The sequence below is a fragment of the Mustela erminea genome, chromosome 2, assembly GCF_009829155.1.
Source record: "Mustela erminea isolate mMusErm1 chromosome 2, mMusErm1.Pri, whole genome shotgun sequence".
Classification (NCBI taxonomy): Eukaryota; Metazoa; Chordata; class Mammalia; order Carnivora; family Mustelidae; genus Mustela; species Mustela erminea.
Genome location: NC_045615.1, coordinates 100,233,231 through 100,516,463, shown reverse-complemented (window position 1 = coordinate 100,516,463; position 283,233 = coordinate 100,233,231). Strand labels below are relative to the sequence as shown.

Below are 283,233 nucleotides of genomic sequence, written 5' to 3'. Positions count from 1 at the left end.
ATCACTGTGTCCCACCAGGTGAGCAGCGGCTGGATAAAGGAAAGTGGCTTGCCCACGATCTCACCACGCTCCCAACACGGGTGCACTACTCCCTAAAAGAAACTTGTGTCGAGAAGGAATCTGCTTGTAGCAGAAACCAAGCACGTCATGGCTTCCTCTCAGACTGTGGGACTGACACTCTGGTTTGAAAGCCACGATGTGGGAACACAAGAGTCGGCAGGACTGTCCAAATGTGAAGCCCCCCTCTGCTCACGTGCTCCCAAAAACTAGTGCGTGCTGACTCCTCTTCCCAGGGGTATCTGGGAGCCTGCTGCTCCCGTCACTCACCAGCCCTCGCCGCAACAGCAGGGTTAGATGGGAAGGAAGGGTGAGGAAAGCCAGCATTTGGCAAGTGCCGGCTATGTGCCTGCTACCGTACCAGGCGCTTCTCCGTTGGCAACAGGTGGCATCAGGCACACCCCTCATGGCAGGCCTCAGTTTACCTCCTACGTCACGACACAGAGTGGGCTCAGGGTCCACAACAGCCTCCTCGACATCGGGGGCTGGTAAATGACCGAGCTGGCTTCTCCCGCAGCAGGTCTGGCCACTAAAGCCCTCTTTCTGTTCATAGTTAGCCCCTTCCTCTCTTAACTAGCTCACACAACCTATATACTATACACACACTGGACGGCATCACCGAGCATGGAACAGAACAGCAAGCCCAAACTGAAGATCTACCAAGTTAAGTTTCTAAGCAGAATGCTGTTCCGAAGGAACCAGAAGGATTTACACTCATATAAACTCTCTAGGATGGGAAACAGCTTAACTCTGAATCCAAGAAGCCCTTTGTGAGTGACTAATCACCCTCTGGGCATCCAACCCACTCCTTCCTCCTGCCAGATGAAGGGTCATTTACACAATTTTCCTCCCTCTGCTGGAACCCAGTTATCTCCCCTCCAGCCCCAGGCCTGGGGCCCTGGGCTAAATAACCCCTGGCCCCACGCACACCTCCTGCAAGACTGCCTTCCCTACTTGTGTCATTCTGTGGTCATGCGCTGGATGGTCCCCAGCGCCTCCCTAACCTCCCCAAGAGGCAGGGCTTAAAAACAGAACCGGATCCACGGTGCTCAGCCCCGGGCGAGGTCTGAACAGCAGCCCGTGCCCGGGTTAAAATCTCTGCTTGTTGCTTTTGGAAAAGAGCTGCTCGATTCACTGGGTGTCTTTATTCATGAAACAGAGAGTGTTTCAACTTCCTCTTGGTATGCTGAAACAGTCCAATGATTCATGTCCTGGGAAAGCATCACGAACAGCTGAGTCGGACAAACGCTTGTGAAACAGCACAGACTCCCTTCCTAGGGCCACGAGATGGGCGAAGTGTACCAGCTGAGGCCACCGGCTGCCTAGCTCATGGCCCTCTCAGTGGGCTCTCGGACCCCGCGGGCGGCCGTGTGTGTGCGGCAGCTTTTCAACGGCTCTGCCCTTAGATCCAATCATTCTTGCTTCTGGAAACACATGCCGAGAGGTCAACTGGTCAGGCAGGCAAAACGTACAAAGATGTTCGATAGAAGATTGTTTAGGAAAATCTGAAAACCACCTAAATCTTCCCCCAGAGAAGATGGCGTGTGGACACCTGAAGTGCAGGCGTTGGAAAGGACAGTGCTTACGTGTTGAAGTCATTTCCGTGAAAACCCTCCACCAGACACCGGTAAGTGGGAGGAAACACGTATGCTAGGAGCCCTTGACATAACTGTGTGTGTTGAGGCTCAAAGACAGGAGGTCATCCAGCAAAACACTGTAAGAGGTTGTGTATCTCTATGGCTTGGCTCTCCTGCACAAAATGTGTCATTTCTAAAATTTAAAAATTTATCATTTTTAAAAACAGAAAAAAATTAAACCATTTTTGCTTTGAAGTAATGTCCCTCAAAAATGAATTCTTTTAAGATTTTATTTTTATTTATTTGCCAGAGATAGCATATGTGCACAAGCAGGGGGGCAGCAGGCAGAGGGAGAGGGAGAAGCCCCCCGATGGGGGGGGGCTTGATTCCAGGACCCTGGGATCATGACCTGAGCAGAAGGCAGGCACTTAACCGACAGAGCCACCCAGGAATCCCTCAAAAACAAATTCTTATAGAGGAACACCCTCTCTCTCCAAAGGGACCCACACTCCTCTCCCAAAAACCACTTACCCATGAAATTCTGGGTTTCAGACACTCAAGTAGAGGAATTATGGCTTGTTAAGGGCAAGTGGGGGGGCAGGATAAAAAAAAAAAGGTCCCCAAACTGTTAGTACCATTTCTTTCAGAGGAAAAACTTCCTTCAGAGCCTTTGCAATAGGTAGGAATTCACTGAAATCACCATCAACAGGAGATTTTTAAAAGTATAAAAACATGGAAGAGAGATTTCCAAAAGGGGTCATGGAAAACCCGAGAAAGCAGAACATGGGCAGGAAGCGCGAGCACAGGACAAAAAAGCAAAACTCGAATCCCCATGCCGACCCAGGGCCGAGCGACCTCCCCGTAACTCTGGGCCCCAGCGTCCTCACTGGACATGGGGGCGCCTCTGACGTCCAGCCCCGTACCGAGATTCTGATGCTACAGTTCTTACCAAGTCGCAGGTCAGCAGGCTACACCAGCTTGACCAGTCTCAAGACCTTCATGAGAGCTGATGTCGGGGACTCGTTGAATGGTAATGACGTGATGGCCACTGGCTGGGGCAAGGGGCTGCGGTGTCCCTCTACCAATGACAGCACGCACTAGCGTGGTACCCCTCCTGTTGGATTGCGTGCCTCCCCCCAACACCAGAAGAGAGCCAGTCTGTGCATGGACCCTGACTGCCATCCTGCCCCCGTCACCTGCTTCCTGCACTGGTTCCCACAAATCACTCCAACCACATAGCCTCGGAGGAGACTAGAGAAGAAACGTGAGAGACCGTCCTCCCCGAGGAAGGGCTGCTGGTGGCCCGGCCGTGCTCCAGACATGAGAGATGGGAGCAGCCCAGTGCCCGGCACTAGGCAAGGTCAAGTACACTGGAATGCTTCTCTGACAGATTAGGCTGTCAGTGGCAACAACTCTACTTTAGGGAAGCTTCTCGTCCCAGGGGTCCGTGCCATACCAACAACTGGGTAGGAAAACAACCTACATGCTGGCTTGGCCATAACTAAATTCCCAATTTTGGGGGGAAAAAAGCCCATTAGAATTTGCCTTTGCTGATTTAAGAAGCCTGACATTTTCCCATTGCTAATAATAATTTTTTTCCCATTGCTAATAATAAATGTTATGTTTATATAATTATAGGGCAGAGACATAGTTATCATTGTTATCGTGACTATTTGAGCACTTGAACAATGATTCCCAATGTTTCTGGTTTGCCTGCATGTGGCAGACGCTGCCCTGGGATGCTTTAGAGAGATTTTTCTCCTGTTCAGAAATTAACACTGAGATGTTGACATTTTGATAGATCTTACAAAGGAGGAACAGAAGCCCAGGAGGTGAGAGGCCCCGACAGGTTCCCACGTGCGTATGTGTGATGGGCTGACCAGTGGAGAAGCCGGAAGTCTGCCCGAGTGGCCTGGGCGCAGAGCTGGGGCCTGGGGAATGGCACGCACTGCATTTCTGTATCATAACGGGACTGCGCTGCCCCTGCTCTACCCGCTCCAGGAGGGAGCCAGCCAGCCCCCTGAGCCCACTGGGTCCAACCCGCATGCTCGCGTGTCCTCCACCATTATTCCCTCCTGCTCTTCAGGAAAGAAGCACTCCTCGTGCCCCGTGCTCTTCATGGTTCCCTCTCTGTCGCCACGGGCATCTGTCCCACCACCCTCCCCTCCTCCCCCATCCATCACTCAGCCTCTGCACCAGAATCACCAATAAACGAAGAGCCCTGATTCTAGCAGAGGAAAGTATCAGAATCACTTTCGGACCTGAATTCTGTGTAGATGGTGGGTACCAGACTGTTGTGCCTACATGGACAGAACTCCATTAAGAATAACATAATTAGAACCCAGAGAAGCAGAGCTCAGGGTCCAAATCTGTTCCATCACTGACATAGAGACTTCAGAAGCTCGGTAGGCCCCCATTTGTGAGTTCGAACCTCCTCCATGGTCGAGCCTTGTTAGGAAGGTGTGCATGCCACTGGGTGAGCCTTATGAGTGGGGCAACAGAATTTTACAGTCTCCACTGCAAAAGAGGTTCAATCCTAAATAGCACGAATCCTGAGCACTTTTCCTGGCAAAATAAAAGTTTTTATCCAAATTATGCCTTGCTCCATTCCGCTCACTACTCAACTTGCATTCCACAGGGCACGTGCATCAAGAGAAGGCAGTGAATCGCATTGTCAAGCTCCCTCTGGCTTCGTTCATGCACACGGAGTGGAGCCCCGTGGGGCTGGGTCATCTCCGGCCTCCACCAGCAGAAAGGCAGCTGCCAGGAAGGCCAACAGCCCAATGGGAGTGTCCACGCGAGACGTATCTGGAGTACAGCCACAGATTAAATCTTTAAAAGATGCCGCAGGAATTACCCATGAGACTGAACTACTCAGAAAGACAAGAGGGAAAAAAAAAAAAGAACAAATGATTCATGTTCACTCAGAGGATCGCATCTGATTTCACCAGGACACAAACGGTTTTCTTGTCTTAAATCTTGGACTTTTGTCTCAACTTTGCTTTAGAAGGTCTCGGTCAGGGGGCGCCTGGGTGACTCAGTGGGTTAAAGCCTCTGCCTTCAGCTCAGGTCATGATCCCAGGGTCCTGGGATCGAGCCCCACATTGGGCTCTCTGCTTGGCAGGGAGCCTGGTTCTTTCTCTCTCTCTCTGCCTGCCTCTCTGCCTGCTTGTGATCTCTGTCAAATAAATAAATAAAATCTTTTAAAAAAAGAAAAAAAAAGAAGGTCTTGGTCAGGCAGTACACGAGGGTGGGAGGGGGCAGACTGCATGTTCACAGTTCCAGGGACAGAGGCAGGAAGCAGAGTGGATGCGGGTGGTGGGATGGGGGGTAGTGCTCATGGGGACGGAGTTCCAATGGGGGAAGATGGAAAAGGTCTGGAGACTGCGGGTGAGGATGTCTGCACAACACTCTGAACGCTCTTGCTGCCACCCAACGGTACACCCGGCAGTGGTTAAAATGGTAAAGCTTATACCATGAATATCTCAAAACAATTTTTTAAAAAACCCTTCATTATTATCTGCTGACATAAGAAACAATCACATTTATGTAATTAACTCTGGCCCTATACTATCAAAGAGCTTAGCTGCTCTCCCACACGCCATCTGAATACCGTGTAACGCCCTGTCACTAAATGATGGAATAAAAGTATTTCTACATGCCTCAATGGGGTAGCATACGGATGTGGAATCCCAGAAGGGGTCCCATTGCTCCCTTCTCTCAACCACAAAGATCGGAGAGACTCCTGATCGCGGTTCTGTGCTGTTCTGAGAAGAGGGGGAAGGAGGAGGCTTGACAGGTGCCGTGGGCATCTGGGACCCTGGGAAACGGCTGCCTGAGCGTGGGCACTGGCCAGCAGGAACACCCACACAAATGGGATCCATTTCCCAGGGAGGCGGCCGCCGCTCACACATGCTCCACACCCATGCGCTACACAGCGAATAGCAGCGGGATGGCTGCGCACTCTCAGTGGGAAACAGGCTCTGATGAAACACATGCATATCTGGGCCTAGTCCAGTCTCCCGTCGGAAAGTGAGGGAGCTCAACCAGACGGTCCAACGTGTCCCTTAGCCTGTCCGCTGTTTCCAGGATTCGGGAGAAGTTGTGAACACACACACGGGGCATCCCCTGCCTCACGTTCCCGTGGACACTTGAGTAAGGTCTGTTGGCCTCGCTGAAGGGCCACCGGGTCTCATGGGACACCCTCAGCTGTCACTGCGTTCACTCCCAGGCCGAGACAGAGAAGAACAGTCCAACATGCTCTCCGCACATGGAGGCATCATCAGTGTTAGAAGACAGACGTTTGGATGTGCTCCCCGCCCCTGACAAGAGGTCAGCCATTTTCTACCGCACAACTCGAGAAATTCAAGGAAGTATAGAAACAAACACCATCTCCAACAGGTGAACATTTAGTTTAATTAAAAGAACATGAGGGGCGCCTGGGTGGCCCAGTGGGTTAAAGCCTCTGCGTTCCACTCAGGTCATGATCTCAGGGTCCTGGGATCGAGCCCCGCATGGGGCTCTCTGCTCAGCAGGGAGCCTGCTTCCCTTCCTCTCTGTCTGCCTGCCTCTCTGCCTACTTGTAATCTCTGTCAAGTGAATGGATAAAATCTTAAAAAAAAAAAAATTCATTCAAGATAACAGTAAAAGAAAATGAGTAACTCTGGGAAAAAAAAAAAAAAAGAACATGAAAATGAGGTCCCGCTGTTAGATCTGCAGGTGTCGAGCCTCAGCTACCTAGAGAAACAGATCTCAGCGATCCCTCGGGGAGGAGGAATGGAAGGAGATGGTTAGGGGTGGTCATGAACCGGGGTCCTGGGATGGAGCCCCACATTGGGCTCCCTGCTCAGCGGGGAGCCTGCTTCTCCCACTCCCTCTGCCCCCTGACCCTGCGCTTGCTAGCTCTCTCTCTCTCATGTGGTGCTCTCTCTCTAATAAATAAATAAAATCTTTATAAAAAATGCCTTATGCAGAAAGCAAACGTTACAAAGAGAATTGCCAAGTCACTGAGTTTGTTCTGATTCTGAATGAAAGTCAAATTTTCCTGAGGAAGCAAATGAGCCAACAGCCAAAGGCAGGAGAAGCTAAACAGCACACGTGAACATCCCCAAACCGCAAAGGCGGCAAAGAATCCACAAAAAATACGCATTCCTGGAATGCACATATCTGTTTTATCCCAGAAGAAACAGAACAATGAAGATTAAAGGTGCTGACTACAGTATTCAAATCCAGAGTAAGCCCAGAGAAAGGGTCAAGTCTCCACGTTCTATATCACTGTCGTGCCTCCGATCAAAAAAGAAAAGCTTTGACTTGAGAACAGATTTCTGTGGATCCGTAGCTCCAGCCATTTCCAAGGGGACACCAGCCTCCCGCTTGGCTGGTACCAGCAGCCCTAGAAACGCACCCAAAGGAGAGTCTCTAGCAAGGCAAGGCCTCCTTTCCTCCAGATCTGGGCTGTTACCACCTGCCCAGAGCCCTGAGTGGCTCAGGGGCCCAGTGGCTGTGATGGACAGGACTGAGCACTCACCAGCCACGGCTGGGGGATCTCCGGCAAAGGCATCTGGGGAGGTGCTGGCAGGCTGTTGGGGGTCTCTTGTCTCTGAGCATGGTCCTTCACATCGAAACCTGGAAGCATCGACCAAAACCAGAGAAGGTGAGGAGGAGGAGGGTGCGGACAGAGTCCCTGGCTGCTGCCCTTCCCTCGGCCCCATTGTGATCGCTGGGCAAACTTCTGTCTCCCCTCTACAACAATCCTGTTATTCTTCTCTAGGTGGGGGATCTGTGGCTGGGAAGAAGAAAAGAGGTTACAGAACTAATTAAAGCATTTGCAGGTGGAGATGGTGGAGCCAGCACTGAAGCCTGGGTTCCTCCAACGCCTCACAGTCTCCCACAGGTGAGCTGTTCGGCCTCAACTTCTGCTCAGGTCAGTACTTATCCGTGGATCCAGGCATGGGCATGGCCCCGGGGAGCCTTATGTTTGTATCAGGCACCCTCCTGAAGACAGATACTGGGACACATGGGCGCCATGCATGTCCTGCTGGCTTAAGCTTGAGCTCTCGGCACAGCTGTGTTCAAGTTGGGAAGACAAGTTTACACCCAAGTGATTTAGGAAGCGTGATGGGCTGAGCACTGTGGCAGCAAAGGCAGGAAAAGTTTAATCTGCGTGTGGGACTCCTTCCAGGCCAGCCACCCCCCAATCCCAGGAAGACCCACAAGGACCACCTCACAAAAACAGTCACCTGTCCTGGGTCATGCAAGAGGTGCAGCCAGGGAACAGGCTATGAAGGCACAGAGCCTGACTGCCAGAAAAACAGTGGGGATTTCGGGCACAGAAGTGGGCACGGTAAAAAAGGAGAGAAGGAAGAAAAGGACAAATGGGAATTCTACCACGAAAAACATGCAGCAGATGGGCTCAAGGCTAATGAACTCAGGGGAGAATGAGTGAGTTGGAAAGCATTGGAAGGCATGTGCGGAGAGACAGAGGGTGGAAACCCAGTGAGCAGAGGAAGAGGACAAGGCACCAGGGAGAGCCAACACAACCCCTGAGGCCAGAAGCCTGAGCGCCGTGGCGCATTTGGAACAACTGTGGGTGATAGCCGAGCAGAGGGAAGGGGTGCCCCCTCTACTACTAAAAGGAGCAACGGGAGAAAGGAACCATCGTGGTGACTGCGGGTTTACCATGGGTCAGGCACTATTTGGAGCCATTTTCTGTCCTCTTCTCTACCACGCCCCCTGCAGGATGTCCCTCCAAGGCAGAAGCTCCAGGGGCGGTGGGGTGGGGAGAGGAGCAGACAGAGATGAAGTTACTGGAACACAGTCACCCACTAAGTCCATCAGCTCCCGAAAGGCTTTGCCCTCCTGCGGCTAGAGACCGCCAGCACCTGGCACAGAGGGACACGCCCAGGGACACGCCCAGGGACAGTGTGACGAATAAACAATAACGAGCAAACAAATGTGTCTGAGAAAGACGGTGGATTAAGGGTGGTTTTGAGACAGAAGGAGACTGGAAGACAAAAGAGCAGACGTACCTTTGGATGACTGTATCCTCAGCAGGATGTCTGTGATCACTGCCTTCTTCTCCCTGACGGTTGATGTTAAGTATTCGTGGTCCAGGAGCTCAAGAAAGAGACGGAGTTCAACGATTAACTCTTCCATTGCTGCAAATGAAGGAGAGGGATGGGAGCTGTTAGGCCCAGTGGGGGGCAAACACAATAATAGAAATGCATTTCATTCTAGCTTCACAGGATACAGTATTCCGGCTTGAAGAGGTGTGTCGAAGCCAGGACGACGAAGATTCATGCGTGATCTTCTGGACTAACGCGCTGCTCCTTTGCTTTGGCTCTGAGACAGTGATTTTTCTAGGAGAAGCTCCAGTCATCGAGGAGAAGCTCCAAGCCATGCTGCCAACACATGGAGTCATGACCCAAAATCCTGACATCATCACAGTGTCAATTGCATGATATTAAATTTCAATGTTGAGGAGGAGATGGGAGTTTAAAACACCAAATAGTTTTCACATAACCACCAGGACGTGGTTTCGGAAACTCAACTCCCCAGCTCTGCCTTTGCAGGGCTGGCTCCATCCCCAGGAAGGCTGTGAGCATGTTTGTGCAGTGACGACAAAGTCGCCGCATGCCGAGGAAGACTTGGGGTTGGACTCCTGACCATGTCTTTTCCTTCTAGGATCACAGCTGACTCAGGACCCGATGACATGGCTGGTGTCAGCGATTTACAAATCATGGTGTGAACCTTCCAGGGGCCCCCAAAGCCCCTTTAGGGCACGCAGGAGGCATGACTATTTTTCTAACCCTGAAGCATTATTCTCCTTTACTGGTGTCAATGGTGCGAAGGCAAAGGGGCTTATGCTGCGGGCCTCCGGCCACACATCAAGGCAGGGACAGCAGAAGAAACTAGCGGTCACTGTATCCCTCACCACACACTTGCAGGAAAAATGAAAATGTCACTGTCACTCAAGAGTGGCTTTGATGGAGTGGTACAAATTGCTGCTTTTATTCTGTCTCAGCCCTGGATGATGTACTTTTTTGGGATCCCGTGTGATGAAAGGATCAAGTATGCAAACAGCCTGTCTCCTGCCCACTGGAGGACCACGGCCGTCGGAAGAAAAGCATGTGTGCGCTGTTTAAGGCGCAAGTCACCCTATGCTGCTTTTCTTGTGCAGCACTGAAGAAGAAATGATACACAAACAACAAGGACAAAGTTTGTGCATATGACCGGCATCTTCCCAAAAGGGAACAAAGTGACCTGACCATGTCAAGGTAAACAATGACAGCCTTGGTTGCCAATGATAAAATTCGAGCTTCCAAGTGGAAGTGAGAATTTCAAACACTTGTACCCACCCCTGTGAGCATGACCGCTTCTCAGCAGACTTTCCTGATCAGATGGGGATAGGCACTGGCCAACAAGCTCTTCTGATCGGATATAATGTGGTGTGTCAGCGTTTAGAAGCTCTGAACCATTCTGCGATCAGTGAGGTCAGGAAATCACACACAGACACGGATCTAATGTACAAAAGAAGCGGAAATATTTGATTGTAACAGAGAATGAAGTATTCTATGAGTCAGCTTCAGGTTCCATGTTGCAACTAACCTTTAAGAAACTACCCCTTGCCAGTTTTTGGTGTAGGATCAAAGAAGAATATTGACAGTTTTCTGAAGGGGCACTGAAGAATTCTTCTCTGACTACGTAACTGTGCGAGCCAGATTTTCTTTTTGTGCTTCCTCTAAAACAATGCTCCACAACAAGGTGAACGCAGAAATACATACGAGAATTCAGCCATCTTTATCAGAACAGGCAGAGGAGATGCTAGCCGAAATCTGAAGCAGGCCACTCTCCCCCAAATCAGCTTGTTTTGGCAGACGCAGTTACTTTTTGTAAATATATTTTTAATGAGTTAATAAATACCTTAAAAATCTGCCACTTTTTAATTCGAATATGATAAATATAAACAGATACACCCATGTAAATAAGAACTCTTTGGAATGTTCAATACGTATTTTGGGACCAAAAAGTCCTAAGCAAAAAGTTCGGTCCGTGCAATTCTTTCCAAGTCAACAACACTCTTCAGGATTAAAGGTCGTGCTGTTGTCACTACCAACACTCTCACGGTTTTAGGTAGGTCTAGGATAGAGAAACGGACGTGAGTCCAAAGTGTTCACTTGTCCTCACTGAATGTTCCCTCTATGAAATGAAGAGAGTGGATTAATTAAGTCTTAAAGGTCGTTTTCATTAGTAAGACACCTTTGCGATGATTCTAAGGGGAAAGCAAGCTCATCTGTCCTTTAAGAAAGAAGTGCTGCTAGCATTATTCAGAATAGTTGTAAGGTGGAAACCACCCACATGGCCGTTGGTGGATGGCTAGGTAAAGCGATGTGGTCGCCACACGTGATAATCTGGATATTGATAATCTGGATACTGCTCCGCCTTAAACAGGAAGGGCGTTCTGCCAACTGCTATTACACGAGGAACCTTAAGGACATCGTGCTGAGTGAAGTCAGCCGATCACAAAAGGACAAACACTGTCTGATTCCACTTACACGAGGTACTTAGAGTCATCAAGATCAGTGAGACGGAAAGTGGCGTGGTGTGTGCTGGGGGCCGGAGGGAGAATGGGGAGTCCATGATCCATGGGTGGTTTCAGTTTGGGGAGATAACTGACTGCTGGGGAAGATGAAGCAACGATGGGACGGACGGTGGCGGCGGCTGCCCACCAGCGTGAGCGTGCTGAATGACACTGAACCGTGCATTCAAAAAAGGGTGAAAATGGCAAATTTTACAAAACGTATATTGTACCACAATAAAAAATATCAACCTCATCCAAAAATCAAAGGGTGGCCATTAGCAAAAATGTGGAAAATGCTTATGAGCCTATGTGAAACTCACAGCAGCCCGTCTTCATTCACACATTTTCTTTTCCAGAAAAGCCTCTCTTGTATACAGCACGATTACATTTATCCTGAAAGATTTCACTTAGGAGTTGGTTTGCAGCATCAGAATGCCTGAAGAGGACCTCGGACTGAGCCTATCCTATCTCTGCCCTGGGCTCCCTGACAGAGTTCCCACAGAGGATTCATGAAGACCCCTCCTCGCTGGGAGTCTGCCAAAACCACGGCTGAGGGACACCTGTCCAGCTGTGCTCTGCGGCTCAGAGACCAGCACCTTCGGCCGCAGGTGGCCTCTGGGCAGCCAGAGCCGCCCTATGGGGCCAGCAGCCCCCTCTTGCTCCCAGGTTACAACTCTCTGGGCCACCCTGTGCCAAGCTGGCCTGTCCGATGCTCCTTCCAGAGAGTGTGCCTGGGACCAGGAACTCAAGGGCAGCTGGGATTTCCCGAGCTGAAAACACATAGACATGGGAGCCATGTTTCAGCATGTACGTGCCAGAGCAAGGAGCTTGTACTAGTGGAGGAAAGGACCCAGTAATCAGTACCCAGGGGAGCATGGGCAGACCTGCTCAGATGCCAGAAACTAGGTGAGGAGAGAGGACAAAGACACACACTGATGGGCTTCCTAAGACCTTCCTGGGCTCTCCTTGGTCACCTGTGCACTTGAACTACATGGCATACCTGCATCATTCTAATGAATGATCATGATGCTGATTTTTACTAGGCTGCCCTGTATGGTATTCTTTTTGCTGAAATCTCAGACCAAGGCCACAATGCATAGACAGCTCTCCCCACTGCCGGGTGCAGGACCTCCCAAATTTGAGAGTGTGATCATCAGAAAAGTTACTCCATTTCAGAATCGTCACAGACTCCACAAACCACATTATACCCTTAAGAGTCCCTTTGAGCCCTACAAGCCCACAGCATCCCCTTTCTCCCTGCCTGCTCTCATTAATCACCCCCCATTTGTTCCTCCCCGTGGTGGTCTTCCTTAATTACAGAAGTTCACCCATCTTGCAGCAGCCATACCAATAACTGGATATCAAGTGATATGTGGGTCTGTTTTTGTGAAAACAGTGGATCTGCCCATTAAGAGCATGTTTTGTGCTTGACTCATCTAAGGATAACCAGTCCCCCAGTCCAACATGCATGGAAAGCCCGTGCTTCTGGACGCACAGCTTGCAAGTGAAGAAGTGATAAGTTTCTGATGGCCTACTACCCACCATGCCTTCTCCTCCTCCTGGGAGTTCTGCAGGGACCCCCTCATCCCCATCTGCGGGGGCACGAGAAGCGAGCAACGGTCTGGTCACTTGTCTTCAAGCAAATGCTCCCCCAGCGGCCTCAAGTGCCCGCACTGTGCTTGTCCCTGGACGGGTGTGAGTTCGCTCTGCTCCCAGAGACCCGGAGAGGGGTTGGATGGTATTATCAGCCCCTGTTCACAGCTCAGCAAACATGGGTTCAGAGGGGTCGACAAAGGCTACTAGGCAAATAAGTGGCTAAGCCTCTGCAGCTAATAATTTTTTAAAATTTGTTTTTAAGATCTTTTACTTATTTATTTGACAGAGAGAGACACAGTGAGAGAAGGAGCACAAGCAGGGGGAGTGGGAGTGAGAGAGGGAGAAGTAGACTTCCCGCTGGGCAGGGAGCCCAATGTGGGGCTTGATCCCAGGACCCTGGGTTCATGACTTGAGTCCAAGGCAGACGCTTAATGACTGAGCCACCCAGGTGTCCCCACAGCTAATAATTTGCTCACAGCCACACAGCGAGATGGCAGCAGTGAGAACCTGAACACAGATCAGATTCCAAACACCCTGATTGGACCCTTTCATGATAATCATTCCACGACTACTCTCTGAAATGACCCAGGCCTGGAGAGATGCCACGACCATTTTTTTAAGAGCAATAACATGGTCAGTTATAATTAAGAACACGCATCCTAAAAAAAAAAAAAAAAGAAGAGGGTGACTCATTTCACCAGCACCTCCACGGCACCCCGCAGAGAATTATAATCATGTACTGAGCCATCTACCTGCCCCACGGGACTGCCTGTCCCAATGTGCACAGATAGCGTCCCATACAACACTGCATTCCTTCTGGTGCCCATGCACTTGGCAAATGCAAGTTGAAGGTCAGGGCACAATGTCCCATAGCTCATTGACACGCCACGACGGCAAGGGAGGAACGAGAAGTTCCTGCACCTGGGCTCCAGGTGGCTCAGTCGTGAAGCATCTGCCTTTGGTTCAGGTCATGATCCCAGGCTCCTAGGATCGAGCCCTACATCGGGCTCCCTGCTCCACAGAGAGACTGTTTCTCCCTCTCCCACTGCCCCCATCTGCCCGTGCTCTCTCTTCACACTCTCTCTCTAATAAATAAATAAAAAGAAGTCTCTGCACCCAATTTTCAGTTTAAAATTCTTGATATGAACATGCCTTTCCCGTAAGCCTGAGAACAGCAGGAGGTGGAACATGCAGGCTTATGCATGGGGATGGTCTCATAGGACAGGCACGGCAATCCAGCATCCAGGAATTCAGGTGAGGTGTTCAGAGACACATACCAAGTGCCCTTCTCCATGTGCAACTCAGCACTTCTCTTCCTGATATCCAGTTTTTCCACTGCCTGATACTGGTCCCCTCCTGCCTCTCCAGGGTCAGGAATGACTCACAGGAGGCCTCTGACCTCCTCCAGTACCTGCGGCCCAAGTCCTCATCGTGATACAGCTCTGTCCCCCCGCCCCACCCCTGCCCTGCAACATCTCATTGCTTCCTAGGGATGTCACATAGAGAGTGACGGCAACCACCCAGAGCTGACCACATACCAGGCAATAGGCTACGGGCTTCGCATACATTCCAACAGATTGTCCCACCAGCCCTTCGACACAGGACTTACTTTCCCCATTTCACCAACGGGGAAACCGAGCCTGAGAAACATTCTGTTCTTGCCCAAGGTCACGTTGTTCAAAATCAGAGGCAGGATGGGAGTCGGAGCCTAGCTGCTCGGTTTTCGTGCCTCTGCTAGCGACCCCATCACATCGTACATTTCGCTCATGGTGGACCAGGACGTTCAGTCCTCTTACGTCATGTTCCTCGGTGATTACGCCCAAATAACTTCTCTCCCGTGACACAGAGCAGCCTCTCTACACCATCACATCCTTCAAGGATGTTGCTCAAACTGTGCCTTCCGTAGCTATTTTACTAGCGATTTTTAAAACAAATCTTAAAAACAAAAGCATCTTACGACTGCAGATAATTCATCCAAATCCCTCAGCCTCCTGATGAAGAAAAGAAGGCTCAAAGAATCAGAGACTCACCGAGGGCACAGTCTGATGGACCACTTCCATCTGTGTGCCCGGAACGTGGGCCAGAGGGCTTTGCGTTCATAGTAGCAACCAGTTACAAGCTACCATATAAAATACTCTCAGTGTATTTTATCCCTTGATCCTTACACTCCCGTTATGTTAGAAATACCACAGATGGCAGAGATATAATGAAGAAAGGTGAAGAGCCTGACACAGGACAGGAAGCAAATCAGGAACACATCTACCCTGGACTCCGGGCTCGCGCCTCCTTTGTTTGACCCCCTAACCCTCACACCCGTTATCCTCCTCTGGGCACAATGGATGTCAATGAACATTGACTGGGATCAGAACACAGGTGCAATGGGGCGCCTGGGTGGCTCAGTGGTTTAGGCCGCTGCCTTCGGCTCAGGTCATGATCTCAGGGTCCTGGGATCGAGTCCCGCATCGGGCTCTCTGCTCAGCAAGGAGCCTGCTTCCCTCTCTCTCTCTCTCTCTGCCTGCCTCTCCATCTACTGTCAAATAAATAAATAAAATCTTTAAAAAAAAAAAAAAAAAAAAAAAGAACACAGGTGCAAATCAGTAACTTCCAGAAAAAAAAAATTTTTTTCCCCCAAGCACCCACAGCCACACAAGAGACCTGACTACAGAATTTACGATTCCCAAGGCAGCAGGGAAATCACCTAGAGGCATTTGAGGATATATTCTATGCATCTGAAAAGCAGCACTCCCTTCTCCCGAGCCCAAGGATTTCTGCTCAAGAGACTCTGCTCTCCTGTAAGTGGCCAGTGTGTTCCACAGTCCTATATGAAAAGGGAAAGTGTGAGTAAAGGCTAGATGGCACGGCAGACCAGTAATCTAGTCCAGCAACATGATTCCTCTGTGATCAACCCCCTATACCTGAAAGCAAACCTCTCAGGTTCGCCAGTGGGTTCCTTCATTTCAACAACATAAAAGAAATGGGCAATATTATTTGTGGGACCCAAAAGCCACTTTAAAGGAATCTGATCCACCTTACTGCCTAAATCACAGAATCTGAAAGCCAGAAGGGCCCATCAGATCTAGCGCCTTTATTTCACATGGGAGGAAGCTGGGCCCCAAAGAGAGGAAGTGACCTACCTGCGGAATGTACACGGGATTTAGTATAAAGGCTTGAACTGGGAGCCGGGTGCCCTGATGGCCAGGCAGGAGTGTCCTGGTTTGCGCGGAATGGTCTTCCTCACACGCCTCCTCCAGGGGCAAGGACGGAGCACCCACGGTCCACCTGTAGTTGCTCAGGAAACCAAACCACTCTTTGAGAGCAAATCCTGCAAATAAGGAGAAGAAATGCCTGCTGTGACTAGCTCCAGGAAGACACAGTTCACTACCCAGAACTTCCTGCTGCTTGGTCAGAAAAGGCAAGGACCCGTTCACAGACTGACATCACTCCACGGGTCACAGGCACAGACCACACATTGCCCAGTCCACGTTCTTCTCAGTCTGCAAACTTCAGTGATGAGAGACCTAGTGCTGTCTACGTCCTTAGTTCTAGCCAGTGTCTCCAAACCACCACGAGGGCAGCGGGGCATCTTTTCAATGCTATGTGTTCATCCGAGATCCCTCTGGGGCAGCTCTTCCCTTCAGGGTCCCAGCCTAGTGCACAGAAACTTGACGCAACTTCCCTCACCTAGTCTCCGTTGAAAACAAGCACATGTTTCCCTCAACTCCCCAGTGTCCCTGGCTCTCCCCTTGCCAGCCACACCCCCAGCCCCAGCTGGCACCCTGACCTGCCAGCCTCCACGTGCCCTTCTCACCGTGTGAGGCTCTGGGGTTCCTGCCTACCGCACCCAGGGCTACCTCCTGCTGCCAGCCAGCCCACCCCGATCACCGGGCTGACTGTCCTCCCTGCCCCTCCAAGTGCTGCCAGTCCTCTAGAGTGGTGTGGATGTCTACAGTGGAGTGGCCATTCCATTCATCCCGACCCCCCCTTCCCAGAATCTGTCTCTACTTGGTCCTCCTCATCTACTCTGTTCTTAGAAGGAGCTCAGCCTTCACAACCATACAAATCAGATCCAAATCCCAGTCATGAGCCTTCCTAGTTTTGTGACCTTGAGTGAGTGAGTAGTAAGTCCCCCAAATTATCCCATGCTTAAAATGAGATGCTGATTACACATATTGGTATCATCATAAGGACTAAATGGGCTGCTCCACATACAGAACCAAGTATTTCACAAATGGTAGCTGGCATCATTACAATTAGTATATGCTCCTCTTTCTAGAACCTCGCTGTATGACTTGGGATCAATGAACACAGTAAGTGAACAGTGCTCACACGCTTCTTATTTTCTTAATGATGACATCCTTAAATATGTGCTCCCCTCCCTTAAGAAGAGTCAGGAAACACTATTCTGTACAACTCTGTGCAAATACATTTGAAATTAGGTGAAATACATAATTTCACAGAAAAGAATACAATTTACCAGCTATTTTAGAAAGCGTACACAGATCAATTTTCAATAGAAGTAGAGAAGGTTGTCAAAGATTGGCCTCACAGATAAAAGCTCCAGGCCCAAATGGTTTTACAGGTGAATTCTGCCAAGTCTCAAACACCAAACCTTACTACCCAAATTTTTCCAGAGAGGAGGTACAGAAAATTTTCAAATACTCTCTTTTTTAGAAGTAGGTTACAAAAGCGATGCCTAAACCTGATAGAGACAGCACAATAAAAAGAAAACCAAAGACTGATGTTACTTACAAATATCAAGGTACAAATCCTAAATAAAATATTAGCAAACAGAAATCCACACAATACATTAATAGCTAACCATGACCAAAGGGGTTCATTCCAGGAATACAAGGATGACTCTATATGAAAGACTAAAAAATCTACTAATATAATTTATCATATTAATAAATCTTGTAAGAAGATCACGACTCTCACCATAGATCGTGAAAAGGCCTTCAACAAAATGCAATACTCATTCCTGATTTTTAAAAAAGTCAGTAAATGGGCATTGATATGTACTTTCTTAGCTTAATAAAATACATGTACTAACTGTTATAGGGTACATGTCTGTATCCCCCCCCAAACTCATATGTTGAAATCTAATGCCCATTGTGACGGTAATGGGAGGCAGGGCCTTTGAGAGGTGATGAGGTCATGAGGGTGGGACATTCCCGCGGAGGATTAGTGCCCTTCCCACCGGTGAGGAGGAGAAGGAGGCAGCCCACAACCCAGAAGAAGGCCTTCATCAGAGCCCGTCCATGTTGGAACAATGATCTCAGACATCCAGCCTCCAGAATTGGGAGAAATAAATTTCTATTCTTTACCAGGCACCCAGGGTATGGTATTTTGTTAGAGCAGCCCCAAAAAACTAAGACACCAAGAGACAAAAACAAGAACAGCATCCTAGTCAGGCATTCCGGGTAAGGTCAGAGATAAGCCAAGGATGCCTGTTTGCTCCATTGCCATTAACACAATACTGGAAGTGTTAGCCAATGCAGTTAGAAATGAGAAGGCAATGAGAAACTCAAGGATGGAAAAGAAAAAATAAAATGATCTCTGTTTGCAGCTGATGAGAAATTATACATAGAAAATCGAAGGTAGGGGCGCCTGGGTGGCTCAGTGGGTTAAAACCTCTGCCCTCGGCTCAGGTCATGATCCCAGGGTCCTGGGATCAAGCCCCACATAGGGCTCTCTGCTCAGTGGGAAAACTGCTTCCTCCTCTCTCTCTCTCTGCCTGCCTCTCCGCCACCTACTTGTGATCTTTGTCTGTCAAATAAATAAAATCTAAAAAACAAAAACAAAAACAAAAACATGGGAATCAATGATAAACCTACTAAAAATAAAAATAATTTTAAAAACTTGAATAAAGTAGTAAAATATGTAGAAACTATTGCTTTTCCCATATTAGTTTTTTACCAAACAATATATACTAGAAGACAGAGTGAAAAAGATTTCATTGAAAAGCAATGAAAAAAGTAAAACACTTAAGTTTAAAAAGAAATGTGCAAAACTTCCATGCAGAAAACTTAAATAATTCCTGAAAGACAAAGAAGCAAATCTAAACAAATGACAAATTGTCCCTTTTCTATGGAAAGGACAACATCAGAAAGATGTCAATTCTCTCCACATTCACGAATAAATGTAATATACCAGCGAGCATGCAAGGACATTTAAGAACAATGAAGAGGGACTGGCCCTATCCTCTATTAAAACATAATATAAAGTTTTGTATCATTGAAAAGGGAAGAGGAGGCCCGGGGGGGCTCAGCTGGTGGAGCATCTGACTTGATTTTGGCTCAGGCCATGATCTCAGGGTCCTGGGATCCAAATCTGCATAAGGCTCTGCACTCAGTAGGGACTCTGCTCGAGATTCTCTCTACCCCTCCTCCACATTGTGCGCTCCCTCTCTCTCTAAAAGAAATAAATAAAATCTTAAAAAAAAAAAGGTGTGATACTGGTAGATAAATTCCCAGTTGGATTGATTCTACAGAAAAGAATGTCAACAAAGAGGCCTGTATACCTTGTAGCCTCTGAGAAAGGCAGTGTCCCAAACCCAATGGGGAAGACATGGACCTCTTAACGGGAGATAGGACAACTGGTGATCATTTGGGGAAAGAAGAAAGATCAATTTAAATACTTACATCATACACCAGAAAAAACTGCAAAGATAATTGAGAGTCAAAATATAAAATGTGAGGCCATCCAAGTCCTCAAAGATTTATAAAGTGAATTCTTCTATAACCCTGGTGGGGGAGAAGATTTTCTCCCTAGGATTCCAAATCGGACGACACAAAAGAACACAGGGCAGGCAGGACTGTGCTGTATAGCTCATGGCCACCTCCTGCTGGCATGGGGCTCACACCTGCTGTGCACTGGGGCTCACACCTGTGGCACACCAGGGCACACACTTGTGGTGCACCAGGATGTACATGTACACCTGTGCTGTACCAGGGCTCACACCTCTGGCGCACGGGGGCTCACACCTCTGGCGCACCAGGACACACACGGGGGCACACACCTGTGGTGTACCAGGGCTCACACCTGCAGTGCACCGTGGCTCATACCTGTGGCACACCAAGATGCATACCTGTGGTCCATTAGGACACACACTGGGGCGCACACCAGGGCTCACACCTCAGCGCACCTGCCGCCTGGCCTGCACACCTCTCTTCAAGCTGCCCATCTCCAGAAGCTGGATCACTGCACTGCTGGAGCTGGTACCACGAAAGCCCCCTCTTCCCCCTGCTCAGGACCATGGTGCTGGATTTGAGGGTCCAGTTAGGAAGCAGTTGCTAAACACAGCTGGTCTCAAGACCAACCTGTTTCTCAGGAAACAGCCTGGTCCCCTACCTTCTTCTTTTCAGAGACTTATCCTGATGTTGTTATCAGAATCTTAACGAGCCTCTGCCTATTTATTCCTCCAGACTCCTCTCTTTCCACTCCCACACTGTGTTTCACAATGCAGTAAATGGCGTGCTTTTGCACACACATCATGATCACTGGAGCCCACGGACCACGGCACGCATGGCTGCCCTCTGTGGTGGGCCTCGCCCCTGCGTGCCTGGCTCGCCCTTGCATGCACCCCCTGCCACACCACTTATCCTGGAAGCCTCTTACCTGCCCGCCCTGGGAGGCAGCGCCTTCCGCACCAGGCAAGCCTGCCTCCATCGCAGCTCCAGCTTCCGCTGGAATCACAGGTAAACCTGTCTGTCCACCGCAGCAGGCAGCAGGCCTCTGAAGTCAGGGACTGCTGCCTCCTCTCTGTGCCAAGGGCACCCAGCAGCGCGCCCGACGCGGGAGCCGGGACTCACCCGACAGTTGCAATGTGTTTGGTGAATCTGTTCACTCATTTGTTTCTACGTCTCCATAACAGACAAAATTCCTGAGATCTGTTTGGAAGAGAAAGTTGCAGAGCAAAATACCCCGGACGGTCCTCTCACAGCAAGCGTGTCTTCTGTGATATTCTTAGAACATGCACATTGAAAGTAGCAAAAGGAGGATTCTGACAAGGTCACTGTCCCAGACAGGTTGACCACCATCCGGTCAGGGCCCTTCTGTCAGCAGGGACCCTGAGGAGAATATTTGGGGGAGCGCTCAGGACAGACAGAACTCATGAGGCACCAAGGCAAAGGAGTGGATTCCCCAGCACCGCGTCTGCATATTTTCCCTTATAGGGTTACAGGGAGGACTCTCAGGCGGACTTGCAAATACTTCCACAGGCCCCTGCAGATGATCTAAATGGGCTGCCGCAGGCCAGGCCCAGGCCGGGCTGAGCCATCTCAGGGAAAGCAGCATAGCTTTAAACCCTGTCTGGCTGGAAACGTTCCCTCAGCTAGACCACATTTGAAATTCCTCAGGACTCAGATGACCGTGATTTGAATGACCAGACGGAGGGCTCTGAGCACAAGCTACCAAACGCCTTTGACTCCCCGTGCCCTGTCTGCACCGCAGGGATAATAACAGCTATGGGCCTCGCAAGACTGCTGGAGATCCAAAGACAGCTATAAATAAAAGCCGGGGACTTTCGGGGCATTCCATTAAGGCTAGTTCAATTTGACCCTGAAAAGTTACAGTAAATAAGGTTTCTTCTTCTCACTCTCTGGTGTCTGGACCTGTGACAGTCATGGGTAGTTCCAGTACTGACTGAAAAGTAGATTTTAGATTTATCAATATCCCAGGGGAACGCCTGCATTTCTATAAGAGTATGTGTATATATATGCATAGTCTAAGTCCCAAGAATCTTCCTTTCCGGCTTACAGAGAGCCAGCAAAAAGCCCTCAAAGGAATTCGTGTAAAAATCTGCAAATCATATTCCTTCCGACAATCATGATTCACAAAAGTCAGATTAACACATGGATAGAAAAAGCAAGCCCTAAAGGAAAGATCCTTCTATTATTTCGTAGAAAGGAAAAGAAGAGCAAAAGCTAGATCAGGCAATATCTTGCATAATCCTAATAACATAGGTAACCTGACTTCCGGCTTCCTGAAGCCTCATTCCCAAACTGGGCGGAGAGGCTAGGGATGAAAATCAAGCTGGTTGCGAGCAAAGTTTTCGGCATGATATTGAGAATGCAGTAGGTCTAATTCCATTTACGCCAGTTCATTTAATTCAGCAGTAAGTTGTGAAACACCAACTGTGCTCAAGACACTAGTCAAAATTGAAAGCAAGCCCGGCTTCCAAAGGTTCATTATCTAGGGCAGCAGATAAGCACTGGGACTCCTGATCCATTAGTCTGTGAAAGGGAGAGTCACTGATGTCTTTCAGCCGGCACTGGCGGGTCTCCATCTCTGCAAAGGTGACTCTGATCGTGGCTTTTAGGAGTACCTGGCATAGGGGGGCTGGCACAGGAAGAGGCACACTGGGCAGAGGGACGAAAGAATAACAGCCATAGAAGGATGGAAAAGGAAAATGCAAATCTGTGTGCTGTTTACTGTACTAGATTTAACTGTTTAAGAAAAACCACCTCCGTGTCCAGATACTTGGGTACCTAAGCGTGGGGAGACAATAATAAGTGAAACAAGCAGGATCATTTACACTCAAATTAGACACACCAAGAACATGCAAGTAAATAAAAACAGCCAGGAAGGGGGATGGATGCTAGGAATGAAGCATCTGGCCAACCATTTTATGTCGAATTTTTTAGCTCCAAATCCCTGCTTCATTTCTGAGGCCCTTTGCCCTTAAGGGTGGTTCTCTTTAACTGGAATCTGAAATTTTGAAAAAAAGAAAAAAAAAAAAAGAAGAATGGTCCGCAGTCACAATGGTCAGAAGATGGAATCCACCCACGTGTCCTTCGAAGGATGAACAGATAACCAAGTGTGGTCCATTCACTCCACAGAACACTATTCGGCCTTAAGAAGGAATGAAACCCTGACCCAGATGATAGCACGGGTGACACTTTGCTAAGTGAAGCGAGCCAGGCCCCAAGGACACCTAGACAAGGTCTTTAGGGGCGTCATACCCATAGATGCAGAGCGTAGATGGGGGCAGCCAGCGGCTGGGGGACGGACGCAAGGAGAGTTAGTGTTTCATGGGTACAGAGGTTTGGTCTGGGACGACAGGAAAGTTCTGGAGATGGGAGGATAAGGAGGCACAACAGCATGAACGTGCTTAATACCACTGAATTCTAAACTTACAATTGGCTAAGATGGAAAATTTTATTGCAATTTTTTAATTTATTGTATTTGTTTTGGGTAGAGCATACAATTCACAAATGACTGAGTAAGGGAGTGAAAAGGCTCCAGATCCCCTATTTGCAGAGCTTCCAAGCGCCCCCGAGCAGAGTGTAGCTGCGTTTGGCCATGGACCCCCGGGAGTGAGGCCCCAGCATCCTTATAGATGCAACACCTTCCACACCCCACCTCTCTGTGCTTCTGGGCCGCCCGATCCAGCTCCTGCCCCTTCTTCTCAGAACATTCCCGTGTTTCTGCCTCCAGCTCCGCTCATGTGTTCTGCCATAGGCCTGCCCTGGCGCTCAGCTTCGCTGCCAAGCAAGCTCGCTGTGGGTAAAACCAAGTGCCTCCCCCTCTACAAACGCTTCCCAGGCCACCTCCGGGAAGCGTGGACGCCCTGGTCTGGCAATTTCCCTCCAAAATCATCAGCTTCTTATGAGCAATGAACAACTGAGAGGTGGAAGAAGGAGAAAGGCTAGTTCCAGGTGTGACGGCATTAACATACACGCAACACCCACGAGTTTAACAAACTATGAGAACGAGCGACACACAGACACCTACGAAATGTAATGAGGACCCAGATAAAAGGAGACATACCATATTCGCAGACTGCAAGATTCTGTACTGTTCACATAGTCGTCGTCCTCCCAAATTATTCTAGAGACTCAACACAATCCCATCCAAGAGCCCAGCAGGGTATAGGAAAAGAAAAGAAAAAGAAGAAAAAGACTGATTCTAAAAATATATGAAACAAACAAGAATAGATGCCCATGGAAATCACTAGGAAAATATTTGCAATACACACATTTGACACCGACACGCTGAATACTGAGAACGTACAAAAGACCCAACCAAAAAAACCAAGCAAAGGACACAAATGGCCAGGACGCATGTTAAGGATGTGCTGATACTGTTAGTCGTCAGTGTCAAGCAGGTTGAAGTCACAATGAGCTACATCTCTACCCGCCGCACAGGGAGATTCTAAGCACAATGAGATTCATTAGGAGATGAGATTCTAAGGCTGATCACACCAAGCTCTGCCAAAATGCACGCAAGTAGTCCCTCCTACCTTTATCCAGAGCCTCCACGGCCCCACCCCCTCTGAGAACAGTCAGACAGTTTCTTGTAGAGGGAAATGTACATTCACCATGTGGTCCAGTAATTCCACTCCTGGGTATTCACCCAGCAGAAATCACTGCATGTATCCACACAAACACATTAGCAGCTCCACCCCTAACAGCCAGAGACGGCGCACAGCCGAAACAACCATTACCAAACACGGGATATACAAATTGTGAGGTCTTCACACAATGGAGTATTTCAACGCAGTAAAAAGAAATAAACCATCCAAATGCGTAACTTGTGATAAAATCATAAAATCCCATACCGTCTGATCCCATTTTCATGAAATTCCAGATTCCAGCAAAGCTAATGGAGAGCGGCGGAGAACAGATGGGTGGGTGCCCTAGTCTGAGCGGGCAAAGGACCCGTCCTGTTGGATTCTCAGGATTCGGACTCTAGGAGCTGAAGCTCACCAGCTGAAGCTGAAGCTGAGCTGAAGAGACAGTTCAAGGTCTGGGAGAAAACCCTACGTAGTTAAGGCAAAGTCAATTAAACAGGGGACAGTCTGTATATTGTATGTGATAAGGTCAAATGCCAATTTTGAGAAAATCCAGGTAAACAGGATTTTAAGAAATGATTTTGCCACACGCATCACAACAGGCTAAGAGCACTGGACTGGCATGGCACATCAGGGCTAATTCTGCTTTTATAAAGAAGAAAGCAGGATTCCTAAATCACAGAAAGCTCCAGGGAATGAGTTCTCTTCATTACCATAAAGCTGCACTGCATCTTTATTCATGAATGTCTTCTTCTTCTAATCAAAGGAAGGAATAAAAACAAACAAAAGGGGAAAGAGCGGCAGACTGAACTTGTAAACTGGGTCTCATTCAAACAACCACAGGCTACTGTTGAAGCCAGGGGAGTTGGGAGGGGCTCACAGCCCACAGGGCTGGACAGGACAGGAGCAGCCTACATCCTAGCCAGCTCTGCCTTCTCCCAGGGGGAAGAGGATCCCGCTGAAGCACAAAGCCCTCAAAGCCCTCTGTTGGGCCAGGGCAAGGCTCTTTGAAAAGCACGGCAGGGTGAGCTGACCCCTCCCCTCTCCAGCAAGACAGAGAGGCCACGTGTGGTGTGGCCACAGCCAGGGAGGGAGGAAGGGAGAGCCAGGTGCAGGGGCCGGCTGCTCCCTCTTCACCCAGCTCCAGGGAGCAGGGCCCACCCTCTCCGGGCCCGCCTGTCTTCCTGCTGACCGAGTTCTCTCTTCAGCAGGGAGGCTCCTCAAGTCGAGGCAATCTAGAACAGTCTAATATCTAAGACTGGGGATTCACGAATGTAGGCCCTGAAGCTCAGGGAGGAACAGGGACCTTCAGATCAAGGCCACAGAAAAGACTAAGCAGCAAGTCTGGGTGCCCAGAAGTGCTCCCTCTGGTCAGAACCTGCCTTTAAAATCCCCGGGGACGGTAGCTAATTTAGGGCATGAGAGAGGCCCTGGCACCATCTCCCGAATTGGAGAACCATCACTTTAAAAAAACACTGAGGCCTCTCAGCACAGAGCGAAAGCTGAGCCGGCAGCCAGCGCGGCGGCCCCCAGCTGCTGGCTTGGGGGCCTAATGGCTCAGCAGATGTCCACGGTCACTGCCGGGACAGCAGCTTTGTGGGGGAGGAAGCAGGAAGAGATGCCAGAGTGGGAAAGCTGCTCACACACTCAACACTCTCTGAGAAGAGGGGCGGGGGGAGAGGGAGAGGGAGGCCCTGGCCATCAGGACAGGCCCTCCATGGTATGCCACCTCGTTTCCAGAAACTGAGACAATAGATGTTTGCTCTTAAACACTGCCCTTCACACACTACCAGCTCCATTCTATGCACATCTGCAGCCTACTTTACATGAATTAAAAGGCCTAACCTAACTAAGTCATCGGGAACGCAGCTTGGGGCCGGGAGGTCAGGGGGGCCGCAGGGCCCTCGGACTTCAGACTAGCAGGGTGGGCAAAGCTTGTGCACCTCCAACAAAATGAGAAGTGGCCTCCCCACATCTGAGCTTTTCCTTACCATAGTTCGAAGCTCCAGAAAGATACTGCATTTCCAATCACTCCCACACCCCAGACCTCAGCCAAAAGCGGGCAGGGAGGAGGGGTTACCCACAACTCAGGGAAGGAAAGCATCCTCCTTGACATGGCAGGGGCGGGAGGCCAGGATCAAGGCCTATGGCCTAACCAAAAGCAAACAGAATCCTTGTAACCATGAGAGCTGTGATCCCTGGCTGTCCTCGTCTCTCCTATCGTCCTGGGGAGACTGAGGCACAGCTCAGCAAGGCAGGGCACCTGGGCACACACCGAGGGGCAGACACTTCTGCCTCGTGTTTTTTAGGTAGTCTAGAACTCCTGATGTCAATCCCCAAGGTGAGCCCGACAGCCCCTTTCTGTCAGGAAGATAGCACTCAGAGATGGTTCTAGTAGATGTTGGTCCAGACACAGCTGCCTACACAGCAATCAAGTTCTGCAATTATACTTTAATGTTAAACAGCTGGAGATAAAAGCATTTTCAAAACGCTTCCTCTCTGTCCTTCACGCTGGAACACCCTCCCTCCCCAGGGCTTCTGAAACTTCCATGGGAATGCTACTGAGGGGTGCTTGTTAAAATGCAGATTCTGACTCAGCAGGTAAGGGGGCTCTGAGGGTCTGCCTTCCTAACAAGCTCCCAGAGGAGGTGATGCTGTGGGTCCCGGTGGCCCCAACCCACAGGGGACTGTCTGACTGACAACAGGGCTCCTTGAAGAAGCAGTGACCATCCTGTTCTATGAAGCACCCAGCCAACCACAACCGACAACCTCGGGGGCCCCAAGGATCCAGACCTCCAGCAAGGCCATTAGGAGAGGGGACAGCTGAAGAGTGACACTGCCCCCGAAGACATGCTCGGCCTCTGGCTGATGTCCTCCCAAAGGTCAGGTTCAACCAGATGCAGAAGGTCTTGGTAACAGGCCTCAATCTGTAGCTTCACCATCCCAGTGGGGAGTGGACGACAACTGTGGGCCCCATTTGGCTCGAAGCCTTGGTCTGTAAACAGGGTCTTGTTGGCACACAGCCACCCCCACTCACTGGCTGGCCACGGGGCTTCCATGCCACATTAGCAGAGCAGCATAGTGGCCACGAAAGCCGGAAGCCTGAAATCTTTGCCATCTCTGCTCTGGGGGTCCAGGGAAGCAAAGTCTAGAAAGGCAAGCCTAAAGGCCAAGGCCCAGCCTCCAAGGCTGAGAGAGGCTGTCGGGACAAGCCCAGGACTCAGAAGGCTAGTCCACTAAGAGCTGAAGCACAGCTGGAAACGGGAGGCCAACTCTCACTCCTTGGGCTCACTGTCTTCCAGCTGTTCGTGCAGAGGTGGCCTGGCCTTAGAGGGACATACACACTGGGCAGGATGCATGACCCAGTACCCCATCCCCCTGCCCCTGCTGACGAGTGCTGCCACCCCACGTGTACACCTGACCCTGCACAGACTCCGGGGCAGGGGTGGGGGGCCGCGAATGGAGAGGCTGACCTCTGGCCTCGGATGAGCTTGTTCCTATCCTCCGGTCATGGTGAAGTGCGGAGGCCGCAGACCCTGCTTCTATCCAGGTCCTCCAGAGAGCAGAACAGGAAATGCCTCTGGGGCTCCCGGTAGCAGCAGGCACAGAACCGGGGCTCAGACGGCAGGGGTTGTGTGGGGCTGATGGGCTTGTCTCTGGGGAAGGCAGGCTGGAAGGCCGTCTGTCGCTCTGCCCCTGTTCCCCCTCCCCAGCAGATGGGGCCCCCACCATGCCCACATGGACGGGGAGGGCGGGCGGGCACCGAGGGCTGGGGAACATATGTCCATGTGTCAGTGGAAGCCAATTAAAGAAGACAGTCACCTTCCCATTAGCTTCTCAGGGCTTGGAGCCTCCGGGCTCACAGAACAGATGTGACTCAGGTTCCCAAAGAACGTGATGATGGACTTGTGCTCGCACATCGAATGGTCACAGACTCTGGAGTTGAAGCAACTGGGTTGAAATTCTGCCCCTGCACTTCCTAGCAGGGGCCTCTAGCGCACAGCCGTGTCACTCTCCTCTCTCCGGAAAAGGACAATGATGGAGCTCGTCAACACGTCCTCATGTGAAGAACTTGGCCCACAGGGTTAATCCTCAATAGACTATGACGGTTACCCTCCTCGTCGTCAGTATAATTATCTGTCAGAAACATTTGCTCAAGCATTATCTTGGCTTTAAAGCATAGGTGTAAGGGTTAAATAAGATGATCCGTAACTTGCCTGGACAGAGCATCATCTCTCAGTGGGGCCCTTGGTTTGGAGAAACCCAACCTCATCTCCCCTGTATATTTCATGAGACACCCCCACCAAACATAGGGAGAACCCCTCCTCCAAAAGAGTCAGTAACATCGTTTCAGCAACAATGTAATGCGTGGAGGAGATGCTGTATTTCAGAGGGGAAAAAACGAGCCCAGGGGAAGAGGAACTCACTCCCGCAAAGACACAAAGCTCGCAGGTGACAGACCAGCGTCTCCTCAGTAACAAGAGGCACCTGGCCAAGATGCTAGCTAGCAGCTTTAGTGAATGCTACCTCAGTAACCTGTGCTTCCATAAAGCAGTACACTGTTCTGTCACTTTAACCTTTTCTGTATGAAAGTGTATCTCTCTTGGAAGTGCTTCTTGGCCCAAAGGGCCCTACTTCCAAAGAGAAAATGTCCCTAGTAATGTCCAAAACATAGCCTGAGCCACAACTAAGAGAGTTTTAATACACGTTTCGTTCTCCAGCTGAAGGATGTTCATCTGCTCCCGGCTAAGGATCCAGAGCTTACGAAATAAACAAAGTACTGTTCCTAACATGAGGCCGGGCCATCTAGAGCAAGCCTGACTTGACCAGGTCCCTCGAAATAGAGGCCCACACTGCCACCCCCCAACTCCCGTCCTTCCCACCCCGTCGGGCTGGGCTCCCTCGTTGCATTGGCCCCTCCTCTGACAGGCTCCGGTACCGTCAGGGACATCTGCCCTCACTTCACTGATGGGACCGCGTCTGAACGTACACCTGTCACACGCCCTTCTGGACACAGTTTCTCCACTTGCCTCCCAGGCCTGGTCTCCCCTGCTCTTCCCGCTCATCATCTTGGACGGGGGCTTTTTCCTCATCAGTACACTCCTCCCTGGATGACTCCCTCCAGCTCTGACTCCACCTACCATTTACACAGTAATCTCCCCTCAATTCCCATCTCCCGTTAAGACTCCGCCCGCCCTGCCATCTGCCCTCTGTGGGGAAAAGAAGCTGAATCTAGCCTTCCTGAGGAATGCTGGGGAGATGGGGTCAAGTGAGGGAGACACCCAGGGGCAAGTGACAGGAGTGGTGACAAAGAGCTGTGAAAGCAAAGGCCATGGGACACAGATGGCACATTGCGAGAAACAGGACATGGGGGTGAGTTCCGTGCATCTGCGGATGAAAGCCAGCTGCTTCCACCAACAGCGGGGACCGACTGAGCAGGCTCAGCCCTGTCTAGACGAGCTGAGGACTCCTCACATCTCAGTGGCCTCTTTGCTTCCGAATGAAATCTGCTAACTCTATCCTTCTGAATTGCTCACGTTCTTTGAGGTCTTGTTTTCTGCTCTTTTCCCCCAGTGCTCCGGGCCCTCTGTGCTTGAGCCTCAGTCTTAGCCCTACAACCGGCTTCTGACTCCCCCTGCCAAACCCCTTCCTCCCGGTCGTCCCCATCTCAATAATGGCATCACTAGTGTACCAGCCACTCAGGCCAAAATCCCTGACGCCCTTCATCCAACCTGTGAGCAAATCATACACAAGATGAACCCCATCTCACCTCTCTGGTCATTTCCCACCAGGCCCAGCCACTGAATTCTCCTGCCCAGATTGCTGTGAGAGCTCCCAGCCCACCTCTCCTCTGTCACTTCTTCACCTCACCCCTGCAATCCAGCCTCCGCTCCAAACAGTTTGGTAATGAATGAACAAACACACACACACACACATACACACACATACACAGAAGAGACTGAGCGCGAGAGGAAGGGCAAGGGGAAATACCCATGTTGTAAAATGTTTGGGGAATCTGGTGAAGGGCATACAGGAGTTCTCTGTGCTATTTCTGCGATGTTTCCCTAAGTCTGTGTGATTGCAAATGTAAGTTGAGAAACAAAACCCACTCCATCCCTCGGTGAGCCCATCCTGTCTACCCCCTGCTCCCCCAACCATGGGGACCCCTCCTTCAGCCCACATAGTTTCCATGAAGCAGTAAAGAACCCTTGTCCATCTTTTGCCTTTACCATGCTGGGCAACGGGAACGTAACAATAATGGGTACATAGCCCACACCATGTCCCTCGAGAGCTCTCCCTTTCATGGGAATCCAGATGAGCATATAAGCTAAGAATTTCAAAGCATTGTGGCGAGGGCTCTGGCAGGCACGCAGAGCTATGGGGATAAGCTGCTTGGGGGGCGGTGGGGATACAGGAGCTCAGCCCCACACCTTGCGGGAACCCCATTCCAGCATTCTCAAAACACCACCAGTTTTGCATGTCTGTCTGAGCCAGGCCATCCAGGAGGACAGTGCCCCTAGGGGTGAGTCCCAGGGGCCGGCAAAGCAGCTGCCATAGCGCGTACACGTACCCAGGTCAGCAGACCCCGGCTGAGTGAACGAGGAGCTCCAGGACAGCCTATCCGTCGATACCTGGTGATACAAAACAAGATGATATGCGAATCATGCTTTCCTGTTGGAAGCGAGGCTAGATCCACTAAGCATCCCTCACTAGGAGGGCGGAAGTCAAGCATTCTTTAGCACTAAGCACACGGCAAGTTGCCTGCGCGGGAGAAAATCCCATCGTTGTCAAATAGCACGCACAGCCCCTCCCTGAGCCTCAGCCTCTCCGCCATCCCCAGGGCCTGATAAAACAAGATTCAGAAAACCCTGGAAACTGTGAGGGTGCTTCCCAGCCACAGGAGCCTCCGACGCCAGGAAGGAAGAAGGCAGGCAGGCCGACTGGGGACAACAGGTGTCTGGGAGGTAAAACAGAAGGGGCAGTGGGATGGGAAAGTGCTGGAAGCAGACGTGGCCAATAAAGCTGGGGCTTTAAAAAGGACACGTGTGTATGGATGGGTGGGTGGGAGGGGGTGTGAGTGTGGGCAGTGTGTGCACACACGCAGGAGACTCGAGGGACCCTCATCCAGAGTCTGACCAGGAGGTGGAACAGTGATTAATAAATAATGTGGCCAAGGGCACCTGCCTGTGCTTCGCTTACTCACAGTTCAAACAGATTCAAATGCACATCACTCCCATACGTCAGCCCTAGCAAACCCCTCCACTGGCCCCACCAGGAGAACGTCCACCCTTCACACATGGCCTGGAATAAGGCTGCCATGAGCAAATGAACCCAGAATGAACCCTGACTGCCCACAGCACGCAGGAGGGCCGTCTTTGGCATTTCCAGTTACCCCGAATCCTCCAGAAATCTGTAATGCTGCCGGGAGGGGCTGAAAAGAACATGCCGCACGCAGAGCGCGTCCCGTGCTGCCCGTGCAAACTGTCTCCATCCCAGGTTACTTGGCGAACTGTCCTTCCAGTATATCTCTGTGCCGGTTCTGGCCCCTCTTTTCCCAGAGCCTTGAACTGTATGCTAAAACAGCGAACTCAGGAGACCCACATGCTGGCGGCCAGGTGCCTACACCAGAAAGCCAGGGCACCGGGACCGTGCAGCGACAGCACGCTCTCTCGACCAGCAAGAACACTCCCATATTGCATGTGGCTGGAGGCCTAAGTACGACGAACAACATGACAGCAGAGGAAGAACACTGTGGCGGGAGCTGAAACACAATCGCCAGACAAGTTCCTAAGTCACACGTGGGATACAGCCCCACATCCACCAGTGCCTAGCAGGGAGATGCACAACGTGCCTGTCACCCCTTCACCTCCCTGTTCCGCTGTCACTCCACGACAAGTCCCTGACATCCCTCTAACCCCAAATTTCAGCAATCACATATTTTCTCATGGTTTTCCAGCCATGATTAAGATACTCAGAGCATCCTGACAAAGAGATGGGTCCTGCCATCACTTTGACCTCTGGTTTTGCAGAAGTACGTACTTTCGGTGCCACTCGGTGACCAGACAGCAGCACTGGCAAGATGAACGCCCCCCATGGGACAGCTGGCAGCGACCCCTCTCTTCCAGCCATAGGAAAGCCAAGGCAGGGGCCGATCCCTCTGCAGAACGCCCAGAGGAGGGGGGACAGGTAGGGAAGTCAGGTAGGCAGGACAGGGGCACAGCTTGTGAGGAGAAAGGCAGGGAGCACTCCCACCCTGGAAACACCTTTGGATTGTATAAAGGGAGGAAGAAGGGGCTGGGCCAGTTCTATGGCTGCACTGCTAAATACTGATGCCAAATCCGAATTCAGACAAGATGAAAGGGTCTCTCTTTAATAAGCATGCGCTCTGGTGCTCCATGTCACTCATTAAGAAAGTCATTTAGAAAGAATTCCCATTTAGGTGGTCATTTAGAAGGTCCAGGTTCTGTTCTAAGCACCCTATCCTCATGTAAACAAAGTGCTAGGGGCTATGCCATGGGGCACACCCCTGTTCAATCAGGAACATATTCAATTACCTATTGAAGAAGACCTTAATTAGCTCACATAAACCCTAGACACGGATTCGAAAGCTCTGAAGCCCAAAGAGAAGACAGCCTTTGGATAGCTCTCTCCGCTTCAGAATTTTAGATGGTGCAAACAACCCTTCGTGATTTCAAAACAATCAGCGATCCATCTTCGTGGACTGCAGGAGAGCAATCCTTCCGGACCAGGCGAGAAAAAGAGCCCAGCTGGCAAGGGGACAGATCATAATCAGTTCTCCGAGGGCTCAGCCAGTCCCAGGTCCGGACATAAGAGCTGTCAGTGACCAAACATCTAAATTCTTAGCCCACCTCGCCATCTGCTGCTCCTGTCATTTGCATTTAAAATGAGTAAGACCGCCCTTAGAGGGGAGAGTTGGTGGCAGCATCTGCTGTTCTAGAACAATGGGTAGTCACTGGCCTCATAATGGCCCAAGCTGCAGCACAAGTGCGGGTGAGACTCCGAAGCACTTAAATGCTAGGCGGACAGTAAAGCAAGAACTGCAATTCTCTCTTTGATTTTCCCCCCTTTTCCTAAAGTTGCCATTCTCCAAATCCCTTCGATCATCTTGTATTATAAAACTTATGAGGAAATGTAAGGTCCTGTGAAATTTAAAAGTATTGTAAAAAATCACCCCTTGCTCTCGGTACAAGACCTGTCAACGTGATTTGAAGCTGCTGGGTTTTTTCTCTGCACCAGTGGCACTGGGCTACATTTTCTCCCCCGTTCCTGCTTTTGTGGAGTGGAGGAAGATGGTGTGAGCAGGAGAGAGGGTGGGGAGGTGAGCAGCAGGGAGGCTCTGGGAAGGACACAGGTAGGCTCTGGTCCCACTCTACCTGGTGATGCTGGGCAGCTCGTTTTCTCATGCCTCGGGCTGTATAATCTCTGCACCAGGGCAGAAGCCGATGGCCCACGTGCATGCACACAAACACACACACACACACACGTGCACACATACACACGCGCACACACGCACACAGGGCAGCGTCGCTTACCTGTGTAAAATGCCGAGACCACCTGCTAATTTCCCAAGGAAGCGGTCCCCACGTTTCCACTCAAGACTCGCACCTTCTTCCAGGCTAAGTATTTGGGCTGACGAAACATCCCCCAGGGACGCGTGTGGCCTCGTCGCCTACAGTCTCCTACTCCCTGCTCACGCAGCATCTCCCACAAGCATTTTTCAGGACCTGGCAGAAGAGGGAAGAGCGGCCGTCTCACCCTTCCCGTTCACTCAACAAACACAATTCGCTGTGCCTGGGTTGGGGGTGGGCAGCAGCAACTCCAGACGACAACCTGGGCCTTCCGGGAGCCCACGTGTGTGCCGGCGCGAACAGACAAACCGGAACACACACCAGAGAGTGACAGATGCGGGACGGAACCATGCCACAGAGAAGAAGAGAAAGGATGTCTCCACCCGACCTGCGGTGATGCTGACATGACAGGTCCACAGGGAATAGGACAGACGGTGACAAGAGCCCCTGTAAAGTGACACTGTCCTCTCTCCGTTCTTCTCTCCTCATAATGGAAAAAAGGGGCAAGGCGGGGGGGCGGATAAAGCTGTTTTAAGATGGTTTCAGATTTCAGACGTCTGGCCATCAAACCCCCTGTATTTCAAGGGAAAGCTGATCAACCATATGGCCAACGGCTGACTGTCTGTTTTTAAGAGCAACTCTTAAAGACGGGTGAATGTGTTTGTTTATGCGAACGCTCGGGCCCGCGCTCGTGCAAACTGTGCTCACAGAACTGTCCGTGTTTTGCCAGATCTACCAGCTTGCCACAAACAGCCTTCCACGCCTTTTCTAACTGTTTATAAATAGCACAAACACCCAGATATGCAAATCGAGGCAAGCTGTCCTTTCCGCTGATGCCGCTGCTGTGACAACGGGCCAAATCCGCACAGGACAGACCACGTGGGATTCTCCGGATGCATTCTGCTCCCGCAAACATGTGCCCCTCACCATCGTCCTGCGGCTTTCCTGCGGCTTTCCCCAGCCCTGTGGCGGGAAGGTGCTATGGCTCCCAACATGCACGGGAGGAGCAAGGATCTGCTGGGGACTGCAGGCTCATCAGAGCCCCATTCACAGCCGAGTCTCTTGACGCCCAAATTATGCTTTTCCATCACACTGTTTATAGGGAACTGAATTCAGGTTCTCTCTACAATGGCCCGAGGATGACCTGTTAGCATTCTCTTTCTTCTAAAATGTTGAAATGATAGCCTTATGCCCTCAGGAAGTGCCAGGATCTGTTTTAATCTCTCAAAACTCTTGAGACAACCGTATAAAATGGATACAATACCACTCCCCAACCGAGGCACAGGAAGGCTGAATAACTAGTCCCCGGTCACAGTCACCGGTTATTTCACATTTTTTTTTTCAAAAGTAAATATTTTTTTCAGAAGTAAATATTGCTTTCATTACAAATGTGATTAATGTGTAAACATAATTAAGAAGCGCTAAATAATAAAATATTGAAACTTGAAATTCAGATAGATGAGGGGCTCCTGGGTGGCTCAGGGGGTTAAGTGTCTGCCTTCAGCTCAGGTAATGATCCTGGGGTCCTGGGATGGAGGCCCACATTGGGCTCCCTGCTCTGTGGGGAGCCTGCTTCTCCCTCTGCCCCTCCCCCCCCAATGCTCTATCTCTCTCTCTCATTCTTTCTCTCAAATAAACAAAATCTTTAACAAAATAAAATAAAATTCAGATTTATGCAAAATGGGGACATTCTCCCTCCACTCTAATCTCCCACCCCAGCCCCTCCTCTGGGGCCCTCCAGAGTGTTGCCATGGGTGTGGCACACACATGTGACGTACTAGATGTCACCGCTGCATCGCCCCAGGGACCTGAGGGGGTGTCGTGACTGCATACCCACCCCCAAGACACACCTTCCCTAGCACCTCCTCTAAAGAGTCAAGGTGAGGAGTCAGCCTGTCACACAAACACAGCTCCTGGCCACCAGCTCCCCTCCCCCACCCGGTCACTGCAGCTGCATGTGCTCAGCCATCTTTTCTGCCAGCAGCCGGAAAGTACCGGCAGTCGTCGTTGTTGTGGACACAAACATGCCCCACAATCAAGTCCCCTTTGGGCAGGGACTCAGCACTGGGGACAGAATCCTTCTGTGCCTTTGTGTCCCTGCTACTGTCCCATGTCACTTTAGCAATCACACGGGGTTAGTGAGCTCATTAAGGTTTTCACATTCGGAATCTTTCTATATTTCATGAGAAATACATGGACACATCCTGGTTGAGATATTTGTACCATTATAGTGAGTGATAAGCGGATAAAGGCCCCTCATTGCCCCTCTCCCTCATGGAAACAGCTGTCCCTGTCCCCATCCTCTGAGGGATGCCACGGTGTCCTTCCGTGGCACGTATCAATTCCAGTGCACACATCAGGGCTTTATTTTGAGGAGGAACTCATCAACGGGCAACAGAAGTCATGCTTCCCACCGTAAGGAAAGCCCACTTCTCCAACACACACCATGTCAGAGGCCTGGAGTGGGTACGGCAGAAGGAGGATACAAGGCTTCTCCCTGGGAGGTCACTATCTCAGCCCAGAAGCATCACAAAATATCTGGGCAAAGGATGGGAAATGCTCAATCGAAAAGACATGATGGGCAGGCAAGTCAGAAAAGAAAATCATTCAAACCTCACTAATAACGAAAAATGCAAATCAAGGAGCTCCTGGGTGGCCTTGTTTGTTAAGCATCTGCTTTCGGCTCAGGTCCTGATTCCAGGGTCCTAGGATGGAGCCCCACCGAGCAGGGAGCCTGCTTCTCCCTCTGCCCCAGTCCCCCACACCCCTTTCGTGCTCTCACTCTGCGTGGGCTCTCTGTGTGTCAAATAAATAAATATTTTTTAAATGCAAATTAAAATGATATCATCTATAATTTAACCAGTTGACAAATTGCTTTGCCTGGTAATCCTCAGTATTGGTGAGGACTCAGTGAGGCGGCTGTTCTCGAACATGGCCGATGACGGAGCCAGCAGAAACTGCTCCTCTGCAGAAGGGTTGAAGGCATCTGCCCAGATCACCCACACCACCACACCCTCTCCAACCCACCCCAAGGACAACCTACGCTGAGACACACTCTTGAGTTCTGCAAACAAGGGTTTTCGTTACCTGCAATAGCTCTATAAACCATAAACCCCAAAGAGCCAATGTTACGTAAACCTTTAAGGTAGAATTTAAGTATAAATCATGTTTTGAAAGAGTATTTCATGATGTAAGAAAACGCTCCTTTATGTTTGTGGAATAAAAAAACATCTCAGACAGATGTCATACCTGTTTTACTAAAGGAAAAACAAAACAAAACAAAACACAAAGTTTGATGCTGAGAAAAAGAAAAGGACTAGCCCTTGGTCAAGGGTCTCCAAGATCTCCTGCTGCCTCCCCCCAGCCCGGAGGCTGGATAACTGGCCAGGAAAGCTCGGCGCACAGGCACCCCGAGAGCTAGATTCATCCCTGCGAGAAGGCACAGAGCCCTGTCAGCATCAGGGAAAGGCGTAAGGTGCAGAGGCCCCGAGGTGGGTGGCTCCGGGGTCCTCTCCCTCAGAGTTTCACAGGAAAGTGCATGTGAGTTGCTGTCACCAGGAAACTCATTAGAGACCCAGCATCAGGGGTTTCACTGGGGGCTGCACACACGGGCTTCTCTGGCCTGGCGCGTACAAGGTTCCAGACTCCCGGGAGGACAGCGGGTCTGCAGGCACAAACCGTGCTCTCTGCACAAGGAGCTCAGACTCCGGGAGCCGCTTTTACCTGTCAGGGTGGTGGGAGCCGTCCCAACATGGAAGTTCCAGACACCAGCCAAGGGCCCAGCTTGCAAGCAGTCCTCTTGGAGGACAGAGGACAGTATTCTCTGGCCTGCTGTGGTAGCACTTTTCTGCCCAAGGCTGACTCGGTCCTAGTGCTGATGTCTGCTGCTGAGACTTATTTTCTTCTCTATCTTTCTTATTTCCAAACACTCCCCAATGAACATGTGTTTCCTTTACGAGTGGGGAGATGTGTTACACACTTTTAAAAAGCTCTGTTTTGCCTATGTGAATTTTCAGATCACACGCAGGGGAATTCTGATATTCATAAAAGCCGCAAGAAGACAAATGCCAGTGAGAGAGCAGAGCAGGGCTGGCAAGGACATGAGAGAGCCACTGTGGGATGGGCTCCTGGGTGACGAGCAGGGACAAAGGTTCTTACCTATGTCCTCAAGATTTCCAGCTTCACCCCCAACCAAGTAAGCCAGACAGTCGCACTTCATCTCTGACATGGTTATGAGCAGACACTGTCTTGATTTTAATGCAAAACCTCTATTCTAAGCATTCCCAGCAGATCACACAATGGCTCTTGCCAAGATGGGTTAATTTCTTTTAAAGCCACTGAACTGGAAAAACGTGAAATCTTCTTACCTGTGCCTCCTTTGGACGACCCTCACCAAAGAAAGAATTTCAGAAGAATCTGAAAGGTAAAAAATAAATAAATAAATAAATAAATAAATAAATAAATAAATTGTATGAACTGGAAATACATAACCCAGAATACAATTCCAGACCCTACAACATCATTTCCTTATGTGTAATAGGGGAGGGAAACACTCTGCCTCCCCATTTTAAGGGTCAGGTGAGAAAATAGATCTACAAGAATGTTAATGATAAGATGCTAATATCAGAAACCCCTCACGTCATCATTCCACAAATGCCTACTATGTGCCAGCTATTAGGTCAGGCCTGGGCAATACAGTGTAAATAAGACAGACACTGCCCCATAGAGCTCAGAGGGCAGGTGGCCCCCTCGAAGATGAGATCGTAAGGTATGGGGGTGACAAGAGGCAGCCTTTCAGCAGGGGCTCAGAGAAGGCCTCTGGGACCGAGGTTTGGCTTGCCACCCCAGAACTACCACACGAAAGCTCTGTGACCTTGGGAAAGCTGGTTCAGTTTCGCTGAGCCTCAGTTTCCTTATCTGTAAGGCAAAGATCCAAGTAACATAGAGATTTGAAACAGCATTCGAGAATTTCCATGATGCACATGTGTCTTGCTCTCTGGCTTTGAGAATTGCTTCGCTGTTCTTTGGCAGCAGAGGCAGAACCCAGACAGAACTTCCGGGAGCCGAAAGCAGAGTGTTTGCTCCTCGGCAGGGTTAAAAGAACAGGAGATCATTCCACAAAATTACCATTATGCGTCTCAAAAAGGAAGTGTGACTTTCATAGAAAAATCTGTTCCATTTGGGAGAAAGGTCCATGAAAGCCACAAAAGCATAATATGGTCATACAACAACAATTAAATTCATCTGTCACAGAGTGAAACCCCAAGCCCTCGGGGACACAGCTGCTTTCTGAGCTGAAATTAAACTCCCGCTGAGAAACAGGTCAACTCTCTAAAATATTCTTTTGCAAACATCTTAAGTAAAAATTCCTTTAATTTGCTTGTCATTTTCCAGACGCAATACCTCTGCTGGCCTTACTTGGGTTTCAGCAGTCCTTAACCATGGCCCGGACTCCAAGCCAGCCATTGTGGCGACAACACAGAGGGACAGCTCACATGGAGGAAGCGACAGCCACCCAGTCACAGTCTGAAAGCAGCATACTGATTGCTATCATCTATTTCAGTTTGGGCTCTAACTAGCTTGAATGAAAAAAAAAAAAGAACCCAGCACACTAGCATATCCCATTTCTAGAAGGAAGTGATCAGATCTGAACATTACATGGAGTGCAGAGCGGGGCCAGGGGCCGGGGGTGGCTGTCAGGCGGGGGCGGTCCCTGCAGGGCAAGAGCTCATTCACAGGGGTTAAAATAACACGCATACCACAGAGAGGTGGAGGAGGCCCCCAGGCACAGGGCCAACCAGGGGGCTTTAGGAACGCATCTGGAGGAAAGAACCGAGGGCGGGACATCGAAAGGGTCCAAGAACTGCTCCAGAGCCTGGTGGAGCAGCAAGGAAGACACGTGGCCACCTTAACTCAGTCCATGACCTTGGTAAAGCCTCTTTCTCTATTTATTTTTTATTTTTTAAAATTGAGGTGTGACTGACACACTGCATCATGTGAGTTTTGGGTATCTAACATAATTTATATAACATATCTGTATCTCGCCAACGATCACCACGATGAATCTAGGCAACATCCCTTACCGCACATAGTCACAAGACTGCCTGTCCTTGTGAGGAGCTCTTTTAAGATCTACTCTCAGCGGCTCTCAAATATGCAAAACAGTATTATTAACTCAGTCACCATGCCGTACCTGAGAGCCCTGGGTTAAGCCCCTGATCTGCTGTAAGCCCCACTAAAGTCACTGGGGAAAACAAGAGATGTGAAACCCACCCAGCTTCCACACAGAATCGCCGAGGGGATAAAATGAGATGTTAAACTTCTTTGTGAACCATGAGGCAAAACACAAACGTAAGAAGTCATTACCGCCATTTATAACCACCACGTAAAACAGAGTTCCTCCCACCTTGTCCCGACCAAGAGCATCGTGAGTGCGGGCGATCTCACTGGGCAACCTTGGGGGGGGGCCCTGGGCAGCCCTGGACTTGAGCTGTACCCCTCCTCCAAGGGGTCAGGAAGCGCTCTCAGAGAGAGAACCAAACCAATGTATGAGACCACACTTTCTCGGACGGGCCTGAGCCCATCCCAACTCAGCACAGTGAAGCTATTGGGTGTTGTTGCCCGCTAACTCAGAAGCAGGAGCCTGTACATTTCCACAGCAGAGGCCAAAGGGTGTTCAACGTCCCATGATGATGGCAAATATCCTGGGCCTAAACCATAGGAATCATATGAAGCTAGAATCCCTGAAAAAGGTACTCACAGAAGAGAGTCAGTGAATTCTGCTCCCAATACATCACGTGTAGCGCTCGGTCCTCTGCCTCCTCCTGGCTGACTCCACTGATGCTTGGACCTTACCCAGGCATTTGCCACCATCACAGAACACGAAGATGCCTGCGTGCCCCTCACAACGGAACAGACCACCAACATTTCTCCCGGGGCATTCCCCAAAATCAGGCCACAAAGTCCCAGTAAATGTAGGTCAACAACTCCCCGGTTGCCATGTTCTTTCTCTACTCCCCAGGAAGATGGGTTGAGATGATGGATCTTGAAGTCAGAACTACAAAAGGCCATAAGTGTCATCTAACCCAATCCTCCTGCCCCAGCACAGCATCTCAACACCCAGACAGTGGCCAGGGCAGAAGAGCCAAAGCCAAAACCCACTGGCCCAAACTCGGGCCCAGAGCTCCTATAGCAATGTTGCTCTGATTTTCATTTTCCTCATGAAGGAAGATAAAGCAAGGCCTAGACAAAGCCATTCCATCCACATAAGGCCATTCGAGAGTCTATTTCGCACATACGTGGGTACTTCCCACCAACTGTACAAGCATGGATATACAGAGTCACTCCAGCTGCGTTTCAACTCACTGTCTGTGTTCATAAAGCACAAACTGGTCGGTGGTCCCAGGTGTTTACAGGGTACCCCTCCATCATCACACTCACCCATTTATCCTGCAGCCACAAGTCTGTCAACTGCCCTAGACCTCACCTCCATGAGAGCGGGGATCAGCTATAATTACCTCTATCCCCAACGCCCAGCCTATAAGACACCCAGTAAGCGATGAATGAACTAAGGTAACTATTCAAACATTTTAATTATTTTTAAAGATTTTATTTATTTGTTCGACAGAGAGAAAGAGTGAGAGAGGGAACATAGGTAGGGGGAGTGGGAGAGGGAGAAGCAGGCTTTCCACTGACCAGGGGCTCAAACCCAGGACTCTGGAACCATGACCTGAGCTGAAGGCAGAGGCTTAATGGACTGAGCCACCTAGGTGCCCCTACTCAAACATTTTATATCCGCATTAACAATGTGGATACGGATTTCATACCATGCAACTTAAACCTTAACTTGTGGACTTATCCTGTGTTCTCCTAGATTTCATTTGCTAAGTATTCAGTGAGCACCTAATATGTGCTGGGCATTGCTGAGTGCAGATGGCCTCACCATGCCTGGAACCAGAGTCCCTGTTCAGATGGACCTTGGAGTCCGATGGGAAACAGAAGAAGAGACAAGGCTTGGTGGGAGAGCTGAAGAGAATGAGCCCTGGCCACTGAAGGATGACTCACTGGGTCTGGCTGGTGGGCAGATAACGTGCACTTCCTACAGCGTGTGATCATGTCCCCTCGGCAGCTAACAAAGCCGCAGTGCGATGACCCCCTGCTTGCCAGACATCACCGCGGAGCCGGGTTCAGCAGAAGAAACCAAAGAAACAAATAAACCTCCAGGACTGTGCATGAATACAGACTGAAACCAGCTTTTTGGGGGGCAACGTTCCAATCAGGAAATCCCCTGGCCACACTGGCTTGAAATTCAAGGTACTCTCGAGGCCAATATTCAAGTGATGAATTAACCCTACCAGTTAAGACCAAAGACATCTTTGATTCAAGGGCTACAGATGAATTATCTTGGGCAAATTTATTAGCTCTGAGTATTTCCATTAAGAAAATTGTGAAAATTACCAAGCACTTATCATGTGCTAGGAACAGGCAAGCAAGCTACACGCTTTAAAGATACATTAGTATTTAAACCTTAGAACAATCCTGGAAGATGACAATGGCTCCTCTCTTCTCATTTCATAGATGAAGAAAGCGAGATGTGCACAAGTTCTAAAACTTGCCGGAGGTTACCCAGCGGGCAGAACCCAGGCAGCCCGCCTCCACAGCCCTGCCCGAAGAGGCGGTATTTACAAGCCGTCCAGCAGAAAGCCCATACAATTGGCTACAAGAAATACACAGACCATTTCACACCCAAAATCGTCTTGGGCCAATCAGACCAGATTGGCTTTAGTTCTGCAAAACTAACTGCCAAACGATTCCGTAAAGAGAAAGCAGACTGGGTAGACCTTGGAATAAACTGGAAAGTGGGTAGACATTTGCAGGGTATGGCGTTATTGGCACAATATTCGTCACTCGCCCCGCAGTACCCAAAGCCGGAGTAAGGTGGTGAAAGCAGGAGGGTCTCGTGCTGCCTGGAGCTCCCACTCACCTTGGACTCAGGTTCATAACCTTTACCGTCCATCAGAATCTCCTGGGCAGCTTCTCACACCTACCGGTTCCCGGGCTCCATTCCTGGAGATCCTATCTGAATATTGTGCAGTGAGCATGCCTGCTCTTCCCAGAGCCCCCGCCCAGCCCCAGACATACTCCAGGGTTGGGAACCGCTGCTTGCACCCTTCAGCTCTGTTGGCCAAACGCTCGCTGGGACTCGAAGCACTAGGGATCCAGGCTGGGTAAGAGAAGTCACCAACTACCCGCCCACCCCTAAAAGTATTTACAGTCTACTCTGCTTTTAGGATAAAGAAACTAAGGTTGGAGATTTATTCCAGTTCAAATCAAAGAAACCCCCAGTGAAAAAATGTTCTCATACAGGTCTATGTACAAACGACTTCCTTGGTCCTCCCCGTCAGCAGCTGGAGGCTTAACTAACTGAGCCGTGAGAAGCCTACAGAGATGAGAAATTCAGGTCGTGGCTGTTCGCCACAGTCCACGTGCACCCGTCCCCAGAAGGAGGTCTCAGCTACGTGGTACATTTACCGTTTTACCAACCAGAGAAACGGAAAAGCAGGGTGCAGCCTGGAGTCAAGGGGCTGGGGACTCTGGCCCGGGGCCCCAGAACGATGTCCTGTCAGGCATGGCCCGCCTCCTCCCCAGTCCCGGTCTGGCTACCAGCAGATGACAGGGAAAGCAAGCATGCAGGTGTCACTGTAGGTAGGCTCCAGGCTCCAACGGGGATAAATGGGATTTCTGCCACCAACCAGGTAAGAAACCCAAGTCCCTTTCCCTATTCCTTAGAATCTGAATTGGGAGCAGAGAGCACAGCAATCATCCAACCAGGTGGACAGGGCGCAGAACACATGGGACAGGTGAGGGGCGGGATCAGGAGTGCCGCGGCCGGAGGCTCCCCTGTCCACCCACTCACACGTCCGCCAGATGGCTGTCCTGTCCTGGCAGCTTTCACAGGCTGTTCTGAGGTCCTGAAGGTCACAAACGCACAGGGCTACCGTGGTCCGTCGGTCTGGAACAGATCTTGGACTTGTCCTTCTGCTCACTTCTGTGAGCACATGGGTTCGGATGGGCATTGGCAAGTTACAACGGAGAGACTCCCCTCGGTTCCTCCCCCAGGAGTGCAGACTGGCTGTCAGCGGTGAGGCCAGCTTTCTTCTCCATCTCTCACTGCGCGTTCCTGTCCCTAAAGCACTCGGGCCATGCCAGCAAATGTAGGCAGGAAGGAGCCTCCTCTCTCTACGCCAACGTGGAGGGGTGGGGGGAGGGCCCACTGGGGCAGCTCTAACTCAGCAATAAAACAGAACACCCCTCCCCCCATGACACAGGATGTACGACACACGGGCTCCCTGGTATCACCAGCCGGAACCACAGACATGCTTCAGAGTTTCATACAATTATTCCCGAAGAGCTGTTCGCACGGCATCCCTCCCCATGTCTGTGATGGGCAGCCAAGCCTTGCTACCATATACCGCGTACGCACATCTCAGCACCCTGGTGTGATATGGTATATTTCATTATACCCATTGTCTAGCTGGTGACAGCAAAACTCATAGCAACTCAGTGACTGTCCCCAGGATGCCCAGCTAGTGTTAGACCTGGGGCACGAGGCCTGGAGTCCAGAACTGATCTTGTCGCCACCGTCCTGCACAGTCCCTCTGCGGATGCTCGCCAGCTCGCAGGAGCACAGAAAGCGGGTCTGTCCTCCAAAGCCCTCACAATGCGGGGACAAGGGGTGGGGGGACCAGCTTCCGATGAAGAGAACATGCATACTCGCGAAGGTCACACGGGACCATGCAGTCCATCTGTGCTTTGGAAGGCGGCTTCTAATGGCCGTGGGGAGAGGGACATGTGTGAGGTGCTCTCTGACCAGACAGAGAAAGGGGCTCTGGAGGTGCACAGTAGAGAGGCTTGGTCACCCGTAGAGCATCACGGACATGTGTAACTGCTCAACAGCACCAGGTGGAGGCACTAAGCCGGAACTGTAAGGGTGAGACAGGACTGAGCAGCCAAGCCCTCGAGAGCAAGGTGCGTGAAGTCTGGTTAGACAGCCAGAGGGAGGGGAACGAGGAGGGCGCGTCTAGTCTGAAGGACTGATGAGTAAGGATGTCATTACCCAAGTAAAAACTGGGCAGGAAAAGCAGGCTTGGAAGAGAAATGTGTGTATGTTTTATTTGAGAAGCCCAGGCACCCCAACGGTGAGGATCGCTGAACCATCCTGGATTTCCAGAGTCTAGCACAGACTACACACGAGGGGACATCTGCAGAAGCGACAACAGGAGGAAGGGAAGGAAAGGAAGCCGGGCAGAAATGACCACCGGGTTGCTGATCTGGATCCTGGAGGTGGAGACAGAAACCAGGCGGTCATCCACAACGGTTCTCCGTTCATGGACTCAATGGGCCAACAGCTAGCTGAGAGCCCAAGTGTACCAGATGCTGGGTCAGACGCTGCAGGGCCCCACTCAATACCCAGAAGCTCCAAGGGAACAGAACAGGCATGTGGTGCGAATGAGTAGGCAATCCAAGAATCAAGACAGACACGAGGACTGCGAGGGAACAGCGGAAACAGAGGCTGACGTGCGTTCACGTTTCCCAGTTTTCACGGTACCCCGCGCACGGCTCACGCATCACCATGACGGCCCGGCACCTCCCACCCTCCAGAATCATTCAGAGGGCTTACCAGACCAAAAAATCCCGATTCCAAAGGTGGGGGCATTTCCAATGTTTCCGGGTGACAGTGGTGTGTGGCCAGAGGACCATGTTGGGGGACGAGGGAGGGGACAGAGGCAGGGCAAGCGCCAGGCAAGGTATTAACGATGCCTGGGGGCTGGTTCTGCTTCTGGACACTAACTCGGTACCTGACCTTGACCAAGACACATGAAGTCTCCAAGCCTGGAATTCCTGACGCCAAAATGAGGACAAGCACAGCCATGACCATGCTCGGAAGGAAAGAACAAATGAAGGTGTGGTGAAGGAAACACCACTGTATTTTAAAAATTTACCTTTACGGTAATCTTCGAAGGACGAGTTTTAGGCGATTCATCTATGTGTTTTTCTGCATCATTTACTTCTTTACGACGTGCATGTAACAGGTTTTACAAGAACATAAATAATTTTTTCAGAAGCAAAAAAGGTTCCCATTTCAGTTCTCTAGAAGAATTTTCCAGTGGGTGATAAAAACAAGCAAATGCTTCACAACCAGCTTCTTTTTCATAATTAAACTTTTTATTTCAAAATAACTGTAGCTTTACAGACAAATGTGGGAGAATTTTATGTACTCTTTACCCAATCTCTCCCAATGGTCATGTCCTTGCAGAAGCATAGAGCAATGTCATATCAGGATCCTCACACGGACACAGGCAAGATACAGAACATTCTGCCACCACCAGCATTTCTCCGCCGCCACCGTGGCCCCCTTAGAGTCATGCCTACCTCCTTCCCGCCTCCTATGCCCTGACCTTACTCTGTCCTCCATTTCTGTAATTCTGTCACCTCAAGAACATCCCATAAACAGAACCCAAAAGCACAGACTCGCTGGGATTGCCTCTTTCTCCTTCAGTTTAATTCTCCAGAGCTCCACTGGGTCATGGCATGTCTGTAATCTGCTCCTTCTCACCGCGGAGTCATGTCCCATGCAGCGGCCACTGCCACTGTTCAGGAAGATGCCCCTCAGAGGATGTCTAGGTGTTCCCAGGTTCCGGCTCTCCAGCCAGAAAGCTGCCAGGAACATTCATGTGCAGGGTCCTACGTGGACACAGGCCTTCATTTCTCCAAGACACACGCCCAGGAGCACGTGTGCTGAGTCACAGGGTGGTTGCGTGTTCAGTTTTCTAAGAAACTGCCCCCCGGTTTTCCAGTGTGGTGGTCCCCTCCTCTGCTCTCAGCTACCACGTACGAGGGGCCCAGTTTCTCTGCACCCTTGCCAGCGCTTGGTGGTGTCGCTGTGTCTTACTTGGGCCACTCTCCTAGACCTGCAGGGACCTGTCATCAGGGTTAGAGTCACATTTCCCTAATGGCCAGTGAAGCTAAATGATGTTCATGGGCTCCCCAGTCACTCGCTTATCCTCTGCGATGAACCGTCCCTCCGTGTCCTTGACCCGTTTCCTAATTGCATTGTTTGTGTGACTGTTTTTGAGAATTTTTTTACACATTCCAGACATAAGCCCTGAATCTCAAAGGTTTCAGGGTTTTCCTTCTCCAAATTTTATAGCCTTACATCTTGCATTTAAGTCCACGATGCACTTTGAGTGGACTTTTGTTTACGGTGAGACTTAGGTCCGGGCTTCTTGGGTTGCCCATGGATGTCCGAGGGCTCCTGGCAACGAGATCTGCTTTGTGATGGGGAGAGAAACAGGCCAGCACACACCCGCCTCACAGGCAAGTCTTGTTTTGTGAAATTGTAATTCCAGTTCTATACTGGACAATGTAAAATGTCCAGCTTGAAGGTTTGAAAAATCACAGGTCTGAGTATTCTTACTGTAAAACTCCTATTTCTGCCTATGGGGTCAGATACTATGGTCAGCATCACAAATAAGCCTAAACAACAATCTAAAACATATAATAAGAAAAACAATTAGCATGTGTGTCTACTGATTAGGATCTTATTTACCAACTATTGGGGGAAGAAAGGCCGTGACCGCAGACAGCTGAGATGGGACAGAAAACACGTGTGCTTCTGCCTACCGTCAGACATTAGGGTGGAAATTTAGACATTAAATATACAAATACTTCACGTTCACTGAAGGCAGGATCGTGTCGTTCAAACTAACATCTAGGGTCGATGACAAAGATATGAAAAGGTGGCCACTTTATGGCCATTTCAGCCCTTCGGCTTTCTGACCTCCAGGAGTTAAGAGCCCATGGAATCGGGGCGTCTGTCTGAGTCAGATCATCGGTGCTTGGTTCTGCTTCACCACTTTCCAGCTGTGGGACTTTGGGAGGATCCCTCAACCGCGTGGAGCTAACCACCCTCGTCATTCATTGGGGATAAACACCACCTCTCTCAGCCAGTGAAGCTGAAAGCGAATGCTTGCCCAGCTGCCTCCCGGGGCCCGGCACACGGTAACCCCCTCCATCAGAGGGGCTAGCCTCAGCATCCCACTGAAGTAAAAGCTTTCTTTTTCACTTCCCCAGCCTCTGCCTGCATGCCATCAGCAGAGAACATCGAAGAAAGAAGGAAAAACATTTTCTCAATTTTAAAAAAAGAAATGTTTAAAACAAAACACAGCAGGGGGAGGCGAGGCGAGAGATTCCCTGACTGCCCTCATTACCCAACCCCTCCCCAGGGTGACCATCAGACACCACGGGAGGGGACGGGGTAGGAAGCATCTCTGCTCAGAATGGCCTCTCCCCAGGTGTTCAGAAACCACCAACACCTTGAGATGGGCTGGCAGTGTGCTTGGGGTAGGACAGCTCCAACTTCCTTAAAGAAACCACAACACAGAAAGTGACCCACATAGGAGGTACCGACTGCTATAAATACTTGGTGGCAAACGCTGATGTCATGCTTTCTCTACAGGAGACACCCAAATAAAACTCGCCCAAACAGCAGAGGCGTTCAGCAGGCACCCAGAGCCGTGACCACATATCTGATACTGCTCTGCTGTCGCAGCCCTTACGACCTCGCCACAGTGACCTCCAGCACCTGGCCCCAGTGCTCTGTGCTCCTCCCACATCTTGTGAAACTTTCCTACCGTGCTGGTGTCATATGTGTGCCAACCATCACACTCCAGATCCCTGCTGCCCTGACCCCCAGCCCTGCATCCAAACTCAGGGCCGAGTGAAACGTCTGTTTGCAAGTGGGAATGAGCAGAAGAGTCTGACCTACCACAGCCAGCGACAAACTCTCGCAGCCACTCGGAGGCAGTCTAGTTCTGGGTGACCCCCCCTACACACACAGAACTAGAGAGGTGTTAGCACTGACCTTGACTCGGGTAGTTTGAAACAAGGGCCACTCAGTGTCAGACAAGCCATTATAAAACCCAAACCAGATCTCAGAAAAGTGTACAAGAGGTGGACAGTGTAGGGAAAAGGGCTATCCCAAAGGCCACCCAGCCACCTCCTCTCTGTGCCCCTTACCCCCCAGGAGACCCCCAGGCACCTGGTGGTCTCTTGTCTACCCCATCCCAAACACACTTTCAGGAAAAGCAACTTGGACGGCACCCCACCCAGAATGTGATCAATCAATGAATGATTTGTGCAGTGAGTAAACGTCCTGTCACTTCAACTCAACAGGAATCCTTTCGAATGTGTCATCCCTCTTGGAAACAATGCCGGGAGCTAGAGCGGGAAGCTTCTCTCTATGACCGTTGTCTCATTTGTAAAAGGATAAATGCAAACAGCACCCACACTCACCCATAGGGCTGGTGTGGAAAATCACGTGACCCGGTTCGAGAACTGAGCCTAGCATAAAGGACCGGGCATGTTCGAATGCTCAGGAAAGGTCAGTTATCCTTAGCTACGATTACCCAGCACTCCACAGGCAAAGAGTCAGTTAGATCCACACGGATCATCACAGAAGAATGTCTCTCTGTACCACTGGGGTACGGGTGTGAGCAGTGTGTATCAAATACTATTTATTTTTAAAAAATACCTTCAAAAGGTACATTTCTATTTGTGTGTCCACTGGAAAAGATCCGGTTGGAAACACACCAAATACTAATAGTCGCTACTCCCAAAGACAGTGAGTAAATAATCATTCGCCTTTTGCTTTTTGTCTCACTTAATGACTGAATTATTTCCCGTGGGCATCTCTTCCTTCTGTAGAGTTTTTCGGAGGAACCCACTGCCACTTTTCTGGAGAAGCTGGTTGCATCAGCAGGGCAAAGAGAAGATGAAGCAGATGGACCTGAAGTTGACCCAGGCTTGGCATGCACGTGTGCACCACGGGCCCAACTCCTATGCAAACAGACCACCGTCCCTCCACCGTCTCTCTTGTGGCCTCACCGAAGACTTGGAGATTGACATTGTTCTAAGCAACCTCATACTTTTTGCATGTGTCTTCCTCAGAACAGTGGGGAGGTCTGGGGCCACCCACAACTCTGAGGGACTTGGCACCAGCCTTCCAAACTCCTCCAGGGTACGCACCTGCCCAGTGCCACTAGCTCGTACCTCTGTGTCTGAAATTGGATCGCAATGTCATTCCCGCCACACTCGGTAAAGTGCAGACAACAGAACAGTAATAACTATGCTGGAAGTTACCTTAGAACACATGCCATCGCCATTCTGCTTACAAAGACACAGATCCGGGAAGGGACAGGACACGCCTTTGCTAACTCACGAGTTAGCGCTCGAAGTGGGGCAGAGCCAGGTCTCCTGACTCCCAGAAGAGTACGGGTGTGCAGTCCCACAACAATTATGTGTGTGTGTGAGTGTGTTTAATATTTTTTTGAGAGAGAAAGAGAGACAGTGAGAGAGAGCATGAGAGGGGAGAAGGTCAGAGGGAGAAGCAGACTCCCCATGGAGCTGGGAGCCCCATGCAGGGCTCGATTCCGGGACTCCAGGATCATGACCTGAGCTGAAGGCAGTCACTTAACCAACTGAGCCACCCAGGTGCTCCAACTATTTGTGCGTTTTTCGGGCCTTGAAAGTCCTCCCCGATACAGAGGGTAAGCACAATGTCTCTGGCACTGCCTAGCCCAGAGTCCTGAATGCCCATTGCTGGAAAAAACAGTGAAGTTCCATGACTTATTAAGATGATCTGTCCGAAAAAGAATGTAGCTGATGGGGAAGGGAGTGCACACAGATTACAATTAGTTCAGTGAGCAGAACAAACCAAAAAAATCTAAAACAATCCACCTGAGTAGAAAACTTAAGTCCAATAAACAAATTCAAGAGAGATCTATAACACTGGAAACACGATCGCTAAAACACAGAGCTATCAGAGAACAGTGCGCACACGTTAAGTACGGATCTAAAATGTCCATACTTTGGGAATAGGAGGGTTATTTGGAATTTGTCAGAAAGTCCTTTTGAAACAGTATTATTTAATTCCTACCAAAAAAAAAAAAAGTAAATGTCCATTTACACACATATACACATAGTAAGTTTGTATATGAATTATATTGTTCAGTTCATATATTGGGAAGCTGGACAATATCAGAATTGTTATGCACAATTATTTTGGACGAAATTCATAGCATGCTAGGCAATGGTCTGTTATCTGGGGGCAAAACCAAGGGGCTTTACAGGCAGATTTTAGGCTGTCACTAGACTGGATAAAAGAAAGAAGGAAAAAGAGAATTTAATCATCAAGGGAGCAAATTTAATTGCTCAACTGTACTTGCTTCCCCAAACAATCTTGTAAGTCACTTGGAAAATATAATTAACTGAACACCGACAGCTGCTACAAGTTGAACCTATTCCTAACAAGGTTCCCTTTCTCTTACCAAGAAGCTGGAACCCCTCAAATGAATGGCCTAGACTTCACTCTTAGAATCAATCTGTATCAAAGGTTTGAGAAGTCAAGACAATTTTTTTTTAAAGAATTTATTTGAGAAAGAGAGAGAGCAAGCAAGCAAGAGAGCATGAGGTGGGTGAAGGACAGAAAGAGAGGGAGAAGCAGACTTCTTCCTGAACCAGGAACCGGACGTGGGATCCCAGGACCCTGGGGATCATGACCTGAGCCGAAGGCAGATGCTTCACCGACTAATCCAGCCAGGCGCCCCAAGAAGTCAAGACACTTTAGATATGTTTTGAGATTTAAAATCAGAAGAACCTACTAATGTTATTTTACCATCTGCACTGTCTTTTGAGGACTGTCTAGTCTCAATAAAAAAATTCTCACTCTAAAAATCCCCTCTGTGTGCACGCGCATGCGCGCGCACACACACACGGCCTGTAATTCCAGGAGAAGGAGTAAAGAGTACATACTTATTAATTTGTCAATGGCAATGTATATTTTATGCCAGCTTCCCTCCAAAGAAAACACATTTTGAAATTTAAAAGGCTAAATTCAGGTCATGGCTTAGCCAGCTCTAGCAGACCAGGCAAATTCCCTAACTGCTCTTAGCTTCAGTCCCCTACTTTTTAAAAGAGGCCTATTTTTTTTTTAATCTATCTATTAGATTGTCAAAGAACAACCCGAGGACTTACCATGTTGTCGAGGGGAAGGAAATGGGCACCTTAGACACTGACAGGGAGAGGATTAAACTGTCCAGCCCTAATGAACGGGAACCTAGCATTGCCCAATCAGAATTTCGGCAGCCCAGCTTCTAGAAACATCTCGCTAACATACTCACGCATAACACAGAGGTTATGTACAACGTAGCATGGCTTCTTGTTCCAACAGACTGGGAACAACCTCAACATCAAATAACAGTGTTCACACTACACCGACATCTGTTTTTTAAAGCAGACAAAATTATCCGTAAATTGACCATGCTCAGAAAACCCTCAAGGATGCAAACGCAGCCGGTCATGTGCTTACGGAAGACCCCGTTCACTCTCAAGCACCCTTTGAATGTTACTGTACTGCTCAGGTCACATGGTCAAAATCCAGGACCGAAGCAAACATTTCTAACCTGACTCTATAAGAAATAAGGTACCTAGGAAGAGCTAACCCACAGTTCATGTGTTAATTCAACATTTCAGAGTTGTAAGGACACCGGTGCAATTTTAACCAGAGTGTTGGGAGGGGGTCGTGGAGAGGGAGGACTTCACATCTCGAAGGATGGTTGGAAGAGGCAGGAGAGTGTGCGTCCTACGTGTAGCTCTTACACTGGGCTTCAGAGACTGGCTCACATGACCAGCTGAAGGGCAAGGTTGGCGACAGTGAGAGACAGAGGAGCCCAAACCTGTAGACGGTGCCTAGATCATGAAGGCCTTAAATGCCAAGCCAAGGAAACCGCCCTCTCTTAACAACGGAAAATCACAAAAGGGGTTTGTACAGATGAGGAATGTTAAAAGCAGGACACCATGCATGATTTATTCCTGATGTGGGGTAGGGTGCAGAGGGGTGAAGAAGCTGTCCTAATACAGACAGGACGTCATTGGGAGGACCTGAGAGATGGTAATAGGCCTGGGATCACCGTGCTGTCTCCATCTACAAAACCCCATGCCTTTATTTTACTAGCACATACAACTTCTATACAGATGATAGTAGTCTAAACCATGTCCATATTCATCATCTCGGGCCATAACAACATAAGTTGATTTCTCCAGTTCAGGAGGCTGGAAGTCCAAGATCTCGGTGCCCGTCGAGAGCTTTTCCTGCGGAAAGCTCTACCCCTGGCTCGCAGACAGCCACCTTCTCATGGTGTGTCCACACCGTGCAGACCGCACACAAGCTCTCCGCTGAAGCTGGGAGGCCCATAACAGTGTCCTGTCAATCACGCTGAATCAGTAAATGAATGAATAGGAAAAACGGCAATCTGTATGTCAACAAGTCACTATTGTTTACATTTATAACATGTAAAGGCCAACTTAAAGTTTCTGTGCTAATAAGAACGAGAAGCAGAGCTATATGAACATCAGTTATAAAAATATTTCCTTTTGGGGGGCATGTTTGGCCTTCCCTGAACCACACTGGCAGGTACACGGACTTTTACTTCCTGCTTTGCCACCCAAAACGCTAGAGCATTTCCCTGCATCCCAGTTAATCAGTGCGATCAGTGGACTGACCCACAGTTCAATACCCTGGTACCAATCAAGGTGACAAAGCTCAACCTCACTGACCAGGCGGACAAGCCAAGACCAAATGAAGGGCACAGGAGATGAGAAACACAGGGATGCGGACTAACCACAAAGTAATGACAAAGACCCAACCGCGGACAAGAGCAGATTTTTGTAACAAGGAATGAATCTTGTAACCACACCAAGGGGACATTATTGAAGCCTTTCTATTGTAAATCTTGGCGGTAATGGTCCCACAGTTGACAGTCAGTGATGTCAATGTCAATGTAAAAAACTTCCTCCAGGGGTCATATTACAGCTACAAACTTTCTGACATATCTGGCATTTAATACTGTTACCAGTAAGAGAAAGATGAGAGACTGAGATATACAAAAAGACAACGAACAGACACAGAGCCCACAGGAAGACCCTTACCCAGAGCAACCCGGCCCCTTATCCGCAGCAATCCACTCAGGGAACTGCCCCTTACCCACAGAGATCCATGCAGGGAACCTGCCTGCTATAAGCCAGATCCGCAGGAAGACAGACAGATGGACAGACTGTCTCAAAGGACAATCCAGGAACCCAACAATGACCTCTGTGACCATCAGCCAGGACTGGATTGATACCGGACACCTTCCCTGGTTTCTGTCCCGCCTTGGACTCAGGACCAACCCAAGAAAGCCAAACCTGCTCCCCTCACCAGCCACCTGGGATGGCCCCTTCCATCGGGCTCACCTGAGAGGCCCCTTTCCTCCTCTGGGAAGCTTCCCTCCCCACTGCTCTGCCTGCCTCTGGGTCTCTGCCAAGTGCAGGTGGATGACCCCCCTGCTCCAGCGGGCGCTGGGTACACAGCTTTGCCTTTCACATATGTTTGCTCTTTATCTATTTCCATAAGAAAAGTCTTAAACCAGGGGCTTTTCTCCAGGTGGTCACTCTGTAACTTGGAAGCGTGATGCGGCATGTCCCAAGGCTGGAGACCCTTTCCACAAAGCCCCATGTTTTGGGGTTCTTAGTCCCTCCCTCACAACCATGGAAGTGACCAGGTATTGAGGCAAGTTCAAGGACTTTGGGTTAAGCCCCAGAGTTCATCAGCATCTCACTTTTCCACTTAACAACTGTGCAACTTTGAGAAAGTCCCTTAACGCCACTAAGCTTCTGTCTTCATCTTTTTTTTTAAAAAGATTTTATTTATTTATTTGTCAGAGAGATAGAGTACAGGCAGGCAGAGTGGCAGGCAGAGGGAGAAGCAGGCTCCCTGTGGAGCAAGGAGCCGGATGTGGGACTTGATCCCAGGATGCTGGGATCATGACCTGAGCCGAAGGCAGCTGCTTAACCGACTGAGCCACCCAGGCATCCCTCTGTCTTCATCTTTAATAAAAATGGTAATTACTCCTCAGCTTGTACATAAAGAGGTTCACACACACTCCCAACTGTGGGCACCCTCATCCCGGCCCCCTTGTCCCCCAGGGAGAACAGTAAGATGCTTCAGGATAAGGTTGATGGCCCCTCACCCAGGCCCCTTTCCATCAATAATGTGCGATGGCACCCAGACTCTTGGAGCATCACCAAAACACAGCATTTGTGTCCACTCTGCAACTTAGGTACCAGTTGTTCTAACTCACACCCACTGATTCATAATTAGGAATTGATTTCTCCAAGCTCGGGTGGAGACTCTGGTGTGCTCTACTCACTCCCTCTTAAATCCGCTTCAGAATCACAAACAAAACTTTAATGGCCCATGCTGTTCTGGGCACCTTTCCTGGGGAGCTTGAGCCCAGACACGGTGCTGGGCAGCCTGGGCTCCCTCACCCAGCATGGATGTGCTGCCCCACCAGCAGCTCGGGAAGGCTGCACCAGCCAGCATGAGCTATGTGTACCCGACCCAGGAGGTCCTCAGGTTTGCAGGTGGCTGCAAACCAGGGATGCAAATTTCACCGACAGTGACGGATCCCGCGGCTCTATGACGATGCTTGCTGTGCAAGTCAGAGGCTCCCACGTCCACCCCTGTGCTGTTGCAGACGGTATCCCCAGGGTGGGTGACATTCTCCACCACGGTGCACCTGAGTCAAAGCTGTGACTACCCCCCAATAACTCCAGCCATGCCATCCCACTCAGCAACCCTCCGCTAGTCCGCACACCTCGCACACACAAAGCGCTTCAGGTTCATTGCCTCACACACCTGATCCCCTAACCAAGAAGGCTTTGTTGCCACATCATCTAAGAGGCTCACAGAAGTTACAGACGAGCCCAAGATTCTACACGGCTCATCAGCAAGTGGCAGGGCCAGATGCCAGCCCAGGCCTGGGGGCCCGTGTCTTGGCCATCACCCCTGGCTGCTCTCCCCAAGCTCCATGGGCAGCCAACAGACGGCCAGCATCTGGAGGCTTCAGAAATGCCCTCCACGGTGGTACAAGGAATGGTTCAGTACCAGGGAGGCCGGGTGTGGATCGGTAGGACCCCTCTGTTCTCTGAGGTTATCGCACCCAGAGGGCGGGCTAAATATCACGGGCGGTGGCCCTCATGCACAGTATAGCAGCTTCCTTTGTACTTCCCCCAATTCAGGGGCAGCTGGCATGCGGGGTCCAGGCATGATGACCTCCTCTGGGCCTCGCCTGACAGGTGTCCAGCCGGGTGGGTGGCCCAGGCTCTTCTCTCATGGCCCAGGCTGGCCCAATCTGCTAGACTCTGAAGACTCACCACATTCATAACACAGAGAAGGCTCCCTTGCTCTGGTCCATTCCTGCCCTGCACTAAAAATACTGTGAATTCAGGAAAAGCCATCCAAGTCAGACCAACTACCTGGAATCTTCAGAGGGCCAAGAAAGCCTCTGGGAACCCCAATGCTCATCCACAGTCCACCTCCAAACCACATCCTTTGGGGCACCATGCCCCCCACCCCTGCTAATGTCCCAGAGCATCTGGTTCCCGCCTCTGCCAACATTTGTCACAAGCCCCAGGAGCCAACCAACACACGTCTGCCCCTCTCCCCACGCAGTTGGACAGGCCGCCTAGGCTGGGACCCCTGCTCCCAGACGAGGCATGCTCACTGCCACATGGCTGACACAGGAGTGCAGGGGGCACGGACACTGAGGACCCATCCATACCCCAAGGAGCACCCTGAAGGTCAAAGGCAGCAAGAGCCACAGGGCTGCCAAGCAGGAGTTGCTGGCACCGTGAAAAGCTCCATTATGACAGGTCCTGGGCACATCAGTCAACTCTCAGCCAAGCCACCAAAGAGCCCAAGCAGATAAAAAGGCCTCATAGCATGGAGTCAGGAGTCAGGAGCCCGGGCTTTGGCCTTGACATTTGAGTTCCGCTTACCATGGGATCTTAAGCAAGTTATTTAGCGTCTCCTCCTCTCTGGTGTTTAAACTGAGATGCAACTGACAAACAACAACGGATGAGTCTGAAGGATAGCACATCAGGGTTTGCTACAGGTGTATATCGGGACGTGATCCCCACGCTAAGTCTAGTCAATGTGGATCATTCCTAAAGCATTACCAGCTTTTCTTCTACGTCACGCAGACTGCTAACTCTAGTCCCCAGGACTCCCATCTCGTTTTGTCGCCTGCAAAATGGGGACATTACCTACCCCACAGAGTGGCTACAGAGACAAAGCAAGGTACGGATGGAAAGTGCTGAGCACAGTGCCTTTGGCACAGTAAGCACTCAGCCCACAGAAGAGGTAGGGATGGGGGAGTGATACAGGACCCCGAGCTTCTCCAAAGGTCCTACAGACGAATGTTGAAATTCCTATGTTGAATGTTCCTATGTTGAAATTGAACCTCCAAGGGGATGGTCTTAGGAGGCAGGGCCCTCAGGAGGCCACCAGGTCATGAGGGTAGAGCCACCCTAAATGGGATTAGTGCCCTTATAAAGGGGACCCCAGGGCTCCCTGTTATCCTTCCATCACACAAGTGCAGTGCAAGAAGATGTCATCTATGAGCCAGGAGGGTCCACGCCACATACTGAATGGGCCAACACTGACCTTGGACTTCTGGTCTCCAGAACTCCAGATTTAAATTCTGGGGGTTTACAAGCCACTTGGTCTTCGGTCTTCTGCTATAGCAGGCTAAAAGGTCTAACATAGAGGGTCACGCCTCCAGAATAGGAAAACTGAAATAACCCATCTGGAGAAAAAAAAAAAAAATCAAGTAACTTAGTAGGACCTCCCAATATACAAATCTGAATTAATTGGGAAGAGGGGATTTTCACAAAAAAATATAATGCCAAGTGTCCTCAAGATTCACCCTGATTGTCACTTTCACTTTTGTTTCCACATCAGAGAGTTAACATAACTGAGAATTGCGTGCTCTACATGTTCTGGAAATCCCTTTACTTTTCAAGAGCCACTCTCCATGTAGGGTTCCGTGCATTCTCCTTTCTTCTTTGGACATCTGTCACACAGGTCTTCATCAAACACCCCACTACCACCAGGAGGCCTGTGTCCTGCTCCCAATAAGCCATTTCTGTACACTGCTTATGCTAGAAAGTTCTAGACTAGCCGACAGCCCCAAACCTAGCCAACAGCTCCAAACCTAGCCCTACCCACCATGGCTAAAAATACCCCTAGTTTGTGGCACCGTTACCTAGGGTCCAGAACAAGAATCCAGCATTACTACTCCTTCTTTTTTCTTCTCCCAATATTTTTTGTGGTTAAAAAAGACCTCGAAAAGGAGCTTTCTCAAGGTTGCCTGCCACCAGCAGTGCCGCACACCATACATATGGGCATGATCAACTAGGAGTGTGCCAGGCCAAGTAAAAGGGCACAAGGATTTCCAAACTCTGAACTCATTGATGGCAGCCACACATAGAGTACTGAATGGACGTGCTTAGGTTTATGAAGCGGAGGGCAAAATTTAGCTGCAACATGCATAGATGGGAAAGAAATGTGTTTGAAGAGGGTGTTTGGAAACATACAAACACTATGTCTCATGCCTCCAAGGACTGAAAGGTAACCTTTCTTTTTCCATATTGAAAAATAGATAATGGGCTGAAAGGGAGTTTTTCTCTCAGAATGCAGTAGTGTCATAAACTACTATCAGATATGCCAAGCTTTGTTAGATAATCACACTGAGAAGCCATGTAAAAATAAACCTTTCTTCCAGGATGTCTAACACAATAAAACCACATCTGACCACATCCTCAAAACCAGAAAGGATGGTACTGTAAAAAATATATATTCTGGGGGGCTATAAAGGAGTTCCTAATACTAAAAAAAAAAAATGTATATAGCAATAAAAAGTCATTGGAGGGTTTAGAGAAAAGGCTGGAGAAATCTTCCAAAAAGGCAATCAGAGACTAAGAAGTAGGTAAATAGAAGAGTGCGGAAGACCTGTAGGGACATGTGAGCTCAGAATAAAGGGTAGAAGTCCACAGATGGGGCAGGACCACTAAGTGCCCAACATAAGGAAAAAAAACAAGACCCCCATCATGATGTGACCATCAGAAAATTTCCAAACACCAGGAAAAACAAGGGTCTAAAAGATTATGCAAAGGAATATGTGGGTTACCTACAAAGAAAAGGCTTTGGACACATTGACTGTCCCATTGGAACTTGAATTCTGAGCAGAGTCTTCAAAATTCTGCAGGAAAATTATTCCTAGCCCAGAATTCTTTTTTTTTTTTTTTAAGATTTTATTTATTTATTTGACAGACAGAGAGAATGCAAGTAGGCAGAGAGAGAGAGAGAGGGGGAAGCAGGCTCCCCACTGAGCAGAGAGCCTAACTCAGGGCTAGATCCCAGGACCCTGAGATCATGACCCGAGCCAAGGGCAGAGGCTTAACCCACTGAGCCATCCAGGTGCCCCTCTAGCCCAGAATTCTATACTCAGACAAATGGTCAATTATATGCGAGAGTGAAATATTTCAACATTATACAAGATCTCAAAATACATATATATCTTCAACAGCTACTGGTAGGTATGCTCCACCAAAGTAAGAGAGAAAACTAAAAAAGGGAGGATTCTAGCTTAAGCCAGGAGAGAGAAACTCTCAGGGTGATGGGGAAGATCTAGGAGGAGAGTCACAGCAGGCCTAGCAGGCAGGCAGTAGAGAGGAAAGGCAGCAGGATGGCAAGTTCAGAAGAATTATACCTGGTGGGTGTGGATGTACTGAAGGGAGACTGACACTTCTCCGGTGAGGGGTGATAAAGGACAGATACAAAGAACACTAAGCAAAACAAACTCTAGGAAAAAGAAAGGAAATGTAATCAAAATAGACCCAACATCTTAGCTGGGAATAACATCTCCACAGTTGTCCTAAGTGCTGCTAAACTCTCCAGCAAAACCCTTAACGTAATCACACACAGGACAGGGCAGAAAGAGGTAGTAGCGGGAGGCGGTGGTAGGATAAGGGACCCAGATCGGCTTCTAAATAGTAGGATGTTTCATACACACACACCAAATCTGAAGGAAAGAGCTGAAGCTTGAAAATGATGGCCTCTGAGGAGCAGGAATCAGGGTGGAGAAGGGCGGGGTAGGTGATTGCTGTGTTTTCGTTCTCAGTCTCACAGAATTTTTCACTCTTAAAAGTACGGGCCTGTAGAAGAACTTTGTTCAAAATGAATATTAAATTTTTAAACAAAATCTGATACTTGAGCGGCAGGACTATCACACTGAGTGGTGTGTGAAGCCTTCCAGAACTCAACCCCGTTGAAAATGAATGGCAAAGCTGGAACTCCTCTCCCCGCTAAACACACACACGGGCACGGACACACAAAATGTTTGCCCAGGGTCTCAGGCAGTTCATAAATTCCTGGAGGCCAGCTGGAAAGTCTTAGAATTCTAGATTCTGCTTTCTTACAGGAAGTTTATTTCAAATCAGAGCTTGTCATTTGTTGTAAGGGGAAAAAAAAAATCCTTATGAAAAAGGATTAAAAACAGCCACATGATCAAATGAGGTCACGCTTGGTCTTAAATACTTGGTGATCATCACCAGTTGTCTCCTTGATCAGCCAGTGCACCTCATTCCTGATTATCAGTGAAAGTGAAAACTTTGTTTACTAGGCTTTGCCTCAGCCTTGAAACAGACTCTCTAAAACTCAGGAATGTGAATCCCCATTGGGTTGACTCAGCTGTTTCCATTCTAGAAATGGACGTGGAATCCTGCACTCTCTACCCCATGAGGACAGAGCCCTTCGTGTAAACCTTGAAAAGGTAAGGCCCGCACCCCAAGGCTGGTTTTTCTAATGGAGGAATTCCTCTGTTGACTTCTTGGCAAAACTTCTCTGATCAGAGTGGACCACTTAAGTAGCCCAAAGCCCAAAAGTTACTATGCCTTTGACTGACTTGTCTCTAGGGCTGTGAATCACACCCACAGCTCAACAGTGAAGCAGAACCATCTTGTCACTTAATAGGGATCTTAATGGTCCTATCGATCGGCTTAAAATTTTGGTGCGTTCCTTAATTTATGTATCAATTAGGGTAACGGTCACAACTTCATTGGCTGCTGTCCTAAATGGATCAGCGAACTGTGGAAGGCAGAACAACAGTCCCCAAAGATGTCCCTAACTCTGGAACATATGAGTATGTCACATTCACAGCAAAGGAACTTTGCCATCAGCCGTAGATGGGAAGGTTATCCTGGCTTATCTGGGTGGGCCACATCAGATCACGCGGGCCCTTAAAAGCCAAGAACTTTCTCCAAGTAGAAGAGATGTGGCAGAAGGGGAAGTCAGAGAGCTTGGGGCAGGCTTTGGGGGTCCCTGCTGGTTCTGGGCCTGGTGGGTTGTGCGCAAGGACCAGGAAGAGGCCTCTAGGAGCTGTGGGCGGCGCGCCGGCTGACAGCCAGAAAGGAAACAGGGGCCTCATTCCAAAGACTGCAGGAACTGTATTCCGCTGATAATCTGCACGAGCTTGGAAGCAATTCTTCCCCAGATTCTCCAGGACAGAGCACAGCCCTGCCCACACCTTGTTTTTTGCTGAGTGAGGCCAGAGTCAGACTTTTCACCTAGAGAACTGTGAGATAAGGAATCTGTGTCATTCTAAAGCCACTCAGCGTGTGACACTTTGTTCCAGCAGTCACAGGCGCCCAAACACCCCGCAGAGTGCCTGTCCCCCGGCTGACCTTCAGAAAGAGTAAAGTGACTTGCAGTCGACAGACAGTAATGGCCATCCAGACATTAGAGATTTGTTCTGACAATGCCGATTCGGGGAATTGAAAAGTGCCCAGAACATTCTGAAAGTTTAGATTTGGGGTAACTCCCTGCCTTTCAACTTAGAAACCTGCAGACACCCATCTTGCCCAATAAACTCTAAGCAGCAGGTAGGGAAATGAATGTTGGATTGTGCATACCAACCCAGCCCCCACACTCTCCTCTGGACCTCTGGCCACACTCACTGCACTGCACGGTGCTGAGACCACGCCCAGGTCTCCTGCCCCTCCCCCCTGGACCGTGGAGCCCCCTGCCCTTCATGCTCCAGTCACGGTGTCCCATCTCGTATGTCCACACCTTGGGACTTGGGCGCATCACAGGTAACCCATGTTAATGTTTGTTGAGCTGCATGATGGTATAATTTAATATCTGTGCATAAAGGTGGATTCTTAGAGCAGAAGTGCTGTGTTTTATGAGCCGCTGTACCCCCTCCACGCAGAGGCAGGCGCAGCTCAGAGGCACTGAGCAGTTGGCAGAGAGGAAGCCAAGGCAGGAGAGAGAGAAAGAGACCCTGGGAAGTACTGCACATTCTCCAGAGTGGGCTGGCCAGAGTGGGGAAGGCTCAAGAAACCCTGGAGCTGACTGATGCCTGCTGCTCCCTCGAGCTGGGTAGCTCTGATGTGAGCTGGTGAGCACTGGCTGACCTTGACCTCAGAATGCCTATTGCCTCCCCCCACACCCTGCTCAAATGCATTAAAGGAGCACACGTGGGATCACACAAGCCTGAAGAGATGGTAAAGGCTACATCCCACACGTGCTGTCGTCCCGCTTACAAGGGATGAACGGTGACTCAACATGACATTGCCACACAATGCTGAAGTATCAAACACTGCCCATGAAAGGTGAAAAACAATCCTAAATGAAGTTGCCTATCACAGCACCCACTAAGGACCAAACATTTAGAGATCTAAGAACAACCTGGGTTCATTCAATTGCGCATGAAGCTTTTTTTTTGGAAAATCCTGGGCAACGTATTATTTTACAACTTAACAAATTGCACCACATCCCTGATTTCATTTCATCCCCAGGACAACCTCTTGAGCTACACAGAAGAGACGTAACTAACAGCTGACTCCTTTTTACTGCTGGGGGAGCTGAAGTCCAAGACGCACTTGGACTTCACGAACTGGGGGTCTAGTTCACATCTCCTGCCCAAGAGAACCAAAGGGAGTGGTCGTCACTATGTCACTTGTCTATATCCTGCCAACAGGCAAAAAGATTTTGAGGTAGCCTGTGATAACAGGCATATACATGATGAGCACTTTAAAATTAAAAAGGGAGAAGAAAATCCATGTGGTGAGTGATATGGGGCTTGGGGTGGAAATTAGGCTAGAACATCAAAGACTGACTTTGAGGCAAAGTCCTCCTAAAAGAAGCAGCAGCAGCAGCAGCAGCAGCACCATCAATCCTTGAAAGCAGGCGAATGAGGCTTCGTATTAGGGCTCCTGGGTCAAAGAACAAGAGAGGACAGCTTTGAAATGCAGAGTCCAAGCTCTGCCATCTCTAACCCTGGGCATTCTATTCCATAGGAGACCCCTTTTCATTGAAACTGCATAAAGATCCAGCCAGCTATGAATGAAATGGTCATCTCAACATAGAAAAAGCATTAACTGGTTAAGTTTCGGTGGGAATATGAAAACATCCTAAGAAACCCACAAAGAAGATCCAGCTGAGTTTATGAAGGCCTCTCCTAAAATAAAATTGTGAACAAAACAAACCACGTACAGCATGTAACAAAGCACTTTTTTAATTTATTTTTTATTTTTTTATTTTTTCTTTTTAATTAGGAAAGGATGCGAACCAAAAAAAGGACAAAACTCCTACTGAGTTAAGTGAAAAATCCTAATTCGGTGGTATTGCTACCAGACAGTTTATCCTATTTTTAATCCCTGCAATCACTCAAATAAGAATGGCAGAGAAAACTACCTATCCTTTCTACAGACAGACATGGGGCTTTCAGGAAACCAAGCCTGCCAAATTCCCATCTTACGAAACAGAGAAACTAGAGAGGAGATTTATAGTTTAAAGGATTATTACTATATTCCTTAGAAGTGGAGTTTCCTTTTAGGCCATTGAACATAGGACATAATTTTCTGCAAGCAACAATTTTAAACTGTGCTTTAAGCCATCATATAAAGTCACACACACCTACTCGAGGCACTCTCCAAATTCCACTTATTTCAGACTCCCCAAATTAAAAAACTCTGTGAGAGACTGGGACGTACAGAAGCCCACAGTTGGCTGCCTTCATATGACACTCAAAAGTTCAACGAAATGCTCCAAACCAGAGTTCTGCACCCAATGACTTCATTAAGGAAAACATCAAACTGATTTGATACAATGCAGATGTTGCAAGGACAGCATAATTCTAAAGAACAGGCAAGACCATCTCGAAATATTGCTTCAGTTTTCATCATATTCTCCTGTCCTTACATTTGAGACAAAGTGTACACCCACGCACCTAAACTTCTGGAAGAAAAAGAAAAGAACTTCTACTTCTGGATCTGTATTTTCACAGATCTCCATTATGTCTACACTCCTGCTACGAGGGCTTTCCTTTGCTCTATTAGGTTAAAAGCTTGAAAGGTTTAGGACTAAGAAGATTCTTCCCCCGTGTTAAGACTCTCAAAGGTGAAGAAAGTGAAACCCAGAATGGGTAGCTTTGCAGGAACCAACAGTACCTTGAATTCTGGAGACAGAATGAGACCAAATGAATGCTAATGAAGAACGCTGTACTCACTTGTGCAGCAAATACTAGGAAGTGACGACAAATATTATTCTAAAAACCATTCTGAGACTTGAAGAATCACAGAATGGTGAAGAAATAAATCACATGAACTATCTAACCATAGGGGGAAAAAAAAAAAAACCTCCCATTTAAATATGCCTCTTCTCAGTTCTGGATACAAACTGTGCCGATCTTTATCAATCCACTACAGCTAACCACCCTGTCCTCAAAGACCATAGCTCTAGAGGGCAGGACATAAGATCTCAGGGAAGACTTCCAAGAGCAGGCGTCACCTAAACTGACAGGTAAGAATGGGTAAGACGTCCTAGAAGGACAGCAGCTGTAGGTGGGGGAGAGGGGAAGAGCTGAACACGGGGGAGGATCTCCGTGCTAAGTCTGGACGGTGTAAAAGCAACAACTCCATTATTACATTTTTGTCTGGCACTCCTGTTACTCATATGCCGTCTTGTTCACAACGATTGTGAACAAAACAAACCACCATATTTGGATATTAGAACTACTGCTGCCTATGCCTCAGTCTTCTGTCTTGGACCAGAACAAAACATCCTAAAAGGAAGAGGCTGCCTTGTTCAACTTTGCGATTCCCCAAGGAAGAGAATCATCCCTGAGGCATTGTAGGTGTTTCCCCTTTATTTAAGTGCTGAAAGATACAGAGCCTGCAAGACAGTATCAAGTCTTGACATCAGGCTGAAATCTGAGTTTCCCCATCCTCAACCTCACTCTCCCTATCCCTTTGTCAACTTGACCTCTAACTGTAACTGCCTTGGCCTCATTCCGTGGGTGTGGATTCTCCTCCTTCAAATGCATTTTCCAGCCCGCCAAATTCTTGCCAGAGTTTCCTCCAGTCTCCAGGCGCGCTGAACACTGCAAAGCTAAATCTGGCTTTAAATATTTTTTTTTTTTTCTTCCCAATCCTAACGGAAGAAATCAAGAAGCTCAGGGCAGAGGGGCTGGGCTCCATCCAATCAGAGCCGGCTCTCACACTGCAGCAGGAAATGGGGCGGCCTGACGCGTGGTCCCCGGGCCGGTGACAGCCCTGCCATTCCCCTAGCCCGGGGCGGGGCCGCTGAGAGCAGTGGGTTCCCCGAGAAGGCCGCTCTCCTTTCCCCTCATTTGGCAAAAAACCAAACAAAAACAAAAAAACAATAAAAGAGAGAGTCAGCTGTTTTAACCAGGCCAACTGCGCCCCCATGCACAACCCGCTACACCCTGCCAGGCTCCACTACATGCACAAGGACCCCCTCACCATACAGACCACCGCCCACAAGCCCGCACAGGCGCAGTCACACCCCTACAAACCCGGAGAAGGGGAACAGGGCCAGACTTTCCCAACTCGCAGGGTGGCCAGGACACCAGGAGCGCCGTCCCACGCATGGTCAGGTTGGCAACGCTTTCATGTAACCAATCATGGGGTTGGGGAACAAGAGAAAGAGCCTCTCACTCTCAGGGTGGCCAGGACCCCCACAATCAGAGCCCATGCAGTCATCCTCAGTGAGACAGCCAGGCACACCCTGGGGGTAAGGAAGACGGAAACAGTCTCTCCCACTCGCAGGCGGTCTGGGATTCCCCACGCGCAAGGACCCACGCAGAGCTACCTCCACAGACACACTGAACCAGCCACACTATCGGGAAGCGGGAACCGAAACAGTGCCCCCACTCTGAGTGATCAGAAGCACCGCGCGCGCATTCACGCGAGGGTCCATAGAGGGTCGCAGGGGGCGCACAGCCCCCTCGTGCGCCCCCCCCCCAAGCGGAGACAATGCCCGGGCGCCCAGCTGCGCGACGGCCCGGCCAGTCCTGGTCCCCAACCTACTAGCGCTCAGGGCGGCGGCCGCCTCCTCCGGCAGCGACCCCGCGATGGCCCCGCTTGGACATGCCACACCCGCCCCTGGGACCCCCGCCGCCCCCGGGTCCCTGGCGCCTGAGACCTCCACCGACCCAGGACCCTCGTCCAACCTCGGGAGCCCTGCCGCCTGGGACTCCGTCCTGCCGCTGGACCTCCACTTAGCCCTGAAACCCCGGCCGGGTCCGCGGACCCCCACCCAAACGGAAACCTCGCCCAACTCGGGACCCCCGCCGGACCCGGGACTCCTGCCACCTGGGACTTCCTCCAGGCCCAGCCTAGCCGTTCTGCCCCGGGACCCCCGTCCAGCTCCTGGACCCCGTTCGGCCACAGGACTCCCGTCCAGCTCCTGGACCCCCACGGGCCCTGGCCCCTCCTCCGGCCGCGGAACCTGCCCGCCGCGGACCCCGTTCAGACCTCGGACCCGACAGGTGCTGGCCCCTCTCCCGCCCCGGACCCCGTCCGGCCCCGAGACCCGCGTCCACTCCCTGGACCCACACCAGCCCTGGCCCTTAGCCCTACCCCGGACCCCTGCCGGTCCCGGACTCGGTCCGGTCCGGCCCCGCCGCCTCACCTCAGGCCACCGCCTCGGCGGCACTCGCTCGGGGCCGAACGAAACAGAGCCTAGCACCTGGAGGAGCCGCGGTCGCCGCAACAATGGAGCCCTGGGGCGGGGCCGCCTCCGCCGCCGCCTCAGCCCGACTCCGGCTCGGGATCGGACTCGGGCTCCGGCTCCGTGCAGAGTAGCAGCCGGCGCCAGGCTGCGGCCAGGCTGGAGCACCGCGCAGGCGCACACGTCCCCCCCAGCGCCCCTTCGCCCCGCCCCCGGCGGTGCCCAAAACTCGGGGCCCGCCCCCAGACCAATGGGGAGGGAGCCGCGCGCAGGGGGCGGGGCCGGGGAAACAAAGGAGGGGGCGGGGCCACGCCGGGGCGGGGCTGCGGGGCTGCGCGGCTGCGGGGCTGCGGGGCTGCGGGGCTGCGGGGCTGCGAGGCTGCGGGGCTGCGGGGCTGCGGGGCTGCGGGGCTGCGGGGCTGCGGGGCTGCGGGGCTGCGGGGCTGCGGGGCTGCGGGGCTGCGGGGCTGCACAGCCCATGGTCGAATTCACGTCCCCACCTGGGAGGGCCGAGCGTATTGTCCACTCAGAATCGGCTCAGCAGGCAGTGCTCACCCCAAATCCCAAACTCAGGTGTGTAGGGTTGGCCTGGATTACAGAAAGGGAAACTGAGGCCCAAGGAGCGAGATCACCTGCCATCCCAAGTCACATAGCCCCCCTGTTCACTCATTCTTTTATTCATTCGGCAAACATTTTAGCAGCACAGAGGATATGCGTTAGGAGTGGCATAGAGGCAAAAATCCACAGAACCAGAGATTTCTGGGGGTCACTTTAACGCATGATAAAAGAGCCAGGCGCCAAGCTCTTGTTCTTTCCTACCTCAGAGTCTCTGTGGTTTTGCTATTTTGCACCTGAAAGGCCCTCCTTTCCCCTCCTGTCACCCGCATGTATTCAAGTGTGGATCATCTCGAAAACCTCTGTCCTCATTGTATTTTATCTTTCAGCATTGTCGGAGACAATGCTAGTTTCTGGGTTTCTGTCTATGTGACCCATCCCTTGCTGTGCCCAAGCCCTGCATTTTGGAGTGTTAGGGTAACCCATGGCCGGGGCCATGCCGTCCTATCTGCCATGAACTCTCTTAACCAGGAAATCCCATGCTCTTCCAGGCTACATACTGTGGAGATCGCTAGGTCTCTATCTCCAACCCTGCTTACTCTCTCCCAGATCCCCTGCTGGATGCCCACCAGGCACCCCTAGCTTCTCATGGCCAACACAAGTGCTTTATTCAACACTTCCCAACGGCTTCTCTGCATTCTTCCTGTTCTCAGTAAGGGGCCTCCATCCACACAGTTGCTCAGGCTAAAATCCGAACTCCATCTTCGGGCGCTTTATGTCCCTTGCTCCCCCATGCAATCCATCTCTGCATTTCCACCTCCCTCACAGCAGTGGCTGGAGTTTCCTGTCTGAGTGGTCCTCCCCACACCCCACCCCACTCCCGCCAACCACCCTCAGTGAAGTGTGACCTCACCAGGACAAGGCAGGACTCTGACTCATTTTTGTGCATAGAACAGAGCCTGGTGCCCTTAAGGTACTGGGGGGGGGGGGGGATCAGGTCCCATCTCCCTGCACATGCAGACACACACACACACACACACACACACACACACACACCACTGAAAGCCTGACTTCCGAACTGATTTGCCAAACAAAGTCCTTCATGAATGCAAAAAGCATCCCTCCTCCTCTCCAGCCAGGACCCTGCTGTGGTTGGGAGATGTCTTCAGAGAATAGGAAGATACTATCCCAGGGAGCAAAGTAGCTACTACGAAGGAGGGTCACTCCAGGCCACAGACCTTTGCACACACTGCCCTCTGCCTGATACACTTTCTCCCTGTACCAGCCAGCTCCCACTGACCCTTCCAGCCTCTCCCTAAATGTCACTTTTCCCAGGAAGGCTTTGTAACTACCCCTACACCAGGCACAACTGTGACAGACCCACCATCAAAAAGCTAGGCCCCCTATCATGCAGACCCACAGGTGTAAATTCAGGCATCAACCTGAATGATCCTGGGAGTGGATTCTTCCCTAACAAGGGAAGATGAAACCTGGCCAACAGTTTGAACAAAGCCGGAGCAGAGGACCCAGCCAGCACGTAACCCAGAACCAGAATTAAGACATGTGCGCACTGTTTTAAGTCCTTACATTTTTCGTTATTTCTTCTGAAACAATAAAGAACTAATACCCGGTCGCCTCCCCAGACACACATTCACAGCTCCCTGTACGTCCCTCTGGAATTCATCACAACCACCCTCTTGCCACCCACGCTGAAAGCCCTGGAAGAATAGGACCAGCACAGTTCTGGTCCAGGGCTGTTGGCTGGAGATAGACCAATCAGTCAACTTGTTGGCTGGCCCTACTGTCCTTTCCAGGCCCTTCTCCCTGGCTATATTCCATTCTATAGACCTGAATAGTATCTTGTCTTCCTGGCCTCCCTCACAGCCTGAGGTGGCCATGTGACATCGTCCTGGCCAGGGAAATGCAGTGGAAGTTGGCTGAGAGGTTTCTAACGGTAGTGCCCCCTGTGCCAATTTGGACCGGACCCTGAGAGCTGATTGTTCCTTGTGTAAGAGTTTTGCAAAGTCAGTTCTTAAACCCAGTCATTACTCAAAAATCAAGTGATATAAGCTTACAATTAAAAGTTATATTAAAAACAAAAATAAATATTTGAAATTAATTGCTAGTTATTTTACAGTGGCTTACAATCATCTATGCTACAGAGAATTTTACATCCTCTGTAACTATATGAGAGAATTGCCATACGATGTGTTCCTGGCATCTCTTCCCATAGCCTCAGCCAAGCAGCGTCCTGTTGGTAGCTTGAAATTCGATGCGGTAAGAGAATTTATAGCACAGGAATTGGTAATGACTCTAGATCAGGATGTTCTTCCTTGCTCGTATCCCCCAGAGAGCCAGTAATGGAAGATTTACCATCATACCCTTAATTTCCAAGGGAGGTTTTCCTCTTCGGGAAAAGGAATCAGCATAGCTGAGTCTGCCTTTTCTCTGCAGCAGAGATCATTACCTTTGGATGCACATGTGATATCTGGATCCACAGCAGCCACTTTACAACCAGAAGCAAAGTCAGAGTCAGAAATTCTGACCCTTGTCCCCTTGAGCAACCGAATCAAGACAAGGGATCTCCTACCTCCAGATTCTCTGTGAGGTAGGAAAAAACAAAAACCCTTGTTTGTGTAAGCCAGTGTTAGTCCATTTTTCTGTTACTTACAGAATTCCTCACGGTCACATAGAGGTATTCAATGAATGTCTGTCACACAGAGAAACACAGCCTGACTCTCCTTTCTCTCCGGTGGCCATCCTGTTTGGGCCTCATGTTCACTGACAAAGCCAACAGCCAGTGAACCCGTCCAGGCAGACTTCAAAGCTCTGACTAGTAGAATTGTTTTTTCCCATAGGAAAATGGATGTTGGGACCTCTTGGTACCTCAGAAAATGAGCCCAGTACCTGTTTGCCGCCTCCCCCAATTCCTTCTGATGGAGAGAGAACATTTATCCAATAGGAAAATAAATCAGCATTCATCGACCCCAAAAGGTGGAAAAACACTTGTTGTGGAAACTTCTGATGGGGCCTGATACCGTGAAGGGCTCCTTGATGAGGTCTGTGACCTGACACCTCTTCCCAGACTCTTCCAATGACATGTCTCTGGAGGATAAACATAATTCCCAACTGTTATATCCCAAGTAAGCTGCGTTGCCATGACACTTTGGACTCAGTCTTCCTAGATTCTGGGGCTGAGAGGGAGCAAAGACCACCCACGGCAGCTGGGCCCAGCTTAGGAAGGGAGGTCAGCTCAGCAACGCAGTGAAAGCCAACAGGCTGCTTCACTAGCCATCTGTGGTCACGGAACAGGTTACCGCCAAGCCCAGCAGCTTGAAACGATGGACGGTTTGTGTGGGACTACCATCTGGCATGGTTTGACTGGGTGCCTCTGCCTCCAGGTCGCCCACAGGACTGCCATCTAGCTGTTGGCGAGGGCGGTGGTCTCATGAGAAGGCTTGGTCGGGGACGTTCTGTCTCCAAGCTCACTCATACGTCTGTTCGCCGGCCCCCCTCAGCGGCTTACTGTGTCAACCCCACACAGGGTCACTTACATGGCTGCTGACTTAGCTCAGAGGAAGGATGGTGGAAGCCACAAGTGTTTTATACCCAATACCACAGCTGCTGAAAACAATGGTTTAAAAAAAAAAAATCTTAAAAGTAGCCATAGAGGGGCGCCCGGGTGGCTCAGTCAGATTGCGTCTGCCTTTGGCTCAGGTCATGACCCTGTGGTCCTTGATCGAGCCCTGAGTCAGGCTCCCTGCTCAGCGGAGAGTCTGCTTCTCTCTCTCTCCCCCATTCTTTCACTCTCTCTCTCTCTTTCACTCGCTCACTCTCTCAAATAAATGAAATCTTTAAAAAAAATGTAAACAACGATTTAAAAAAAAGAAAAAGTAGCCATACAAAACAAGCGTCATAGTCTGATGAATAACAGTAAGAATTAGAGATACTTCTTACCAGAAATAAGTGAAATCAAAAGACAATGAAACAGTCTTATAATATTGAAAGAAAAAGGAAAAAAAATACCTGTTAATTCGTCTCCTCCAAACCTACCAGCCAGCCCCCCCCACTCCTCCCCCCACCGTCGGCCTCCTCTGTCCCACGAAGCTTGGTCCCATTGGACCGCATCTCACCTCACCCCCAGCTCTGTTATGGACACTGCCTCAGCTTGACCACACCCTCCCAGCTCCCCTCCCTGTCCTGCCTCCCTCCCAGATTGTCTCTGTCCTCTGTTCATCCTCTGCCAGATGCGGGAAGGCCAAGTGCTCAAGAAGCCAGTGTTCCGCTAAGGCTACTCTGCTGGTCCAGCACCTTCCCCTACACTGTCCCTAGGGGCAGCTCATATTCTGGTGAAACCAGAAACATCCTAGCTGGGGCACCATCCACTGGGCAGCCCATGGGCACCTCATCAGTGACAAGCAGCAGCTCGAACCCACCTTCCACACCCCAGACCTACTGTTCCTCTTGGGTTTCATCACTCATGAGTGGTGCCCTTGCCAAGGAGCAGGGTCCTGCCCTCTCCCCCATCCCCCACCTCCAGCTGCCAGGTCCTGCTGCCTCTCTTTCTGGAATCCACATCCTCCCCCCACCGAGCCTTTGCAGCTGTCCCCAGAATTATGCAAAAGCATCCTTATCAGTCTCCCTCTCCCCAATCTGGCCCCCCCAACCCCTCCTCCACGGGATAACCCATGGCAAAGGAAGAAGGGTGGAGATAGTTCTTTGAGAGCAAACCTCATAATTTCTTTTCCAGAGACAAGCACATGGTTTGGTCAGGGAAGCCACTGGAAGGGAAGCTTACAGGCAGCTAGAGGACATGGGTGCATGGGTTGAGAGGCAAAGAAACCAACAGAGCCGTCCTGCCCTGGGCAAGAATGGACTGGCAGGTGTGTTTGGGAAGTCCCAGAGAAGGGGGTGACCCACTGCCCAAAAGGTGACCTCTTGATTATAAGGCAACTAAGGGCCGCCCCTTAGCAGAGCTGGGAATCTGGTAGAAATCATAGCTGGTCAGCATTGAAAGAGACAAAGGTACAGATGAAACAGCCTTACCCCCCAAAGTAATGAGAGATGCCTCCCCACCTCCCACAGTGCTAGGGCCTCTCTTTGGCCTCTGGGAGAGCATCTGAACCCAGAGAGCAACCATAAGCCCCAGCTGAAAGGCTGTCCTTTTAGCTACTCCTCTAGGGAGAGAAACTTAGAGACATTTGAAGGACATTTTAGTGCAGAGAAGGTAAGAAAGCATTCAGGCAGGCAAGAGGCACTGCTCGGCCACCCACCTGGTTGCCAGAAGCCTCACAGGACTTGCCAGGAGCATCTTAACCAGAGGGCAGTATTGGGGGGCAGGAAAACTGGTTCCTGACAGCCCTTGCCAGCTGGAGGCCTTGACTTGCTGAGGATCGCAAGCTGGTAGACCACCGGGGTCCAGGCACCTCGGGACTTGCTGGTGCCAGGGGTCCCGTCAGGAGCCCGCATGGAGCTGGTGGCCCAGGGCAGCTGGAGAGAGACTCCCTTAAGGGAAGGTGGGCCAGATGGAGCCTAAGTCAGGAGGTCCCAGCAGCTGTGATTTCAGACAGGGTGGAAGATATGGCCATTCTTCCTGCCGCCAGAGGGTCTCAAGAGGGAGCTGCAAGTCCCCGCAGACCAGCAGCTTCCTGTGGGCCCTCCAGAAAATTCCATCATGAGACGTAGAAAGTGTTCTCTGTAGGCTAGAGAGAGAACAAGCCTATCCCAACGCTTCTCGGATAGGCCATGGGACTTCGACTGTGGGGTAGAGGTCCTGCCATATGGCAAAAGAAGCGGTGGTGACCCCTCCCCCCACCTTCCATGGCCCCAATTCCATTGCCAGACAGTTGCACTTATTTCTGGGTTGGTTTTAAGGATAACATCTTTCTAACCCCTATAGATGAGGCTGGGGGGCGGGGGAAGACGAGACAGGCATCTACGGAAGTTGACCCAGAACCCAGGACTGAGGACAAGCCCTTTAAGCTGGAGGAGATCCCAGGAAGCACTGGGCAGAGGAAGGAAGGTCGGGGAAAGAAGGGAAGGAGCCAGAGGAGTGTGTCCGTGAGCAGGTGGCCTCTGTGTGTAGTGGGAGCTCAGTCCCAGTGGGGACGAGCTCAGAGTTGTCCCAGTCAATGAGGAAGACCCAGGAAGCCTTACTGGTTGAGAGCTTTATGCTTTAATGCCTTGGTGCTCTGGGCCTGCCCCTCACAGAGGCTGAGCGGATCCCACAGCTTTGGGGCCAACACATTATACGGGAACGGCGTGTGCCAGCAGCTCTAGGCAGGGCACGGCTGCATCTCCCCAGCGGAGCGGCGGGGACAGGTAGTTATGAGCTGATGGTTACTGTGTCCTAACCCAGATCCAGCCGGGCTACTATGGAGCACAGAGAAAGGAGCACATCCCCTACTCCTGTCAGCCACACTGGCAGCTCCTGGAGCTTCCTGTCCTCCGACCTCGGCATGTTTTGTGCCCTCAGCTGGCAAGGCTCCGTCAGTCTTTCTCTCTTAGACTCCCACTCACTGTTCTGGACTCAGCACTTGGTGTGGAAAACCTTCCCACACACCCACCTGCTTCCGGCTAGGCTCCTTCCCTCATTCTCCTGGAGCTTGCTACCCATACTGCCGTGGCCCAGTCCTTTGACCGTCTCGTATCTGTCAGATGGACTGCATAACAAAATACCCACAGACTGAGGGCTTCAACAACATTAATTTGTTCCTCACAGTTCTGGAAGTTGGGAAGTCCGTGATCACCTGTCAGCAGGTTTGGTTTCTAGTGAAGGTTCTCTTCTTGGCTTGTAGAGACCCATCTCCTCGCTGTGCCCTCACAGGGCCTTTTAGGAAACTCTTTCCCTCCTCTTATAAGGCACCAGCCCTATCACATCAGTACCCCATCCTTATGAGCTCATTTAACCGTAGTTACCTACTTCTAGACCCCATCACCAAATATAGTCACACTGGGGGTTTCCGTGGGTGGATTTGTGAGGAACACAATTCAGTCCACAGTACATGTCCTCCATGGGTTTGTGATCAGTTCTTGAGGTCAGGGACAGTGTCTCTTTCACCTCTGTTTTGTCATGCCCAGCTCAGCAAAAATCTGTGGATGAACTAGGCTATCTGGATGGAAAGAAGAATGTTAACAGTTTGGGGAAGAGGGGTCATATCATGGAAGTCTTTGCAGAGAAGATAGTGTCTCTGCTGGGTATTGAAGGATGAATAGGAGTTTGCTAGATGGGGCATTGCAGGCAGAGGAAATAGCCTTTGCCAAGGGGGGCATTGTGCGTGGGAGGGAAGTGGGGGCTGCTGCTTAAGAAACAAGAGCAATCAGGGAGGAGGAAGGAAGAGTCTGGGGAGGGAGTCCATGGCCCGGTGATGCTTGTAAAGGAGTCAGGGACCAGCCCCAGAGGTCCTCCAGGAAGGTCTCCAGGCAGAGGATGGCATGGGCATGTGTGTGTTACAGAGAGATTGCCATGGACTCCTGAGCGCAGGATGGACCAGAGGGAATGATGGATCCCAGAGAAGCAGAGGCGAGAATTGCTGTCAGCCATTAAAGGGAGCTCTCGGAAATGACCGTTAACTGAGGAATATTCCTTGGACCTCAGGATTCAGATGGAAGAAAAGGGAGCATCTATTATTCACGAAACCTAGTTCGATAATCGCCTGTCAGCCTCTGGGGGCCACCAGGGCAGCTCTGCTGCCTTTCCTTGTTAAATTTGCAGGAAATGCGCTCACTAGGGATGTGCCCCTCCCAGGAGGGGCTGTGCTGGGGGCCAGAACTCGCAACACAGGTGGGCCACCTCCATGGCCCCAAGATTTCTTCCATCCAGAAGGTGGGGTTGGGGAGGGGAAAACAACAGGGATGGGAGCTAGTTCTGCAATGATCCAGGTTTCACTTAGTAGAGATGGGTTTCCCCTTTGGAGGGAAGTCTGGGGACTAAGGACTAGCCTGGTGTCAGCCCTGTGTCCCAACGAGCCCGTCTCATGACCAAGTATTCTAACCACACGTCTCAGAGCATGGTTGATAAAACCATCAGCCCTCCTGGCTTTACAGGTGGTGGAGGCAAAGAGTCAACAGACAGAGGCCAGTGTGGGGACGGGGACAGCAGGCGGGCATGATGAATCCTGGCACGGGTGGGGTGTGGATTCCCTAAAGAGCCGGCAAGGGGCTTGTGTGACGTGGCGACTTCTGAGCTGAACTGGGAAGGGAGAGAGGGGCCTCACCTGCGAGGAAGGAGGGCCCATGTGGAGGCTCAAGACTTGCTCCCTTAGGGAACTCAAAGAAAGGTTGCAGAACTGTGGCATACAGGACTGACCCCAAGACCTCATGTGGAACGGGGTGCTGAGTGGGGACCCTGGCTGTCAGCTGACAACAGCCTGCTGGGAGCCGCTGTGTCTGTCCAGGGAGGGGTGAGAGTGGACCCGGTGCGGTCTGTGTGACCACGTGCCCCGGACTACCTGGGATGGGCCAGGTGCATGCTGTGTCCCGGGGCCATTGGGTTAGAGTACCAGCTTCCAGGCTGTGAATGCTTTGGGTGGGAAGGAGCCCATGAACGTGTCTGCGGAGCTGGAGAGAATCCAACGGACAGTGCCATGGAACCAGGACTTCTGGGGGTGGTCCTTGGGAGAGAAGCGCACCCACTTCTGACTTGCATAATGGTGGGGGGGTGTGTACAGTCATGACGTTTACCAAGATGGGCAGACAATATATGTGTGGCCCGCCTTCTGGGGGATACCCCAAAGTTCACAAGAGCCATTGAGTTCACTGGGATGAGACTAGAGGGGGCTATAAGGTCTGTGTTCCCCAGATTCATATGAGGAAGCCCTAACTGCCCCCATGTGATGGGGCCTTGGAGAGGTGATGAGGCCACGAGGGTGGGGCCCTCACGAGGGGACCATGCCCTTGAAGGGGGAAGAGCTGGATGAAAAGCGTCTGTGTCTGCCAATGAGGACACAGCAAGAGGCAGGCATCTGCAAGACAGCAACAGGCTGTCACTAGAACCCAATCCCCCTGCACCTGGTCTTGGGCTTCCAGATCCCACAACTATAAGAAATCAGTGTTTGTCATTTAAAGACACCCACCCAGTTGATGGAATTTTGTTATTGGAATCTGAGCAGATCAGGAAACATTTAATCCCAGGACAGCAGGGGTGACCATGGTGGGGCAGACCAGCAGCACCCTCCCGCATGGGAGACCAACCTGCATTTTCTTCCCTTCCTGAGCCCTGTGCTCCAGCCATAACCAGCTCCAGAAGTTTCCAGAACCTGGGAGGCTAACTGCCACTCAGTGTGTCTGCTCCTGCTGTTCCCTCAGCCTGAATGCCCTTCCCTTCATCCGCCACTAGGAATGCTTCCTCACTGTCAAGACTTTGGTCGGAAAGCCTCCCCTGCCCTGTGGGGTGCTGCTGCTTTCCACAGAAACTCTCCTCATGCGCCATCAGCAGAAGGGGGCCTGTGGGCTGAGAAATGACACACGCGGCAAAGTGGCTTTCACTTTCACGAAATAGGGTACACCGTCCTTTATTTTTCCGGGCTCCCCTGGGAGCTGACGGGACATTGCACTAATGAAAAAACGGGGGTTTCCATTTGCACGGGGCTCAGATTGCTAAAGGGAAGGAAGTGTATCAAGTGCCAGAAACTTGCCTCCCTGGCCGAGCCGGGCTGGTGGGAAGCCGGTGTGCAATGGGGTGTGTGGTGGGACTGGAGGGATCGGAGTCACGCTGACTCACAGACGGGACGGCCAGGACACACAGAAAGACACAGCTCCGCAGGAGACAGGGGAGCAGACTTGGGTGACACCTTCCCAGTGTTTCGTAAATCTTTCCACCCACATTACAAGCATCCTGTGATAGGCGTTAGCACTTCCCGTGCCTCATCATAGATAGGGACGCCTTTGCGGGGGCAAAGGGGGTGGCTAGCCTTCTGCAGCGGGGCCCTGTGCCAACCTCACAGGACAGAAGAGGGTGGCGTCTCCCTCTTCCTTCCCCAGCGGCCAGGTGCCTGTCTCAGGACCGCGTAGGCACTCACGAGGCTTCAACCCTGGGGGGGGCTATGTTTCACTGCAGGAAAGACGGGCACAGCAAGGGCTATGTTGGGTATTAGGCTGGCTGCATGGAAATCCTTTATTCTGGGGCTTTGGCCATCAGAAGAGGGCGTTTTCTCTCCAAGACGCGGAGAGTAACAGCGAGGCGGACAGTGGCGGCTACACGTACAGACAGCATCACACGGGCGAGGATGGCCCTTCAGGGCACCTGTGGGACAGGTGAAAAAGAAAGCAACAATAACAACAACAACGACCATGGAAAGAAAACTGGCAAGGAGACCGAGGGGCTAGGAGCCCACGAAAAAGCAAACACACACAGATCCGGACAGTGGAGAATAAGGCTGGAGGCGCTCCCCTTCCGCGGGCCCGTACAAGGGAACTCTATATATGTCATCTTATGTTTAAGTAGGCTATGCTCTTTAATAAAATAAAAACTTCTGTGTTACTTTAAAGATATCATTTAGGCATCCAGGGGATGATTCAGAAGAAAAATGCAGTGCATGGAGGGCCCTGGCCGAAGGTACCCTGTCAGGCTGACGTTTGTCCCTAAAAACAGATGCGTCACAAGCGGTTGCAAAAATCGTGCACCCCACGCTTGACTTCATGCAGCCCTGGGCGCTCTGCGGCCCCCTCCCTGGCCTGGCCTGTCTGTGCACAAGGCTGTGCCTCCCCCTGGGTTGGGGGGCTAAGCGAATGGGTGGGGGGTGAGCAGACCCTGGGAGCCAGACGCCCATCCGTCTGTGATTGTGTCAGCAACTGTCATCGACCAACCTCCTGAAATCCCAAGTCCCAGGCACCTCTGTGCCCCCAGGGCCTCGTGCGGGGGGCTGGGGCACTGCACAGGGGTTTGGGAAGGCGGGCTACACGCCGTGTAAATGTCCCTTGATCTCCTGGGACCACTACTTTGCAGCGTCTCCTTGACGCCAAGCAACAGCGGGGAAGGAGCCGTGCAAAGCAAGGCATCTGGGCTCTGAACCAGGGGCAGGAGCATTGCTGGCGGAAACAGAGGTCACACCGGCTCCGGGACCTCCTCCTGCCCGGCCTCCAGCCCAGCCCTCTCCAGGGGCCCACCGCCCGCCCCCTCGTGGACACAGAGAAGCCAGAGCCAGGTGCAATAGGAGGGGTTTTTGTGGTTCTCGCCAGACGTCCCGTGCTCTGCCGCCAGGTGTGCACGTGGTCACACACGCTGGTGGCAGTCAAAACAGTAGGGCTTTCTTCTTGAGGTCATTCCTCTTCCAGAGGGCCAGGCGGTCAAACTCTTCCATGCTCATCCCAAACACTTCCTGGAAATCCTCGGGCGACAGGTGCCTCTGCAAACCACAGGAAAACCCAGAGAGGAGCAGTGAGCAGCTCTGCAACGCGCACTGTAAGACCAGCTCCGTGCTGCTGGGCAGTCCACAGGCAGGATCGGCGTCCAGGCGGCCATGCCCCCCCACCATGTGCCCTATGGGGCCATCTAGTTCCCTGCGTTCCCTCTGCATCCCTGCTATTCCCACGCTGCAGCGCTGGTCACTGAGCCTAGAGAAAGAGACTTGCTTAGGGGCCCGACCGAACAGGACTCACACAGGGTCCTCCTGTGCACCCCCATTTGCAGAATTACCCCCAGTGGCCACAACACGAAATACCCAGCTGCCTACATGGGGTCCGTGCACACAGAGTGGAGCACATTCCATCCACAAGAAGCCGCGAAGGCCTGATGCACAGGGCAACGTGGTTAAGACATGCGACAGGAGGGCCGGGGAAGAGGGCTGAATGCAAAGGGCTCCAGAGTGTGTGGTTCTGTTTCTGCGAAGCTTCAGGAAGGGGCAATCCACAGGGACCAAGAACGAAGTGGCTGCCAGGGGCTGGGGACAGACGGGAGTGGGGAGAGACTGCTCGACGGGCAGCATTTCCTTTCAGGGGGATGAAAACATTCCAGAACTTGATTGAGGAGGTGGCTGCACACGGGGTGAATGTGACAGGAATTTTACAATGAAAGCGAACAATTCTTGTCACTCCCACCCATGCGGTTTCCTTGACTTTAAAACAAAACTACTCATCCTAAGGGTTGTGATGGTCCAGAGAGAAACAGAGGTGAAGACATTTGGTGAACTAGGAAAAGCACAGACACCCATGCTGACTGTTCGTGGCTTCACAAAAGTCCCTATATCCGTGCGGCAGGCAGCGGGTTTTAGAGCCGGATGTCGGCGTGATCCGGAGGAGGGAACCCAGGACTGCACTCAGTCTCCCGTGAGTCGCCGAAGGGCCTCCTCGTTGAATCGGGCCCCGAATACTCAGTGCATTCATGTGCACGCACACACAGACACACGGACACACAGACAGAGACACACACAAGGACACATGGACACACGGACACACACACAGACACACACACACACATACACACACACACATACACAGAGACACTGAGCACAAACACTGACACAGAGACGCACAGACACACACAGAGACACAGACACACACACGGACACAGAGATATGTGGACACAGAGATACGTGGACACAAAGACACACACACACACAGACACATGGACACATGAACACACAGGTACGTGGACACACATACAGACACAGAGAGACCCCCAAGCACACACACAGACACACATAGACACAGAGATGCATAGATACACACACACGGACACAGAAAACACACACACACACACACACAGAGATACATAGACACACACAGAAACACACGCACACACACACACAAACACCCCATCAAGCGAGACTCTGCCGGAAAGGGGCTGGCTGCCCACTGCTCTCTTGAGCTTGAGCACAGGGAGAGATCCTGGCGTGCCGCAGAAATGAACTGTCCACATGGCACGGACACCAGCATGCCATGGGGCTCACAGCCAGTCCATGGAGACACGGAATTGTCATCAGACAACAGCACCCCACTTCTAGGTACCAAATCACAACCTTCCCCATCACCGTGGGGCAACCGCAATGTGAAGAGGACAGGACAAGAGCCAAACTGTGTCCCCTGCTCTCAGCACCGACCAGTGGCCTGGCAGGGACAGGATCCCAGGACCCTGGGGGAGCAGACAGCCGTGCAGGGGATCCAGAGCCCGAAGCTGGCGTCGGGGGAGGGCGTCTCACTTTCTCCATGCTGTCCTCAGTGGATGACCCAAGAGGTGCCCCCAGGTGGTCCTGCTGAGTAGGCAGGGACCTCTAGGCTGAGCCATTTGAGAGGGTCCTCAGGTTGGGGATACGCAGGAGGGGGATGAGCGGGAGGCATGGCACCCCAGCAGTGGGAGGACAGTGCCGAGGGGGGACTGTGTGCTCAAGCCTAGGGGCCCACCCCACCCAGGACAAGGGGGACTGTGGCAGCTAGGAGACATCCTGGGGGAGCCAGGGGGGCAGAGAGCCCTGTCCCTGGAGGTCCCACGCAGCTCACCTGCACCCTCGGCACCAAGCTGGCCTGGGAAGTGCATCGGAAAGAGCGCAGGTCCGGTGGCCACGGAAAGGCACACCCTCAGGACCTGTACTCTGGGGACATGTGGTGGAGCAGTGGCAGGAGAGAGTCGGGCAGGCCGGAGGGCCAGAGGAGCTGGTATGGTGCATGCCCAGTGCCTGAACACAAGCGGGCTGCTGGGGGCGGCTGGTCTGTCCTCGGGCAGGAGGCCCGACCCAGCCCTGAAAATATTCAAGGCTGGCTCCCGCCTTTTGGGCTCCCTGTGGGGGCCTGGGGTGCGATGTGTACTTAATCTTGATGATGCAGTCCCACATTCCTGCTGCCCCCAGGAGCCCAAGGCGAGCAAGGAAGACAGGGTGGGCTTAGGAGAAAGAGGGGAGCTCGCCCTGATGCGTCTCCCCTGCCACCTAGGTGAGAAGCAGCTGAGGCATTCGAGATAAACTTGCTCAGGGTCATGGGGCTTGAAACTGGGGTTGGTGTGAGGAGGAGGCCTGGGGGCTCTGGGACTTTGTGGTGAGGGTACAATCAGGAGAGGCTTCCTGGAGGAGCCGCCATCCACGGCCAGGTCTGAGCAGTGAGCCGGAGGGGCTGACATTCGAAAGGTGGAAGAGCACATGAAGACCCAGATGTGCTTCTTCCCATTTTCTAGAATTGTAACCCAAGTCAGGTCACACGGCGCAGCTGGACCAGGATGGAGCCAGGACCGGAGTCCCAGGGGGCCTGTCTCCTAGGCGGGAGGTCCCTGCATGACACTTGCCCGGAGGGGTCGTATGTCAGCAGACCCCCAGAAAAGCACGTAGGGCCCCTGCCACCTTGCAGAAGTGGTCTCCTGAGTCTACTCAGGAGTGTAGTATCTTCCTTCACCCCGTACCTCATGGCAGGTAGGACAGGTGGGACACAGCTCACCCCAGGGGCCGAAGCCAGCTTTCTGGCCCCAGGCCAACTCCCCTGGCCCTAGCTCCCCAGGAGGAGGGGCAGCCCAACCCCCAGGCGCTTGCCAAGGTCAGGCATGGCCAAGCTCCTTCCTGAGCGAGTAGGGAGGAAGCCCAGGGTGGGACACCTTTGTAGAGGGGTGGCTTGGCTTCATTCTGACACAGCCTCATTCCTGGAGTGCACTGGGCTCCCCAAGAAGTGCCCCTGGGAAGACCATTTCCGCAACGTGGCATACTCACATATGTGCTCACTGCTCAGACCTGGCCGTGGACCGCGGCTCCTCCAGGAAGCCTCTCCTGATTGTACCCTCGCCACAGGCTCCCCACACCTCGTTCTCACACTAGCCCCGGTTTCAAGCTGCCACTGCAATGTCACTGAGGGCAGAGTTAGGGAGCTGGGTCCCAGTGAGGGCTGTGGGATGATCCAGGAGGGCCCTGTTAATGGGACACCTGTGACCCAGAAGCCTCATTGCCTTATAAAGCATTAATGATCTTTCTGCCAGTCTCTTGGGACTAGAAGGGGGTTTTCTGAGGGAAACGAACCTCTGACTTCACTCTGATCTGGTGCCCTTGGTGGAGGCTCCCCGAACATGTGAGTCATAAGGACCAACCACCTGCCCGCTGCAGGAGCTCATCCGAGGAGACCTCCGACGCGCATACATCTTCCCACAGAGAGAAAAGCCATGAGTGGTCGGTGTGCGAGGCACAGGGCACTCCCAGAGTTACCTCCTTTCTGCAAGGCTGCAGACCTAGCTGTAGGCAGGAGATGCTTCGGTGTCACAGAGCCTGCAAAGGGCACGTTGGAACTCCGCCTGGGGGCCCAGAGCACTGTGCTCCCAGACCACTGTGCGGCTCAGCCCGGCAGTTGCCCAGAGCTTCCCATGGAATGAGGGCCCAACTCAGGCCTGCCTGAGCTATCCTGAAGCCTGGCCATCTAAGCTATCCCTTTGGTGGCAGAAATCCCCAGCTTTTTCTGGGTAACATGGGTGAAGCAGCCCATCCCAGTAGAAACACATCTCTCATACAGTCTTGGTGTCCAGTGTCAGGGAGCTCCGTGGACACCGTGAGGCCCACGCCAGGACCCCAGTGCAGGAGGCAAACTGCACAATTCTCCTGCACTGACCGAGGACCGTGAGTCAGGCTGAGCTGAAAGCCTTCACTGCACCTGCTGCCATCCTCACATCCTGAGATTCTCCTCCTTTTATTGCCCCAGGAAACCCTGGCTCAGAGAGGGCATGGGCCTTGCCCAAAGTCACACAGCCAGGAAGCTGCAGGTCTGGACCAGGGAGCTTAGAGGGGGCCCAGTGGCCAGAGCCCCCCCTCGGGGCCATGCCCCCTCTGCCCCACGCTGCGACCAGTCTTCCCTCCTGTGGCCTTCACCCCGCCGGGCACTTCCAGCAGACCCTCACTTCTCTAAGCTCAGTGGTTCTCCTGGGAGGGGCCCGGCTGACCCTCAGCCGTTCCTTCTGCCCATCCCATGAGGCAGGGCCAGCCCATGCACCCATGTCGGCAGCCCGGGGCTGGGGTAGGGGGCTCAGGCCGCAGGTTCGCTCAGCCTGCATCTCCTGGGCCAGCGAGGGGCCGCTTTTCACAGGAGGACCGAGCTCATCACCATCATCACGACAAAGGCCCCCGCTATCTATGAAGCTTGGCCTGTCTGGGGAGTGCTGCGAATGCTCCACTTACCGTCCTGTGAGCCCTCCCAGAGCCCATGTGGCAGGGAGGGGACGCAGGCCACGCCAGGTGGAGTGACATGCTGTCCAGCGGTTCGAGGCCCTGCACACCAGGTGTCCTTGCCCACCTCTCCCACCGCCACTCTGCTCCAAGGGGGCTCTAGAACATGTCAGGATCTTTGCCACCCCAAGGCCTGCAGTGCTTTCTCTCCCTTAGCACAATGGCTCCTTCTTATCCTACATGACCCAGCTCAAATGTCGCTTCTCCAGGGAGCCTTCCCGTGTTGCCCTAGCCAATCAGGCCCCTGCTGACCTGGTTACTGATGACCTCATCCGGCTCCCAGCCCCACAAGGGTGGGCATGGGCCTGCCCCTTCAGCCCAGTCTCCCTCCCTCCCTCCTCCAGGGACGATCTGGGTTGGTCACGTGTATCCCTGAATCCAAATGTCTGTTCCCCCTATCCCTGTCCTACTGTCTCCTAACCTCCTCCCCTCTCCATGGGGTCTGCGTACCCTACTCTCCCCTGTGGTTCCCTCTTCGCTCACCATCCTCCACCCTTGCAAGCCCTGCCCCTTGGCCTGGCCTGGGAGCACTGCACAGCCTTGGACCTGGGAGCCCCCAATATGCCAGATTCTGGTGCAGCCCACGCCCATGTGCTGGGCACGCTCTCAGCGGCTGCCATCAGTCTATCAGGTTCTCACTGGACTGGTTGGATGAGTTTAAACAAAGGACACATTCTTAACTGCAGGGTCCTTCCTTTCCAGTCGCATTCTGACTTGGGTTCTTACTGCTGGGGCAAACTCAGGAGTGCATTCAGCCTCGAGGTCTGGTGGGGGCAGTCCGGAAGCCACAGACTCCCTGCTGATCTGAGCACTTGCAAACCCTGGAGAGAAGATGGCGAGTCTGGAGGGTCCTCCAGGGACTCCCTGGGCCAGCCCCCAGGCCCCGGCTGGACTAGAAGCCCCTTTTGTTCCCATTCTCTCGGTGGCTTCCCTGGATAACTACCCTTTCTGTCCCAGCCTCGCCAGGCATGGTGCCTGGCTGTTTGGCCAAACCCTAATCTTGGGGCTGCTAGGAAAACATTCTGTAGATGTGGTTCATGTTAGTAAAGTTTAGCCTCAGTAACAGGGACAGGGCGGGGGGCTCATCCCATCTGCTGGAGGCCTTGAGAGCAAAACCTGCCTGCTTCCCGGGAAAGAAATTCTGCTTCGAAGTGTCAGCTCGGGCCTGGGTCTCCAGCACATCAGCCTGCCCTACAGATTTCAGACCTGCCTGCCCCCATGACTACTCAAGCCGGTTTCCGAAAATAAACGGCCATGTTCGTGTCTGCGTGCTCCCCTCTTTATCTCCCACTGGCTCTGTCTCTCTGGAGGGCTTGGCTGATACAGCGTCCTACCTACACAGCAGAATGTCCCTCAGTGAGGACTGAGGAGCAGGGCACACCCGCCAGGACATCCTGATGCTAAGTGTGCCCTTTCTTCCCCGGATGCCATCCTCGTGCAACAAGACACTGGTGTATGAACAGAACAGTGATGTCTTCTGGCAAGTGCTGGGCAGAGATGTGCAAGGGAGTGGCCCCAGGATATCTGATTCTGCCCAGGGACAGTCAAGGCTCCTGGAAGCTCCTAGAAGCAAATCCTCAGAGGGTAACTTCCAAATGCAGGAAGGATGTGAGAGCCTCCAATGCATGAGGTCTTCAGGTCAGCCCTTGGGACAGGAGCCAGGGTCCAGAACCTCTAGGACAGAGAGCCCTGGATCTCAGGAATGGCACTCAGCCGGGCCCCCGATGGGTCTCCTGGGAAGCCTGCCTGCCTATCGGGGTTACATGGTTCCTCTGACCACACGTCCCTGGAACCATACTTCCTGAGCTGCGGAGGACTGCCATTCTTCCCCCAAATGGCACCAATATCTCAGAATACCTACGGGCTCTGTGCTACGGCTCCTATTAGGCCCCTTTCATTTTGCAAGGCTAAGCATCCTGAATTCCCCCAGCCAAGCCCCATCGTGTCTGTGATTATTAGGGTCCCGGCACATCCCACTCCATCCAGGGGCCACCAGCACAGCCACTACCCCATCCCAACACCCTGGAGTGACTCTAAATGTGTCCCTGCCCCTCGCCACACTGCACGCTCCATGACTCAGTCCTGCCACCTTGATGTCCCAAATAGTGCCCAAAACCCAAATCCACCCACTGCGCGCCTCGGCACTGCCACCACACTGTCCAAGATGCCCGCATCTCTTGCCTGGATGACTCCATTGCTTTCCAGTCTCCCTGCACTTACAGGGCCAGTCTGGGCTTCACGGTGCAACCTCGCTGCTGTTTTGAATTACAAATCTGATCAGGAAGTCCCTCAAATTAAAAGCCATTGTCCTTAAGACTAAAATCCAAACTGCTTAACGTGGCCCAAGCCTGGCAAGACCTGGGCCCATTCTTACCTTCACCCTGCTCAAGTACAGACACCTTAGCCTCCTAAAGTTCTTCCTCAAAGAGCTCCTGTGGCTTCCTGCCCCAGGGTCTTTGCACATACTGGCTGCTCTTCCTGGAATTTTCTTTCTGTGGGCCTCCCTCACCTTAAACACATGCATATATGGACACACACACCCCAACACAACATTTCCTTTTACCCAGTTACTTCCTTTTTCCCAGTTAACTTTTACCCACTGTTGATGGCCCATGTTCCTCCCCTTTAGAACCCTTATCACATACTCATTTGGGTTATCAGTTGGTTGATTCTGCCTCCTGCATCAGACCGAGTCTGGGAAGGCAGAGCTCAGGCCTGTGTCTGCTCATCACACATCCCAGGACCCAGCTCAGGGCCTGAAACATAGTCAGCAAATGAAGGAGAGAGTCAGCTAAGCATTCTGGGAGCAAGAGTCAAGAATGTGACCGAGCCTGCTTCTCCCTCTCCCTCTGCTGCTTCCCTTGCTTGTGCTCACGCTGCTCCCCCCAATAAAAGAATAAATAAAATCTTTTTTAAAAAGCTGATATCAGGGGGCACCTGGGTGGCTCAGTGGGCTAAGGCCTCTGCCTTCGGCTCAGGTCATAGTCCCAGGGTCCTGGGATGGAGCCCTGCATCGGGCTCTCTGCTCCGCGGAGAGCCTGCTTCCTCTTCTCTCTCTCGGCCTGCCTCTCTGCCTACTTGTGATCTCTCTCTGTCAAATGAATAAATAAAATCTTAAAAGAAAAAAGCTGATATCAAATTCCATAAACAGTATGAAGTTACTCATCAAAAAAGGAATTCAGCAATTTTGGGTATTTGTGCTAAAAGAGATCTCCAGAATCATGTCCACCAGCATGGGGCCAACAGGAGTTATAACTTGGTGGGGGAATTCCGTGTGATGTTTGCCTTCTTCTTTGCATTTTTCTGGAGTTCTACAAGAGTTATAAAATGTTTTTATATTAAAAATAAAGCTCTCTCCCCTGAAATAAAAACATCAGGGGCCCTCCTGTCCTGCTGGGATACGGCCCCTCCTAGACCATTCCTGGCTCACCTCCCAGCTCCAGCCCAGAAGAATGTGGGACGTGCCCCACCGCTGGAAACATTTCCAGCTTGCCTTCCGGCTTGGCGGGGATGACAGGAGAGTGAATACAGAGACGCACCCTTGGGTGTGTTCTTGGAGAATGCATGATTAAACCCATGACCCCGTCCTCCGAGTTTGCTCAAAGGAAGTATTTAGAGGCACTAACCACTATTTTGCACCTTTTATCTGATATTTAGCAAAAAGAAAAGGGGGTGTCATTTAAAGGGCACCCTAGTCCCTAGAGGGAAACGGCTAGTCCTAACGAGCTCCTGGCCCCAGGCCCCAGGAACCCCGGGCATCTTGTTCTGGGCTCAGCTCTCTCCATGAGGCAACCAGCCCACAGGGCTTGGCCCTTTAAGGAACAAAAACACACAGCAAACAGGCACCCTCCAGGCTGGGGACATGACCACACGACTAACAAGGACTCCACTGAGCAGGAGGCAAAGAGCATGTCCGCTGCGGAGCAAGTGGGGACTCTCATATCTGAACCCCATACTGAGGCCTCCCAGAACCCCGTCTCCCCCACAGCAGGCACCCCGAAGATTCCCCTAAGGAATCTGATCCCGAGGCAGGACCGAGCCAACCCTGGGGGGACCGCTCAACCCTATGAGCTGGTGAGACCCTTTTTGCTTGAGTCACTTTGGGTCACTTGCAACAGGAAAGTTCCACATGGATGTGTCTCTGCCCAAGGCTGTAGCCACACCAGCATCCCCAGACCCTCTCCCGCCACCGTTACTCCCACTGAGGGCTGCTGTTCCTGGCTGTGAGCGAGGACCCCAGAGACCCCCTCAGTAGAAGCTGTATGTTCATCTGGAGGTGCACACATCAAGGTCAGATAGTGTGGGGAAATCGGTGGCTGACCAAAATCACTGTGAGGCTTCCTTCCTGCCTGGCGACAACCTCCAGGTGCCCCCACCCCCCAACCCCCGCTCTTTGAAGCCTTTACTTGTGGGTCCCTTGGCATGGAAAGCCCCTTCCCTGCTCTCCCTTCTTTGCTGGTGAGAGTCCTATCCCTCCTTCAAAGGCCAGCCCTGTATTTCTTCCTGAGCAGCGGACGTGCCTCCCTCCCTCTCCCCCAGTGCTCCCTGCCGGGACTGCCAGCCATCATCCCCTCTTAGGTGGCGTGGCAGTCCCATACAGATGCGCCTGGCCTCCCGACTTTTCCTGGCAGCCCTTCCTGCTCTGGCTGGGCGCCCCTCCTACGACTCCCTCCCAGAAGGGCGGTCTGGTGACTCCTGCCCTGGCTGGACACACACTTGGCCTCAGATGTTCCCTGAGCCTCCCGGGGGGCCCAGCCCTGGGGCACAGATGGGGGCAGGGCCAGCCCTGGGTTCCCAGGAGACTCCAGACCCCACACTGCCCAGCTAAATGGTGGCTGACAGGGCTCGGGAGGGGAGATCCCGTGCAGGGACAGTGATTATCCGGCAGGACGACAATGGGGGGACTAAGTCCTGCAGGTCGGCCCACAGGACCGTGGCTCATTGCAAGTCCTTTCAGTCAACAAATATCATCCCAGTATCTCCTCTGAGCTGACACCCTCTGGGCCTTCTAAGCCTCTACTTAAAGATGAGCTTATTATTCTCGCTTGGTATGAACGTGGCCAAACGAGAGGCCATAGATCGTGACCATCTTCTCAGAGTCAGTTCCCAGAAGAAAAACCAGCACCACCGATTCGGCATTGTCACGAAGCCTTTCTTGGCCAGAAGCACGCAGTTAGAGCCCTCGGAAAGCCGTCTGTGTTGGGGCATACTCCTTAGTTCTCAGGCCCTTGAAACAGCTTGGGGCGTTGGCTCCGAGCCCACTGTGGGGCTCATGCTGCCCCCACCGTGGGGGCACTGGGGGTGCTCAGCGCTGATGCTGGGGACAGATGCATGCAGAGGACCCCCCCGCCAGGCCTGAATGTGTGCCCCCCACCCCTGGAGATGCCCTCCTACCTCCAGCCGGGTCCGGTCCACGTCCTTGGGCAGTTTGACACGAATTCGGTTGGTGACAATGAGGGCATCATAAGGATAGATCTGTGGGGAGAGGAAGCTGCAGGTTCACCCCAGGAAGCAGGCGTGGGCCGGGACCAAAGGGCGGAGCCAAAGGCCAACAGAGAAAGTACATACTTGGGCCGGCATCGGACACACACATTTCATAGGAAACCACAACAAAAGGAACTTTTAACCTGGGCAGCTGTGTGGTGGCGGGAAGAGGTCGGCGTGGCAGCAGGCGGCCCCTCTTACCTTGTATTCTGTAAGAGACAGAGCAGAAGCCACGCGTGGCTGTTTAGAAAGCGCGGGAACGCGGTCCAGCGGCAGAAGCAGTCCCGTCCTGGGGACACCACCCTCCCCCACCCCCTGCACTGGGTCGCTAGTCCTCGGGGGGCAGATTCTGTGGAAGGAACTGGGGAGCAGGAGGCATGGTCAGGAGGCTGGAGGCCAGACTGGGAGCCGGGTGCAGCACCATGTTCCTCGGGCACGATACTGTCTTCCTGGATTCCGGGCCGCCCTGAGAACGCGGCCTGCCTCGGTTTACCCACCTGAGGAGCCGACCTTGCAGGGTGGTTTTGGGGGCATTGCGGCATTGCCGAAATGGACAGTCGTGCAGGGTCTGACCCCTTGGCCTGTTACTCTCTTACCTTCTTGACCCTGTAGCTCCTCCTTTATATTCCTGAGTCCCCCACGCTCGCTTTTTAAAAGGTTTTTCTGCCAGACTAAAATTGCCATGTCAGAAAACAGACTTGTATGGATCAGAGGGCCTCTGAGCCATACAAGGCACGTAGAACCCATGTAGAAAGCAGACCCCTAGGACATGGTCCGCAAGCTGGTCTTGGGAGGGGGACCCTGACAAGGGGCCTTGGCGACATGGGCCGGTCCCCGAATTTCCCAGCGGTCCCCACACAACACCCAGACGTGCCAGCTCTGAGCCACATGCAGGGGGCTGGCTGCGAGCCCCCGGTGTGAGCTAGCAGCCCACGAGTGCATGCTCCCGCCATGCGGGGTGACAGGGGCGAGTGAGCACCCCACCCAGGAGGGGTTCAGAACCAGCAAAGCCCAGTCAGGCTCCTGCCAGGCAGCCGGGGTCACACCAGGAGCACCAGCTTCTGGCAAGCAACCTTCCTGCTTCGAAGCCCGGGAGCCCCACGCAGCCGGGAGGAGTGGGAGGCAGTCTGGGACCTGAATTCATGTGACTCAGACCCCAGAGGCATTCTGTTGTGATGCTTCCCCCCGCTTTTGCCACAGAATGTAATGGTGGGTGATGGGGTTGGCCTCAGTCCTGGTACAGGACGGCGATTCTGACACACAGCTCTCTCCCCGGGTGACCGGAGTGACCAACGGATCGGGACAGGGTCAGCTGTCCTCAAGGATGAGGAGGGGGGAAGGGAGCACGTCATGTAACATAAAAATGGAAGTAACCAGGTCCCCAAGGGGTAACGAGTACCCCCATTTCCCCCCACTGCGCGACGTTCAGAGCCTTTGCCACGTGGTCCCAGAGGGGCCCATCTCAGAACGAGATTGTGGGAATGTGTAAGAGACCCCTGCCCAGCCAGAGACCCATGGGGGTCCCCGCATCTTGTACCTCGCGTGCCCCAGCTGGCATCCAGGTCTGCTCCACCAGGGGCCAGATTGGCATTCTGGAAGAGAAAGAGAGAAGGCGGCAGGAGGCAGGTTGCTGGGGCGGGGGGTTGTGCCTTGGTGCTGCCCAGCCTGGGTGGGAGGACGGTGGGCTCCCCAGAGTCCCTGGTGCCTCAGCTCTGGATGGGCCATGCTGAGACACCCTTGGCGGGTTTGCTCGCACGCCTCCCCCTTGCCTTCCAGGCCAGCACAGACCCTGCCTGGCCCAGCTTTTCTGCCCGCCTTCCAAGCCTCCTCCCTGCACCCCACGGCCCCCTAGGGGTGCAGCCTAGCCTGCTGTGGAGGCCAGCCCACGGGGGCCTCTGCTCCCCTCCAGACCCCGTGGTCCCCAGGCATCCAGGAGGGCCGGTCCATACAGCCCCTAGACAGTGCTCTGTGCTCCCTAGCGGCCGTAACAGAGGATGGCTCTCAGGTGGGGACATGCCGAAGGAACACAGGCCACCGTCTCAGGTGTCTGCCTCCCTCGTTCACGGCAGTCGTCAGCAGACTGCCATTTCCATGCAACTCCACCACCCAGGACGGGAAGTCTCTTAACTTCCGCTAGCCTGGGAAAAATCACCCCACCCACTACTAAGGGTGTGGGTCTGGGCCCCCAAAGCAGATGCTGAGCCCCTGTATCTCTACCCCCAACTCCTATGTCTGGCACGATACCACGAGTCCAGCTCTGCTACAGCCCCCGGTCCACAGAGCCACTGGAAGAACATGGCTCCTACAGGCTGAGCACCTGCTCTGGGGTCTGACATGGGCCCTGGGATTCCGTGCGGGGTGGGGGTGGGGGCTTCAAGGGAGCCCTGCAGTCCCAGGGCTGGGTCACGCCTCACCCTGGACAGGGCGACTGGTAAAACACGGTCAGCACTACTTCCGGAAGCACAGGAGTGACCTGCAAGGAGCAGGTGTCATCCCAGAGCACGTGCGGGCAGTGGACAAGTGCCAAGTCCTTCATCCGAAACAGAGGAGACAAGGAGGGTGAGTCGGGCAAGCACATAAGTGGAGGGTTGGAGCCGGTCTCTATGTAAATATCTGGTGTTTTGTTCACCATGAATTTTCTTGCATTGACTTGGAGTTTAGAAAACACTGCCTTAGAACAAGATTTACATTGATTAGGGAGCCTTTTGGCAAGTGCCCCACTCACCTCACCCAGGGTCAGCCCTGGGCCAGGCACCCTCACCCCCATCCACTCTCCTGACCGTCACAGAATCACTCTCCTTAGCAGTTTGCAAGGACAGATTTTGAAACATTTTCTCATGACGCTGAGAAGCACCCCTATGCGCGCACCTGTCTGGTCCGGAAACCGATTCCCGCCTAAGGCAAGGCCAACCTGCTCTCCAGGCGCCTTCTCTACCACCGGGCCCGTCAGTGATACGGAAGAGAGAGGCCTCCCCCTAGTGCCCACTGCCCTGCATCACAGGCCACTGACTCTCGGGTCACCACCACCACCTCCGGCAGTTAGAGCGTCCACTGGTCTGCCAGGTTCTGAGGCCAGACAGAGACTCCCAGGAGAGAGGGAAAGGCATCTTCTGGGTGGGTGGGAGGGGGACTGAATCAGTCCAAAGCAGGGGAAAAGCAGTTTACCTTTGGTCCTCTAAGTGCCCAGGATCTCCAAGACCTCTCTGGTGCAAGGAAGCCTTGTGGTCATTCCTTAACAGATGGGGTACCCAGGGGAGGCCCACAAGGGCAATGTCACCGGGCCCACCACTGGCTAATTCCCTTGTGGTTCTCAAGAGAAGCACCAGAGAATTGAAAAGCAACAGATTAATTTGCCTCTCCCATTGGTTTGGAGTTTACTAGTCGCCCACAACCCCTACAGATATGGTCTACAAGTTTCGCTGTGAGCCTAGGAGGTGGGCTTCATCCTTGTGGTTTTACCGATGAGGCTCAGAGAGGTCAAGGAATGAGCCCAAGATCACACAGCAATACACAAAACTGTAAATGTTTTAACCTATGTCTTTTGCTTCTCAAAGATGATACTGGAATTGTTAGTAGTAGGAATGAAATGAGCCCATTCAGGGCTCATTGTTACTGTCCTGCCAAGCTGGAATATGCCACTTAGTAGCCACCAGCATGGAAGGAACAAGGGGTTAGAACTTGCTTTTGTAACAATTACTCTTGTAGTAACCAAGCTATAGAGCTTAGGATATTTCACGTGTTTTAACCGTTACTTGTCCTCACACTGATCTTAAGAGGTCAGGGTAACTTCTTTTAAAGCCAGGAAGTAGAGACTCAGGAAATACAAGTGACTTTCCCGAAGACATATACCAGGCTGGTGGCAGAGCTGGGATTTGAACTCGGGGCTCAGCGTGGCAAGTGTCCTTTCCAGTGTCACCATGGGAAAATAGCAGACTTCTTTAATTTATTCAGGTTTCCTTGTACACAGGCATTTTTGCAAATGCTTTACAGGCATATGAAAACCTGATTCAAAAGATAAAGATTTTTCCCATCTACCTCGTAGACGGCTTGCTGTTTGCACTATTCAGTCGCTCCAAACAACTTTCACTACTTTTTTTGTTGTTGTTCATTGGATCCACACATCTGACTCCAAATGCCACATTGAAAGTGCCTCCCGTCTTGAATTTAATGAGGGTCCCAGCAAAGGCATGCTGCTTGGTGTGCTTAAATGTACGAAGGCTACGCCTGCTGAATGAAGTGTCATCATGAACTAGAGTCCCCTCTATTGCTATTAGAATCTGTCATCCAGCAGGAGAATTCAGTCTCTACTGAATTCAGTATTCGCCATCAGGGTTTTTCTGTCAGTGGCCAGTGGTCGTTCTGTTAATAACAGACCAGGGGACACATGCTGAGGGCCACGATGCCTTACCCATGGGAGCACCTGTGACAGGTGACTACTGTACAATTTATTCCACAGAGAGGAGAGCTTCCGCCATGAGTGGGCTCTGTGGCAGGCTGGTTAGCGGGACAATTAAATGGGCTCTGGGACTCAGGGTGCTGGTCCCCAAATCTCTCAAAGCAACAACTTGAAACCTCTCCCCTCACCCTGCCTCCGCCATGAATGGATCTCCTTCCACTGGACAAGAACTACACACGGGTCGTGTTTGCCTCTTTGCCCTGGTTACAAGGAAGCTCAAAGCTAAGCTCCAGAGGTTTGGCTCATACAATATTCTTTTGTTTCTGATAGGATTCTGATACATAATTTCTTTCAGAGTTTCCTTCTCTGCCCCTTTGTGGTTTGGGGTTGGTGGGTTTCTGGTCTCAGTGTGCCTCTGTTTTTCCTTTAGGCCGCCTAGAATCCTTTCCGGAAGTAGAGACACACACAAAATAAAACCAACCTAACAAGTAGCTTGTGAGGACTGTGGGCAATAGACAGTAGCGGGTGACCACATCCAGGTGCTGAGAATGGCCGCACCGTGAAAGGCTAATCATTCAAAGGCTCAAGTATCTGGCCTTCCTACTGAGAAATAGGCATAAAATTACATAAAAGTCTTAGAACGTCTGGGAAAAAACAACAACAACAACAACAACAACAACAACAGGAAAAGAAGTTTCGCAGGGAAAAAGAACCCTAAAGCGAAGTCGCCAGTGCTTGTCCCCAATTTCCCATATCAGCAACATGAAGAGCTAACGATCTTCCCAAGAAGACACACCCGCTTTGATCAACCACCCCCCAGCATCTGCAGGACACACGGGCTTCCCACCCTTGAGACCATAGAAGGAACATTCTCCGAGGCTCAGCTCTAGACTCTATAAAGCTCTGTCTAGCCCCTGCCCTCCCTAGTTCTGAGAGAGGAGTGAAGCCTGTGTCCATGCTGGAATATCTGATTGGCTGTTCCCAGCTTGTTTGGGGCTGGGTGCGTGTGGCGGCTGTGGCCTTTTCTGCAAGTGCTGGGAGCATTGATCCAAGCCATTCCAGCATGAACCAAGGAGGACATCTCCCCAGAAGATGTGTGGCCCAGGCCCCAAGGCTAGAAACGTTGAGCGCTCCTCCCTTAATTGTCTTCCACATATTGAGGGACAGTCCCAGGACTTGGCTTGAGGGCTAGAACACCGCTACCCTCCTGGGCCCCCGAGTCACAGAAAAGCTGTTCCAGGTGCAGAGGACATTCCGGAAGGCTTCCCCACCACCCTCAGGTCCCCAACCCTAAGGCCCAAGGGTTGACATTTCCTGGTGCTGTGGGGGTCCTGTGGACGTCCTCCTGCCCCCTGCCCTTGCCATGCCCACCCTGCTGTCCACTGAAGAGGAAACATGGAGAAATCCTTAGAAGAAACTTGAGAGAAGCATGCAGCATGCGAGCCCTGAGCGAGCCTGTTCCAGAACGGGAAGTGTGGTTAGTGGGGAGGAGGCTTCCCTGGAGTCAAGCCATGCAAAGGTGGCTGGGCCCTGGCGAGGTATGCCCTGGTGACCGGAGGCGGTGGTCCAGGTGTTACACAATATTGGTGAGACCTCTGCTATGCAACACACGGGGGCCTCAAATTCTGAGCACCTTCTTTGGTGGAATGACTTGCCCCAGTTTTGGACAAACCTCCTTAGACAGGGGAGAGGCAGCCTGAGAGGGGGTGTCCTAGGGTTTTATGGGGGGGGCCTCTGGTACCATCATGCCTGCCCCACCCCAGGGGTCCTCAATGGGGACTAATGAAGCTGTGGGAACAGTGACAAAAAGTCGCCCAGCCCCTCTGTAGGGACAAGTTAGGCGCCAAACTCTCTGGGCTCACATTCCAAGATCCCAGATTGGGAAGGCCGAATGGGGAAGTCCAACCAGCCTTTAGCTGGGAGCAGCCAGAGAGAGCCAGCTACGGAAGTGTGGGATCCAGGAAAGTTATGGGCGCGAGTGGCAGCATTAGCAGTGATGGTAATGGTCCCAGATGCAAATGGCACTGATTATGGTGACAGCTGGAGGCAGTGGCAGTGAGGGGACGATACACTCCAGGAAGGAAGTGGATCCGTGGCTCATGTTGCTCACCAACTAGCTGATCCTGGAAGCCCCTCACTAGGCTCTGGGTCACAGAAGGAGGGCGTGGTTCAGAAGGGGACTTGGGTTGGAATGCTCTGCGTGGTGCTGTCTCCACCTCCCCCACACAGGGGTGTCCTGGGAGCCGGGGGCGGGGTTAGACGGGAGGAAGGGAGGGGATCCCAGTTCTAGTCTGACGGTGGTTTGCAGAGGGGCCAGCACAGCCCCCAGGCAGGGCAGCAGGTGGAGGGGGTGGGCGAGCAGGGTCCCCAGGCCCCTCCTTCCTGCCGCAGGGTCAAGAAGCTATGGGCTCCATGCTCAGGCTCCTGGCGTGGCATGGTTAGTATACCGCGAGCCAAGGAGGTGTTGAGTACCTACCCGATGGTCCAAGCCATTCTTTCCGTGTCCTGGGGGAGGGTCAGATTTGGAATAGGGGAGTCCTGAAACAGACACAGCATAGCCCTGTCATGCATGCACGGAGGCCCCGCCCCTGCTGGAGGGGCCACGCCCTGCCTCCATCACGACCTCCGTCCCCAGGAAGTCAGCCAGCAGGGGCATGAAGCCCCTGAGCCCGCCTAGGACACCAGGAACCCCGTGACACCCTCTTGGGCACCTGTGTTTTCTGGCAGCCTCAGGCCTGGGCATCACCTGTCACCCAGGCTGAGTTCCTCATCCAGCAGACCCGGAGAGCTGGGGACAGGAGCAGGAAGGACTCCCCATGGGGGGCGTGGTAAGGGCTGTGCCATCCTGTGCCAGGGCAGCAAATGGAGGACCGCCATCAACCAAAGATTGTGAACTGTTTTAGTTTTTTAAATGATCGTGAGCTATTTGCCATTGGGGGATTTCACATTAAAATCCTAGTTCGGCTCCTCTTGAAACAAAAAAGGGTGGGTCTGAGACCACGGTAATCCCACAGTTGAACTGGCTGTACCACTCGCATTCCTGGCTGCCCTGCATGGGCCCTGGGCTCTGACTCTCCCAGTTAACCTCTGCAATGTGTCTGGAGAGAGTGGTGTGGGGGTTCTCTGCTGTGGCCTTCTGGCTCAAGGGAAGGATACATGCAGCACGGCAGAGCTGAGCCCCCTGCAGGGGCAGGACCTCCCTCTCCTGGGAGAAGCTCCTGGGGTCATTGCTCCCAGCACTGGGCTGACCCTGATCAGCTCTGGCAATAACAAACAAGGCCAAACCCCAGTGCCCACTGTGGGAGCTGCGGGGCCGCTAGTCTTGCCCCAGTAGGTGGCAGATCCCGTCTCCTGGTGTCCACAAGGCCACGTGCATCCATGCGACCAAGAACTGAGCCTTGGCCAGAGCTGAGGTGGGTACCATGCACAGAACTGCCTGCCTACTCAATCCAGGACCCAAGGAGGCTCATCCAGAGACCTTTCCTCTCAGGGAGTCCTCACAAACTCTGGAGGCTGAGAAGACACTCTGCACGGGTCACGTGTGGACCCAGGAAAGACTGGTGGCGATGCCTCAGCTGGGGAACCTATCCTGGGTACTTGTTTGCACCTACATAGCCTGTTGGAAGGTCCCGGATGTGGGTCCGAAAGGGCCTTTTGCTACATCAAGGTCAGGGTTCTCAAACTTCTTTTAGCAAAGAGATTTTATATGAAATCCAGCATCGAAAAGAGGGGGGCAGGGGAGTTGGACACAGAAGAAGGACAAGGGACTAGACCTGCCGTGCCACCCCTGTTCCTCCTAGCCTCTCTGAAGACTCCCATTCGACAGAGGGGGAATCGAGGCCCAGATCAGGGGGCCGGCCATGGTCACACAGCCCCGGGATGTCAGACAAGGCCCCCAACTACAGTCCTGGGCTCCCTCCTAATTTACACATAGAGCCAGTCATGCTCAGGGATGTGAGGTTGTGGGGTTGAGGATGTGAGGGACCCTCCACTGAGACACAGGAGCTCCTGATCCACAAAGATGCTAGAGCAGTGGTTCTCAAAGTGGGATCCCTGACCAGCAGCATCAGGCTCCCTTGGAATTGGGTAAAGAGGCAAATTCTCAGGGCCTGCCCCCAACCTCCTGCTTTGGAATCCCAGGGCTGGGGGCCCATGAGCTGTGGTTTACAACCCCTCCAGGGCATTCTGATGGACACAATGGTTGGGGACCTTGAGAAGAGCAGTGCCCTCACCTCTGTCCTATGCCTGGAGGTGCTGCTGTCACCCAGACCGCTGTCACAGGGTCCCGTGCTCAGGCTGCCCCCTGTGGTCTCTGCATCTGACCGCTTTGTATAAAGCCCAGAGACCCTACTTCAGTAGGTCACTCTGTTCTCCTGACTTTGTGATGACAACTGTCCTGGGTGTCTCTTCTACCTACCTGGAGCCCCCATTGCATAATGTCACAAATTCTGCCTCAACCATTAGACAGGATTTCAGAACCTTGTGGAAAGGAGAAGAGTAGATGATATTTGCCCCATTTTTACCTCTTCAGATGTCCTCTCTGTTAAGAGGACCAGAGTCTTCTCTTACCATGTCTCTCTGCTTGGACACCTGCAGCCTGCGATTCTTTAAACATCTGCTTGTGAAAAATGCTTAGTGTTCCTTTGAGAATTTCTTAATTTCCCCATTCATTCCTGCAAGATAGGCTCCCTTAATGCAGAATTTGCGTTAACAGGACCGTCCTTTGGCACACGGAAATAGGCCCTTCCTTCTGGCCCTGTGGCTTCTGCAGAGAACCCCCCTGTCTCCAGGTGGCCTTGTCCTCCGGGGAGTCCATCTGTCTTCTGTTGCAGCAGCTCTCAAGACCTGCCACCCTCTTTCAGATTTCAGCCATTCTCGTGGTAACAGGATTGGGCGTGAAGTGCCTTGGATTCATCCTACTCGGGGTTCTTAAAATTTCTTGAACCTGTAGGTTTAGGTCTCTGGCCACTGTTGGCAAGTGTTCAGCCATATCTTTGTTTTTGGTTTTCTTTTGTTTTGTTTTTTTTAAAGATTTTATTTATTTATTTGTCAGAGAGAGAGAGAGAAAGAGTGAGCACAGGCAGACAGAGAGGCAGGCAGAGGCAGAGGGAGAAGCAGGTCCCTGCCAAGCAAGGAGCCTGATGTGGGACTTGATCCCAGGACGCTAGGATCATGACCTGAGCCGAAGGCAGCCGCTTAACAAACTGAGCCACCCAGGCATCCCTCAGCCATATCTTTGAATGCTTTTTCCAGCCTGCTGTCTTCACTCCTCTTAGAATTCTACTGTGAGATGCTGCCCCCCAGATCTCTGAGGCTCTGTTCAGTTTCTCCCTGCTGTTTTCTCTCTGTTGCTCAGACAGAGTCATTTCTGCTGCTCCATCTACGAGATTGCTGACCACTCTGCCGTATTCTGCTATCCTGTTTCTGAATCCATCCAGTGAATTTTTAATTTTGGTCATTTTATCTTTCAGTTTCATAGTTTCCACTTGATTCTCTTTTTTTGCGGGGGGGTGGGGATGGTGGTAATGTCTATTTCTTTGGTGAGGTTACCTTTCTTTATTTCAGGTGTTTCCAGAGAATTTGTACTTGTTTGCTGAAGCATTTTCTGAGTGGCTGCCCTAAACATCCTTGTCCGGGAACCCCAACACCCGATTCTTGTCAACATTGTATCTGCCACTTGTCTTTGCAGGTTCAAATCGGCAAGTGGCTCTTGGTGTAGGGTGTGGTCCTCTATCATCTCCCAGACATGACATCAGAGGACACTGGATCCTGGAAGAGCCTTCTGTTGGAGCAGCTGCTGCCTGTCTGGGCCTGGTGCATTACAGCCTGTGGTTCCAAGGACAAGGTGGTTTTCAGAATGCTTACCAATGTGCTCTTCTGGTCTGCCTAGTCCAGCTGGGGTTCCTGGGATGGCCTGTGGGTTGGGCGGGGAGAGTGTGCTTCCCCGTTTGCTCATGCCCCGAGGTGGAGATGGGAGACACCTCGGGAGACAGCCATGGAGATGGCTGCCATGGGGAGAGTCTCCTGGGCCCATCCTCCCGGCCGCCCCAGACCTCTTGCTTCATACCTACCCATGCAGTCTGGGGAGGAAGATGTCACCTGGCCGCCCAGAGCTGCTGCATGGGAGATGGGAGACATGGGACCAGTGTTTTCCTTCAAGTCCTGAGGTCCCTAGCCAGCCCACCTTCCTCTTTCCACCCTCAAGATTTCTGCAATTTGTCTGCTGTATTGTTTTTTTTGGGGGGGTTGTTGGGGTTATACTTAGTATGGATGAGCAGGGAGAGAGGAGACTCCCCTATCTTCCCCTCCCCCCCAGCTGCCGTGTTGACCCATCAAACTTGGCCTCTCTGGGGCTAGGAGGAGCCATCAGCAGATTTTAAAGCAGATTTTAAAGGTCCCAGTGACATTTAAAGGTCCCAGTGCAGTCAGGGCTGAGAGCCGCTGGCTTAAAAAGGCCTTTTGCACATTCAGAGACTTTCCCTGGCCCTCTTAGGCCTGTGCATTCCATGGGACCTCCTCTTATAGGTAAGGAAGCTGAGGCCCCGTGAGAATAATGATCCCTTCAAGGTCAATGTGTGCTCCCGCAGAGGATAAAATGAGAGCCTTGGACTTCTGGCTTCATGAACCAGTGATCCTGTCTGCACCAGTGGCTCTGTGCGTGTGTGGGTCTGCAGGTGTGGGTGTCTTCTGGGCACCTGTGGGTCAGATGGCAGCAGGTAGCTGTGGGAGTGTGTGCTGTGTGTGTGCACAAGAGAGAAGGTAGGTCTGTCGTACCTGGAACTGGGCAGCAGCTGGGGAATTTTGAGTCTCATCAGTCCCAAAAGCGCTGAACACCAGCCATCCTCATGTCCGTACTCAGTGCAAACAGACTCCCTTGCCGCCTCCTCTTGGAAGCCCACCTGTGGCAGCCTTGCACTCAGCATTCTGTGCAGAGTCTCCTTGGGTCTGTAGTTCTTCTGTGCTGGCTGGCCAGAGGTCAGTGGATCTGGTGGACATGCGAGGAGAGGCCCAGCTACAGCTGGAAACAAGCATCTCATGACCATCTCTGGGGAGGTCCTGTGCACAACTGAACAGGAAGGCCCTTCCCTGGGCACATCTTCCACCAACGCCTGGATGTGGAACTTGGCAGCCGCATGGCCCTGCAGGGGTTTGGGTCCAGGAGGGGGCTGGAACGGCCTTCAGTTCTGAGTGACTATAAGCAGGAGACCCGAGGATTACCCAAGCTCCAGGCTTCCAGAAGCAAGCAAGACGGGCACACGGCAGCTAGGCTTGTGGTCTTGACCATGCATTGCCATGACGTCCCCGAGGCTCAGGTGACAGGATGCCCGAGGGCTCACAGGTGAGCCCCAAACCCTGATGCTTCCTGCCAGCATGATGGGATCATCCCCGTTTTTACAGATGAGACCACTTTAAACACAGACGAGTTTGCTCTAATGCCCAAAGTCACACAGCAAGTGACAAGCTGAGATTCAAGTGTCCATGGACCAGCACCCAGATCTAGCACTCTCTGCTGGCCCATCCTGTGATCTCGAGGACACTGTCACTGTCTACATCAGCAGTGGCCACTGTCATCCCCTCCACCCCACCAGGAGCAATGCTGCGTCCCACTGAGGGAGGACGGTGCTGCTCTGGGAAGGCCCAGGTCCGCCCAGTGCTCTGGGAAGCACTCACCAAGAAGCTGCCCCATGCAAGTGAGGGAAGCCCAGGGGCATCCTCCTAGCACCCCACTCCCCAAGGGTGAACAGTCCACAGGGAAGAAAGGACACAGGGTTATAAAGAGCCCCTGGCCTGGGTTGAGGGACTAGAGAGAGCTTCCAGTTGGATGGGTGTCTCAAGACCCCAACACAAATTTGGAGGAGAGCGGGGGGTGGGGGGCGGGGCTGAAACATTGGCTTCTTTCCCCAAACTCTGCATCACCTGTAGCTTGGGTCCCTGCCCACAAATCAGAGGCCACACCCTGTCCAGTCCCAGAGGATAAGCCTGCTGGAAACAGGGGGCACAGAGAATTTTGCTAAAATTTCCCCATCAAATGGCAGTAGGCTTTGCCCAAGGATGCCCCACTTTCGCAGCCGGGGGTGGTCTCTCCCATGAGAGGCCAACACTGTTATCTGGGCCAGGGTCCCGTCCCTGATCTCTGGAGTGCTCACTGCTCTCTCCATGAGCTGGCCAGAAGCAGGGGCAGAGAGCAATCTGTCCCTCCAGTGGGAGACCACAGTCTTGCAGAATGGCCTGGCTGGCTATGCCCTCCCTAGGAGTCTGTGCACCAGGTGAGCTAACTACCTGATGAACTCCAGGGTGCCAACCTGGAGGCCCAGCCCTGACCCTCTCCCCTAGCCCTGACTCTCTCCATCCCCTGCAGATCCTCTGGGACCCTTCCTGCCCCAACACAGCACAGCACCTCGCCCACCTGCTCACTCTTGATCTCCCCTCTCCTGCAGCATTTGGCGGAGACAGGAAATGGGGGAGAAGAGGACTAAGAGTGAGCTGGGAATGGACCCAGAGAATAGCACCTTCTTTGGGCCTCACTTTGCAGAAAGTGACACAAGCTCAGGATCATGTTTATCAGGAAGAAAATCCCGCGTTCAAAGGTTACCCACTTGCATCTGGGAGTTGAGGACCTGCAGGGACTCTGCTCCCCGTCCATCCATCCAGCTCTGGGCAGCTCGGCCTGGACGTCCAGTCTCCTGACTCCACACAGAGAACCGCCCTATTCTTTCCTTACCTCTGAATAAAGGTGCCTCCATCTACCTGAACCAGAAATGGCCCGTGTCATTCCTGATTCTGTCCCCACCACGTATCCCTAATGGCTCACGTGTGGTCTTGCCACTCAGATCCCTTAGGGGGCCCCCTGCTGCTTATGGGGACACCCCACCCCAATCTCTTGTGCTTGGCCCAGCAGCCTCCAGTCTATCCTCTGTGAAGCTGCCTGTCTTTGTTTTAAATACGAAAAATAGTCCATCTCATTTGCCCGCTCACCACTGACCATTCCCGGCAGACAGAACAGCTTCTTAGCCCTGTCCACAGACCAGCTGGGTCCTGGCTAGTCCCTCTTCTGCCACCCCTTGCCTTCCTGTTGCCCGAGTGGCCACCCTACTTCTTGCCTTGGCATATGCTTGGACATGCTATTCGTGCTGTTTAGAATATCTCCCAAGGACACCTCCCCCTAGCAGCCCTCCAGGGTACCCCCTACCAAAGCAACCCCTCAGGACACCCTTGTCATAGGACACTCTTCCCAGGGACACCCTGTTGGGACATCCTTTTAAGATATCTCCCCCTTGGACACCCCTCTAGGACACCCTCCCAGGACACTGTCCCCCAACCTGGCTGATGGCAATCTCCCCCCATGGTCTTTCGTGTTCCTACTCAGGCCTGTTGAAACCTGCATCAGCCGAGGTCAGGGCTCTGCAGAGATCTCTCTGGGGCCATGTCGCCACTTGGATGCCAGGCTGGAGTCTTTCACAGGTGACCCAGTCCCGTGCCCACCGCCGCCTTCACCCCTACCACACAGGGCCCTGCGCCGGCCTTCAAGCCCACCAGGCTTCCCCCGAGCAGACTCAGTGTTTGAGCCTATGCCTCTGTCGAGTCTTGTTCAGTCTTCCTCACCTGACTATACTGAAAACTGCCCCCAGCACCTCCTGACCTCCTCACCTGTGGGGCACTGATGCATACTCCCTAACTTTGTTCTGGTCTCAGCCCCCGTCCCGCTAGCACACAGGCCCATGGGGCAGGGGATGACGTCCTTGGCACGATCCCCAACATCCGCGGTGTGCTGTAACACTGAAGACGCTTGGAAAGTATCTGCTGAGGGTAGGGCCTTGTCCTACTTGTCAAGGAGGAGAAGGCACTGATGGGTTTCTCCAGTCCTGCCATTGTGGATTCTAGCCCTTGAGGCTGCCGGGGAGACCTACCCACCAGACGTCCAGCTGCCCACAGGCTAATCTCAGAGATCGGCATACGGCAAATCTCAGTGTCTCGTTCTTTCACTCGTGGACAAGGAAATGGGGGAACAATTTTGCCACCACTCCAGGGGAATGACAGGGAACAGGCCATTTCTGATCAAGCTTCATGCCCAGCGAGCCCTCCCTGGGAGGGAGCGACCCTGAGCCCGGCCCCAAGCCAGGCCCCTGGCAGTGACAAGCAGCAGGTGAAAACAAGCATGTCCCATCAGACACAGGACTCCACGGGAGGGACACACAGAAGGAGACACAAATGCCAAAGCCGTGGGACCACCATCTGGCTGCCTCAGTTTCCAAAGAAGAGCTCTTCCCACCCAACCCCCCTCCTCCATTCCTCTCCTGTTCTGGTGCCTGAGAAAGGGCCTGCATCTTCAGAAGCCCCAGGCTCTTTCTACGGGATCACTGAGTCCTCTGGATGGGGTTCCCCCACCAGCCGGGCCTTTGTCTTCAGGGGATGGGGACCTCCAACCCCTTGTGTTCTTCTTGGGACAGTGAATCTCCTCCCGAAAGGCTCAAGACCCCGTTTGCATAACAAAAATCCAATGTCAGCCCTTCCCTGTGTAGAAGCCAGGCCAGTGGGGAACACAGTCTGTTATGCACTCAGCCCCGTTAAGGGACAAGGTGTAGGATAAGGGAGGAGAACAGTCGTCTGTAACATCACGTGTATTTCTGGAAGACCCTCTTCAGAGGCAGAGGTGGCAGTGGGCCAGAAAGAAGGGCGTCACACTGGCTTGTCACTGCCGCCCAAGCACCTGCTTCTCCACTGGGGAGAGAAGCACCTGCCTCTCTGCCTAGCCCTGTGTCCAGCACGTAGCAGGTGCTCAGTAAACATCTGGGGTGGGATGGATGTGTGAGCGAAGGGTGAATGCAGTCCCGGGTGAGATGCGCTGATGGGGTCGCGAATGGGGTGAGCCACGTCTCCGCCCCATCGGCCCGCAGAGGCCCCAGGGGGAGGCTCAGGGTGGGGGGTGCACGGTGTTCGCTCCCGTTGGCGTCTCTGCCTCGCTCAGCTCCCTGCATGCTTCTCCGGGGGCAGGGGCAGCTCTGGTCGTCTCGGCGCCCCACTCAGCGTCTGGCACAGAGTGGGGGCTCAGTAAATACCCGTTGAATGTAGCGCATCTCAACTCAACAAACATTTACTGAGCGTCCACTGTGTTGAGAGTCGCAGTCCTACCTTCCTGGGGCGCGCGACAGATGGGTGGCCCCGGGGACGCGGGTGCGGGCGTGCCTTGCCGCGTGCAAGGGCCCTGCTCAGTGACGCTTGTTTCCGAATGGAACTGGTGTCCCTGGGCTCACTAGAGGGGAGGGAGCCCTGAGGAAAGAGGAGAGAGGGTATGCAGCCCCCCTTTGGGGAATGCTGCTGCCCTTCCCGCCCCAAGTTCTCAGCAGGCGGGCACGCGGCAAGGCACGCGTGATGGAGGCAGGACCAGCAGCCCGCGTGTTGGCTGCTGCTCCCATGCCCATCGGGAAAGCAGGCAAGGTCTTCAGGGCAGAGGTGAAGGCATGGCTGCAGCAATGCATGCTGGGTTCCCCGCTCAGCAGAACTGGCATCGGAACGCCGTGGAAAGTGTAGAACAGTGCCGTCATAATTGCCCTAAGCAAGTGTCCATGAAGGGGAAGGCCATGCACACACACACACGTGCGTTATTTGTACTGTGGAGGGGTCTCCCTGGTTAGAGCATGGATTTTAGTACAGGCAAGGTGCTACATGCTGGCCCAGTGTGCCCTGGGTGAGAAGCACTGGGACCCAACCTGTGGCTGCTGTGCTGCCAGTGACGGGAATGACAGTGAGGGCAAGGGGATGGAGCTGAAGCAAGACCTTGCAGGTGTGTGACTGGCCAGTCAAAATGGTGTGTGCACAGCCTGGGGCCTCGTGGGGGGTCTCCCACCTACAGGGCTCCTGGGACGACCTGGGGACCCCTGATCCCAGCACATGCGGGCGAGGAGACTGTGCATGGGGACAGGGCAGGTCAGCAGCATGGGGAGAGGGAGCTGGCCAGGCTTCTCATCACGTGGTAGCTCCCTCCTGCAGATGGGCTGTGGACATGAGTGGGGATCCCTGGGTCAGTGGGAGGTGGGAGTCTGAGCACCACCCCACAAGGGGAGGACAGGAGACCACAAAAGTCCACCCTGAGGTCCCCAGACGCTCACTTCCTGAGAGCTCCTGGGCCTCATGGGTAACAGGACACCCCACCCAGGTGCGGGGGGCTGTGCAGGTGCTGGGGGGCTGGCGCAACAGGAGCCCACCACCTTCCAAAGCCACTGCCATCGGGAAAGCAACCGTGGAGCAGCAAGGCCCACAATCAAGTCCTGTAGTGCCCAGGGCCGTGGGTGCCTGGGAGCAGAGAAGATCCCGGGGCCGGACGGCCGCTGCTGGGCTGGTCCTCGCTGTGACCTGCCTGCAGGTGGGATGGGCAGCCCGTCGTGTCCCTCCCGGCACCTGCCCTGGCAGGACATGCTCGCCACAACCTTGGACGAGTCGCTCTGGGGGGACTGCTCTGACGTGGCCTTCCTGGGGTGGCACCCACCCAGACAGCGGCCCGGAGAGCCCCCATCTAGAGCGCTGCACCCTTGGAGGGACCAGAGGCATGGGGCTCCTGATGTCTGCTCGCAAAGATCACACAAAACAAGGCACCTTCGTTTGGCTTCGAGCTCTTCTTCAACAAATGGCAGTGCCCAGGCCGCCCTTCCCTCTTCCCACAGAACACTGGCGTGTGTAAGACAGTCACACTTCGGAGTCACGAGGATAGGAATGACAATGGCAGTCTGTTTGCTGAGCATCTACTATGGGCCGGGCAGAGCGCCCACACGTGTCACCTCCTCTGGTCACTACTGACCTGGCCAGGCAGACAGGTGGGATGGAGGAGGCCCACCGGTGGGGTCACAGCCCAGGGTCCCACAGCCCGTCAGGGGACGAGCCCAGATCCGCGCTCGGGCCCGTCTCACAGCCATGTCGGCCCCCCGGGCTCTGCCTCCTCACACCCGCATCCGCCCTCCGTGTCCCAGCTCAGCCTCACGCGCGCCCACAGGAAACCACCCGCGGGGACCCAGACACGCCGTCCGGATCTCCTGAGGGCATCACACCGCAGCTGGCTGTGTCCTTCACCTCCAGCATACAATTCCAGGACCCTATGTAGAGCGTAGCCCTCCATCTGAAAACCCCTCCTCATTTAGCCCTCCCAACCCCCAGAGTCCAGCAGCGGTCACATGTCCCGTACTCCCTGCAGACAGGGTGTCCCCCTTCCCCGGTGCCTTGCTCAGGCCGAGTGCCGGGAGGCTGTGCCTGTTGTCGACTCCCAGTCTGGACTCACCCGCCTAGACCATGCTTTACATCTGCTCTGGAAGGAAACGGGGCCCCCACTTTCCAGCCCGGCAGCCCGGGATGCCTCCTTCGCAATAGACCCCAGGAGCCCCATTCAGCTTTCTGGGCTGTCTCCAGCTCTGGAGGGTTCCAGGAGACATGCCCATGGGCGACACGTGAGCTAAACATGTCAAGGGGGAACTCACGCAGAAAGGGAGTCTGCTCTCCTACCTGGTTTGTTCCTTAGCTTTCTTAACGAGCAAGGTTCAGGTCTGGGGGATGGGTTCGAACCTGTGGGGCCCCTTGCTACGAGGCCTCTCATGCCCCAGTTACAGCTCCTTGCTCAGAAGAACCACTCACGTGAGTAAAAGTTGTCCCCTTGCATTGTCTGGAGAGGGTCTCTATCGGTCCCACTACTGTGGGACAAAGACTGGCTGTCTAGGTCTGGAGAGTTAGTCCTAGTGTCTGCATCCCCCTTGAGAATCAGCCAGCTGGTCTTCTGCGGAGGGAGGAAAAAGCCACGTGAATGCTGAGGCCATCGGCAGTGGGACTGACCGCATTACAGACAAGGAAATGGGGTCAGGGAGCTCAGGGACCCAAAGGGCTTCTCCTGGGGGCACGTGGGGGAGCCATATACACACCTCCCTCCCTTTAAGACAAGACAGGGGCCCTTGTCCTCCCTGGAGCCAGGATGGGGAGACTTTGGGGCCAAACCCCGCCCATAGAGGTACACCCATGCCTCTGCACTGCCTCCAGCTGCTTTCCCAGCAGGGCCGCCCAGCCCCAGGGCCTCACTCTTGACCTTCGGACCTTTTACTGGGAAACTCTGTCCAGCCTGTTCTCAAGCCAGCACCCCAGATACCCCCGGAATGCCCTTGGACTAATTTTCCTGTCTTTTCAGACATGCCTCCGTGATAGAGCCAGAACTGGGTTATAGGGGCGCGGAAGGAGGACAGTGGGAGGAGGCGGTGGTGGGGGATACCTCTGAAATCTGGTCCTTGCTGCGTGGGGCCCTGTGGGGCCCCTCCAGAGCAGAATGCAAGCTGGGAAGCCTGAACTTTCGGCTAGGGAACCCTCTCCAGAACCAGCCTGCCTCTGGGCAAGGCTGTGCGCCACCAGACCTGCCCCCGAATTTACCTTCCTGTTATCCTGATCGAAGATTCCATCCTCACCATCCGGTCGCCTGGTGGCTGGAAGGGAAGAGGCGGCCCGTCAAGGAGATATACCAGCTCCCTGGGCATTGCCCACCATGGTTCCCGCTTCCCATCGTGCTCAGAGACAGAAAGGAATCAAGCCAAGGTCAACAGGACAAGAGCTTTTGCAGGGCCAGGGAGCGGGACGCGCCAGGGAAGCATCCCACGGGAGCCCTGCAGGCGGTGGCCATGCACCCTCTCTCAGGACGGGTCTTCAAACCGAGAGCAGGTGTGCGAAGTGATGCAGTCGTAAAACGCCAGCCTCCCCAATCCCCCCGCCCTGAAATCACACCATGTGTTTAGGAGCTTGGGATTTTTAAGAACACATGCTCTACTCTTCTAGTCGAACTCCAAAGGATCAGGAGGGCTTGGTCCCCAGTGCCTGCTGGGTCCGGCTCAGCTGGGTGCACCCCTGCTGATCCCCACACCACCCTGTTCTCAAATCGGGAGACTGAGGCTCAGAGACACGACAGGCCTTGCTAAAGGCCATGCACGGGGGTGCTGGCAGAGGCTGACCTATGAACCCAGGTGCTCTGTCTCCAAAGTACCCGTTTGCCCCCCTCACTGCCTGCTGCCCACAAAACAGAAAGGTCAGCAAGCTCTGCCACTGAAAAAGTCCATGAAGAGACAGAAAGGAGGTACGATCCACAGCCAGAGGTGACCTCAGGGACTGGAAGGAGCGAAAGCTCACTTTACCCTGCTATGCCCCTCAAGAACGCTATCTGGGGCAGAGAAGTCCACCTTTTATAGACTCCACTGGCATATTTTTTGGTGGCGGGGGTGGGGTGGTCACCCCGAGGGGCTGACGTTATTCCCAAGCCAGTACGATCAAGCCCATCACATGAAGGGCATATGACGGCACTCAGCGCCCATGTGAGGAATTCCCGTACAAAGCCATGGACCCCGTGCATGGAACAATGGAAAGAAGACCCCGGGCCCCTTCCCCACCCATCACGGAGACTGAAGCCACGGTAAGGACATGCCAGGGGTGGGCTTCTTACCTGCAGCCTGCGGAGGGCTTGGACCTTCGAGCCTTTTGGAACACCCTGCCTTGTGCACCACCAAGGACAAGACTGACATCAGGCCCGAGAGCTTGGAAATTGGGGATTGGGCTACAGGACCTTGACAAGATAAGGTCACAGTTGAAGAGTGTTCTGGATATGTGGACATTTTGTTACTCCCGATGGCTCTTTCTCCTTCTTCCAGGAGAGACCATGATTTTTCCAGTGTGAAAATAAAAACCCTGCTCTCTCCATGGGCAGAGGCAAAATTACAGGGAGACTGCGCAAGGGGTGTTGTGATGGACAGAGGCACGGGCAGGACGGATGCGTGCCCACTGCCCAAGGCTCACCTGTCACACAGACAATGGTGGTCGCCAGGTAGCAGAGCCCTGAGCATCTGGCTATACAATTCACTGTGACCCTTGGCGACCGCCCAGCAAGCTCTGGGGATGATCAGGCCAGTGGGGGCTTGGAGCTGCAGAGCACAGCCACTGTCCAACCCAGAGGAGCCTCTCAGGCTCGGAGTGCTGGTGGGAGTCAGTGGGTGCACCCCTGAGGAGCCCTTAGTGGCCCCCAAATGGACCACTACTGTGGGGCCAATTTACAAATACTAAGACAACAAAGGGCTCTTTGGAATATGAAATCCTAGCCCTCTGGGTCACAGGGCCCAGAGGCTACCCTGGGTTCGATCGAGCACTTCACACAGCTGTGGGTGACCAGTTGGGTCAGACACTTATGGCGGCAGAGAGACCTCGGGGCTCAAGAAATGCCCCCCCCCACCTGATAAGGAAGCTATCCCACCAGGATTGAGCACGTTTCCTCTGCAAATGTTCTTCCCCCAATCACCAAGGGCTCTCCAAAGGCCAAACATGCCAGCCCCATGGCACACGCAACAGATGCCCAGATGTGGGAACGGGGGTAGGAAAATACAGGCATTCGGCACTTGGTATTATTTGCAGCCTGCCTCCTGAACAGCTCTGAGCCTCAGTTTCCTGATCTGTAAAATGGGCAAATGACGCCCACCACCCGCCCCTGCTCTGAGTTGCGAGGCTCCCGCGGGGTAATGCCTGTAGATGCTGTAACACACTGGGGGACCTAGGTCTGATAAACGAGGAATGAACAGAGAACAGCCTTGAGGCGAGCTGGCAGCCTGGCATTTCAGAGAGTTGGGAGAAGACAGATCGATTCAGGACGACCCAGGAAACTGGCCTGAGTATGTCTGGTCCAGCAAACAAGGCTGTACCTCTGAGCCTAGAATGTGTTTGCCACGAGGAGCCCTTCAGGGAGAGCCCTGGGGGACCTCTTTTGGGGGCATCCCCAGGAGACTGGCTGGCCTCTGATGTTCTTTCTGGACCCACAACCCACCTGCCTTCCCCTTTCCTCCTGTCCCAAGACAGGACCCCAAAGCCAAGATGAGACTATACCCCACCACAGAGGAATCCCAGAGAGTCCGTGAAAGGTGGTTGCTTCCTGTCTTACATCAGGGAGCACGTACTGATGAATTTGCAGGGGAGGACAGAGAGAGCACCCCTACGCTAGCAGGCGGATGCAGGTGCAGGGCTGAGCTGCCCTCTCTGGCCTCCAGAGCCCTGGCATCCACTCCCACGGCTGTTGCTGCCAAGCTGCCTTTTGCTTACCAATGACACAGCTATCGCCCTGTCCCTGCAACCGGACACAGCTTTCTGGCTGGTGTGGGGGGAGGGGTTCTGGTTTTCCCTGGAATCCCTTTTGAGCATTCTGAACCTAGCATAGCATCCCTCTCTTGAGGGGACCTACTACTGGCATGTTCCTGCTCTGCGCCCCCACATCAGTGGGGCCTCAGCCAATTCCGACAAAACCTGATGGCAAGGCAGCCTCAACCCCACTCTCAGAGAAGAGACAGGGAGTGGCTGTGGCGGGAGCCACACCTGCTTCACCAACATCAGGGGGCCCCCCGCTGTGAGCACCTGCAGACGGCTCGGAAGCACCACAATACCCCAGTTCCATGTGCACTCTGCGTCCCGCCGCTCCCTGCCTATTCCATGTCTGCCCCTGACTATGCAGGAAAGAGCTCTTCCGCTCCCGTCCTGTCCTGCCCCTCACCGTTTTCAATTTCCCATTCATTTCCTCTTGCTTCCTTTCTTCCTTTTTTTTCTTACTACTTTTTCAAAAAGCCATTAAATCATAAATAAGCAGACTGGAACTAATATCGTACAAGGCATACTGTTGGGCCCTAAATGCTGTACAGCGAGAGCGGAAGGGTCAGGGGCTGGGGGTCGGGTGGACAAGCCCCAGTGGAGCTCAGAGCGGCCACTTCTCAGCCCCAGCCTTGGGCTCCTCATCCGCAGGGGTACCGAACCCAGAGCGGACCGGCAGGGGACATGCTGGCAGCTGTCGAGCGCCAGCACAGAATAGGGGTGTCCTTGCAGCAGCTGCTCAGGTGAGGACCCCCTTGTCCTCCACACTAGTGCCCCACCATGAGGCCGGGCCACCTCACTGCTGGAGCTCATGTCCCCAGCACGGGAACGGGATGCAGGCACCAGAAAAGAGTGATGCCGATTAAGAACTGTGTGTGTGTTGGAGATGGGGCTTTGGAAAATAAATGAAATAATTAGATACTATGCTTTTTAAACTGGTTGGGCGTATTATCTTCAATTAGTTAATGGTTCAGTAATGCGACATCTCCCGCACAATCTCAAGACAGGTGGACATCAGCATAAAAGTTTCTGAAGTCTCTCCCCGAGAAACAACAGGGTGGTGACTTTACTGAGTGTGTGTGTGTGTGCACGCGCACACAAGCACATGCATGCTCACACACATGCTCACACACAATGTTCACATGTGCTCACACGCACCCACACATGCTCACACGTGTGCTCACAAGCATGCTTATAAATACATGCTCACATACACTCACGCACTTGCACACATGCTCACACGCATGTTCCCCCATCCCTGCTCTCACACATGCATGATCTCATACACATGCATGATCTCACATGCATACACACACTCTCACATGCTCACACTCATGCATGTTCTCACACAGTGCGCACACATGATCTTCTACACAAACACACTTACACATGCACGGTCTCACAACACACACATGCTTGCACATGCATGCTCACCCGTGCGTGTGCACACACATACACACTTCTGACAGGACGTGTTCCGCCCGGAATGGGGGAAAGAAATCTTGTAAAAGCAAAACACCTCAAATATATCAGGGGCCAGAGACATCCTAACACAAACGTTATTTCTGGAAAGTTCCCTGAGGACACCCCGGGAAGGACAGTGCACACACGTGCTGAGCCCCTTGCACAGCCCATTCCCATTCTAGAAGGGATGGGTTGTGGTCGTGTTTACCCCCCGGCTGTGGCTGGATGCTGGGCGGAGAGCAGGCACTCTGGAAAGTATATTTGCTAAAAGAATCAGGACTCCAGATTGCTGAAGCGATAAATGGGCCTGGGTCGTTGCTCAGCGTTCAGCCATGCAGGAATTCCCTTGCTTTTGGATGGGACAGGCCTCCGTATCCAGGTTAAAAGCAACAACACAAGGATTCACGCTGATAATGTAAAATAAAATGTCTATCCAGGGGATGATTTAGTCAGTCAAAGAACTTGGGGCTGGAAGCTCTTTGTCTTAGATCTGGCCAGTTCGGAGGCTGCTGAGCGATTTCATGATCTGATTTACTGCTTCCTTTGCTTCCTGAGAGGATGGCCCCTCCTATACAACGTGTGTGAATTCTATGAGGTTAATAAAAGGCCAAGTCAGCCAACGCCACTGTGACAAGCACAAGACACACACCTTCCCACATAGGCGTGAACACGGCCACCATGGTGGTAAGACAGCCTTCAATGCAGCTGCTCCTTCCTTCAGCTGGGCCTCGGTCTCCCCACTCGTAACAACAAGGGGCTAGTCTGGACAATCTCTAAGGGCCCTAGGGTCTCACCAGCCCACCCCTCTCTGATCCCTCCATAACATCTGAGCTCCAAGCTTCCCCAGGTGAGTGGGAATGGTAAAGGTCACTACTTTCTGGGAATCCAAGAGTTTAATTCATTCCTTTCTTTCCTGGGACGAGGAAGAAATGCAAGGGAAAACCAGAAATCCTGTTTGTATAATCAGACCACCGATGGATCAGTAAGTCACAGAAAGCATGCTTATAGGATTGCACGTTAACAGTGCTGCAGTTGTGGATGGGGGACGTGGCTGTTTTCTGTGGGTGCCTCCAGACAAGAACTTTAAATACGGGAACCCCTCTTCCCCTCCCCCCATCATATGCACAGCACTTCACAGATTAGAGCCTATTTCCACGTTCATTATTTCATTTGGTCCATAACCAGCCTGTGAAGAGGACAGGGTAGATGGGTCAGTCCCATTTCGCAGAAAAGGAAACAGAGGCTCAGGATGGTGAAGCCCCATGCCCCAAATCACCCAGAAATTCCATCAAGAAACAGAGGGAGACCCGGAGCCTTCTGGCTCCTGCTCCGCGGGTCCAGCCACCTGCCGCCCGAGCCCCTGTCCCAGGCCGATATGGTGGAGCGGAGGTGGGCAGTCACCTTGGAGAGGCAAACCAGGGTCTGAGAGATCCCCTCCCTGCCAGACCTGTCCAGCCCATACTCGCTGATGCGACAGACTCCCTGACTACTGGCTCGCTATTCACTCCCTCCTCAGAAAGTCCTAAAACCCAGGACCGAATGACTACACCTGGTTTGTTCTGCTTTCCAAAACCCTGGCTGGGTTGCGTTGGGGTCCAGGAAGCCTTGTTCCCGAGCACCTCGGCTGACGTCAGCCTGGCTGCCTCCCTCCAAGGGGCATTACGGAAACCCTGGGAACCCGCTGTCGCTGAGGAACTCCCAACCCAAGCCCGTGGACATGTGCTCGCCTCGGCATTAGAGCACACGGAACGGTCCAGACTCAGAGTTGCCCGCCACGGGCTCTGACGCAGAGGCTTCTGGGAGCCCACTTGCCAATCTGTCCTTCCTACTCAGGCTACCCGCGGTGCCTCTCCATCCCCGCTCAGAACACAGCAAAAGGAAGCATCCAGAAGCAAAGGGGGTGGCAACAGGCATGCAGGGAACACACGGCAGCAGAGGAAATCCGACTGTACCATGCTGTTTGTAGATAGGGGGTTTCCTATAGATGTTATCTTTTACGCCCGTGTCTGGGAAAGAAGAGAGAGAAAAGAAGAGCGGGGTGAGCGAGCACACTGGTTTCCATTCCGCTGCTTCTCCAAAGCAGCCATCAGCCACCAGATTCCACACGGCCAGAGAGGCTCACAGGGACTGACTCCTGGGACCCACGCTTCAGACCAAGCATTCCCCAGGCCCAGCCCGAAGCCAGAACCTAATTCAAGGGGAGCGGGGAGGGAGGCCGCTAAGAGTGGGCAGCCGGTCAGACAGAGCCTTCTCTCCAGCACATTCCCAGGAGAACCAAAGGGGCTCCCTGGTGTTTGTGTGGCTTTAGGGGAAACTCCAACGCACGCCAGGAGGGGGACTAGGGGGACATGCAAACCCTCAGAATTGGGGGAGGGGGTGGTCGAGAGGCTCGGGAGTCATAGCAATTCCGTACAATCGGGGGCTCTGCGTGGCAAGCCCAACGACGCGTCCTGGGTTCCTACCTGGGACGTGGAAATGGCGAGGCGCCTGCTGGTAGGTGCAGGGGGGAGGCTTGCTGTCTGAGAGCACCGAGAGGCTGGGGGTGCTCCGACCACTTTCACTGCCTCCAGACGGAAGAGCAAAGACAGGCGGAAGGGAGGAAGGGGAAGGCAGAGGAAAGTAGGTCAAGTAGGAATGCTGGTTCCCAGGAAGCCCGTCTCCCCTGACTGGTGGAGCCCCACAGACGCTCTACCCAGGGAAGGGAGGGGTCCCCTGTCGACACTTCCAGACTGGACCCCAAGGCTTGTTAATCCAACCTCGAGTGGACCCTTTCAAATGGCCCAATTTGCAAGCACTAGTGGCTCCAAGAGCAAAGGTCCTGTGGTTGCCAGTTCACGGGAAGGTGGGCTGGGCTCTGGGCTGACCCCCACTCTCCTCAGGGTGCACAGCTTGTTTGCCGTTGAGCCCCGACTGGAGCTTGAATCCAGCAAATGGCAAATTCACCAAAAACGAAAGCCCCCTTCCCTCCGTATCCTTGCGTAAAAAAGATGCCACTTTCTTGAGGATCTGCAAATCAGTCACTCAGAATAGGATTACAAAATCAGTCCCTAAGGGCCACTGGCTAAAATTTTACCAGCTAGAGAATAAGAGCAAGTTGGTATTCATTAGCTACTAGGCTCCTAAATAGTAGCTTTCTACTTTTGGCAAATTCAATGAAAGGAATTCTCCGATTCTGGCTCCAATTTCTCATCCCATCTGGATTTGTAATTCCTGTTTCTGAACAAGGTTGGATTATCAAGTCACAAATTTAGTAGTCTCCCGGGTGACCATCCCGCCCCATGCCCTACACATACCTATTTAAGGAACAACATGATAGACAGAATGCGATGGGCATCAAACACTTTGGATGATGAGGTTTACGATTCATTTTAGCAAGACACTCCTGAGGCACGCCTCGTTTCCTCTCCCCTCAGCCTCAGGAAACCCTCTGCTACCTTGGATCATAGTCTGGCAAAGGGGGGGTCCTCCTGGCTTGGAAGGAGTCCCTGCGAGCTGCAGCTGTTCCAAGCGGCAGGGCCCTGAGCTGATCCAGCAAGGAAACAGCCCTCCCTTGGGTCTAGACGTGTGCTCAGAGCGCGCTCTTGCCTGCGTCGGGTGCACCGGGAACCCGGGAGGGCATGTAGGGGCAGAAGAGGGCACCCAGCCCGAGCAAGCCCCCATCCGCAATCCAAATTGGGCTGAGACCACAAACGGGGCTGTTGACCACAGCTCGGAACATCCATCCTCCTGCGCTAGGGGCCAATTCCGCCCGTGAGTGCTGATGGAACTCCCAGCCCTGCATCGCCACGTGAACCCTGCCTTCCTCTGAGCCATAGCCTCCTTGCAGGGTCAACCCTTCCAGGGCCCCACACTGGTCCAGGCTCCTTCCTGCAGTTCCCTGAGGGGCAGGAGCCTTCAGGCCATGTCTGAGCCCCTGAAGGAAACCGTCCCCATGTGCACATAAAGGGAACCGCAGATCACGGATTGTTTCTGGCAATGGTGGCTTGCACGGGATCCGCGCTCAAGGGTGGAGAAACACGGCAGAAGTTTAAACAATCTCCTTGCACAGGCTCCGGGACAGCCGAGGATGCCCACTCTGGGGGTCGGCGCAAAGCCGGGTGTGCCCCAGACACGGCCTGGTGAATCCAAGAGGCTTCGAATGGCTCACTTCCTTCTGCCTAGAAGTCACGTGCCCTCATGCACCCAGCTCCCACCCACATGGCTGCAGACGATGGGATACATGGCAGGACTCCTGGCCCCCAGTCCCCAAGCCTAGAGTGCTGTGTCCTCCTACAGCCCAAACATCAGTCTCTGTGTGGGGGAGTGCCCCCAGTGCAGGTCCTCATGGGGCCTGAGACCCAGGGGCAGCTGGGGACACAGACCCAGAAGCAGTGGCCCATGACACCCACCCATACCTGCCACCCAGGGGTACAGAGATCACCAAAGTCTGCCGGGCATGGTCCTAGGCTGAGACATCTCTCCCGGCATCCCTTCCTCCCAGCTTCCCTCCTCACCCCCACGAGAATCCCCTTTGCAATGCCCCCCACTTGTCACAACCCTTCTGGGGCCATGGCCCAGTGCAAAGCCTCCCTAGGAAACCCAGGCCTCTGCTGGCTATTCCCCTGTCTGGACTCACTGGGTTACCTCATCGTAATAAAACACACAGCTAACATCAAGCCCCTGCCCCACTGCCCCCAACCACACCACGTCCAGGGCCCCCCACAGTGCTTTGCCCACATCAGCTCCCGGAAGCTCATGGAAATGCCTACAGCATCCCCGCAGCACTCACGGCTCCCTGGGTCCCTTCTGAAGGAGGCACAGGGCTGGTGTGGGAGGGGGGTGCCCAGGGCCAGGTCCCCGGGTGGGCAGTTTCCTTCCTGGGCCTCAGCAGTAAAACCCCAAGCCACAGATGTGGCCACGGATGCAGGGAAACCCAAGGAGGGCCCAGCTGGACTTTAAAGAGAGGACTCTGTGGACCAGGCTCTCATGGCCTCTGGAGCAGCTCAGGTGGCTTCCACACAGTGGAAGCCAGTGGTCTACGCTGCAGGGGTTCCAGGCCGTCGGAGCAGCCACTGCTGCCTGTCTCTCCACGGGGTAACAGCTCACATCACTGTGGGCGTTACTGCCTCGGTGTTGGCAGAAAGCCACCCTCCATTCAGGCTTCACGTCCCCTCCCCTGTCCCAGGATCCTGTCTGGGACATCACATGACATGCGGCCGTCCCATCTCCCCAAGCTCCTCTGGGCCACAACAATTTCTCAGACGTCTCTGATTTGCGATGATTTTCGTGAGGAGTCCTGGCAGGTGTTCCATGTGGCATCCCTCCATGAGGACTGGTCTGGTTATTTCTCGTGATCAGTGGGGGATCGTGGGTTCTCAGGAGGAAGACCCCTCGGGCACAGTGCCCGCCCATCCCATCAGATCAAGGGCACCTGCCATCGACGTGACTGGTCACTGCAATGGTGACCCTGACCCCCTCGCCGAGGTGGGCTTTGCCAGTCTTCCCAGCTCTGTCACCCTCCCAGCATTCCCACACCGTGCCCTTAGTGGGGAGGTCACCATGACCCGCACACGCCTGGGCACTTGGGGGGGGGGCCCTCCTTGAGAGTGGCACATCCCCATAAGTCACTGGGAGCTGTCTTGCTTGGGACATTTGTCCCTTCTCCTTCATTTAATCATTTGCTCACTTATCTATGTCAGTGTGGACTTGTGTGCCCTCATCTCGCTGGCTGGGTGACAGTCCAGTGTCCCATTACTCATTCTGCTCTTCAATCATCCCAGCTTTGCCTTGGGTCGGCTCCTGCCAAGTCCTCTCAAAGAGGCCAAAAGCAAAGCCAGCTCCGGTCCACATACAAGGGCATGTTAAGGATGATGAGTGAGCCCTGCGTGGGTTCTCATGTGTGTAGCACCTCTCTGCGGGCTGTCTGAGCCTTGACCACAACCACCCAGTATAGTGCATGGCCCCGGGACTAGGGCCAGATAAAGAGCTGCCTCTGGGGCACCACGAGTGGGTGGGAAGCTGGCCCTGACCTGAGGCTCTGCCCTGGCAGCCCTATCCCTCTGGTCCTGTTGCCTCCCACCATGGCGAAAGGAGGTCGCTGGTCAGTAAGCGGCACCTGCCCAGCGAAGGGGTCCCGGAAACACCATCTCCCCTTGACCCTCCATACCTGCCTGCTCCTTAACAGGTGAGAGGCCAGGCTTAAACCTTACGCTGCCTCAGGAAACATCCTCAGGTCTGTAATTCATACTAAAGTGCAAATGACTGCCACCAACACAGAGGCTGCCTGTCTGTCTTGGTTGGGGGAGGGGCTTGGGCACTGAGACATGGTGGGAGGAAGGTGTGTCTGGGGTGGGGGTCCAGTGAGGAGAGAGGAGGAAAGCAAGGGGCCCCTGTCAGCAATCAGCTGGGTCAGGCAGGTGAGGGCTGGGGTGAGGGCAAGCCTCTCCTTGGGGAGCCCTCCCCCCACAGCAGCATTCAGAGAGTAATCTCCACCTGGAGGAACTAAAGATGTGAAGGATGCCATCAGGAGAGGCCCAATGGCAACACGGCTGTCTCTCCCTGTGCTCCCCCCCAGCCCTCCCTCACAGGGTGAGGAAGGGGCGCTGCTCCCGCTGATGTGCCTGGAGCGGGCTGGCTGTAGGTTTGAGACACCGTCCCAGGGCCTGCCTTTGGCTGAGGGCACATGCTGGCATTCCTCACCCTGGAGAACTTGAGGGTAGAGGGTCAGAAGGGAGCAACGGAGGACAGGGTCGCAATGTCTGCTCTGGCCCCAGACCCAGCCTGGACTCGTCTTGGCCAGAACGGGTCCCCATGCAGTCCAGCCAGCTCATGGGCAGCTGTTGGGACAGCATGGCTACCACAGCAGAGACAGTAAGTACCCCAAGGCTGGGCCTCACTTCTGGGCCACTCCTCTTCCAGATCCCCCAGCAGGACAGCCCCATCCAAAGCAGGGCCATGGCGGGTGGGTGTCCAGGGGCCCGCGGACCAGTTAGTGAAGGGAGAAGAGGCATCTCCTTCGTGACCTGCCATGACCTGGCCATTAGCCAAATTCCCCCTGGTTTGCAGGGACTGTGCGTTCTTTTCACAGGACACGCAGGGGCCATCCAGACACGTGTCCCAAGGCCCTGCTGGCTGCGTCCACTCACGGGATGCACCATGTCAGGCTTCACTGCTTCTCGAGAGAGACGATATGTCCAGAAGACTCAGACTGTGAGCTGTCGGGTCCCAATGCTCAGGGGCTCGGCTCTCCATAGACCGAGGTTGGGGGGGACATGCAAAGCAGGTGACAGTGATGTACGGAAGGGAAGGCACAGGTGCCAAGAGCCCCATCTAAGACCGTCAGATGGGGGCACGAGCCAGCTGAACTCGGCTAGCCTCCCGGCCCCATCGGCAGGGATATGTCCCACCGGGAGGGACATGTCCCACTCAGCCTCTGTACAGAATGGGGCTCAGCGGCTCTCTGGGGACATCAGTGAGAACATCGCTGTGGCTTCCTCTAACGCCAGAGCATCCTTCTGTGGTATCTCATGCTGCCTAGCAACATGCCAGACACGTATTTCTTACTGTTCTGGAGGCTGCAAGTCTCAGACCAAAGTGGGGCAGGGCTTGGTTTCCATTGGGAGCACTGCTCCTGGCTGGTAGACGGCTACCCTGTCCTCGCATGACCGTGAGGCCCTTCCTCTGAGCACATGCAGAGAGCGAGAGCTCTTCCCGGGTCTGTTCTTCTTCTTGTAAGGCCACTGATCTTATGGGGTCAGGGCCTCACCTTAGTGACTTCATGTGGCCCTGATGGCCTCTGAGAGACCCCCATCTCCAAATGTAACCCCAGTTAGGGCTTTAACGTACAGATTCTGGGGACACAAGCAGTCCGTAACATATGGGAATGAGCATGGCCATTTTCCTGGTGTGATTGGCCTATGATGTCTGTGCAGGGATGTGGACGGCGGGTGGGTCCACGGCCTGGGAAGGGGCAGGAGCTGGAGCCCGTACAGGTGTGCCTCTGGCCCCAGCCACCGTGAGCCCCGAGGCCACAGACAAGTCACAGTCTGCTCTGTTTTAGCCCCTGATAATGGCTGCAAGCAGTCCCTGTGCCCCGAGGAGCCGATGTGGGAAATCAGAGGGGGTCACGGGGGAAGGTTTCAGAAACGAGGCCCCAGGCCAAGCACGGGGGATATGCTAGCCTCCTGCCCCATGGCTTTCACTCAGCTCCTCACTACTCACTCCTTCCCACAGCAAGCTTCCTATGTCCTTGTCCCAGGAACACTGACACAGCGACAGAAACGGGGCTGGACCCACGAGACACACAGCAGGGAGCACGGGCAGAGACACAGGGCTCGGGGAAGCCATGCGGCGGACACAGGACAGCAAGACACAGACGCGTGGCTGGACGCCCTGCGCGTGCCCGCAGCCCGGGCACTGCACACCTTACCTCGGAAGTAGGGGATGTAATGATGTCTGAACACGGATGTAGGGCTTGGGTGTTGGGACAGGGACAGGCAGCTACTGGTACCAACACTCACAGTACCAGCTGCGGGCGACAGAGAGCAAGTCAGAGTCCACCCCAGACCCACTGGCCGCACAGCCACCAAATATTCCTAGGCCCCACTCCGCTAGGAACATTTGCGCTTCCTCTCCCGAGGAAGGGACACCTTTTTGAGGCAGCCAAGGGGGACTCAGCAGATACGCTTTAGACCAGTCTGCTCCGGTTCTGAGCAAGGAAGCCCAGCCACCTGAGGAACAGGGTGGCAGCCCTGGCCCTGAGCCCCGGCCTATCCCTCCACTTGGGGGCTCCTTGGCCTCTGAGACAGCTGACAGCAGCTGGCTAGAGCGGGGTGGGCATGCACCTGACAGGCACCAGGCCTTGTCCCGCCAAGACCCACATCTCAGCTCCCTGGAAGCCGCACCTGGCCAGGCATAGCCAACAAGCCCAGCTGAGCCAGGGGTTGGGGTTTGGGGATGGGGGATTGGGAGTAGAGCCCTCGGAGAGGACGCCTGGGAAGGTGGACCACCCTTCAGTCCTCACTCACCTGCTTGCCTGCTTGCTCGTCAGTCATTCATCCATTTGTTCACTCTCACCCCTGCTCACTCATTCACTCACACACTCATTCACACACTTGCTCACCCACTCACTTGCTCACTTACACACTCCCTCACTTATTCACTCATTCACTCACTCACACACTTGCTCACTCATTCACTCACACATTCATTCACTCGCTCACTCACTCACTCACACACTCCCTGGCTCACTCACACACATCGCACACCCCTGGCTCCCTCACACACACACACTTGTATACTCCCTGGCTCACTCACATACTCACACACACTCACAACCCTGTGGTCACTCTAACTGGCTAGTTACTAACTAACTGGCTCACTCACACATACACACTCACACTAACATGCCTCCCGGCTCACACACTCACTGGCTCACTCACACACATTCACATACTCCTGACTCACACACCTGCACACACACTTGCACACCCCTGGCTCATATGCTTGCACACCCCCTGACTCACACACACATTCACGCACCCCGTGGCTCACACACTTGCACACCCCTGGCTGACACGCACCCCTGCTCACACGCACACTTGCATATCCCCGGCCTCACATACTCACACACATGCTTGCACACGCCCTGGCTGACACACATATCCCCGGCCTCACACACTCACACACATGCTTGCACACGCCCTGGCTGACACACACGCCCTTCACACGCTTGCACACACGCTTGCACACCCCCTGGCTCCCACACTCGCATACTGATCCGTCCATTCTCCACTTATTGAGCAGGATGTTCCAAGAACATTGCAGGGAGTTGACAAAAATAACTTTGCAAATGAATGAGTTGACTTTTCCACAAAGGCTGTGAAAATTAGAGCTGTAGCCCGTGGATGTGGACATGGAGTCATGCAGCAGCTGGCCATGGAGGAAGCAGCTAGGAAAAATCCCTCACAAAGGCAGTGTGCACGTGGAGTGTCCCTGGGCCTTGGACACACTGAGGCCAATGGTGAGTTTTCAGAGCTAAGGGCGAGCGATACACAGCTGGGCACTAGGCAGGGGAGGCAGCAGACCAGGGAAGGAGAGCGCCCTGCCCTGGGTGTCCCCTTGCCAGGAGGGGGGCAGTGAGCCTTCACCCACATTCCCATGGGGACGGCTGCCGGTCTTCGGGGCCACCAACCCAGCCATAGGTGAAGGGTGTCAATAGATATTCTAACTGGTTTTGGCCATTGACACTGCCCACACAGTTCAACCCCCCCAGCCCCACGTGAGCTCGGCACTAACGGACCTCTGGTCGCCCATATTTATGCCCCTTTAGCTCCCTGGCATCCCTTGCTAGATTCTAAATGCTCAGTGCTGCCTGTGTGTTTCACCCAGGTAACCAGCTGCCTGCACAGCAGTCCTCTCTTCCCCTCCAAACACGGGGGGCCAACCTCCCCAGACACGTGACCTGGTCAGGTTCTCCCATCCCCCGCTGGCCTTCCCACACCCGGCCCATCATCTTTCCGGTTGTGTAAAGGAAGAGACAGAGTCAGAAGAGGGAAAGCAATAAGAAATACGGCTTGATCTGGGGTCAAAGAAGCCACGGGGGCTGAGTACCTGGACGGCTGTAGTGCTGGGGGGACCGTGAGGTTGGGGTGTAGCGCCCGAGGCTGACGGACCCGGTGGAGCTCGGGCTGGAGGTCCGGCACTGCTTGTAAGAGCGGTCATCCTGATCCCCCTGGGAGGAAAGGCAGCCTGGTGAACAGCGGAGCTGTGGGCACTGCCTGCCCCCACGCATTCACCCTCCTCCTGGTGTTGGCCCTCTGGACCGGAGAGGCTGACTCAGCATGGCCCCAGGATGACAACATTTGCACCTGCCAGGGCACCCTGGGATGAGCCAGGTAGGGGCTGGTTCCTGTGCCAATACTCCCCGTGGCCTGAGCACGTCCCCAGAACCCCCAGATCCCAGAGGGCAGAGTCTCCATCAGCCCTCCCTATGGCTGGGCTCCTAAAGAGAGTTCCCCCTACACCTCTCCTGCCCCATCCTTCTGGCCACCCAAAGCTCCTTACAAGCAGGATCTTTTGAGATCCTCGAGAATCATGAGATTCTGCATTCTCCCCCCACCTCCCGCACAAGGGGGCTCCCAGATATGGGACGTAGAAGACACCCCTCCCAGGCTTGAAGGCCCAGTTGAGTCAGACCCACAAGCACTGGCCCACGAGACTCCAGTCAAATGGGATGAACAATGGTTTGGAACAGTCAGAGCAGGCTGCAGGTGGCGTGAGATGGCATGACACCATGGTTCGGGGGAGGGCAGGCTGCTGGCCCGCCACAGCCCAGACCACTAGCCAGAGTCCTGGAATGGCCCAGCCCAGCAGCCTGCCGTGGGGTAAGCTGAGGCCAGCACGAGGGTAAGCCCAGGAGAGGGGAGAGTCTGGTCTGGAGCTCATGGCCCTCACGCCTTCTGAGCTGACTTTCTGCCTCCAAAAGCATGTCCTTCAGCAGAACTAGCTGAGCCACTGCCCTAACACCTGCCCATGCCCCCACCTCGACACCTGGCCAGACCAGCTCCCGCAAAGGGATCTCTCCTGCCAGCTGTCCCCTGGCTTCCCCCTGAGCCCGCCTGGCCTGTCCCACCCACGGCAATGGGCGCTCTCTCCATGCTGACCAGTTGCCATCCCACAGGCATCCCATCTCCTTGCTTAGCCTGTCCATGGGGCTGGCCAGCCACATGTGGTTTTTGAAGCTCATCATGGATGGCCACTTGTCCGGTATGGGTGGTGCATTCCTGGATCCGAGAGTTCGATGCCCATGCAGACTGGAGTCTGATTGGCACCTGTCCAGACCCCTGAGTGGCTCTGAGAAATAGGCAGACAGGGCTGTGGACCAGAAATGCTACTGGATAGAGAAATGTTCTTGGAATATTTGTCTGCGAGGACCCGGGAGCCCAGTATGTCCCGCCCAGAGGAGCGTGAGCGGGCCCAAGCTCACCCGGGCTCCTGGGCCTTTTATCTCCAGGAAGCCATGAGCCAGACCTCAGGGAGCCACACCCCAAGTGTCAGCCACTGCAGGACTGACAGGTGCACCATGGAAGCATGCAGATGAGACACGATTATAAAAATAACCGACACCCAGGATGGCGTTTCAGGCTACCGAGGACCCTGGCCCCAGACCCCATGGTTGAGAGCCACATAGGCCCTCTCAGCGTTGCCGTGGGTGGTTATGTTTATAACCCCAGTGGCAGTGCCATGAGCAAGAGGGGGCATTGGCCAGGGACAGGCAGTTACCTCCGTCAACGTTGGCGAGAGTACCTGTGGGGACTGGGGACACAACATGCAGAATGGCCTGTTAGGTCGCTGATGGGGGTTGAGGGGCACACACACACCCTCACACCCAGACCCTCCTCCAGATGGGAAATGAACCCCACCATAAGACATGATGCAGGATTCCAGAACCTTCTTTTAAGATAAATATGGTCAATGGTCCTCCAAGAAAGGGGTCCCCAGGACACTTGTTTGGGCCAAGCCTGGAGTGTCCCTCCACACTGGCCCGCCCTGATGCCTACTGCTCTCCCGTGAGGATGTATTTTCCAAAAGGAAAACCATCAGTTCAGGGCATGCAGTGACAACAACATCTGAGCCCAGCACCTTGGTTTTCTCCAGACCGGAGAGATGAGGGGCCCAGAAAAAGGAGGGGCTGTTAGGACCTCAGGGTTTAGGGTTCCTGCTCTCTGCAGAATGGAAAGGGAAAGTGTCCCCAATCTTCCCATTTCACAGAAGGGGAGACTGAGGCTCAGAGAGGTGAAGGCAGTTCCCCAAGCCTCCAGCCTGCTGTTCTTTTTCCCGCTGGACCCCTGCTCTGGTGGCCACCTGCCACCAGAAGGCCGCCATCCCAGAGAGACAGGGCCCTCCAGCCCTGAGGCCAGTGTCTGCTCAGCTCAGTGCCTGACCCTCCTTCTGGGGCTTTCCTGTCCCCACCCCATCATTTACCCACAGATGGGCCCCCTTAGAGATCTCCATTATGCCGGCTTCCCGCCAGGGTGTGGCAGGGCCTGGAGAGGGGAGAGGCCCAGGGCCCTGAGATAGGGGAGTGAGGGGACTCTGACACCCCCGGGGAATGGCAGAAGCTGGCCGGGAGGCCACAGTGACCAGGGCTGGGTAGCCCAGCCCAAGTCCCACCTCGCCTCGGTGAGATGCATAGCCCTAGGCCATGTCTGTCCCCTGAGCCTGTGCCCTCGTCTGCACTTGGGACACTCCCTCCTACAGTGTGGGGCCACGGGCCACGCACACACAGGAAAGCCCAGTGTCCATACAGTGAGTAGGCCAGCAGAGTAAGCAGTGACCTGGATGGTGGGGACACCGCTCAGCTGCCACAGTGTGACCCACCAGCTCACAGCACCACAAGAGGGGTGTAACATTGGCGACTGTGGCTCAGACCTGGCATGTGCCCTGTGCTGTTGTGCTCTGCTTGTTTGTTTGTGGACACTTTCGGGACCTGTGGGAGCAGGACTGAGGGTAGCAGCCACCTGCGCCCACGTGCATGTGTGGCCCTCCCTGGCCACAGGGCTCCATGGCACTCACAGCAGCCCTACAAACAGCTGGGGGCCCCATGAGCCAGTCTGCACAGGAAATCTCGGGCTCCAGCCAGGGAGGGTGGGGTGGCCCAGGGCCACCAAGGGGTTGGACGGGAACTTGAACCCCAGCCTCTAGATTTGGCTCCCGTGTCTTAGAGGAAGCACGAGGGGCAGCTAAGGAAATAGCCAGCAGGTGGTCTTTGGGGCAGAAAGGCCTGGATTGGTCTCAGCTGTGCCATTCATCATTTGGGGGAGCTTGGCCAAGTCACTGGACCTTTCTGATCCACTTCTAGTGCTGTCCACTGGAGCTTACCAGATACTGGAGAATAAAGCCCCACACACAGCTTGCATGCGTGGTAGGTGGGGGCAGGTTGGGATCCCTCCCTGTCCTGCCTCTGAATGGGGCTTGTTGCCCAGATCCTCAGGGTCCCGGGTGTCCCCTGCAGCAGAAGCCAGCCAAGAGGGGTGCCTGCTAGCTACTGAGCAAACTAACTGGGGTTGTCGTCACCCTCCTGCCCCACCCTTGTGCTGCACAGCCCAGAGCACCTGTGCCCGGCTCCCAACAAGTGGACAGCACACACGCTTGGGCCACCAGCTGGCAAATTGTTCTTCCCACCTAGCCCAGGCATCCACGGCCACACTCCAGTCTCAACATTACCAAAGAGCAGGGAAAACCAACAGTGGACTCCATGTGAGATGGAGAAAGGCCACGAGAACCAAGTCACCAGAGAAGGACGCGCCCAAGGGACTCTAGGGAGTCCGTCGTGTGTGGTCCCCATAGGTCGTCAAATCAGCACATGGGATTCACGAGGCGGGAGGCAGGCCAGCCACAGAGGGCGGCAGCTTTCCTTCACACCAGCGTGTCTCCTACTTCCTCCCCTGCCCAAGCAGACCCTCGGCCAGGGTTGGGGTGGAGCCCTTGGGGCCTCTCGATAGGGGATGGGCACAGGCCATTAGAGGGGACAGGAGGCCAAGGGTCAAGGGGAGGAAGCAGGCGACCCCTGCCGTGGGCACGCCGCCTGCCATGGGGGCCGCACCTCGTGGCAGCTCTGCCTGCCTGTCGCTGAATGGCTGATGTATGGCGAGTAGGAGATCATGTCGGGGCGGTCGATGTTATAGATGGCCTTGCTTTTAGGAAGAGCAGCCAGGTCCCTGTAGTCAAGAATCTCATCGCCCAGCTTGGCCTGAGAGAGAGAGAGAGAGAGAGCGAAGGCGCTGTGACTCACAGCCCAGAGAGGGCAGCAGGTGCTCCAGTGGCCACTTGGACAGTGGGGCCATGCCCAGGATCCAGGCTCGGTGCAATGGGGGTGAAGGGACAAAGGCAGCGGTGAGGGGATCCTCATGGTCCCGTGGGCCTGGGTCCTTCGACCCTACCTTGGAAGGTCACACGGTCCTAAGGAAGTTTATTCTCTGATCCTCTGCCTCTCACCCTCCAGAGTGGCACAAACAGTTGCATAGGACAGCCCCAGGGGCAGACACGTAGAGCCGCTCGCCTGCCCAGCACAGAGCCCAGCAGACAGCGAGACTCAGCCATGGCCTAAACATACCTATGCACACCTGTGTATGCACACACCAATCTATACGCACATGCAAATCACACGCACACAGATGAGAATGCACACGTGTGCATATGGACATGCAAATTCTTGGATACATATGCATACATATACACCCACAAGAATAACATGCACGTGTGTGTGCAAACACAGACCCATGTGTGAATATATGCAAACAGCATGTGAAAACATGCCTATAAACACATATGCACATATGCATGCACACCTAAAACACGTGTGTGCCAATAGGCATGTGCAGGCACTTAAAGTTTCAAGTACATGTATGTGTGCATGCAAACATGCACATTCATGCACGTGCACACACGATATATATGCACATAAGACAGGTGCGTGTGTGCATGCATTTAAATATACACCTAGTAGGTGTGTGTATGTGCATGTGCAAACACCATGTACACACTTATGCACACATATTGCACGTGCACACAGAGGACTGCCTACGGCAGAGGTGGTATATGCACTCACAGACCTCTACCCTCTCACTGCCACTGCCGAACACTAGCACACACACTTGCACAAGTCGTAAGTGCCCATACCCTCTCACACACTCACGTGTGCAGGCACAATGCACACTCCCTTTCTCACCCACCACTGCACACCAGCACAGATGCTCACACATGCTCCTGTCCCCACATCAGTGCATGTTCACACCCTCATGTCCACACACTTGCTCATACACACACACACAGTCCCACACTGGCACACATGCTCTCGGCCCCAACTCACACCTACACATGTACATGCACACACTCCCATGCGATAACACACATTCATACTCATGATCACACTCACCTGAACCACTACACACTCACAAGCACAGGTATTCACACTCCCACAAGGTTGCACACACATGCATGCACTCAGCAATTTCCACTTGAGCTACGGCAGCAGAGTGACTGACACTTGTCAGGCTGGCTGGGCTAGGACCTCTGGTGGAGCTAGGACTGCACCTGGATTCCGGCAGGTGCTCACGGAGGGTGCACACAGAGCCACTGCATTTGCTCAGGGAACAGCCACCAGACCACTCACTCTCCTTTGACCTGGGCTTCTCCAGCATTGTTCCACTGCTCCGGGCTTCTGCTCCCACTCTGCTGCCCCTCCCTGCTTCAGGGGGCTGCCGGGGGCACATGGCAGGCTGAAACAGTTCCTGGAGCTGGGCAGGACCACACCCACACACCCCTCAGCTGTCACAACAGGACGATCATCTGTGTCAGTTCCCGTGTTCCTGTCATGGGTGCCAACGTCCCCATCCACCCTGGAGCAGACACCTGTGATCACCTCCTCCCCACCAGGACCCCCTATCAGGATTAAGGTCAGCTTAGCCTTGCCGGATGTCAGGCTGTCCCCACCAACTCGGCTTTACCTGAACCCTGAGGGAATCTTTTGCTCAACCCGTGTCCTGCAGTGACCCGGGTCCAGGGCCAGCATGGGCCCAAATTCTTCTCTGTGGTGGAACCAGCTGTCCCTTTCCAGCCCAGGTGGCTCTGGTCCAGGTCCTCAGCTGCTCACACCTAGACCCGGCCAGAGCCTCCAGGGCGTTCTTCCCACATTTGCGCCAAACAAACATCATCAACAGAGGTTGCTAACATTGTGAGCTCCTCCCTGGGATGGCACTGGCCTGAGCCTTTTATTATCTACTCCCCAAATACTCATGAAGAGCCCGTGATGGGGGCAGCTATTTACCGTCCTTCACTGATGCAGAAAGCAGAGCCAGAGAGGTTACGTAACTCACCCAGAGTCACACAGCCAGGGATGTGGGGTAGGAAGAGGCCTGGGTTCTTGGACTCCAGAGCTGTGCTCCCCACCATCCTCTCTGCCGGGCCCCAGCCTCTGGAGCCCCAGCTACGGCACATTGCCTGCCAGCTCAAATCTTCTGACAGCCTCTCCAGGTAGGTGACACAACCCTTTGCTATGGTCCCCAAATGCAAGGTTGATGTTCCCGGCCTGCTCCCCACAAGGTCTCTCCTTCCTGTGCCCCCAGCAGGCCAGGGTTCAGTAGCCCCAGGCCACCTCCCCTAAGAAGCCTTCCCTGACCACCCAACTCCAAGACTCTCATGAGCTGGCGGATGCTCTTGGGGTGAACGCTGCCATTTGTGGTGTAGGTTGAGAGATGGAATGTCAGATGTCTCAGACCTCTGACTCTTCCCCGTGGAGCCCTGGGCAGGGCTCAGAAGACCTGAGTTCGAATCCTAAGCCTGTCGTTTGTAGCCAGGATGGACCCTGATCAGAATTTTTGAGCTATCCCTCAAGGGCCCTTGTACACCTGCTTACCTGAGGGGCTCACTCCACCGCCCATGCTGCCTACCAAGATGAGCTTCTTATGGGGCCCAAGGGCTTGGCACCTGCTGCTCTCTCCCAGGCCTCTGTGCCTGCTCCCCCTCTGGTTCTTCCAGACTCAGTCCAGGTGGCCCTCTCTGAGGGACCTGCCCTGCCCCCTCCATTATTTGGGTTGAGTGTCTTGTTTCCTTCAAGTAAAAGTGCTGATGTTGGTTGACACATCAGGCTCCCACGAGGGACTGGTGGCTCCTGGGGATCCAAGACTTGATCTGATTCATTACGGGGCCCCTCTCCCTAGCTCTGTCCCTGGCATGGCAGGATCCTTGGGGCATACTTGCCAAATTCAAGTAAAATCCTTGGGGCATTTGCCAAAATTAGGTGGATTCTCTGGGCCATTTTACAAGATGAGAATGCCACCTACGTCTTGTCTATCCACTGGATTTCATGAACCTCAAATTAAAGCTGACGCTGGAATGGAGGGCCAGGCGAGGCCTGGACTCACAGGTCCATGTGCAGATGGACACCCTTCCCTGCCTTGGACCCCGCTGTGATCAGAGCATCTGCCCTCCCATGGCTGTCAGCCCCACTCTGCACAGGTCAGCGAGGCCGGCCCCACCCTGGGTTTAGCCCCTGCTGATCCCTGAACAGCATGGATCAGGGAGGCAGCTGGAGGGCACCAATACTGCCTGCTCCCACCCTGGACAGGTGGCTCTGCTCCTGGGTCCTCAGCACCTGTCCTGCCTAGTACACACACAGATGCATTTCCTCCCACAGGTGGCCTCTGGGTGGTCGCCATGACAACGGGCCATGCTCTCTAATTGGCGGAAGGATGCGTATATGTTCCTGGGACTTCTCTTCACTTTTTTCTCTCCCATACTCCATCCAGCATCATAAATAATAATAACATATAGCTGTCCACGACCGTATAGTTACAACAAACTGTCCCTAATAATACATTGTAACGTGATGATGCTGATTTTCTGCTTTCCTTTGTTACTGATTTACTGCTGCACTGAAGAAAGGTTACAACAAAATATTCAGCATGACCTCATTTGGGTTAAAAAAGAATACAGCACAAAGGGACCTAAGGGGCGTGTCACATAATATTATCAGGGCTACCTTGGCCAGTTGGAGAGCACACGGTATCCATCTTCTGCACAGCTGGGCTGCTGGGCAGCTGGCATCCTTCCAAGCTGCAGCAGGGCTCAGGCTCCCCCCACCCCCGCCTCAGGGCCCAGCACTGAGCACGGTATCAGGCACACAGTAGGCCAAACACAGATCCCAGCAGAGAGACAAAAGAAAAAGCAGGGCACTGACACCTGGGTGGCTCAGACGGTTGAGCATCTGCCTTCAGCTCAGGTCATGATCCCAGGGGCCTGGAATCGAGTCCTACATTGGGCTCCTTGCTCAGCAGGAGTCTGCTTCTCCCTCTGCCTGCTGCTCCCCCAGCTTGTATGTGTTCTCTTTCTCTGACAAATAAATAAAATTCTTAAAAACAATGCAGAGCAGAGTCCTGAGACAGAGGAAGGGCTTGCTTCCCCAGACTCACAACTCCCCAGTGAAGAAGTCCCAGGGATGTATGCCGACAGGGTGCCCACAACACCCTGATTTGGGGGCAAGGATGGCTGGATGCTCTGGCCTGTGACCGACCTGGTGCCCTGGAGGGCAGATGTGTCCGGGCTGTGTGCTGGCCATGGTGCTTGGAGCCCATGTGTTGGAATGGGACATGGGAGCTCTTGGGTGGGGGGGTCCAAGGCTTGGCAGCTGTGATGAAGATGAATTTCTGCAGGTCTCTGAGTGGCATCTGAGAAGTGGGTGCAGTGACCCGGGAAGGGAGGAGGAGGAGTGTGGCGTACATCCTGAGGTCCCCTGTGTTCACAGCCTCTCTGTTGTGTTATGAGCATGTGTCATGCTCAGATTTGGGGGACTGGGTGAAGTTAACTTGCTCGAGGCCTGTTGAAAACTGGAATCCAGGGCACCCGTCTCAGCCGAACGGAAGTTTATCCAAGCTGAGACTGCCCACCTCGGGCCAATGAGCACCAGTAACCCCCAGTGCAGACGGTCACGGGGCCTTTCAAGGAGCTGTGACCACAGGGCCCAGCATTGCTGCTCATCGCACTGTCCTGACTGTATCTCAGTCCTTGACAAATGACAGATTGTTTAAAAGAGGAGCTCACACCGAGAGAGCCGTTACCATGTGCTTGCAGCCATGGCAGCCACAGAAGCCGGGCACCCCCTGCCTTCGCTAAGTGTGTCACTGACCTTGTCTCACCGAGGTAACAGGAATCATAATTAAGATCTTTCGTGACATTGACGACATCATGGGCTGAATTATATCCTGCCAAACCCTATCTTGAAGCCCTAACCCCTGGGACCTCAGGTGGGACCGTGTTTGGAGATTGGGTCTTTACAGAGGTAAGTAAGATAAAAGGAGGTCACGAGGGCGGACCTCTATCCCATCTGACTGGTGAACTTAGAAGAAGAGGTTAGGACACAGAAAGACACAGAGGGATGACCATGTGAGGGACCAGAAGAAGACTAGAAGCCAAGGATGGTGGCCTCAGGACACCTAGCTCTGCCCCCACCTGGATCTCAGCCCCAGCCTCCTAGACAGGGAGAGAATGCGTTTCTGAGGTTGGAGCCACCTGCTCTGTGGGATTTATTTGCTATGGTGGCTGAGCTACGAGCACAGACGTCATACTGATCATCGCAGTGAGCATTCCTGAAGTCCTACCTCTGGCCAGGGCTGCAACTCAGGGCTCCCCCCCAGGCCCTAAACAGCAGGAACTATGAGTCTCCTTTGGTACAGATGAGCCCTCAGAGGCTTAGAGAGGTACACTCATCACCCAAGGGCACACAGCTGGTCTGATGAATTCACACCGCCTTTCTGAGCCTCTGAGGGCATGTTCACAAAGGGCCACACTGTGATTCATCCTTGGGGCTCATAATAATCATGTTCCCCCAAGGACTAGAGTACTTGGGATTGTTACCCATCAGAATTCAGATCAGGAATGACTCTGCATCCAAAGAGTATGAGATTCAGGGCTGAAAAGGTGTCAGGAAGAGCTGATCCAACCCCCACAGTGTCCCACCTGGCCGGGTGGGAAGGGGCTGGCAGGAGGGATGTGCCCCAAGTCACCTGCTGCTCCTTGCAGTAGCAGAGTAAGGCCTTGACGCCCAGCTGCTCCTCCCCCAGCCTGTACCAGGAGCCTCAGGGCTCTTCCTCCCAGCACAGTTTGGTGCTCACGGGTAAATTAGCAGAAGTACCGACCTCCCACTGCCCGTCCTGCCACCAGAGATAGCTGCTGTGAAAGACCTAGTGATCATTTTAATACATTGTGTACACACCACCTGCACACATACCTACGTGCACATGTATACACCTGCACACACACCCACATGCACATGTATGCACCCATGCATACACCCACATGCACAAAACATACGTGCACACCAGCACACACCCATGTGCATATACCCCACATGCACATGTACACACCTGCACACACCCACATACTCACACACCCATATATACACCCATGTGCACACACCCACATGTGCACACACACCTGCACACACCCATATGTATGTATACACACCGATGCACACACCAGCACACACACCCATATGCACACATACACACCGGCACACACACCTGCACACATCCATATGCACACATGCACGCCCATACACACACCCATATGTACACGTACACTCCTACACACACACACCTGCATGCACATCCACATGCACACATACTCAACCACACAACCCATGTGCCACATACACACATCTACACACACCCATATGCACACATACACACCCACATACACACCTGCACGTACACCCATATGCGCACACACACATCTCGTATGCACATGCACCTATATACACATATACCTCTCTTTGTTCACACATGTACACACATACACTCTTTAATGAAAATGGGATCACATAACATATATTATCAGTAACATGTTTCTTGTAGGAACACATTAGCAACATTTCCCAGGGCAAAAGATGCACATCTGTACAGCTATTGGCCACGACTGCCCAGTCCCACGTGAGCCTGAGTATTTCTTATTCAGACAAGACTTAGCTGTGGGATGGGGACACAATATCGATTTGACACCCCCATGGACAACAGCTGTGAGCATATCTGTTTGGGCACCATCGCCCTGGAAATAGGCAGTCCCCAGGTGGCATGGCAGTCCTTGCCAAAGGAACTGAGTCGACATCGTGAGGTCTACCCTGGTCTGTGCCCCGTGGCAGGGATAAGGGCACCAGGTCCACACCCTGATGCTCAAGGATGCCCAGCCCCCGATGGCTCCCCCAGCAATGACCCTGGCCCAGACCATTCCCCCACCAACCTCCCCACTCTCCGACTCACATAGATCACGCGGCTGGGAGACCCCGAGGTGCTGGAAGCAGGTACAGAGATGATGCTCTCAGAAGAGCTTCTGGTTTCCTGGAAAGGAGACAGGAGGAGATTGTAGCAGCACATGTCAGTGCCAGAAGCTTCCAGACGCAATCACCATAGGTCACGCTCCAACAGAAATGCCAGTTGCGAGATTTTTTTTTTTTTTTTTAGGTTGAAAGAATTCTTAAAATAAACACTCAGGCTTGAATGAGCTGCTGGAAAGCTATAATCAGACAGACACAGCAGGTGACACGGGCTGCCAGCACCCCAGCAAGCTCTCTGCACGGTTGGAAACACTCCGATGATCACCCAGCTTGCATGCACAGAAATTATCTGTGTTTCAGGGGACAAGAGCAAGTGATGCATTTTCAACCGATTCTGCATGCTCCGGTAGCAAAGGCCATCACTTTTACGCACAATGTTACTGCTCAGAGGTGTTATTTTCCACCTAGATTATAGGGGTGGGTGGTCTTTGCTCATTCTACCAGCCTGGTCCTTTGCTGTCAGAATCTGTGGCCATGTCATCTGTGACCTGCTCCTCGAACGTCCACCCCATCCCTCTTCCCTCCCAGACCACATCTCCTGCTTCACCCAAGGGAACGGTTTCCCTGGCCCTTCCTCTGTCCCCTGCATCAGGGCTGCCCATCCCTGCAAAGACACTGTCCTTCTCCAGCTCCCAACCCACTCTCTATGCCTGCATCTCTCCCCACTTGTAGGGCGTGACCTGGCAGCTGTCTGCCCCCCCCCCCCGGTCCAGCCTCCACACCTGCCTGGACCACCCACCACCTGGCTTTCCCATGCCACCCCTGCCAAGAATGCAGACCTCCCTCCCTCCCCACCCCGCAGACAGCTCCCCCGGCTGCCTCCTTTCTTGCTGCCATCCTTCTTGGTGTCCCATGCCCCCTGCAGTAAAGCCAGCAGCCTGGGAAGGGCCCCGTTGTAGGCTGAATGATGGCTCCTGAAATTCCTATATTGAAGCCCTCATCCCGAGCACCCCAGAATGTGACCCTGTTTGGAGAGATGTAATTAACGTAAGATAAGATCACAAGGGGAGGTTCTGATCCAATCCAATGGGGGTCCTTATAAGAAGGGGGGATCAGGACACAGATGGGTTAACAGGGAAGACTGTGTGAAGACACAGGGAGAAGGCGGCTGTCTACACCCCATGAGGGGAGGCCTTGAAAGGAACCATTCCTGTCTGCACATTGAGCCAGGACCCCCAGCCTCAGGGACTGGGAGAGAATACATTTCTACTGGTTGAGTCACCAGTCTGCAGCAGTGGCCCCAGGACACTCTCACGGGCCATAGGGCCCTCCCCTTGCAGGTGGAGGACATCCAGCTCCTCCTTCTCTTGGCAGGACAGCAATAAGAACAGGACAACATCCTGTCATGCCTATAAGGCAGAGGGATGGCAGCCCAGGGAATCTGATCGCAATCCTGGTTATACATTCGGGGCAGAAAGAGAAGAGGGAGAGGGCGCAAGGCTGGGGGTCCCCACCTCACTTGCCCATGCAGCCATTCTGGTCTGTCTCCGTCACCCACATTCCTGGGGACGGCCAGCTTCTTCCAGGTCCAGGCGTGGGGCCGCCCCTTCCCTCAGGGCCTTCCCTGCCTGTCTGGGCCCCGGCTGTGCCCCAGCTATGGACGGGGCACTGACCCAGGGCTTCCAAGGGCCAGTGGGACTCAGCCCGACCCTACTGTGCAGTCTCGTGCCCTCGGCCTCCCCCGCGTCAGACATAGCCGCGTGTTGTCTGCAGAGAAGGTCCCAAGACAGCTAACGGGTATGTGTCTGTCCCTGGCCCTGTGTGCAGGTGGCCCATCATACTGGCCCCAAATGAGGTCCATACACATTCTATACACTCGGAAAAAACCCTTTGAGTCTCTGCTTCCTTGTCTATAAAGGCAATTTCCCTGAGGATCTGACCAGAGACATGGCATGCTGGGGGCCCAGTGCCGGCAAATCATCCTGGCTGTCATATCATTTCAGCCTGGGCTCAGGACACAAAGCCCCTTGCTTGTAAAGCAGAGGAACTTGGGGTGTTTTCAAGGAAGGGGTGCTGAAGCGGGGAGACTCAAGGACGGCCCCGCGCCCGAGGAATGCCTCCTGGCCCTGGGGCAACACCACCACTGTGATCCCAGGCGCTTGGGCTGCCTCCATGGGCGCAGGGACTGGCAGTGTCCCGGTACCTGCAAGGAGTCCCCAGCAGGCAGCTCCTCCGAGCTGAGCCCTGGGAACCTCTTCCAGGGCCCAGAGACCTGGCTTTCTCTCACTCTCTATTTGGACTCCAACACACCCCAAGGAGCCTCACCATTAATCAATACTTACTTGTGTTCTTGGGGGCTTGTTCACACCCATGGAGACAGATGGAGCCAGGCTGCTCGCCCAGCCCCTTCCCCAGTACTAGGCCTGACCCCCAGCAGGCACCATCCTGTAACAGCGACTCGGGAGCCTGGTTCTCGCAGGGTCATGCCAAGTCACACTGACACGGTGCAAGGAGTGCAACACCCATTCATCTCCATGATAAAGCTGAAGGCTGAGGCTCAGAGAGGGCTGGCAGGCGGCCCAGGGTCACACAGCCAGGTGGTGGCAGAGCTGGATTGTAGCTCTGAGGCTTATTCTACTGCCCCTGGCTGCTGCAGAGAATTCCATGGCCCATGTTCAGCCAGCCTGTCCTTGCACTGGGGCCTTTCCAGCTGGTCCCACCACAGCAGGTAGCTCAGGGCTCTGTGTACAGAGCAGAGTCAGGGGCATTGCCTCTTGAACTCCAGCCAGGGTCCTCACAGCCCGTGGGATCAGCCAGGCCAGCCCAGCCCCGCCCCCCCAGCACCCCAGCTGGAGCAGAAGCCCACCTGACCCTCCCCAGGCCACCTTCACCTTAACTGTGCATGGAGCCCCTCTCCAGCTACCTGGCTGGGACATCCCTCCCTGTCACCCCTGGAGCGCCCTGCACCCTGGAGCCTGCCCGTCGCACTAGATGTCAGGAAGTCTGCTAGGGGCAGGGACCGGGCCATCTCACTCATCTCTGCATTCCAGCCACCAGCCAGTAGGGACTCAGTAGGAGCTCTGTGGCTAGCTGTGTCCGGAATGAGCACATGACCCAGTGACCAAGGACGTACCAGGGATGGGCAGTCAGGGCGAGAGCCTTCTGGAAGGTTTTCCTTGGGCACCCTCAGTGGACACCCAGGAGCCATCCTTGTCCTGCAGAGTCATTGTGCCCTGGGGGGGAATGTCTTCAGGGAGGACAAAGGGCCCTCCCTTTCCTAGCCTGTCCTTACAGGGATCCCGGTGCCAGCCTCTCCTACTGGAGAGCAACTCAGAGGCACAGACCGAGCTGTTCCCATGGGTCCAGGAGCCTGGCAAAGAGGGCCCTTGTTAAAGGACTGGTTATTGGTCAGGTAATGCTGAGATAGCTATTGTCTGGATTACCAGGTAGCAGGGGGCTTCCTCCACCTGGGGGCCGCTTCCAGAGAGAGCTAAGGATGCCTGTATCAGCTCTGCTGCGCTTCTCAGGGGCTGGCCCTGCCGAGATGACCCTGACCCAGAGCTGACCTGGGGTTGAGCTTACCAAGATGACCCTGACCCAGAGCTGACCCGGGGCTGACCTAGGGCTGACCACGCCTGGCTGTTTCATGCTCCCCAAGTGGCTTGCACGAAATGAACAATACAGGAAAGTACAGTTCAGTCTTCCTGTCTCGCAGCCCAGGAGCAGCCAGGCTGGCTGGGAGAACTCTCTGGAAGGGGACCCGTGGCCCAGGCCCGTCCATTCACTGTGAGCCCCACCCTCGGTCTGTTCTCACTTGGGTTAGACAGAGGAGGCTCTGAAGGGCTGAAGGGTGAAATGTGGGACAAGCAGGGCATGACCGGGGCCTGGATCCTGTCCCGGGACACAGAGGGCAGGCCCTGTGCACCAGTCCCGGGCACAGCACCAAGGGACAGCTGTTCTCAAGGGACAGTCTCGGCACCGGATGTTCCCAGGGTGTCAGCAGAGACACAGGCCAGGAAGCCAGGCCCGGCTGTGCAGCAACCCTCTCCTTCTTCCCTGTCTGGCAATCAGAGGACCTCCCATCCCTTGGGCCAGCAGCCATGGTCACAGCGGGCTGACCTCTGGGCTGAGAGCGGAGGCCGCTGCTGCTTGGCAGGCCTGGCTGTCCCGACTTGTCTTTGAGTGGGCTGGTCGTGGGCCTGAGTCCCCCCGGTCACTCTCGGGAAACGGGTCTGGAGGCTTCTCAGGTCCCTTCAGCAGGCTTTTGGGTGGGGATTTGGGGAGGGGTCCCACCGACAAATGTCGGGACCCTGCGGTCACTTCGAGATCAGGGATGCTGCCTGGCTCATCTCCAAGGCCTCGAGTAGCCCAGGGGAGTAGCCTTGGGAGCCTCGAGTAGCCCAGCGGCAGGGCCTTGGGAGCTCCATCAGCCACACAAGACAATGGTGCCCCTGCCATTTACTGCAACCCGAGTTGTATACATGACAAAACTGGGCATATCTGTCCTCCGCGAGCTCACCCGTGCCTGTGAACCTATGACCACGTGCAACCAAAGGGATGCGGAGCCTGATGGGGCTAAGGAGAGCCTGAGCTGGGAGTCACTCTGGACGACGTGGATTGGGTTCCCTGGGATCTCGGGGTCCTGGTGAGGAGGGCAGGATGCGATCGGGGCACAGGTAGTGACGGAAGGGAGGCCTCCAGACATGGGAACAGAAATGGAAGAGTAGAGGGGCCCCCCTGGAGCCTCCAGAGGGAGCACAGCCCCATCAGGGAGCATATCTGTGGTTCTTTAAGTCACTAAACATGGGGTCACTCAGTACAGCAGCCATAGGGACAAAGGCAGTCACCAGGTCCCTCCCGTGGTCTCCATGCTCTGCGTCCCTGGAGCTGGGAAGATGGCTGCCCCTCCGTCCTTACGTTCACATGGCTCCCCAGCACTGGGCCTGGGGACAGGCCCCATCCTGCACATGCTCAGTGTGAGCATCCTGGGCCCCAGGCAGTGGGGGACCTGGGGACCCAGCCAAGGGGCGGCAACCATGGTCCCAGACAGGGAGGAGCAGGAGGGCAGGGAGAAGGCCGGGTGGGCGCTCTGGGCCCCAATCCCAGTGTTCTAGAATTTGGGCTAGAGTTCTAGGAATTCAGCCAAACTGGTGATGGGTGTCACCTGTGGGGCCTGGGGAAGAGGATGGGCCTGGCCACCAGACACTGCTGGTGTCCCTTCCCAGGCTAGGGGGCTTCCTGTGCCCCCTGCTTCCTTTTGCACGGTGTGAGAGGGCACTGTGCTCAGGGAAGCAGACACGGGGGTGCGTAATCCAGGGTCCCGGGGCCACAGACCTGCCCTAGGGCTCCTTGCCCCTGTACTCCAGCTCCTGCTACTATCTACACCCCGGAGCGGGGATCTCCGGGCCTCTAGCCCTCAGGGGACTCTTCCCCGCCTGCACCCCAGGTCCAAGTCTTGAGCAGCAGCCCCTTTAGGTCTGTGCTCACCAGCCCTAACAAGGGGGCTCTCCAGACTGAGCAGGCCTCCTCTTGGTGGGCATCAAAACTGAACTAAACCGGAGCCCCATGTAGACACTCGGAGGACTCTGAACAAAGCAACTGGCACCACCCAAGAAAAAAGGTCACAGGTGAAGGGCAGGGCCAGCCCTGGAGAGGAGAGCCCCAGCGGGGAGGTCCCCACCTTTGGGCCAGCCCTGGAGTCCACAGAAAGGGTTGAACAATGGCATGATGGTGCCACAGATGAGGGCAGGCCTGGGACCCACAAGAGGAAGTGCCTCTCCTCCACGGAGCCCTCCTGCCCTGGCCCCAGGGGCACCCTGTGCTCGGGTCCCCATGACTGTCACATGACATGAACGTGTGCCCCCCCACACACCCCTCTGCCCAGAGCATATGGGGGCAGGGCTCCATCACCTCTGGGCCCCAGGCCAGGAGAAGGGCCTGGTACAGCCAGACACTTGGTGATGTCATGTTGAATGACTGAGGCTACCTGCGAGGGAGGCACGGGAAGCTTTCAAACCCACTGGAAGCAATTTCTAAGGGAAAGGGGAGAATATCCCTCTGCTGGTTTCCTTCAGCGAAGGCTTACTGAGAGTTTGCCAGACGGGCTTGGGGCTCTCCCATCCTGTGGGGGCCCATACGGAGAGGGTCTCCTCCACCAGCCAGCATCCCCTCAACCTTGCACTTGGTGCTTGTGTGTGGACTGTCTGGGGACTACTTGGAGACCCGCTCATGTCCTTGCTGTCCCCAAACTTTTGTAGCCCTCATGCCCTCTAGACCCACGGAGAGGTGGGCGGGCTGGGACAGGGAGGCCCTGAGATGCCCCCGCCTTGGCCCGCACCATCCTCAGCACCCCCGGGCCTCATGCCACCTGGCCCATGGCGCAGTGCGACCGGCCAGCAAGCCGTCAGGTGCAGGTGACCACACACGGGCGCCGAAGAAAGCACAGGAGAAAATTGTAAATTCCACCAACCTTGTTTTTGTCTTCAGTTCTGGCTGCTTGTCGGCACGCTGGGTGCCAGATGGAGGAGCCTGCGGACAGATCCCCGAGAGGGAGGGCTCAGTGTCACTTCCCACGATGCAGGGGCCGTGCAGGGAGTCAGCAGCGGGGGGCCGGCTGGAGTGCTGGAGTGGGTGCTGGGCCTGGGGCAAGCAGACCGCCGCCCGGCCCCAGGGGCTCAACGGCCCCGGTGTGGGGGGGCGGGGGTGTACAATGAACGGGAAGCACATCACTGTGAGCTATCTGCCCAGTGGGGGCATCCGGGGTGCCCAGTGGCCTCTCGGTAGAGGGGTGTCAAGTGCGTTCTCGTTCAAAGGGGCAGGGGGAGAGAGGATGGGCTGCCCATGAATGTGGGGGCAGCAGCCAGGCCCAACCACGGGCATGGCTGGGGCTGGGACCGGAGCTGGGGATGGGAACCAGCCTTAGGAATGAGGGCTTGGCGCGGGGGGGGGGGGGGGGGGGGGGTGCGGCGAGAGCTCTTGGCTGGAAGGCAGGAGGGGGAACCCTGGTGGGGAAACCAGGGTGTGGGGTGAAGAGCAGCACTGGGGGCTGCTGGGGAGCAGTCATGAGGCTCCGGCATTGGGCCCATCCGTCTCCCTGACTCTCTGGGTCCTGAGCCCTATCCTGCCTCAGTTCGCTCAGTAGCCAGCACGGCCCCAGCACCCACACTGACACCCAGCTCCATCAAGGTAACGGGGACACCACGCCCCTCCTTTCCCCAGTTCAAACTCAAGTTCTCCAGGCGTTGGATTTTTCCCACCTGCCAACAGGGCTGATAACATTCCTCGCTCATCGGGCCCTCAGGAGAATTCGGGGCAGTTCATCTGGGGTAAGGACATAGCAGAACGGGCCTGCGGAACCGTGCCTTATGGGTTCGCTGTCTCGCCGCACTGTCCGGTACTGGCGGGCTCGGCGCACGTCAGCCCTCCAGCCCTCCCTGCGCCCCGTCCTTCAGGGCCCGGAGCACCTGCTCTCCCACTGGGGCCTCCCTGGGATCCCAGCCTGGCCCCCTTGCCTCCATGGCTCTGTGTCTAGGTTCATGCCCCATCAAAAAGGGGGCTGAGTCTGCTCCACGCCTGCACCCTCCACCCCAAACAAGCCACATGGCGCCTGGCTCATGAGAGGCACTGGAGACTGTGAAAAGAGCGGCATCCTATTTCTTGCTTGCAAATCCTTCCCAGGAGGGGAACCTTTTATTGCCCCCATGTGGCAAAACATCTGCATCTCCTGGAGAGCCCGGAGAGACCACGATTGAGGGGTGTGTGTGTGTGTGTGCGTAAAAACTTTCCTCTTGACAACTATGATTACCAAAGGAATAGGTAAGTCGTTGATATTCCTTCTTAAAAATTAAAGACACCCAACAAAGTATAAATCAAAAAATTAAAACCACCTATAACCTCCTAGCCACTCGATTTGGGCCGCTTTCCAGCGTTTTTTTCAGAGAACATGGATAATGTATAAACATTGTTTTCTGTCCTACGATTTTTGTTTCAAGTGTCTGAAAGGTTTCCCCCACAGAAGTAAATATGAGAAGCACAAAAGGGAGGGCGGTGGGACATCCCAGCACATGGAGAGGGGATGGTTTATCTGTTCCTTGCCAGCTGGTTGTGGCGTTTTATTTCTAAAGTCACATTGGAGATGGGGGGTTCCGTGGCACGCAAGTCCCAGCACACCCCTCCCGTTCACTCAAAGACTTCTGGAAATGGAGTCGTGTGGGCATTAAGGTTCTTGATCCATTCTGGCATTTTCCCAATTTTTGTTACACCAGCCAGGTAAAAGACCCATTTCCTTGATTCCTCACAATGGGGCTGTGACCCTCCTTTTAATCCTTGTCAGCCCAGTGGGGAAAAGCAGCATCTCATTATTCTTTTCATCTGGGTCTCCCTAATCATTACTGAGCATCCACAGCCCATCCCCTATATTTCCTGGAAAGGTGTGTCCCAGGATTGGTGGTGCTGGTGGTTATGGGGCAGGGGCTGGCTGCCCTGTTGTCCTCGAAGGCCATGAGGCTCACTAGGTCCCCTGCTTTGCAGAGCTTTGACTGTATGGATTCACCTGTCGACACATTCATGGAGCCCCAGTATCCAGGTGGACCAGGCACAGGTTCCCTGGGCGAAGAGGCCCCAGCTGGTGCTCCACAGTGCGGGGTTGAAACCTCTGACCTGGGTCCACCCCCTTGTCACACCAACTGGGAAACTTGAGGTTGGGAGAGGGGAAGGGACTGGCTTCCACATCCCACACAAAGTCACGGCAGGACCCGCCGCCCAGAGCCATGAAGAGCATCTTTATTCCCGGAGACTGGGTCCCCCTTGATGGCGAGCTTCTGTCTTTGTGCTACGGTACCAGCGCCATTGTGCTGGGTGTCAGGAAGGCCTGAAAGCACTATTTACAGTGGGGACGATGCTGGCGGGGGGCCCCTCCTTCCCAGACATCCCAGCAGCAACAGGAGGGGTGCAAAGGACCCCTTTCATGGGCTCTCAAGTAGAGACTCAAGGAACAAGAGGGGACACCGGGGACGAGGCCGGCCTAGCTGACGTCACCTCACGAGGTTGGGCTCAGAAAGGCAGGCCTGTGTGATACACAGCTCCAAGACGACCGGCCCCTGAGGTCATGAAACAGCCCATGTGGGTCTCTCCCATCAGCCCAGCCCTGCTCAGCCTGTCTCTGGGACCACTGGACACAGACGGGCCATTGAATAGAAACAGTGGCTGAAGACGTGAGGTCTCCATATCCAACCCATCGTCTTGGGGAGGGGCCAAGCAGTCCTGGGTCCCTCTCCATGTCCTGGCCATCACCAGCTCATGGCTCTGCCTCCCGCATGCTGCCACTGGGCTGGGTGGGGGGACCTCCCACCTAGTGAGTTGACACAGGCCACCCACCTGTTCCCACCTGACACGCAGTAAGGGCCCGGGGCTGTTCCTGTCTTGCCCTAGGGGACTGGGTGGAGCGATTTTGTCCTTACCTTGAAGATACATCTCCTCGCCTTCCGCAAACATCCGGCCGCACCGGACGCATAGCGCACACAGCGGGTGGTAGTGTTTCTCTCCTGCCTGTGTAGACAATAAAACACAAGTGTTTCTGCTAAAACTAAAGGGGCCATAGAAGCAGCCACACTTGGCTGGTGGGCACAGTGTGCCCACATGTGGGGTTCTCAGGGTGTGCTGAGTGTACGCTATGTTCCATACCCATCAGGGGGTTCAGAATGGCGCCCAAGAAAGCCTGGGTCCACCAGGTATGGAAGCAGGCCACATGTACCAGGGCCACCTGCGCCGGGGCCACGTCTGGGAGGAGAGACCCAGCTGCACTGCCCAATCTGCTGGGGAGCAGGGGTGTCACCCAGGCTCTCTGGCTCAGTGGTTGATGGCTCTACCTCCCTCACAAGGGAGGGGGCCAGGTCCTGTCCGTCTCTATACCCGGAGGTGGGGAAGGGGCTCAGCAAGGGAGAGCAGAGGGGAGGCCGAAGCTAACGTGATCTCCCCAGGTGGAGGCACTGGAGGGGTGGGCTGTCTTAGGCATCTGCATGTGGCTCAGATTTCTCCATTCGCATTTACGGTTTTTATAATCCTTAGCGTCCATGAAATTAGGTGCAAAGTATATCACGTGAATTAGTTACATAGGCTGGCGTAGTGTAATTCTAGACGGCACAGATGAACTGCCCCACACTATCGTCTTGGACACCCCTCCATGGCAATATTGGTAGCCTTGGGCTCAGGTGGGCGGCAGCCGGCTGCTGGCCATGGTGCTGACACCACCTTTCACTCTCCCTGACATGGGATCACTTCCAGAATGATCACTTCCGGAATGTGGGTTAGTAATACCCCTTCCCCACATGAGCACGTGATGGGGTAAAATGCGTACATGCACCCCACACTCCTCCCCTCACCACTGAGCCATCGGTGACCACCTGCCCAAAGGTGACCCCTGCGAAGGAGAGGAGAGGCCCTGAACATGCCCTCTCCCGTGGGATGCACCCTGTGGCATGGCCCACCAATGCTTCCGGGTGAAGGGATTCTTGCTGGGGAGCGCAAGGACACTGCAGCCTCAGTCCTCCTGCCTGCTCTGGGGCCTCCTTCCCTTCCTTCTGCTGGGAGCGTCTGACCATGCTCCACCTGCCCGGGGCCCTCCATGTTCATCGCAGCTCAAAGGCCGCCACCTCCTGAAAGCCTCCGCGGTACACGTCCCTAGTCTGGGTTCCTGCTAGTTTCTTCTTCCCCACTAGACAGGGCGCCCCTCGGGGGCCAGCCCTAGCTGGGGCCACTTCAGGAACCGCTCATTGTGAGATCTCTATGGGCAGCAGGTCAGAGGGCAGCGCTGGCTCAGACGTGATGAGGGTGAAGCGGTCATTTCGGCGATATTAAACATGGCGCCCTCTGACCTGTCCTCATGCCCACCTCATCTAGGCCCCTTTCTCACTGCTGGGGGACAACCCCCATGACCTTAAATAGTAGGAATTCTGTGAAGGCCACTTGGGGTAGAAAGCATGCCCTGGAGGGCAGACAGACCCTGGCGTCTCCATGGGGTGTCTACACCTGAGTAGGAGGAGAAAGAATACCATGGGGATGGTTTCTAAGATGACAGGTTGAAACTCCAACTGCACGGATGAGAATTAATAAGAGTGGAGATGCAGCCCGAGGCTGCTATGAGGGGCCGGCCCTGCGCCCACAGTCTTCTGCCATCAGGGAAGCCCTTCCACCCAGACCTGGTGAACGCCCCCGGTCCCTCAAAATAACAGCAACTCCACCACCTTTTCCACAGCTCGAGCTGAGGCCCTTTCACACGCTACCTGGTCTTCAACCTCCAGAAGTCCTACGAACTACATTAGTATCATCATTTTCCACGCAGTGCGCAGAGAGGTGGAGGCAGATGGGAAAGGTCACACAGCACAGAGCTGATGGAGCATGACTGGAGCCCAGGGGCGTGGCCTTCTGTGGCCTTCCAGCCCCAAGCCAGGCGGTCCTGGCTCCAGGGTGCCGACCCCAGCCTCACATGCTCCCCCATCCAGGCCCTGGACAGTCCTGAGAACCTGAGAACCTCAGGAGGGAGGAAAGAGGCAGACTGGAAGGCACAGATTCTCTTCACACCAAGTGTACAGCCAGGCCTAGGAGTCTCCTTTACTTAGAGTCAGGGAGGCGGCCGCCCTGGACGGGATCTCAGGGGCTGGGCACATTCTCCTTCTTGATCTGGGTGGATTGATGGCTGAAATTAAGACCTAAAACTATAAATCTCTCAGGAGAAAACACAGGGGTACATCCTCACCACCCCGGGTTTGGCGGTGAGTTCTTGGATTACCCACCAAAAGCATGAACAGCACCAACAAAAATAGGTATGTTGTTTCCCCACAAAAATTAAACTAGTGTGCCTCTGAGGATGTGGTCGAGAAAGTGCAAAGACAGCCTGAGGAATAGGAGGAAACGTTTGAAATCCTAGACCCAGGAAGGGCTTAGCACTCAGAACATAGACTTATATATCTATTATATATATAAAGAGCTTATAGTTCAATAATGATAGAAAGTGGGCAAAGAACTCGAATAGACATTTATTCCCAAGAAGATATACAAGGGGCCGAGGACCACATACAGGATGCTGGACGTCACTGCCCCAGATGAAGGGCAAGTCCAAGCCGCCACGAGATGCCACTCCACACCCATTAGCTTAACTGTAATCAAAGCGAGACCCAAGGGACAGTGCGTGTTGGCGAGGATGTGGGGAGAAGAGGGCCCCGTGCACCTGCTGGGGGGATGTGGGTGTGGCTGCCAACACCTGGAAAGGAGACGCAGAGTTACCACTGGACCCAGCAGCTCCACTCCTGGGTGGGAACAAAACGGAGACAAGAGCCCAGCAACACACAATTCTGCACAACTTGGACGTGAGTTTCCAAGACAGCCATTTTCATGGTGGCTCCAGGGTAAATGGCCCCCAGGTACAAGTGGGGGAAAAAAAAAAACTGATTTGGGCACACAGTGGAATATCCTTTAGCCTTAGGAAGGACTGGAGTCCTGGAACTTGTGGCCCTGAGATGTCCTAGGAGGACGTCAGTGTCCTATAAGATGGGACACCAGAGCTCTGTCTCTGCCACATGACGGCTCAGGGAGAAGGTGGCCGTCTGCAGTGCGAGCTGCGGGCCCTCCCCGGGAACTGAAGGGGCTGGGCCAGCACTGGGATGGCGGACTTGTGGCCCCCAGCACAGAGAGGAATGCTGTCTGGGGTTTCAGCATGCAGCGCCCGGAATGGCTGCAGCAGCTCCGATGGACTAAGACCTGCTATAGAGCCCAAAGTCAAAGCACCCTCACTCTTTGGATTGGGCCCCATGGTCACTCCCATCCTCTCTCCTGGTGGTCACAGTGACCGGATGTTCCACATCATCTGAAGGCTGCTGCAGCCCCTGCCCTTTCAGAGCCTCTCCTCCCCATTCCCGTGCACTACAGGCCTGGAGCGTCAGCACCAGCCTGTGGTCTGTGCAACCACCCAGCCCCCAGCCGGGCAGATGGCCCAGCACCGTGTCAGGTGGGTCTCAAGATGGCTCAGCTTTCTGAAGAATATTAAAAACTCATGAGCTTCTGCAGTGCATGGTTTTAAAAAGATGTCTGTGCCTCTGACAAGTGGCTATCATCTTTAATAAGACGGAACAAGGCTCATTAGGAACGCAGGAAGGCGGGCTCCAGGGGCCTACAGCAAGCGCTGCTCCTCATTCAGGACCAAGTCAGCACAGAAGGACCGGATCACGTCCCACCACGGACACGCAGGGCACGGCCAGCACAGGAGATGTGGGCAGTGTCTCTGGGCTCCAGAAACTCACGGTCCCCCTTCCACGGCCAGCCGTGGGTAGCACAGAGGGACACCCCCGGCACATGAGAGGAAGGCGTCCCATCATCCTGGGCCACTTCCACTCCCTAGACAACAGGCTGCGCCCTCCCTCCCCTGCTGCTCTCTGCGTGCTCCCCTGGACACTGGCACCGCAGGAGCCCCCCACCGAGGCCACCAGCCCCCCGGGGGCTGCTCATGTGCCCCCACTGGCCCGAATCAAGGCTTGAGCTTCCTTGTCGAATGGCCAGAACCGAATCCAGATTTGAAAAGACCTCATCGCCAGCGTGCGTCCAGATAACAAAATGCAACATGAAGCCAACCGAAGCCTTGGCAGGAGCGTCTGGCAGCAGCACAGACTTCCCGGATCGGCTCCACAACCTAGGGCACCCCCAGGAGCTCCATCCCTCCCCCAGAAGAATAGCCCAGCCACTCACCACGAAGGGCCCTGCACAGGAATCCCTAGAGCCATCAGCAACCCCTCCCCTGAGCCCCTGTCCTCACCCTTGCCATTGTCCCCATCGCTGACCCCACGTGTTCACTCTCGGCTTGGGGTCTCCGCCGTGTCACAAAGACTGTACCGTGTGCTCATCTGCGTACATGTACACACAATCTAAAACAGTGATTTCTAAATGGTAACACTGCTTAGTCTGGGTGATGGCGTTCATTATGGATGAGCTTTCGGTTTATTTTATGACAAACAGGTGTTCCCTCTGAATATGCTTTTTTTTTTTTTTTAATAAACACATTCATCAAATTACAAAAAGAGAGGGAGCAGTGGGGCCTTGGGAAGTTGCCTTTGTTTCTGTCCTGAAGAAATGCTTTTGTTTCTTTGGAATATATTTTCTCCCATTGATTTTTATCAATCATACCTACTTAGGAGGGGGAAAAGGAAGCACGCCAAAGGAAGACAGGAAAGCAAATAACCCAGGTCCTCTAGCCCCAGGGGATGGCTTATGTGAAATGAAGAAATATTTAGGGGCTGCCTGCCCTGGGTGGGACCTGCCTGCGAGACACGCCCCCCCACCCCCAACCAGGGCTCCTGGGAATGGGTCAGGTGCAGGCAGGAAGCCCAGTAGCTGCCAGCCGGGGACAGGGGACACAGTGAGTGATCAGAGGGTCTGGGGGGGGGCGGGTAAGAGAGAAGGGAAGGCAGGCAGGGGGAGGGAGAGAGGGAGGGAGGAATAAATAATGGTCCAGGAGGGACCCTGGGCTTCTCATGGAGACAGCGGGCTGCTCCAGGCAGGTGGGGCTCAGACAGCAGCACCTCAAGGGTTAAGGAGGGCAGGGGCTGTCCCCGACCCCGACACTCCCACCTGTGTGGGGAAGCACTCCAGCTGGCAGAGAACCAGGCAGGGGTGGGGTGAAGGCAAGTATTGAGCAAGGACTCCCCCTCCTCCCCCTCACTCAACACCCCCTTATTAAAGTCAGGGTCCAGTTGGTCTGGTCATACCACTGTCCCTGGCAGACAATCCCATAGCCACCTTTCAGCTCTCCTGTGGGGCGAGCCCACTGCCCCAGGCCCCCACCTCTGCCCCCACACTCCCAGCCTTCCGTCTCCGCAATAGGGCAGGGGCATACAGCCCCTCCCAAGTCCCCACCAGACCAAGAGGGCTCCCCCGCCTGCACTCCAGCATGGAACTGGCTCCTGGAGACAGACACCCCGAGACACACAGGCTCAGAGAAGGCACCGGGAAGATGATGCTACAGATTTAGGATAACTAAGGAAGGGGAGGAAGGGCTCCAGCGAGATGCACATTTCACGGGCGGACAGGCCGGCGCTGCTGGCGCCCGGCATCAAGATGGCACTGTGCCCGCCACACACAGACGCAGCAGATTGATGGCTCCTGCTGGCAGGGAAGGGGGCCTGGGCTGCTCTCCTGCTCAGGCTCCGAGGAAAGGAAAGCTCTGAGCGGGACAAGCATCTGGTGGGGGACAAAGCAGGGTGGGGGGTGACAGCTGCCTCAGGGGGTCTGACCTGGAGAATCTGTCGCAGCTCCCTGCAAGCCCACCCACCTGCCACCCAGCATGGCTTCTGCAGCCTCCCCATTAGCCCTCTGAAGCGCCTGGACAGGCTTCCTACCTGCACGGGGTCCTCGAAACAGAGCCCGATCCAATCGGTCAGCCCCCACGGCCCCTCTCCAGTGCCTACTCCCTAGGCAGGTCGGCTGGCTGGAATGGGCAGTGTGACCATGAAGACGGGCACCCTTTGCCTTCAGCCAGACATCTGGGTCTTCCTTCTCTTTCAGATCCTGCCACCTGCTGCCCCCCGCCCCAGAGCCTGCTGCCTGCCCAGCGGGGCTCCAGCCCGCTCTGGGCCAAGTTCAGGTGGTGGCGCGTCGGCGGCAACGGCTCCCCTTCTGCGGAGCCAGGCTCGTCTCTGCCCGCCCGCAGCTGCCGCCTCGCAAGGAGGATGCTCAGAGCTTTGCAGAGCCCGCCGACTCAGCCACGCTGGGGAACTCGAAAACAAAAGCATTAATCTTCCCTGGGAGGCCCTACATCCCCCACCACTGACGAGGAGGAAAATCCAGACCTGTTTCTCTCCTGTTCTTCATAATTAAGATGGTCCCTTCCTGAAGCTAAACCTGAGAGCACGTTCGTGGGCACTGAACCCCCCCATTCTATATTTGGTCCAGCATTAAATATCAAGGACATACAGTGCACATGGAGTCACCCACAGAGGGGAGGCCAGCTGATGACCTGGTGACAATAAGGAAGCCGCCAGTCTCCAGTATTTATCACGGGGCCAGCACTGAGCTGGGGACACTTCGGAGAGGATGTCTCATTGAATCCCTGAGCTACTAGAACGTTCTCTCACTCAGCACAGCGCTTGCTGAGGACAGGCAGCAGAGCTGGGGTCGGGTCTCCACCCCCGCCCCCAGGGTGCAGGGACCGATGCCTGCGAGTGCCCTGAAGCTGGCCGGGCTAGGTCCACACACCAGCAGTGCAACAGCTCAGCCCACCTGAGCCTGAAATGCACCCCACTTTCTGCCGTCAGGTAGCACAGTGTGGCACAGTGCTCAAACAACACACAAACTGATGTCTACATTCGGGGAGAGGCTGCAAGCCAGGAGGTGCTCTCACAGGTGCCAGGAGCCCGGGTAGCCCCAGTTCAAGTCTGGCTCTGCCACCTGCTTAGGGAGGCCAATGGCCCAGCACATGTGTGCGGGGGTCTGGAATAGCCTTGTGGGGAATGCCAGTCTGAACGACTGGCAGTGGAGAGATGAGGCCATGTCCCTAATACTTATAGGGCCACAGGTCCCATAAGAAGGTCATAGTTTCCGTCCACATATTCAGAGAATGTGGGTGTCAATATTACATCACCACCCAAGACCATACGTACAAGATGCCCGCCAACCCTTTGCCAACAGCTTCATCTTGTGACCTATACCAGCAGATGGAGCTGCAGACCATGAAGACCCCACCCCTGTGAAGACCCCCACCACGAGGACTCTTCCCCGTGAAGACCCCGCCCCTGTGTAGAACTAACACAGGCGCTGTGGGCTCTGGGGGTGGGACGGGCTGTCAGAAGGACCCGCATCGAGGGATGTAAGGAAGTCACCAAAGCAAGTGAGGACTGAGGTTCCCAGCCACAGACCCAGCTGCAGACACGCATGGATTCCCAAAGACTACACTCCCACTGCGGGGGTAGGGGCACCACACGCTGCCAGTAAGAGTGGAAATTAGGGTCATCTTTCTGGAAAGCATTTCCTAACTGTCAAGACTCTTCAGAGGGTCCCAGTTGTTGACTGAGTGCCTGCATTTCGATGAAGAAATCTTAAGAAAAACTAGAAATGCAAAAAAAAAAAAAAGATGTTCGTCACTGTGCTGTTTATTGTAGTAAAAAACTAGAGAGCTGGGCTATGTCTGATGATAAACAATCAGCTTACTACATTCTAAAATAGTCCTGTGATGGAATCTAATGCCAGATGGACCCACGCCGACCCCTGGGAGCACCCTGGACACCCCACCCTGTGAGCTAGCCCCGCACAGAGGCCTGCACACTCTCCCTGTTCACATGCCCCGTGCAGAAGACAGAAGCCCGTGGAGACAGTAGGGAGACCCATGGGGCCGGGGTCGGAGCTGGGACAGTGGCAGTCAGGGGATTGGGTTCTTGTTGAGGTGATGGAAACATCCCCAAAAGGAGATTCGCCGAGCACGCGTCTACGTGGATACCGACTGCCGGCGCGCGATATGCACTGAATGGTGCGGTCTACGAGCTACGTTCCCATGCAGCTGTTTAACAGAAAGGCCCACGGTACCCAAAACCCAACAGAAACAAAAATATGGGGACCTGCTACTTAGGAAATGCAACTTGGACAGACTCAGAATATAATGTTGTATCAACAGTTTGGTCTCAACCAGAATTACACGGAGACAGGAAAAACTGGAAGGAAACCAGCCAAAGAGCTACCTGTGCTTGCGTTATCCGTGCTCTGCCCCCAACGTGTGCTGTGCACACTCTCCGCGGTCCATGAGCATGTGGTCACACCCACCCTGAGGCCCCTCGCACTATGCACTGGCCTGAGGGGGTTCCCTTCCTGGGAATGAGGGGAGAGGCGGCCCTGCCCTGTGGATGGGTCGGACACCCCCTTCCCTTTCCCCTTCCCACTCGGAAGGGAGTGAGAGGGAAAGTGGGTGGGGGTTGAGGCCCTATGACAAGTCTGTCCCTGCGGTTCAGAGGGACATCAAATGTAATTTCGAGACAAACAGCTCAGCGCTCAGTGTGCAATTCTGCCGTGGCCCTGGGGATGTCGAATATGTGCCAGGCACCAGCTGTGGGGGCAGGCGGGGCAGGAACCTTTGGGGACTCTCAAGGGGTACCCCCACGTGTCCCACTGTCTCCAGCCTCCAGCCTCCAGTCTCAGCAGCAGCTCCACACTATTTAAAATGCCAGTGTGACCCGGGCATTCTGAGGCTCAGAAGTCTTTGTCGGGGATGGCGGTGGGCGCCCGACAGCCTCGTCCCCTCACCTATCCTCCCATTCCCAGAGCCCCATCTGTGACCTGGTGGGATAGGGTCCCTAGCACCCCAGCGGGCTCAGTGCACCTTCCTCATTCCCTCAGGTCCTCGGTGACCTGTGCCTTCTCTGGGAACATGGGCAGGCCCCAGCACAGAGCCAACAGGGGCTGAAGAATGGGGAGAGGGACAGGCTGAGTGTGACAAGCAGGTAGGTTGGGTATGGTCATCTCATGGGGTTTATCTTACTGAACAACTGTACCAAAGTGCACGCTGCGTGTATTTTTCATAGAGACAGAACCTGGAAACTCCCACCAGGCTCAAAAGACGATCTGTCGGCATCTCCCGGAAAGCCTGCCTACCCCATGACCACTGTATGACTGGGGCTGCCAGGTGACCACTCAGGGTCTCCTGTGGGCACGTGGTCTTGCCTTCTGGGCTCACTTCCACTCCTCCAGGCCTCAGATCCCCATCTAGACATGAGACGGCTGGACCCAAGCTCTCAAGCCCCCACCTCTCCAACTCCATCCGCTTTGCAAAGGGCCTGGGAGAGACAGCATCCAGGGAAGGCTTCCTGGAGGAGCTGGCCATCACGGAGCAGGCCTTGTAAGGCTGAGGAAGCTGCCCCCTGGCAGAGCTGGGAGGCTGGGGGAGGCAAAGTCTCAGGGGCCCAAATTCTTGCACAAACACACATGAACAGCAGACACCGTGAGAGGCAGGGGAGCAGGGCATGCCTCGGAGAGGGCATCCAGAGACCCACTCACCTCCAGCACATGCCCTGTGATGTACTTCTCACAGCCGTCACAGCGGATGCCAAACTTGGTGTGGTAGTCAGCCTCGCAGTAGGGCAGCCCGTCCCTGCAATGAGACAGGCCGTCAGGGTTTGTAGGGGGCTCGCCCGGGGGCCCTGTTGGCTGAGTGAGGTCTGATGGCTGCCTCGAGAGGCTCAGCTGCCGGGATAAGGGCTGCATCCGGGAAACCGTAAATAGGCCATCTCTCCCCGACCACGCTGCTCTTCCTTCCGGTTTACTCTGGGCCACGTTGGGCATGTGGGTGGGAAATGGCCTATTTACTCTCCAGGGGATGCTGAGTAAAGAGATTCCCTCTGAAGGGGGTCCGGGGCGCCTTCCAAAATCATGAGCCACTAAGCCTGTGTGACAAAGGTTCCCAAGCCAGGGTCCACGTTTGAGGAGGACGCAATGTCACATGGCATACATGGTAGGTGGGACAGCACCTCTCTGTCCCCTGGGTGAGGCAGCAGAGGCGTCCAGCCATGTGAGAGGGGTCAGGAGGGCCACGGGTGACCTGTCCACTCTGCACGTGTATTTATGGCGTGCCCACCATGTTTGTGGCATAGGAAAGTGGTGACAGGTGACACACGGTTTTGGGAGCCACTCCAAGGATGTGGGCAGCCTGGGACGACTCACTTCAATGCTGAGCCTCCCCTGAAGGCACAGTGAGGGAGGCAGCCGGTTTTCCCGGCTGCCGGTGGGAAGGTAGTGCGGGCATACAACCAGGCACAGCACCTAGCATGTGGTGGGAGCTGATTTGAAAGTGACTGGAATTAATTATTACAACAGAAAATGGCAGGAGGCTTTGTGGCGGCCAAGGGAAGGCCCAAAGGTGGGGACAAGGTTCCTGGCTTGGTGGCTGTGCTCCATGCGGGAGGTGCTGGTGGGCAGCAGCGACATGAACAGGCTCACACGAGACCACGCCCCTGCTCCGTGCCCTGGGCAAGTCGTGTAACCTCTCTGAGCCTCGCCTTCCCCAACCATAAAACGGAAGAAATGACAGTAAGTTCTAAAGACGAGAAGGTGTGGCTAGCGCCTAGCACACGGCAGGCACCTGCCAGTTGGTGGCCAAGGCCACTGTCATTATTAACCAGGCCTACCCCTTCACCCCCGGCCAGGCTGGGCCCGGCTGAGCAGGAGTTGGATGTGGAGGTCATTGGCAGGCAGGGGCACTGCTGCCTGCACACATCTCCCCTCCCCCGAACCAAGGAAGTTGCCCCGTTACTCCAGGTTGGGTTTTTTATTTTTACGCAGCTGCCAACACAAGGTAAGAGTTCTTGACTTTCGGGAAACCAGAGCTAAGACCCCCTCTGGACATTCTGTAGGACATAGGACAGGAAGGCTTCCTGGAGGAGGTGGCCTGTGGAGGAAGGGCAGTGGGGGATTATGAGCCCCTGGGGCTGCAGTGGCTGCAGGGTAAGTCTCTGACCAGAGAGGAGGAAGCCCTTCCGTCCAGGCGAGGAAGAGATAAATTGAGCCCTCGGGATCTTCTTTCAAATGCCACTGACCTCAGGGACCCTGTTATCCCCACCATGGGTGTGTGTGCCCCAAACCCAGAAGGCTCAATGATAATATCTCCATAGCAACACCAACGCACCTCCCTGTCAATTCCAGGACTGCTCTGGAGGCTGCTGAGTGACAGGCAAGCCGTGTGGGTGAGCTACCTCGGTAGCGAGCACCCTGGGGGCTGGGCACGTTTATTTTATTTTATGTTAAAGTGCTCTGTCTCCTGGGGCTGCCTTCATGGGAGTCACTCCCCTCCTTTCCTTCACTATGACAGAGGAGAGGCCAGTACCTTCCCCCGCCTGATCCAGCCCGGACAGAGGCTCATCTTGGCTTGGGGACTCTAGCTGAGAATGTTTTGTTTTTGAGATGAGTATGGACGCCACCCGGGGTTGTAGGACAGCAGACAGAGAGACCCCCCAATACTGTCACCCCGTTTCCCCCGTGAGTGGCCTCCTGTACAGGGAGGGTACAAGAGCAGCCAGGAGATGGAGGGGGCACACCGGTGACCTGATCTGGACGCCCAGTGACATGTACTCATGCTGTACTGTGTCTGTGTGTGAGTGTGTGCATGTGTGTGAATGTACATGTGTGCATGCATATGTGCATGCATGTGTACCTGTGTGTGGATGTGTGCATGCATGTGTGAATGTATGTATGCACCCATGTGTGCATATGTGCATGTGTATGAATGTGTGTGCGTGCATATGTGTATGCATGTGTGTGCATGCATGAATGTGTGTGCATTGATGTGTGTGTGTATGTGTGTACACATGTGTGTGCATGTGAGCATGTGCATGCATCTGTGGATGTGTGTGTGCGCACACATATATGTGAATGTGTGTCCGTGCATGTGTGTGTGAATGCGTGTGCATGTGCACTTTGTGCATGCATGTGCGGATGAATGTGTACATGCGGGTGTGTGCATGTGCACGCATGTGAGTGAATGCATGTCCGCGTATGTGTGTGCATGTATGCATGTGTGTGTGAATGTGTGTACATGCATGTGTGTGCATGTATTTGAGCACACACACAGGTTTCATTCTGTGTGGTTCTATCACACAGCCAGTTCCTGGGCCAGTTCTGCTCCCTCTGGCATCGAGAACCCGTAGGCTCTCCCAAATGAGCGGCCCACAGAGCCCCCCAACTCGCAGAAAGGAGCCTGCCCTGCACCTTTCAGCTGTCCCCCTAACTCTGGGCCAGAGGGGCTTCCCTTACATAGTCCCCAATGCCAGGGGCTGAAATGCACCCCTTCCTGGCAAACCAGCTGCTTCTGCTTGGGGCTAAGATCTCCCAGAGGCTCCACCTGCACAGCTTTCGGATAAGATGTGCCCTCCAACCCATCACGGCATCCTGGCCACGCGTCTGGGGTCTGGGGATATGGGGTCGGCCAGGAGCAGCAGCCAGATGGCCAGGCACTGCAGAAGTCGGAGCTGGGGCTGAGCCCTCCATCAGCTCTGTGACAGCTGTGGTGGCTCAGCCCTCTTCCCCTCACTCCCGCTGCTGGAGTCAGCTGGCCTCCACCGTGCAAGCTACAGGTGACCCAGGCGCCTTATGAGGGTGACCCCTGGGACAGGCAAGGGGACGCATTTACAAAGGCAGAGAAGGGGGCACGGTCTCTGTTTCAATCCACAGATTTGGAGCTGGGGTTTTTGCAGACCGCAATGAAAAAGCCAGGCTGCTAGGAAGAGATGCCAGGTAGGGGGACAAACACGTAGCGCCTGACAGGACAGGAGCGACCACAAGAGGGACGTGGGAAGAACCCGCCACTCACTTGCTTATGTACTCTGCGTCCAACTGCTTCCCGCACGTCTCACACTTAAAACAGCCCAAATGCCAGTGTTTCTCCAAAGCCACCAGGGACTGGCCATTTTTTATTTCTGTGCCGCAGCCTCCACAACCTGAAAGAAAAAAAGAACAGGACACAGACATCATCACCATGGGCCAGAGGCACGTGGGACCAGACCACTGGATCACCAGAGGCAAAAGTGCTTAGAGCCAACCTGTGGGAGGGGACATAGGGGACAGTCCAGCTGGGTGTACTGGAGGGACCCTGCGAAATACCAGCCAGTGTGAACATGTAGAAAACCAATCACAAAGTTCACCCCTGCATGCATTGAGCGCTGACTGCATGCAGCCTGAGCTGGGAGCTGACAGAGGCCATGCTGCCTGAGGCTGGGTGCCCACCCCCCACAGCAGGTGTGCCCTCGAACAATAGTGCATTGCAGGGTGGGGGCTGCTTAAAGGGGAGGCAGCAGGTCTGGGGGGCCCCATCTGTCATCTTCGGTTGACAAGGAGAATGTGAACCTAAGTGACCTGACCAACGTGCCGCCCCAAGGAGCTGTGCCCCCTGCCACTCCTCCCCCTGGGCGCTCCCCTGCCAGGATGCCCCTCCCAGGAAGCCCTCCCGGCCCACCCATCTGGACCTCCTTCCGTGGCCATCTGTACCTCATCCCAGACACAGAAAGACTGCCCAGTCTCCCACCCGTGTTCCTGCTCTGAGTCAGCCCAAGTCCGAGCCAGGCCCCAGGAGGGCAGCCTCGGGGATTCCTCCCTTGGCAAACTGCCCTCGGGTAATGCGTGCTTCTCATCCCACGGTCCCCACCTGTTTATCCCCACACCTCCTCTCTGCCTCCCAGTGTGCCCATCCCTGCTCGATGGCTCCTGGGTCCCAGGGACTCCGGGTCCTGCCCAGCTGCCCAGCTGCCTCGAGGCCTTCCAGCTGTGGGCGGCCACACCAGGGCCCCCAGCACTCTTTGGGTCACACTGAACCAAGCAGCCCTATCCTCTGTGGGCCCCTGTTTCCTTGCGGGCAGGATGGAGCGGTCCCATTAAGTGACAAAAGGCAAAGACCACACTCACCACGCCTGCACAAGGAGGTGCCTCCCACCAGGACAGAAGGGGACGGGATGCAGGCAGGTGCCTAGCAGGGGCTCCACAGATGCCCTTAGGACCCCTGCTCCTGCCCTGCTTCTCGGCAGACAGGGCATCATTGGCTTTAAGAAGAGAAAATATTTGATGCCCACGAAACTGTTGGTCAAGCTCTGGCTTTCCTAAGTTACCACACTGTTCAAATTCATGTGCAACACCCGACACTTGGACCTGCGCTCCGAGATCCAGGGCCACGAGGGACAAGAGCAGCTTGTTCATCTGGGGACCCTGGGGGCCCAGCATGGGCTGGCAGCTCAACCTTGCCGAGTGGACACACTCGTGAATGAGTGAATGAATGAATGGGGACCAAGAGAATGTCCTCCCCTCTCAAGCTCAGGAGGCATTCAAACCCTATCCCCAGCCCACTCCCTCCCTCAGTCCCCCAGCAGCACAGGGACAACACAACTCTGCAACTCGCACATGCCCCTTGTGGATTCAAGCAGTCTGGCTTTGAGCGCAGGCTTGCTCTATAAGCTCCAGGTCACTGCCTCGAAACTGAAACCGAGGATGACTGTGCTCCCCAGGGGACCCTTGGAAATGTCTGGAGACATTTTAGAGGGCCACAGCTGGAGGGGGCCTACTCCAGGCACCTGGAGGCTGAGGTCAGAGATGCTGCTCAATGTCCTCCAGCAGAAGGGATGGCCCCATGGCGAGAATCATCTGGGCCCAGTCAGCGGCGCCCAAGTCGAGAAACCCAGCTCGGAGCCTTAGCGTGCTTCTCCGGAAACACATAGAGCAGAGGAGCACACCACCCCGCATCACGCCTGGGGTGGCAGGGGGGCAGGGTGAGTAGCAAGAAATGTGGCCCTTGGAGCCAGGATGCCCTCCCCAGCTGTGTGACTGTGGGCAAGTCATGCACGTCTCTGTGCTCAGCACAGTGGGGATGCAATTGATGGGGGTAGTGAAGATCTAGGCTCGCACACTTGTTACGCGGCTGAGGACAGCTAACAGTTCTAGGCCCACAGGGGTGTCTGACAACCAACTCCGTGCACACAGGGCCGAATGCTGGGACTCGTGCTGCTGTTGTCACGACGGGAAGACAACGATGGCCTGATGTCCGCGGTCACCATCTGAGGATGCCTCCGACAGCACACTCTGCCTCCTGCCCCAGGGGGAGGGCCCAGAGGCTCTAGGTCAGTGTGTCAGCTGCAGCTGCAGGGGAACGCAGACCGGACACCAGCCTCAGCCCCTCACTCATCCCAGTGACCTCAGGAAGAGTCTCAGAACCACAAGCCCTGACCTCCGAGATAGAGCAATGCACTCGAAGGACCGTTGTCATGGGAACAGCAATCCTCACTTTCCAAACAAAACTGGAGCTCAGTGTGGCTTTGTAGGGCTTTGTAAATGACAGCACAGGATCTGGTGATGAGTCATCAGCAGAGGGGATGTCCTCGAGGGAGTGTGTCCCCACTGCTGAGGGCAGAGGTTGTCGGGAAGGCCACCCACTCACCCACACACCCTAGACTAGCTTATCATGGCAACGGCAATGAGCGCCAGCTGTGAACTGAGAGGGTCAAGCCCACTGTCACTCCTGCCCTCCAGGTCAAACCGGGTCAGGAAGCAGGAAGGGCTCCGAGTCGAATCTGAGCTTGACTTCAGAAAGCATGGAGCCCACTGAGGTCTAAAACATGCAAATGCTGATATGTTATGAGTGGGACCTGTCATTTCTCTGAAAGCCCCAAACAGTGGAAAAGTGGGAGCAGCTGCTGGGAGAGAGAAAGCGCGTTCAAGTGCACCCCACGCACAGGGGCTCGGAGCTAAACCGGCGACACCCACCCCTGACTGCTGCGCGAGGGCGTGAGGTGCGTGGCTGGAAGGTGGCCAGGAGTGGGTGTTGGCTGCTGGGGGCTGCAGCTCTCCACAAGGCAGGTGCACCCCAATAGCAGTCATGGTACCCCACAAGGCATATAGCTCACAGCTTTGCTGCCCTGTCTCCCAGGCAGGAGTGGGCCAGCCAGGGGGTTGGGAAGCCTCTCTCAGGGAAGAAGACACAGAAGCTCCAAGAGCCACAGACCAGATGGTCTCAGAGGGAAGGGCTATGGACCCTTGGCCCCGCCCCCTTCCTCCTGACTCTGGAGGGGCCTCGAGGGGCCCCAGCTCCAGTATGACCCCAGCTCTGGGTGTGACTCCATCAATGCCCTGGTTGGGCTGAGCCCCAGCTGTTGAAGCACAGACCCAGGGTGGCTGCAGAACGGGGGGCCAAGCCCAAGAATAGGCCCCAGGGCCCCTTGGCTCAGACAAAGCTGCTCCCCACTCTGGGCCCCCAAGGCCTTACCGCCTGCCCACCCTGCCCCAGACCCCTGCCCACACATACTTCTAATCCTGTGCTCAGTCCCAAGTCCCAGAGAGGGAACACAGCTTGCCTGGGGCAAGCAGTGGTGAATGGGATGGTTCGCCTGGGGCAGCCAGGCCCACAGCTGTCCCTGACATTACGGTGCCAGGCCCTTGGGAGGGCTGCCCTGTGGCAATGAGACCAGCAACCTGTTCAGAGCTGGAGCCTGGAGGAAGAGAAGCAACAAGCCCTCCCGGGGAGGAGATCCTCCTCCAGTGGGGGAGGCGGCCCAGAGCAGCCGCTCTTGTGCAAGCCTCAGAAGGAGGGGTGTGCTTCTCCAGGGATGGAATGACGTGGGCGTCCAATGCCAAGTGCTTATCCTGTTTCTAAGCAACAGACTCAGGGCCAGAGAGCAGAAGAGGGACTCCGAGGGATGCTCAGAGCCCAGGACTCCAGCTGGACTCCTACCTCTATAGCTGCTCCAGGGAAAGGCAGCTTTCACCTTTCACCCCTCTGCGGGGGGCCACAGCACCTCCCCCAGCCCCACAACCTGCAGGCAAACACACTGCTCAGGCTACTCCCGGCACCCCTCACTCAACAGCCCTCTATGGCTCCTCATTGCCTCTGGGACATGCTTGGGACTCTTGGCCTGGGTCTGCCCTCTGGTTTCCATCTCTGTTTCCTTCTGTTCCCTATTCCCGTGCAGCAGCCCCCCTTGTCCACTCACAAGGGTCTGAGGGTGGTCCATGGCACCTCCCATTTTCCCCCTGTTCTATGGAGCCTTCTCTTCAACGCCCACCTACCTGAACCCTTGTGTCAAGTTTCAGAAACAAGGCCACCTCCTTCGAAAGCATCTGTCACAGCAGGGTGAGTCCCCAGGCTTCAGAGTCTGAAGGCCTTGGCTCAGGCCTCAGGGGCACCATTCCCTAGCTGGGTGCCTGGCACTCACCTGCCTCCCCACCAGACTCCGGGCACTTCTGTGCCTGTAGAAGGAGAGGAGGCTTCCTGCATGGCACGGCTGCTCTGGGCACAAAAGGAAGCAGGGACTTGGAAGATTTTGCAAATGTCCATGCAGGAACCAAGAGCTGGTGATGAATGTTTAACACTTTCTAGGCACAAAGGAGGTGCTAAGCTGAAGAGTCTCACTGAACTGAAAGAGGGGACAGGTCACATTATTAGACCATCTGAGGTTCAGGGGAGCATTTGTTGTCTGGAAGGGTAAAATTGATATTTTAAAATAAATTTACATTTGGAAAGGGCAGAGCCTTTTAAAACTCTCACCAAATTCTCATTGAGTCCTGGTTTGGGCATATTTCCCTTTTTACTCTGGCTTCCAGGGAGCTCTGGACAAATTGTTTGAATGAATCTCGCCCCCTTTTTCAATTTTGCTTATTCAAGTTTTTTTTTTAATTACTATTTCAGATTTCATCATAACAGTATCAATTGTGAAGCAAATTCTCAGAAGTTCAGGCAATCCTGTCCTCCACAGGAAAGTTTTGAATGGAGGACTCTCCTAGCAAGCCCCAAATCCACAGCCTCACCAGCCAGAACTGCTGTTCGCTGGCCTCTCCAGGGGATGAAGGCTTCGCCTCCTTTCACTACTACCAGACCCCTAGGTCAGCCCTGAGCTTCTAGAAGCCTGCAGGTGCAATCTCCTTTGTTGAGAGGCACTCGAACCCAGCACTGGGGCACCACTGTGATCACGGCATACAGGGCGGGCACTGAAACTTCCTTCCTGTCCGGGAAGCATGGCAGCAGCAGGCCTTGGAGCACCAGGCCCCTTTTCCTGTCCCCACATCCCCCGTGGAAGCCATGGAAGGCGGCTCCTGCCTGCCTCACATTGTTCTTGCACTGCCCTGCACCCTCAAGGACACTCCAGCCCACATTTGTTCTGTGACAGTCTGCTACTGCTTCCAACAAGCATCTATTGAATACCCATGGCATACAAACCTGGGCCTTGCTCCTGGGGCATGGAGCAGTAAACGCAGGAACTCTCGACCTCAGGCGCCCAGAGTTCAGTGTTCTCCCAATGACTCCCCCAAAGGGTTTCTGAAGGGTCTAGAATTACCTGGAGCTGAATGTGTTTGTGTGTTTGTGTGTGTGTGTTTGTGTGTGTGTGTGTGTGTGTGCAGAGGAGGACCAGAGGAAGCCAGGAGGCTTCCTGGAAGAGGCAGGCTGGAGGACACAGACTCCCAGAGACTTCTGTCCCTGGTTCCTTCCCTGTGTCTGTCTATCCACAGTCACCGTTCACTCCCACTGCTTCTGCTTCGGGTCCAGGTGGTCAGGTCCCTCCCACTTTCCCTTCACCCCAACCCCTCTGCACCCACTTACTCCAGAGGCCCTGGGACAGGTGCGCGCTGCTGCCTGCTGTCTTGGGCAGGGAGCACTTCTGACACATGCATTCCTTCCCGTTGAAGGTCACTCGGTCCCCTGGCGGAAAGGGCAACCTGAAACAAGAGAGCACATGACCAGCCAGGATTACCTCCTGCTCTTCTCCTGGGTGGCGGTGGGGGGGGCAAGACTCCCCCACACATAGCACCACCTGCCCGGGGCCTCATGGAGACAGGCACCTCAGGCTGAGGACACAGGACCTCCCCATCCAGGCACCCCTGCATTCCTGCCGTGTGAGCCCCGGCTCATACCCAATGCCCTAGCCTTGGTTGGTCCTCTTCTGCCCAAACAGGCTGGATGGCGGGGCCCTGGTGAGGAACAGTGAAGGCCAGCCTGGTGCTTGGCATGTGGCAATGGACCAGGCAGCCTCAACCACCCCCTCCTCCATTCACCCCTGCCTCCTCTGACCACCCATGATGATTTGTTCATATCAGTTCAGCAACAATGGCACCTGCCAGCATTTATTGAGCTCCTACTGTGTGCCAGGTGCCACAAATTATAGTAGCTACCCGACATGCGTGCCTCATGTAATAACTCCAGGACATTTGTCCAAGCTGAAATTTCCTTCATTTTTTTCTCTGCAGGTGAGAAAACTGAAGTTCAGAGAGGGTAGTTAACTTTTCCAAGGACAGACAACTGATGCATATCAGAACCAGAGTCAAACCTTGACCTGTTCAGGCTCCAAAGCCCCCTGATTTATGTATCCACTTGGACCTCGAAGAAGTCAGTGCCTTGTACAAGCAGGCCTTGTAGACACAAAGGTATCACATATTCTCTCCCTTCTCTATTTAAGTTCGGCATTCTGATTATCATGAATGTTTTTGCATTAATTTTTAATTTTTTAAAATATCACATTAAAATATCATGTACCTTGATTGCTGATTTTTTTGGGCATCGCTGAAATCCCGCATCCAGACTGAGTCCCAGCCCTGGTGCAGGCTGGGTAGAAGCAGCAGAGAGCCACCTTGTGTCCCTGCACCAAGAATGTTCCCCCTGGTGCCTGAGAGGTGGCTGCTCTCCAGCAAGGGAGGGACAGGCCACCTGTAGGCAGGGCTGGAAGATCGATTTCGGTGTCCTACCCGTGTCCATCCTGGCCACCTGCTGCCACTGAGCTCCCAGCTGCCCCGGGGCCACTTTCCTTCCCCAGCAGAGCCTGGCCAGAGAAGAGCTCTGGGGCAGTAGCCTGCAGGATTCTCTGCACCAGGACATGCCCTTTGCTCGGGTTAAACCTTCGGGTCTGCCCTCTGCCTTCTCAGGGCTGGACAATCCCGTGGAGCATCTGGGTGCTCAGTAGGTACCTGCTAATGAGTGAATGAGTGAGTGAGTGAATGACTAAAGGCCTCTAGGGGGCCTGACTCAGAGCCCTCTCCTGCCTGGCCTCCCCATGCAGCCTTCCCGGTCACACCAGCCCCAGGCCAGTCCCAAGACGGCAGTGTCCCTCCCTGCAACAGAGCCTGCCCTAGCCCTCACCTTGCATGGCTGGTGTTCATCCAGCAGGTGTGTTCTGGGGCCCCAGGGGCCAGTTCCTGCTCTTGCGGACCCACGACACATACAGGATGAGCTGAATCCCCCTCCCCAGGCTTGGGAGACGATCCCGTAGACCTGGCTCCTCAGGGCCCAAAGCCTTGGCAGCTGTGTCACCTGCCGTCAACATTGTGCCCTGCTGCTCTCTCCTAGAGTGCTGCTGCTGGCTGGGTAGTGCGGGGTGTTGTGTGTTGGGCTAGAATGAGCATGTGCTCTAAGAGTAAGTTACTTACCCTGTATGGGTCCTGCTTCTCACCTGTAAAGTGGGACTTAAAATACCTATCTCATGGGGTTGTTATCCAATCCTCCCACCCTCCCTTCATCCATCTCTCCTTCCATCCACACATCCATGTATCATCCATCCATCCATCCAGCCAGCCAGCCAGCCAGCCAGCCATTCACTCTTCCATCCATCCATCCATCCATCCATCCATCCATCCATCCATCCAGCCATCCATCCATCCATCCAGCCATCCTTCCATATCCATCTATCCATCTGTCCATTTCCCTTCCATCTATCCATCCATCCATCCATCCATTGGACAAACTGCATTGAAAGCTCTAGCATACTGCCTGGGACCAGGTGGGGCTAAATAAATGATAGCTATTATTTTATTAGTTCAACTTTATTGAAATACACTTTGACAAATGCACCCATTCCTGTTATCAACACCACGGTCATGATATGGGACATTCTGTCCACTGCAAAAAGTCCCCTGTGACTCTATAGTCACCCCCACCCCCACCCATGGCCTCAGGCGACCATGATATGGGCATTCTGCTGCTGTGGATTGGAAATGTCTTTCCTGGAATTGCAACTGCAGGCACACGGAATCACACAGTACATAGGCTTCAATGTCTGGTTCAGCGCCCTGCCCCTGACATTCACTCCCATGGCTGTGTACATCTGTAGCTTGTCCCTTGTCACTGTGGAGTGGTGCTCCACTGGCCAGATGAGGGACAACATGATTCCATTCATTGCTGAAAGGCATCTGGGTTCTTTCCAGTTTGGGGATGTTACAAATAAAACAGATAAGATGATTTGGTGACAAGTCTGTCCAAGGACATGTGCTTCCAATTCTCTTGGGTACATACCTAGGAGTGGAATCACTGGGTCACAGGTAAACTCTCTGTTTATAACAAACTGCCAAACTGATTTCCAGACAGATTGTACCACTTTGCAGTCACCCTGGCAATACATGAGCATTCCTTCAGCTTCATATCTTCGTCAACGCCTACCTTTTTAGCTTTAGCCATTCTGGTGGCTAGATGATGGTGTTCCACCATTTTAATCTATTCTGTTGTGTGTGCTTATGGTTATTTGCATTGATTCTTCTGTGGAGTGTCTGTTAAACTCTTCTGCCCATTTTTAATAAGGCTTTTGTTTATCTTCTTATTGATGACTTACAGAAATTCTTTATATATTTTGGGTGTCAGTCCCTCATCAGACATATTTTATCTACCATTTGATGGCTTGCTTCCATACTTTACCAACATCTTTTCAACATCATTTTTCTTCTTCTAATTTTACTGTCACTTAGGTGTGCTGGCAACAAGTTCTCTTAGCTTTTGTGTGTCTACAGAAGTCTTTATTTTGCCTTCATCTTTTTTTTACAGAGCAGACACATTTATTCATGTTATTTTAATCACATACATCTTGGAGATACTTCAGTTTCAGTTCCAGACCACTGCAACAAAGCAAATATTGCAATAAAGCAAGTCAAATGTATCTTCTGATTTGCCAGTGCAGAGAAAAGTGATGTTTACACTGTAGTCTATTAAAGGTGAAATAGCAATAAGTCTAAAAACCAAAGTACATACCTTAATAAAAAATACTTTATTGTGAAAAAATAAGCTAGCCATCATCTGAACTTTCAGCGTCGTAATCACTGATCACAGACCAGCATGAAAAATATAATCATACAAAATTTTCGCATTTTGTGAGTTACCAAGAGGTGACACAGTGACATGAAGTGAGCAAATACTGTCAGAAAATGGCACTGACACACTCGATGCAGGGTGGCCACGAACCTTCAGCTGGTAAAAAATGCAGTATCTTCAAAGTTCAATATGCCTGTACATAATGTTCATACCATTCAGTGTGTGTGATTCAATGGTTTCTAGTGTATTCAGACTCACGCATGTGTCCCCATGATCAGTTTGAGGACTTTTTCATCACCCTAACAAAGCAACCACATACTCTCTAGTGGTCTTGCCTTCATTTATTGAAAGTCTCTCTTTTTTCCCCTTCCTTCCTTAATTCCTTTCTCTCTCTCTCTCTCTTTCTTTCTTTCTTTTCCATGGTATGGAAATTGTTTGATTTTTTTTTTCCCTTATAACTCTTTAAAGATGCTATTCCATTGTCTCCTGGGGGTGCATAGTTTAGATAAAAAGTCTGCAGTCATTCTTTCATTCCACTGTATATCATGTGGGTCCTTTCTCTTGTTCTGTGTTAGATTTCTTCTTATTATTTTCCAAAAATTTGGTTATGATGGACTTAGTATGTTTCTGTCATGTTTTTTTCTGCTTGGGGTTTATCAAGATTCCTGGATCCATGCATGGGCTTATAGTTTTCAAGATTGGAAAATTTTCAACCATTATCTCTTCAATTATTTGGTCTTCCCCCACCTTCAGGGTTTCTCCCTCTCAGCCCAGACAGGCAGAAAGATTCTTTATACACAGATCCCTGAATCTTTCTTCATGTGTTCCAGTCTTTTCTGTCTCTTTGCTTTAGTCTGTATAGTTTCTGTTCTTATGTCTTCAGGTTCACCAAGCCTTTCCTCCTCAATACCTAGTTTATTGCTAATTCCTTTGAAGGGATCTGTCATCTCAGAAATTGCCTTTCTCATTTTCAGAATTTCCACTTGGCTTCTTTTTATTCCTTCTATATGACTTCTCTTACATTCACATTCTCCTTTAAATACCTAAGCATATTTTCAATACTGTTTCAAAGCCACCATCTGCTGGTTTCACATCCCTCTCATTTCTGGATCCCACAGCTATTGGGTTTTGATTCTGGCTTTGGGTCTCAATGCCCAGCTTCTATGGCTAGTAACACCTGAGTGGACACTGGGTGCTGCCAATGCTCTGTTGCTCAGGGCTGGATTTCCCATCTTCCTATGAAGAGTGGTGGAAGGCAGTTAGCCCATTTGCAGATCAGTGCAAACCTTTGGGGGTTTATTCTGTCCTTCGTTTCAGTAGGTGCTTGTAGCCTTTGCTCTTGGGCTATTTTACTCCTACTAATAATGCACAACTTAGCATCCCCACTGCATACCTGGGTCACATCTTAAATGTCTCCCAGCCCTGGGAACCATTCAGCTTACAGCAATCCGGCCATTCTTTGTCCACCTTGTGAAATGTCCTCTATGCCTACATGGCTTTGTGTTCAGTGATGTCTCAAAGGTGCCCCTACGTTGCTCTCTGCACTTGCTCTGTGTGGCTCCCTCCCCCTGGCATACATCCCCTGCTGCTCTTATCACTGCCTCCTGGCCCAGTCTCCTCTCCTGGTAGTGCCACTCCAAGAACTGTCACCAGGCAAAAAGCTGGGTGGTTGCAGGGTCCGTTGCCTTTGTGGTCCTGCTCTTTGCCCCATGCAGACTGTGCCCCAATGTCTCCAAACAATTAATTCATGTAGAGTATTGCAATTGTGTACAGAGGGTGTAAGTCTGGCCCAGTTACTCCAGTGTGACAGAGCTCTCTGTTGTTATTTTTAAAATGGAAGATTATCCAGAGGTGATCTTTCAAACTTATTCTGATTATGTCCCCTTGTCTCTAAGCTGTGTGCACAGCAATCAAACATTGGATTGTCCTTGTGGGAACTCAGACCCACACACGCTGCAACAGCACAGTGGCTCTCGTTAGAGATATTCCCTGTCATTGTTCCCTCCTCTCTGCATCCCTCTGATGAAAACATTCACTTCTATCCAGCACACAAGCCCTAACCACAAACAACAGCTTTGGCAACAACACTCAAAAAGTCCCCCTTGAAACTGGGTGTGGTGAGCCTGAGAAAACAAGAGCAGAAGATAAACTCGGGGTTCTTTTTACTCTTTGCATCTTCAACATAGAACTTCTTCCGGGGAGCAGTGTGTCTAGGGCAGGGCGTGGGGTGCAGGAGGTTTGCTCACATGGGAAAGCTGCTTCTGGGCTCTCTCCTAAGTCTCCAGAGGTGCAGGGTGGAGCAGGGTGCTGGCTGAGGCCCTGCTGGGGGGGTCAGGCTCTTTCTAACTGCAGCAACCCTCCACTTCTTCCCTGCTTTGGGCCTTTCTCATGGATTCTAGGGGGCAGTAGGGAGGAGAGACAGAGAGAGGGGAGGTAGGGACCCCAGGGCAGAGGTCGTGGCAGGACCCCAAGTAGGCACACTTTAAGACCTGCACGGGGGTGGTGGCTGGGAAGATTCTAAAAAGAGAGGGACCCTTCCCTAAATCTGTAAGATACCCATGCTTAGGGGCCATGCACCCAGTGGGTGGGTGAGGGGCCACCCACAGATCAAGGACCTGGGAGCAGCTGAGGGGTCGTGGTGGGTGGACAAGGATGGGGTGAAGTGTGGACCTCACAGGCACCGATGTGAGAGAAGAAACACACGGAGGATGCTGGGAGGAGAGGAGCTCAGCAAGGAGGCCAAGGAGAGTGAGGAGGGAGCTCCTCCCCAGAAGCCCAAGGAGGCCCCATGTTGGCAGCCTCCGAATCTGCCTCTCTGCCACCACCCCCACCCCCCACCAGGAAGGAGGGCCTGGTCCTTCCCTTCAGGCAAAGGGTGGAGGCCTGCATGTTCTGGGGTTGGACAAAGGTATGTCTTGGTGTATAGCCATCCTGTGTCCACCTGCCACCCCGGGTTTGTGCCCTGCCTCCCCTCCCAGCTGTGGCCCAGCAGGAGGGAGGGGGGATGGAAGGAGGGAAAGAGGAAGATGGAGTGAAAAGGGAGGAGGCAGGAGGATGGTGGGGGGAGGGGGAGGAGAAGGGAGGGAGGAGGCAGAAGAACAGAGGGAGAAGAAGGGAGGGAAGAGAGTGGAGGGAGGGAGGGAAGGAGGGAAAATGGAGGGAGAGAAGGAGAGAGGAGGCAGGAGGACAGAGGGAGGGGAGGAGGAGGAGGGAGGAGGGAAAAGGAGGAGGGAGGAGGAGGGAGAGAGGAGGAGGGAGGAGGGAAAGGGAGGGAGGGAGGAGGGAAGGAGGAGGAGGGAGGAGGGAAAGGGAGGAGGGAGGAGGAGGGAGAGAGGAGGGAGAGGGGAACAGGAGGGAAGGAAGGAGGGAGGAGGGTGAGGGAAGGTGGTTGGAGGGAGGGAGGAGAGAGGAGGGAAGGGGAGAGGAGGGGAGAGGACCGAGGGAAGAGGGAAGGAGGGAGGTGGATGGAGGAGGCAGGAGGGAGAGGGGAGGAGGAGTGGCGCCAGCAGCCCAGCGGTCCCGACTCACCGGCACGTGGCGCACACGAAGCAGTCGGGGTGGTAGGTCTTGCCCAGGGCTGACACCACCTCGCCCTCGATGAACTGGTCGCAGCTGAAGCAGCGGGTCCCGTACAGACGCTGGTAGTCCCGCGTGCAGATGTACTCTCCCTGCCGCACGAAGAAGCCACCCTCGGCCAGGTCACAGCCGCATGCTGGGGGGAGACACCGCGTTGGTGGGCTGCTGACGGTCCACCAGGTCCCGCCACACACAGCTCCCCCTTGATACAGGCCCCAGGGCAAATCTGGGGTGACTCGTCGCACCCCTAGGGGGCTGGGTTCCAGGAACAGACCGTGGCTCTGGCCCCCCAGCCTGGTGCTGAGTGGACTTTCTTGGGGAAGCTTCCAGAAAAGCAGCACCGATCTGGGACAAGAAGGAGGCTCTGCAAAGGGGCCAGCATCTGTGAGCCCAGCAGGGGTGATGTGTGGATGCCCGCAAGCCCCTCCGTGACTTCAGTGGAGCTGTTCCCAGCAGGAAATACAACGAAGCAGGAAGGTGCTCTGTTCTGGATGGGAAGATCCCAATCCCATGTGGTGGAGGACAGGTGCATCCTATGGTTGCCCCCTGGTGGCAGAGAAATCCTGTTGCCCCCTCCCCGACTCCGGCCTATTTCAGTGTCCTAATATCTGTCTCCCACAGTGCAGACAAGGCCAGACCTCCCACAGGAAGGAGGGAGACAGTGAATACAGGAATACGAATCCTTTCTGGGCACTTCGCTAGGTGGGGAAAGGGGCGACTTTCTCTGGACAGCCTGCCAGTCTGAGTGTGGGACACCCATGCATCCACTCCCCCTACACACCCTCCAGCCCAGGGGCACGTGGGAGACACACATGGTTTCAGAGGGAGCCGCCTCTACCCAGCCCAGCTGGCCCAGCCCCTCCTCACCAGAAGCGAGGAGGACACCCTGCACCCCAGCCCTGCCAGCTGGGTCAGTCCGGGGTCCTCGTGGGTCCCAGCCCCCAGGCAGCATCCTGAAAACCATGTCTTTCCTTCCTTCCTGTCTCCCTTCCTTCTTCCTTCACCATGTTTTTGAATCAACACTGAAAATGCTTCATCGACACATCAGCTGATTGCAAAGGATGCTATTTCTGGTGAATTCTAAGGATCGGCATCTTGACATTGAACTCATGTCATCCTTTGGGGCACATCGAGTGAAGGGTAGATGCCAAAGCAAGACCACCAACACCTCCTTGCAAAACCCCCAGCCAACTCTTGGTAAAAGCAGAAGCTTTCACCTTATCCCATTTCTGCCTGGAAACCCACATCTGCTCAACTTCCCTAAAGCACGGTGCATGGACATAAGGCCCCCGATGCTCATAGCAGCAGTGTCCACAGTTGCCAAACTGTGGAAAGAGCCCAGATGGCCATCGACAGAGGAATGGATGAAGAAGATGTGGTGTATATATAAAATGGAATATTACACAGCCATCAAAAGGATGAAATCTTGCCATTTGCAACAACATGGAAGCAAGTAGAGGGTATTAAGCTAAATGAAATAAGTCAATCAGAGAAAGACAATTGTCATAGGATCTCACTCATAGGTGGAACTTAAAAAGCAAAACAGGATCATAGGGGAAGAGAGTGATAAATAGAACAAGACAAAATCAGAGAGGAAGACAAACCCTAGGAGACTCTTAATCATTAGGAAACAAACTGAGGGCTGCTGGAGGGGAAGGGGGTGGGGGATGGGCAGTAAGGAGGACACTTGGCGTAATGAGCACTGGGTGTGATATTAGACTGATGAATCACTGACCCCTACCCCTGAAACTAATAAAAAAAAAAACTAATAAGAAGAGTGGAAGTGCCACATTGTGCTCCCTAAAACAAAATATTCCAGAGTGAACATGGACATTGGTTTATTAGGAATTTCTTGTGCTCACAAGGCTCTAAACATTTAATAAGTTATCTGGATTGTGTTTTTTTTTCCCCAAAGATTAGCAGAAAGCTATCAAAATAACACAGACGTTATACATGCTGGCAGGTCAGCTGAGTAACAAAGGAAAGCCTTCATGCATCAGCACAAAGGGCGGGAGTGACTGAGGGGAGCTCCCAGTGGCCGGTCAAGGGAGCCCGGACCAGGCAACCACTCCCTGGCTTAGGGCCGGGAGGCCTGGAGGTGAGGGCAGCCCGGCAGCCCCAGCCCCAGCCCCAGCCCCAGCCCAGGCGCCTTCTCAGGCAGGGCAGGTTTCAGAAGCACAGCTGTGGAAGGTTGGAGTCTGGAGATGGAAGCTCCAGGGAGTCGGGGTCCCCCGGGGCCCGGTCTGCTCAGCCTGGTCAGCAGGGGCCCCCCTCAGCTCATGGCTCACTACTCCGTGCCCTTTCATCTGCCACCTGGGAGCCCAGGCGTCCCTGCAGAGAGGGGTGCACCCTCAGCTTGGCTCATCCCCCACACTAGGGGAGGCAGTGGGCCTCTCCGGGGTCCCCCTGTCCCCTTGCCAGGGCAACAGGGCAGCACGTGCTTCTCCCTGTTCTGGACACCGGAGCAGTGCTCAGAGGAGATGTTAGCCCTGCAGACAACTGAGAGCCCAGAGGCTGGAGTGGCCTGGCTCTGGATCCCGGCGTCACCTGTGCACTTGGCTGTGCGCCCCGGGCAAGCTCCTGAGCCTCTCTGGGCCTCTGCAGCTTCCTTCGGAATGCAGCCCACTTCCAAAGTAAAAACAGCTGCACAGAAAAGCATCCTCTGAAGCCCGAGTTACGCAGGGCCCCATCAAGGCTGTGGATGCACCCACGTCACTCATCCCTGGAGGCCGAGGCCGTGGTCAGACCTGAACTCCCCAGACCCAGCGGGAGAGTGTAAACCTTTGATGTTGTCTTGTCTCACAGTGCACGCCCAGCAGGGGTACCCCAACTCGGGAAGAACAGCCCACCGGGGCCCTGCTAGGCATCTTTTTCTGTGAAAAGATAGCCATGGAGCACCAGGAGGGCCCAAGGGTACCCAGACTTTGGTGTCTGGCTGTCTTCCTGATCTTTGCAAGCATATGGTGGTGTACCCTGGATGAAAATGTGCCCAGGCACGTAGTGCCCTGCTGAGACCCCGTGAGTCAGCATTGCAGACCCGGGGAGAGTCGATGCAGATGCTTTCCTGGCTCGCCTGTCACCTCCGCTCCTGACCGGCCTGCAGCTGCCCCAAGCTCGTCAGGTCATAGTCAAAACCCTGACCTCTGCCCGCTCAAAATCGAAACTCTAGATTCATTAGTAATCTAAAAAATTCTCATCGGGGCAGTCATGACATTCTATCTTCCCTGTCAAATTAGCCAACACTGATACAGGGGCGCGGAGCAGCTGTGGTTGACCCCGAGTGTCGGTCCCCCCCACTTCCCTGTGGTCATTTATAAGAAACGCTCAGGAGCACGGGCAGCAGTGGGGAGACACTTTCTGGAACACTGTTTGGCGCTGACTCTAAAGAACACGGAAACCACTCCTACCCTCTGACCATCAACCTCCTTTTGGGGACTTTAGCCCCAGGAAATGATCAGGAACCCCCAAAGAGTTGTTGCTGCTGCATTACACATGCTGGCACACCCTGGTACACTGGGTTCAGAGTCCAGCAGCCTGGGTGTGAGCAACTTGATGTTGAAGCCCTGTCAGGATGCGATCGTGGGCACAGAAGTAGGGCTATGACATGACGCCCAGGTAGAGAGACTCACAGAGGAGAGGATGGGGGAGGCTGCACACTGAACCTGACAGGGATCCCCTTGGGTGGCCCCGGAGGGATGTGACCCACTATCCCCTACACCTCTCTGTGCTGGGGGATAGAAGAGGGAGCAGCTGGAGGTGGCCCCCATGGCCTGATCAGAATGAGCCAACCCCGGGGCTCATGGCCACGGCCAGCCAGGGCTTGCCCGATCCCTGCCCCCGGGGACCCTCCATCTGTACCAACAGTCCCCTGTTGCCAGTCTCATCCTGCCACGTGGTCCATGGATCCTTGAGCACCCTGCGTGGGTCTGACTGTGTGGAAGGAACGTGCCCTGGGCAGGCGGACGGCACCCATGTATCTGAAGCTTTCCTTCTGTTTTGGAAGCCCTTGGCTGGTTTCTCATAAATACCCCGGGAAGGACCCAAAGGGAGAAAATGCAGGCAGTTTTGCAACATGTTTGGCACATTTCTATTCTGTTTTGCAGCCTGAGAATAGAGCTGACTGGATTTCCACTCCCAGCCAAAATCACACGTCCTCGCAGGGTGGACATGATGGGCTCTGGCCCCCAGGTCCTTCCCTGCACGCCTACTGCGTGTCCACACGGCACACCCAAAGCGATCTCTGGAAACAAAGGTGGACCAGAGCCCTCCTCTGTCCATTGTCCCCGGGTGTCAGAGCCAGGGGTCTCACAAGAAACCCCCTCCCCATTGCTCATTCTGCGTCCATCAGGATGCTCCCTCTGTCTGCAAGGCTCTTCCCAAATATCCCTCAAGTCTTCACTCAGTTCACCTCCTCCATGAGACCCACCCTGATTACCCAGTTGAAAATAGCAACTCCTCCCTCATTCCCATGCCTGCCTTTCCTGAGGCCCTCTTCCACATTCCTTGTAGGGCACCTAAACAGAATGTATCTCTCCTATCCAGTGTTTTATGGTCTGTCCCCCGCACTAGGACATGATCTCCACAAGGACAAACATAGCCGTTTTGCTCATGAATGCCTCTCAAGCACCCAGAACACGGCGTGCATACAGTAGGTGCCCAAGAGATCATTGCTGCATGAATCCCAAGGTTAGGAAACGTGTCTGAGACCCACATGAGCAGCAATGACAGGGGTGAGATTTGTACCCAGACCTCCAGGCATCAAAGCCCAAGGCTGGAGCAACCATGAAGGAGAGTATAATTACACAACCATTTCATGGATTTTCCCAGGTAACCTGGGCCCACCCAGTAAGTGCCAAGGTGGCAAGAACCCATTACACTGGGGCCTCTGGTGAGAAGCTGTGCTAAACATGTTTACCCGGCGACATGCCCACCTGGGGACAGACGGGACTGGTCTCGGGGAGTCGCCGCCCTCCTTTCCGGTCCTCTGTGCCGATGTGGGTGGGCCCGGGACCCAGTTCTAACCAATGAATCCTATTTGAAGACTTTGGGGAACCTTGGGGAAAGGGTTCTCCCTGGTCAAAGGGAGAATCATGTGAGGAGAGAGCCCTTTGCCTGTGCACATCCCCCCTCTCCAACCCCTTCTCCTGTTGGATGCTACCCTGGGAGGATGTGATGCTTGGAGCTACAGCAGTTACTCTGAGACCATGAGGAGAGGCACTGCTGCCATGCACAGGATGGGGGAGAGAGAGAGGGGATGGTGAGGGTGGGGAAGCAGAAAAAGAATCTGGTCTTTAAGGACCTTGTTGAGCTGTTAAATTCACCAACTCTCAGGGGTTAAAGGGGCCACTTCCAGACTTCAGGTTAAGACAATCAATATCCATGTTGCTTAAGACACTGTGAGTTGGGTATTCATTTTGATTCATCCAAAAGTAGCCTCAGTGATTCCTAGGCTTTGCATTTTCATGAAAACCTGGATAAAAGACCAGTCCGAGACTGTGGGATTGTCATGCTTCAACAACATGGCTTTTCCCAGCTAGCAGATAATCTAGAAACGTCATTCCTCAGTCAGTGAATCGGGGGCAGCTCTGATCCCCATGGCCATGGGCACAGCTGGCAGGCATGGGGTGAGGCTGTACAACTGGCCTTGGAATGGGGCCCACATGCCCACAGGTCCTGCCACCAAAGCCACTACCACAGGAACCACGGGGCGGGGCAGCTGCTGTCACGGGTCCAGTCCAGGAGATGCTGGTCCCGCCCGCCACCTACCATGAGGGAGGGGGCCCAGCTATTCCTGCATCTGCTCAGGAGCTAAAGGTTGGAGGACAAAGTGATCTGGCCCAGATGACGCTGCGGGAGGAGGGGAGGGCTCCTGGGGCAGTCCCCACCTCCCCTCAAACCTTGTGGGTCAAACCAGGACTCGATTCTGGAGTCTCATGCCTTCTCTTGCATTCCTAAGGTCGGCGCTTACAGACAATCCTTTTAAACACGGTGGCTGCTTCCCCTGTGCCTTTTGAAATAACCTTTTAAAAAGAGCATTTTAATGGATTTTGCTTTCCAGACACAGCAAATTTGTCTTGTGGAGAGTAGAGAAAATTAAACCAGACAAATCCCATAATAGTCTGGGAAGCTCTGATGAAAAGGGAGAGATGCTTCAGGTGGGGAGAGGGCACTGACCATGGCAGAGGGTGGAGCACTGAACATGGGGGGGATCTCAATGACCAGGGTGGGAGGGAGGGCACTGGCCATGGCGGGGGTGGGGCACTGACCATGGTGGGGGTGGGGCACTGACCACAAGGGGGGGGGCGGGTAGGGCACTGGCCATGGTGGGTGTGGGGCACTGATCAGGGTAGAGGGGCACAGAGCACGGTTAGGGGGCAGCCTCAAGGGCAAAGGCATCCTTTTGGACAATAAGGACATTAAGTGGGACACTTAAGGACACTAAGTGATTGCTAGTCTCACACCCTCACCTGGGGCTGCTCCATCCTTTCCCAGAAAACAGGCACCTCCAGGTGCGCCCCTCTGAAGGGCAGGGGCAGGGTCGCCCTCAGACTGAGGGTCCCAGGGCACTCCCATTCTCCGCCAGAGGTCGTGCCACCCCAGAGGTTCCTGGCTGGGGGGCACCGGGGACACTCAGTTCTCCCCTGGGTCAGTGGCACTCACAGACCCCCATGTCTCCCATGGCACTCTGCCCCTCTCCAATGGCAGGGGACTTCAGGGCCATTTCTGGGGTACCCCCCCTCACAGCAGAAAAGCCTGGCCAGTGGCTCTCAAGTTTTCTTTCCAAAAAATAGGACTCAACACACAGTCTTCGCAGAGGGCCTGAAGCCATGGTGTGGCGATGGGGCAGAGCTCCTCTGGGGCGGGGGGCTCACCTGCGGCCTCGCACCCCCATACCCAGAAGATGGCTCTACAGAAGTCTCCAAGGGACTCAGCTGGGGCCACACCCAGGCCTGGCATCCAGCCGGGGACAGGCTCCCCAATCTCCAGGCCCCAGCTGCTCCCTCAGCTAGCTGTTGCACATTGCTCCTAGGGCCGCTGGCACAGGAAGGAGGAGGCTGGGCCCCTAGTGTCGCCCCTCCCCCCAACAGCACTCTGTGGTCACACCCATCTGCCCCTGCCACCTGGACTGGCCTGGAACCCTCCGATCACCGGAGTCCTCCTTACTCCAAGTTAGATCCCAAACACCACCTCCTCTGCAAAGCCCTCTCTGGAAGCTTCCAGATCTTTCCCTGCCCCCACCCCCAGCAAGGAAAAAGAGCAGAGGCCCGAGAAGCTCACCTTTGCACACGAAGCACTCGATGTGGAAATACTTGTTCTGCACCCGCAACACCTCCCCCTTGCACACATTCCCGCAGGTGTTACACAGGATCGAGGTGCTCGGCGGCTTCTCCAGGGGGCTGTGAGCGGCCTGTGGCTCCGACACTGCGCGGGAGGAACAAGGAACCACGTTAACGGTGGGACACACATCAGGCACAGGGGAGCAAAGCAGCAGGAGCGTGAGGCCTTGGAGGCGGGCACCCCCCAGTTCAAGCCCCATAGGCGTTCAGGGGACAGATGTGTCTTCTTTCCCAGGGGACCAAAGGGAACTAGATAATGTGAGAGGCCATCTGGTCAACCCCCAGTGTGTGTGTGTGTGGGGGGGTGCTCCTCTGTATGGCAGCCCCACCTGATGGGCCATCTGCCCCTGTCCAGGTTGGCACACATGCAGTGGCGGGGAGGTCACACCCCCTCCCAATGGGCAGCCTAGTCTCTTGCCGCCTTGACCTGGTAGGACCCCAGCTGGCAGGGCCTCAGAAGCAAAGCCCCCAACATAAGCTTGGCAGCCCTCCTGCAGCCAAGAGACCCGGCGCCCTCTCTTCTGTGAGTACAATAACCACAGTCCTCCTTTGAGCTTGCTTCAGATTCCCTCTGCGTCCTGGGGCAATTGACTGCAATTTTGCTGCTGTCCTCCTCAAAGCCAGCCATGGCTTGGGATGCTTATGGAAGTGCTGGAGACCCACTGAGGGCCAGGTCAGGGTGGATGGTTAAAGGGCCCGGTCGTGGGGCTCCTGGGGGCATCCACATGCTCCTCAGCCACATCCTCCAAAAGTACCTACAGGACCCAGTGACCCACGGCGAGTGTGCCCCCTTGAGGAGCTCCAGCTGGGCAGTGGAGATGCACCATGTGGCAGAGCTGGGGCGAGGGGAGGCCCAGGGGCTGGGGACCGGCAGAGTTGTTTGAAGCACAAGGAGAAGCTGGCTGGATGCTGGACTTGGAGGCCAGCACGGCGGTTTGCTGGGTAAAGAGCATGGCGCATGCAGGGACCTAAACAGGCTGGATCCTTGGACCAACCCGAGAAAGTCAAACCTGGTGCTCCCCTCACCAGCCACATGGGATGCCCCCTTCCAGCCTATCCAGGCCCCCAGCCCTCATCAGGCTCCCCTGAGAGCCCTCTTTCCTCCTCTGGGAACTCACCCCCCACACACACACCGCCTGTCTCTGGGTCTCTGCCAAGTGCGGGTGGCCGACCCCCGGCTCCAGCCCGCACTGAGGAGACCACTTGGCTTTTCTCGTGGGTGGGTGTCTTTACTCATCTCCCCATCTTCTAACACCACCCACCTTTTGTTCTGGGGGCCCTGCATGAGGCCGAGACAAGGACAGGCTGCAGGTGTGTATCAGGGTTGGCAGGTGGCAGGAAGGAGTGAGGGCACCTGCAGGTGCAGGTGAGCTGTGCACCTGGCTGCAGTGGAAACCCCAGGTGGGCGCGGAAGCACCAGCCATGCTTTGTTGGAAGGTTAAGCTATTTGCACATGCGTACCCATTTACACAACGGTATAACGCTAGCTTTGAGCAAGCAGCAGACCTCAAGTTCTCCTCATCCCTGTCTGAGGAGGACACTTGTCTACCCGATTTCCCACCTGTCCCCCACGCCCAGCACCCCGCATCCCAGCAGCCCCCGATCTGCTAGAGCTGGGCTCCTCTCGGCTGTGGTCCCTGCCCGGGGTGCAGAGTTGGAGAGCAGGCGGCACAAAGGGGAGGGGCTGGGTCACGCTGGGGATAGCGAGCTGTCCAAGGAGGAGGCTGTGAACACCCCAAGCGCAGCAGAGTGCCTGCTGTCTGGAGACAAGAAGTAGGTGCAAGAAAAGAGATGAGCTGCATGAAAAGTAATTTGGTGTCTCCCTGGGCTCTCCAGACCCAGAGTCAATGCCTGTCTCTGGTTTCCAGAAGAGTCACACTGGAGGGTGCAAAGCTGGGGAAGGGGGAGGGGGAGGGGGCTTCGTCTGCCCTCCTATGGCTTCAGTGACATTCTCCACTCTAGCTTAAATGCCAACCACAGGCTTGCCCTTCGCTTCTTTTTCCTGTAGAAAAGGTGCAGAAATGGCCTTATCTATTACTTAACAAAATTGGTGGAAGGTGGCATTTCCTTGGGCTTGAATTTACGACTCCCCGGCAGAATGAGCCACTGGAATCCAGGTTTAGAACCTGTGAACTGCCCGGGGCCTGCCAGGCTCCAAGTCACCCCATCCACCTCCTAGGCTCCGTGGAGATTGTGGGGGGTGGGGCGTGGGGGTGGGACACGGATCCTCCACATTGTTATCTTCTCATCTGTCCGGCAGACAGAGAACAATAGCCTATCATCTGTCCACGAGCAGACAAACAAGTTTTTATACTACTAGAATCTGGCTCAAGTCCAATACGAGCCGAAGGTCACCCAGCCACCCTGGGGGTCACTCTGAGCCCCGGGGGAGCACTGGCTACAGGGGCAGATGGCTCAGGTGCAGCCCAGCTTCCCCTGCTGCGTGCTGTCACCTGGAATGTCCAGCCTTCCGTGCGTCTGTCCATGCATGCGTCTGCCCTCTGCTCACATCACCTGCCCTGGGAGGGGGGGTCGTGTTTGCCAGGAAGATGGGCTCAATACACAATAGCTATTGTCATTCACAAAGACACACAGCCTGACACCACCAGTTTCCTGGTTACTCGAGGTCGATCTGGTCTAGGTTGGGGGAGCTGCTTTAAGATAGGCTTTTTTGGGGGGATCCAACTCTTGCCCACCTGGGGCATCCTAAAAGCCTCCCAGGGTGTCTGGGCGTGAGAGCTGTGGTGCTGCCCTCTGGTGGCAGGAGGCAGACACTGCGCTGTGGGGATGGGTGGCAGGTGCCACTCTGCCCCAAGGAGTCCCATCTGGGCATCCCGTACATGTGTGGCGGGAGCATCTAACTTCCCAAGGTGACTCATTCCTCGAAACTCTGCAGAGGCCCAGTTGAAAGAAATCCCATATGTGGACTTGGATGGGGTGTGTCTCTGCAGGGAGCTGTTGCCCCTGTTGCGGAGGGAGCTGAGGCCCAGAGAGGAGGCCCAGGACCTGCAGGGGGCAACACCCAGGGTTCTCTCCAGGGGGCCCCAAGACAGGGATGGGCTGTTCTGGCCCGCCCTGGTGTCTGGTGTGTGGGTCTTACATAAAAAAGGAGCATAATCAAGAAACTAGATATCAAGCCACCAAATGACATGGGGGACAGCCAGATGCATATTACTGAGGGAAACGAGTCAGTCTGCAGAGGCCGTGGGCTGTGTGAGTCCATCTACAGGACATACTGGAAAAGGCAGAACCACGGAAATGGGAAAAACAATCAGTGGTTGCCAGGGCGTGGGGGGAGGGAGGGGCGCGCAGACAGGGTGTGGGGGTGTTTAGGGTAGAGAAGCCACTGGGGTGGGACATGGTGATGTCATCCCACCCTTGTGGGAACCCACAGCAGGTTCAACCGTCACTGTGGACCGAAAAGCACTCTAAGGACGAAAGTCTGGGAAAAATGTTAAAAGAAAGAGAAGCGGAGGGAGAGCTACCACACACCGCCAAAGGCACAGGCTCATTTGGCTACGGTTGCAAGATGGGCTCCAACCTCTAGCTTCATGGGTCCCCAGCTGGGATAATAACCCAGCACATAAACTCAGGTGGTAAGAACTGATGGCACGGGACTGAGACTATTTGATCGCCGCGTGATAAGGAAACCCTGGTCCTGGGGAGCCTTGCAGGGAACGGGAATTATTCCCGGGATCATCAACCTGACCGGAGACTGGTCCCACGGTCCCCATGACACCCTAGTGGCCCTCCAGGCTGTGACCCTGCTCTCTCCCCAGGAGATAAGAGCCGCGTGCTGCTGGGCCTGGGATGGGAGCCAGCAGGGCCGGGTGTGGGCTTGCATCCACATCCGGGGGCAGCTGTGTGACCTTGGAGAGCTGACCAAACCCCAAGAAGCCTCAGGTTTCACATCGATGAGCTGCTGCCTGGTCTCATGAGGCATTTTGTGAGACTCCATTAAAGGAGAAAAAGCACCCGGTGCAATGCCTGACAGGTGACATCAACCACCGCTGCTGGCCTGGTTGTCCCCAGGCCCTCCAATCTTAGGGGCCCCCCTACCCCTGCGGATGGGGAGGGGAGGGGGCTATCAGGAAGGAGACCAGGAGTCCACCAGGGGCAGGGGGCATGCCTTTGCTTACACGGCCACCTGTCAGGAGATCGTCCTAGATTTGCCTCCATGCTTTGGCTATCTCGTGATGCGGCAGGGTAGGCAACGGGGAGGGGGACAGCTGTCCTGATCCCAGCAACGCCCCTCCCTCACCTTGGGCAGATCACATGCCCTCTGGAGCCTTTTTCCTCCTCCAGGAAACGGGGACAAGTATTCCCAAATGTGGGACCCTCACACGGATCGGACCCGACGACACGTGCGGAGCCCGTGACCCAGCTGAGCGCCCGTCGTGTGTGGGGATGCAGCAGGCAGTGACAGTGATGGGGCCACAGATAGTGCCATTAGTGGCCTACAGCAGGTGGGGCTCCTAACTTCGGCGTCTGCACCCAGCGCTTCACCCAGCAGTGTCCAGCGCTGACACCGTGAGCGGGCCCGACCCAGAGCAGAGCCAGGCCTCACCGGCCCTTGGCTTGGGGAGCAGGGTCGGTGGCTGACCCCCACCAGCACGCCGGCTAACATCGGCACCAAGCTCCGCTCCCTCGCCCATGTGGCTGGCAGGCAGGGCTCCTGGACACTGGGCAAGTGGGCTTTTTACCCTGATGAGCTGGGAACACTCCTCTGGCCTCTTCACCCACCATACCCTCCCATTCTCCTCTTCCCTCTCTCAGCTCAGCCCTGAGTGGGGCCACTTCCCACTTTGTTCACCAACCTGACGTCGCTCTAGACGCCACAGCCGGATGCCCCATGTCTGTTCCTGTCATCAAAGCTGGAGACCCACGCCATGATGATGCCCTTGGAATGCATGCCCGGAGTGGTCTCCCTTCTCCCATGAGATCCTCCCCAGGGCAGATGCCGCCGTGGCCCTGGCCTCCTCCAGCCTTGGAGCATCTGGCCTGAGCCTTCCCGGTGCCCTGAGCCCCTGGAGACCACCACGAGTCAAAGCACTTCATTGTGAAGTCAGAAGTGCAAGGTGCTCAGCCAAAGGGTGCTCAACTCCAGGAACTCAAACAACAAAGCTGTTCTTGCTGTTACTGTCTGCGAGACTCGGGTTCACCCACCCGACACGTGCCCGAGGGGGAGTACCTGGGGACCTAATAGGTGCCCGGATTCCACAGGAACCAAACAGGCCCAGCCCCGGCCCCCTACCTGCAGGAAAGGTCTGTCACCCCCATTTTACAGGGGATGACCCTCAGACTTAGAGACGCCTCTCTCGTTCCAGCAACACATCTCTCGTTTCCCAGACCGCAAGGCACGTGTCGTTGGTGACCTTCAGGGACATTTCCAACTCCAAAGGTCCAGGCCATGCTGGAGCCCAAGCCAGTGCGCCCGATGAGGCCCAACATCCCCATTCATGCTCATCTCTTCGTCCAGAGTTTGGTCTGCAGGTCATGAACCGCAGGACTGCCTGAGGGGGCCCTGTGAGCTTGGGGTCTGACTGGTCCCCACACCCCATCAGCCGTGACGGCTTTGCTGCACTCCTCACTCTTCTGAATGCATCACGCAAACCACTGGCTGGGGCTCCAGACAGCACTGCTCTAATACTGAATAGGCCATACAGTCCTGAGACTCCAGTATGCCCAGAGTGGGTCCTAGGCACACAGCTCCCGCCCTCCCCCAGGCCTTCACTTCTGAAGAGACAATGAGCAGAGAGCCACAGACAGAAGCCCAGCAGGGAGATGAACCTGTGTGCAATCAGAGAGGACTTCTGGGAGGAGGTGACATGAGGTGGGAAGGTGCCTTCTAGGTCTTCAGTGAGTACCCATCCTCATGCTCATCTCCACCACAGTATGACCATGCTGGGTAGCCCTTGTCTCTTGGTCTGTGGCTGCCTTCCCTAGCCTGGAAGCCCCTCTAAAGTCAGGGATCAGGAGGGGACGGCTCTCACACCACGTGGCCAGAAGCATCCTTGTGTCTGGTGCGTGTCCTCCAGCATGGGTGTTTCTTTGGGCTGGTTTTCCCAGTGTGGAGTGGAGGGCCCACCCATGCCTGAGCTCGGAGTGTCTGCCTGCCCTCAGGGCTTGTTCTTCTGCAGGCTGTGTCTCAGGTCGGGAATGGGTCCCCACTCTGTCCCGCAGCCCTCCCCTGGGCTGCGTGTTGGAAAATCACACCAACTCACACAAGAGCACTCCCTTCCCTAACCTACTTATGAGCCAACTGCTAATTATAATCACGAAGCGGGAACTGTCCTCTGGAGCAGCCATCCCGGCCATGGCCATGGCCGTCGGCAACCTGGGCCCAGCAAGCAAGCTCCCCCTCAGCCAGAGAAAAGACCCTCTGCCTCTTCATGTACGTCATTCATCCAGGATGTCCATGGGCTCCCACTCCCTGCTGAGCCCGGGGCTGGCACAGGGTCCAGGCAAAGCAGAGGAGTCCCTGCTCCCTGGGGGACAGAAAGCCTCCCTGATGGAAGCGCGTTGCCCCAGATGCCTGAACTCCCAGCACCCACCCCATACCTGCTTCCACAGTTACACCATCAAACTGCAGGGACCCTACCGGGATGCCACATCCATGTGAAGCTGTCCCCCCGCCCCACCCCGGAAATGACCCGGCCCTCTTGTGCTTCCCCATGGATATGGTCTTTGGTTTCTCCTGTGGAGCTGAGTGGGCTCATCCGAGCCCCTGACCTGCCCCAGGGCGAGACTGCGGTCAGCTGTCCGCGATCCGCTCCACTCAGCCAGAGTTCTAAGCAGTGGACATAGGCTCGAGCACACGTTTGCAGACAGAACTGATTATGTGAAAATGCTTCATATTCCCAAACTGACCAACTCCTGCCTGCATCTCGCGGCTTCTCCATCAGCCCCGGACCAGGACGTCTGGGGAGGCCGACGCACCAGGGGTTCTCCGAGCCCTGCTCAGGGCCGGCCCAGGGCACAGCAGTGAACGTCTCTGGGTGGGTGAGCTGCCCTCCTCTCCTGTTCACCCCCCTGCACTGAACATCTTTCTGATGTCCTCTCCTCTGAAGGGGTATAGGCTCCATGCCTGCCCGGCTTGCCCTTGGAGGCCCAGTACCCAGCCCAGTGCCTAGCACCTGGCAGGTGCTCCAGAAATGGGATGAATCAACACGTATCGCACTGAGCATGTGCCGTCTCCCCCTGCACACAGCTTGCCTCAGCCTCTGGCGATGTGACCGGTACTCCTTCTAGAGATGGTGGCACGCTCATCCCTCCCCAGCAGGCTTCCAAGCAGCCCCTGGAGGCAAGCGTCCACCCCCCAGGCTCTCCTCCACTGTGGCTTTAACATGCCTCCCGCTCAGCGGCGGGGACCGAAACCCCTCCCCGGGAACACAGGTGGACCCTGGAACTGCCTTGGCCAATAACGTGAAGGGGGCGACACCGGGTGGCTTCCAACCTAGACCAGAATGCCATAAACTGCCTTGCCTTTAAGAATGCTTGTTCTTGGAGCCCAGCGGCCATGCAGAGAGGAAGCCCAACCACCCCAAACACCGAGCGACCACACGCAGGGGGCACAGGAATCTGTTCTCCAGAGGCTCCTGTTGTCCCCAGCTCTCTGGTCACCCCAGCCTCTAGGTCTTCCCAGATGAAACCAGAGACAGCATGGATAGGACAGAAAACATTCCTGCCATGTCTTTCTGAATTTCTGACCTCAGGATCCCCTCCCCAAGTCCGGACATGGTGTCCCCCCCACTTCTGCACACAACCTGCCTGAGGCTCACCGGGACCTTTCCAGAGACAGGAAAGTCACTCCCTCCACAACCTAAGTCCCAGAGGAGGTGCTGGATGCTTGGATCCAGGAAAGGAAATGCCCCGAGTCTGGCCTGACCTTGCCTGGAGTCTTCACGAACCCCTTATGTTAGATACTCTTGTACCCATTCGGCAAGAGCTAGAAACCAAGCTCAGAGAGGCACGCTAACCAGCCCAAAGCCACACAGCCAGGAGAGACAGAGTCAAGATTCAACCCCAGGTCTGTTCTCCTGCCCTGGTTCCAAAGTCCCAGGTGTCTGAGTAGCTCTCCATTTGGACCCACTGGGGAAGTGTCCCCTTGAGCCCAGCGAGCTCACCGCAAGGGTGCGGCTAGGACAATGGGGCCCCCAGGATGAGCTCTCCCAGCTGGCACAAGGGCAGGATCAGGGAGGTGGCCTGGAGCACAGGCACCATTTGCTCAGGTCCCTGCCCTGCTCAAGCATGTTCTGTGGCTCCCCAAGCCACCAGAACCCAGCTCAGCTCCCAGAGGGACCTCCACGCCTCCAAGCTCAGTGCCCAGCTGGTTCCCTGACTTACCTCCCACCACTCCCTGCCCCAGGCTCTTTCCCAGAGTTGCCGCTGATGGCCTGCAGCTCTGGCCCTGGCTCCCAGCATTGCTTCTACCGGGAGTGCTGCCCGCCGTTCCCCTCCACCTGGGAAAACTGAGCTTCAGGGCCCACGTCCAGGGCCTCCTCTGGACCCACAGCACGCTCACAGGGAGCCCCACGTGCTGGCCCCATGTCCCCCTGGGCTACCAACTGCCAACTACCAATTCATGTCACCTCTCCCAAACGGTCGGTGACCCTCTGACCTCCTCAGGTGGAAACCCCACTAGAGGCTCCTGTCTATTCTCCAGGATCCCCTAAACGTCAGCGTGGGGCTGGGGGAACAAAGGACCTGGGTCACCTCAGAGCACCTGGGTCATGCTTGCCATCCCAGCGCAATTGGCCTGCAAGGGGCCTCAGTGTGGGTGTGAGCCCTGGGTCACCCTACCTCACGTGGGGCCCCTGCTCCCCCAGGACTGATGGGGGGGCAAATTGGGGGGCTTCACAGAGCCACACCCCACTAGACCTGGGGAGGCCGAGATTGGTTTCCGCCTGGGTGATAACGGCTTGGCCTCTGGATGCCAGCAGACCGAGCACAGACCCCGGGGCCCCACGGGCTAGCTGTCGGGTCCCCGGGCCCTGAGACAGCAGTGCATTCTGACACAGACAATCTCAGCCACACCCAGGCCATCAGGGAGCCCCATGCAGGCGGGGAAGAGCCTTGAGCTTGATGGGGAGAGGCCTAAAAGGGAAAACCCGCCCAGCCGGCCGAGTCTCCCTTCCTCCACACGGAGTGTGCGAGCCATCAAAAGGGGGGCCTGGGAGACCACGGAAAGAGCCCCTCTGTGACAGCTGAACTGTGTCCCCCCAGAGTCACAGGTCAGCCCCCAGTTCTAGCACTTCAGACTACAACCTGATTTGGTGCTCACGTCTGTCCTTACACACAGGGGATATTAGGACACACAGAAACGCACGGGGGACCCTCTGCGGATTCAGGGAGAGGCCCACTGTTTGCGGGCCAAGGGCAGAGCCTCCCTCACAGCCACCAAAGGAACCACCCTGCAACACCCTGATCTTGGGCTCATGGCCTCCAGGAGGTGAGCAGAGGTCCCCTGTGGAAGACCGGGTCTGCACTCAGTACTTTGTTACCGTGACCCCACGAGACGAGCTGGTGGAAAGTGCTGGAAGCCAGGCCTGGCGTGTGTTGGCGTCCCTCCTTCAGGCCTTTTTCCATCTGCAGGGGGGACAGTGATGTGACCCCACGCAGGGCTTTCTGGGGATGGTGATGGGGCAGGGCCAGCTCATGGTGGGGTGTCAGTGCGTGGCAGGGAGCTGGAAACTCATGCTGGCCCCCGGGCTCGGCACACTCCAGTTCGAGCTTCTGGCAAGTCCCAGGACATGTCATGCCTCCAGTAGCTGGTCCAGGCGGCCTGCCCACCCACATCCCTGAGGGTGTCACCTTGCGGCCGGAAGAACGGCACTTCCTGACCAGAGAGGCACCCGAGGATCTCACGGGTGGTGTCCGGAAGGTCCAGGCGCAGTGGACATCTGGGCCCATTCTCTCCCCACACTTGCCCCGGGGATATGGCCAAGGGCAGAGGGGGGCGGCGCCCGCCCAGGGCACATACAAAGTCTGGCCGGGCCAGGCGCAGGGCTGGCGGCTCGAGGCCCTCAGGCCAGTCTCTTGTTTCTCTTATCACACCACCACTGGCCAGTGCAGCCCCCGCAGCAGCAGTGAGTGACCCTGTCAGGTCAGGGCCCACACTACCCTGCAGATGCGCAGTAAATATTCCTCAAATCCAATGGGAACAGGACTCACATCTGACAGCCCGAAGCCGTGCGTGGTACATCAGTGTGGTGATGATAACATGTGTGACAACATCGTCTTTCAGTCCCCGGGCCCGGGCTGAGTGCCAGGTGCTGCCCTTGGCAGTTTCCACTGACGACCATCACAGAGTGAAGAACACAGGCCCTGTTCCCCCTTCCTCTGTATTCAAGCCAATGCAGGCCGTACGACTCAGGCACGGTCAGGCTGGACGTGATGATGCCCTCCATCTGTGATGGGCAGACACATTGGCTCCAGGCCATGACGAGAGCCACGACCACCCCACAGCACAGAGAAGGAGCCTGAGGCCCAGAGACGTTCAGTAGTGTGGTGAGATCACACAGCCTGTAACTGGTGGGGGCCAGTTTGTGTCCCCAGGCCTTCCCCCGCCACACGATCTGTCCCCTCGGTACCATCCTCCCACGCGCGGGTCCACGAAGGCTGGTGGCAGAGAAGTATGTCGGAGTGTCTAATTAAAACTGGGCATCCAGAGGGTCGGCTGGATGCCAGGGAAAGCCGAGATGTGCAGGAAGGCATCGGTTCAACACGCACACCACGCTCCCATTCCTTCCACGTACCCCAGGTCCCCTGAGGCATTTGGCTGGTACAGACTGGACTCCCGCGCACAGTCTGATGTCTGAGGGTCCCATCTGTCCTCTGAACGTGGACGGACTGGGGTTCATTGACACCCGGTGATGCAGCCTGTGGGTGGCGATGCCCCTCCCCCCCGCTCCGTCCGTCAGGCCCAGAGGCGTGGCCCTGGGGGCCACCCAGCGCCACGTGGGAGCCCAAACCCCGCTCCCTCCAGTCAACCATTCCTTAGGTTTCAACAACAAAAGTAGCTGCTTTCGGGGGGAGAGAAATAATACCATCCATCACCACAAACCCAAACAGCACAGAGAAGTCGAAGGAGAATTGCAAGTCCTGGCTAATCTTCAACCCTAAGATTAACCACGGATCAGCTCAGTGGCCATGCTGGGTGGCAAGGGTGTGCCACAAATGACACGTCATGTGTGTGCATTTACACACGCAGACACAGGCCTAGGACATGTGGCGTGACAGGAGCCACAATAAGACATAACAGAAAGACCCAATCTTTACAGGGAGCCTTATCCTCATGTCTTCCTGAACAATTTCCTAAATTTTTGAGCAGAAGCCACACTGTTTGGCAGAAGCGGCCCAGTGTACACTCAGAAACGTTTATCGAGATAGCGTCCACAGACCATATGATTCCCCTAGCTAGAGGCACAGTTGTATGATTTGGGGTGTAAAGTTGGCCCTGGAGCCCCACAGGAATCAGAGGCATCAAGCAGTTGAAAATGCAGGCGTAACTTCCGACTCCCCATCACCCTAACCACGACTTGCCGCCTGTGGACCAGAGCCTTCCTGAGGACGGAAAGGGGTCAACACGTGTCCCATATGTGCCACGTGTGATACGCTGGCTTCTCACAAAAAGTCACCTAGAGAAAAGTGCTGTGATGAAAATCAGAAGGAAGAGAGCATACATTTACCGAACCGTATGGGTACGCGCTGAAAAAATGTTTGGCGGTGGACGGTGGACCCGCACGGCTCCAACCTCTTGCTTGAGGTCATCTGTACTCGCAGGGCCATGTGTCGAGCGGCAGAAGCAATTGTAGAACAAGCTCATCGTCCCCAGAAGTAACCCCTTGCCCATCGCTGTCCCTCCCCACTGCCCCGCCCCCGCCCTGGCGACCGATGATTTACTTTCTGTCTCCACAGATCTACTCCTTTGGGACATTTCACACATGGACCCATACGATGGGCGGCTTCCGTGTCTGGCTTCGCAAGAATGCAGAATGTTCCTGTGCCTCACCTGTGTTACAGCAAGAGTCGGGCTCTCCGTGACCCTAATGTTCCACCGCGTGGACATGCCCGTGTTCCGTTCCTCGAGCGGAGGTCTCTGGGGCTGTTTCTGCCTGCTGGTCATTGTGGATCAGCTGCTGTGATGACTCGAGCGCAGACCCCTCAGTGTGGACATGGGTGCCCGTGTCTCCGGGGTGCCTCCCGGGGTGAACTGGGAGTTGGCCATTCGTACGGTGACTGTGTGTCAGCATCTGAAGCCCTGCTAGACCTTTCCCTAGGTGGCATCCCACCAGCTGTGGCGGGCGAGGGTCCGGAGTCCCCGCATCCGTGTCTCTCTGACCGTTGCCACGGGGCAGGTGCGTGGTGGCCGCCACGCACCATCTCGATTCACAGCAGCGAAGACCAGAGATGCTCGTTCTTGCTTGCCTGCCTCCTTGGGAGAATCGTGGGCTCAGACCTTCAGTCCACGTCCTGTGGCTGTATCTCCGTTCAGCGTCAGAACAGAGTCCTAAGGACTGTTTATGTGTTCTGGACGCGAGTCCCATACCACATACAAGATTGGCAAACACCGTCTTCCACTCTGCTGGCTGCTTCCGTCTGCTTCGTGCCATTCTTTGCAGCATAAGAATGTTCCGTTTTGATGAAATCCAATTTATTGCGTTTTCTTTTGCTGCTCGCATCCTTGGTGTCAAGGCTAAGAAAGCACTTCCTTTCTGAGTTCTACCACGAGCTGTTTTCGGCTTTACTGTAATTTCACATAGACACAATCACACTTCCTTTGCTGTTGTTTCTTCATCTGTGTAGCAGGAACAGTGGCTTTGGATGCAGGAGGTTGGGGCTACTTCTGATGATCCCTGTTTCCCCTCTGCCGTTGGCATCACCACCCACCACCTGGTGGGAAGGACATAGGGTGCGCGGCCGAGAACTGCCCGGCCACCAGCCCGGAAACCCGCTGCGGGCACAGACATCATGCTCGTGTGCCACAGCTCTCAGGGCTGCTGGTAACATCGGAACACTCCAGTGCGCCCCCCAGGCCGGCTGGTGCGCCCCCCAGGCTGGCCGGTGCATCCTGCCCCAGGTCGGCCTGTACTCCAAGGCTGGGGAGGAGAGCCCCGCACAGGGCTGCGTCTTGCCAGCCGGTGAGGACGGGGGGGATGGCCACAGCTTTGCGGAAACGAGGGTCAGATGTCTGCTATGCCAGCTTACAGTGCCCTGGGAAGAGGTGCCACAATCCAGCCCAGGTTACAGAGCGGGCCTCCCAGGTCCCCAGGACTGGTGAAGTGTCCAGCCCAGGGCATAGTGAGGGCAGGCCTGAGACTTTCAGCAGCTCGCTGGTCAGCTTCCTGGCAGCCCCCAAGCACCCCAGGTCTCAGAGGCTCTCCTGTGCACTCTGGCCTCCCTCTGCTCCCGGGGTCCAGGCTCCCTCCCTGAACTCGCTTCCCCTTCCCCACGTGCCTCCACAGCCCCCTCCAACTCCTCCTCCCACCACCCTGACTGTTGGCCCCCTGGCGGAGTCCTGAGTTTGAGGGGATGAGGAGATCACTGCTATGTAAGTGGGTGAGGGCCCGGCGCCTCCCGTCAGCCCCAGCAGAAACGCTGGTTTATGGCCATCCCTTGAAGCGGGTTGCCCAGCCCGAACTCACCTGACATTCTGGGTTGGACAAGTCTTGCTGCGGGGGCCGTCCTGGGTCGGGACCACCCTTCCCCAAGGTGTGACAAACCAAACTGCCTCCAGACATCGCCAGATGTCCCCAGGGAGAGCAGAATCTGCTCCAGCTACAAGTACTGCCTTATAGGAAGAAAGAAGGAAGGGGAGGCGGGCGCAGACGGCCTGTGGGCCCAGTGACTCCGGCCCAGACGGTGGGGTCTGAGGGCCCCAGAGCCCACCACTGTGTGATGTGGGACCGTAGTCGTCTGTAAAACGGGTCACCCCACAGGGTTGTCATCAAGCTGCCATAAGAAACCCCAAAACCCGGCAAACAGCTGGCGCTCATGTGTAGTGGCCCTCACCACACTGGAAACCGGCAGAGCTTGATCAGGCTGCCTCCCTTCAAGTCAGACCCCCAAAGCTTATCTGTGGGACTCCAGGCTTCCAGTTGGAAAAGCAAGCCTTCCCCCACAAGCCAGCCCGTCTCAGCCATGAGGGCGGCAGCGAGGTTTACCTGTCTCTCCTCTCGGCATCCCCATGGAGCAAGGCCTCCACACCAAGGACTGGCTGTGGTGGCTGCGGGCGGCAGCTGGGCAGCGGGACAGCCTCTGTGGCCAGCACGACTCCAGATGGCCACAGGGTCACGTGGGACTGCCACCCTCATGCCCCAGGAAGGGCAGGGCCCACCCCTTCCCGGCACACTGAAATAGACTCCCCCCCCCGCCACCACCCAAAGATGCACCTGTTTCCCAACCATCCGGGAAAGCGACTTTAGAAAGACGCGCAGCGGGAGTGGAGCGGGGAGGGCCGGGCCCAGGGCCAGGTGCGGGCAGCGGGCACCGGGCACGAGCCCACGTGACCCTCACCACACCCTGTGCCCGTGGTCTGGGGCTGCCCAGCAGAGCCCCACACATGGGGGGCTTCACATGACTCCGGAGGCCAGGAGGAGCGGCTCCTTCCCCACAGCTTCCAGCCCCTGGGACTCCAGGCGCTTTCTTACGTGGCTGCTCCCTGTGCATCCGTGTGTCCTTTTCCGTCTCTGCTAAGGACACCAGTCACTGGATGGATGACCTCATCGGCAGCCCTACTTTAATCACATCTGCAAAGACCCTTATTCCAAAGAAGGTTAGTGCCAAGTCTCTGGGTGGGCATGATGGGGGGGGGACTTTCTACCCCACTACACAGCTCCGATATGTCAGAGGGGAAACAGGTGCCACATGGAAAGCTGAGGCCATGAAAGGTGGCTTTGGGGCCCCACTGGGACCAGCTGACCATGTGGTCCCTGAGCCGTCTGGCGTCCCCAGTGTCCCTTTGCTAGCTTCAGCTTTAAGGTGCCAAATCATGCATCCTGGGCACGGAACTATACATCCTCTTTGCTCATAAATGAGAGGCAATTCTGCGACCCATGCCTGCATCTCCGTGCCCAGCTTGGGGCAGAAACCAAGATGGTGACAATGATGTCAGCTCCCCTCTGAGCACTCAGCAAATCCCATATGCTGCCCCATACCGAGGCAGGAAACATTCTGTCCCCACTGTTCCTAAGAGGAAACTGAGGCAGAGACAGGTGGGGTGCAGCCAGCTTTGGTGAATGAGAGGGGATTGTGGGCTTGGAGCCTGAGGGTCTGGCAGGGCCTTCTGCCTGTGGCCAGAGGCATAGAGGGCGCCCGGGAGGAAGGGACCGGCAGACATGCAGAGGCCAAGGGGCAGCTCGCTGCTGGGCCCTGGGAAGGCTATGCCAGGCATGGGAACAGCCTGTGTGAGGTTGGAGAGGAGATGCTCCCCCTGGGCAGAGGAACCCCGATCACGTGGCTCATGTGGCCGACTATGGCCCATGATGCCTCGCTGGAAGGGACAATGAGTCACGACGTGCCTCACTCATCCCCGCTGGCCCTGTTGTGCCTCTGCCTTTGAACAAGGAGACAATCCCTGGACCAGTGTGCTGGTCCTGGGAGGAAGATTCGAGATGGAGGGGACCCACCACCTGGAGCCTGGCCCGATCTCACTGAGCCCCCGCCAACCGGCAGGCCCCCATTTATGCCTCCAAGCACTGGACTATTTGTCCCGCTGTGCACAAGTTTCTTTCCCACAGCTGCTGTCACAAACTGGAGGCCACAAATCCAGGATCAGTGTTACTAGGCCCATCTCAGGGTGTCTGCCGGTCGGCCTCCTCCCAAGGCCCCCGGGAGAGTCTGTTCCTGGCCTCCCCCAGTTTCTAGGGGCGACTGGTCCTCCCTGGCTGTAGCCTCGTGTCACGTGGCCTTGTTTTCTGTGTCTGTCCCTAACCTGCATCTCTTCCCTTCCAGGAATAGTTGTGACTGCATTCTGGGCTCCCACAGGTCATCCACGATGATCTCCTCGCCGCGACCCCCTTAATGCAATCCCGGCTGCAGAAACTCTGTTTTCCAAATAAGCCCACCCTCCCAGGTCACAGGGCCGAGGACCTGGTCTGTTTCGGAGAGGGTCATTCTCCAGCTGCCATGTGCAGCCACGGTGTATGTGGGAAGTAGACAGGTATCCGTTCTCTTCACCAAACCCAAGCTGCTCTCCTCACTCGCGAGGGGCTCTGCGGCTTTTCCACTCGGTTCCACTTCTTATGTAACCCACGCGGCTCTGACCCACTGAACTGATTTTGTGCCCACAAGTGGGTCACCACCTGCGGTGTAGAAAGTTCCATCCCCACTTTCATACCTGCCAGGGTGGGGGACCCGAGCGAAACTGAGTGATTTAAAGTTAAGAGAGAAATGTGTTCTTTCTGCACAGTGAGGGTGGGCGGACTGACAGGTACTCAGAAGGATTCTCTCTCTCTCCCTCTCTTTCTCTCTCTCTCTCTCTCTCTCTCTCTCACACACACACACACACACACACACACATAGCCAACTACATGGTCCCAGCCACCCTGCTCAAGGACGGCCTCCCCCAGCCGCCCACGCAGCAACCTGCATCGCAGGAGCAGCGGGGCTCACCGGGTGGCTTGGGAAGGGGCTCTGACCGAGAGGAAAGGAGAGCACGGTCCCAGACGGCCCCAGCCTCTCCACCCGGGATCCGCCACCGCTCGCTCATCCTTCTCGCGGCACACCCCTGCCCCACATTCCAGCGAGATCCTTCTCTCCCTGACAGCCCAGCTGTTTCCACCAACCATGGCCCTTGTCAGTGCACTCCCTCGCATGTTTACCAACGCTGCTGGAAGATGAGAAACAAATGAGACCAGAGCCTGGAACTCTCTGACAGACGGTGCGGATCCCCAAGGTCACTTTAAACCAAGGAAGACACCAGCACTTTTTCAGGGGCATAAAAACTTAGGTCTGGAGAGAACTGCAACATCATCCAGACCCCGGACAGGGATTCCTAAGGCCTGGCCCTGGCCTCTCTGAGCACTTAGCCCCCACACCAACAGCATGCTGGACGCCTCTGCCTGGAAGCCCTTCCATGCAATTCATAGTGGGAAAGAGACCACTTTGCCCTTAACATCTGCTCCCACCACACTCACCTCTCCTTCTGCATGCAGGCAGACCTGGGTTTGCAACCATCGCTCAGCCACTGGGTGACCTTTACCCAGAGACTTAAGCTCTCTGAGCCTCAGTCTCCTTGTCTATAACATGGGGACGCCTACCTATCAGGCTACAGGGAAATAAATGACAGGTTTTACGTGAAACTGCCTGGCACCCAGCCTCATTAGGATGCCTGTCACAGTGGATCTGACCCAACCTGCTCTACTGTGACCCCCTAAAATGAGTTACAACCCTCCTTCCAAATAAGGTCCCATCCCAGGGTACCAGGTCCCAGGATTAGGACTTCAGCATATCTCTTTGGAGAACTTGCTTGACCCAGAACACGGGCATTCGCATTTTCAGCAAAATCACCCACAATCTCAGACTGGCTGGCACAAAGCGTGGATGTCCCCTGTCATGTTTCTCCCCTGCATGGCAGAAGGCATCCCTTCTCTCTGCCCCTGCCCCTGTACCCCCCCCCATTTCTCTCCTGGTAAAGACCCTGCCCCCCCCCCGCATTGGTCTCCCCTCCCTGGTGGTCTCCCCTCCCTGCCAGGGCCCCAGCACTGAATGGCGACTCTGAGGGTTCCCATGGCCTCCCAGCTGGAGACCCAACTCCTCACTCTGGAGCTGGACCCTGGCCTGGCAGGGACCTCTCCAGACGCCGCAGCTCCTGCCTCCCTCCTCCTTCCTCTCGGCACAGCTGCTGGGCCCTGCCCGGAGAACGCACTTCCAGGGCCCCCAAGGTATCAGCCAGGAGCTGGTTGCGGTGAGAGCCCCCCCAGACATCCCAGGGTTGGGAGGAGACAGATGTCCCATCGGTGCCATGGAGCAAAGACTGCATCCACGCTGGTGCCACGGGCCTGCCGGGAGCTCAGTACTGTATAAGGTGCGAGACGCAGGGGCTCGTGGGCGTGGAACAGGCAGGCTGGCCAGGCGACAAATGCGGACAGGGGAACCCTGAACGTGCAGGTCCAACATGTGGTCGGTGTAACCATGGAGGAACACGGGCAGCCGCCTTGGCCGTGGCTGCGACAGGGTGCAGGAAGGCGGCTGCTGTGTTCTGGGTCTCAGGGGTCTCTCCGAGGTCATACAGAAACTCAACTCTGCCCGCTTCAGAGTAAGACAGAAAACATTTTCAGAGCAGGTGGGGGCGGGGGCGTGCCCAGCATGGGGATCAGCAGCTGTGACGACCCTGAGGCCATGGGGACCCCGGAGCAACAGGGAGGCTGCAGGAGGCCCAAGGGACGGCCTGAGCTACGGGGCAAGCACCTCGGTGGCCCCCAGAGCCACCAGCAAGGCACAGCGGTCAGCGAGAAGGGTGGGTGATGACTTTCTGCCACCAGCACAGCCATGCCCCTCCCCCACAACACACTGGCTTGCTCTTCCCAGGGCACCAGACCCCTCCCTGCCCTCCCAACCCTGGGAAGGCCATCCTGCCCTGAGCTCAGCAGGGATTCATCTCCCTGCCCACATACCCACCTGCCTCCCGCCCCAGTAAAGACAGACAAGCCAGCAGTAGAAAAATAAGCAAAGGAGGCAACAGGAAATCCGCAGAAAGACAAGCGGCCCGGAAATGTAGAGAATGTTCTGGGCGCCACAGGACCGGGGGAGGCGACTCAGAACTGGGAGGAGCCCCTTCCCACCCGCTTGGCAAACATGAACACACGGACACTGACCTGAGCTGCGCTAGGAGGGGACAGGGACAAGGGACCCACATGCCCCTTGCAGTAAACGTATGAGGTGGGACAAGCCTCTGGGGAGAGCAGTTTGGTCTTAGAAATTCCCATTTAGCGATTGCAGCCCTGCTGCAACCATCTCCCACGGGTTCTACCTGTGCGTGGGGACAAAGGTGCATGGGTAAGCCCCCTCAGCCCCACCGGGTATGGCCAGTCTGATCACATGTGGGGCCAATGGCCCGCGTGCCTCCGACACAGGTCACAGGGCTTGACAATAGCCTGGCCCAAGCCCTGGAGCCCATTCCCGGGTCTTCCCTCTGTGTGAGTCAGGATGGCCCCACGGACCCCACTCAGCCAGCCCAGCACAGGGCAGAGAGTAGACCCACTCAGGGTTCAAGAAGCAAACCGTCGAGCGAGAGAATGGACGCACACGGACAGGCCACTGGGTGCTCTCCAGGAAACATGGTGGCATTGGTGCCACACGTGGCAGGTCCCCCACCTCGGTGGCCTCAGTTTCCCATCTGTGCACTGGGACACAAAGAGCACCCAGCTATGGCAGGGCTGGGGGAGGGATGAATGGAGAGTCACATGCTCTGTGCAGGCCTAGCGCCTGGTCCCTGCTCGTGGCAGGACCATAGGACCAGCCACAGAGCTGCTGACAGGACTGCTAAAACCTGGACGGCACGCGAGTCCCAGCGGCTGAAGTGGGAGCAGCCCCAGCTCCAACCACCAGGCAAACGGATAAACAAAATGTGGCATGTCCACACAACGGGACATCGATCACCCTCAGAGAGGAAGCTGGGATGCGAGCCACGACGTGGACAAACCCATCCCTTGCACGAGGGACCCAAGGAGTCAAATCCACAGACAGAACTAGATGGCGGGGACCAGGGGCCGGGGCAGGGGTGGGGAGCTAGTGTCTCCCAGGGACGCAGTCGGTCCAGGACGATGACAAAGTTCTGGGGACAGTTGGGGTCCGGGCACCACAGCATGAAGGCATTAAATACCACTGAGCTGGACATGTAGAAATGGTTAAAATGGTAAATCCTGTGCCAGGTATGTTTTACCGCGATTAAAACAAAATGTGCCAACAGACGCTTTCTGGGCCCGAGGCAGCGAAACTGCAAAGCCCAAAGGAGGGGGCTTGGCTGGCTGTGCCCAGGGTGAAGGGGCCTTGCCTGCTGCCCTCACCCACTGGAGTCCCAGGGTCACAGACAATGGGGCGGGGGGTGTGGTCTGAGTGGGGCTTACATCAGGGGCCACCCCTGAGTATGCTCACAGGGACAAAGGGAAGCGGAGGAAGGGATGTGAGCACATTTTCCAGCTCAGCGCAGCTACGTTTACACCTTGGTGCCCAGAGCAGCGTCCTGGACCACGCAACTTTCCCAAATATGGCTGTTTCCCAGCTAAGGCCTAGGGAAACCCCAGACCGCCCCACCCTTGTGTGGATGCTTTCTCAGGTCCTGGGATCCGTGGCCCTGGGTCACTAGCCCCGACCCAGCTCAGGACTTCAGGGGCGAACAGGTGCACACTGGTTCTGAGGATTCTGAGGTGGAGGGGTGGGGAGCCACAATGGGGCAGACAGGGGCAGCAGGAGTCGGACAGATGAAGGGCCTCCTGTGGAGTCCCTGGTCGAGGTAGCTGGACAGGAAGGGAACAGGTATGCCCACACAAGGAGAGAAGCGTGTGCATCAGCTGGGGGAGGGGGAGAGGACAGCCAGCTGGAGGTCACCCACGGAGCAGTTGCTGGCTGACAGAGGGGGGGGCGTTTGCAGCGGAAAGCACCCCCCTGAGGCAAAGTTGTGGGGGCAGGAGGAGGAACCCCCAAGAGCTCAGCATGGCCTGGACACAGGCGCTCACCAGGATGGGGTGAGCTGGGGAGAGCCTCGGCCAAGCCAGGAGTCGGTCCCTTGATCCAGAGATCCCATTTCCGGACTGCGCCCAGGGGAAGGAAAAGCGAAAAGATCTGTGCACCCCCGTGTTCACAGCATGAGTCACAACAGCCAAAAGCAGCCAAGGGTCCATCAACAGAGGAACTGATATGCACAACACCATCCACCCAGTGCAATGTTCCTCAGCCTCAAAAAGGAAGGACGTTCCGACACCTGCCACCGCCTGGAGGGACCTCGGGGACGCTGCTGCGCGTGGGGAGATAAGGCGGCCACAAAGACAAACAGTGTGTGAGGTCACTTGCACGAGGTCCCCCGAGCCGTCCGATCCACAGGGGAGAGAGTGCCATGGAGGCTGCCGGGGGCTGGGGCGGGTGGGCAGGGAATCGTTTCACGGGGGGCCCATGGGCAAGCTCTGAAGATGGATGGTGGGGAAGGTCCCGCCAGAATGTGAATGTCCTTAATGGTCCTGAACCATCTAGCTCTGGTTAAAATCGCATAAAATATATGATTATATTTTAGCACAATAAAAAATGTCTAGATACAAAAACAAAACAGAAAGCACTCTGCACCTAGTAAAGGCAAGAGGGAAAGGGTCCAACGAGGCACAGAAAACATGCTCAGGGCCAGATTCCACAGGGCGGTGTGCGGGAAGGAAGGCGCGGTGCCCCTCCCGAGGGTCGAGGCGGAGGGAAGAGCAGCTTTTGCAAAAACGCATGCGTGTTGTGTGTGATACCATCACACGCTGCTGCCCGCCCTCCTGGGGATGACAAAGGTAATACACGGACTCTAAGAAATCGTGACTGAGGAGGACATCCCCGGAAGAGCTTGGGGCCCCTCAGTCGGGTCCTCACTACCAGATGTGCGTGGGAGGCAGGAGAGAGCTGGTGGCAGCGGTCAGCGAAGCAAGAGGCTCAGGCTGGTCAGTTATCAGGGGTCAGGAGCGTGCTGTGAGCACCAGGACATTCGAACCAGAGCAGATGGGGCCTGGGTACACAAACGTGTCCTTTAAAGTCTCCTTTCTCCCTGGAATCGTCAGTGACACTTGATGCCCAGTGGGGGGGTGGGGGCACGGCTCCTCCGAGGGGATTCCACCTGGCCTCGAGCTCAGCTGACCAGACCCCCAGCCCTGCCACCAGCACCCCGCCCCCCCAGTGCTCCCATGAGCCATCTGGGGACAGAGACAGGGCCCAGGGCAAGGGCCCTGTGGCCAGGTGACCTTGGCTTCCCACCTCCCCGCCAAACCCAGAATCCAGAATATTTCTGAGGATTTGGGGAAAAGCAGCAGTGTCACCAGCACCCGAGTTCAGAAGACACAGGAGCTATAATCTTATGGGACCCCCGCCTGGCCCCGCTGGTCTGGGCCCTAGATGTGTCTGGCCTTTAGTCACCAGCCCCTCATCCCCTTTCACAAGACCACAGCCATGCAGGGCCAGGTTCCCCCTGCAGTTCATTCCCCTTCGCCGGAAGCTCATGGGCACGCGGGGAAATGGCCTTTGCCCAACACGAATGCGATTCAGGCCTATTTGCTGGAGCAGAGTCGAGGGATCAAATCGGTATCTGAATAATTCAGCTTCCCCAGAAGACGTGGCAGGCGAGGGGGGTTGGATGTGTTCAGGATTCGGAGCGGGTCCCCTTGGCAGGTTTGCACACAGGAGAACTATCTGCGAGGCTGCCGATTTTGAGCGCTAAGCCAAAACACGCCTGTCAGTAACGAGCTCGCCATGCCGTCCCCGGGCTCCACGTCACGCTCCTCTCCTCTGCTGGCCCAAGCATTCCAGATCTCCAAATGTTCAGCCTGAGCGCTGAGGCGATCTGTCACCCTGGACAGAGAGTGGACAAGTGTGGACAAGAGTGGACAAGAGCAGAGCTCCTGCTCACTGGCTCCAGGTAGGAAGGCACACCGACATCCCTGCACATTTCGCAGAGCTCCCCCCACCTGCCCCAGTAGGGACCCGGGTCCTCCTCTGCTGCAGAGCTGGGCAGAGAGGGAGCCATGCTGGCACAAGGGGGCTGTGTCGCCTGCCAGTGCTGTCCTATTGCTGCCACCGTGGCCAGTGTCTGGCCCTAGCTCCCACCCAGCCACAGATCCCGGCGACTATAGGTGCACCTCTCCAAGTCGCGGCGGCTCCAGAGTCAGGCACGCCGTGGGAAATGAGAGTTTCTATTCCTGGCCTAAGCCTCTTTCCCAAAACTGGGCCAGCCAGGGCCCAGCTACTGCCTGGGTCTTGGGACTGGCCTGAGACCCGTTCCTGGGTCCCTGGGTCTCCCTAGTCTCTGTGGCCCCGAAGGCTCTCTGCTCCCAGGCCAGTCTCTCCGCAGGACCACACCCCCAGGGGGCAGGATCCCGTGGGCTTCGTGCAGCTGGGTCCAAGCACTGAGGAGGGCCCAGCAGCCCAGGCTGAGCCCTGCCACCGTTGCCGTCGCTCTCCAGCTCCCTTACCCCGGACACACCTCCCTGTTACCTAGCTTCACAGATCACACGTGCCACCGATTCCACAAGATGTGTGAAGCTGATGAGGACAGAAGGACTGTGGACCAGACTGCAGTGTGAGTCCTGTTAGATGGGAGGGAGGGGCCCACCTGCACCCCGGCCCTCTCTCCTGCCCAGCCCGAGGCAAGTGCCAGCTCCCGCCCCAAGGACAGTGCCCTGTGCCTGAGCCAGCTTCAAGGGATCCTGGGCCCTCAGGAGGTCGACCCCACGTGGCCCTCAAGGAACCTCCATCTAGGGAGGCGAAAGGGCCAAGGAAGACAGCTCGGCAGCAGGAGGGGAGAACAGGGCCAGGGCCTCGGCACCACGTCCCCTCTGTGGCTCCCACCTCCTTCTCTCACCCCCACGGAGCTGCCAGCCCTCCCTGAGCCAGGCCATACCAGCTCTCGGGCTTTTTCTCTCTTACAAAGGTTGTGACACCAACAGTGCCCAAATCTGGTCTGGAATCGTTGGCAGAATCACCAGCACACTCCTGGACCCCACGAGCCCTATCAGAATAGCCAGGAGTCCTTCCTTTGCAGAACCCAGGTCCCTGTGTTCCCTCTCCTCCTCTTCCTCCTCTCCTCTCTGACTCTATCAGCTCCTCACGTGGTCACTGAGCTCCAGCTGTGAGCCTGGTACCACCCAAGGCTCAGGATGACCATGAATGCAAGAGGCGGACAGGGCACTGAGGCCAGCCCTGTGCCCAGCACCTCCCCCAGAGCCTAACCAGGGCGTAGGCAGAAATGAAGTTTCTCTAACACGCCCTCTACTTGCTCCTCCAGGGCTCTGTACCTGCTGCCAGACACCCTCCTCCCACTGTTTTGGCTAACTCCTGCTTGGTGAAGTATACCTCTTTCAGGAAGCCTGCCAGGATTTCTCTCTCATCGCATGTTAACCAGCCACCTTCTCTCTGTTCCCAGAGCCTCCCTGAGAAGTGCTTTCTCATGGTGCATTTTCATCATGCACTGTCTGCCTTTCTCATCAAGCCTGGAGGAAGAGCTGAGCTAGGTCACCTCCAGCACCCGGCCAGCAGATAGACATCCCAAGTGAAATCACCAACTCTTCCTCCCATCTCCCCCTACGGATGCCTGGTTGCTTTGCTGCCTGTTAGAAGGAGTCCCTGTCCACGTGACTCAGAGCAGGGCCCCACCTTTGGGGCAGAGGGAAGGGTCCCCTGTGAAGGGAGTGTCCTTCCTGAAGTCGACCCCCTGGGGAGAGGCAGGTCCTCACAGAGGGAATTAGAAGTTGGAAGGGGAGGTCCAAGGAGAAGCCCTGCTGGCCAGTGCTTTGGCCGGGAAGCTGGCTGAGGCTGACGGACTGTACCATCAGCCCTTCCAAATCCAGAGCAAAGCCCTGCTGAGATCCCTGCTGGGCCATAGGGGTTAGGGGGAAGGGAGGCATCCAAGCCCAGAGCAGGGCATCCGTGGTAGACAGTTCCCAGACCCCTGGGACCCCCAGGGGCACAAGTGGCCCTCAGGACCCTGCTTTCCCGCAAGATGTTCCTTCCAAGGTACCCAGCTTGGAACCTGTGGTCATATTTTAAGTTAGAAAAACAATGATTTCTTCTCATAATGCGGAAGAAAACCACTCACACACACACACACACAACCTTGCACTGAGCACAGAACTCCGAAGAACCCAGGAGACACGCACCCTGGGACAGGTGAGAACTGGGCGGGGCCCATCTGAAAGCCCCACCCCTGCCTCCCCTCTCCACTGTGTTACCAGCTGGGTGACCTTGGGCAGGTGGCCTCCTGAGTGGGAGCACCAGCCCCCTCCCCGCAGGGATGCAAGCACTGGAGATCAGCGCGGACCGCTTGTCCCCCGTGCACCCCGGGCTCCTAGATGCTCGGCAAAGGCAGAGATTGATTTTTATTAGAGGAGTCAATGCCTCCCGCAGCTCGGGTCCTGGCCGGTGTGGGCGGGGTGCCCCATGATCAGCACACACAGGGGATATATTTAGCTCCGGCTGCAGCGGCCAGGGGCAGGCATTCCAGCCGAGGACGCAATGTTTCAGACCGGCTTTCAGGGCTGCCCCAGGACCCGGAATCCGCCAGGCCGCTTGTTTGTAGCGGGAGCTTGTGTTATCATGAGTACACACTCCCTCACGTCGGGGGCCTACGCTCGTAGCCTGCGGATGCCACCCACCGCCCTAGTTCCACTGTGAAAACACACCTCCCAAAATAGAGGACACCGTCCCCGGAGCAGGAGCCGGGAGCCAGGCAGCTGCTCTCCAAGCAAACCTCCTCCTCGAGCGAGAGCCTGTCTCCGGCAGATCCCTAAAGTGAATCAGCAGGAAAAAATAACACAGCACAGCACTAGGAGGAATAACAAAAGGGCCCAGAACCCTATGGCATTTGGCTGTATTTTCTTCTAGGGGGTTTTTTCAGCGGGTTTTCTAGAAATTGTATAAAATTCCAGGTCCCGCGTTCATTCATGGGCAGCAGCAATGCCCAAGGCTTACGGATCCTTGACGATCCTCTTAACGGCTGCGTACTAACCTGCCTTTATCAGTATCTCCCCAACACCCCATCAGGGGGTTGGCAGGGTCAAAGCCATGGCCGTAATAAGATTAAGACGTTATTTCCCCTCTCCGCTTCCACCTGCTCCCAAGAGGAAAGTTCTGCAGGGGCTGGTGACGAATGATAGCACAGGCAGGACGCGAGAGCCCAGCTGTCCCCCATTAGGCCGGACATTAATGAGATTTGCAAAACTGCAGAGCAAGGCCTCTCTGGGCACTAAAAATATGATCACACATGGAGGGCTAGGATCCAACAAATTAGCAAAGACCTTAGAATTTCCTCCATTTTAATTTCTAACTCAGTCAATCTCAACAAATACAATGCACTCCAAAGCTCTTTGGGGCCCTCAGGAAATTTGAGTTGAGGCACTCAGACCTGGGCGCCACGGCTCTGGGTGGAGAATGATCCAGGCGCCCAGCATCGCAGGGCCTAACGGCTGTGGGCCCGACTGAGCCAGACTTGTGGCAAGTGAGGCTGTGTGTCTAAGTCCATGTCCGTGTTCCAGAGCCTTTGCAGAAAGATTCGCAAAAGCCGAGGTGCCTCTCTCAAAAGGCAGAAGTGTATTTAAGGCCCAAAGCATGTGCTGAATTACTCCCTTAAAGCTGGTACGAACCGAGGCCCAGTCAGCAGCCTGTGACAGCATGTAGCTCACGGGGTCTGGGGATGTTTAAATTGAGCCCAGTTAAGAGTAAATTTGTTTCCTAGAAGAGGTTGTTCTCAAATCCACATGGGGAGGGGAGAAGGTATGGGTCCCAGAAGTGGCATGCTCCAGAGGCTGCCTGCAGGATGCTGGGGGGTGGCCCCCCATTGTAGGTGTGATCAGGTGTGGGTCTGGAGTTGAGGCGCAGCCCGGGGGATCCAGGCGGGTCCCGATGCACTCATACAAGTGTCCTTGTGGGCAGGAGGCAGAGGGAGAATGGACATAGAAGGGAGGCCTTGGGGAGACAGGGAGGGGAGGGGTGCAGAGTCGCCACCCCCGAAGCTGGAGGAGGCAAGAAAGGGGTCTACCCAGAGCATCAAGAGCAGGTGGTCCTCCGGCCCAGGAGGGATTTGGGGTAGCAGGAGATGGAAGCCAAGGTGGGAAGGGGAAAGGCGGCAGGGGTGGCAGGACAAAGCCTTCCGTGGCAGCCCCAGGCCTGCCTTGGCCAGATGGGAACTAAAGGGCTTGGAGGGAAGGGCAGTCAGGGCAGCACAGAGTTCCAGGAAGACCTGCCCGAGGACCCCAAGGGTGGCCTGCAGACTGTTGGCAGTGGCGCCCCCTGTCCCTCAGCACCAGGAGCCCCGGCCCACGCTGGGCTGCACCCCACGCCCGCGCTGTGCCCCCCTCCCCCCTTGGAGACAGGAGGGGAGGCGCCCAGCTGGACATGTGGCTTCTCGCATACATATCGCATTTCCTGGTTTCTGCAGCAGCCTGCGAGGTGTGCAAGGGAGCTGATGTGTAATTCTGCACCCACAACTGCTCCTTGAGCATGCGGCAGGCCAGGCCTGGTTTCAGAGCTGCAGGTGAACTGCTGGGTCTGAACCACAGATGAGAAGTTGGATCAGAGTGCATCCAGGCTTGAACAGAGGAGCCCTGGGGAGGCAGCAGGGTGGCCTGCCCCCGATAACGTTCATATCAGGTCAGCCACACTGACTTCCCCTCCTCGATGCCCAGCCCTTCAGCCTCCCTGCTCACCACCCATGTGCTCGTCTCAGGACTCAACTCCATGTCTACTCCTCCAGGAAGCCTTCCCTGATGCCACGTGGGAGGGATTCCTCTTGTCCTGTCCCCATTCTGCCCCCCAGCCTGGTTCCGATGACACATGTCCCCCGTCTGGATTATGACCTCCGGGGGGGAGTGTCCCTGTTGCACTGGTGTCCTCAGCACCCTCCGTGTGTCCTCCACAGGCTCATGCACCCAGAACCATTTCTTACCCCTTGGTCAGACCAGCCGCTGCTTCATCTGAGGCAGGTGAGAGGAGGGGCAGGGGCTCAGGGACCCAGAGGCAAACACTGCCTACAATGTCTCACGGGAAAGAGCCCCAGCTATCACAGGGGCAGTGGGATGGGTGCTCAGAGATGCTGCCCCACTCCCCGTGCCCCAGTTAGGAGTGTGGGTTTAGGGGTCAGCTTGGCTTGCCAGCTGGATGGCTTCAGGCAGGTGACCTGATTCTTTGGGCTTGTTTGCTCACCTGGGAGGAGGGAATCTGTTAAGGATCATGGCACGTGGGAGCCCAGGACCCTCAGTCAGCGCTGGAACCCCCGCCCCCGCCTCCCCCCGGTGGGAAACATGGCAAGTCGCTGCTCATGGCGGGGGCCAGCTTTCCTGACAGCAAACTCTGGTCCCACTGTGTCGATACGCAACCACAGGGCTGGAGGACCCAGAGGACAAGTGAAGGCTCAGAAGGTGGAGGGGTCTGCCTGGGGGACAAGCCAGAGCCCAGTCTTCTGGCTCTCCAGGGGACCAGCTCCGCCTTCCCACCAAACCCAGAGGGGCTCACACACCATGCCAGGACCCAGGCTCACCCAGGACCAGTGAAAACCAGATTGTGCCAGACCCCTCCCACTCACCAGGGGATGATCAGACTGTACAGACCCCTCCCCACCCATCAGGGAGTGTCAGACTATGCCCGCCAGAACTAGAGAAAGGCATGGATCCAGACCCTACAGATGTAGACCACTGAAGACTGCGGGGAGGTTGGGGTTCAGATGGGACACTGGCCAGGAGAGGAAGGCTAACAGAGGTCCAAGAAGGTGACGTGAGTAGGGGTGATGTGGGTTTGGAACCAGGAGCTAACCAGGCTAGAATCCTGGCTGGCGCGTCACCGGACACACCACAGATATCCAGCCCCAGCTTCCTGAATAATCGGGAGATGTGATTGGAACATGTACCCCTAGCGCTGGCCACACCCACCCAGTGTGCTGTGCGCCCAACCAGGCATCCCGGAGCCTGAGGCATGACCCCCTGCCCTAGGCGAGGAGAGGCCCACATGAGCTGGAGTATGAGCCCAGAGGTTCTCACTAAACATGGACCCCTCCTTGTCCCTCCTCCCTCCAAGGGCAGTCCTCCCTAACTCCTTATTCATGAAGGTGCTCCCTGAGCCCTTCCAGCAGCAGGAGAGCCCAGCAGCATGTGTGCTCGGATAGGACACTGCCTCACACCACTGAGGAGGTCTGGAACAATCCTCCCTTTGCAAAATGCTACCATCCTCCTCTCCCTGGACCTCCCAACCCAGCAGCAGGGAATGCAGGGAAAGTGGACCATCTGTCTGAGCATCCAGCAGCTGCTGTGACAAATGGGCACAGACGTACAGGCCTAAAGCAGACGTAATCCCTGACAGGGGATGGGCTGGGGGATGGACTCTGCAATGGGTCTGCAGGGCTGGGTCCTCCCAGAGCCCCCAGGCGAGGATCCCTTGCTGGCCCTTTCCAGCCTCAGGAGGTGCCCTGGTTCCTAGCTCGGGGCCCTCTTCCATCCTCCCTCCCCTCCCCTCTGCTTCTGCCCTCCTGCCTCCCACTCCTGAGAACTGCTGATCACGAGGGGCCCACCAGGCAGTCTCCCCAGTGCGAGGTCTCTAACTAAATCACAACTGAAAGCCTCTTTCCAGCAAAGGCACAGGTTCTCGGGATAAAGACAGGGACATCTTTGGGGGGCCATTATTCAGCTACTCCCCACCATCTGGGATGAGGCATTCGGGGAGGGGCAGCACCTGGCCCTGCGTCACACCAGAGACAGAGCCAGACCCAAGTCCTCCACAGGAAACCCCAGCCCTGTCCACCGTCCCCAGCTCCAAGGAGGGCAGACTGTGTCATAGACAGCCTGGAGTGTAAGATCAAGGAGGAGGACTTCTGGGATGGGGGGCAGGGAGGCAGATGGGCAGCGCAGCTGGAAAAGCACAAGCAAGGGTGTTTGGGCATCAGGAGCAAGGACAGCGAGTTGCACACAGTAGGTGCTCAATAAATAGTCATTGAAAGACTCCAGGAGCATTCCGGAATGGCTTTAAGCCCTTGTGGCCTGCTGAAGGCTGGGACCAGAGGTGGTCCCGACCCAGGCTGAGGCTGGACCGTATCTGGGCCCCAACCGGGACTCGGAGACGTTGTTTTCCAGTCTGATGCCGAAGCCCAAGGAGAAGCAGAGGGTCAGAGAGAGGCACACGGTGGGGAGCCCTTGGCCCAGGTTGATGGCAAACCCTGAGGGAGGTTGAGCGCGATGAGGGGCCGCAAGGTCCATCTTCCATTCATCCCTTCCTTGGCCAGATGCTCAGGGAACACCTGTCCCAGGCAGCCTTGGGGGGCTCTCCAGGAGAATATCCTGAGGTCTGCCCTGAGTTTTAGAGGGCGTGGACAGCTGGGACAAAGGCCATGTCACCTGCTTCCCAGCACCCTGCATGCCCAGCACCCTTGAACAACCACAAAGAGTGGGAGGGAGAGTCTCCGCTCTGCAGGTTTGGAAACTAAGGCAAAGAGCCACAACACCGTCCAGTTGCCGGGACACAACTAGCAGGTGATGACTGGGACCAGAGCCCAGGTGAGCCTGACCCCAAAGCCACTGCCGTATTTCCCAAGCCGTCAAGATGGCTCCTCATTGCTTAGAAATCTTCAGGCAAAGCACACAGTGCACGAAACCCCCAAACACACCCTTTTGCGACAGAACCTGTTTCGTATATGCCACCAGCCTAGAAGCCTGCCGAGGGCGGAAGGCACCCAGGACTGGCCCTGGCTCCCAGTGGGGCTCCCCAGTCCTGCCCACAGACAAGGAGGACTGAGGACAAGGGGGATCCAGGTCTGGCTCAGGCACCAGACTCACACAGACACGGCTTCCCTCCCTGGCAGGCAGTGGAGAAACCCCCTTACAGTAGGGAGTCTCCATGTGAAGGGCAAGTGCTTCCTGCCACGAAATTGTCCAACCAGGTCGATGTGGCAGGAAAGGATGACAGGTGGCCATGGTTCCCTGAAATGCTGGCTTAGCCTCAAACCCAGACAATCGCTCTTGGAACCATGGAGGGGACTGGATTATTGTCAGAAGCCGATCACAGCCCTGAGGATGGCGGTGGCCCCCATCTCTGCAGATGGGGACCCTGAAGCCCAGAGAGGGAAGACAGCCTACCCAAGGTCACATGACGGCCTGGGTCAGTGGGGCCAGGATTCCTGGGAGCTCAGGTACCAGCAGTGGGGCTGGGCTGGCCGCCACGGCCTTGGCATGGGACAGCCAGGACTGCTGTCTTGCAGTGGGAAAGGACAGCTCCAGAAGGCCTCAAGGAGCTGGTGGGAGAGCTGGGGTCAGAGGGTCAAGGTTGCAGAGAGTCACACAGGCTTGCCAAGGTTGCTTCATGGCCCAGGGGAGAAGATGGGCCCTGGGAACCCCCGTCAGGAAAAAGCACTGTCATGATGTCCCAAATGGTCAAGTCTTATCCATCCCACTCAGCCCCACACTACAAGGGGGTTGTGAATCACCCACAGAAGCTGGCTCCTGTGGGCACAGGAGCGGGGCGGCGGCAGACGGTTGGAGACCACATGGTGGGAAGATGAGCATCCGGACGCAGCAGGGTTCTGCTGTTCCGAGGTGCTGTGGCATGCTGCCGGGCCACTGACAGCCCCTTCTTGGGCATCTGCAACCCTACCCGCGAGTGGGGACACCCCAGCAGCCCTCTGAGGTGCTATGAGGGTTTAGGATGCCCAAGGGAGCATCCCCTGAGCCACGGCTGCCGTGACACTGAAGTAGGGTGCTGCCCGACACCCTAGAGACCTCGGGGATGGAAACATCCCCAAGTAAACAAAGACGCTCTGCTCAGGTTGCCGTGCCCTGCGCCCTCGCAGCCTCGAGGCCCGCTGTTTGCTGCCCATCTGGGCTGGCCCGCACCCGGCTGGTCCCCTCAGCAGCTCGCAATGTGATCGTCACCCAAAAACAGGCTGCTATCTGAACACCACCCATGGTCTCCTGTTGCAAGTACTCTAACTGCCTTTGCAAGCCTCTCATACCTGTTGGAACCTGCACCCTTGGTCCCTACGGAGACCCCGGAGGAGGCAGCTGCAGAAGCACAGGGAGATTCCATGATCAAGAATGCTAGCAGGGGGCAGAGCAGAATGAGCTCCTCAGACCCAATTCAGGGGAGGCCTTCCCATGTCCTGCCGAGGCAGGTGCAGAGCAGGGGCTGCGAGGAAGCCCCCTGCACCAGGGCAGGGCAGGGCAGGGCAGAGAAAGGGTCAGCACCCTGGCAGCTGCCGCCATCATCCACCATGGCCAGTGCCAGGACAGACCCCACCAGCTGGACCCCTTCCCACCCTCTCCTTTTGTTACCCAGATGTGCCTATCTTCTCTGGCCAGCTCGCAGCTCTCCCATGCTCCAGAGGATGCTCTGGGGGGTCAGGGAGCCAGACTGGTGACTTCTTCATGAGTGAAGGTCATGTTCCCTTTTCTGGGACAGTAAGGCTGGACTCGCCAAGAGTTCATCAAAGTCAGAGCTTGATTCTAGAAAACATGCCCTCTATCCCCAAACTACCCCATTGACAGAAATGGTAAAGAATTAAAGGGTCTTTGGTGGCAGGCTAGGGAGTAACCCTGAACCTCTGGGGAAAGAAATCCGAGCCTGGGGATGCCCGTGCTGAGCCTGGGAGTGCCAGCTGGGTCTTGGGCAAGAAACTGTCCTTTTCAGATGATTTTCTGGGTCAGGATGATTTGTCTTCTGTTGCATCTAATTCAGATGGAATCACGCAGGGGAACCGGGCACCAGTCCCCTGCCTGTGGGAAGCTCCTGAGCACTGTCCGCTCCGCTCCCATCCAAAGGACAGTGGCCCCTGCAGAACACAATGGTCTGGGCCTCCCGCCGAGTCATGGACTTTCCACATGCCCTCCTTGGACCTGGCGGCAATGCTTCCTCCTCATTTTCACTGGATTTTTAATTGCAAAAGAGAAATACGGACCACGAAGAAAATTTGGGAAAGCCACAGAAAGTATAAAGATGCAGATATGGGAAAACTCTTTCTCTTTTTTCCGCTCAAGAGGGAGACCCCTGCTGACATCTGGACGTGGGTCCTTCCGATTTTCCTCCTCTACGGTGCTCGCAGCCTCAAGATCACCCAGGATGGACAATTGTGGTCTATTGTTTTTGGAGTTAAAACTGGTTTGCTGGAGCTTGGCGCATCACATTAAAATCTCCTCACACACTGTTGGCTAGAATGAGCCCCCTGCTCTCCCGACCTGCGAGAAACTTAGGAAGGATGCGGACTCTGTCTCTTCCTGCTGGGCCCACGGTGGGCAGGTGGGAAGCCCTTGGTCACTGAACGAGGGACAGAATGGCTGGCTGACTTCTGTCACTCCCCCCTCCACATTGGGGCAGCCTCCAACTTTCTGTCGTACTGTCCTCAGCATCTTTGTGGTGGCGAAGCATTGCCGTCAGGTCCAAGGAGGGCATGTGGCGACGTCCTTGTCCACACTCAGGTTAGGTGAAGAGATGTGTTCTGTTCTAGAGACCCAAGGCTGTGCCAACCAGAGTAGGCAACTGGGGCTCAGGTCCTAGATTGCCACACTCTCTCCTTGACCCCGGACAGTTGCTTTTCCTTCTCTGGGCCTTGGCTTCCCCTCTGGGCACATGAGTGGGTTTGGACGGCAGCATGCTTCTAGGTCCCTTCTAGCTCTGGGATCCTAACCAGGCAGCCATGACCACAAGACAGCTGAGCCAGCTCCACGCCCCTACCTTGGGCTCTCCACCCAGCCCTGCCCCCCGTTATGAGTTATTATTCCCCCCTTCAAATCCAAATGCTGAAGTTCTAACTGCTAGAACCTCAGAATGTGACTGTATTTGGAGGGGGGACTTTATGGAGTAATCAAGGTAAAACGAGGCCAGGCAGGTGGTTCTAGTCTAATATGAACGGTGTCCTTACAAGAAAAGGAAATTTGGGCACACACATACATAAGGAAAGCCCTGTGGACACAGAGAGAAGATGGACATCTACAAGTCAAGGAGGAAAGCCGCAGCAGGAACTAACCCTGCCCGCACCTTGAACTTGGACTTCCAGGACCTGGCACCCAGCGGGGGCAGAGCCGGCCTTGGAGCCCCTTCTAGCTCAGGCCCCCTTGTCTGTCCCACCTCGCCCATCGTGACTCCTGGGACTGCCATGTTATGAGGCCACCACCATAAACTGTGGCTCATCTACTGTGCCCCATATGCGTGGGCCAGGGATGCTGGCAAAGCTAAGGGCATTCCCTCCATACACTGGGGAAAATGAGACACAGGGCACCCATAGCAAGTGCACTGGGTTTGGATCTAGGCCTGACACAGAACACCACCTCTGACAATTTCCCCAGCTACCTCAAAATCAATGAGTCACAAAACAAGTAGGCAAATATATGGGGCCCAGAGACCACACCAAAGCCATCTCCAAGGTGACCTGGGTCACCTGACTGAAGGAAGATAAGCCTGCAGCTTGGTGGCATGAGGGAGAGGGGAACCTCTGACCTGGGGAGGTTGTGCAGAATGTCTCAGGCTTGGACCTAAGGGCCGGCTGCCAGTGTCTGGGCAGCCGGACACTGGACCAGCTGATGTCCCCCCACACCAGCTGACACCAAGCCCTGGGACGATGGGCGTCTTCTTGGTGGGAGAGCATCAGGGGACCTGCCCTCATTGATGATAGAATCCCTGACCTGTTGGACATGCACAATGGCCATATGTGAAAGCCAGGTGCCAGGCACAGGGCCACACTCTCCCCCGCTGCGGGGGAGGTCTAGGGACACACCTGGGTCACAAGCCATAGGCGGACTGGGAGCAAGTTCACTGGCAGTTCTGAAGGGCTGACTGACACAGGCAGACTGAGGGGAGCAGGACCCCCGGCAGTGACCATCACAAGCTACTGAGGACCTACTATGTAGGCAGTTTCCCACTGGAATCTCATCCTCTCCAGGCAAAAGGCATAGTGCTGCTTTTGCACGTCAGGAAGCCGAACTTGGGAAGGTACCACCATTTGCCAAGACAATTTGCCACCGGACAGATGTATGGGCCAAACCCCAGACCCCTTGCTCGTTCGAATCATGACCCCACACCAACAGACACCAGTGCCCACACTGCCCTTCTCCCAGGACAACCACAAATGCCAGTGCTCCTTCCAGGGCTCCCCCTGATTACAAGGGGGACCGGAGGTAACAATTATGATCACAGACAACCTAGAATTACCCTGTGTACACCCTGCCATTATCCCCACCTGACATTAGATGAACGTGTCTGGAGTTTCTGCCAGGTCTCGGGGTGTCCCGCTCCCTGGCCTCCTCCAGATAACAGGTTGGCCATTTCAGAAATCCTCTAGAGATCCTGCTTCTTGCTGCCTGCCATTTGCTCTCAGCCACTCTCCCAACACCCACTGCCAGTGTGGTCCCTCCTTCCTGGGTTGGAGGGGGAGGGGATGATGTCCCCTGGGAGATGGGTCCCTGGAAATTGGAAACAGCCCTCCCAAACCACAAGCAGGGAGCAAGCACTCATCAAATGAACACTAACCACCCACCGCCCCGCCCCCCGCCCAGTCCGATTTTTCCTCCAGCTTGTCCAGGGTTTTTTCTGCACCATGGCCAAGGGCCATACTGCAGTCTGTGGCCAGACACGGAGGGAAAAAATCACAGGAGTCAGAGAGTACCAGGTTCGAATCCCCACCCCCCTGCGTGACCTGGGCAGGTGACTCAAGCTTGGTGAGCCTACGTCGCACCCTGAAAAATGGGGTGACGATCCCTCCCTTCCTGGAAATGTACGGACCGACCCTCAGCTCAGTGTGGGGCCACAGGAGACTCTCAAAACCGGGATCCTCCGTCCGCATATCAGACTCTTCCTGCCAAGGCCTCCCTGCTGTTGGTCTCAGTTTCCCCAAGCGCAATAGGCGCGGCTGGCTGGTGACGATGTGGGATTTTCCAGGGCCCGCACAGAGGCGGTCAGATCCGGTGGGTGCGGCGGAAGGCAGCCGCTGGGATGAGCAGGGAGGGGGTGCGGAGAGATGCTGCCTGGAGGAAAATGGGGCGGGCCGCACACACCTGCGGGCTCTGTACCCCCAAATCTGCAGCGGGCGAGCCCAGGGCGCCCGGGCTCCGCCGGACTCCCCCAAACCGCCAGCTCAGGCTGAGCGAGCGCCGCGCAAGGGCGGCGGCCCCTGCCGCAAAGACCCCCGTGTGACCACACCTCTCTATAGCAGGGCCTGCGGTGGCCCCTCGCCCCTCGCCCCTACCGGTCGCTTTCTGCAACCTACAGACACCCGGGACCCTGGAGAAGCAAAAAAGTGGCGCCTTCCAGACAGCCCGGCGCAGCCAGCCTGGCCAGCGCGGGGGAAGCCGGTCCCTAGACCGCTCTGCAGAGCTGCACGCGCCCTGGGCGCAGGGGCAGGGACCTGCGGACAGGCCCTAGGGTTTGCAAGACCCTGCGTTGAAAGTTGGGTGGAGCACTGGGTGATTTCGCCTGTGCTGCAGGTGCAGCCCCAGAATGCCTTCACAGCCGTTGCTGCGCCCAGATCCAGCCCGGGGACGCGCCAGTCTCTCGGTCCCCACACTCACCTGCACTCATCTCAGCGGCAGCTGGGAGGCGGGCGGTCCGGCGCTGCGGCAGCCAGAAGCTCCTGCCCGCAGGTGCCGCGCCCGCGCGTTCGCCCGCCCGCCCGCGGGTCCGCTGGCCTTGGGTAAGGTCCGCGCCCGCCCGCAGCGCCGCCGCAGCCCCCCGGCGCGCCGGCCCCGCCCCGCCGGCCCCGCCCCCGCCCCCTCCGGCCCCGCCCCTGCGAGCGGCTCCGCTCCACTCCGCCCTCGCCGTGATGCGGAAGGGACGCACCCTGGGAAGTGTAGGCTCAGCGCCCCCCGCCCCTCCGCCTTCGCGGCCCAGCCGCCTCATGGACTAACTACAAGTCCCGGCAGGCAGTGCGCCGCGCGCACGCGCAGGCAGGCAACGCTGCTGCGGCCTCCCGCAGTCTCTGGAAGGTCTCTGCGGGGCTGTCCTCTTGGCCTAGCTGGCGTCCTGGCGGATTAGCTGGCGGCGGTGGTGACGGTTCTCGGGAGCCCGGGAGTGGCGTAAAGGGAGGCCCAGGGACAGCTGCAGGGGGCCCGAAGACCTGGGCCAAACTCCCCCCTTCTAGTTTACAGACGGGGAAACTGAGGCTGGGCGGGGCGCGCGAACTGGGATTCTGGCTCCGGGCCCCTGACTTCAAGCCTAGAACAGCACGCCGCCGACTCCCGGCGCCCTGCACTGGCTGGCGCCCAAGGAGGGGGTGCGTCCCACCCCAAGGTAGTCCTGGGGCCCCAGCCCCCCCCACTGTCACCAACTGACCTCTCTGTTGTCAGGCGCCTAGCACAGGGTGGGGTCCTGGTACAGGAGAGGGAAAGACTAGGGTTGGGATTTAGGAAATCAGGGGGAGCAAGCTGAACCTGCCTGGTAGTGACAAAAGGGGACTTTGGGGTGCAGCCTGGACTGGGGGGACATTCAGGAGGCAGAGTCTCGGAACTTGGCCCGGCTGGGGGAGGTGGCGGGAGGGAGGACGTTTGGCTTGGGCCAAGGCTTTTGGGAGATGCTGACAAGAGGAGGGCTGACTGCAGGAAATGGGGACTTGAATGGATTACGGAAGCAGAAGCAGATGTTCTGACCTGCCCCTCACCACCATCGACCTACCCCAGACAGGGGCTGTGGGAACAGGCGCAGTCCGTCAGAATCAGCCACAGGCCAGTCAGTCCCTGCCCCACGCACCCTGCTGGCTCTAATCCTTGCCCCTTGGGCCCTTTTCCCAGGACACAAGTGCCCTGTGATGGAAGGAGCACTAGAAAACATCAAGATATCTCCCTCTGACCCAGCTTCCCCTCTTCAGTGTAACATTGAGTAAGACCCTTCCCTTATGTGGGCGTCAGGACCATGAAGCCGGGTAAAGGAGCCACTGTTGGCTGGGAGCTCCACAGCTGGGTCGTGGGTCTTGGCCACGGCAGCAGCAGGCTGGCAGGGTTGCAGGCCCCGGGGAGCCGGACCACCTGGTGGGGAGCCTGGCTTCACCTGCTGGTGCAAGGAGTCTGATCTGCCTCCATGTTCGTCACCCATCTAGACAGAGTTCCCACCTTTTAGGGTGGGTGTGAGGATTACACTGGGTAACCCGTGCCCTGCACTGCTCTGAGTAGAGATCAGTAAATGGGTTTGACATTATCCTGCCTTTATTAGTAGGATTCTTAGCCTCGCACACGGCCTGGTCAGGGTGGGGCACTCCACAAACACCTGTTGAATAAAGGGAGAGAGGACGGAGGAAGGAGAGACGGTGGGAGGGTGCCTGCCGGCAGTCACCCCCCTCAGGGAGCTCTCTGCTGAGCCCCCAAGTCCTGCTTCCGCCCTGGCAGAAGCATCAGCACCTGTACCCTCCCCCACCCCGGTGTCTCCAGAGGCTCCTAAGAACCTTGTCAGGATGGCAAGGAGGCCACCATCATGCTAATGGCCATGGGGAAAACCAGGGTGTGGATGGGCACTTACTCCCAAGTCCCCGTGAGTCAGAGCATGGACGTAGGTGGCCTGGTTCCTGGCTGGTCCCAGGTCTCAGCCTGCTATGTGGCTGTCCTGGGCCTCCCCATGGAGCTGGCCTTGCCTCTCCAAGCAGTCGCTGTAAGAGCAGCGACGGGTGAGTCCCAGCAGTTCCCAACCTGGAAGGACCTCGGTCTTGTGATTCTGGCACATTCTTCCACGAGGACAGAACCTAAGGCTCAGGGAGGTCCTGCCCAGAGTCACCCAGCAAACCAGCAGTATGGGAAGGGGGCTTGACCTAGGCCCCGTAGCCGTGCCACCAACCCTCGGCTCTCTCGGTGGGTCCCTGAGCCGGGGCGCTCTCGCTGGGGCAGGTCTGCTAGTGTGTCCTCTCCAGCGTAGAGCCCACTGACACTGATTTACCCAGCCTTTGGTTCTCCTCCCTGGCGCTATGCCCAGGTGTGACCTCGGGCAATCTGCTTGCTCTCTGTGCTTCATTTTTCTTATCCTTCAAAGCACTGCCTCAACCCCAGTAGGACTTGTTAAAGGATAACGGAGTAATAGAAACACCTGGCAAAAAGTCAGGGCTCCATAAATGATGGTTGTTATCATTATTGATACATTATTAAATCAGACCTGGAAGAGGGAGGTGCCATCACTTCCCCCGGAGACTGTTTTCTCTTTTTATGTGTATTTCTTAACATCCACAAATCCATCATCCATCCGTCCATCTGGCCTTGTGTCCGCACTTTTTAAAATATTTTATTTATTCATTTGAGAGAGAGCATGAAGAGTAGGGGGAGAGGGAGAAACAGACTCCCTGCTGAGCCAGGAGCCTGATGTGGAGCTCGATCCTAGGACACAGAGATCATGACCTGAGCTGAAGGCAGACGCTTAAACGCCTCAGCCACTTGGTGTCCTGTCCATCCACATTTATTGGACCCCTTTAGTGTACCAGGCACCATTCCAGTGGAAAAAAAAAAATAAGATTTTGTTTCTCAAGTCACATGTCTCACTGTAAAAAAAGCCACGGCCCGAGGCCCAAGATGGGGGGGTGTCAGAGGGCCTTCAGGGGGCTCCATGACACAGAGAGGTCCCAGACAGACTAACAGTCAAACCAAGCTCCATGACACAGAGAGGTCCCAGACAGACTAACAGTCAAACCAAGACCCTGTGATCTGTATTAAAAGCATGTACATTCAGAGGGACAACTGGGCCTGGGTGGGTGTGGATGCAGAAAGAGCACTAAGGCGATAGGAGCTTGCCCTCCTCCGCCCTCCTCCTGCCAGGCTTACACCTCCTGCAGACAGAGGGACACCCTCATGCCCCCGTCCCCCAGCAGGCAATGTAGGCCCCTTGGGGGCCCCTCCCACCTCAACATTTCATGGGGGGGGATGCCTTCAAACCCCTCCCAGGAGGGCGCCCCAGGCAGTGGCCCTGCTGTTCGCCCCCACCCCCGCCACCCAGCTCCATGCCCACTTTTGCCACAGACGCCTTTGCCCCATCAGTCCCACCTAATACTCACACGGTCCATTCAGTTTAATCCTTCCACAGCCCTTCAAGCAGGGCTGTGGTCCTCTACCCTAGAGGCTTGGGGAGGGGACAGAGCCTGGCCAGGCCTCACTCGGGCAACGTGTAAAGGGCCGAGCTTAACAAGGGCCCTATAGACTAGGTCAGAGCACCAGCCTCTGTCCCTCCCGAATGGGCCTTGGGTGCTGCTGCAGCCACCTTGGGGTGAGGAGGCTCTTGAGTGTGGACACTGCTTTGTGGTGGTGCTGGAAAGAAATCGGCGATGTAACTGGGCCAAGATGATGGGGCCGGGCAGTTCCAGGTTGCACAGGAGCCCGGGAGGGGACTGTAAGTGCCCCCGGGGGAAAGACTCTCTCCTTTTCATGACAAATGTTCCTGGGACAAGTGCAAACACCTGTCACTGTTCCGCAGGCCTACAAACTGCTTCAAAGTGAGGGTCATTTGTCCTGAGAGAGTGCATTGCCCTTCTGCGGAAGACCAGGGCCTTGGGAAGTACAGAATGTTGAGCGGTGGGGTGGGCCTGGGCATGGCTGGGTGGCAGTGCTGACCTCAGCAGTCTTCGTCACGAAGAGATTTGGGTTGGGTTTTTAAGGTCAGTTCAGGAGGACCTGGGAGGGAGAGGGGCCAGCGACCCATGGGCCAGGGGCCTACTCTTATGGAGAAGAGCCTGGGTGGAGGGGTTCTGTCTTACCCCCAGGGGGGCCGGCCTCCTGTTCAGGTGCCAGGAGCCAAGAGTCAGTGGAATCTGCTCCCGAGAATGCCCAGGGCCAAGCCAGGTGAGGCGAGCAGTCAGGACCTGGGACAGCTCAGTGCCAGCAGACCCATCATCATCCTCATTTTGTAGACAGAGAAACAGAAGAGCTGGGATGCACACCTAGGCCCTTTTGAAGAGGCTGTGGGCTTTGGCACAGTGCTCCCAAGTCTGGCATCACTGCCAAGAGGCATTGGGGAGGCCAAGTAACAAGGCTGAGCACCTTGGGCCAAGGATGGGGTGCATGGCCCAGAGGAACAGACCCCTCTGGATCCAAGCCACGCCAGGCCCACTGCCCACCCTGAGCTGCTGGAAAGGCTTCTACCTTCACCTGGATAGCACATCCTTACCCTCTGGACTTCAGTGGAAATTCCCTCCTTTGAGGAGCCCCCTGACTAAGCCAGAGGCCACCTCTGCTCCCCGTGACCTTGCCAGTCACGGCCACATCACTCCCTGGTCTTGCCATCTGGTTTCTCTCTGACTAGGTCATCCTGGGGTCTGCAGAGAAACCCAGGGTGTTCTGAGCATCTCAAGTTCTACAGAACATCCCGGGGTCTCCAGCACACAGGTGAATAGCCACTGACCTATAGAATCAAGATGCTCCCCACTGTGATCTCCTTGGCGACCTCTCACCCAATATATGCAAGGGAAAAGAGGTCATACTCCCCTGAGCCCCTTCCCAACATTCCTGACCTTGCCCTGGGTCTACTCAGGCTTCCCACAAATTACTTCTACAGAGAGCAGCACAGGGGCGCTGAGCTCCCCTGGGGCCTGGTTTAGAAAGGTGTTGCCCTGAGAACCCAACTTTGCAGAAACCCCCCTAGTTGAAGTCACCCAGCTGGTGGAAACAGACTGAGTCCAGTGGCTCAGGAGGACCATGAGGCCCCTCTAGCCATGCTCTCGCCAAAGCTGTGGGTTTTCTGTCCTTCCTCCACCTCCAAGTACAGCCTGAGAATTGATTTCCTTCACAGCCAAGTGGGGAAACAAATGAAATATGATTTCATTGTGGGCTCCTTCCAAGCACTCAATAATTTAAAAGCATGCCATATGAAACCCAGAGTAAAAATAACATGTGACTCACATCTTGGAGCCTTGCTCTCTCCAATGCACATCCACGCACCTGAACCAGCCCGACCCCGCCATCACACACCTATGTCTCACCAGAGTTCCCCAGGCGGGTGGTGAGGGGACTTGTGCTGGTGTGGGTCACAGGTGCCCTCTAGTCTGCATCAGGGAGCTGTCCCACACTTAAATCTGCCCGGTTCACTCTGCATGCTTTGGTAGCCCAGGAAGCTATCATGGAAAAGTCTCGAGAGCTGGCTGATCGTGGTGATGGAAGGAAGTCGGAGACATGGGTCTAATGCTGGAAAGGACTCCATGCAAGACCTGCTGATCAGAAAGCCTTTTCTTTAATTAAGTCATGTGCATGTGCAGCAGACATGGATGAGGAGAGTCAGGAGAGAGAGAGAACGAGAGTGAGAGGGTAGAGCGAGCTCAGAGGCAGGGTGACACGTTGAATGAGCCCCTAGTGTACTGGGTCCTTTTAAGAGGCTAGAGATCAGAAGCGCTGGTCTGGGCCATGGGGAGTGATGGGAGTCTACAGATGGAAAGCCTGGACGCTCTGGCTGTGGAACGAAGCACACGGAGCAGCCCTTTCAACAGCACAAATTTTGGGACGCTGGGTTGTTCTGTCAGTGAAGCGTCTATCTCCTGATTTCAGCTCAGGTGGTGATCTTGGGGACCTGAGATCGAGCCCCAGGTCAGGCTCTGAGCTCAGCTGGGAGACAGTCTGCTTGAGATTCTCTCCCTACCCCCCCAAAACAAATAAATAAATCTTTAAAAAATAAATAAGAGAGATTTTTCCTCCCACTATCCTGGAGGCCAGATGTCTGAGATGCTCCCAATTCCCAGGGAGGGTCCTTCCTTGCACTTCTCCCAGCTCCTGGGGGCTCCCAGTGAGCCCAATCCCTGGTGTCCCAGGGCTGGTGGCAGCCCTGCTCCAATCTCTCCTCCCCGTGTGTCCCTCCTCTTCCTGTAAGGACACCAGTCCTGGAGTTTAGGGCCCAACTCCCACATGGCCTCATCAAGTCACACCGGTGATGACCTTATTCCCAAAGAAGCTCAGCTCACGGGTCCTGAGGGTGGGGGCTTCAGCATCTCCTTAGCTCCCACCCCCGCCCCACCCAGCGTCATGCCCCATGAGGGCCAGAGAAGAGAGCTTCAGGTCTAAGGCATCCCAATAGGAGCGGAGAAACCTGGGACTCAGAGGAACGAGGTCACCCCGGGAGTCAGGTCCCAGCAGGCCGGAGTGCCCTGCTGTCCCCAGCTTGCTAATGACAAGGTGGACACCCGGACATGCAGAGGATGCAGGGGCAGCCCTCCCAGATGGGGAGACCAGCTTTTGTTCTAGGCGGTGAAAGCCTCCTCTTTGAAGCCTCGTGTGACACCTCCTCGTTCTTGGTCCCAGGCCCATCAGAGCCAGACACTCATCACCACCTAACACCAGGGGTGTGGGTGTAGGTTTTGGGTGGGTGAAGGGTTTTGAGGGAGACTAGTCACTGCCTCACCTCCTGCAGGGTTACCGAGCATCTAGCTCCAGCACCCCTTTCCAGCACTGACATTGAGCACCACTCAGTGTTACACACGGCGGTGGGGTGGGGGGCTTGGGTCATGAGGCTGAGAGTTGTGCAGAAGCCATGCAGCAAGGACAGGCCTGACTGAGGCCAGATATGGGTTCCTCCAATGACCATCACAGGACACTCACTGCTAGAATTTGGGGGGGGGGGGCTCTGACCAAGCTGCTGTGAGCAAACACCAGACTTCGTGGTTCACTGATAATGCCAAAAGCCACTGGTGGAGGATGCTGAAAGATGCACATTCTGTTATCTTCATAATACAAACAAAAGCAAACAGTGCCCCCCCCCACACTAACCTTACCTGTCCTCGCATGACCTTCTTAGTCATGTTTCTTGGAAGAAGCATCTACGCTTGCTGTCTGCACTGCCTCACCTCCCATTCACTCAAAAACCACATCCCACCCCCACCCAGCTGCTCTCAGCCACACACTTGAGGGCCCCCTTGGGGCTCCATCCAGTGGACAAGTCTCTGCTGAAGCTGATCTGCTATCTTTGCAGATCCCACACCGGCCACCTTTCCTGAACCTTCCATTGTCTCCTGCTCAGTCTCTCCTCCCTGTCCCCATCACTGGTTTATCCCTCCCTAACCCCCTCTTGGAGGGTCTTGGGAGACCCCCTTCTCACCATGCCCCTCCTCCTTTGACAGGCAAAAGCACACCCACCTACTTCTGTGGTGGTCAGTTTCATGGGTCAATTCAGCTGGGCTTTGGTCCCTAGTATCATTCACCCACTGACCCATCCATCTGTCCATCCACCCACCAATCCATCCATCATCCACCAACCCACCCACCCATCTGTCCATTCACCCATTCATCCATCACCCCACTCATCCATCCATCCATCCAAAATCCACCCATCCATCCATCCATCCATCCATCTATCCATCCACCCATCGTCCACCCACCCATCCATCTATCCATGCATCCTTTTATCCATCCATTAATCATCCATCCATCCACCCATTCATCAATCCATCAACCCACTCATCCATCCATTATCCACCCATTCACCCACCCATCTTTCCATCACCCATGCATCCATCCACCTATCATCCATCCATACCCATTATCCACCCACCTGTCCTTCTATCCATGTATCCTTTCATCCATGTATCCTTTTATCCATCCATTCATCATCAATCCATCCATCCATCCATCCATCCATCCATCCATCCACCTCTGTTTGCTCTCTCTGGAGAACCCAGACTGATACAACCTCTGACTATGACAGCTCTGGGGCTCCAGGTACCTCAACTTCAGGCCTCAAGTTCAGCTTGGTCCTCAGTATCTCCCACCTCCTTGCACCTCCAGAAATAGTGCCTCCAGCTATGCCATTGCTCTCTCTCTGACACCCACGAATCCTTCTGAGGGCTTCTCTCCCTGGCTTTTCACATATCCGTCCTACCTCCAAATCCTTCCACTTACACCCAGCTCCTTGCAGAGTCCTGGTCTAAGCCCTCTCTCACCTGGACAGTCACAGTCTTCCCCTTCTGGTCTTTCCACTCCCACTCCCAGCCCTCAATTCCTTCCCCTGCATCCAAGGCCTCTGGGGATGCCTCTACTTGTGGCTTCCTATTGATCTTATTATAGCATCCTTGGTACCCTTTCCATGGCTGCCCTGGTGCATCTTTGCCATCCAGTCTCCCCTACTGGGCTCCCTCCATTTCAGCCGCCCTGCCTGCTTCCGACACTTGAACTCTGGCAGCTCACTCTTGCCTCAGCCTTGCCACATCTGTTCCCCTGCTTGGACTCTCTGGCCTCATCCTTCACCTGGAAATGCCCTGTTCTTTAAGATATCAGATGATTGCTGTTTACTTAGAGACGCTCTGCAGGACCCCACACCCCTATCTAAATTAGATTCCCCCATCATAATTTCTCCTCCTGCCCTTTACCCTTCCTGGTCCCACTGACCATACATATCTTTGTGTATGCCTGTGTGTGCATTTGTGCATGTGTCTGCATGTGTGCACACCTGTGTGTGACCCCTCTTCCTCCATCAGACTGCGAGTTCCATGAGGACAGGGACTGTGTATCCTGTTTGTTGCATTTATAGCCAGAAACCCAATGTTTGGCACATAGTTGGTGCTTAATGAATACTTTCTGAGTGATCAAGGGGCCAAAGCTTATAAAAGCAATGAGGGTGTGGGTGGAGGAGTTGTGACAGCTCAGGATGTCACCAGGACAGGCTAGTGACAGGGAAAGAACATTTTGTCACCATCATGGAGGGCAGGCAGGGAAAGGACTTGGCTATATTCCTGAGGAGCAGCTTGCCTAATCCCTCTGGTGGGCCACCCCTTTGCCTCAGGCTTCAGTAGGTCATGGCTCTCCAAATGCTCCTCTCCTCACCCCCTTCACCTGCCAGCCCTGTTCCCATCCCACTGTCTCCCACCTCTGGACCTAGGTCCCATTGCTCCACTGAAAGCTTCCCTCTCCCCTTCTGTTTGGCCAACTCCCATCAATCCATAAGCTTTGGTCCAGGCATCACCTGCAGGAAGCCCTCCCTGACCACTGGGCTGAGGTGGGTAGTCCTCTGGGTTCCCACGAGTGCTGAGACTGCCTGATTACCAGTCGGCTCACATGAGATTGCTGATGAGTGTCCTTATGTCCCGCACAAGATGGTGAGCTTTGAATGTTGTGAGAGCCTCAGAGAAAGTCTGGGATCTCAAGGACCAGGAAGGACAGGTAAAGGATGGGGCCAGACAGTCCTGGTAGGGGACGGTGTTTGATTTAACTCCAGTTCCTGGAGTCCTAACTTGTTCTGGAGAGTACTGGGGGTGTCTTTCAGGATAAACTTTAATAGAGAAAGATTCAAAAACAGTGAGTAAGAAAGTGGGGTTAAGGGAAACTAGGTAAAGAATAGACGGAAATTGGAGCTGAGGTCCTGCCCCTGACCCCTGTCCTGGGTGGGGACTCCAGCGGAGGGCAGCCCCACCTGAGCCCCGGCAGAGAGTGGAACCGGTCTGTTCCATGACGCTCTCTGTCCACAGGATTATAAACAGTTGCTGAGAAGAGGTGTGGCTGTCCTGTCCTTCCAGATCCCATGGGGTGAGGAGCCTGACTTCACCCACACCCCACAGCAAACCACACCATCCCTCCCTTCCTGTCCCCTTGTGGGGCTAGCCACAGAGGCCTGGGCCGGACCATGGGCCGGCACACAGAAGGCCTGGCCTGTGGTGAGTGATGAGCAAGTGTTTCCCAGAAGGAACTTAGCTGGGTTCATGAAGAGGCATATTTTGTAACAGAAAAGTGACACATAATTTCATGGGGAAAAAAATGCTACTGATAACCTTAAAAAACCAAACCAAACCAAAACAAAACAAAACACACTACCGGTTATATCACCAGCAAAAATGGGTTTATTTAGGAATAGCAGAGAATTGCAAGGGAGAATCAAGAATGTAAGACAAAGCCATATGAGATTCTGGGGAACAAAAGATGGGAAGCTCTTTTATGGAGGAAAAGGCGGGTGGGAGAGCTGTTCTAACAGAAAGTCTAGTGGATGAAACTGGAAGTACAAAGCATACTGGTTTCTCATTGGCTGGGTTGTGGCAGTGTCTGGACTGTAGCAGTGTCTCATTGGCTAAGCTGTGATGTCTCATTGGTTGGGCAGTGTCAGTGTCTGGATGTGGCTCTCTTTCATTGGCTAGGCTATGGCAGTGCCTCATTGGCTGGGTGGTGACTCTCTTTCTTGTTGGTGGGTTGTGACAGTCTCATTGGCTGGGCTGTGGCAGTGTCTAGCTGGCTGGACTGTAGCAGTCTCTCATTGGCTGAGCTGTGATGTCTCATTGGCTGGGCAGAGTCAGTGTCTGGACTGTAGCTATCGCTCATTGGCTGGGCTGTGGCAGTGTCTCATTGGCTAGACTGTTGCTGAGGAAGGAGGAAACCTTCCTGGTCCAAGGTACATCTCTTTCTGTTGGGTATGCAATTGACCAGGAATGATGGGGCTGGGAGCTCCCAGTTCAGGGCTCCCAAACCTCTTATAAAGGTTTCCTTCTATTAGTTTTCACTCTAGCATCCGCTTCCCAGGATACTGTTCTGAGGGAAGCCTTACTGTTTCAAGGCCCATCAGTCCCTTTGCTCTCCCCCCCTCCCCGCATGGCGGAGTCCTCAAATTACAGGCACACCAGCAGGGAGCCCTGAATTCCTCCAGCCCACAGAGGGGGACAGACAATGCCTCAGCAAAGCACACCCGGGTGCCTTCAGCTTTCATGCACCACGAAGGGTCAGATAGGAAGGGACAGTTTCACGCAGGGCCTTTAACCATATCGCACCCTTTCGTGATAGCTGAGGCCCTGGCTTCAGAGACTGGACAGTTTGTGATCATGATCTGATGAAGCTTGTGGGCGTGTAGAGTGCAATAGTCCATCGGGGGCTTCTTGGTCTCTGCTTCCTGACTGCTGCTTATCTAACTCCCATTTCCCTCGCTGTCACTCTCTCACAGTGTCCGAATTTCTGTTCAGAGGCCACCATTCCTCCCCAACGCAGCCCACAGACTTCCCAGCAGCTGGCCCTTGCTCAGAAGGTTCTGAAGGGTCTAAGATTGACAAAGTTCAGATACAGATACACCAATCAGCACCGAGGACTCCCTGGACACTGGACTTTTTCTAGGAATGGCACACAACACAGCTCAGACCACTGGCAGGTGAGCAGTGCCTTGCTGAGGAATGGTGGAAAAGATGTTCCTGACCTTGAGGACGGATCTCCCGGAGACCCCCCCCCCTCCTGGTGTGGATGTTGTGGTGGTAGATGTACACCAGTGACAGATGTTGCAATTTTGTCCCCACACAGGAATTTAGCCAGATGCAGCTGTGGAGAAGTGGGGCCAGAGTTCCCGGATCAAGCCAATCCTGAGGCCCACGTACTTCTGGATGTCCAGGTCCAAGAACCAAGGAAAACCTTTCGTTTGAGCCACTTGGATTTGAGTTTGTTGTTGTTTATAATACCTTCAAGCCCCTGAGTCATCAGTGTTTGTGACGTCACCAAAACAAACAGGTTTAGAATGGTGACAGGCTCTCCCTCCAGATGGCACGTTGTTTAGATTGCTTCTGACTTAAGCAGCAGAATCATCTGAGGGGCCCTCACTGCTCACCTGCCATGCTTGGGGAATTCCGGGGAGCCTGTGGCTTACCTGACCCCTTGTCAGAGCTGTGAAGAAGAGTGACACCACTCGACTCTACTCCAGACAAGACTCAAGGAGAAAAAGCTATCTCCCACATGTCAGGGAAACCCCTTAAAATTCAGCTCACTGAGAAAAGAAAGGAGATACATGCCACATGGTGCTCCGTGGGTTCCCAATTTTCCACCCAATGGGGTGGGTAGAAAATCATACATACCACAGTCTACGTTCAATTTATGAATAATTGAGCATAGCGTCCATATAGGCTCCTGAGGAAGAGCTCAGACCAGGGGTTCCATTTTGTAGCAAGGAAGGTGACACTGAACCCTAGACCATGGGATCCACTTTTTCTGCCTCTAACTACATCTTTCCAGCTGATAGAATGGCCCATCCAAGGATTGGTGTGGGACCGTCCACGGTGTTCCCTTTATCCAGGATGCAGTATGTGCCCCAAGCCAACAGGTGGCACATGGGGCCCGAGACAGGGGGCGGAAGTGTGACAGGTTCCTGCTGCTCCTTCTGGGCAACTTCCATGTAGTATGGGCTGCCAGCTCTGTGGGCTCGGCTGGGCTGGCGGTCCTGGTCCAGGACGGGCAGAGGGGATGGTGACATCCGGGGACAAATGATCTCTGCAACATTTGAGCTGTAGCTTGTTCCCGGGCCCACCAGAGGCTATGGTCGAAGAATGGGAAGAATGGGGGAAATGGGAACTCGAGTGCGCAACCTGACCTACCCTCTAGACAGCAAGCCCTCTGCTTTCCTGCACTCAGTGGGAGAGAGACGAAGAGAGACAGAGAGACAGACACAGAGAGAAACCGAGACAGAGTAAGAGAGACACACAGAGATAGAGAGAAGGACAGAGAGAGACACAGAGACATAGAGAGATGGAGACAGACTCAGAGACAGAGACAGAGGAACAGAGGGACAGAGAGGGTAACCCTGGGCTCAGGTCTGAGGAGCGGGGGCTCTGCAGTGGGCAGCGCTGAGAACAGATATGGGGCGCTCTGGGTGGAGGGACCTGACAGGCTCCTTGCTGGAGGCAGGTGTGGGGCACACATCACTGGGGGCCGGGAGGACGAGGAAATTGACTGACTTAGCAGGGCTCTGGCTCCTGAGACACGGCCCTAAGACGGGCCTGGTCAAGTAAGGACTTGGAGGAGCCCGGCTATGGTTTGGTGAAGGAGAGTCCTCACCGCGCACCCTGGGGTCGGATCAGAACAGCACGGGCTGGGGGCCGCAGCCTGCATGGACCAGCCTGGCAGTGCAGACCTGGCCTTGGCTGCCCACCTTCCTGGCACAGGCACTGAGCTCATGGTTGAAGAACCTGGTTCGGAGATGTGATGGGGCCATGTGCATGTGAAAATTTGGAGAACTGCACACCAAGGCAAAGGAATTGTTTTCTGTGTGTAAAGTCTGTAAAGAAAATAATAAAAGTGACAGCAAACACGCCCCCTGTGCTGGGCACACAGGCTTTGACTTGTGCTCCAGCCCTAACTCTGTGTGATGAGCCCTCTGAGCTGAAGGCAGAGACCAGTGGTCCCAGGGGGCCTGGCAAAGGTAGCCCAAGGGTTCGTACCAGAGCGAGGTAAGACAGTGGCCAACCTTCCCCTGGGGGTGTCCCCACCCCCACACCGTGCCTTTCTTGGGGTCTCCTGGGCCCCTGCCTCACCTATGGCCTTGCTGTGCTGTCTTTCCTGAGTCCCTGCAAGAGGCAGCACTTGGGGGCACCAGAGAGCCGGGCTCAGCCCCTGTAGGGCCCTGTTGTGCTGCCAGACCCAGATGAGCTTCCTGATCCTTCAGAGCCTCAGTTTACCCACCTGTAAAACGGGGATGATAACAGGGCGGTTGAGGGAGAATAAGACAAGAAGAAGGGAGAGCTACAGGGGCCTGAGCAATCAGGCAGGACCTGCCCTGATGACCAGGACCTATGAGTTTTATATAATTGATTGATTGATTGATTAAAAAGACTAGAACTCAAATGAACAGGTAGATGAGGGACCCCTAGGGCTCCCAGATGGACTCAAAGGGACAGGCAGGGGTGGGGAGGAGAACGCTAGGACAGAGCTGGGGACACCTAGGCTCAGAGAGGGTGAGCACCCTGCTGGAGGCCACACAGCCAGCCGTCAGCAGAACCGGGAACATCACCAAGATCAAGGGATTTCTACTCCCCTGTGCTTTTTTAGTGGATTGTAAGGGGCCTGCCAGATCATGTGTGAGGTCACTCTCTTCCTCGTTCTTCCAGAAAATCAGGTCCCATTTCTCATTTGCTCTACCCAGGTGCAAACAGCCCCGTGGCAGTCCTGTGTTTCTCTCGGCAAAGGAGGAGCTGACTTTCCAGGGTGCCAGGGGGAAGGGAGTGGATGGCCCCCATCACCGAGGGCACTGCACCCTGTCGGCCACCCTGAGGTCGCTGGCTTCACTCGGGAGACGAGAAAACCGAGGCTCAGGGAAGGTGTGCCCTCCCCCGCCTGGGTCAGCTGGAAGCCAGCACGTGGCAGAGTCTGTAGATATGTGGACCTCAAGTGGCTGGGTGCCACTGCCGTGGTCTGGAGCATGTTCTGTTCTTTCCTGCATTTGAACACCCTTCTGGGGTGTGTGTGTGTGGGGCTGTGATTTTTAGTGTCTTGTGAAGCACACATTTATCACAGTTTCTGTGGGTCAGGGGTTCCCATGGGGCTGTAGTCGGGCTGTCGCTGGGACTGTGGTCCCCTCCAAGGTCTGTCAGGGGAGAGGGCTTCCGAGCTCGCTCACATACGAGCCCCATTTCTGAGATAGAAAGCAGAAGCTTAGCGGGGTTAAGGGTCCGACTGAAATATCGCCTAAGGGGTCAGAGGCAGGTGCATTGATTGGCCTCGTTTCACCGCCCACCTGCCGCCTCTGCCAGGTGGGTCCGGCTGAGGGGCAGCACATGCCTGTTCAGGTGGGAAGGACACCTGCTCTCTCTCTGATGGCAAGTGCCACCATTCCATAAATGTGGCTCTGCTGAGTCCTGGCATGGCCTGGCATGGCTGGTTCCTGCCCTGACTTCACACATGTCCCTTACTTACACCAGGAGGGACATTGGCCTGGCGTCTGATGCAGGTGGGACTGGAGACAGATGTGCAGCTGAACTCCTTACTCTCTTCTTCTCCATCACTCCCCTGCCTGTCTGCAGCAGCCGAGAGCTAGCGCAGGGCCCTATCTGGAGGCAGTGAGCTGATGACCTCATCCTGAAAAGCACACCATGGGCATGAGCCACACTGTGGCTAGTCCCGAGTCCTGCTGGTGGGGCCTGGGTCCCTGGCTGTCTGCGTGCTGGCTCCACTCACCGCAGTGTGAGCTCAGGCTCGCTGCACCCACCCTGCACTCCTCACTCTTAGGAGGGTGTGGCCAGAAGCCCACCTTCGGGGGTGGGGGGAGGGGAGCTGTGTGGTCAGGGGAGGTGACCCATGTGAGCGGCAAGCACAGTGGGCACAGGCTGGGGACCATGCCGGATCACTGCAAGGGAGCTGTAGCCTCACCCATCATTGAGTTGGTTGTGCCATTGCATGATCAAGGGGGGATCCGGGATGGGACGAGAGCCAGGTGAACCCCAGCTCACCACCTGCTGGCTGAGTCGTGGCTTTCATCAATGGAAGGGTGATTAGAACAGCAGGGCCTCAGGCACCCCCCTAGGTGTGAGACCCACCCAGAGCAAGATCAAGGTGGCCTTTGTGCTCTGGCTCTGGTTTTCCACTAGAGGGCGGTGTTGGGCGGGAGCCATCACTCCAGGTTTGGAGCTGTGTGGGGCAGGGAGCTGGCAGGATGCCTCGGTCTGGATGGGGGAAACTGAGGCCCAGTTGTTGGGGTTGAGGACTTGCTCAAAGCCACACAAGGAGAGAATGCCACCCCCCGCCCCAGACTCCCTGGGCTCATCTGTGGGCGTGTGTAATGGGGCATGTGGGCAGAGACACCACAAGCAGGTGACTCCTTAAGGAACCATAATCTGGGCGGGGGGGGGGTGGTGTGTCAGAGGATCTCGAGCCTGGAACCACTGGTGCCATCAACTCCAGGAGCCTGAATTTCAAGGGTCTGCTGCCCACCCTCCTGCTCAGAAAAGCCTTCTTTCCTACACTTGCATCCAAAGGATGGTTTTTATTATCACATCGATGGCATTTTTTCTGATTACAGAAATATCACCTTCAGGTTATGAAAGCAATCCACACCGAAGCCACAGAGTGTCGTGAATAGTTTGTCGCCGACACTGTCACTTTGACGACCACCGTGAACATCCTTTTCCCCTCCGTTTGATTTTGCTTCTCTAAAGAAGAACGTTTTCAAAAGCAGACCAGGGCTCCAGTCATCCGTGGTGTGTGAACCCCCACCCCACTCTGGAGGCTGCGTTGAGAATATCTTCATGTGCTCAGTCACGGTCCTGCCAGGACCCAGCCCCTCCCAGCGCCCCCACTCTGGGACCACGGAGCCTCTGAGGGACTCCAGGCCACGTGTCGGAGGTGTGGTGAGGACAGCCCTGTGGCCCAGTCAGAAGAAGCAAGCTCAAGTCCATGGCCATGGGGTGTGTGTGACCCCCCCCCCTTCGTGTGGAGAGCTGGGATGGCAGCTGCTGGAGGCACCCGGGTCATCCTTGGTCCCCGCCTGCTGATGTTTCACTCCGGCCGCAGGCAGTGCTGTGTATCCCAGAGGGAACTGGACCCAACGGTCCTTTCTGCACACACCTGCTCACATTCTGGATCTCTTAGCCTCCGTGGGTCCTCTGCACTTGGCCATGTGTGCCCTCAGGGCTCCCCCACGAGGCACAAACCTTGTCTTGCAAACGGCCCAGTCCAGCCATGTCCAGTTGTGTCCCCTCGGGTGACAGGTGGCGAGGTCAGCCTTTTCAGGTCACAGCTGCTGAAAGGAAGGTGCACTTGGCTTTATTTTTTAATTTTTTTTAAGCAAGATTTCTAATATGGTCTCTAAAAGATGAAGACAATACATTTAGGACTCAGGTGCTTTGTTTTGTTTTGTTTTTTTCCCCAAGCCAAACTGTATCCAGCTTTATTAAAGATACTTTTCATAAACAACCATGGTATTTCAGGCAGGACATGGGCAGACAATCGTTAACGGTATACAACAACTTTCAAACTCCCTTCTTCAATGGACTACCAAAATCAGAAAGCCACTATAAAACCCAGTGCAGTCTTCATGTGATGCTCGGAGCAGGGATGTTTAGAGTGAGGGCGGACAGTTCACATTTAGCATGTTGTTTAACAACTTTTCACAAGCCGACCCTACTTTCAGGAAATGAAATGAAAATGGCAGGATTATCCATCTGAAGATCCACGAGCTAAAAAAGGACCTCCTTTGAGGGACGCCATCTCAGTGGTGACACTTTGTCAAGTCCAGATTGCCTGACATACTGGGAACCATGTCTTGGGGGTCAGGTTCCAACAGGTCTCTGGGTTTAAGGGAGTTGAGTCTATGTTGAAGGCAGAGAGGGAGAAGAGGACATAAAAACTGAATTTTAGTTTTTTCCATGCCACCAAGGGATTTGTACCCAGGCGGCTCATGGGTGTCAACGTCAAGGAACCCCTCCTCCTGGGAGCCAAGAGGAAGTTTCTCAAAACTAGGAGGGAAAGGTGTTTTTCCCCGTGTGTCAGTCTAGCTTCAGAGATATTCTATTAGTGACATATGCCCTTCCCCCAAAACAACAATGAAGTGTTTTGTGTGTTAACAACATAGCTTAAAAAAAAAAAAAAAGTAAACCAAAATTCTGCATTTTTATAAAACTTGATAAAAAAAATAGTATTTCAAACTGTACAGTCACCAGAAGTACACAGTTACCAAAAATGCACACCCTTCCCTTGGCATCTCCAGCACCTTCAGCTTTCTGTGCCTGGTCTGTTTTGGCATCTCTGTTTTCTGCTGGGTTATTCCCATCCTTGCTGGCATCAGCTTTCCCCTTTTTCCCTTTGGGTACCTTCTCTCCCTTGTTTGCTGGGGCCTTTCTAGGCTTGGGCTCTGGCTTTGGAGGAGCAGGTTTAGCAGATAACCTTGCAGATCTTCTCTGCGGCTCGTCCTTCACCTTGGCTTTATCTCCTCTAGCATCCCCCTCAGCCTTTCTCTTGGGCATGGTGGCGACGGCGGCGGGACGTAAGCGCTGGACGCGGGGATGTAGCGACGCGCGGGCTTTGGCCGGTCCGGGGGTCGTCTTCTTCTCAGGTGCTTTGTTTTTAAGTGAATTCTGGACTCCGTGGGGAAAGCGCCAACCATCTCATCCACGCCAAGGAAACCCTGGTGTGTCTTGTCCTGATTCTCAGCCCATTGACAATGGGTTGGAGATGGAGGTGTGGGAGTGCTGTGTCACTGAGCGAGTTCTCAGGACCACGCATGGGGATGTGGGGGGAGGGCATGATCCCGCAGGGGGCTGTCTGGCAGCTGGGCGAGCCCCAGCTCTATGACCATGACCTGCAGAGCTCCTAGCCCAGCCACTTCTAGCTCACACAGGGGAACTGAAGCCCAGAGACAGGTGTGTATTGTCTGCAATGGAGCTGGGATGAAGAACACGGGGGCCCTGACCCAGCTCGATCCTGAGAGAAGCTACCAGGCCGGGGGAGCAGAGCTTCTAGACCCCAACATTCCTGCGGTGGGAAATCCCACAGTAGAACCCCCCAGCCTGGGAACTCTCAGGGTCAGACAGTGTCCACAGTGCTGTGGGGCCTGGGACCTTTGTCATCCCTCCTGGGTGCAGGGCCAGTGCCAACCCGGCTGGTTGGTCAAAGCCTTTGCAATCAAAGGTGCAGGCAGGGGAAGCCTGAGTGAGGGGCTGAACCCCTGCAGACCCTCCATGACCTTGAAGCCCCAGCCTGGGGACCCGCACACTCCCCTGGGCGTGGATGGCGCCCTGCAGGTCAGTGCAGGCCTGCGGCATTGTCCAAGAGCTTGGAGAGTCCCTGGGAGCCCCAGAACGCTGGGCGGGTCCCTGGGGACTGGCCCCGGGGGAAGCCAGGTCACAGCTCTGTCCCTGCAGGGCACCCACTAGTGAGCCCATGGAGCTGCCCTGGCTCCCCCTGCCAAGTGGGCCAGGTGGGAACGCTGCCCTGTGTAGCCAGGCTCCGGGATTTTCCGGAAGAGCAGGATATCTGGCTTACTTGTGGCGTCTCTACCCCTTGAATTGTGGAAAGGGATTCAGAGACTCTCGAAGCTGTGTGGGCGGAGGGCAGCTGATGGTGGGTGGTGCTCACCGTAGGGGACGGGAGCTGGGAGCTCCAAACCCTGGCCTCCTTCCTGGAAGAAGCCGTGTCCTGGGACCAGACACACAGCAAGCCCATGAGGCTCTGCGCAAAGCCAGCCTAGGTCTCTAGATGGAGGGATGGTGTCAGGGCTGTCGGCCAGCAGAAGCCCATCCAACGCTGTAATGGGAAGTGGGCACCCAGCCCCCAGGCTGGGCCCGTCCTGCCTGGGCTCCTCCATGGAGCCAGCACATCCACCCCTGTGGCTGAGAGGCAGTCACCAGGATGCCTGGTGAGAATACACATCGGGGGTGTGGACAGGCACTGGCTTGGGGCCCCCACACTTGCTAACCTGTTTATGCTCCCAAACACTGATAAGCTGAGTGTCTGCCTCCCTCTGTCTGAAGAACGGGACAGAAGCACAAAAAGGTTAAAAAAAAAACTTGCCAGATGAGGACGCAGTGGCCCTGATGGGGGTGCTGTGAGGTGACTCTGCTCATGGCCTGATTATCTGAAGAAAGACGTGCCCTTTGGGACTGGGATGCTACTCAGACTCACCTGAGGACCCAGGTCACTTGGGAACTTGTTTAAAAATCCATATTTCTGGGGCACCTGGGTGGCTCAGTGGATTAAGGCCTCTGCCTTCAGCTCAGGTCATGATCCCAGGGTCGTGGGATCGAGCCCCGCATCAAGCTCTCTGCTCAGCGGGGAGCCTGCTTCCCTCTCTCTCTCTCTCTGCCTGCCTCTCTGCCTACTTGTGATCTGTCTGTCAAATAAATAAATAAAATCTTTAAAAAAAAAATCCATATTTCTGGGCCTGACCTGGGAGATCCTGATATGGCAGGTTTGGAGTCTAGAATCTGATTTTAAGGACAGCCCAAGTGACTTACGATGAACAAATATGGGTCACAGGAGACGCTGCCGGTCTTTACTGACCCGCTGCCGGCGTTACACTGGAGCCTGGCACACAGTAGGTACTCAATACGTGTTGGCGGAGTTCCCCAGCCAGCTGCCCCCAGGCCCAGCTACAGAAACCAGGCCCCAGAGAGTGGGGAGCTCTCCTCGGCTCAGTGAAGGCAGGGCCCTCCCAGAGGCTTCCCAAAGCACCTGCACCCCCGCGTTGGGGGGTGGTGGGGGGAGGTGAGAGCCTCTGGGATCCTACATCGCCCTCTCCCACCCGCCCCAGGCTGCTGTTCTCCTGGGGCTGCTCTTCTCTTCCCAGCTCGGGAATGCTGACCCGGGACTTCCTATACAGATACGCCGGAGGAAGGTCAGGGAGGAGACTGGGCCCCTTCCAGGCAGGGCGGGCTGCTGCCGCTGTGGGCGTGACCAATGACCTGGGCTGACTGCTCGGGCCACCTGACTGGGGCCTGGAGGGCCTGGCGGGCTGAAAACGTGCGCCTTCCTGTCCCGCCTGTGCCAAGTGGCCGGCCTTCCTGAGAGCCCCAGACGGCCACCCGAGGCTTGGTGGCAGCCCCAGGGAGCCTCCCTCCCTCCCTGGCCGGGTAAGTTCTAGGGGCCCTCCCTGCCAGAAGGAGACGCCCCTGCACTGCAACCCCCAGTCCCATGCTGGGGGCCGCTCCCAGGTGGGTCCTGGTCAGGCTGGGGTTCAGGCGGCCACGGGAGGGTATCCTGATGTCCCCACGTCCAAGAAAGGGGCGGAGAGCTGGGCGGGTGAAGCTGGGTGTCGTCACGGTGGCCATGGTGAGATGGGGTTGTGCCTCCCCACCTGTGGGGGCCTCTGCGGGGTTCAGGAGGCTGTTGCCCCAGGGGCTCTGATCCTGGCTGAGCACCTGGGAGCAAGTGGTTCTATATCTCTGTGCCTCAGTTTCCCTGTCTGTAGGGTGAGGGCGTCCCAGGGGCCCAGCACAGGTCTGCACTTGGTCAGCGGCCGCTCTCCAGTGCTTTTGACCTGGAGCAGAGCAGGAGCTGTGGCTGGCGGTGGGGGGCAAGTTTACAGTTTACCTTTGCCCTGATGCTGCCCTGCTCCTCTGTATACTTCAGCACCGGGGTCTCTGCACCCTTTTTCCTCCAGCCTCCATGCTAGCCCCCAGGGGCCGGAGTCCTAGCAGCCCTAGGGACAGTGGCTCCTTCCTTCAGGGAATAGTGGAGGGGCAGCGGGAGAGGGACGGGGCCTGATGTGGGAGGGACAGAGGGGAGGCTCTGTCCCCCCGTGGGGGAGTTTGCACAGGCTGACAGGGTGAGGGGCCTCTCTGGGAGCCCGGGGCCAGGTGCGGCTCCTCTCCATGCCTCCATTCCTGGGTGTGCACAAGAAGCCTCGTGACTGCCCCTTCCACAGTGGTTGCAGGCTTCTCAGGGGACCGGTGGAGGGGTCCTGGTCCTTGATTCACAGAGAGGCCGAGGCTGTGGGTCACACACCCTGCCCAAGGGTAGCCACTGGACTAGAGTGGTGACTAGAGTGGTCCTCCCAAGGCCTTCCAGGGTGAACCCAGATCTTTGGCTCTGCCCACCCCCCACCCCTATGTCCTCCGAGCCCCGCTGAGGGAGGCTCCCTGGCCGGCCCAAGGCCACAGCCTGAGGACAGGGAACTTCGCCCCGGGGCCGTCGGGTCCAGGCCTGGCTGCACCTGTGGAATCTTCCGGCCGTAAAGTTTCTCTCTCCACACACCTTGTGAGTGTCTCGGCTTGCTGGGACTGTTTGGTTGTTTTAGGACAGTTTTAGATTTACAAAACAATTGCCAAGATAGCACGGAGTTCTCATAACCCCTCCTACCCAGTCTCCTTTGACTGCTGACATCTTACATTAGATGGGTACATTCGTCACAACCGAGGAACCAATATTGATCCATTACTATCAGCTAAAGCCCACACATGGTTCAGATTCCCTTAGTCTTCATCCAGTGTCCCCTCCCCCATCCCAAGATCCTGTTGGGGACATCAAGTGACATGCAGCCGTCCCATCTCCCCAGGCTCACCTGGGCGGCGACGGTTTCTCAGATGTCCCTGGTTTGCGATGACTTTTGTGAGGAGTCCTGGCAGGTGGTCCGTGTGGCATCTTTCCGTGAGGACTGGTCTGATTATTTCTCAGGATCCGTGGGGGATTATGGGTTCTCAGCAGGGGGTGGGGGGGAGACCCCAGGGATGCAGTGCCCGCCCGTCCCATCAGGTCAAGGGCACATGCCATCAATGTGACCTGTCACAACGATGGTGACTTTGACCCCCTGGTCAAGGTGGGCTTTGCCAGGTTTGCCTGTCCCCTAGTCCCCCTCCCGGCTCTCCCACGCTGTGCCCTTAGTGGGGAGGTTACCGTGACCCACACACACCTGGGGACTGGGGGGGTCCTCTTAAGGGTCACTGGGAGCTCTCCTGCTCAGGACATTTATCCCTTCTCCCTCATTTATTTGGTCATTTATTTATGTTGGATAGACTCACGTACTAATTTTATACTTTGGGTTATAATCTAGTACTGATTAATTTAGTTGCTCAGATGTTTCTAGCCTTGGTCATTGGGAGCTCTTTCACTGGCTCCTCTGTCCTTTGGCACACCCCATGTGTGTGATTTCATTCATTCATTCATTCATTCATTCGTTCATTTATTTACTTCATTACTTGCTGGCGCCACAAGCCAGGCCTATTGTGTACCTTTGCTGGCCTAGCCCTGGAGTCAGCCATCCTTCCAAGGGTCCTGGTTCCTTTAGTTGAAGAATGGTCTTAGGAAGCGAGATCTGTGTGTGCTCTGAGTGTACCTCTTGCTACCTGGGTCTTTTGGACACCGATCTATGAGTATACTAACCTATGTGTGTGCATCTCTAAGTTGGTGGCTGTGTGCATCTGGTTCGGGTGCGCAGGTCTAAGCACTTGCCCAGGTAAAATGTGTCTCCACATCTCATCCGTCCCCATGGGGACCATTCCGGTCCCCTCTCCTTCATTTCCTCCGGCCCTGAGAAACTTGGCTTTCACATCTGCCCTCCACTACTTGGTTGTTCAGACTCCTGCTGCTTCTCACGCATGGGGAGTGTAAGAATTGGTCCCCCTGCCCCGTGGGGAGCCGGATGACCAGCTGGAGCCCAGTGCAAACGCGTGGTTCCTTTTGGCTGTTCATGTGTGGGTAACATGGTCCTCGTCGTGTCACGCGGCCTGCATCCCAGCGTCCCCTGACCTCCTGCACCCACAAGGCTTCGTGCCGCGTGCTGCATGCTGCCATGGTCCTTGACACACGTGTGACGTCATGTAGCCGCTGCCACTGTTGCCGTGACCGGTTCACTGCCTGCATAATGCCCACACTTCCCCTACTCAGCCTTTTGCGCAGCCGGCCAGCGGGCACCCCCACCCCCAGGTGACAGCTGGGTGTTTTCCAGGTGCTGCTATTAGGAGGAGCTGGGACCCCTTGTAGTGGGGGCAGTGGGCGATCCCGGGCTCAGGAGGTGGGGCTGCAGGTCAAGGATGTGGTTTTCTAGGCCCTGGTGGCTCCGCAGCCCTCAGGTCACCCGCTTGCACCTGCCCTCCTCAGTCCACCACGAGTGTGCGGACAGAGGCTGAGTGTTGCTGACCCGGGAGGAGACGGAGGCTCCTGGGGCTCTTTCTGCATTTCTCACTGCGGGGAGAGTGAGCACAATTTCACCTCTTCACATCCTGGGTCCTCACTCCTTCTCTGTGGAGTGCTGGGTCCTCTCTGGCACGGAGTAGGGCCGCGTTGACTGGGGCTAGCTTCTCAGGGGCCATTTCGCTAAAAAATGCCGTTGGGGAGGGGACCCAGGCCCAGCCCAGCTCTGACCCAAAATCAGTGACATGTTTTGTTGGTTGAAAATTCGAAGGAAAGGGGGCTGGGGCAAACACCAGACGGATCCCAACGGAAGAATGTGCTCCAAAGACGGACCTGGCTGGGGCTCCTCAAAAGTAAGGTCCCGAGAAACAAGGACATTCAGATGGGGGGTGATGCTCCATGCTCCGGGGACAGACAGGAGGGAAACACAGATGCACTTGCACGAAGCGTGGACCTTGGTGCATAAGGATGGGTCCGAGTTGTGCACTGAGTGGGATAAACGTGCCACAGGAGCGTGACACCATCATTGCCTGGCCTGCCGTGCCGTCTGCCTTCCCCGACCCTTCCACACTCAGTTCCTGTTTGTCTCATGCCTTTCTCGTGTTGATGCTGGGCTTTAGCTCAGGGAAGAAGAGCGTAGGGGTGACGTGCCATCCTCATCACGTCACAGCAAGGATGGGGCCAGTGGCTGCTGGCGTCGCCCTGATCGCCAGGCCGAGCTGGTGTTTGTCAGGCCCCACAGAGAACGAGGCTTTCCTGCAGGTCCTCACGGCGCTCCTGGGGGTGGGGGTTGTGCTCCCCACTGGAGGATGGAGAGGCAGCGTGCGTTAGCTGGAGTTTTTCTGCTGGGAATATTTGTCTCCCCTCCATTTACTTAGATATCAATCGCTTACTTACACTAATACGGACCTCTGGGTATCTCTTCTGTATTTCAAGTTATAACCTAATACTACTCTGTTTCTGTGCTCTGAGCCTCTAGCTTTGGCCACTGGGAGCTCTTCACCGGCTTCTGTGTCCCATCATTGTGCGGGTCTATCCATCCGTCACTTATCCCGCCCTCCCTCCCACCTCCTACAAGGTGGCACTACAAGATGCTCCAGGCTTGGTGTTTAGCCCCGAGGGGAGTGTACGTCACATGCCAGGGCCCAGATCATAGCCTCCTCCTCCAGGCAGTCTTCCCAGCTGTCTCCAGGCAGGATCCTGGTTGTCTGGTGGCCCCTGGCTCTCTGGTGCTGTCTGGTTTCCATCCATTTTCTGGGTTACCCGTAGGCTGAGCGCTCTGGGGGCAGGGCCGTCTGACGCGTGCTTGCCCCAGTGCGCAGGGCTGGTAAGTTCAGGATGGGCAATGTGGCTAGTCCCCCACTCCTGCCCTCATTGAGCAGCAGTGACAGTAGTGCTCTACTTTGTGCGACCCCCCTCTGCACACCAGGAGAGGCTAGAGCCCTTGAAATTTTGCCCTTCAGCACCCCTGCATGGTAGCACGTGGCCAGCGTGGGAATTCACAGGGCGGGCATGCGGGGTGGCTGGACAGCAGAGCTGCCCTCTGTGAATGCAGGAGGGCTCTGCTAGGGAGAGGGAGTGGAGGACATGCCCATCCCACAGTGAGTGAGGGGGACCCCAGGGCTGGCACCCTGGGCTGCTGCCAGAGCAGTGTCTCAGCCTGTGAATCCTCGCAGCTGGGCAGCTGGCGTGGGAAGGTGCAGGTGGGATGTCCGCAGGCAAGGGGCAGCGGGGCAGAGCCCATGGGGCAGGGGGCCGCGGGGAGGAGACGGAGACCCTGACCCCACCTCTCCCATGTGGGTCAGAGGGTAAGAGTGCTGTGTCCCAGTCCTGCCAGGCGCCTTCCCAGGTGCTCCAGGTCTCACCAGCCAAGGCTAGGAAGCTCACTGGCAGCCGTGCCCGGCTCCAGGCCTGAGTGCTTCCCTCCGGCCCGGCAGCCTCCCCGGAGAGCTGGGAAGAAGGCCAGCGCCTGGAGAGTGGGCAGCTGGAAAAGTCAGCATCTGTCCAACTTACCGTACCAGTGGTGTGTTGCTCAGGGGTCTGCCCCTTTTGCGCCTTTAGACAGGTGGCCCTGTGCCTGCGGGCTGGTGTTCAGTGTCCTGTGGGGTGTGGCCCGCCCCCACCCCCTTTATTGACCCTGTGTCTCTGTCATTAAGCACATTTGTGTAAGGCCCAGCTATGCCCCCAGGTGCTCCCAAAGGTGCTTCCCAGAGGTGCTCCCTCTGTGCTAACCAGGTGACGGTGTCTACAGGGACCCCAGTCACAGCACCACGGGCTCCGGACACTCCAGGATTGCAGGAGGGTGGGCTTGTGTGCTCAGGGCGAGGCTGGGAGGAGGCAGAGCTGAGGGAGATTGTGGGGAGTGGGGGTCAGAGCCTGGTGGAGCAGGTGACCGGGAAGAGGGACATGCGGATGAGGCCAAGGCTGGAGGCTCCGTTGTCAACAGGAAGAGGGGGCTGCTGGTGCTGGTGACTGTGGCTCAGGGGAAGGTGGGGGAGCTGTGGGCAGTGGGGGGGCGGGTGTCCAGTTCCCCTCCCAGGGGAATGCCCTGCGGCTCCAGCTCTGCCGCCAGGTCTGAGATAGACGGCACCCTGGGCTGATGCACGCAGACAGGAGGTTCTAGAAGTCCTGACCGGCGGGAGCTCCCGGGGCCGGTATAGACAGAGAGGAGGAGCAGGCGCAGGAAGAGGAACACCAGGAAGGGGGAGGAGGTATGCAGTGGGGTTCTGAGGTCAGCTGGGCTGAGGAACCTGGGAGGAGAGGGCCGCTGGAGGTGAAACATGAGGGAACTGGCTGTGTAGACGAGGCCGGTTTTGAGGGGCCATGGCTGGGTGAGGCCAGGCTGAGGAGGGAATGAGGAGGTGTTGCCAAGAGGGGAGCTGAGAAATGGGAAGCAGCCAAACAGACCCCCTGAATGTTTTCAGTGACCTGGGGGCTGACAGTGTCCCCCTTCTCCGCCTCAGCACCGCGCGAGGGGAACTTCCAAGGGGCCTGCGGAAATTCCCACCTCAGACCTCCATCCAGCCGCCTCCCTTGACCTGGGCCTGGTTTCCAGGGAGATGGGTCCTGGCTGGGAGGACTTGCGTGCCCCGGGAGGCTGGGGTTGGGTTAATGTTTGCATAAGCCTGGTTCCAGATCCACCTCCTGGTGACTGCGCTGCGGAGAATGTCCAGAATTCCAGCCCAGAATTCCACCCAGGGGCCCACCCAGAGTCAGGAATGCTGGTGCTCTGGGGACTGAGGTTCTGCGGGATCGGGGTGTCCCTGGGGTTTCATCTGTGAGCAGGGGTGGCTGAGACCTCTCTACCCCATATCCTCCATGCTGTGCCCTCGGGTCACCCCATGACTCACAGCCAAACAGTCCAGGGGGCTGGATGTGCCTGTCCCTCAAAGGGAGAAACTCGGGTGCTCCTGGGACTGGCCACTCCCCTGTAGTAGAGGAGGGCCCCCCTACGGTGTGATGGGAGGACACGCTCCCAGGGCCTTGCTCCCCGGATGGGCCGTGAAGACAGCCTTTATGCATTTCTGATCAGCTTCCTCTGAGGACCCAAGGTGCCTTATTGGGGATGCTGAGAAGGGACACCCCTCCTCTGAAGGCTCTGTTTCTGGCCAGGTCAGATGAAGGAGCACAGTTTGGAGGACTGCCCAGCGGATACGCCCGGGCACCTGGCCAGCTCTCGGGCCGGCCCTGCCCGGCTAAGGAGGAGCTGCTGCACCGCCGAGTCAGCGGGTCCCTGGCTTGAGGGCGCCGCCTGTCCTGATGGGGTCGGATGACCATGACCCGGGCCATGGCAAGGGTGTGGGTGTCTTCAGTCCTGGTGGAGCTCGGGAACTGCTGACAGCTTCCTGCAGCCCAGTGCCCCGGCCCGGGGTGACCGTCTGTCATCAGAAGCCTGTTTGGTCCCAATATCTTTGTTTTGCAAAGTGTAGTTCCTGAAATCTCGGGGATTAGAGCTTTACTCGTCTTCGGGGTGGTTTCAGCCACTAAGGCAAAAAATAACAAACACGGGCTGAGTCTCGCTGAGTACGGCCCCCTGTTCTAGCCCTTTCTGTGTTTCTTGGGGCAGCTGGGTGCCAGGCCCCAGGCTGGTGACCTCTGTCTCTGTCCCCAGACCCCGGCGTGCTAAGGACAGGCATCTCTAGCCCCACCTTCCCAGTTCTGTAGACCCAGGCAGGGTTCAGGGAAGTGCGCATGCACTGTGGAAGGTCTGAGGTGGTTCTTTGCATGTTTGCCTGTCTGGGAGACGGCACTAGGCTGGGTCACATCGGTATCTCGCAGATGTGGAACCAGAGACCAGGACAGACGATGGGGTGTTGCTTAGCGTGGACCATGCGGACATGGGGACCCGCTTTCCTGCAACCCTGGGGGAAGGGCCTTCCCTTCCCGCATCTTGGTTCCCCATCTGTAAGCCTGTTACCCAATCACCCATCTTTATGTCGTGCTCATCTCCTGTGCTCTAAGTGCTGGGTCTTGCTGATCCGTGACAAGTTAGCTGTCTGTGTGTGCAGTGACTGTCGTAAGCAGGGTGGTCAGCAGGACCCAGCTCTATGCAGTCAGGATCCTGTGCTAGCCTCAAGCCCGTTCCCGTCCCTGGCACCAGGGCTGGCCTCCACCTCCTCTGCCTGAACCTCTATATATCCCAGTCCCTTTGCAGCAGGGAATGCCTTTGAGCGGACTCCTTCCTGCTTTGGTGGGTGAATCCTGAGATGCTTCCCACAAATCCCCACCCCACCCATTCTCTAGAGCAGGACCCACTAGAGGGCTGAACCCAGCCTGGGTTTGTCGATAAGATTTTACCAGCACACCGAGCCCCTGCTTGTTGATCGTTTTGGGGACTGCTGCCTCCTTGGCCTTGTCTGTTCAAGGTATCCGGGACCCACCCAACAGCCCTTTACAGAAAGCGTAGCCACTGGGCTCTACACTTGCCCGTGTGGCCCTCGCGTGGCTTGTTTCTACTGCCCAGGGCCCCAGGTGAGTGGGGAGTAGTCACATAGCCCACCCCGCCCCCCACCCTGAGGGTCTGCACATTCCTGAGAGTCAGAGATCTGGCCTGTTGTGGATTAACCCTTAGGGCAAGAGTGTGACCCAGCCCCTCCAGCTTCCATGGTGGAGCAGGATTGTCTAGGTGGAGGTGGGGTTTACGTGCTCTTCTGTCTGGCCCTGACCCTGGGAAGACCTTTACACCCCCTCTTTGCCTAGGTCCTCTTCCTTTGAGACTTGGCCCAGAGGCGTCCACCTCCAGGAAGCCTTCCTTGATTTCATCCTCCTCTCCTTTCCATCGCAGGCTTCCCTTTGCCACTGCAAGGATCGAGCTACATCATCCCAGTCTGTTTCCAGGTCTGTCTCCCCAACTTGTCTGCGAGTCCTGCCTGGGTGGGGACCTGGAAGGCAGAGCTCAGACAATGGAACCAAGATCGTGGGTGGTGGGGAGAGGTCCGAACCCCAGAGAGCAGAGCTATCTCAAGGTGTGGGACCAGGAGGAGCCTGAGCCATGTGCCAGGGAGGCCGTTGGGGGATCCCAGCTGGGTGTCAGGGACGCCTGGGTTGTCACAGAGAATCAGGGGTGCTTTAAGAGGACACGACAAGTTCAGAATCGCCTTTTGTCTTCATTTGTCTCCACTGCTTGCTACCTACCCCCTGAGGTAAACAATAGAAATAAGCAGAGGGAGGAAGGTATTTCTCAGCCCCTACATCTGGCCCCTGCATCTCATCCTAGGGCTCTGTCCCTACTGAGTTGGCGTCCAAGTCTGAGCTGGTGTCCAGGTCTGAGCCAGGGTCGGGGTCCAAGCTGGGGTCAGGGTCTCATCTAAGGTATGGGTCTGAGCCAGTGACTGGGGTGAGGGTCCGAGCCAGGGTCTGGATCCGAGCTGGGGTCCAGGTCCAAGCCAGGGCCAGGGTCTCAGCTGGGGTCTGGGTCTGAGCTGGGGTCCAGGTCTGGATCTGAGCCGGGAGCAGAGTCTCAGCTGTGGTCTGGTTCTGAGCCAAGGTATGGGTCTGAGCCAGTGTCTAGGGCCCGGGGTCTGAGAAGAGGCCAGGGTCTGAGCCGAAGTCTGAGCCGGGATCCAGGGTCTGAGCCGGGGTCTGGGTCTGAGCCAGGGTCAGGGTCCAAGCTGGGGTCCAGGGTCTGAGCTGGTGTCCAGGGTCTGAGCCGGGGTCTGGGTCTGAGCCAGGGTCAGGGTCCAAGCTGGGGTCCAGGGTCTGAGCTGGTGTCCAGGGTCTGAGCCGGGGTCTGGGTCCATGTCTGTGGTCCTAGTTTCTGGCAGGAGTTGCCTCAGGACTCTGAGGAGGAGAATGTCTCCCTGTCTAGGACTAGATTTAGGGAGAAGGAGGGGCCCCTATGAACACTCGGAGAATGCCCTAGAATATCCTGCAGAAGGCTTGGCTGAGGGCTTCAGGGCTGTACCCCTCCCAAGGTGCAGACTTTCCCAAGGGAGGGACTCAGAACCAGTTTGGGGACTTTCCCCGTGCTTCCTGGGGCGCATTCATCTTGAAGGAAGCCTTTAACCGTCTTCCATGCAAAAGATGCTGAGGAGACAGGGACCCAGAGTGGCAGTGTGGGTTTAAGGGAGCGCAGAGTGCCAGGTCCCCCCTTGAGGAGGCCTTGCCAGGGGATCCTTGTCCGTGTGGCTCTCCAAACCTCCGGTTCCTTGCGAGACGCCCTGAGGCTGCAGGGAGGAGGTGGCCAGGCCAGCCTCCTGCCCTGGGCTCTAGCTTGGGACATGCAGCCGCCGTCAGTCCCTGGGCCTCCGCAGACACACGTGCTTTCCCTGTGGTGGTAACCGTGCCCGCGGTGTCCACACTGGCTAGAAAATGTGTCTCTTGCCTTTATCCTGGGAAGCCATCCCTCTTCCCCAAAGGTGCCTGTTCCTTGGCCAGGGAAAGAGCCTCCCTGGGGTGGTTTGGTGGCTTCCTCTGCAGCGCCCTCAGGGGGACGGAGAGGCTTCCGAGGAGGAGGGCATGAGAGAGAGCTCTGGAGACGCTGAGGCTGTGGACAGCCGGGCAGCACCCACAGGTGCCTGCACACCCTACAGTTCAGTGAGGCGTCACCCGTCCCTGTGATGGGAAAGAGACCAAGGCGAGTTCTCTCTCTCTCTGAATTGCTGCCTGAAGAGAATTAAAATCAGGGTTTGGTGCTGGAAGACACAAGGATCTGATTACAGCGAATACTCCAGACTCGGATGGGACTTGCTCACCAGAGCTCCTGGGAATTGGGCTGTGGTTTCTCAGGCTGCTTGTCTCAGGCCTTAGAGACTCGGGGCATCTCCTCTGGCGCCGGGAGAACCTGAGACCCCAGCTGTGTGCAGGTGCCGCGGGGTGGGGGGGTGGACCTGAGACCCTAGCTGTCGGCATTGCCCTCGGGCGGGTGACCCTGGACAGTGGCCGCCTCCATACCCATCTGCCTCGGTCCAGCGGATGGCGCTAAGACTCACACTGGGAGGGCTGTAACCCCTGGATCCAGCATCTCCTTGGCAAGTGACGATTGGAATTTATTACAACAGTCGTGCCAGGCCCCAGAGGTGTTGCAGGTGTCGGGAGGCACTCAGAGTCCTCCAAATCTGATTCCGCCGTCTGCACGGGGCAGAGTGAGGCCCAGGGAGTGATGGGCTTTCCCAGAGGGACTTAGGACTGGGCTGTGCGGGCCTGCCCCATGCCCACCCTGTAGTGGGGACCCTGGTTTGGAAAGTCCCGTGGCATAGAAAGCACATGTTCTTCCTCCAGAAGGCTCTTGGGGTACACTTGCAGAATGTGGGTATGCCCTGGAATTGGGGTGCACAGTGCAGAGTCAAAACCCTGGCTTGGGGTGTGCTGTGTGGATTTGGGGTGCGATGTGCAGAGTCAGTGCTGGGCACAGTTGGGGAAGCCCTTGGAAACTACCCCCGGCCTGTGGCCAAGAGCACAGCTGTGGAGACAAACAGGATACAGGGTCCTGGGCCCCCAGCAGGGGACAATGGCCAAGAGAGGAAATGTGTCCAGGCCCTTTTATGGATGTGGAGCTCATCTGGGACTTCTTTCAGTATAATTTCCAGAAAAACAGAGAAGAAGCCAGGCATCTTGTGTTTTGCACATTGTGGGGTGCTGAATGTGGGCTGACGGTCCCAGCTCACAGACAAGGGACGGAGGCTGAGAGGAGCAGGGGCTCCTCCCTCCTGGAGTGGATTGGAGAGGTACCCTTGCCCAGCTTCCGCCTGTGGCCCCCCGGGCCCTGCCCCGCCCCAGGGCTGAGAAACCAAAACCCCAAGGTCCTGTGGCCAGCACAGCAGAGCTGTCCGGCAAGGTGCTGTGCCTGGACGCAGGTGCCCACCTCCCACCCCATGCTGCAGCCTGAGCTCTTCCCTCCAGTGAGCTGCCCAGAGGGTGGTGGAATCGGGGGCTGGGGGAGGCTGTGGGCCCATCTGCAGGTCCCAGGTGCCAGTGACAAGGGGGCCCGGGGCACCTCTGTCTGGAGAGAGGAGGCAGGCTCGCCCAGGGGAATGCCCCCAGCGGGGGAGCACCCACCCTCCAGAGAACGTGCAAGAAATCCAACTTCTGGTCCTTGCGAGGGGTAGGGCATCACCGTTTCCACGGCTGTGAAGACAGAGGCTCAGGGAGTGGGCTGTACAAGGCTGGAGGCAGAACAGGACTGGAGAGGAGGGGGGAGAGGGAGAGGCAGGTGTCTTCCAGGAAGGGGTGATGAGGACTTACCCCTCCAGAGGAGCTTCAGGACAGGGTACCTGGACCTCATTTGCCCCCGCCCCTGGGCCCTAAAGGTGGGCAGGAGAACGGGGCCTCCTGAAGGCCAGCAGGTCGCTGAGGCCGAGGGGAGCCGTGACGGGTGGGCAGGCAGGTGGACATCAGCATTCACAAGCCGCCCTGTCCTCCACCCACTTCCTGTGTCCATTGGCATCTGGGAGTACGGGGCGGGATGGTGGCCCCACAGTTGTATCCATGGGAACCTCTAGACATGATCTTGTTTGGGAAAAGGGTCTCTGTGGATATAATTAAGGTAAGGGTCTTGAGACGATGTGGGCCCCAGATAGAATACGAAGGAGAAAAGCCACAGGGAAGGTGGCTGGCTGCTGATGTGGGAGACGGAGTGATGTGGCCAGGAGCCCAGGAGTGCCCTGGAGGCTGGAAGAGGCGGGAAGGACCCTCCCGGAACACCCAGAGGAAGCACGGCCTGGCCTGCATCTTGGTTTAGAATTCTGGCCTCCAGACTGGGAGGGATTAGGCCTGGGTGACTTTAAGGCTCCCAGTCCGGGGAGCTTTGTCCTGGTCACCCCAGGGCATTGTCACAATGACGGTCACTGCTGTCCTTCAGAGAGACAACTGCTCCCACTCCACGGAGGGGACAGCCCAGCTTTGAGTGGCCACACCTCCCAGTGGAAAGGAGGAGCTGCCAGTGGGAGCTGCCGCCCCCGGTCTCTGGAACCCACTGGGTAGCTTGCGATTGGCCCTGTTAGTCAGCTTGCCGTTATGGGGATGGTGAAAAAGTCCTCCCCAACCCCTGGATCCCTCTGTGTGGTCTCCATGCAGTGGGACCTGGCCAAGCTGGGTGTGCTGGGGGCCCAGGTGTTAGGCCTGGCTCTGCGGGTGACCTGCTGTCCCACCCCCGAGGTGAGTGGCTTGCCTACTCTTGGCCTCCATGGCCCACCCTGCCCAGTGAAATGCCTGGGCTCCAGCCCTGTGGGGAGGGAGGGGACTTCAGGACTTTGGGGCAGCAGCGCATGACCCCAGGATGGGCAGCGTTGTGTCACCTGGAGGCAGCTCAGCCTGGAGCAGTGGTTTGGCCCCGTGTCATTCCTGGTGACTTTTACCTGGAGGGGTGTCTGGTTGTCATGGGTGGGGTCTGGGGGGTGGCCTGGGGAAGACTGGCATCTAGTGGGCGAGACCAGAGATGCAGCTGGGTCCCAAGTGTGCACAGCAGCCCCTCCCCCGTGACAAAGAGGCATCACCCACATGTCAGTGGTGGCACCCTTAGTACCCTGGCCTGAGGGCTCAGTGTCTGTCAGACTTGGTTCTGGGCCCTTCTAGTCATCACTGGCCTTGGGCATATCCCACGACCTCTCTGACCTCGGTTTCATGTCTGCAAAGCAGTCACCTGAATTAGAATTAGAGATTTTTCCTGGTGTTAATCCAGGCTGTGTGTGTATGCCTGGTCTGTCTCACACAGGATGGAGGAGGAGGTCACTGTCCTGCTCCCGATCCCTGGAGCTGGGTCGGAGCTGGGCCCCTGCCTCAGGGAGGGTGTGAGGCTGCCCGCAGTTCATTTCCTGCTGCCCGCAGTTCATTTCCTGCTTGTCCCAACTCCCTGGAGCCCAGAGCCCCGGGGGCGGGGTGTCCCAGGCCCAGTGGGAGGTCAGCAAAGTGGGGTGGGGTGGTGGTGGTGGTGGTGGGAGTCTGTGATCTGAGAGGCTTCTGTCCCTGGTGGGCCAGTAGGCGGGGGCAGCACCTGGACAAGGGAAGGGGGTGCACATGTGTCTGTGTGCGCGCGCACAGGTTTGGTGTGTGTGTGCAAGTGTGCGTGCATGTGGGCATCTTTGCGTGTGCACACGTGTTGTATCGTGTGTGTAGTACATGTGTCATGTATGAATGTTGCATGTGCACACAAGTGCCATGTCACACACATGTGTATGTGCGTATCGCGTAGCAATGCTGTGTGTGGCGTGTGTGCACACATGTGTTGTGTGTCGTGAATGTGTATACACGTGTGTCGTGCATGAGTTGTGTTGTGGTGTGTGTGTGTGCCCGTGTGTCGTATGTGTGTGCACCGAGTGGAAGAGGAACAGAGTAGAGCTGAGGGTGGCTGGGCCATGGGGCGGGCAGCTGGGCACTTCCCCAATCCTGGGGACTGGGGCAGGAGCCGGGGTGTTCCCTAGCCTCTGTCTCCTAGCTGGTGGGGGCTGGGCGGTGGGTGGGACAGGCCTGGAGCCAGTCCAGGGAGGAGTTCAGGATCCGCAGGAGGCGCCCTGGGCCTGCCTCTCACCACCAGCCCCAGCTTCGGTGCGGTGCAGGGAGGAAGTGTGGCAGGAAGCAGGGGGTGGTGGTGGCCGCTGCGCAGCCAGCCGGGCCGTGGGCGGCTGCCGCCTGTCCTGGCCGCCAGAGACAGCCCGCAGGGCCAGCCAGCCAGGAGCCGGGAGCGGCCCCCCGGGGGCTTGCCATCCAGCTGCCTCTGGGGAGTGGGAAGCAGGTACCAAGGGGCGCTGGGGCAGGTGGGACGAGGATGGTCTGGGCAGGCATGGTCCGTGGAGCTGGGGGCTGCTGCGCAAGGGGGGCTCGAAGACTAGCCTTCCACTTTCACTTTCTTGAAGACTCTTCTGCTTCTTGGGATGGTGGGGAGCAGAGCTGAAGTCTGGGGAGTCCGGAAGGCTGTGGGTGCCCGGGAGGAGACCGTAGCCAGCAGACAGAGCCCCTTGCTTCTGTGATCTGGCTTGACATACCCCCCTTCCCGTGGGCACTCAGCGCGTGCCAGGGTCTGGATGAGGCGCAGAGCCTAGCCAGCAAGAAGGGAGTGGGCCCCCACCTTGAGGAGGTTGCCACATGGGGCAGACACCCCAACGGATAGCACGAGACATCCCAGGGCAGCTCTGCAGCTCTGACCTGGCCGGTCTGAGGTCACCACCCCAGGGCCTCTTTTCCGTCTGCTGTGGGGATGCAGGGGCACCAACCAGATGGGTGTGGGGGAGGATATGGACCCAGGACTTGTCATGCCAGGTCCTGTGCTGTGTACGTGCTCCCAGAACACCACCGAGACCCTCTCTTAGCCCCTGCCACTGGCCAGCTCTGTCTGTGGCAAAGCAGCATTGCAGGGAGTAGGTGGAACTGGCTGGTACTGGAAGCTATGGCTGAACTCCTGGTGGGAGTCCAGGTGGGGCCGAGGCGGGGTGCCTGCAGGGTGAGGGCAGGCCCTCCAGCCTGTGTTGGAAGCCCATCTGAGCCCCCTGGCAGGCTGTGCCCCTGGGGCAGCGCACTGAGCCTGGGAAATGGGCACAGTGCTGTCCCCGCCCACAGGTCATCAGGAAGATGAGATGGACATGCTCAGTTAGCACCTGAGGGTGGCGGCTGTCCAGTGATGGTCAGGGCCACTGTCGGGGACCAGGACGCATGATGTATGGTGCGTTGTGTGCCCATGATTCTCACAGGATGCCGCTATGTAGGTGGGGTCCACCTGCACCCCCCCCCCCCGCCCTGCAGAGAAGGAGAAGGCACGGGGGTCGCAGGTGAACAAGTGTCCCCAGGCTCGGCACGCTGGGGGGCTCAGGGTGATGGGAATTGGCTGCAGGGGAGGGTCCTTCTCTCCTCTTCTGGCTCCTGGGGCTCTAGGCGTCCCGGGCTCCTGCCCATACCCCTCCATCTGGCCTCTGTGGTCCTGTGGGCCCCCCGCCCCGTATCCATCTGCGTCCCTCCTCTCACAAGACATCGACATTGGATTAGGACCCCCTCCCCACCGGTGCAGCGTGACCTCATCCTAATGAGTCAGATCTGCAAAGACCCCATTTCCAAGTAAGGCCACGTTCCAAGGTACCAGGATCTGGGGCGATACCATTCAGTCCCAACCAGGGATGACCAGACGACCCCCTAGAGGTGCTTCGTGGTGAAGTAGACAAGGCCTCCATGGGCCCATGAGGTATTGGTTCTGTATGATCCCTGTGAGGGCTCCGATCAGAACCCCTGCCCCCAGACCTGCTCAGGGCTGGAACGGTACTGCCTCTCCTTTTGTGGAACCCACACATGTTCGGTCCCAGCTGTGCTCTGGAGTGCCTTCAATGTAGTCTGTCGACCTTGTCATGGGGCAGGCGTGTTTGCTCTCACGCTCCTGGTGGGGGTGGAGGGGCAGAGTGAGGCAGAGAGAGCTCTCCCAGACCTGTAGGAGCACGCAGCTCGGTGCTCCTGAGGTCCCAGGACCCGGGGCATGGGAGGCCAGGCCAGGCGGTTACAGGAACCGGCGGGGAGGGGACTATCCTGCACAGATTGGGCCCACTTCCTCATCTCGCCGGGGACTAGGAAGTCCCATACTGAGATTGTCGCTGGGGCCCGGCCTGCTCAGGCCCATCATCGCTAGGCAGGTGGGAGGGTCTTCGAGCCGGGGAAGCCTTCCCTTTCCTCAGGAAGCTGTCTGTGAGGCAGTGGGGAGCAGGCCCGCGGGTGGGACTCAGGTACTGATGGGCCAGTCCTGACCCAGGGCAGACGCGGGCAGGACGAGCAGCTGCCACAGGACGGGGCAGGATCCTGGGAGATGACTGGTTGGCTGCTGGGGGGATGTGGCCCGGCGGGGTGGGAGGCTCAGACGCCCTGGGTGGGCTTCAGAAGGGAAGAGAAGAGAGAGGGCAGGCTGGCCTCCCAGCCCTTGTGCGTCCTGGCCCCGACACCCGACTGTGGCTGGCTATGTGCGAGAGCCGCGAGGTCCGGGATCCCAGTGGGTGAAGCCACCAGGTTGGGCTCTGCTGGGGTCCGGGGAGGGCGGCCAGCACACAGAGCTGTGTCCCGAAAGGTGGTGGGGGTCTTCAGTGCTTTAGGAACATGGAGACAACCCCGGGACCAGGGCGTGCGGGGTGCCAGGGCCAGAGTGACATGTAAGCCCTTTGACAATGCTATGTGAAGAAGGTTCTGGGCATCTGTGGTTCCGACAGGCCTTCCTCCCCTGGAACAGGGAGCAGCCACCTTGCCCGCTGCTCCCTGGGCCAAGCAGCTCCATTGGAGAGGAGCTGCTGGCCGAGCTGTGTGTGGGATCCCCTGAGTGCCCCCGGCGGTCAGGTGCTGCCTTCTCCCCACCCCCCACGCTGTGCCCCATCCCTCCGAGGGGGTTCCAGACCAGACTCAGGTCCTGTTGGGGGTGGGGGTAGGGACTGTTGGAGGCATGGCTTCTGTAAGCCTTGGGGGTCTCGGGCTGCTAGGGGACTGGACAGCCTGCTTCATCCCAGTTTCTCTGCAATGAGGGGCTGTTTGGGACCAAGGCCGTGGGAGGGGCACCAGATTAGTTCGGTCAGAAGCATGGGGTGTCCTGCTTTTGCAGCTTCCAGGGCCACTCCAACTTTTCTGTCTCTTTCTTGTCTTTTTCATTTGGATTGTAGAAGTGATCCTGGCTTGTGATGGGCTGAAAGGCCGGCCTTGCCAAGCCCTAGCAGTGATGATTCTCAACACATAGGGGAGGCTCCAAGGGGCTACCGACTGAGCAAAGCCCCTGTGGGTTGAGGCTCCCCCAGGTCCTGTCCAGGGAACCCAGGAGGTGAACTCAAGGGCTGAGCGGTGCCCCTGGGACTCCTGCTGGAGTCCAGTGCACAGAGGCTTTTGGGACGGGAGGACACCGGTGGCTGGACTGGGTGTGTCTGGTGCCAGGCAGTGGCTCCCACGGGACCCCTGACCTCAAATCCCCAAGGACCAGGAAGGAGGGTGGGCAGGGGGCCTCGCTACTGACCCTGTGTGTCCTGTCCAGCTTGGGAGGAGCAGACGGCAGGAGGGATTGGCTGGCTCCTCTGGGATCAAAGGGTTGGGAGTCTGGGGGTCTGGGAACCCATTGTTGCTCTGCAGCTACCCAGCTATGTGGCTGCTTGGGCCACCCGTGCTTTGCTTGGTCAGTTCTGAGCCCTTGGAACAGTCGGAGCCAAGGTGACCTCGGGCCTCTGGCTGGCTCTGCCCACCCCACCCCCACCCCCATTCTTGTGGCAGTGAGGATGGCCACCGGTCAGGCCCTCTGCACATGGTCTCCATGGCCCCCAGGGGCCTTGCTGACTGCCCAGCCCCCTCCCCTCTCCTCCAGTGTTGCCCATCACAAAACTCGCCCTGGACTAGCAATGGCACATACAGGAGGTGACGAACCCCTGTGTCTGAGGCTCTCTGGGGACCTGGTCCATGTCCAGTTCTTGGGGGAGGTCTGGAGGGAGGTGGGAACAGGACCAAGGCCTGGTGGGGGCTGTCCAGGCTCTGTCTTGAACTGTGTCCATCGTGGGGGTCCGGCTCCCCACCATCCACCAGGATGGGGGGTGGCCAGGAAGAAGCCTGATTGGCTTCTGGGTTGGCATTGTTGTCCCTGGAGAGGGGACCGGAGGGTGCCTTCCTGTCCCCGGGTGCTCCGTGCAGAGGGAATCCCTGCCGGGCTGTCCTGGGTTTGGTTTGAAATCTGAGAGCTCAGTATCAGGGCTCGGGGGGCCCACAATGAGGGTGTTCCCTTGCTTGTGCGATCTAACTGTACTCTTGGCAATGTTCTGGGCAAGCCAACAGGACCATCCCTTGTCTTCTCTGTCCCCAAGGCTTCTCCTATCTCTGTGGCTGCAGCGGGAGGTCTGCCCCTGCCGTCCCCAGCCCTGGCTCCCCTCTTGCCACCTTTGCCTCCACCCCCGCCCCCACGTGTCCCATCTGAAAGGGGATTTAGTGTCCTGTGTCCTGACTGGTGACAAAGCCCCAACCCCAGGAGCACGGTCTGTGCATCTGTAACAGCCTCTCATCTCTGACCCCAGGAAGGAGTGAGGCATAATGACCGCTCTCTTGGCAGTGGGCGGGGGGCGGGGGTGGCGAGGGCACCCTGGAGTGGGGAGCCATTGCCCGTTCTGCCTCATTCTGCCTCGGCCACTTCCTTCTTCTCTGCCATCCGCCACCTGCTTCCTTCCCTCCCTGGACGGCCCTTCCTTCCTGACCCGTGGCATGGGACGGTGTTCCGGGGCCCTTCTGGAGCCCAGGCCTCTTCCGGTGGGTGAGGCAGAGCCCTCTTGAGCCAGCTGAACCCGGGGGTGGTGTTATAGGGAGCAACGGGACCTCCTGGGAACCCAAGACCAGATCACAGCAGAACTGGGGCTTGTGGGAAGCGGAACTAGGTGAGAGTCTCCGGGGGTGGTGGGTATCTGTTCCGGCCGGAGCAGGACGGGACGTGTGGTGGGCCTGCTCCTGTCCGAGGCACCTGGGTGTCCCCCGAGGACTTCTGCTCGGTTCCCATGTCTGTCCTGCATTGGTGGGAATGTTCGAGCAGCCGTAACAAGTCAGGCTCTGAGCTGCTTCCTGGGGTTCGTGGGTGACCGGCCTGCATGGCTTCCAGCCACTGCACCTGGGCCACGCTGGCCCGTGTCTCAGAGATAGCCTACGGCGGGGGCTCGTTGTTGCTGGAGAAGCAGCAACAGACTCACGGCAGAGCTCTGACAGATGTGCAGAGGGCGGCCCGGCGAAGGGGAGGGCATCTCTCCTCCCGACCCCAGCCCTTGTGGCAATGTTCTCGGGCACCTGCCTGTGTTCCCGGGGAGGACTCCCTGCTGACCAACACCCTTTCCTCTTCCCTCAGCGGCCAGGGAGCATGCGGAGCCCCCGGTGCTAAGGCCACTGCCAGGCATGGAGGGCCCAGTGGAGGAGCCAGCCCCGGGGGGGAGAGGGCCCACAGCGGCACCCTCGGGAGGCAGCGGTGGTGGTGGCCACAAGGTCCCGAGAGTGGCCATGAGCGCATCGGTCGTCTGGGAGCGAGCAGGGCCCAAGGAGGCCAAGGCTATGGTCGGAGGTGGTGAGTATAGTGCACGCCGTCTGCCCATTGTCCCACAGCCCATGAATGGCACAGGGTCTGCACGGTCAGTGGGTGTGTGGGGACAGACGCCTGTGCCCAGTGAGTCACCGTGAGGGACGAGGGCCCCAATAGTGTTTCTCCAGGAACACAAGTGTGTCAGTGACCAGAAAACCGGCACGTCAAAGGGGGAGGGTCCAGAAAGTTCTGGAACGGCGCCCCCCCACCCCAGGCCAAGAGGGCACGTGACTCCTCGGTGAGTGACAGCTTCAGACGGGCTGAGACACAGCCCTGTCAGCCCGAAAGCCAGGGTTCCTTTTGGGCTGCCCCCTTCTGTCTGTGGTCAGCAGACGGTCAGCAGACGGTCAGCAGCAGGACAGTATCCCCTGAGCAAGTCCACATATCTGTCCCCAAATATGTAGCAAAAGTGATTTTGCGGGTGGTGTTAAGTGAGAACCTGAAGATGGGAAGGTAAGCCCGGGGTCCGAATTGGAGACCTTGACGTTGGCCTGGCTTCTGGCTTGGAAGGTAGAATCAGAGCCACAGGCCAAGGGTGCAGGCCGACTCCCCTGGGAGCTGGGGACATGCTCTCCCCACGGAGCCTCCAGGAGGTACCAGCTCTGCTCATGCTTTGGTTTTAGCCAGTGAGATGGTTCCCGAATCCCGCCCAGCAACACAACACACTGGTTTGTTTTCAGAGGCCTCCAAGCATCGTCTGTTAGAGCCAGGGAGAGCCTCACACCCCCTGTGTCCTCCTTGGGCCTTTGTGACCTAGGGGCAGGGGACGTGAGGGGTGGGGGTTTGTACTGGTGTGGACACACCTTGTTTCTTCCAGATTACCAGGAGCATTATGCCCTCACAGCCCAGAGTTGCCTGTTCTGACCTTGACCCCACTGTGCTCTGTTACAGATGCCACTCCTTCCCCTGGTGGCTCCGGGCTGGCTGCTGGGACCCCTCCAGTCCAGATGGGCACCTACCCCACAGGTAGACCTGCGCGGGCACCACAGAGTGCGGCAGGGTTTAGTCCGGGTGGAGCCGTGAATGTGGGCTCCCTGGGTGTGCCCCCTTCCCACTGCAGGTTCAGGAATGTCTAGTCTCCAGACCCCCAAACTGGGGATCACTGTGGGGGAGGGGAGGATGCTAACGTGAAGATGGCCAGGTCCCGCGCCCAGGTTCCGATTTGGTCTTGCTGGGAGATAGGGCCCAGGACTGCACTTCCACTGGGGGCCTGAAGGCTGAGTCCATTGTCCCAGAGGCTGGGCCACATGAAGGGGCGAGACTCTGGGGAGGGGTCGCATGTGGGACATGTGGGAAAACCAGACCAACCAGCTCACTGTGTTGTGGGCGGGCTGTGGGGGGTGCAAAGGGAGGGGTAGGGCCCCTGGGAGAGGTGGCCAGGACAGCGTCTGGGGAGGGGGCTCCGAGGATTGGCAGGATTTCTGTATGGCGCACACGAGGGGAGGCAGCCCTGTGTGGTAAAGGAAGATGGGGCGGTTAGAAGCCCCCGGACCCTGAGACCCCACTTGCTGCCCCCAGTGGGGGTGGCCTAGAAACCCCACTGTTGCTGGCAGTTCACCTTGGTGTCGACACCCGCCTGTCTTCCCACATTCCTTCCGGGGACCCGGTGCTGCCTGTGGTCGCTCACGATGACAAGGGGGTATTGAGCAAGCAGCAGATTATTTTGGGTCTGAAAATGCCGCCCGCCCTCTTACGGGAGAAGGAGGCGTCATGTCTCAGAACCAGTTGTGAAATGTTGGGCTTGCTTCCTGCTGGGGGAGTGAGTCTGATTCCAGACTCCAGAGGTCTCCATACTGCCCTCCTCTTCCTCCCCCTCCTCCTTGGTCTCTTTCTCCCCCCTCCTCTCTCCCTTCCCATCTCTCTCCTCCCCTTTCCCTTCTCCTGCTCCCACTCCCTTCTCCCATGTCCCCTCCACCCCTTTGGAGTAGCTCATGCTCTGGGGCTCTCAGTAACACAGTTGGGGGTCCTCTTAGGGGGCAGGGATGCGGGCGGGCAAGGGGCGTTTGAGAGTAGATGTGAACTGCAGAGCAGCCTGTTGGAGGCCAGGATTTGTTCTGGAAAGAGTGCTCCACATGGACCACGTGCAAAGGCCCTGGGGCAGTGTGTGTTTTAGGGGGAGGGATGTCCTAGAGAGCCTGGAGCGGCCCCAGCGTAGAGGGGAGGGAGAGAAGAATTGATGGGGGCAGAGTAGAGCCAGAGGCTTGAGGCTGTGCTGGTAGGAAGGTAGAAAGAGCTTGCATCTTACTATCCCTGAGCAGGAAAAGCCTGCATCCATGCCGCCCAGTATGGGAGCCACACAGTTTATGTTTTCATTTAACTTAAATAAAATGAAAAATCTGATTGCCACAGTTGCACTGGCCATATTTCCAGAGCTCAAAGGCTCGACATGGCTGGAGGTGGCCTGGGAGGGTTGAGAGCGGGGCGTGCAGCCAGCCAGAGCTCCCTGTCAGGGGGCCCTGGGGTTCTCCGTGGATCAGAGGACTGCGTGGTGGGAGGGCAGGGCCTGGACAGCTGCCTGGGGCAGACCTATAGGACCTGGGCCACAGAGAGGGGGCCCACTGTGGGTTCACCTGGTTTTGCAGTTCATGGGGGGACTCAGGTGCTATGTGGTGCAGGGAGGTGTCCTTGGTCTGAACCAGGTGGGGGCTGGGGGCCCCTTTGGAAATGGGAACGACAGGGTGGGGTTGGGGTTGGCTTAGAGGACAAGATGGTGAGTCCTGGGACGCCTGTGGGTGATCTTCTGGTGCTTGAAGGCCCCTGTCTGGTGTGGTGGGGAGGTCGGGGCTGGAGGTCACAGTGACTCTGGTGGCTTTGCTGAGTGCTAGCTCCGTGCTGCCCCTCCCAGACCTGACCTTGCAGCTATTGGCTGTGCGGAGGAAGACGGGGCTGCTGGACCCCAGCCTGCAGCAGACCGTGAGGAGCCGGCTCCGCCTGCTGGAAAATGACAGCCGGGAGGTGGCCCGTGCACTGGGGGTGAGTGCGGCTTCCCGGGGGGCCTGGGAGGTTGGAGGGGGTGGGGCCCTTTGGAGGGGCTCCAAAGCTGAGAAGGGGGACAGAGGACGGGGTGGACCTAGGAGGAGGGCTCTTGATGCTCAGCTCTCTGTTGCTGAGGGGCCAAGGCCACAAAAAGGGAAGACGCCCCTAGAACTCACCACGTGGTGGCACTGTGATTGTCCCTGGCTATTCTCCTGGATGTCTGGGTCAGGGAGCCACTGATCACACCTGCAGATCCAGCCACATGTGGCCCGTGGTGCTCCCAGGGTGTCCTCTCTTTCTTCGTGCTCCCGACCCTGCTGAGATTCTTAATGTCTCTGTCATGGGGAACGGAAGGGACTGGCGTGTGCTGATCTTACTCTGATGATGGGGCCAGGCCCCTGTTGGCCTCTGCACAGTGGACTTTCAGGCAGGACCATGGCCCACGAGGGGGCTGGGCTGGGCAGCCACCAGGTGACCTTGTAGTAAGCCTGCCTGACCTTGGCCTCTGTAAACCCAGTTTCCCCAGCCATCCGTCAGGGATATTTGGTGAGGTGTGGATCCTGCAAACGGCCGGGAATCTCAGCCCAGTGCTCTGCAGCGGGGCCGCCCTGGGTGACGCCAAGCCAGGGGCAGAACCCCAGCTGTGCCATGTACTAAGGATCAGACCTCAGATAAGAAACGTGGCCTTAGTTTCCGGTCTGTCAAGCAGACCCCAGAGTAGCCCCTCACACACGTACCCTGTGCCTTCTAAATGCTGGTGTTCAGTTCATGCCCAATCACCCCGCGGGTGTTCATGGGATGGGAGTCAGAGGAGGGGGGCGCTGGAGTTCGGACAATCCCCGCATCGGTGCAGTGGGAAGGGCTGGGAGGCAGGGTTGGGTTGCATAGGGCTAAGAGCCCAGCCTTCTGGGAGAACCTGCTTGTCATGGAGGGTGGGGTGGAGCATGGAGCCCCCAGGGGCTCCAGGAAGGAGCAGGGCATGGCACAGGCACTGGGGAGCCATGGCTGGCTTGAGAGCCCCCCTCAGGTCGTAAAGGAATTGGCTCTGGGCTTCCACCCCCGCCTGGTCACCTGTGCAAAATGTTTCTGTTGTGCGGCTCTGTCCTCTGGGTGATCAGATGCCCAAACGCCCCGACTCGGGACTGTTTTTTCCCCTTAGGAGTTGTCAGCCAGGCTGCTATCTATCCACAGTGACCAGGCACGGATCGTGGTGACCTTTAAGACTTTCGAGGAAATCTGGAAGTTCTCCACCTACCATGCTCTTGGTAAAGTGGGGCCCCTCTCAGAGCAGTTGTGGGAACTCCACTCAGAGGACACTTGTCACACACTGACCAGGCGCTTACTGTAGTAAATCGGGCTTTAGCCAGGGATGGCTCACACGGAGCAGTGGGACTCGGGAGTCCGTGCGCACCTGCTCTTGGGGAGCGGTGGTGTGATGGGAGGCGGGGGGGGCGTGCAGAATCTGTGCCAGAAGGTGGGCCGCCTTCCGAGTCCTTCCCGGGCTGAGCTGGGTGCAGGACTTCGCATAGCCAGACCCCGAGGGAGGCTGAGCTCAGACCCGCTGAGCACAGACATGGTGGTTTTCAGCCCAAAGAGCTTTCTTTCTAAAGCAGTTCCGTCCATTGGGCGGCGTCTGTGGGGTCTGGCTGCGTCCTCTGGGGAACTGCTCCAATACCTCAGTCCGAGGCTGGGAGACTGGAAAATAAGAGTGACAGTGTCTTGAGTGTCTTGTGCTGGGGCCCGTGCCAACCCCCGGCGCATGTGCTCGCCTTGAATGCTCCTGCCCCATCTTGTGGGTGAGGAGACTGAGGGTTATTCAGGTGACTTGTCCTTGTCCACACTCGCCAGGACACAGGGAAGTCCAGGCTGTCTCACACAGCCCTGATGGTCAGACCAGGAGCCTGTCTGGGTTGTAGATGTCCCGTGAGTCCCAAGGCAGAACAGGGCTCCCCAAGCCTTGCTTTGGAGCCTGCTGGTGACCTGGTCCATCTGGCCCCCAGGCTTCACTCATCACTGCCTAGAAAACCTGCTCGTGGACCAGGCCTTCTGGCTGCTCTCGCCTAGTGAGGACGAGGAGACAGCTGTCCACGTCCACGTGGACCAGGAGGCCTTGACACGGACGCACGAGAGCCTCCTCGCCCAGGAAGGTGAGCGCCGCATGGAGACGGAGACATCGGCTGGCTCCACGCTCTGTGGGGGATGCCCGGTGGGGAAGGGCCCTGGAGGCTGTGGCGCACCTGGGAAGACTGATGGGGCCTCATGCAGGGAGAAGTAATTATGGGCGACCCAGGCCTTGTCATTCTGCTGTGACGATCTGATCAGGCTCCCGGGGAAATAATAGTGAAAGTGCTTCTGAAGAGGCATGCCCACCCTGAGGTCCTGACCTGAAACTGCTTTGAGTGCCAAGGTGGCCTCATCCTTGGGTGCGATTCAGCAGCAGATGGAGCCCAGAGCTGCCTGTCTTAGCCTGGCCTCAGAGAGGAGGAGAGGAGGCCAGGCTCTCAGCAGAGGTCCCCCCACACAGGATCCCTGAGATCCCAGGTCGGGCCCTTCAGATGGGGAAACAGGTCCTGAGGGTGTGAGGCTGGGGGAGGCACGCAGAGCAGGTCTGAGCAGAGCCTGGGGCCGGCGAGACCCGAAGCAGGGCTTCCTGCACACATGTCACCTGGCAAGACGGGCAGGTCCCACCTGGAGGACTGTCCAGCCACACTGAAAGATGCTCTCTGTCCCTCTAAAGGTCCTTTCTTCGTCTTGTGTCCTGACCACCGCGTGCGGGTGAAGACCAGCCCCCAGGGTACAGGGAGCGGCCCCCAGGCACTCAGGCGAGCCTCGAGGGTTCTCCAGGGAGAGGCAGCCCCGGCAGTGGACCCTTCTGCTCCTGGCTCCGGCACATCCTCAGAGGACATGGCAGCGGCAGCCGCTCCAGAAACTTTGATTCCATTTCATCAGTAGGTACCGACTTTTGTTTCTCTGCTTCCTGCCCATCCCACGGGTTGTTGGCTCATGGAAACCCATGTGTGCTCCTGTTCTGTGGCTCCTAGTGTGTGGCTGTGGGCTCCCACCTGCATGAGGAGGCTGTCGTTCCCGGATGGAGCTGTGTGGGCAGGAGGGTACCGTACAGAGCTTTTGCTTCATGTTCTGGCTCATTATTATTATTTTTCTAAGTAGTCGGCTTCATGCCCAGCATGGAGCCCCACGCAGGGCTTGAATTCATGACTCTGAGATCAAGCCCTGAGCCGAAATCCAGAGCTAGACGCTTAGCCCTTTGGAGCCCCCCAGGTGCCCCTACTCTGGCTTGTTCTAGAAAGCTTCTGAGGGAGTTAGCTGCGTAATGTGTACCCATAGCCAGGAGACACAAGGCAGATAGTCTGGGGAGGGTGAGGACGGGTAGCACAGACACTCCTCACATGCTGAATGTGGGGTGTTAACAGGGCTTGGAGCTTCCTGGCAGCCAAAGCAAAGAGAGAAACTCGATGACCTGAAGTTCAGAAGCTGTGAACTAAGAGGCAGTGGCTCAGCTCCTGTCCTGGGTGAATGGAGGGAGGGCCCCCAGGATGCCAGCCGGGGGGGGGGGTGGGCAGGAGGCACCTGAGTGGGACTGCATAGGGATCCCTGCAGGTTGTGCTGCATGCATGGGCCTGACGTGTGTATGTGTTTAATTGGTCAGGTAGTGGAATTTGCTCAGGTCCCTAGGGGCTGCTGACCTGTCCAGTTGACACAGTTCGAACTTTCCCTGAAATCCTTTCTTGTCCCACTCCAGGTGGGCTCTTAGGGTCCCCTGGGACCCCATCGACGACTCTGTGAGTGGACCTGTGACATCAGATATCCCACTGATGGGTAAATGCTTTCACTGGCCTTTCTGCCCTGGGAAAAGGGGTGAGCGACTTGGGGCAGGCACCAGCATTCTGGAAGCTTCTGTGTTCACCCTAAATCCTCCATAAGCTGGAGGAGGTGGTTAGATTCCCGTCCAGTTGGTGCTGCAATAGCTAAGGCTCAGAGAGATCCCATGGGTTGGTCCAAATTCATGTTACATGGTACGGTGAAGCCAGGGCAGGTCCCTGGCTTGCTTCTTAGGTCTTCTCTTAAAAAGACAGCATGGGCCCTTGGCTTGGGGCTCCTGGTCCAGGGCTCTCTGCTCTGCCCCAAGCTGGCTGCTGCAGGGATGGCCTTGTGTACCTGCTCAGTGAATATAATGCCCCATAGAAGAGGGACCTGTGTTTACTGCAACTGCCCTGGGGGGTTTCCTGGCCTGACCTCACCAGCATAGGACAGAGGAGAGATTCCTGGCCATGGCGGGGGGGGGGACACCCCTGGGCCTCAGTTTCTTTTCCTCAGTGTAGGGATCAAGTACCCCCTCCAGGGACCACTAGAGGCCCAGCCCCTTGGGTGCAGAGGCCACGCTTCATCGCAGCCTTGATCACCCATTCCTGGGAGAGAGCCCCCGGGGTCTGCCCCCAGCGCTGACCGTGTGACCCTCCCCTTCCCCTGCCCTCTCCCCCCGCAGCCACAGGCCTGGCCACAGCAGTGGCAGACTACCAGGGCTCCGGGCCTGAAGAAATGACCTTCTGCAGCAGCGACATCATCGAGGTCCTGGGCGCCCAGGTGCCCGGCCTGCCCTGGTGCCTGGGCCGGCACACGGCCTCGGGCCAGGTCGGGTTTGTGCGGACGAGTCTCATCAGTGTGCAGGGCCAAGTATCTGAGTGAGTAGCTGAGGCTCTGCCCCCTCCTAAGCCCGCCCTTGTGCCCTAGTGGGGGGCTGCTCCCTGAAATCCCATTGTGTTCGTGCTGCCGTGACTGTCAGGGCTGAGAACGTAGAGGGCTCTTCTGTCCCAGTTCTCTGCTCCATCCTCTTGTGCCCCCCACCCCCGCCTTGGGTCTTCCTAGAAGGACATGAGGCACTGGCTCAGGGCCTCCCTCCTCCAGTGTGACCTCATCCTAGCTAATTACACCTGCAAAGACCCTTTATTGAATTCTGCATGTCCCCACTGTGCGGCCGCAGGCAGCAGCAGGGGCGTCCTGGAGAGCGATCCAGGAGCACTGCTGTGCCCCTCTGTGGTGCCTTTCTGTTCCCTTGGCCTTGAGCTTCTATGGTGAAGGCCTCAGACAGAGAGCCTGGCTGGCAGTCCACGGGGACTCCCAGCACCAGGAAGGTGCAGCAAAGTCTGACCTCCTCTCTCTGTTGGAATGTGTTTCTGCACTAACTTCACCTTCAGGACCCTCTCTCTGCCAGCCCTCACAGCTGGTGTTCCTTGGAGTCCTGCCTGGGGACCCTTGTTCTAGACGATTCCCGTCACGTCTCTGGGGTGGGGGGTGGGGGTTGCACAACTTCTGCATTGATGGCTGGGCTCTGCATGGCTTAAACCCACCCTGACCTTGTCCAGGCACTGAGCTGGATGAGCTCGTCTGTCCCCTCCCTGACTGCAGGGTGATGGGGCTGGTGGAGAGCCCGGCACATTGTTGTTCGCTCAGCATGTGTTGACAGAATATCCATCCTGTCTATTCCAGACCCTGCGCTTTCATCCTTTGTTCAGTGAGCAAACTGGTGGCCGAGCTTTCCCCCCACTCTCATGCATTATTTCAGACTTAGGGTAAAGTTGCAAAGAGGGCAGGGTGTTCATCTCTTCACCCAGATTGCCCAGATATGAGTGTGTTAATGACAGTTTTCCCCATTTCCTTGCGTATGAACCCCACGCAAGTTGGCTCTAACATGCTGCCTCTTTTCCTGGTGAGTGGGGTGGCATATCCCCAACACCGGGGCACTCTGCTGTGTCCCCACAATCGGGAGATGACCCTGCTGCAGAGCTGCTCTCTGCGGACCACGCTGAGATTGTGCCAGCATCCCAGTCCTTGCCCTCTAAACCCAGAGAAAGTTCCAGACCACGTGGCACCAGGCTCTCCTGAATCAGAGACAGGTCCTTCATCTCCTTGTCCTTCGGGATGCCCGCCCCTGAGGAATACAGGCCTGGTGTTTGGTTGGGTGTTCCAGACGCTGCTATGAGATTTTCTGCAGCGTCTCAAAATAGCTCCTTCCAGTTTCAAAGTGCTTTTCAGAGTTTCATACTAGGCTGCTAATTTAGTCCTATAAGGTGCAGATCGCCTGTTCCTTCTCTCCTTGCTCTGCGTCCCGTTTTCCGTCTCCCCGACTTGGAGCAGGCTCGTGCCTGGTGTTTGTGTGGGGTGCTGTAGGGAGCAACCACACAGGCCATAATTGGACCCGCAGGAGCTCAGGATGGGGAGGGATTGATTCTGTCCGCAGCTGTCAACCACCCGTCTGGCAGGGGAAGGGGCAATTGAAGTGGGACCTTGCAGGCTGCCTAGAAGCTCACTAGAGAGTGGAAATGGGTCTTCCTTAGGAAATGTGCCATTTTAAGTAAAGCGCCTTCTTTTTTTCCAGTCTGGAAAATGTGATTTTTCTGAATGAGGAAGAAAAGTCATTCTTCAGCAGTGAAGGGCGCTTTTCTGAGGAAGACGCCAGGCAGCTGCTGAGGAGGGTTTCTGGTATGGACGTCTGCACAGTGTACAGCTTGGGTAGGTCACAAGACCTGCAGCCAGCCGCCCCCTCCAGCCAGGTGCCCAGGTCGGTTTCTGTGGGAAGATTGCCAGAAGGACAGGGGAGGGTTTGGAGTCAGACTGCTTTCCCATAGGGCCGCACTGGCTGGTGGCCTCCAGCCCTAGCTCCCCAGCCCCAGAAATGGGCGTCCCCCTGTCCCCTCAGTGGAGTGGGATTGTTCTGGCTTCTGTGCACTGTTCACAGTAACCCCCGTATCCGTTCCCTTTCCAGGAGGCCCAGCTTCCTCCGTTGGTCCATAGAGTGCATGAATGCCAACCTCTGGGCACTTAAAAGTGACCAACAGATGCTCTTGCTGCCTGTGGGGCTTCTGGGGCAGTAGACAGGCCAGACACAGAGAGAGGGACAGAGAAAGGGGCCCAGAGATGCCTCCAAGTGACCCTGAGGCTCCTTGCTGCCCGAGGAGCACTGACCTAGGAGCTACTATCCCTCTGCGGGGGCGGGGGGTGGCATGCAGGCCTGGGGCTGGCCCACTGCCCACAGGCCTCCCCTCCCATGGTCTGTGTGGGAGCGACCGTTCTCCCATTGCAACAGGGCAGGCCTGGGCTCGTATGGCTGGGGTCTGGCAGGGTTGCCTGACCTCTGCGGGGGCCAGGGCTGGACCCCAGGGCTGCCACCCCTTGAAGATAATGCTTCTCCCTTTGACCACACCACCCTGTCCTCAGGGGAGCCATGGCTGTGGGTGAGGTGGGGAGCACGTCAGCAGCAACAGGGGGAATGGCGCTGGAGCAAACTCGCTGGTCGACGGCCGGGGTGCTGTGGTCACCGGTTCCTTCATCCCGCAGATGGAGGGGAGTACATGTGTGCTCACACACGCACACACACATAGGTGCACACACCTACACATCACGTGTGCAAACACATGCACACACATCACACACCTGTCCACTATGCATGCATATCCATGCACACACCAACACAGCATGTGTGCAAACGCATGTGCACATGCCTGCATGTCACACACATACACACACCTACACATCATACGTGCACACATGCACACACCACACCTCTATACCATGCACGCACATGCATACACATGCATGTGCAAACACACGTGCATACACACACACACCACACATCGCATGTGCACATTTACACACACACTTCTCACGGTCTGCATGCTGATGTGCGCTGTGGGAAATTCTCCACCAACAGCCGAGTTAACCTTTCTGGGTTCCCACGGACTCGTTTCTCTTCCTCCAAAGGCAAACTCAGATCTCAGCTGAGCATGTAAGGCCGGTGTATGATGTCTTCTTTTCTCAGGAAGGCCGTCGGCACCAGTCAGTTGGTGGGGGGGGGGGCGCACTGGGGGAGAGGACCTTTTCTGCAGGGGGCCATGGAGCTTCCCGTGAGCATGCACATTTGTCATAGCTGATGTCACACTTCATAGGACATTTCCCAGCCAACTGCTAGCATCAGCCCATTTTCAGGAGGTGGAAAACAAGGCTTCGGAAAGGCCTGGCCCTGGCACGAGGAGGATGGAGATGTAGGTGGAGCTCCCCCGGTTCCTAGGGAGAGCCCATGAGGCTGAGGGCTGCCTGTGATGGAGGGCGCGCCCCTGTTCCCAGAGCAGTGGCCACAGAAGCACGCGATCTTGGGGGAGGGTAGGGGCCGGCAGAGCCTGCTAGTTGGGGATTCTCATCCCCTCGTCCAGGGGAGGCCCCAGCCCCACAGTCCCTCAGGCTGCTGCAGTGTTCCTGTCCCAGAGTCACTGCTTCCTCCCGACATGGCCTCTCCTGGAGTGCTAGCCAAGGGTGACGCTTCTCTTCTTTCCAATTTCAGACAGATTAGAAGAAGCCGAGTTTGAACAGCTGGGAGATCAAGGTAAGTTCTTCCCACAGGGCAGAGTCCTGTGTCCCCATGGGGATGGGGCAGGGCCTCGCCGAATGATGAAGGCAGAGATGCAGAGCTGGGTTCGAAAGGGGTGCTGGGCAGGGACCTCACACCTCCGTGGGGGAGGATGGTCAGGTGGGGCATCCCCTCCATTGCCTGAGCCCTTGCCTGACCGGGGGTTCCTTTCTTGAAACCTAGACCAGTTGAAATCTCTATTTGGAGAGGGTAAGGGGTGTAGGGCCTGGATTTGGAGCTTTGAGCTGCAGAAACCCCTCTAGGATCCGCCTCTTCTTCCCCTGGGAGCTGGTTCAGGGAGAACCCCTCCTCCCTCCACACCTCCATCTCATCCCCTCCTTCCCCAGACGGTCTGATCAGTGAGATCCTGGGGACTTGAATGCCCAAGGCCCCACTGGGGTTCCCTGGGCATGGGGTCCACTGAGATGGAAACAGGGAAGGGCCACTTTGGGTAATGGACAAGGAATGTTCTGGATATTCCTGGGCTGCTCCTGGCACCCCCTGCAGCTTGGGGCTGGCTGAGTGAGGGGAGGCAGGACCTGGTGGCATTGAAGGGGCTAGGGTCGCGTTCACAGCCACGCCTTAGGTAGTTGGGTCAGACATTTGCCCCTGAACCACACCGAATTCTTTCTTACTCATTTAGTTCTATTTTATCCATTCAATTCTATTTTAACTAAGATAATTAATTCTGAACATATTTTTTGCAAGTGAATGTGAAAGAGAAGAGTGTTTCAATGCTGGTTCCTTCTTCGCAAACACACTCCCCTTTAAGCTCGAGTTTTCGCAGCAGGAAGCTTAGCTCTGCGCTCCTGGGCCCTGGAAATGCCTCCGGGCACTGGCTCCATCCAAGGCCACCAGTCTGGCAGGCGGGCACTGGAGGCAGCGGGTGTCCCCAGATTCTCCAGCACCTCATCCCTTTAGTAGCTGTGGGCTTCATATTCTCAAACCAGCCAGGGGGAACACTGGGGTGTCTGGGAGCCATTCCTCAACCTTCCTACCAGACATGGTCCCAGGCGCCAGTGGGACAGAGGGACACAGATGTCGCTGTCCTCCAGCGGTACGGGTTTCATCCGTTCTGTGGGTGGCTTTTGAACACGTGCTGACCTATTGCTCTGACTGGCTGGTAATGATTACATGGGGGTCCTGCACCTGACAAGAGTCACCCCCCCACCCCAAGCACTGGGAAGTCCCTCAGAGGCAGCTGTAGCTGGGAAGGTGGACATCTCTGTCCGTTAAGTGGCTTTAATTCTTTCTGGAGGGAAAAGAACTCTGACTGATCACTCAGAGTGCTTTCAAATGAGAAGCATAGGAAGGGGTTCACTGGGTATAAAGCTTAGCCAGAGGGATCCCTATTCTTGTAACCATGACTGAATTCCCACTGAGCATTGGGTGCTGGGCTCTGGGCTCAACCCTTCATGTAAATTTCGATTCCTGGGTAGGGGAGACTCAGGCAATACCTGATAGGGACCCTGAGGCTCAGAGGGCTGTCTCTACCCCAGCCTAGACCCAGATCAGACTCTAATCCATCTGGGGGTTTTGGTGCTTTGCAGAAATGCCTCTGCCTGGCCTGCACCCAGATCCATGTGAGACCCTCCAGAAGGTGAAGAATGTTCTAGAACAATGCAAGTCCGGCCAGGGCTGCCCCGAGGAGCCAGTGTCCTGGGGTGTGTGCATGGCGTCCAGTGGTACAGGCTCCCCGCACAGTGAGGAGCCCTCCTTCTGCTTGGACTCGGGGGCTGACTGGGCCCACCCAGAGGTGCTGGGCTCACTGCTGCTGTTCCTGGACGCGCCTGGGTATGAGGCCTGCTTCCGTGGCCTATATGACCTCTCCCTGCCGGGGCTGAGCACCCTGTTCCCGGGCTTCACCGACGAGGAGGAGCTGGCTGAGCACCTGGCACAGGCCCGGGGGGCGGCCAAGAAGGCCGGTTTCCCCATGGCTCTGGCCAGGCTCTGCTTCCTCCTGGGGAGGCTGTGCGTGCGCAGGCTCAAGCTGTCCCAGGCCCGCGTATACTTCGAGGAGGCCCTGGGGGCGCTGGGTGGTCACTTTGGCGACCTCTTCCTCGTGGTGGCCGTGTATGCCAACCTAGCCACCGTCCATCTCAAACAGAAGAACAGGGACAGATGTGCCCAGGTGGTCCCCAAGGCCTTGGCCTTGCTCCTGGGGACGCCCAGCCACCTGTGCAGCTCCGAGGCAGAGTCGCCGCTCCTAAGGCTCGCCCTGCGGCGGGCCATCCTCTGCCACAGCCCCCAGGCCGAGGCCCGGGCCTGCTTCCTGCTGGCCAAGCACCACACCCGCCTCAAGCAGCTGGAGGAGGCCCTGCCCTTCCTGGAGAGGCTGCTACTGCTGCATGGGGCCATGGGCGCTCCAGAGGCCGCATGGCCCGTGGACTGCTACCTGCTCCTGGCAGACATTTACAGCCGCCAGTGCCTGCCGCATCTGGCACTCGGCTGTGTCCGGGGGGCCTCACTGTGGGCCCGGGGCTCACCGGGCAGCGCACTCCGGAGTGTGGACCTGGTCCTCCGAAACTCGCCCCGGCTGCACCGGCCACCCGCCCAGACGGCACTCTACCTCAGGCAGGCGCTGGCCTCTGTGGCCCCCAGCCCGAGCTGGGCACTGCGTGGCCTGCTCTGTGCCAGTCTGGCCCAGCTGCACAGCCGCCACGGGCAGCAGGACACAGCCATCTCCTTCATGATGCAGGCCGTGGACGTGGCCATGGGGGCCGGCAGCCACCTGGCCGTGGACTACATAGTGGCGCTGGCCTGGCTGTATGTGCTTTGTGGCCAGAGCATGGTGGCCCTGGACATCCTTGAGTCCGTCCTGGACATGGCCGTGGCCAGCGTGGACCAGGAGGGCGTGATCGCTAACATGGTGGCCGTGGCCCTGCGGAGGACAGGCAGGATCCGGCAGGCGGCTGAGGGCTACTACCGTGCCCTGCGGGTGGCCCGGGCCCAGGGCCAGCTGCAGAACCAGGCGGTGGTCCTAGCCAACTTCGGGGCCCTGTGCCTGCAGGCCGGCGCAGAGAGCCTGGCCCAGCACTACCACCGGGAATCTGTGACGCTGTTTGCACGGCTGCCCAGCAGAGAGTGCGGCCCGGACCTCACCTGGGTGCTTCTGCGGCTGGGCCACCTGTACACCCGCCGGGCCCTCACCCGGCAGGCCAAGTGCTGCTACGAGTGGGCCTTCCTGGTCGCTGTGGAGACGGACCACGTGGAGGGTAAGCGTCCGCCGTACCTGGCTCCTGGCCCCACGCTTCCCCAGGTCCTGACTGCGCACGCCGGTGTCCTGGGAGATAACATGTTTTCTTCCCATTGCTGCCTGGAGCACACCCACCCGGGGTTTGCGACCCGGAGGCAAGCGGTGGTTTTCTCCACCATCCAGGGTGTTGAATGATGGAAACCTGCAGATGTTTGCAGCTACTGTGAGGCTGACTGGGCGGCGGCTCTCAGAGTATGCCAGGCTCCGTGCCAGCTCTGCCAGAAAGGGCACCCACATGGGCTGGTGGCCAAGTGTGGGAACCCGATGCCCAGGTCACAGGAGGCACAATGGGGGGTACTCCCTGTGATGACAGGAGGCTCCTGGCCCTGACTCTGGGACCTGAGGGTTGAGCCACACATGGGGTGGAGGGCAGGCAGAAGGTGCCATCTGTGCAAAGGCTCTGGGGTGAGTAGGCTGGGCCATGTAGGGCAATACAGTGTTTGGGATGGGCGTGTTGGGTGGTGGGTGATGTGAACCTTGGCTGAGGGTTAGGCAGGGGCCAGGAAACCCAGACTGTGGCCTGGAATTTTCCCCAAGAGCACTGGGAAGCCATTGAGGGATACAGGACTCTCACTGAGCCTGGAAGGGGACCCTCCGGACCTAGGAGGAACCAAGAGCTGGGTCCCCAGATGTGCCCTGCAGCCTCAGGCAGGTCCTGGCCGTGCTCACAAGGCTTCTGTCCCCCCTCCCCCATGCTGAACCTCGGGGACACTGAGAGTCACGCTGAATCCTCTGTGAGCTGGTTTCAGTAGCCTGTGTCTCCTGAGGCTTGTCTGTTTTATCGAGGTTGACCTTTGTCAGCATCGATCGCCCATCTCTTCTGTGATCCTTTCATTTCTGTAAGATTGATGCTGAGGTCCCCCTTTCGCTGCTGATTCTAACAATTGACAGCTTTACTTCTGGTCTGGCTAAAGAGAAGTCCACTTTGCCCATCTTCCCAAAGATTCATCGCTCGGTTTCTTTCATTTTCTCTCGGTTTTTCTATTCTCCCTGTTACTAATTGATCTTTGCTCTGGGGCCTCTGTTGTTCCTTCCTTTTGGGTCTAGTTACCCCCTCTTTTTCTTGTTCCCTAAGGTGGACATTTTTTATCTGAAATTTTTCTTCCTTTTTAACATAGGCGTTTATAGCTATAAAGTCCCTTTAAACGCTGCCATCCTGCATCCCGTAAGTTTGGGTATGTTGTCCTTATATCTCCACTCATGTCCCAAACTCTTCGATTCCTGTTGTAATGCCTTCTGCCAGCTGCGGGCTGTCCAGGAGCCCATTCTTCGTGCCCGCCTATTTGGGAATTTCCCGAACTTTCTTCCTACTGATTCCTGGTCTCATTCCATGCTTTATATAAGACGTCTGTCCCCTCACAAGTCTTGAGAGTGGTGCTGGGATCCGGACAACAGGACGCACAAGATCGCATGGCCACGGGGTTGTTCTGGTCATCTGTGTCCTTTTCGATGTCTGGATCAGTTTAGTCAGTAAAGCGCTTGACGGTTCTCAGCCCCCAGTTCAGGCAAGGCAAGTAAGGCTGTGGGCTTGGATCCTGGCTTCGTGAAGGAGCTGGAAGCTGGGTCAGAGTCCCAGCCCTGCCATGTGCTGTGTGCCCCAGACTCGGAACTCTGCTTCGGACTCCATGTGCCTGCCTACTGCACGGGGAGGCCAGTGATCCCTGCCGGGTCAGCATGGTGTGAAGACAGCCCCTGTCTGGCCAGGAGGGGTTTTGGGAAGCAGAGAAAGGCAGGCCAGGAACCCCAGGCCTAAGAATTGTAGAAGTGGTCGGCAACGTGTCTATGGCAGGTCCTGCCCAGGCTTATCACAGTGTGCGTTCTTGAGCAGGTGGCCTCACATGTCTGGACTCAGATTCTCCATCTGCTGTGACCCCAGCTGGAGGTGCAGAAGGAGCAGGCACAGAGCAGGGACCTTTGAGCTCAGCAAACATCCCATGTCACTGCAGTGTAGGACAGTGATGTCCTCTTCCTGTCTCCCCCGCCCAGGCCAGCTGCGAGCCGTCCAGCGGCTATGTCATTTCTATAGGACCGTCATGCCCAGAGAGGCCCAGTGTGTCGTCTACCACGAGTTCCAGCTTTCGCTGGCCCGCAGGGTGGCCGACAAGGTGCTGGAGGGCCAGCTCCTGGAGACCATCAGCCAGCTCTACCTGTCTCTGGGCACTGAGCGGTGAGGATGCCGGCCCCGATCATGGGGCAGCCTCTCCTGGGGGACCTTTTCATTCCTAGTGTCAGTCAGGCTGTGAGCCAGTAGGCCTGGGGGGTTGTCATGGCTCACAGGTCCCGGGACAGATGTCCTCTGCCCACATACCTCCTGACCTCCCGGTGGAGGAAGAGTGAATTTCTGGGCCATTCTTCACGTCCTGGTGGCTTTTATAAGCTGACTGCTGCCTGCCCTGAGTCTCCTCTGGCCAGCACGCCTCCGAGCCAGACAGCCTGTCCCCAGCAGTCCCCCCTCCAGATGTCAGGACAGTGGCCATGTGGACCTGAAGGATTCTTATCCCTGAAGAGGTAGCTGGCTGGCCCACCTTCCTGTGGGCAGGGTTCCAGGGTCACGTGTCCTGGGTGACAGCCACACTGAGCATCCTGAGCAGGTGGGGTGACAGGATGGCCCCGGGGAGACCTCTGACCATACCCCCTGTAGCTGGGGACTCCCTGAGAGGCAGGGAAGGAGCCTCTCCGCTGATCTCGACCTCCACCCCACACCCTTGGGCCTCAGTTTCATGGCAGGTATAATGGACAGTGACCTTGATTGATATGTCTCAAAGCGGGGTCCCCAGACCAGCAGCAGCTGCATCCCAGGGGAGTCTCCCAAGAACGCACCTTCTCAGGCCCCAGCCCAGAACCACTGAGAGCAAGGCCGTACTATCATGGCCGAGTGTGAGAACCACTGGCTAGATGTTTGCTGAGTCTCCGCCTGCCGCTAAGGGTCCCAGCTATGGGCAGAGAGCTCGCATGCCCATGTCTAGCGAGGGGGGTGCAGAGACAGGGTGGCCCGCTCCCCCTCCGTATGCCCTGCAGAGAGCCTGGTCCCCACTCAGGAGCTGGGAGGAGCCGCCCTGGCCTGGGAGCATGCTCTGAGCGGCTGGCTCTGCTTCCAGGGCCTACAAGTCCGCGCTGGACTACACCAAGCGCAGTCTGGGGATCTTCATCGACCTGCAGAGGAAGGAAAAGGAGGCGCACGCCTGGCTGCAGGCAGGGAAGATCTACTACATCCTCCAGCAGAACGAGCTGGTGGACCTCTACATCCAGGTGCTGGGGCGGGGCGTGCGTTCACTCACCCTCCATCCCCTACCCGCTGTGGGCACCTGCTGTGTGCCAGCCCACCTCTGCCATCCCTGCCCTGGGCCCCCAGCACCCAGCATCTTCCACAATAATCCCAGCCCCCATCTGCTTGCCCGCCACCGTGTTGGTATACAGCAGGTGCTTCCTAGATGCACAAGTGATGCGTTCCCTTGATTGACACACAGAAGAACTTGCGTCGGCAGCATGTGGCCCATCTTCTTAAAAAATGCATTTATCATGGGAGCTCTGTTTCCAGCCACGTTCCCACACATGACATGATTTGGAGTAAACTGGGAGGCTCGTGAGGCTCATGAATGTTTTCATTTTTGAGCACCTGGGCCAGGGGTCCAGGATTGCAAGTCGGCAGCTGGCGGCTGAGAGAGGGCGGCAGTTTTGACAGCTTGTGGCTCAGGGCTGTGGGCAGGGGTGTGGTGGTGCAGACAGGGGTAACGGAGGGTGAGCAGAGGCTGCTTTCTGTAGCAGGGTGAGTGGGGCTAGTGCCCACCTGGGAGGAGGGACTCCCAGTGGTGGGAAACACAGGGGCAAAGGCCAGACATGCATGGGAGTGTGACAGGTCTGGACTGCCCATGGTGCCTAGTCCACTGTTGTCTGCTCACATGGTGTTTGCTGAGCACCTTGCTGGGCCCAGCAGAGAAGCGACATCCTGAGCAAGGGGAGTGACAGGATGGGAGAGACGGGAGGTGTGCGCGGGCAGGTGTTGCCAAGGGCAGTGGAAAGATAGTAGAGGGGAAGCTGGAAGGGAGCATGCCAGGGTCTGGGAGCGGTTGGCAGGACTCAGAGCCCCCTCTGAGCTCAGTTGCAGAGTCCCAGACTCAGGGCCCTAGCTGGACGGTGCTCCCCCAGGATATTGTGGGAGCTGATGTCACCAGCTGCACAGGGTCTGGAACCAGGCCAGTCCCCGCTGAGGGACGGAGGTGTGAGAAAGGAAAGAGATACCCAGTGCATCCTCGGCATGCCCTTGAGGGTCTGGGGGCGGGCTAGGGAGGCCGTGAGCTTGCAACCGATCACTGTGGTCTCATGAGAGTTTTTCCATGCCCACAGGTGGCACAGAATGCGGCCCTGTACACGGGGGACCCCAACCTGGGGCTGGAGCTGTTTGAGGCAGCCGGGGACATCTTCTTCAATGGGACCTGGGAGCGGGAGAAAGCCGTGTCCTTCTACCGGGTGAGCTGGGTGATGAGGACTGGCTGTGGGGCATGGCCCCCCACAGGCCGGGGCCTAGGAGTGGGGCTTCATTTTTGGGTGCCTTTGCCTGGGGTGATCTTGACCACCCCTCCACCCCCAACCTGGGAGGGACAGAAAAAGGAGGGACCATCTGAAAGACAGACACAGCTCTAGGCTTCCAGGCCCTCAAACAGCTGGGAGGTGAACCCTGCTCCATCTTGCCGATGAGGAAGTCGAAGCTAAGGGAGGCACAGGACAGCAAGTCAGTGGGGGCACAGGCTCCAGGGCTCTGAACTGTAGGAGCCTCCCAAAGAGGCCGGCTTCTCCCTACCCGCCCAGCTCCTGGCGTGCAGCTCCGCCCTGGGGACAGAAAAACGCATTTTTAGATCTCGGTAGGGGGTAGGTGTTGGACCCTCCCGGTCAGACTCTCATCGCCCAGGGGTGGGGAGCTGGGCTGAGGTTCCCAAGAGGGCGGTGGGTCGCACCACAGCTTACTAATGGCCCAGTAGCCCTGGGGCCATCAGGGCCACTCCAAGCTGACTTTTCCCCCGGGGACCGGAGCTGAATAAGATGCAGCAGGATGATGGGGTGGGAGGTCCCTGTGCACGTCCGGGGCTCTCTGGGGATTCTGGGCTGGGACTGGCTGCGGTGGGTGAGGCCTGACCCACTGCCTGTGTGGCAGGATCGGGCGCTGCCGCTGGCCGTGACCACAGGGAACCAGGAGGCGGAACTGCGGCTATGCAACAAGCTGGTGGCCCTGCTGGCTGAGCTGGAGTTGCCCCACGAGGGCCTGGAGTTTGCCCACATGGCCCTGGCGCTCAGCATCACCCGGGGTGAGCCCTGCATCCCTGCCCCAGCGGGGCCTTGGCCTCAGACCCCTGCAGAGTGGGAGCAGAAGGGGACAGCTCGGGAAGCCAGTAGGGCTGCTTGGGGCTGTGGCCATCCTCTCCCCTGCCAGGGGGCTGGGCTGAGTGGCCCCGAATCCGCCCCAGGGGGAAGCTTTGGGTTTCTCACATGTGCCCTCTCCCCTGCGTCCCTAGGGGACCGGCTGAACGAGCGTGTGGCCTACCACCGGCTGGCTGTCCTGCACCAGCGGTTGGGCCACGGCGAGCTGGCGGAGCACTTCTACCTCAAGGCGCTGTCGCTGTGCGGCTCACCCCTGCAGTTCGATGAGGAAACCCTGTACTACGTGAAGGTGTATATGGTGCTTGGTGACATCCTCTTCTACGAGCTGAAGGTGGGTGGGGGTCGGGTGGTAGGCTTAGGCACTGGGGTCCCTCTTGGCATGCACTCAAGCCCAGACCCCCAGGACAGGGTCCTGCCCTCCACTAGAGCTGGCCCCAGTGTGTCCCCGAGCTCAGGCAAGGCGGAGAGGAGCAGGCACGGTCAGCAGACACTGTCCAAACTCCTATACCGGCCAGGCCCTGTCCTCCAGAGCTCAGCGTCCCTGGGGTGCTGATCTGTGAACAGACTTTGGCCACCATGGGGTCAAAACAAAAAAGCTTGTAATCAAGGGAGCCTCCTGGAGGAGGCAATGCAAAGTTAAGTCTTAGCATCAAGTCAGAGTTAACTCCCCTAAAGCAGGAGGGAGAGAGGGACATCCCAAGGCGTCGGGCAGAAGTCAGTGCTATCCCCAGAGACCCACGCTGAAAGGTGCTACCCAAATCCTGGCACCTCCTCCGGGAAGCCTGCCCTTATGGGCAGAGCAATTCCTTCTTGGAATCCTGAATCCCAGAGAGGGAAATGGGCTGGGGACGGGGTACAACCTGTGGGGTTTGGCTTAGTCCCTGCCCTGTCGGAGCTGGAGGAGCTGGAGCTGGGCCCTTTCCCATCTGCTCCTAGCAATGGACGTAGACCAGAGCCTGGAAGGGTCTCCCTTGCTCCCCTACACAGGCTGCTGCCCTATCGCCCCACCCTGGGCACAGCACTGCACTGCACAGTGTCCCTGCTCCGTGTTTGCTGAAGTGGGGGGCACCCCAGCTCAGGGCTGACTTTTTCCCCTCCCCCTCCCTGCTGAATGGCATCGAGGAGCTGGGTGCCTTTGGAAGACCCCAGCCAGTTGAAGACCCTTAACTCTCTGCCTGGGACAGCCTTGGCTATGCACTAGTGTCACCTTGTGGTCAGAGGTGGTCACTGCGGTTAGAGTCACTGTTAGAGTCCCATAGTTCTTGGGGAGCCTGTGGGCAGTGGTGTGTACTGCAACTTAGACTCACTGCCTTCCAGTCTGCATGATTAAGGCTCTGTGTGATCCAGGCTTTGTGTGTTCCAGGCTCTGTGCAATCCAAGCTCTAGTGATCCAGGCTCTGTGTGATCCAGGCTCTGTGCGTTTCAGAATCTGTGTGATCCAAGCTCTGTGACATCCAGGCTCTGTGCCTTCTAGGCTCTGTGATGTCCAGGCTCTTTATCATCCAGGCTTTCTGCGATTCAGATTCTTTGAAATTCAGATTCTGTGCGATCCAGGCTCTGTGCAATCCAGGCTCTGTGCGATCCAGGCTCCGTGTGGTCCAGGCTCTTTGTGAACCAGGATCTGTGGGGTCCAGACTCTGGGACATACAGCCTCTGGGACATCCAGGCTCTGTGAATCCAGATTCTTGTGTGATCCAGGCTTTCTGCCATGCATGACCTGTGACATCCACATTTTGTGTGATCCAGGCTCTGTGACATCCAGCTCGATGTGATCCAGGCTGTGTGTGATGCAGGCTATATGTGATACAAGATCTGTGTAACCCAAGCTCTGGGACATGTGGACATTCAGGAACTGTGTGATCTGGGCTTTGTGTGATACAGGATCTGTGATATCCGGGCTGTCTGCCATAGGGGCTATGTGTCAGTGAGTTCTGTGTGATCCAGGCTCTGTGATATATGGGCTTTGTGTGATCTAGACTCTGTGCAGTCGAGGCTCTGTGACATCAAGATTCTGTTATTTCCAAGCTTTCTGTGATACAAACTCTGTGACATATGGGCTCTATGTGATCCACTTCTGTGTGATCCAGGTTCTGTGTGATCCAGGTTCTGTGTGATCCAGGCTCTGTGATATCTGGGCTCTGTATTATCCAGATTCTGTGTGAAGTAGTCTTTGTGACATGCAGGCTCTGTGTCATCCAGGCGCTGTGACATCAGACTCTGTGAGTCTGAGTGATCAGCCTGAGTGATCCAAGCTCTGTAACATCCAGAGTCTGAGTGACACAGCCTGAGTGATCCAGGCTCTGTAACATCCAGAGTCTGCGATATCCAAGCTATTTGTGATTCAGGCTTTGTGACATCCAGTCTCTGTGCAATGCAGTCTCTGTGACATCCAGGCTCTGTGTGATCCAGGTTCTAGGTGATTCAGGCTTTAAATGATCCAGACTATGTGATGTAGATTCTGGGTGATTCAGTCTTCGGTGATTCAGGCTCTGTGTGATCCAGGCTCTGTGATATTAGGGATCTGTGCCATACAGGTTCTGTGTGATTCAGGCTCTGGGTGATTCAGGCTTTGGGTAGTCCAGGCTTGATGTGATCCAGGCTCAGGGTGATCCAGGCTCTGTGATATCCAAGCTGTGTATGAGGCAGGCTCTTTGTGATCTAGATTGTGGTGATGCAGGCTCTGTGATATCCAGGTTCTCTGCAATCCCTTCTTTGTAATATCTTGGCTCTGTTTGATGTGGACTCAGTGTGATCCAGGCTCTGTTTGATTTAGGCTCTGTGAGATCCAGGTTCTGTGTGAATCAGGCTCTGTGCAAACCAGCGTCTGTCCCAAATATACCCTGTGTCATCCAGGCTATGTGACAAATAGCCTCTTTGATTTCAGACTCTTGGTGATCCAAGATTTGTGACACGCAGGTACTGAGTGATCCAGTCTCTATGCAATACAGTCTCTGTGAAATCCAGGCTCAGTGTGATGCCATCTTTATGGCCTGCAGGCTCTGTTCACCATATAGGCTCTGTGTTATCCAGGCTCTGTGCCATCCAGGTTCTGTGTGTTCAAGGCTCTGGGTGACTCAGGCTTTGTTTGACCCAGGTTCTGCGTGATCCAGGCTCTGTTTGATCCGGGATCTGTGTGATCCAGGTTCTGGGTGGATCAGACTTTGAGTGATCCAGACTGTGTGATGTATATTTTGGGTGATTCAGTCTCTGGTGATTCAGGCTCTGTGTGATCCAGGCTCTGTGTGACATCAGGGATCTGTGACATTCAAGTTCTATATGATCCAGGATCTGGGTGATTCAGGCTTTGAGTGATGCAGTCTGTGTGATCTAGATTCTGGGTGATTCAGTCTCTGGGGAGTCAGGCTCTGTATGATCCAGACTCTGACATCAGGGATCTGTGCCATCCATGTGTGTGTGATCCAGTCTCTGGGTGATTTAGGCTCTGTGTGATCCAAGCTCTTTGACAACTGGGCTCTGTGTGATCCAGGCTTGGTGTGATCCAGGCTCTATGACATCCAAGTTCTGTGTGACCAAGGCTCTGGGTGACTCAGGCTCTGTTTGATCCAGGTTCTGTGTGATTCAGGCTCTGTGCCATCCAGGTTTTGTGTAATCCAGGCTCTGGGTGATCCAGGCTTTGTGACATCCAAGCTATGTATGAGGCAGGCTTTGTGATCCAGATTCTGTGTGACACAGGCTCTGTGATATCCAGACTTTCTGTGACCCCCTTTTTGTGACATCTTGTTTCTGTTATATGTGGGCTCAGTAGATCTAGACTCTGTTTGATCAAGACTTTCTGCAATCCAGGCTCTGTGCAATCCAGGCTCTGTTCCATACAGGCTCAGTGTGATCCAGCTCTGTTCCATCCAGCTTCTGTGTGATCCAGAAATCTGGGTGATTTAGGCTTTGGGTGATCTAGACTGTGTGATGTTGATTCTGGGTGATTCAATCTTTAGTGATTCAGGCTCTGTGTGATCCAGGCTCTGTGACATCGGGAATCTGTGCCATCCAGATTCTGTGTGATCCAGGATCTGGGTGATACAGGCTTCATGTGATTCAGACTGTGTGTCATGTAGGTTCTGTGTGAATCAGTCTCTGGGTTATTCAGGATCTGTGTGATCCATGCTCTGTGGCATCTGGGCTCTGTGTGATCCAGCTTTTGTGTGATCCAGGCTCTGGGTGATTTAGGTTTTGGGTGACCCAGGCTCAATGTGATCCAGGCTCTGGGTGATCCAGGCTCTTTGACATCAATGCTGTATATTCAGCAGGCTCTGTGCCATCCAGATTCTGAGTGACTCAGGCAATGTGACATCCAGGCTCTCTGTGATCCCTTCTTTGTGACATCCTGGCTCCATCTGATGCAGGCTCAGTGTGATCCAGGCTCTGTTTGATCTAGCTCTGTGCAATCCAGGCTCTATGTGGATCAGGCTCTGTTCAAGCCAGTGTCAGTCTCAAACTTGCTCTGTGCCCTCTAAGCTATATGAAAGCCAGAATTTTTCATTTTGGACTCTTAGAGAACTAGGTTCTGTGACATGCAGGTACAGTGTGATCCAGGCTCTGTACAATCAGTGTGTGAATCAGGCTTTGTTCAAACCAGTGTCTGTCTCAAACATGCTCTGTGCCCTCTAGGCTATGTGACAACTAGCATTTTTCATGTTGGACTCTTAGTGAACTAGTTTCTGTGACATGCAGGTATAGTGTGATCCAGGCTCTGTACAATCAGTGTGTGATCCTGGCTCTGTGACATGCAGACTGTGTGTCATCCAGGATCGGTGACATCAGACTCTGTGTGATGCATGGTCTTAGTGCTCCATGAACTGTGACATCCAGAATCTGTTCTATCTAGGCTCTTTGAATCCAGGGTTTGTGACATCTAGTCTTTGTGCGATACAGTCTCTGTGACATCCAGGCTCAATATGATCCAGATTTTGTGACATGCAGCTCTGTGACATCAAGGCTCTTTGTGTTTCAGACTCTGTTCCATGCAGGTTCTGTGTGATCCAGGCTCTAGACCATCCATGTTCTATGTGATTGAGGCTCCTGGTGACTGAAGCTGGTTTGATCCAGGCTCTGTGTGAATCAGGTTCTGTGCGAACCAGTGTCTGTCCCAAACATGCCCTGTGTCGTCCAGGCTATGTGACAAACAGCCTCTTTGATTTCAGACTCTTAGTGATCCAGGTTCTGTGACATGCAGGCCCTGTGTCAACCAGGCTCTGTGACATCAGACTCTGTCCAATCCATGGCCTGAGTGATCCAGGCACTGTGACATCCAGGGTCTGTTGATATCTAAGCTATTTGTATCCAGGCTTGTGAAATCCAGTTTCTGTGTGATACAGTCTCTGTGACATCCAGATTTTGTGTGATCCAGACTCTGTTCCATACAGGCCTGTGTGATCCAGGTTCTATACTACCTAGATTCTGTATGATTGACTCTGGGTGACCTAGGCTGTTTTTGATGCAGGTTCTGTGTGATCCAGGCTCTGGGTGATTCAGGCTTCGTGTGATACAGCTTGTGTGTGATTTAGGTGCTGGGAGATTCAGTCTCTGGGTGATTCAGGGTATGTGTGATCCAAGCTCTATGAAATCTTGGCTCTGTGTGATTCCAGTTTTGTATGATTTAGGCTTTGGTTGATCCAGGCTGGATGAGATCCAAAGTCTGTGTAATCCAGGTTTTATAACACCCAGGCTGTGTATGATGCAGGCTCTGTTTGATCCAGATTCCATGTGGCCCAGGTTCTGTGATATCCAGGCTCTGTGCTTTCCCTTCTTTGTGACATCTTGGCTCTGTTTGATGCGGGCTCAGTGTGATCCAGGCTTTGTATGATCTAGGCTCTGTGCGTTCGTTCCAAGCTCTGTGTGAATCAGGGACTGTGCAAACCAGGGTTTGTCCCAAACATGCTCTGTGTCATCCAGGCTATGTGACAAATGGCCTCTTTGATTTCAGACTTTTAGTGATCCAGGTTCTGTGACATGCAGGTACTGTGTGATCCAGGCTCTGTGACATCATAGTCGTGTGATTGAGACTTTGTATGATCCTGGCTCTTTAACATGCATAATCTGTGTCATCCAGGCACTGTGACATCAGACTCTGTGTGATCCAGGCTCTGTGACTTCCAGGCTCTGTGATATACAAGCTATTCATGATCCACGCTTTGTGACATGCAGTCTCTGTACAATACAGTCTCTGTGACATCCAGACTCTGCATGATCCAGGCTCTGCTCCATACAGGTTTTCTGTGTTCCAGGCTCTGTGCCATCCAAGTTCTGTGTGATCGAGGCTCTGGGTGACTCAGGCTCTATTTCATCCAGGTTCTGTGTCATCCAGGTTCTGTGTGATCCAGGCTCTGGGTGATTCAGGATTTGAGTTATCCAGACTTTGTGTGATCTAGGCTCTGAGTTACTCAGTCTCTGGAGATTCAGGGTCTGTGTGATCCAGGCTGTGTGACATCGAGGCTGTGTGTGATCTAGGTTCTGTGTGATCCAGGCTCTGGTGATTCAGGGTTTGTGTGATCCAGACTGTGTGTGATCCAGGCTCTGGGTGATTCAGGGTCTGTGTGATCCAAGCTCTGTGACATCTGGGCTCTATGTGATGTAGGTTCTGTTGCATCTCAACTATGTATGATCCAGGCTCTGTGTTTTCTAGGCTCTGTGCCATCCAGGTTCTCTGTGATCCTGGCTCTGTGACATATTGGCTCTGTGTGATCCAGGATCTGGGTGATTCAGGCTTGATTTGATCTAAGCCCTGGGTGATCCGGGCTCGTTGATGTCTAGACTCTGTGATGCAGGCTCTGTGTGATCCAGATTCTGTGTGACCTAGGGTCTGTGACATACAGGCTCTGTGAAATCCCTTCTCTGTGACATCTTGACTCTGTTTTATCTGGTTTCAATGACATCCAGGCTCTCTGCCATCCAGATTCTATGTGATTGTAGAGCTAGGTGATTCAGGTTCTGGGTGATTCAGGCTCAGTGTGATCCAGGCTTTGTGTGATCTAGGCTGTGGGTGATTCAGGCTCTATGTGGCCCATGCTCTGTTTGATCTGGGCTCTTATCTGGGATCCTGGAACCTACAATCCCCTCTGACCCAGGGATCCTGCATACTTCATGTCTTCGCATGCTGTCCCAGGCTAGGCTCTGAGCTGGACCTTTCCCCGAATAGGAGCTGCAGAGGCTGGGGTCTGGCATGACTGTGGCCCACCTCACCTGCACTCCTTATACCCAGAACCCGCAGTGATCTGTGATTTGTCCTCCTGACCCATGGGTCATCTGAGGAAGGAACCACACAGAGATTAGAACACCAGGTTCTGTGTGATTAATGACTAAGTAACTCTGCGGAAGAATGGGGAACTGAGGCTGGGGAGGTGAATAAGCTTGTCCAAGATGAGAGTCAGGGAGCCAGGCCCAGAAGTACCCGACCTCATGCCCAGGTTCTGGGGGCATTCTGGGGACCTTAACCTTCCACGGTCTCATGGGGCAGGAAGGAAAGGTCTCTGGGCCCAGGAAGCTGGGGTCAAGGGGCTTCTCAGCTGTGCCATGACTTCCATCAGCACCATGTCAGTCTTCACCATGAGCCAGTCTTGGGGGGCTACGGGTCGACTTTATCACCTCCAGCAGACACCCAGGAAGGAAAGAAGCTCTTTCCTGTACAGAGCAGACATGCACACATATGTACACAAGTACACACCACTACCCAGCTGCCTGCTGTGGCCAGTTCCTTTGTTGGGGTGTCCCCTCCTCCAGGAAGCCCTCCATTCTGCCCCAGGCTGACTCAGGAGCCTCCTGGTGCTCCCACAGGCTGCTGGTCACCCGGTGGTCAATGTCACCCCAAGACTCAGTCATGGTTCCCGCCCTGCACAGGGTCCAGTGTCTGGTGGGAGATTGGGAGTGTTTGTCGAATCACTACGTATACCTGCTTTGATTTTTTCCTGAATCCTCTCTGTGCAAGGCAGTGAGGAGCCAGGGCTGCCAACATTGGGCTTGTCCTCTGTTCCGGGAGCCATCTCAAGGGTTGGAGGGAAGGGTAGGGTCTGGGTTTCAGAGTGGTTCCTGGAGAAGGTCTGGGGTGGGCCAGCCGGGGAGGCGGGGCGCAGACTCGCACTCCCCCCCCCGCACCCAGCTGTGCATTAGTGTGGAGTGTGGCTAAACACCTTCTCTCCTTTAGGACCCCTTCGATGCAGCCGGGTACTACCAGCTGGCGCTGGCAGCAGCTGTGGACCTGGGCAACAAGAAGGCCCAGATGAAGATCTACACGCGCCTAGCCATCATTTACCACAACTTTCTGCTGGACCGAGAGAAGTCCCTCTTCTTCTACCAGAAGGCCAGGACCTTTGCCACTGAGCTCAATGTCCGCAGAGTCAACCTGGCTCCAGCACGGTGCTGGGGACGGGCACCCTGGCTGGTCGCTGGCCCCCCACCCTGAGGTCCCTGTCTCCATGAGAGTGGGCTGCCGGCCTCTCCTAGTATCTCTGTGAGGTTCCTTTTCTGGGAAATGGAGGCACAGAGCAGGGGGTCGCAGTACTCTGTGTCCATTATTTTACAGGAGCGTGCTCGTACCTGCAAGGCCCCCTCCCCTGCTCCGCCTCCAGGGCAGAGTCCAGGGACCAGGCCCTGTCCCGGGGACCCCCACTGCTGCTACACCTCGTCCGTGGCCATGAACTGGAAGGACTGACCCGGGCCAGGGCCCTCTGCTGGCCCCATACCCCAGTTCCCCTGCATCAAAGCAGAAGCCAGCTATGGGATTCTCTGGGCGTTTTCTCCCTTGCCCTTGCCGTCACCATATGTCTGGCTCTGGCTCTGCCTCTAGTCCTCAGGCTGACCTCTCAGGGGCTGCACGATTGGGACTGTTAGTGTCTCCGTTTCAGTGGAGGAGATGGAGGCACAGAGAGGGTAGGTGCCCAGCCCACCATCACACCACTTATAGGTGGGGCAGAGAGCATCATGGGCCGCCTGCCTCGAGGGATGTGTCCACGGTGGGACACAGAGGGTCTACACAAAGGGTGGGTCCGAGAAGAGGGTATTAAGACGTCAGTGTCCCTCCACCCCTTGTCCGTGTCCCGAAGGCAACAGAAACAGGGCAGGAGGAAGGTGGTCCCAGCGCTCCCCGACCTGAGTGTCCGCTGGCCCGCCCCACCAGGTCTGTGAGGGGTCTGCTGCTGAGCCTGTTTCCAGGTCATTGGGGTCGCCAAGCACCAGGAATCTTTGATTTACACGCAGGGAAACTCAAACAGGCCATGGATCTCCTGGATGCCTGTCACCCACACGGCGTTATTTCAATCTCCTCTTTTTTTCCTTTATTTATTTTGTTAAGTAAGGTGGAATACACATAATATTAGCCATTTAAAGTGGACTGTTCGGCGGCATTTTGTGTATTTACAGTGAAGAGCAACTTCCCCCTCTGCCTCTTTGGGAAACCTCCTCACTTCCCCATGGAAACCTGTGCCCCCAAAACACTCCCTCTGTGAGACCCTCCAGCAGCAGAAGGGGAAACTGAGGCCAGCAAAGGGACTGGCTGGTGGGGGTGCAGAAATCTGGGTTTGGATCCAGGCCCAGGAGAGACAACAGACCCTGGAGGGGGGAGGGGGAGGGGGGGCAGGGGTTCTCTACCGGCCTTCCTGCCCTTGGGGTCCAGGGAGTCCCCAGCTCCTGCCCTGCTCAGAGGTGGCTTGCAGGCCTCATCCTGGCCACTCCCACCAGGGTGCAGCAGAGAGCCTCCCAAAAGCTGGCTCAGCCATGACCCCAACCTGCCCTCTTGGGCTGGGCGCAGAGTGCGGTGGAGGCTTCAAGATAATTGAAAACAGGACAATCTGATTACCCACACTGGTGCGGAGGCCACAGCCAGCACAGTGACCCCAGCACAGATCTCTGAGGTCACTGACCGCTGGGCAGTGCCTGGGCCTCGGCATGTAGCCACCCCGTGACGGGTGGGACCTGCTGGCCAGGCCAATTAGGGCCCACCGCCTGCCTGGCAATTCGCACCTTCCCTGACCTTCCTGGAGCTGTCACCCCCACTGCTCCTGCCCAGGGTCCCTGCCTCCACCCCCCACCTGCTGTGACCTAGGGCTCCGGGGCAGCAGACCTGGCAGTCTGAGGGGAGCTGCGGTCATCCCCACCCTGGGGATCTGGGGTGAGTCCATTTCTCTGAGCCCCAGTGTGGTCAGCATTTAAATGCGACTGATGACCCCGGTGCAGGGGTGTGGAATGAAGGTCCGCAAAGCAGAGGCCTCAGAGCCAGATCAGGGCTGAGACTCGCCTATTTGCTTCTGACGATGTACTTCATACCGCGGGAAGAGCGCCAGCAGCCACAGGCTGCAGATCTCTGAAGGCTGAATCATCTGCTCAAGTAGCCCAGCTTCTCAGACCCTCAGTCTCTTCTTCATCTGCAACCAGAGACAAACCCTATCTCAGGGTCCTGAGAAGGAGGAGCGAAAATGTACCAGGAATGGGGGGGGGGGAAGCTCACAGAATTGGGCAGTCACTCCCTTCGTTGTGGCCAAGGCAAGGAGAGGGTGGGCCGAGCCCTAGGCAGCAGCCCCCCTGTCAGCAGAGTGGGTGTGGAATGGGCCGGTGCCTGGCTCCTATGCACTGAACAGGCACCCAGCCTAGAAGCCCCATGGCCCTTGCTGTAGAAGGCGGCCCTGCTGGGCCCATCAGGTAACCTGGCCATGCAGGTTCACCAGATCCCAGTGGAGCAGAACTACTCAGTTACTCCGTTAACTACTACAGACTCTGCTCAGGCCTGAGCCACGTGGGGAGGGGGGAATGGACCCTCCAGGACAAGCCCCTGTCCCTTGCTGGGGGTCCCTGGAGTCTCTCTC

At 55.5% G+C, this 283,233-nt stretch overlaps 4 protein-coding genes and 1 long non-coding RNA gene across 24 annotated transcripts in view; 2 read left to right on the top strand and 3 right to left on the bottom strand.

The window, feature by feature from the left end:
• Nucleotides 1-66,899, bottom strand: part of AFAP1 (actin filament associated protein 1) — a 130,354-nt gene extending 63,455 nt beyond the window's left edge. Inside the window, exons 1-7 of one of the 8 annotated variants that reach the window (XM_032333733.1) lie at nucleotides 66,629-66,899; nucleotides 38,061-38,109; nucleotides 33,658-33,849; nucleotides 30,675-30,735; nucleotides 15,945-16,132; nucleotides 8,663-8,791; nucleotides 7,162-7,259 (exon numbers count right to left, since the gene is read on the bottom strand). In XM_032333733.1, coding sequence (XP_032189624.1) covers nucleotides 7,162-7,259; nucleotides 8,663-8,789 — 225 coding nt within the window. In that variant the 5' untranslated portion in view covers nucleotides 8,790-8,791; nucleotides 15,945-16,132; nucleotides 30,675-30,735; ... (1 more) ...; nucleotides 38,061-38,109; nucleotides 66,629-66,899. Of the gene's footprint in view, nucleotides 1-7,161; nucleotides 7,260-8,662; nucleotides 8,792-15,944; nucleotides 16,133-20,427; nucleotides 20,615-23,580; nucleotides 23,666-30,674; nucleotides 30,736-33,657; nucleotides 33,850-38,060; nucleotides 38,110-66,628 lie in introns of those variants that run through there. The other 7 variants (XM_032333740.1, XM_032333734.1, XM_032333736.1 and 4 more) reach the window with 7 other exon arrangements.
• A 10,419-nt stretch (nucleotides 66,900-77,318) lies between these two features.
• ABLIM2 (actin binding LIM protein family member 2) lies at nucleotides 77,319-212,432 on the bottom strand. 10 transcript variants are annotated; one of them, XM_032333723.1, is made up of 23 exons: nucleotides 212,282-212,432; nucleotides 176,020-176,163; nucleotides 168,694-168,877; nucleotides 161,701-161,816; nucleotides 155,941-156,067; nucleotides 152,637-152,730; nucleotides 143,075-143,162; nucleotides 140,086-140,144; nucleotides 133,603-133,680; nucleotides 126,396-126,542; nucleotides 124,073-124,105; nucleotides 122,402-122,522; nucleotides 120,219-120,317; nucleotides 114,274-114,375; nucleotides 113,764-113,817; nucleotides 108,672-108,791; nucleotides 107,615-107,667; nucleotides 106,838-106,976; nucleotides 95,697-95,758; nucleotides 90,362-90,416; nucleotides 89,026-89,033; nucleotides 88,735-88,815; nucleotides 77,319-78,567 (listed from the first exon to the last, which is right to left on the bottom strand). In XM_032333723.1, the coding sequence occupies exons 1-23, from the start codon at nucleotides 212,289-212,291 to the stop codon at nucleotides 78,454-78,456; spliced, it is 2,088 nt and encodes a 695-aa protein (XP_032189614.1). In that variant the 5' UTR covers nucleotides 212,292-212,432; the 3' UTR covers nucleotides 77,319-78,453. The 10 variants fall into 10 exon arrangements, with proteins under 10 accessions (XP_032189614.1, XP_032189612.1, XP_032189613.1 ...); XM_032333721.1 differs by lacking the exon at nucleotides 212,282-212,432 and adding an exon at nucleotides 190,244-190,349; XM_032333722.1 differs by lacking the exons at nucleotides 120,219-120,317; nucleotides 212,282-212,432 and adding an exon at nucleotides 180,896-181,085.
• A 10,560-nt stretch (nucleotides 212,433-222,992) lies between these two features.
• On the top strand, nucleotides 222,993-224,101 carry LOC116584835. Its single transcript, XR_004283342.1, has 3 exons — nucleotides 222,993-223,019; nucleotides 223,563-223,763; nucleotides 223,910-224,101. It is a non-coding gene; the product is annotated as an uncharacterized LOC116584835 (long non-coding RNA).
• A 5,779-nt stretch (nucleotides 224,102-229,880) lies between these two features.
• On the bottom strand, nucleotides 229,881-230,401 carry LOC116584834 (non-histone chromosomal protein HMG-17-like). The gene has a single exon (XM_032333731.1). The coding sequence runs from the start codon at nucleotides 230,326-230,328 to the stop codon at nucleotides 229,939-229,941; it is 390 nt and encodes a 129-aa protein (XP_032189622.1). The 5' UTR covers nucleotides 230,329-230,401; the 3' UTR covers nucleotides 229,881-229,938.
• A 2,400-nt stretch (nucleotides 230,402-232,801) lies between these two features.
• On the top strand, nucleotides 232,802-281,760 carry SH3TC1 (SH3 domain and tetratricopeptide repeats 1). Of its 4 annotated transcripts, none has more exons than XM_032333716.1 (18): nucleotides 232,802-232,932; nucleotides 252,174-252,386; nucleotides 253,293-253,367; nucleotides 255,247-255,374; nucleotides 256,537-256,642; nucleotides 257,378-257,524; nucleotides 258,115-258,325; nucleotides 259,138-259,214; nucleotides 259,882-260,077; nucleotides 261,772-261,905; nucleotides 263,731-263,772; nucleotides 265,347-267,011; nucleotides 269,039-269,219; nucleotides 270,151-270,301; nucleotides 271,397-271,519; nucleotides 272,202-272,352; nucleotides 272,560-272,756; nucleotides 280,581-281,760. In XM_032333716.1, exons 2-18 carry the CDS (start codon nucleotides 252,221-252,223, stop codon nucleotides 280,836-280,838), a joined length of 4,008 nt encoding a protein of 1,335 aa, XP_032189607.1. In that variant the 5' UTR covers nucleotides 232,802-232,932; nucleotides 252,174-252,220; the 3' UTR covers nucleotides 280,839-281,760. The 4 variants fall into 4 exon arrangements, with proteins under 4 accessions (XP_032189607.1, XP_032189611.1, XP_032189606.1 ...); XM_032333715.1 differs by lacking the exon at nucleotides 232,802-232,932 and adding an exon at nucleotides 246,880-247,097; XM_032333717.1 differs by lacking the exon at nucleotides 232,802-232,932 and adding an exon at nucleotides 251,534-251,590.
• The last annotated feature ends 1,473 nt before the right edge of the window (nucleotides 281,761-283,233 follow it).

What these genes read in the sequence shown, in the direction of transcription:
- ABLIM2 (XM_032333721.1), bottom strand. Translation starts at nt 190,268, where the DNA reads ATGGGGATGCCGAGAGGAGAGACAG. An exon ending in TTCGTGTGCGCCACGTGCCG is followed by an intron (nt 161,817 to 168,693) that starts GTGAGTCGGGAC and finishes CTCTTGTTTCAG; the next exon opens with GTTGCCCTTTCCGCCAGGGG. An exon ending in TGGACCGGACCCGGCTGGAG is followed by an intron (nt 78,568 to 88,734) that starts GTAGGAGGGCAT and finishes TGTGGTTTGCAG; the next exon opens with AGGCACCTGTCGCCCGAGGA.
- LOC116584834 (XM_032333731.1), bottom strand. Translation starts at nt 230,328, where the DNA reads ATGCCCAAGAGAAAGGCTGAGGGGGATGCTAGAGGAGATAAAGCCAAG.
- SH3TC1 (XM_032333716.1), top strand. Translation starts at nt 252,221, where the DNA reads ATGGAGGGCCCAGTGGAGGAGCCAGCCCCGGGGGGGAGAGGGCCCACA. An exon ending in ATCAGATATCCCACTGATGG is followed by an intron (nt 259,215 to 259,881) that starts GTAAATGCTTTC and finishes CTCCCCCCGCAG; the next exon opens with CCACAGGCCTGGCCACAGCA. An exon ending in GGAGACGGACCACGTGGAGG is followed by an intron (nt 267,012 to 269,038) that starts GTAAGCGTCCGC and finishes TCCCCCGCCCAG; the next exon opens with GCCAGCTGCGAGCCGTCCAG.